Source organism: Saccoglossus kowalevskii, chromosome 11, assembly GCF_978046115.1.
Source record: "Saccoglossus kowalevskii chromosome 11, keSacKowa6.1, whole genome shotgun sequence".
Taxonomy (NCBI): Eukaryota; Metazoa; Hemichordata; class Enteropneusta; family Harrimaniidae; genus Saccoglossus; species Saccoglossus kowalevskii.
The window spans coordinates 16,750,104-17,026,538 of record NC_140651.1 but is presented as its reverse complement, the minus strand read 5'-3'; the positions used below and the strand labels follow the sequence as shown (position 1 = coordinate 17,026,538).

The following is a 276,435-nucleotide window of genomic DNA, read 5'->3' as shown; positions in this document are numbered from 1 at the left end:
ATTCATGTTTTGTTTGGGTTTATTGGTAGTAATTTTGGATATCTCAACTTTGCTGGCCTCAATGTAATTTTCGAGGCTACTGTGTATGCGAGTCTGGTGGGTTCCATGTCGATTTCATTTTGAAAGGATGTTGTTGAGATTGTTTATTACGCATTAGATATTTGATGCGCATTCTCCTAAATAGCATAGACATGTTGAGCAAAGTGTGATAGGTTGGCTTAAGTGGGGTTGGTATAAATTTGAGCCCGTTGCCAAGGACAATGACCTCTGTTGTGGTTAGAATTGTACTCGAAATAAAATTTGAAACCATTTTTTAGCCAGTTTTGCATTGTAATTCTTTATTCGTTTGCATCTTGCAATGTGTTTCTTACGTGAGAAGTGTCTACGTTTTATATTATTGATTGTATGGACAGAGTCCACAGTAATAATGATAGTTCTCCTCGGAATTATGTGGTAGCCCTGCAAAGGGCCGTTTGGTTTGTGTACCGAAGCAGTGGTTTAGTTAAGGCTAGAAGTGCGTTTTTTTCCCCTTTCGGGGGTCCTGCACTCTTTTCCTCGATTGAGGAATTGCCTTAATTTTTCAACAGCCAGAAAATATCTGCAAACGCATCCTTCTTCCCCTTTACCAGAATGGTCTGGATTTTTTTTCAAGTGGGTCGGTAAATAATTGTCAAGTAGTTTAGTGTACTGTATAGAAGCCTGGCTTGGAAGAGAGAAAACATCAAGGAGGTGGACTGATAGCAAAACCATTTCATGGTGTTAAAGAGGGCTATTATACAAGTCATCCACTTAAAGCGGGGGAGCCGTCACCTGCGCATGCGTCTGATGGCCATAGCGTGTCATTGTTTACAAACAAGTACCTGCCCATGAGCCTTTGCGTTTTTAGCGTGTGTTGTCATCATCGCTTGGGACTCAATTCCCGCGCGTGCGCAGGTGACGATCCTTCCGCTTTAAAATACTGAAAAATAAAATAAAAACTGTTGCGTGGAAAAAATTAGAGACAAGGTCTGCTGAAAAAAAAAGTAGGCTTCATTTTAATCTTCCTGGCCCCCAGGATATCAACTGGTCCGCCCCTTATAGTTATATTTATTTATTATATTTATATACTCTATATATAAAATAATTGAAATGCAGTCCCTCCGGGCGTCTCTAATAAATACTGTATCTAACCGCTGGACTGAATTAGATATGTTACGAAAAATTGTAAGAAAAAAGATTGGGCGAAAATCGGTCGTTTTTGGCCTCAACGTTTTTTTGTTCAGAAACACAAAGGCGGCAAGACTATTTTTAAGGACGAAGGTCGCTCGGATCGGACAGTTTCTACTGTTTCGAGTCTGTTGTGTGTCTAGAAACATAATAACTTTGTGTTTTGGTGAATATAGAACATGTTCTGTTCCAATAAAGGATTTTGATATGCAAATTGAACAATATTAATAGTTCCTTATTGGTACGTCTCCCATATAAATAGTCCTCTACTCCCCAGAATTTGACAATGGGACTAGCCCAGAATGGCTTTCTGATCAGCGCGTCTTTGATCACAGGGAGCCCAGGAACTATAATAAACTGTAGTACGCTCTATGAGCGGGGGGGGGGGAGTTATCGGCTGGTATCTAGTGTAAGAAATAGACGAGGGATGAAGGCTCCAGCCAGCACACATTTTTTGAACTCGAAAAAACAGACGAAAAGAATGAAAAATAAAATCTAAAAAAATACCAGGTTAAAGAATATTTGTTGCTCCTTCAAATTTCGCCAAAGCCTTACCTACATTTTACCGATATCTGCATAATAAATCAAGAAAACTACACAAATTGACTCCATTTAGGAATTCCTAACGGTTTGCCCGAACGCACGGCACAGTTGGAGGAGTGGCCTGTTCAGCATTTTGTCAACAACCAGTTGAGCAAAGCTAACCGAGCCGTGACCTCGATGTGGTTCACTACACTACACTAGATACCAGCCGATACCCCCCCCCCGCTCATAGGGAGTGCGTACAGTTGATCATAGTTCCTGGGCTCCCTGTGCTTTGATTGTAGCAATGTTTACGCCTCTGTACGAAATGACCCACGCTATAGCGGTCTCGACAGAATTCACAATGTATGGGACTTGTTTTGTATAAAGGGAAATGTGGCAAACTGAGTGTATTGTACAAATAATGACTACCTAAAGCTGCATATCAGGGATTATGAAAACAATCGGGATATAGACAGTCTGTTTTCATTTGAGAAACACAACGAAATTCACTGAGTCAATGATCCCCGGCCGTCATCACATTTACACGACTCGATACACGATTCAAACCCTCTGTCGGCCATTGCATTGTCACCTGGATCCAGCTTATCACATAAACCTGACTTTAATGTTATTTCTTTGTCCGATATCCGACCTCCGTACAAATCACCATTTGGAGAGATACCAACAAGTGACTTAAAGGTGTTGTGGTGCTTGTAATTGGACCAAGTTTGACTTTGATGAAGGCACCTCAACAAACACCTCTGTCAATAACTCTGGTTGCAGGGAACAGCATACACTCGTCTGGTAAAGCTTCTTTAATCTGAGCTTGTGTTGGAAAGGGAAATAAAAGTTTCAGCTCATGGCTGAGAAAATTTATCCAAGTTGTGAAAATTCTAGAAAATTGGCTAGAACTAATGTCAAACCTATCTGAAATGTCCACAACTACTTTTAACCTAACCTACTTTTAAATAACTCTTCCAAGGTGTACAAGGTGATTCTGCCACCTTACTCGAATTCCTCCAATATTGCAACTTCTCAGCTTTAGTTTCGAGAAAGTCATGGAATGCTATCAAAGCATTGTAGTTTTGGAAACCTGTATAAAACTGTACAGCCTTGTCATCACTTTTTATACGTTCGAGTGAAAATTCTTTTTTTCGATAGTTTTCCACTTCTTCCAAAAGCTCCGATATTTTCACTTTCATACTATAACAATTTTCCAACTGTTATGCTAAACTAGCACAATGCAACTCCAAAGATGCAATTTCCCGAACACTGTAATGGGAAACTGTAATCATGTTCATTTTGTATGATATCACTGATATCACTGTGTCCCAGTGTCTTCAGTGAGAGTTGGTGTCTGAAAAATAAAAGGTTTATAAAAGGTTAGTTTTAATTCATTGACATTAAAAATGATTTTAAAAATAGGAGGAAAAAAATCCAATCAACAAAACGTTGTTGGGTTGTAAAATAGCTCCAACTAAATCTGCCTTGTTAGAAACTATGGTCTTGGTATTCAAATTTTCACAACAGCACCCTAGACAAACACAAGTTTACAGTTCAGGTGACAGTGTTTTGAGTACTAAAAGTATTAATTTAATTGTTGGAAACTTTTCAACTAATTGTCTGTCCAGGAAAAAAAAAGTTGCACAAAAGTACACATTTGACAAAACAAAACATTGGTAACATTTACAGGGGATTGGTGGTTGACAAAAAACCCAAATGTCACTAACCTACCTTCTCAAAGAACTGTGAACAACCGCTCATTGATATTGGTCCATTGTCGGATTTGGTGCAGAGTGCAGGGGAATCTGGCTCTGGCACCAACAAAAATATCACAAAGTCACACAAATTAATTTTCATTACCAAAGAATAAACATTATTATGTCTTCTCATGACGAAGACCTCACTCTGATTGGACGGAACTGCAGTTTATTTGCACGTTCTTTCTTTAATATGAAATAATCAAATATGGAACATATGTAATAACAACTTCCATACGCAACAAAAGCCACGGGGGAGGGTGTGGGATTCTGTAATATTATGTTATTAGCTTATGTCTCTACAGGGAAAAAATGTTCAAAATTAAACTATTTTTGCTGAGAACTTGATAATCGGTTAAAACTCTAACATGTTGATACAATTAACACACAATTATGATACAGTAAAGTAAATAATTTTCACTGGATTTAAATTTCGTCGATTTAGCATTTCAGTCATATTCAGTGGGTTTTTAAATTCAGGGTTTCATTATTTAGATAATGTGTTCTATACTCCATTTTACATATTCACTGGGTTTTAATTTAGCGCATTTTGCAGTCAGCGAAATAAGCAAAATTAAAACCCAGTAAATAATTACCCCTTTTACAGTAGGTTAAAAAATCCAGATAGATGTATGCCCGCTTCCTGAGAGGCTTTGGGTTTAAGGTTGGGGTTGGGTTGGCCAATCAGGATCAACCTTGTATCTAACTTTGAAGCCTCTATTTTAGACAGCCACACAACATGGTATGAAACTAGGAAAGGTATTGAAATTAAAATGCTTACATTTGCAGAGTCCTCATTACCATGTTCATCTTGCTGAAAGTTCTAGTTTGGTTCAGCTGCTAGCATTGCCAACAGCAGCTTATTTTGATGTTGCTGTGAAGTAAAGAAGGATATCCTCGGGGGCGGAGCTACGTCACAAGACGTTCCACGTTGCTACGACGCGCACCACTGTACATGCATTTCTATGGGCTCTGTGCGCGCTGCTGTGGAACGCCGGTCGAGTCGGTGAAAATTTGAAAAAAACAACACAAACTCAACTTTGAAGTAATCCCAAACAACCAAACTTATATATGTTACACACGTAGGGCTAAACTTGTTACACTGTTCAGAGGAGTGTCAACAGTTATCCCAAAGTACCGTTTTCTGCGAGTTTTGGGCCTTTGTTTTCACCGCCGCAGGTTGCCAGGCGGTGAAAATGCCCGGATGTCCGCCCCCGAGGATACCAATGTAGAAATGAATTTGTTAACAGTACAGCTTTATACACAGATGTTCTTTGCCCCACTCATTACTATAATGTATCCAGAAATTACACAAAATATATAGTCCATATCTGACATATATTAAATTATATAAAATACACTATTGAACCTTTCTAATAAATTTGTTTAGTGGTGCATCCACAAAATTTTAAGCAGTAATGTCTCAAAAAATCATTTCAGAAATGTTACTTTTACTTCAAAATTACACTTCTGTGTTTTACACTTAAAAATTCAAAAGTGAACAAATAATCAAAACATGCTTCAGAACATCTGGTTCAAGCATCGCAATGAAAGCTAGACAAAGTTCACAAAAGTTTAACTCACCAACTTTCCCTTGTAAATAATTTTTCAACGATGAATTCTTTTCTGTTGTGATCTATTTGGAAAAGAAAGTGTTGGTGTACAACTTTTCGACTCTGGTAAATCAATCTTTCTTCCATTTATAAAATGTTTTGTTGGCCTCCATTTGTCGTCCCATAGCATGCACGAATGTCTAGTATCTGGAAAAGGACTTCATTGGTATGATGAAAAACGAAACATCGTCTCCATATGGTTTCCCTTTGCGTGGTTTGGCTTGACTGCTACAGCCTATAACACAGCAGAAAACCATTATCGCTTTACTATTAATTTATGAATAAAAATAGCTGAGAATACGCCTACAACCGGATCATAAAGAGAAAAATACCATATAAGAATTTGTTGTGTTACCGGAACTGTGCAATATCAGAATGTCATGCATGGACGAAGTCCGAAATGAAAAGATTACAGAAACAGAAAACAATGCTTAAAAATATTGACATTGTTATTTTGTGAGATCATTTTCGTTTCTCAGCTGCAGACACTGACAGCCGCTCAACAGCATCGTCGTGTTCCATTCCACGTTCGAGATAAAGTAGAAAAAGAATTACAGAAACTGGAAGAGTTAGACATAATAGAAGAGGCTGTAGGTGCAACACCGTGGGTTTTCCCGATTGTTGTTGTGCCAAAGAAAGAAAATATTCGTATTTGAGTTGACATGAGAGCTCCAAATACAGCTATAGAAAGAGAACGTCATCCGATACCAACAATAGAAGATAGTAGATTTAAATGGTGCTACAGTGTTCACCAAAATAGATTTGAACAAGGGATATAATCAAATAGAACTGGATCCTGATTCAAGACACATAACCACATTTACCACACATTTACAAGAGACTGAGTTTTGGCATAAATTCAGCGGCAGAAATATTTCAGAAGGCTGTCTCTGATGCACTGCAAGGAATTCCAGGTGCTAGAAATATATCAGACGACATAATAGTATTCGGCAAGGAACAGCTGTATTGCAGAGACTAAGAGACAATAATATTACTGCCAACAGAGAGAAATGTGAATTCAGTAAGTCAGAAATCACATTCTAGGGCATATCTTTTCTGCTAAGGGAGTATCAGCCGACAATAAGAAAGTATCATCATTACTGAAGGTCAGTGAACCACAGGATGTAATGGAAGTCAGAAGTTTTCTTGGCATGGCACAATACATAGCCAGATTCATACCAGACTTCGCATCTATATCAGCACCCATACGAGAGCTTACTCATCAAGATGTACCATGGTCATGGGGCCCAAGACAACACAAGTCATTCAGTGCACTGAAATGGCTAGTAAGAAAGTGATGAAATACTTCAACCCAGAGTATAATACAGAGATTGTCGATGATGCCAGCCCAACAGGATTGGGTGCGATTCTAGTGCAGATTACTACAGATGGAAATCAGAACATAGTCGCATATGCAAGTCGCGCACTAACTGATGCTGAGAGTAGATATAGCCAGGCAGAGAGGGAGGCACTTGCGATGGTTTGGGCAAGTGAACATTTTCACTTATACATTTATGGATCATCCTTTAAAGTAATCACAGATCACAAACCATTAGAACGAATCTTCAATAAACCACAGCGCAAGTCTACGGCCAGAATTATACGTCTGTGTCTACGTATGCAACCATACAAATACAAAGTAATTTATCGTCACTCAGATAAGGATATGAAAACAATTCACGAATTGACACTTATGTTAACTTCATTGTTGAGAATTCAATGCCAGACGCATTGACACTTGAAGTCCAGAAAGCTACTTCAGAAGATGAGACATTACAAAAGTTGTCACATGTAATACTAACAACGATGGCATGATGTTGATCCAGAAATTGCTCAGTATAGAAAAGTGAAGGACGAACTGTCGATTGTACTACTGTACTACTGTACTACTGAGAGGATACCGTCTCATAGTTCCACACGCTTTACAGCAACGTACACTAAAATTAGCACATAGTGGACATCAAGGAGTAGTGAAGACCAAGAGATTACTCAGAGAAACATCATGGTTTCCTGGGATATATCATATGGTAGATGAACTGATAGCTCAATGCATTCCATGTCAGGCAGCAAATCATAGTTCAAAGTCAAATAATGAGCAATTGAAAATGACCAAACTACCCAGTGGTCCGTGGAAGAACGTTTCAATGGATTTCTGTGGTCTATTCCCTAGTGGTGAATATATTCTAGTATTAATTGACGACTACAGTAGATTTCCAAGCTGTAATTCCACGTCTAGATGAAATATTTGCACGTCAAAGTATACCAGAAGTGGTGAAGTCTGATAACGGTCCACCATTTAATGGACATGATTTCAGCAAATTTGCTAATCATTTGGGATTTCATCACCAGAACGTGTCACCACTGTGGCCAAGAGCAAATGGTGAAGCAGAGAGAGCAATGAGAACTGTTGGAAAGGCAGTGCGTACCGCCATAATTGAAGGCAAGAATTGGCATAAAGAAATATTCAAATTTCTACGTCAATACCGTGCTACACCACACTCCACAACTGACAAACAAACAAAACAAAATAAGATGTCTACGCCATTTAAGCCAGAGCCATATCAAGCTGAGCAACAGAAGGGAACAATGATAATTGATCATCGAGGAAATCATAAAGTCACACGCAATAGCTCTTATTTCAAGAAACTGAAATTCAGCGAGGGAGTTATTCCAGGTGAAGAGGAGTTAAAAGAGATAGAAGAAAAAGAATTTAATTCTTCAGATGTTGAAAATGTACCATCTACTCTACAGGACATACAACCACAATCAATACGCAAATCAACCAGATTAAGACGTGAACCAGAATACCTCAAAGACTTCATAACATAAACAATAGCAATGAGATCATTGACCTGGTTGACACCTTTCTTCTCTCAGGGTTTTGAGTTTAAGTATGGGATTTTCTAGTAGTTACTAGTAGTTAGTTATATCGTTAATGTTTAATATTGTTGAATTTATGCTTCATCGATACTACTGCAATGAATATTTGCGAGATACCTATGTTTATGAACTAATATTATAACCTCTGCAAAGCAAGTTAAATGCTACCATATAGAATATACCAGAAGTATACAAAATCTGCAATATGATTTATTCATTAACATTCATAAACTGAATATCTAAAGAGGAGATGGATGGAATGTCCAGTATACTAGTACACATTTATATTCATGTAATTGTTATTGTGAAGTGCGCCCTCACAGGCAATATGTGGGACAGTGTTTACAATATGGCTGCCATGTTCATGCAGTGAATAAATGAAGCTCAAGTTTGTGTTCCCACCATTGTATTGATTTCTGTCTCACAATCTTACAACAACAAAGACAGTACAAGATAAAAACTTACCGTTTACTCCGTAGAAAACACACGTCCTCGAAATGGCGAGTTTACTTCCTACTAGTATCTAGGTCAAATTGGCGATTTGCATATTGCTGCGCATGCGCATATACACTTCAGGTTAGATTGTGCAAAGGGTCTATTGAAGAGCAAGCGGTTTTACTACGATGGGCACATCTGTGCTCATGACTCTGCAAGGGACAACGATCTGTGCTGGGACTCCAATGACTAAAACATAAAGCAGCACAGTGCCCTAAAATGTTACCGCCAAAAATGAGTCTCTCGTCACGTGTTCAAAGTGAAGCGATTAACTCACCAATTTGGCGCCGAAAGAATTGTTGACGTCAATCTGACGTGCGCAGAATTTCGATTTGGATGACGTGTTACGTAATTTGATTGGTTGACGCGAAGGCGCGCTAGAATTCAGTAATTACGTGCATGATATTCAAATATTCAGTGTTTCTCAGTCTCTCGTCTGAGCAACGACTTACTCGCCTGCTCGTTCACTTGCTAGCTCGAAGCTTTCAGATACGTTGATTGAATTTTTTTTAACATTTATATAGAAATTCTTATATCCAATCATATTACGTAACAAATTATATTGCAAAGGTTTTCTGAAGTCGTCATTATTTCAGGCAAGTTAAATGTATATTTTTTTTCAGCTAACACCATTAAATTACCACATTTCGTCTCGATTATGCCAAAATATTTTGCCTTAATATATTCTGGTAACTTTTCTGTCACACCAATATTTAATACAAACAGTCTATCAGTCACGATTGAAAACGTATTTAGTTGAATTTAACTCAATGTTTCTGTCACAGATATGTTAGATTTGTCACGTCCGTCATGATTAAAACTGTCCGTCGTACGACACGATTACAATTTTGTGCCAGCATTTCCGTTACAGAACATTTCTTCGCAAGAGTAGTATTTAAATATCAGCAGCGATTGGAAACACATTTAGTTGAAAGTACACAATGTTTCTCAAGCTGTAACAGAAATGCGAGATGTTTCCGTCACAGAACATTTCATTTATATATATATATATCAGTCGTGATTGAAAATGCATGCAATGTTTCTGCCACATTATTTTGACGTACGATGAATTGTTGATAATGATACACGAATAATAGAAATCATTTGAGGTTGTTTATATATTTTTCCCGATTATTTGTGCGTGTGTTTGCATGCTCATTATGACCGCGTTGGAGCCAAGCTTATATCCATTACGATTTACAATCTGTAATCAGGTTTGACGCCTATCTTTGCAAATATTTACTTCTCTGTGAGGTGAGGGCGCAATAAAAGTTAGTCGAAAATCTCTCCAAGTAATTACGACATCGTGGCACTCTCCTTTTTTGCCGTATAGTTTATTTCCGGCACAGTATCTTCTACAGTGGGACTGTGATTCCAGGTTAGTTTCGACCAAGGAAATCAAGTATTGATTCGGCAAGTTGGCTAAATTGTTATTGAAATAAACTGTCAGCCGATCTATGAATGTGCAGACAGTGATATTCTGTTTTATTAATTACCTCAACAACCTGTCATTATCGACAAGTCACTAGTAGTTCACAACGTTCATTCCATCATAATAATTTTTTTTGTATTTATAGGTACCTCTTCCTTATATTCAGATTTGGTTATCAAACGTACACTTACAACTACAGTAAGTTTTATTTTATTTTATTTGTTATGGATGAAAGATTGTGTTCACGGTTAGACGTTTTTCGTAAGAAATGCGAAGAAGTTTGCCCATACTTTATCATTCACATGTGCATTGGCTGAAAAACTTTCCTACAAATTTGTGGCGTGCAAATTTGCTTATTCCTCCGTTAAGCCCTGTACAAATTATGACAAGATATTTGGTATGTACAAAACCAATCAACAAATATGATGAGAAAAAATAAAATTATTAAAGTATCTTCTTGCTTACAATGTAACAAATTGTTTCAAACTGGAAAACAACAATCCTTTAATTTTTTTCGACAATTACGGTGTTACACCAGAAGTGTTTAATGGTCTAAATACATTACCATTATCGACAATTAGAAATTTGAAGTTTATATTGTTCATTATTTTAACCACTTGGATGTGCATACTTGCACTACTCTGGTAATATCTCATGTTCAACATCACTTGATCGATTACATGGTATGCTTGGTGTACTATATACGATGGGTGCAAATAACGCAGGGGAACCAAGAATAACCATGGTCGGTGTAAAAAAAAAGTTTAAGATGGCTCCATGCAAACAAAACTCTGTATAAAGAGTCCATGGCCTACTGTCAAACATTACGTGGATATTTCCCACCCGAAAGTGCAAGTTTTGTTTTTCCATGTCTTCCCACCATCACCACTGACATAAAAATCACTAATAGTAACCAGTTATCATTGTCTGTTACAAGGTCAAGAAGGATTTATTATTCCAGCACAACAATTTCAAAGTATCCGAGAACCATAAGAAATGTTGAGAAAAATTTAAATAAATCAGATTTAGCCAAAGAAGAAAAATTATTTAGAATATTTAGAAGCAACATTATTTCCACATTTGTTTTGTTGGGTAAAAGGATCTTAAGATAGCACATGAGTCGACAATGGGGCGGCATCACAAATTACGACTATATTTTCGTATAACCATCTGACTTCAGCAACAAATCGTGATCGGTCCAAAATTGTGGGTTGAAGAGAATACAATACCCAGTGATGCTGTTATGGCTACCATGCCACGATGATGAATTTTCACGCAAATTACAACCATTAGTTGATTGAGTTCAAATTCATGTTTATAGACCTAATCGATGTTTTTGTACTTGGAAGGGTAGGGTTACTGACAAGTGTAAATATGGGTTTCCATTCCCATTAAAATCATCTGATGGTATTAATTCCAAAAGTAAGCGTTTAGATTACACCAGGCTGAATAAGGAAGATCAGAATATAGTTCCATATAATCCCTATTTGCTTTGGGCATGGCAAGTGTCACGAGGTCACTGGGTCAACTATTAACCCAAAATACCAAATAGTATGCAATACGTTTACTACCTTGTGTGCGGGTTCTTAACCAATATAAAATTACACAATTCGTGTAACACAAGTATAGTTTAGACTGATGGGCTCCAGTAGAGTTCAATATGACTATATGCACATATAAGCAGCAATAATGCACACCGGCCAGTCTTACACATACGACACTACACATGAATTACGTGAAACCATTGTTTATTAGGTACACAAAACATATACTTGCTACAGTTCTCTCTGTCGGTATCGCCCGCCCTTGCAGAGGTACAGCACAACACGCGCCCCTCACCACGCACCAACGCAACTATGTTGTTGGTAAGAGGTGGGGGTTACGATATTTCGCACTGTAGACACCACGGCAAAGTCGGTAACTACCCTACAACCAGGGGAGGAACGGCGTACCCTACTAGTCACGTTTATCAGTGCCACGCACTCTTATAATGTTACATAAATAAACTGGCCAGGAAAATAACAATTCTAGTAATTAACAAGGTAATATAATAACTTAAAGCCCAAGACTAACTAGTGTGTGTGTGTAGGAATGTTCGGTACCTGACGTTTCCCGACGTGCGTCGAACAGTGTCAGTCGGCAGCGTCGCCCGGTGAATTATAAGAAGCCAGCGACGGTAATTAGCGACTTGAACTTTTCCTTCTCATCCACAGCGCCAAGGCTTCCTTCCCAGTTAGACTTCAGACTGATGTTCAACGCCGGGTTCGACTATGGTAGTACGTGGTGGTACTGCTCGCCGCTTCCAGGGTCGTACAAAGCGTAGATGTTCGTCAAGATCTCCAGCAGCAACCGAGCACCACGCTGTCCCAGTCTTTAAATACCCTGCCATCACATGGCTAATTGTGTCAATCGCTAATTGGTCCGCGACACCTGTTCATTCATCACACGGATACTCGTCCAGCATTGTCCAAGTGCGACCTCGAGGTCACGTAATAGGTACTTTCTGTGCGTGTAGTGACAAATGTGGCTACCTACTGGGCTATAAAACCCACCTGTGGGCTGTTATCAATTTATACAATAACAATAAATTAATAAATACAAAATTACATAATAACAAGTGTGTCCTTTTAATAATACAGTTTCTGATATGATCCAAACACCTCGTGACATACCCCCATGCTAAGATGTAACCATGCCATTAAAGATGGTATTATGGTTACGTCAACAATACAATTCATTGAAGTCACGGATCAGGGAAACTACATAAAACAACCATTCACTATATTACATTCAACATCATATTGGCTATTGTACTAAAACTTCAGGATTTCTACTTAAATAATCTGCCCCTAGGTTATGATTACCCTTTATACTAATTATTCGACGAGAAAAGAATTGAAGATATATAGCCCATCGCATAATTCGACTATTAGAAAATTTAGGGGTTTTCATATAGACTAGCGGCTTGTGGTCGGTTTCAATCCAAAATTCACGGACGTATAGATATGGCTGAAACTTTTTTATTCCCCAAACTATGGCCAGGCATTCCTTTTCAATCACCGCATAATGGGACTCTGCGTGGCTCACCTTCCGGCTAGCATACGCCACTGGAAATGCGACATCATCATAATAATATTGCAACAAGACCGCTCCAAGGCCCGTTTCCAAGGCGTCTGTCCGTAGAACGAAAGTTCGCTCAAAATCGGGAAGTCGCAATACAGAGGCCAATCTGATTAAAATCTGATGTAGTGTACGGGCTTTAATTATTTTGGCTATAAACTTATTTTAATTTTATTTTTTATTACTTTTGTTATTAATGCCCTTTTATTTTATTATTTTACTTTGATTTTGATTTTGTGATTTTTTTTTAATTCCGCCCTACCTACATCTGAACCGATGCCTATGTAACGAGATTTCAACGAGACCCACTATCGACGATTTTAGTCAACGAATCACAGACCTCCTTCTATAGCGCACATGATGACGTCACCGGGCAGAGCCTGGTGGCAAACACACAAATAAAATGGCGGATTATACCGACCGAGAAAAACACGGCTTTTCGGTAAGTTTATCATTGTCAAATGCAACGAAAGTCATTTTTATGTTAATATTGTGGCTCGAATGGTTCGACTTTAGATCGTTATTTTGCATAGTTATTCTGGGAGTGACGATTTTGTTTCCACCGGTTCGACCGAACACCAGTGTCTTTTTCCAGTCGCCTGCCCTGGAGACGGGTGATGTTTTGTTGACGATCGGGCCAAAATCGTCTAGCTGTAAATATTCATCAAATTTTATCAACATTTTGTACATTATACAATAACACTTTATTAAAGTAATTGAGCTGATTTGGACTGGAATAAAATATTTTTTATTTGGAACACATCGCAATTGATCAGAAAATATTGTTTTGCTCCAATTTTCTGCGTCGATGCCGTGGGCCGGTGACCGCTATACAATTTAAAATCAGTTTGCATTGTTTATTATAGCTGTTTACAGTGTTCTAATCATTACGATTTACTTTTTTTTTGCTTCCATTCTAGATAATTATGCTCAGTGATGTAAAATTGAAGCGATGACTGAATGAACGAACCTTGGCTGGCGAAGATGTATCTGGAAGTGTACACATTTGTTGGAAGTGACAAAAATATTCAATGAAATGACAAAAATTGTAAAATGTTGTGGAATTTCTTTCTCAAATAAAAATATACTAGCAATTTTCTATTAATGGTTTATTCAAGTGGGCAAAATATAAATGTACAGAAAGATTGCCCGTATACACTGAAAAGTAAGCAACCGACAGCCTGTATAAAAGGGGGACTGTGATTGGCTGTTACTTACGCGAGATTTGAACGGGACTTACGTAGGCGTCGGATCAGATGTAGGTAGGGCGGAATTAAAAAAAATCAAAATCAAAGTAAAATAATAAAATAAAAGGGCATTAATAACAAAAGTAAAAAAAAAAATTAAAACAAGTTTATAGCCAAAATAATTAAAGCCCGTACACTACATCAGATTTTAATCAGATTGTACAGAGGCATTACTCAAAATATTTTTCAGCTGTTCAAATGCCAACTGATGGCAAGACTCCCAATCGACGTTCCTGGGTTTACCCTTCTTTGTAAGTTCGTGTAGAGGTGCAGCAATGGCAGCAAAGTTTGGAACAAATTTGCGATAATAACCCGCTAGCTCCACACATGACCTAACGTTAGTTACTGTCAGGGGTCGCGGAGCATTCTGCAATGCACGAACCTTTCCTGGGACTAGACTCAATTGGCCTCGCCCCACCACGTGGCCAAGAAATTCAAGCTGAGTGAAACCAATATAGCATTTTGATGGTTTAGCCGTTAAGCCTGCCTTCTGGAGGCGATTCAATACACCTTTGAATCACTTCTGCTGGGATTGCCAAGTCTTGCTATATATCAAAATGTCATCCACTAAACTAACAACCTCTCCTTCGGTACCCATCAGAACTGTTCGCATAGTGCGATTGAACGTACTGGGACTATTTACAAGTCCAAATGGAAGGTTTACTCCTTAGAAAACACACGTCCTCGAAATGGCGAGTTTACTTCTTACTAGTATCTGGGTCAAATTGGCGATTTGCATATTGCTGCGCATGCGCATATACACTTCAGGTTAGATTGTGCAAAGGGTCCATTGAAGAGCAAGCGGTTTTACTACGATGGGCACATCTGTACTCATTCTCCATCCAGAGGCTATGGGTCTTTTATCACAAAGCTAGTTGTGGCTCTCTGTGGCTCCCTAGGCCAAGAAGACTCTGTAATGGACAATGATCTGTGCTGGGACTCCAATGACTGAAACATAAAGCAGCACAGTGCCCTCAAATGTTACCGCCAAAAATGAGTCTCTCGTCACGTGTTCAAAGTGAAGCGATTAACTCACCAATTTGGCGCCGAAAGAATTGTTGACGTCAATCTGACGTGCGCAGAATTTCGATTTAGATGACGTGTTACGTAATTCGATTGGTTGATGCGAAGGCGCGCTAGAATTTACTAATTACATGCATGATATTCAAATATTCAGTGTTTCTCAGTCTCTCGTCTGAGCAACATCTTACTCGCCTGCTCGTTCACTTGCTAGCTCGAAGCTTTCAGATACGTTGATTGCATTCATTTTAACATTTATATAAGAAATTCTTATATCCAATCATTACGTAACAAATTATATTGCATAGGTTTTCTGAAGTCATCAATTCTTCAGGTAAGTTAAATGTATATTTGTTTCAGCTGACACTATTTATCAATTTTTTTCTCGTTTATGCCAAATATTTTGCCGTAATATATTCTGGTAACTGTTCTGTCACACCAATATTTAATACAAACAGTATATCAGTCGCGATTGAAAACGTATTTAGTTGAATTTAACTCAATGTTTCTGTCACAGATATGTTAGATTTGTCACGTCCGTCATGATTCATGTAATGAATTTTTTGAAATACAACAAGAAACAATTTTCAGTGAACAAAATGATTTACAAGAACGATTAGGCTTGCTCACACCATCCCAGAAATAAGTTTTTGAAGAAATAAGCAATAGTTCAAACAAGCAGGTTATGGCTTTTATTACAGGTCCAGGGGGTACTGGAAAGAATTTTTTACTTCATACCTTACTACTTCATTATGAATTCCGTTGGTTAATTGTAGAAGTTCTGGCAACATCTGGCTCAGCAGCATTATTAATTGGCGGTCAAACTATTCATTTTTTTTTCAGATTTACTGCTGATCTTTCTAGTAGCATGGCTTACAATGACCAGATCTGGAATTCAATTTCTGCCACAGATATCATCATCATAGATGAGATTAGCATGCTAACTGCTGAGTTACTTGAAAAAAATGACATGTATGTAGAACTACATCCCCTAAATAAGCAACATTCCCTTCGGTGGTAAATCTGTGTTGTTATTTGGTGACTTTAACCAACTTCCAGCAGTTCTTTCACAGAGTATAGTAGACAGATATATTCTTCATCTATGTGGCCCCTTTTCAGTCCATTTTTTCTATCTCAGATGAGATGTTAACTAGAAACATCTGTTTATTTCTCTCCACATGAATAATTTACAAATAGAACGACCAAATCCAATTGTTTTGTGGCAATGAAAAGCATAACAATTTGTGCAGTGCAAATGAAATTAGCAGATGCTTATGAGGGCAGTGATCATGGATACCATTTGTAATGTACTATAGAAATTGTATCCAGCAAAGTTCATGTCGTAATTTTCTACGGTCCCCATCACATGGCCGATTTCAAGAAAACGGCGACTGCAGGTAGTCAACCCTTAATTTTCATATGCATTTTATGTGACATTATAATTGTGTAGGGTCACTTTGCCCGTGTAATTGTGTGCAATACAATATTTCGGCAAGATGTGGCCATGTTGACGTGGTTATAAACATGCTGACATACAGAAGATTGTTGTAATAACGCTTACCTGTGATTTTAACTAAATGATTTTTCCCACTATGATATTTTTACCAGATTTACAAGGGGCATCTTGCATTCTTGATTATGGATGTTAATGAAATTAAATACTAACTCGATTTAGTACTTATAAAATAAATTATTAAGATATACAGTGAATTTCATGATAAAAGTATTATACATAAAATATTTATAAATGTTTTAAAAATTCAAAACAATCTGATCATTGGTATAAATATAATGCCCTAGAAAATGCGCACCACCCAAATATACAGTCCTACCATTTAATATTTTAAAAATAGTTTATTAACATTTTAAAATAGTTTATTAACAGTTTAATAAAAGAATCATTAAAATAAGAATAAATAAATAAAAATACTTTAATTTATATATTAATTTTAGATACATAGTTATTGACTGCGACACTAATTGTATTGGTAACCAGTTGGTACTAACTTTTCACGGTGATACATTGGATCAGATTATATTTGATTTTATTACAAATTATATTAATTATTATGTGAAATATTGTAATGAATATTGTAATTCAAGTAATGAAAAAATTGGGGGGGGGGTATAGGTGACCACAAGTGGGGGATTGCTTACTTTCAAAAGTTTAAAGTGTTTATAAGCTTGTCCCCACTTTAAAAACACTTTTAATCTGCATAATTGCGACAAGTGTATATTATGAAAACTTTAAAAAGTGTTTTTACTAGTCACACATTTTGTAAAATGTTTCACCAAGAACATGTATAAAAAATGCTTATTATCACAACACTTTTAAAGTGTTTTTACTAGTCACACATTTTGTAAAGTGTTTCCACCAGGAACATGCATGCTTATTATCAAAACACATAAATGAAAATGCCCAATTTCTTCTTATGTGGTATTGTTGTCTCGAATGCAGTCTCTCCGGGCACATCAAATTCTTGGGTAAAAAGTAGTGGGACAAAAAAAATCATTAATTTCATGTATTGCGATTCCATTCACACTCAATCCTCGGGTCTGCATATATGCACAGGTCGTTTCTCTTGAAATCTTTGCAAAAAATTTATAGTCTGGTGTTTTGGGTTGAAACATCGTTGGTGATTTTGCTTTCTGAAGTGTTTCCAATTGAACATTTTTTGGGAAAAATGTTTAAATCACATGTGAGAATGCTCACATGTGATTGGAACACATGCGGATTAATAACATCCGTTAGGCCACGAGGTACTTAATTTACCATGTGTCTCAATTTTTAGTTGTACTTAGATTGGTAAGACCATATAAGTTGGTGCTTGACATAAAATTATTTTCTGAAGGTAATGTCATGACCTAGCGCTGAATTACGTCAGTTTCGGTGATTGTCTAGTTGGCATATATACCATAATGTTTACTCACGATTCCTCATACTTTTCACCCAATTTTGTTAATACTGCTTGCATAAAGTTGTATGGATTATTCACTGGTAGCATAGTAGTTGTCGCATCAGACTCATGATCGGTAAACCCAAGTTCAGCACTAGCAATTTGCACTTACAAAAAAAGTCAGGAGAGACAACAGTGACATAATGTCCGGAACTGTCGCCTGGCACAAAAACATCTGAAAAAAAATAAAAAAAAGTTGGATGCATTAGTCCTTAAATGTCAATAAACACTTCAATGACACATTTATATCCTCGTAAAACACATAGTGTTTTATTTAAAAAAGTGTATTTCTGTGTGTTTACAATGTGCTTAATTCTTATCAAAAAGTGTTTTAATAACTCTTTTAACTCTTTTCTAAAAATACTAAAACACTAATGTTTTGATAGAAAATACATGTGTACGTATGGGTGCCACGTTTGTTACATTGCTTTGTTTATCGCAACTGTCCACTCTATTAAACGGGTGCACACAAAAAAAAACTGGCCCGGAAAACTGTTGACACCAATAAATGGCCAAAATGTTTCTAAAATGGCGAAAATCCTAAAATTGGGCCACAAAGATCGGTTTAACCACGAACATAGAAAACAGCGGCACATACCCATAAACCTAAACTATAGGAGTACCCACCGTGTTTTGCTTTAAAAATGAACAACATACGTTTCATCCTACTTATATCATTTGAGATATAATGAAATAATACCATACCTAACTGCATATTAAAATGAAATACTCATAACATTACATAATACTATATCCAAAACGTCAGCATAAATATTAGGACATTAAAAGACACCACGCACGCTTTGATTTAACACTTCAATGCTATTAATACCTTAAGGTAAAATACAATATTTACTTGAAAGACAATACACAAAAGTCGAATTAGATCACAAGTGTAATGTAATACAAAAACTGGGCTACCCAACACAAATAGCTCAATAATAATATAATTTCTATTGTTAATGTGTTTTAAGATACAAATGACGCTGAAGGAGAAATAATTCGTGTCTGACCTCAGCGTCTGGCATCAACTGTGCAGTGAATGAAAAATTCTCATTCATTCTCAATGATAATTTGAACCTTGACCCCAGTATCAAAGCTTAAAAAATATGTGAACCCGGTGAATAACCTCAACAGCCACCATTGAAACCCCAACTAAAGCACTACCCACAAAAATGCAAGAGAATGCAAGTGTGAAAGCAAACGTAGATTGGTAAAATGTTTATTTTCAGCTTCGACAAGTTAGTTGAATAGATGTAAAATGATTGTTAAACACAACCGTGGCTAATCATAAATGAGTGTAATCTGACCCAATGATTTCTAGAGAAAATAGCCAATTCTGGGCTTCCCCAGACCACAATACACTTATTTCCCCTAGTGCATACTTTACAAATTATGCAATGTTCCGATTATTTTCAAATCAAATTAACACCGCCCTGTGATATTATTAGTGACAATATTAATTCGCTTCAAAAATGGCCACCTAACTGGATAAGCTGGTCATGTTTTTCAGTGGTTCTTCATGACGTGAAAGGTTTTCCCTTTCTTTAATCCCACCCTTATGACCCCTTTTTGATCCCGACCCTTATAGCCGCTTGAACTGACATAATATATGATCTAGCCACTGAAATACCCCATTAAGTATAGACAAGCGTTAAAAAGTTTACGCAAATTGTAATTATTAAAAAAATGAGTATATTATTCGCCTTTTTCTCACGATTGACATTGTCCAATGTGCAGTTTGAGCACGCCTTCCACATGTAGGTTCTTGAGCTTTTCGAACTCGGACGTCATAGAATGAGCAACTCTTGACGCCTTGCTCCATTTGAGGTCCTCCGTATAGTGGTAAGGTAGATCGTTACCCTTTACATCTACATCAAAAGGCCAGAATCCAAACAGATGGATTTCCTTACAGTGTGTAAGTGCCAGAGTGAACATCAACATTCCTGAAAAACAACGAATGTGTTGTATGTAATATAGGCTGGGTAATTGAAATAGATTTGTCACAGTTACATGTCATCATTCACATTATATACGATTTGTTCAGCCAACGCACAAGCCTGCAATTTGAGAAATGGCATATTATCTACGCCATAGGAACCTATGGTAAAATCGTTATATCACTGATAAAATGGTCAATATCGAAAGGTAAACTGAGTGCGGAGGAAGTATTTAAACACCTTTCACGGTCGCCAACAGGTCACGTCTAAGAATAATTTACTCGTTTCACACCCCATTCACCCCGATTTTGCATATTGAGGACCCTGGGCTTATGAACGAGGAAGTACGGTATTTTGGCCACCATCTTGCATTATGCAATTTACATAAATTGACCAATTACTCTTTATCGAGTGATGTGAAAAAAACATACTAGATGACCGTATATGGCAATCTCATTAACATGCAACTAGTACCATAATTGTGGTGTTAGATAAGACATATGACAAACATAACGAATGACCATATAGAGTCTTGCGGCCTTGTTATTATGCTTATATTTCCAGGCTCAATCACTGTTGCAGTAGAGAACATGCAACTAACGCCATAATGACCAAATGATGTACAGTCACCGTGTAAGCTACATGCATATAGATTGCGCAAATCAAATCTTCCAACATTAAAAAAAATTAATGGTATTCTGGCCCTTAAACACTCAAAAGCTCTTAATAGATACTATACAGCTATATTTGTTTCTGCTATTTAGAAACATTTTTTCCGTCACATTCAATTCATGTAACGTAATGTGTAATACGGCGGCATTGTGGTTGTATGTAATTAAATAACTAAATTACCTGTTGACACATTCTTTTCAAATTTCCAAAAATCTTTCAGTGACCACAAGTATGTCAGATCAACTACAGAAGCTCTTAATGTAGTATTGTGTTTTACATGAGAAATAAATTCTTCTGTGAAGTTTGTTAATACTGTAATTGTACCTATAGAATATTCAATTTAAGTATAAATCATGAATAAGCCTAGAATTGCGTAGTTGTTTCGGTCTTACATAGAGTGATTTAATTATTGTGTAGAATCACAGGATTGTTTTTGTTACTCGACACACATATTATAAATCTAATTTTCAGAATACATTTAACAATATTTACCTGTTTTTTAATCAACGTATCGAAAGCACACAATAATTCGAGTACAAGTTTATTATGAAGCAACACAAAGATATTCAAGTAAAAAGATTACGTCTCGCCTTCTCCAAATTATACTTGGATTGAAACTAGTAAAGTTGGCTTTGGTTCCTGCGTCGTCTGTAAAGTTATGAATATAAGGAAGATTTGCCCTACAAAACAAAACCACACAAAACCAAAAATGACCCCCATATTGAATTGAGCATTGAGTAAGCGTATGGGTATATGTATCTGTTGAAATAGACCTAATAATTTAAATTTACTAATAACTAAATTTATCTAAATTTATAATAACAATGTAACGTCCAAAAACTTGGTCTCCAAAATTACAGCTAAGTATGCGCAATTGAACCAAATAATTAATACATTTAATTTGTAACTACGTTGTAACTGTGTATCAAAGAATATATACATTTTGTTTTATTTCAGTGAACGTTGTCACAATGCTCGAAACTGATCTAGAATGCTGGGAACTTGCCTTACCTGAACACGTAGTCGGCTTTGTCGATTTCTTCTCCACATCCACTATTTTTAAGTATACCCCCATTTCCGACTGCATCTTTTGTACATGGTGTTATTTATGTTGAATTTATTCTAATAACAAATTAAAGTATGTTAATATTCCACATACTCACTAATGTTATATCTTTATGATATCACGTTTGGTTTGACAAACTATAATTCACAAATAGAAGCGTTATCAGGGTAAACTAGTTACAGCCTAATTAAACAATCCAAAAATGATTGTATGAAAATGTTGCATTCTTAGTAACATAACTACATTAAGATGTGATTGATACTGATTCAAACACCTTGAATGTAGCTTTACCTTCATTATGTATGTTATATTTAAACCGATTTAAATTCTTTTGCTTTAATTATAGGTAAATCTTTTAAACTCTCGAACTATTTTAATTAACATTAATTATTTAATAAAACGTGACCGTGTCACCTGAAATGTATACAAGAGAACCATGGCGACTAGTCGTAATACCTCCATGCATTCAGAATATTGAAGATATTAAATTCGTGAAGCACTTCAACCATGAAGAGCTAAATCTCATGCTTCGACCGATTCTTTCCAAACTGGTTGCTACTTTGTTTTTGTCAAATTTTGTGTCAGACATTCATCTGCTACACTCTTTGAGCAATTCACTTCAAACTTTATACATTTATAAGTATATGATGGCATACGTATGTACGTACAATCAAAGATAAGCCGTCTACAACACTGAAATCAGGTATTTTGACATGTCCTGAACCAGATCTCTATTTGCTAGAACAAGACAAAAAGTGGGATCAGAGCTGTCACCCAGGATGTGGGACAGCTTCAATCAATATTCAAATCAAATCCATTGTTTTTATTCCGTCACATGACCTTGTTATGTAAATATACGGTTTACCCACAACTAAAATTTACCGAAATTACGCACAAAATCCACCACGCACTGTAATTTTTCCCCCAATTTATTTATCAGCCCTAAAGGTAAAATATCTGAAATCTTTCGATTTTTAATCTCTTACATTACTTTTTGAATTGATGTAAAATCAATTCACTATATATCGATAACATAAGTAACAACATACATACCACAAAATGATCAAGAAATCCACGAGATTCACTTTCACCTTGGAAACTCAATCCGAGTATATGCTTGTAAAGATTGTTTCTGCAAAATATATACATGATATACATGTAAGGTCAGTGCTTCCTACCAGCTTTAAAAAAACATCAGCATATAAACATTTCACCAATACAGCGCCAGTTACTTCAATTTATTTTATTTGTAATTGGTCTTACCTCCTGTCATACAGGCGCGTTCCGTTCTGGGTCCAATGTTTCACATCTCTGATAGCATTTTCCATTATCTTCTGGAAATTGTCCTTTTCTTTTCTAGATTAATTTAGTAATTTATTTTAATTACTTTAGCATTCATAGTAGATATACACATTGTTTTTCAACCTCGAATGTCGAAAATGTATTCTTCACCTCAAATACAATGTCAAACACACTAATTATCAATACTGTCATTGTTGGTATTCGTCTCCAAGAACTCAGACTTATGGATTGGCCTGCGTGCGTGCGTGCCTTACTGCCTGTATATTGGAAATGTTTAGACCAATCATATCCAAGCCTAATACATGAATCATACATATAGACATGCACATACACATGTTTCAAACAAAATATCAAAATCGAGAACTTCTGACGTTCTGGATCTCGGTTGTTTATCGACAGATTTACCTCAATTACGGCACACAATTAGAACATTATCAAATATTGATGCATACATATCACAACAGATACGCACACAGATAACAGACTTCATAAAAGTAACAGAAAATTAGATGCACGTACTTGCCTTCTTTAACAACTTTTGTTGTTGTTGATTTCTTCTTTATTGCAACATGTCTGCTTTAAAAAAAGTTTACAAAGTTAGTGTTTGTGTGTAAAAATGTTTCTAAATGACGCCCGTATGACACAGTGTCCTTTTAGGCACAAACGGCCATCAAAATGGCACATATATATACTTTGTGTGATTTACCACATTTTGTCACATTTCTTACCACAGTATGTATGGTTTGTATATAACTACAGATGGAAAATAGCAAGGTGTTCCGGACTTTGCTAACGTTTTCCACACCTGGGCTTAAACTGTGTGAAACTCGAGTATTTCTCGCACGAAGTCCACCGCGAGATATTTCGTTTTACGCACAATGGATAACCGGATTTGAGCTCCGGTGCGAATCTCCCAATTTCATAAAAATAATCGTATTCGAATCTCAGGCTAGCTAATTTGGCGTGATGAGGAGCATACAGGCATTTATATCGCCTGGGGGAACGAACAACTAACTTGTCAAATAAAAATAAATAAAATACAAATGTAAAGTGGACAGATTTTAATATTTAAACTAGTAAGTCACTCAATATAGAAACGCCATAGCAACAACATGTCTAAGTACAACGGCAGTTTCCGAACATTACAAAACATGTGCTTCACAGAAAAATAAACAAGAAGAAAGCAGAGTCTGTGCTGTGTCCCCGTCCGAAAAATGGTAGCGTCCAAAAGTACTGCTATCCAACGTAAAGCTGAGCATTACACAGCGATGGTTTCTAAGTTATAGCCAAACCGCCAAAAAATAATCGCAGGGTAATGTCACTCAAAACTAAATTACTGGGGCAAAAACAGACTCTCGCAATCCACTAATTACTATGTAAAATCTACAGTGAGAACACAATAGCTTTACCGATATTGTCAGTTCTCGTAAAATGATAATAATACAATAATAAACTTGTGTCAAAAATATATAGTACGATGTCAAAAATAGCCAACCAGTTTACAACGTTCGAGGCAAGTATAATCAGCGATGACGCAATGGAAGAGAACACGGCCACTCTCAGAAAATATGTACATTGGTGGACGTTATGTTGTTTTTCGGGTTGATTGCAAAACAACAGCCTGTACACATGCTTCATACATGCTTTCAAACATATGTAAATGCTTTTTGTAATGATTTATTCGTAAATATTCATGTTAATCCAAGCTCTGACTCACAAGATTGATTGGCTTCAGTTAAGTTTTTCTATTGCACGAAAGGACTGTCATGTCATTTTTTGAATATAATAACTTGTATGTCATAATCCTGGCCCTTCATTTGATGATTGATATTATCATGGAAACACAGAAGTGATTCCCCCATGGGAATCAGTTGGAATAATGATGGTTTAAAAGTACTGGGAACGTACATTGGTAATAATGATGACTACAAAAATAAAAACTGGGTCGAGTCAATTCAGAAAATAAAATCCAAACTGGACTGGTGGGGGCGCTATGCTTCTGCTATCTCATATAGAGGGCGTGTCATCGTCTTAAACCAACTTGCAGCTACAAAAGTTTTCCACCGTTTTATGTGTCTTTTACCTCCGGTATCTTTCATAAAAGAAATTGAAACGCTTTTTCTTGATTTTCTGTGGCAAGGACGCCATTGGATCCCAGCCAGTGTTCTCTACCTCCCATTAAAGAATGGTGGTCATGGTCTTGTACATATGTCTAGCCATCTTAAAGCTTTCCGAATCCAATATTTACAGCGATATTTGTATTCCGGAGTTGACCATTCATGCTTTTCATTCACAGATTACTTTCTTAAACAGATTTATAATTTCAACTACGGCAAACAACTATTCATTATTAACCTCCCCGATTTACCTCACACTGAAAATAGGTCATTTTATCATAACTTGTTGTCAGCATGGCTTGGTCAAAAACATGTACGTAAAGATGGACCAGTTCATATTAATGATATCTGTGATGAACCAATCATACTTAATGATAAAATTAATTATTTTACTGGAGACGAAACACTGTTCATGCAGAAATTCGTTGATGCTGGCATAACAACAATTGGGGATCTGATCCACAATAGAGAATGTCGGTGGTTAACAGTAACTGATATAAAAGACAGTGTCACAATCCACTTAACACGTCTCCTAGAAAAAATATTGTTTGACCTAAAACGGTCAATTCCAGATGACATCATAACCCCAATTAATGCATACTTGGACAGCGGATGCATGCCCTCCGAACTAACAGCTCCATATGCTCTCGACCTAGTATTTGATAATGGTGTTACAGCTTTTAATATCCCATTACACAAACAAAATAAAGGTGAAGTATATAAATTCATAACAAGATCACAACTTCACAGTAAAATGCCCAATTATATTGACACCATATGGAGGGACCTTCTCTCACTTTCTGATATAATAAAGCCCAACTTTAAACTGTGTTATCTACCACCCATAACAAAACGGGAAGGTGACCTTTATTGGCGTATCATGCATGGTTCCTATACAACTGGTCACTATTTGCAGTCATGTAATTACCGTAACACGAATAACTACTTCTTCTGCCCAAACCATGATGACTTGCTTCATATTTTTTTCCAGTGCCCTAATTTAAATACACTGTTCAAAATTGTTAATGATCTCTGTAGATCTCTCTTTAATGATGACTTTCGAATACCTTACTGGTGGTACATACTTGGACCACCGTTTCCAAAGAAAACCTCCTCAGGCATGGAAAAGCGACTCCATGCATTGCCCGATTTATATCTTTGCAATGGCTAAAATGGCAACACATTTATCACGTCGCAACGCATTAACTGAAGATAGTATAACAGATCCAACTGTCATATTTAAGCAGAGAATAAGATACAGACTAAATGGAGAACATCTATATTATAGTTTGATAAACAACGTGGATGGTTTCAACGAGAAATGGTGCCTGAAAGAAGCTTTATCCCATGTGGAGGATGGTGAATTGGTGTACACCGAACTAATTCGCGAGTAATTTGAGAGTGATAATGTGAACTTTTTTAAAATATTTTTTATGCCTTATATCGCAATTATCGTTAATACCATTTTCGTTAATTCACGCTTTTTTTTAAACATGCTAATGTAATTTAGATTTTTAATGATATTAAATGGCACTTTGAAAAATCAAAAAATCTTCTTCTTCTTCTTCCTCCTATTATTATTATTATTGTTTTGACTCTAAACCTTTCTAGAAGGTTGTGTTTGCAACTATAATATTGTCCAGATCCATATATTTTTGACTATCATTTTTTAAATTGAATATGCTGAATAATATAAACTGTTTTTCATTGAGTTCACAATAAACTCTGCGTACTTGATTTTTTTTGAGTGAACTTACATTGCTGAAGAATATTTATACTTTTATTATTTACTTACAACATGTCTCCATAATTATAGGACATTAACCAAGTAGGGCATTGGCGGCGGCACGGGATGGCGGATGGGGGTGGTGTCGTCGCCCCTCTAAAATCGAGCTTAAACCTTTTGTGTCAGCAAAATGTGCCCCTCAAAATGCAGAAAATGGAGTTCCAGAAAGTCTAGATTTCATTTTTTAAGGGGAGCATGCCCCGACCCCTAGTAAGGTTGCGTCCCTCCATGTAAAATTGTGTGCCGCCGCCGCTGTGTGGCATGTCTGAAGGGGATATTCCCCTGATTATTACCAATGCGTCGCTTGACAATTGCTTTCAGGTGAAACATGTATGATTTACACACTCTTTGATTGAAATAATCTTAATTTGAGTATGGGTACCAAAGTTATGCTATAATGTAAGTATACACTATGCAGATTGCTCATTTGAATATTTTAATTCATAGATATGATGAATTAAACTATATGGTATCTGTGACTGTGGCTACATAGAACTCGTTCTATGTAGAGTTATTTAATTTATACAGTAATGCTTGTTTTTATAGCTGACTTAACAGCCCTGTATGTTTTGTTTTCTTTACACTTCTAAAGCTTTTAACTGAACTCTTTAAAACATAGCTTGATAGGAACATTGTGTGTTCCAATGATTTACTGTATCATTTCCAGAACTAAAGGGTAATCGTTAAGAATTACTGAAGGACTTTAACAAACATAAAACATATAAAAATATAACACCTATACATGAATTGAGAATACACTTGTGATTATCTGACTGAGAATATAGTTAAAATTCTGAGGTGTTTATTGGGTAGCCCTAGTGGGTAGTCGTATGGCTCATCTTAACACTCATATTTCTATTTTAAGAGCAACTGATCAAATTAAACCAATATCAGATCGGAGAGAGCTGGAGCAGAACACGCAGACACTACGCTATACAAATGATGAAATTTTGGAACAATTTATTGATCTCATTATGAAGACAGATACAATTTTCTCCCCCAGAACTCACAGGCAGAGCAGACAATTGTTTGAAATACTGAAACCCATGTGAGAAAGATGATTGTTTAAAGTGAATTTATTTATTTCCACACAATGTCATTGAAGATACATAGTGCTGATTGTTTGTCATGCATACATTACAACTTTCTCTTTTTGTTGGTTTGTCGTACATGAATTACTGCAGTACAAAATGATGTTATATACAGCCATATTATGTTTTTGTGAAGAGTTAGTCGAACAAATATTGTTAGTTGCTGATTCAACACGAAAGTTGGTATGATATCGACGTTTGTTGCCATGGGCCACTGTAGGATAATTGCAGCGATTGCAACGTTACCTTAGTACACGGCGTTAGTTTCACCTCTCGCTGCTATAACTAGCACACGCTAAATGTCTGTCAATGCGAGATGCTATCAAGAACTAACGTAAACAGTCATGTACACATGGCTACCCAATCATCGGGCAGCAGTGCATGCACAGTTGCCTGTAACGCCAAATAAGACTAATTCAACTCGAATTACCGAGCCGTACTACAAACAGACGGCGCTGGTATAATACGTCACACATTATCTTAGGTAAGAACTCCAAAAGCGAAGTCCCATATTTTTAACAGAACGTAGCGGTTCCAACTTCAGCAGACAGAGTCTGTTACGATCGACCATTCTGTGTGCGTTTTCGACACCAACTAAAAATCAGTTGTAAGTTGAACTTTGCATTTACAGTGACATCATTTATGATGGGGGAAAGGGTAATACTCTCCAAGGACAAACATCTTGACGTCGTATGTAATACATGTAGTAGTACCACCTATCGCGTGTGAATCGACACCGGGAAGAATAACATTTATTTTCTTCAGGTGATTGAATAAAGACAAACAAAGTGATCGAGATTTCAAAATTCCATGAAGACCTAATATAAAATCATCCAAACAACAATCGTGTACATAGGGTTACCCAATCATCGGGCAGCAGTGCTTGCACAGTTCCTTGTAACGCCAAATCACCGAGCCGTACTACAAATAGACGGGCAGATATAATGCACTAGGCTCTTGCCAGCACGGGGCCATTGTAACATCATATTACTTTGTTTTCAGTCCTCATGGGCGCATTAGACCTAATGCCGTGTTTCGCAAGCACTGTTGTAACCAAAACTTGTTATGTAGTACGATCTACATGCATCGATTTTTTCGTATGTAGGTGATTCTTTTTTTAAAATTTTGTTAGATTTTGTTTTTAAATTTAATTTACCAACTTTTTTATTTTTCATTTTATTTCTTTTATAGCTTAATGTTTTTATAATTTACATTGTAATTCACCTTCCTGTCTTTAATTTTATTTTTGAGTTCATTTCTCACTGTCCTTTTATATTATTTTGCGATATTACGTTTTCCTTTCTTATTCGCTTCATTGCTGGATTAGTCTTTAATTGTTTTCAATTTTATTTTGGTATTTTATTATATGGATTTTGGTATTTTATTATTTTGATTTTGGTATTTTTTAAAAAGTTGTTTGATTATCTTTAAGAAATTTCACGGAAACATTTTTTCTGACAGTTTTCTTTCATTCATTTTCTATATGACAAAATACTTTTTTATTTAATTTGTTATTCCCCTTTCATCTTAGTTTATTGTTATAATTCCATTTTCAATTGTATTATCCAGTTTGTAATTAATTATTTCATTTTTCAATTTATTTTATTTTATTTTTGGAAGTCATATTTTATTAATTTGTCTCAATATTTGTTTCTATTTTAAGAAGTTATTTTTAAAATAATGTATACCGTTTGCTGATCTGAACTCCAGACATGTGAAAGCTGAAACTGACACCATACCTTTCGACCTCGGACAAGTAGGTAAAACTACTCTAGTCATGGTCTGGTGGCAGCAGTCTTACGTAAACAACAGTGGATGAAATTTAATACCGTCTTCATTGCGTGTTATGTAGAAATGCAGACATTATGTATGAAGTAGCTCTGGTGAAACGAGTTTGAATTACCTGACCAATTATCGCCAACACAAGGGGCTATATCAAATATGGGGGCAATTTTCGTAGTCGTTCAAAAAGAAAACATAACACAATACTAATGGCCAACCTTACCTTGTCTCGCAGTTTGTCTCGTATTTTAGTATTACCGACAAAAAAGACGGCTTGGAAACCCTTGTAGCCAGGGGGCTCTTATTACTTGAAATGTTTAACAAAACATCATCTCATGTTCCAAACAGTTTTTGATGAAAGATGAAATAGATATTGCGGTTTGGAAATGTGCAATATATTGATTACTATTAGAAATGATTACGTTACACATCTCTAAACATACAGTTTATGTGACATGTTTGTTGTGGTTAGTACGGATTTCCGGTCATTGGTCATCGAAAAAAAAAAATCATCATATGCGACATACAGTTACTGCAAAAGCCTTGGCCATTTGACCCATTTTATGTAAATACAACTTTATTGATGGATATCCGCATATACAAAAAAGAAATGTCCGAGTGACCTTTGTGTTACCCGTTTATGTCCTTGAATCTCGTTGTCACTGGTACGATTTACGGTCGCCTACTTGAAAACTATTCCCAACGGCCCAGGTCTACGAGGTACGCAGATGTAACCCATGGGTACAACATGCACTGTATATCATGAACGATTTTTTTTGTATGCCTATGAACTCGGGTAAACGATGTACTTTCAGTAGGTCAGTACTTCATTAGGTCATTGATGAAACAAAGCGACTACCTGTTTGTTAAAGTGAAGGAAACCAACCTGACTACTTGAAACACCGTGTGCTGGGACTTTGAATCGAGACTGTATTTTTATGAAATTGCATCAGTGTTGATGGGAGTGAGTTAGTGTCATATTCTAACTTTATACAACCACAAATGTCACAGAACATACTTATATATGTGTACAAATAAATACGTACTCTGAGTGCCAAATTGTTAATTGTCCTGCAATTGAAAACGAACAATAATAACGTGTATACGCATTTCACATTGTACGGCGGCAGGTGGTTTAAAATATGTTGCCATACAGAGAAATAAAAAAACAGGGATCAATTCATAGCTTTTTGCGAAATAAAATAAAATAACACAACTTTTATGAAATAAAAACAAAATAATACAACAAAACTTGTAAAATTAAATTTAAATAAAGTAGATGAAAGTAAAATAGACAAATTATAGAATGACGCACAATAAAAGGTGAATGAGGGAAATAAAACAAAAAAATAAAAAAAATAATACAGCTAAATAATAAAATGCTGTGTTATCGTACCGGATAAGGTACTGTAGGTATACAAGTCAGCGCCATCTGTCACTGGTGGAAATAAACAAAAATGCCAGAATCCGAGTTACAATTCCTAGTCATGTGGTATGAGGTCAGAGGGCGAGGTCACAGGTCAAAAAGTGAAAATGAAAATGGATTTTGAAAACGAAAATGGATTTTTAAAATGAAAATGGAATTTGAAAACGGAAATGAATTTTTAAAATGAAAATGGAATATGAAAACAAAAATGGATTTTAAAAATGAAAACAGATTATAAAACAAAAATGGATTTTAAGAAAGAATATGGAATTTTAAAACGAAAAGGAATTTTAAAACTGAAAACGGATTTTAAAAATGAAAATGAAATATGAAAACGAAAATAGATTTTAAAAATAAAAAACAGATTTTAAAAACTAAAATAGATTTTGAAATGAAAATCAAATTTAAAAACGAAAATGGATTTTAAAAATGAAAACGGATTTCAAAAATGTAAATGAATTTAAACAACTGATTTTTAAAATAAAAACAGAACCCAGAAACGAAAGTGGGTTTAAAAATCCAGAACCGAAAATGGTGTTTAAAAAAGGATTATAAAATATGAGTTTTCAAAATGTAAATGAATTGTAAAAATGGTTTTATAAAACGCCATGTTGTGAGCCACCTCGGTTGCCGTATTGCAGACTTTAACTTTGATTTTAATAGTGAAATCAGTGTACTATACGCTTACTGACAAAAGTCAATGATGATATTAATATTAAATATTTTATATGTAAATAAAGTTTTAAAACAGTTATTAATTTGACAGGGCATAATTTTCTTATGAAAATCTGGATTCTTTCCCACCAGTTTAAGTATACTGTTTAGTGCCCAAGTCATAATGTGACTGAAAACTATTATAAGAAAATACTGGAATTCTGTCTCTTATTCCTGACAAATATATATTCCAGTATTGCTTAAGGAATTTGAGCCAAAATTTAAGATTATATCATTTTCTTTAACCATATTGCTATTTATATGAATCCTAATTATTTTGCAAATTCGGAAAAATCCTAAATTAGTAAAATTATCTATTATGCAATCACCACTTATCACCACAGTAGAAGTACTTGCAATAAAATCGAGATTTGTTGTTAACAAAAAGCCGGCTGTCCATCCGGAGACTTACAACGTGATATAACACGATATAACACAAATTGTTGGAATTACACAGAACTTGATATACATCGATAAGATCTTGCCATGTAAGGAATTAGCGAGAAAGCTTTCAATTGTGTGAATATACAATTTGAAAGAAAAGAACGCACTGCGGTGGTTTCTACCACGTTCGCACTTATGCCGACGTTGCACTTCATAATCCGTATTTTAAAACAATATATAGAGGAGGAGGTGTCTAATATCAGTGCTAGCTGTGCTGTTCAAATTAACGGTGACGTGCCTAAAATGGTTGAGAAGGACCATTTGTTGTTAGCATCGGGGGAGCAGTTAAAGGTTGTGAATGGTGCATGTATGGAACGGAGTGGCGTTGTGGAGGACAGGACTTTGCCTGTGGGTCAAGGGAAGGTGGGTGACACAGTTGTGACCATGTTGAGAGACACTAGGTGTAATGGCATTATAGTCAAGAAGAGCTTGGTACCAGATGACCGGTATACAAAAAAGATGTGTCATATGTTGATGGTTGATCGTACTGTAAGAAGGGTTCCAGTCGCCATGGTGGAAATTGATACGCCATATTTGAGAGGCACGGTTGAATCATTATGTGTGCAGGACCCAATCTATGATTTAATTGTTGGGAATGTGCCCGGAGCAAGACCACCAGATGACCCGGATCCAGTGTGGATTGTGAGTGGAGCAGTAACAACCAGAGCACAAGTGAAGAAATCTGGTAAGGTGAAGCCGCTCAAAGTGTGTGATGTAAAGACTGGAGCACATGTAACAAAAGACAAATTAATCGAGATGCAGCAAGCAGACACATTGTTGAAGAAATATTATAATAAGAGAGAACCAGAAGTGAGAGGGCACCATACAACCGAGTTCCAGGTATAGGCTTGCTATATCGTGTGTATCGGGATCGTTCAGTTCCAGGTGGCAAGACGTTGTCAAGTGGTTGTGCCGAAACTGTTGAGGACTCGTGTTATGGAGATTGCCCATGATTCAATATTTGGTGGACACATGGGGATAAAGAAGACAGAAGACCGGATTGTGACTAGCTTTTATTGGCCTGGGCTACATCAAGATGTTACCAGTTTTTGTAGGTCGTGTGATGTGTGCCAGAAGGCTGTTTCAAAGGGATCAGTTGTGAAGGCCCCATTAGGTAAGATGCCTTTAATTGATATGCCATTCAAGCGTGTGGCTATAGATTTGGTTGGACCAATTACACCAGCCAGTGACGGGGGTCATCGATACATCTTAACTATGGTGAACTATGCTACACGGTATCCAGAGGACGTTCCACTTAAAAATATAGATACGGAGACTGTAGCCGAGGTGTTGATTGACTTTTATAGCCGATTGGGGATTCCAGAAGAAGTACTAAGTGACACTCACTCAGTTTGTGTCAGAATGCATGCAAGAAGTATCAAGATTGCTCAGCATTAAGAGACTGACGTCTACGCCCTATCACCCCATCTGTAATGGACCGGTGGAAAAGTTTAATGGCACTTTGAAGAAGATGTTAAAGCAGTTGTGCCATGAACAACCAAGGCAATGGCATCGGTATATTAGTGCTTTACTCTTTGCGTATAGAGAGGTACCACAGGAGTCAACTGGTTTTTCCCCATTTGAGCTGTTATATGGTCGAACGGTTAGAGGCCCAATGAAGATCCTTAAAGAGTTATGGACCGAAGAGAGCGATACTCCTGGGGTGCAACGAGTCAGATGAAGAGAATGCTGTAGATGAAGATGATCTTCTAGAGTTAGGAACTTGTAAACCCAAGGAGTCAGGTAAAGATGTTCAAATTGGTACAGACCTGACAGAACACCATAGAAAAAAACTGGTGGGTTTAGTCAATACTTATGATAAAGTGTTTACTGACTTGCCAGGAAAGACCAAGATAATCAGTCATAAGATTGACCTGACAAATGATACACCAATACGATCTAGCCATACTCACTACCATATGCAATAAGGGAGAACCTTAGGCAAGATATTGAAGAAGTGTTAGAAATGGGAGTAATCAGGAAGTCCACATCACCCTATGCGTCACCGGTGGTGATTGTAAAGAAGAAGGATGGATCAAATCGCATATGTGTAGATTATAGGAAATTAAATAAGGTCACTGTAACCGACCCTGAGCCAATGGTAACAACAGGGGACATATTTCAAAGGCTACATAATAGTAAGTTCCTGTCAAAAATTGATTTAAGTTAGGGTTATTGGCAGATACCAGTAGCAGAAGAAGATATACCAAAGACAGCATTTGTTACTCCTGATGGAACTTATGAATTTTTAAGGATGCCATTTGGAATGAAGAATTCGGGAGCTACTCTGGTGCGGGGAATCAGGAAAATATTGTCAGGTATGGAGGGGGTTGGAAGCTATATAGATGACCTGATAGTTTATTCAAGCTGCTGGGATGAGCATGTTCAAGTATTATCTGAGTTGTTACGAAGACTGAGGGCAGCGAACATAACAGCTAGACCATCCAAGTGTGTTCTGGGTGCAACATCAGTAGAATTCCTGGGTCATGAAATTGGACACAGTTGGGTGAGTCCGAGTCACGACAACATGAAACAAATTCGAGAAGCGCAAAGACCAGCGACCAAGAAAGGTGTCCGATCATTCTTTGGGCTGGTCAATTACTACAGAGACCACATCCCCTTATTCGCAACTATTGCAGCACCCCTAAGTGATCTACTAAGGAAAGGACAACCCAACAAAGTTGTATGGGGAGAGGCCCAGGAGAAAGCATATAACACTTTGCGGGAATACTTATTGGGCAAACCAATTTTGAAGTTACGAGACCCACAGAAACCATTTGTGTTGCGGACGGACGCGTCTCAGGTAGGAATTGGAGCAGTACTTATGCAGAATCATGGTGAGAAGTTTCATCCAGATGCGTATGCAAGTAAGAAGTTATCCGATGCAGAAAAGAAATATTCAACTGTAGAAAGGGAATGTTTAGCCATTGTATGGGGCGTGAATAAATTTCGTCTATATTTAGCCGGTGTGGAGTTCATTTTGCAGACGGATCATAAACCATTGTCTTACCTGGATAAAGCCAAGTTTTCAAATGACCGAGTGATGAGATGGGCGATGACTCTGCAAGGATATAATTATCGTGTTGAGGATATTCCTGGACGGGATAATGTGGTAGCGGACTACCTGAGTAGATTGATGGACTGAGGAACTTTTGAACAGTATAGTAGAATGTTGTTCGTTTATGACTGTATTTCATATTTTATTATATTCTACTGTATGTGATTTTCGAATTTTTGTACTCAGAGCTTTATTCAGTTCGATTTGATATATTGTATTGTTGTTTTATTTGAAATTGTTATCGTATTCGTATCATTGACGTCGTTGCTAGTCATGTAATATTATATGTTATAATATTCTTGAGAGGGGAGGCATGTCGCATACGACTTGTTTACCACTTCCGTGTGACTGAGATGTTCTAGAACCGTACTGTGTCTGGGTGGAATTTTTAGAAGTTGGTTGAATAGGTAATAGGACACTGTAGAAGGCAATATAAGGTAATGGAACATTCTAGAAATTTGTAGTAAGTTCCAGACTCATTATGTATGCTGATGTAATGGTCTATTTATAGACAGTGTGGGTATATATAGGGGAGTTGTTCAGCACTGAGATCAGATCGGAGATCTCGTTGAATTGTATTGGAGTTTAAGTATCTAGTTATTGGAGTAGTGGCGTTTTACCGCGTTATTGTACTTGATGTTTGCAGAGTATAATAATACCAGTACCAGTTGAAACCTCATCTGTTGGCTCCGTGTCGTGTTTTATCATCGCCGCCAGGGAAGTCTTTTTGTTACTGTTGCCATTTTGGTATTTGAACCATCACACCTGTACTATACCAATTACGGTAATATTACGTTGCGTGTGACAATATGATGATTGAGAATACTAATGAATTTATATCAGTTCGGCGAATTATTTAAAAATGAGTCAAATTATCCTATAATATAAAATTCATTACAAATTTAACAACAATTTTCAATTACTCTTTATACTACTAACGATGACCTTTATTGATCTGCATTCTTTATTCTATGTTTTTTTATATTACCTCCAACCGTACAAATAGAAGTGTGCATAGAATCATGGGAAAAAACGGTATGAATTGCCGCGTGAAAACTGTCATAAAAGTGATTGACGGGTCATATTTATTTACAACTCTTGAAGGACAATTTGAATCTACCACATGAATCTACCACAAAGATGTTTACGACCTATTGACTTGCCTACATGATTGTCTGCATGTCAATGTGAGACAGCCATTGGCATGACTACCTTCTGATTGACTCTTCTGATTGACTCGGATTCTCCTACAGTATCTAAAGATGAATAAATCGTTATGTTTTTAACATTATTTCTGCCATTCACGATCCACCCCTAGACATGATAATTTTGTCTCAATAGTAACTATCCTTCGTCATAAATCTTAATAATCACAACGTCATTACTACACTTTTTTTATTTTTACCACAAGTCACACTGTGACTATCGCAACCATTCATCTAAACAAATGGTCTGGTTTACCCATTCCTTGGACTTCCTGTTCGTAATGCTATATGATAATGCTAGACCAACTATCGCGTGAAACCAAATAAAAACATATATACTTGAGATGTTTCTGGTATTTCTCGCTGTATCTGTGCAAATGTATAACAAAAGAAAGAGTTTTATATTCGCCCAACTTTCGAGAGTAAACGGAAACCCCTGCTCTAGGACTAAGCGCTGACGTCAGGTAACTAAGGTAACTAGTTACCGGCCTATTGTGCCTTGGTACGCCATAACACATGAGGCGGGAACCAGCCAATAGTACTTATTGAACGTACATGAATAGTAACGAATTTCACAAAATCAATTTTTGTAGTAGTTTTGCTTTATCTTATTATCTTAGGTAATAACTCAGAAAGCGAAGTCCCATATATTCAACAGAACGTAGCGGTTACAACTTGCAGGCAGAGGCTGTTTCGATCGATCATTCGGTGCACGTTTTCGATACGGTTTGAAAATCATTTGTAAGCTGAAATTTGCATATGTATATTTACATAATATATGACGGGGAAAGGGTAGTACTCTCCAAGGACAAACATCTATTGATAACTTCAACTCAAGTGAGACGCATTTTGTAATATATGTAGCACCCAGCAAGTGTGAATTGATACTAGACAGAATTACGTCATCTCCTCCATGCGAGTGAATGAGTACAAACTAAGTAATTGGGAATTCAACATTTTACATAACGAATTATTCTATTGTGAAATTTGCCTAAACAGAAGCATTGGCATACATTCCGCTGGTTTTCTTAGGCACGCTGGGTCACAATTGGTAAAAGAGACATGTTTAATGGGTTTAAAGATGGCTTCTAAAATGTCAGTGAGCAGGACGATATGCTACGTGAACTATAGCTCTGTCAATGTCTTTCAATGCGAGGGTGCTGTCAAGTCATAATTAATTCACACGTCTAACAGTCATGTACACTGGACTACCTAATTTTCGGGCAACAGTACGTGCACTGTTACTTGTAACGCTAAATGAGACTAATTTATTATTTTTTTATTTCATTTCTGTCTTTTTTTCCGATATTATTTTACATTTCCGTTTATTTTCGCGTTATTGTCTTCTTAATCTTTCGTTGATTTATTTGTTAATTTACTTTTTAAATTTTATTTCTCGGATATTATTATTTTGTTTTCGATGAGTTTTGTAAATTGTTGGTTGTTATTTTTTCAGAAAGATTCCGAAAAATGACCGCGAAATGTTCTTATTTTATATTTCATCATATTTCACACTGTTTGTCCTATATTATTTCATTTTAATTAAATTTATTTTATTTTATTTTACTTTACTTTTGCAAGTCTAATTTTAAAATGTTATTTTACTTGTATTTGTTTTTATTTTAAGTAGTTGATTTTTAAAATAGTATATATCTATTGCCGATCTGAACTCCAGACATGTTGTGGAAGTAAAAATAACACCAAACTTTTCGATCTTCATTCAAATGCCATGGCTTGATGCCAACAATGGTGGCAATTCAAAACGCACTTTCACAACAGTTATGTCACGCTCAACTGTGCCTTAAGGCAATATGGCTCAAATCAGTGGGCGTTTTCATACTCGTGGGCTAATGCTTTTTAAACTTACCTGTTGCCAATGTTCTTGATGTAACCATTTTCTGAGTCACTGGTCAAATAATATAGTTGGGCAATTGCGAAGATAAACCCCAGTAAACATGTGCATTCAACGGAATTTACATTCAACATTGCTTGTTAAGATTCATTCCCAGTGTTATGTTTTACAACAATCATTTGTGTACTTAAAAATAAATGGAATAGTCAAACTACGCCTTCATTTTGGCCGAACTTCAAAGACATACGGCGTCCGGGGGATGTTTCAAAGTCCCTGGGTAATTGCACAGAAGTTGCGGCAGTAAGGTGTACGTAAATATATTACGTCCGTGCTAATGAAAATATTCAAGTTGCTGTACACCATACAATTCCCATATATATCGTTGTATTATATAAATGTAATGACAACATACATATAATTACAAATCAACGACAAATGTAATAACAATCATAAATTGATTCAAAGATCAACGACAAATGTAATTACAATCTTACGTTTAATTATAAATCAACCATAACTGTAATAACAACCATAATTTAATTACAAATTAAACACATATGTAATAACAATCATAAATTGATTCAAAGATCAACGAAAAATGTAATATCGAACGTACTTTTAATTACAAATCAACTATTAATGTAATAACAACCATAAATATAATTACAAATCAACCATAAATATAATAGCAACCATACATATAGCTAGCAAACAGCAATTAATGGATTTGTAATGGCTTATAAATGAACTGGCTTATACTTCAAAGAAGCTACCACAACAACAATAGTGAAATGTAAACTGATATCTATATAGTAATGTTAGTCATATCTCTTCTGTCTTTATTATATCACTGGTTACCCGTGCGTGATTGCATTTTTCTATGAATTACAGTTATGCATGTTACATTATAATTTTGTCTGCTTGCGTGCATAAAATATTAGTTATGCACATTAATTGCGTAACGTGACTATATTTGGTCATATCATAGAACGGTTATATATCTTATACCTAATATACCCCTCCAATCACTACATATATGCATTATCCGTAATCAAGTTCTTTGATATGTGTCCCCGATAAATCAAAAGACCGATTTTTCCGATTTTAACGCAGGTTTGTTTTTTGTCCCCTAATTATTTCGCACTTGGCACATTTAACATACTATTATTCTGTGACAAAGCATTTAAGTAAAATTTCGCACTATCATTACCTTACGAACGATGAGTGCAAGTTTGAATGTTTGACTGGTTCCAATCAGTCGTACTGAATCAAAACTTAATCTCGTGAAAAACACTGCGGATTTGCTGCAATATTATAAACGTACACTAAGAATGGCCAAACCTATTAACCACTTATATTAAAGGCGGTAGGCAAAAGTGCCTGGGTTGACACAGTACTAGAAATAATATATGTGTATTTTCATTCCAGGATAAAATAAGTTTAACATATTAGTAACAATCTAGAAATGATAAAACAGTACTACGAGCATTGCAGTGGTGAAATGTTTTGACTCGAACTCATGTATTGGCTTTGCACCCAGACTAACATGGCTATGCGCCCCCACCAATCAGATCGCCGGATTCACGATTTATATATTCTCTGTCTGAAGCATATACAATGTTTGCATATAAAACCATGTAAACTGATATCTATATAGTAATGTTAGTCATATCTCTTCTGTCTTTATTACATCACTGGTTACACGTGCGTGATTGCATTTTTCTAGGTGTTACAGTTATACATGTCACATTATGACATTGGTTTTATGATTTTGTCTGCTTGCGTGCATGAAATATTAGTTATGCATATTAATTGCGTAATGTGACTATATTTGGTCATATCATATAACGTTTATATATCTTCTATCCTAATATATCCATCTAATCACCACATAGATGCATTGTTTTGCGCCAAGACTTTTGGGCCCAGTTTTCTAATATGGCTATGCGCCCCCCACCAATCAGATCGCTGGATTCACGGTTTATATTATCTGTATAAATTGAGAGAAGTTAGTTAGAACATGTCTTTGTCAGCTGATCTTGATTGACTGTACTACGCAAAACAAAAATAAAATTTAATAAATTGTTGTTCATGAACAATTTTGTTTATTTCTGTGTTCATAACAAAATTTCAAAACCATCAAATAAAAATTACGTACCATTTTACACTAAAATAATGATGACGTGGTTATTTGGCACTTGACCGTCAACTACGAGTACCGAAAATAATGTTCGCGAATTAGAAGTCTATTTGATAGTTTAGCGGAATTTCTCATTTATGGCGGAACGCAGACGCGCAAGTAATCGTGAAGTGGAAGCGCGAGCATTTCATCGATGGCGGCGCTGTTTTTGACAACTCTCGAGTACGCCGCTGTTAATAACTTACGACTTTCTCAATTCATCTAATACGTCTCAAATCGCTAAGGAAATTAAATATAGATATAATGGCGCAGTATCTAGTTTGTTTGCATATTTAATACAAATATTATTTTTTGAATCTTTCAAAGCAGACTGTATGTTTCACTGATCCAACAGTTTTGCCTAACGCCCTGGCTTATATCATAGAGCCCATTAAGCGTGTCAGATAACGAATAATTTCAAGGGCGAGTGTGGAAATTGAAAAAAAAGCAGCTGGCATTTTGTGCCCGTACTGCTGGAGCATTCGGGAGACATAGTTCCTATTGTTATGCAAACGCACAACGAGGGATAATATTTTGCCAAACATTACTGTCCCACTGTACACGCTGACTGTTTACAAACAAGCTTATTTTTCAAGTGTCCCTGATAAGAGATCTAATAAAACTGTTATCACGGTGAAACAAAATGACCGTTTTTCGAAGCAACAATTTCCTGTGGCAAAAAGACTAAAGCGAGACGCCGTAGAAATCCCAGTAAAACAGTTCCTTCTTTAGTTACTGCTTGTGAATTATACTACAAGATGCTGGATAGCACAACGATTACCAATTTCGTTACGCAAAATTAGTATGAAGATTACAGTATTTCAGTTGAAACATTTGCTGTTTTTGACTATGCGGTGTTAGGTTCTTTCTTTATCATTAGCAAGTATAATTTGTTATGACTACGTTCATTACTTTGAACTCCAAACAAAGCGTCAAATGGTTCAAACTCGTGTATCTAGGCAATCACCTTCGTTTTATTAAAATTATTTTGTAAGAGAAAAAAAAACGTGTGAATGGGTTAAGACCACTGTTGAGGATGGAAAACTAAAACGATGTTGTCAACGGAAAAATAGATGGGCGCACACTCTCATCTAAACGGAAAAGATGGTTTTATTTTATTCGGCTGATATCGACAAACACCATATTTCCTATACTCGCTTCCTCGTCTGGTGTAGCGGTGTCGTCATCGGTTATGTAGTTGATAATGTTTTGCGTGGATGCGGATAAAGTAATAGAATATTAACTTTAAATGATTTAAAAGAAAGTTGTACAAAGTTATGACTACATTTTCACAACAAAGTCTTGACTGGAAATAATGCTGACAATAGACGTTTGATAAACCCTTCGAGGTCGAAAGTAACCGTTTTATTATTTTTTGAAAAAACAAAATAAAATTTCCCTTCTTGATAACTTAAGACAGCATTAAAAAATGATTCGCCCATAAGACTCGTTACTATAATAATTGTATCCTAGTTTTCCGCAAATAATTCTACATGTTCAAATAACAAGCCAAGTTGGGGAAAATTACGACCCGGACATTTGGCAGCATGCAAAATGCACAATTTTGCGGTAAATAATCGTCAACATTTGCTAGAGACAAATAATTGATATCACATAATATAAATAACATTGGATGCTACTGCACTATATAATAATATGATTTGAATATAACTAAACTTTGTTATGTTTGGGTATAGTGAAATATCTTCATTCTCCATGTTAACACGTTTTATTTTAGCTAAATATATAGCACTATATGATATATGTACATGCTAGTCACAGCCTATTTTAACTTGGTTTACGTCTGATAATTACAAATAGGATTCAAATTTGAAGATGATCAAAATGGTTTGATTTATTGTCACCACAAAAATTAAAAAAAAATTTCACCAATAATGTTTGCACAAATTTACATGCAGGACACAGAAAAAATAATAATATTGAATACAATATTTTTTACATAGGCAGTAAGTTAAACGTTCAGGTCTCATACCGAGTCATCCCATTCATCTCTGTTTTCTGCATTGCTAGTGGAGTCAACTGTCATATCATTACTGCACACTGCACTAAGCGATTTGCTTGTTTTCACGTTTATGTTTAAATTTCAATTGATCGCACATTAGCCCCTTTCCATCAAAGATGATTATTCATACTATTGAATTAGATTTTTATTCAGTTTTTGTCAAACTTTAAGTAACGTACTGTTTACCTTATATTCCTCGCTATTCACATTTCCCAATATGCAGCTCAAGCACACCTTTGGTATGCAATTCTTTAAGAATTCGAAACTCGTACGGCATGTAATGCACCTTTGCAACTGATTTGTTCCATTTAATGTCCTCAGTATAGTGGTGTGGTATATCGTTGCCCTCTTCATCAGTATCAAATGGCCAGAATCCAAACAGGTGAAGTTCATCACAGCGTGTAAGCGCTAGATTGACCAACAGCAATCCTAACGAAAGCAAAGTTGACGAAAGTACTTTGACATATTTTACGTATATTTTCTTATTTCAAACCACATATATAGAAATAGACATGTTGTTGAAGTGCGAATGTGATAGAAAACATCACTTCATTGCTTCTACAATGTTAACTTCTGACCAATATGGATATTCCCATCTAGAGTTCACTATCCTATCAAATCCTTACATTGAATGCGCAACTATTTTAGGGCCAGTCTTTACCACGCTGTTGTGTTTTATGCTTGTATCTGTTAATGTAACTTTCTGGGAATGTCTTCGATACAACAGTGGATACACTGCATTGACGTAATAAACTATTCTACGTGTTTATTACTTACGCAAACGTTTTCTAGTGATTGATTTATTTGCTTATTTCTTACTTATTTTGGATATAGCCCAGTTACTTACCATAACCCCACAAGGAGTTGGTTAGTCAAGAAATAAAATGACAGTAGCGTTGCAAAGAACTGAATTGTTGTCCACCAGCTGCAGAGCCTAAACAGCTATTACGGCTTAATAAAAAAACGAAGCTGATATAGTCGATATGCAAAGCTAGGAACAGCCACCAACATATTGAAAATTCATTTCGACAAAAAAGAAAACACACAGGCATATAAATATTTGAATATACATATAAATATTTTCTCCAAGTAATCCGCAGTAGATGAATCAACGCTAGAGTCCGCCATCTTTATTTTAATATTGGGTGCAACCATTATCTGATGGCGGTATTACAGGTCATAAGTGGAAGGGACTTAACTTAACAAATGCCTTGATCAATAACTCACAGGTAAAATAATTTTAATTTTTCAAAAGACCAAAATGCGTATTTGACAGGAATAATTTAAACAAATATATTATAACAGCTTGCTGCATTATAAGTATCCCATTCCTGTTAAATAAGTGATTAAGGCTAATTTGAATCCTAACATAACACGCCAATTCTATCTATTCTATAGATTATTGGGTTTCAAATGCAATTAAATTCACATTATTCAAAGTCTATAATAATATATATCAAGAACTATATTTATATATTTTAACAAGAAGAATTTTAAACTAACCTGAAGTTGCACTTTTATTGCATAACCAAAATGTTTTAACTGCAAATAAGTAATTCAGATCAATTTCCAAGTCAATTAACGTAGTGTTCTTTTGTACATACGATAAAAATGTACGTTTAACTCCTTTCATTCTTTCAGTTCGAGAAAACATTAGATGACCTTGATATGCATCGAGATCCTTCATGAATCCAGACAACTTGTTGTGGTACCTATTCAAAAAACAATATTACTATTAGAGAAATAAATTAACTCTCTTCTAAAATTAGCTTCAACCAAATGTACCACTTGATATTACACACTTGTGCCTTATATCGTAGTATGCCAGCCTACGTCAGAAAATATTATAAACTTATAAAAACAGTGATACTACTAATGACTACTTCTGATCATTATTCAAATATGTGTGTGGTCGATACTAAATGTGGAGTATAATGTGTTCACTCATTACCAGCCAACATAATTGTTCATAGACACTATGGGATACATAGTTCTCATTGGTGTGTATGTTATTGTCATGTGCCCATAGCTTGTCAATTTGTTTTTGTTTTCATGAACATTGATTCGATATGTTTATTATTTCTCTTCTTCGATGTATATTTGAATATTTTTCGTTGTATATAACTAGATTTGATTTATAAACTGTATGTAGTTAAAATGCCCAAAGAAAAAGAATAAATATTTATTGAAATTGGTAAGAATCGAAGTATCGATTCTTAACAAAGTAATAAGTATGTAATGCTACAGTTAGTGAAATTGTACTATTACAAACCTGGTACTAATAATGCTTGGATTAAAAGTGCTAAAGTTTGTCTTCTTTCCAGCATCGTCAGTGAAGTTACGAATCCAAGGTAGATTAGCCCTGCAAACAAAATATGACGTCAATATATTGTCTTTTATGGGAAACTGATGCGTTAAAAAGGTTATAATAGGACATCAGACATATTACTTCAATCATTCGTTATAATGGCAGACAACATTATCCCAGCTTGTGTTTTCCAATCATGGCATTTCGTTGACCCCTATGTTAATACAAATAAAACGAATCCCCCTAGCGCTAGTAAGATTAAAAAGCTCATTCGCACAGAAAATCAATGTATAAATACGTGTACAAATAACTTTAGCAACTCAGGGTATTCCAACCACATTGTAACAGTTTCTCCCCTAATACCATAGTTAGAAAACCTTCAGAAATAAATAATGTAATGATAACACACTGGGGTTTTATGCTGTCTGGACGGATGAGAGTTGCAACAGATTCCCTCCTATACCCATCCTATCCCTTACCAACACATAGCACCCACAACAAAATACATTCATCATAAAATACTAAAAATTACATCATTAATCATTATTATTACAAATTATTCAAAAGTATTTTTTAACGCAATAACGGTTTTAATTGCCTTAATATGTTACATGTTTATGTTATAATATTGTAATGTGATACTCCATCTAAGCAATTGACAATTAATATTTTTGATTTTGTTAACTTAAAATTGTAGAATCACGAATTGTATATCATGCTTATCCAATGTATCCATTCTGCAGCTCCTTCCAAAGGCAAACAACTAACAGAGAGATTGTAGTTTGTGAGCACTTATTCTAAATATCTTGCCTTTTTTCCTAGCGCGATAGCCACGCCGCGTGAACGCAAAAAAGTGCTAGGTACTGTTGAATCAGATTAACCGGATTTATTACATAATATGGAGATATGTGAAATTGTTCAATTGTTTTATTTCGTCAAAATTTCATCATATATGGTATGCGTGGTTGAGTTAATAATCTACAAATGACTAATTTGTTTATTCAAGGTTGATGATTTGTCCTGGGTTTCTTTTATACTGATTATACTGAGTGTTCATAAATGATAGCACAACATATCAAATGATACAATGTGCATAATACTCGGCATAAATCCCACACTATAAATGTTTCTCAGTTACCTGAAGACATAGTCGGCTTTGTCGATATCTGATCCACATCCACTTTTTTTTAGAATGCCTCCATTTCCAACAATACTACATCGTTTGTAATGTATGTGGTCTTTGTTCTAAAATTAAAATGAATCATTGGCGTAGTTGATTCAAACGTTGCATACGTTTCTGATTGGCATGGATTGGAACCCACTGTGTTTCTCCACTACACACTAACTGCTAAAATTAATGATGTTAAAACATTTGATACTGATATTTGAGTGTCTCTGTGCTCGTGTTAGCTTTGGATTGGAGTCACGGCAAGATTGCAGCTCGGAATACTGTGGGAAAATCAGTTTTTTTGAGAGAATAGATTTGATTTTTTGTAAAAACATTAAAAGGCAAAATTTGGCGTTATATTTGCAGTTGTGAAAAGGCTATTACTTCAGCATCACAAAATATGTGTATGAATTAATCTTATTGAAATACAGAAATTCTTATTGTGTACATAATTGAATCACATGTACACTTATCCTACTCCAACCGAGATTTTGATAAGGCGAGAATGTATAGTTACTGTCAAACTTGCAATCAGATTTTCTCATATTTTTGTGATGAAATCGGTACTGTCGTTTTTTTATCTGCGTAATGTTCAAACATGCATAAAATAATGACGTGTAACATATTGTGACATTCCGAACAAATAATATACTTACTACAGCATATTCAAGAAAATCAAGGTATCTGATCTCAGCTGAAAAATTGTGTCTAAGTAAATGTTGGTATAGTTTTAACCTGCAATTTAAATGCGTATAAAACTGAATTAGTCACAATGACACTTATATCGCTTTGTTTATAATCCAAATAACAGAATATAGCAATATAGCTCTTGTAACATTCTTACCTAGTTTCATAAAGACGCGTTTCATTGAATCTCCAATGTTTGACATCCCTAATTGAATCTTCCATTAACTTGTCTATGCTAAAAAACAAGACTATATGATACTCTGGCATAAAAGTAAGCGCGAGGGCTTGATCAGTATTTGTTGAATATAAATAGGCTTGTAAAGTAGTTGTAACAGTTTATGTTAATATCGCCTTTAGTTCATCGACATCGATTCGATCTAAATACACATGTGTTCATTGTTTCTTTCACAAATTTCCTATCTTTCATAAGCATACGATTAGTATAGGTGATATGCGCTGTAGTGAGCACATTATCCGAACACAAACAAGAATCGTCTTACCGAATATCAGTTAAACCAGTGTGATTCAAGGTCCAATATTCGACATCTCTGATTGTATCTTTACTTATGTATTTACCATTGCTAATTAAAAATGAATATTTTAACATCAAATAACATTCCCTGTGACTAGAACAGTTGATTGATAAGTTGATTTAATCAGACTAAAATATGCCATCATGGTGTGTTCAGTTTACATTTTTAGATTAGAGAGAGAGGGATGTTATCTGAGTGTATGGTTAAATATTTGATGTGGTCGGGATTGAGCGTGAGTTTGATTTCAACTTCAACGTGATAAGTTGATAAAGAACAAATGTTTCAGCATTAACCACGGTCATTAAACCGCACCTGTACCTTTGTGATTGTTGAAGTATGAAATGAATGAGAGTAATACTAGTGGTTGAGTGTGTTTGAGCATGGTTGAGTAGACGTTGTATTTACATAAACAGGTCATTGGCTACACTGCATAAGTTAATTTGAACTCAACTTTATATAGAGTGGCAATTAAACTATAACAAAGTTTGCAATTGTATAGATCCTTTTTTGAAAGTTAACAGCCTAATTTTCACGATAAATATATATGTGGGAGTGAATGAATTTATTTAAGTACTTGACAATATGTGCAAAATAATGAATCAATCTGGCACAGTGTATTCATTTTTCGGAATAACAGTATGTGTCAATGTTGTAAAATATCTCACCTTTTTGTCCGACTATTCAAACGAGATTTATTGAATATATAATATTCGACTTCCTTGATCGTATCATCTAGTATTTTTTTTTCTTTGCTAGATTAAAAAATAAAAAAAATAAAAGAAAGAATATAATCACAAACCGACGCAGTTAAATTACACGATATTACAGTTTAATTAAACTCAATATCAACCTTCGCAAACGTTTAAATATTCGATGTAATAATTAAATTAGAAAAATGTGATTTCACATATAATCATTTTAAAATTCCAAATGGCTTCATTATTTTAGTTAAATTAAATGTAATATATTTGTGATTAAAACATAAAAACACATGCACAATAAAATGTCTATGGAAATTACATTTTTAGATGACAAAAGTTATCCATTTTCGAATTTTACCGCAAGCCACTCAGTGAGCGACCCCACACCATTCATCGAAACAAGTGGTCTGGTATACTCTGACCCATGCCGTGAACTTCATGTTTGTAATGTTATTTGATAATGCTAGAACAACAATCACGTTAGACCAAATAAAAATCATTACTAATACCCATTCTGGATTCATTGACCTGGGACCTGAAATAACCTTTGTGATGAATAGGCAATAATCGTCGAGCATGTCCGGATTGTTAAATGACAGACATCTATTGATAACTTCAACTCAAGTGAGACGCATTTTGTAATATATGTAGCACCCAGCAAGTGTGAATTGATACTAGACAGAATTAGGTCATTTCCTCCAGACGAGTGAATGAGGACAAACAAAGTAATTGGGAATTAAAATTTTACAAGATAACGAACTATTCTATTGGTAAATATTACTAAAACAGAAGTATTGGCACATATTTTGCTGGATTTCTTATGTACGTGGAGTCACAATTGGTAAAAGAGACATGTTGAATGGATTTAAAGATGCATGCTCCTAGAATGTCAGGAAGCAGGACGATAGGCTACGTGAACTATGGCTCTTTCAATGTCTTACAATGCGAGGGTTGTCAAGTCCTAATGTAAATTACACGTCTAACAGTCATGTACGCTGGGCTACCCAATTTTCGGGCAACAGTACTTGCACTGTTACTTGTAACGCTAAATAAGACTAATTTATTTATTTTTGATTTAATTTCTTTGGTTGGTTATTTTTGAGAAAGGTTCCGAAAAACGTTATGGCTTGATGCCAACAATGGTGGCAATTCAAAACGCACTTTCACAACAGTTAAGTCACGCTCGACTGTGCATATGAAGTTGACTAAAACAAAGAATTTCCCCTCAAATACATGTATTATAAAAAAGAAGAACTTCAAACCAACAACATAAGCAATAGGTGATATGCGCTGTAGTGAGCACATTATCCAAACACAAACAAGAATCGTCTTACCGAATATCAGTTAAACCAGTGTGATTCAAGGTCCAATATTCGACATCTCTGATTGTATCTTTATTTATGTATTTACCAATGCTAATTAAAAATGAATATTTTAACATCAAATAACATTCCCTGTGACTAGAACAGTTGATTGATAAGTTGATTTAATCAGACTAAAATATGCCATCATGGTGTGTTCAGTTTACATTTTAGATTAGAGAGAGAGGGATGTTATCTGAGTGCATGGTTAAATATTTGATGTGGTCGGGATTGAGCGTGAGTTTGATTTCAACTTCAACGTGATAAGTTGATAAAGAACAAATGTTTCAGCATTAACCACGATCATTAAACCGCACCTGTACCTTTGTGATTGTTGAAGTATGAAATGAATGAGAGTAATACTAGTGATTGAGTGTGTTTGAGCATGGTTGAGTGGACGTTGTATTTACATAAACAGGTCATTGGGTACACTGCATAAGTTAATTTGAACTCAACTTTATATAGAGCGGCAATTAAACTATAACAAAGTTTGCAATTGTATAGATCCTTTTTTTGAAAGTTAACAGCATAATTTTCACAATAAATATATATGTGGGAGTGAATGAGTTTATTCAAGTACGTAACAAGATGTGCAAAATAATGAATCAATCAGACACAGTGTATTCATTTTTCGGAATAACAGTATGTGTCAATGTTGTAAAATATCTCACCTTTTTGTCCGACTATTCAAACGAGATTTATTGAATATATAATATTCGACTTCCTTGATCGTATCATCTAGTATTTGTTTTTCTTTGCTAGATTAAAAAAGAAAAAAAAGAAAGAAAGAATATAATCACAAACCGACGCAGGTAAATTACACGATATTACAGTTTAATTTAACTCAATACCAATCTTCGCAAACGTTTAAACAATCGATGTAATAATTAAATTAGAAAAATGTGATTTCACATATAATCATTTTAAAATTCCAAATGGCTTCATTATTATAGTTAAATTTATCGTAATATATTTATAATTTAAACATAAAAACACATGCACAATAAAATGTCTATGGAAATTACATTTTTAGATGACAAAAGTTATCCATTTTCGATTTTTACCACAAGCCACTCAGTGAGCGACCCCACACCATTTATCGAAACAAGTGGTCTGGTATACTCTAACCCATGCCGTGAACTTCATGTTTGTAATGTTATTTGATAATGCTAGAACAACAATCACGTTAGACCAAATAAAAATCATTACTAATACCCATTCTGGATTCATTGACCTGGGACCTGAAATAACCTTTGTGATGAATAGGCAATAATCGTCGAGCGTGCCCGGATTGTTAAAGGACAGACATCTATTTATAACTTCAACTCAAGTGAGAGGCATTTTGTAATATATGTAGCACCCAGCAAGTGTGAATTGATACTAGACAGAATTAGGTCATTTCCTCCAGGCGAGTGAACGTATGTACGTGGGGTCACAATTGGTAAAAGAGACATGTTGAATGGATTTAAAGATGCATGCTCCTAGAATGTCAGGAAGCAGGACGATAGACTACGTGAACTATGGCTCTTTCAATGTCTTACAATGCGAGGGTTGTCAAGTCCTAATGTAAATTACACGTCTAACAGTCATGTACGCTGGGCTACCCAATTTTCGGGCAACAGTACTTGCAACTGTTACTTGTAACGCTAAATAAGACTAATTTATTTATTTTTGATTTATTTTTGATTTAATTTCTTTGGTTGGTTATTTTTGAGTAAGATTCCGAAAAACGTCATGGCTTGATGCCAGCAATGGTGGCAATTCAAAACGCACTTTCACAACAGTTAAGTCACGCTTAACTGAGCGTATAGAGTTGACTAAAACAAAGAATTTCCCCTCAAATACATGTATTTTAAAAAAGAAGAAGTTCGAACCAACAACAATAACTACAGCAAGTAGAGTCTTCAATGAGTACTAAAATTTCAATGGAGATTAAGGGGCAAGAGTTGATTGCTCTATAAACCATTCAATTACATGGTTTTATGTGATTTATGTAACAAACAATCCGATACAAGCCACACTTTCAGAACCATGAGTCTCATGAATCCTTGTGGGTGGTAAACTGTTCGCGTTTACTGGTTACTCAGATTCTGTTGCGCCTGCCTTTCACTTTAAGGCAATATTGCTCAAACCTGTGGGCGTTTTCATACTCGTGGGCTAACGCTTTTTAAACTTACCTGTTGCCAATGTTCTTGATGTAACCATTTACAGAGTCACTGGTCAAATAATATAGTTGAGTAATCGCGATTATAACACCCAGTACACATGTGCATCCAAAGCACTTCTTCTTAGAGAAAGATAAGCACAACATGGCGGATACAAAATCAACATGTGTACATATGTGCAGCCATAAGTGGTGTGGTGGATTCCTCAATTTTGACACGAGGAAAACATATTATGAACATTTGAGGGCGCCCTTATTCGGTCGTCTAGTATTTTAAGAAAAGGAAGAAAACTATATATCGCGGAAATTTGCATGAATAAATGTTATTAAAACATATAACAAATATACAGTCGTATCTCTTCACTTCAACACCCAAACTAAACAAACTGTATATGCCATGTTTTTACAGGAGCATACTAATTTACAAAACAAAAGGTTTACTGTCAAATAGGTTTTAAAAAAAATTGGGCTGTGAGACAAGTGTTTGTTTTGTTGTTTGCTAAAGTTACACCCGTGTCAGCCTTTCCACTCACATAATTATATGGTTTAATGGTAATATTATTATTGCCAATATAAGTGTATGTTATTTGAGTGTTATTTCTAGATAGATAGATAATGTGTGTCTCTGAATTATTTGTCTCTAGAAGGTCAATGCAATGACAGTAGTCAATACAATACAATTGTCATCCGCATTTCTACATTATTTCACCTAAATGGAGTTTTTACAGCTATTTCAGCTTGATGACGTAAAATAGAACCCCTACTTACTGTTCCTATCAATATCACAAGTGAAACAAAACCCCAAGCTTTTCAGTGGAAACTTTATCATATTGTTTTATACTCAAATACCGTGCTTCACCGTATTATCCCCATATAATGGATTTACCTAAATTACCCTCCAGAAAACACTTGAATTTTGATAATGAACTCATCATTGCCTTTACAATTGTTGTTGGTATGTCAAAGTATGTAGATTACGACATTCAAAAGGAGATTATTTGCCTCATTTTAGGGTCAAGGTATTATGCAGATTTCCCGTCGCACCGGTGAATGCGTTCCGACATGACTAGCGGCTTTTTTCGACTAAAGTCTACACAAGAAAGTGTTGAGTTTATTGAATTTCATCTCAGATTTAAAAATATTTGAATTTGGTATATGGTGAAGATTTGGAGATGAAACTAAAAGCAAAAAGATGCCAGTGAAAGACATTTTGGCAAATTGGCAATGGAACATCCATTGTACGAAAAATGTAGAACGCGACACTCACAACGCTATTATTATTAAGATAAAATCAAATACAATTTAAATTCAACATTGCTTGTTAAGATTCATTCCCAGTGTTATGTTATACAACAATCATTTGTGTATTTAAAAATAAATGGGATAGTCCAACTACGCCTTCCTTCAAAGGCATACGGCGTCCGGGGGATGTTTCAAAGACCCTCGGTAATTGCCTACTCTAATGAAAATATCCAAGTTGCTGTACACCATACACTTCCCATATATATTGTTGTTTTACATAAATGTAATAACAACCATACACATAATTACAAATTAGCGATAAATGTAATAACAATCATAATATAATTACAAATTGAACACATATGTAATAACAATCATAATATAATTACAAATTGAACACATATGTAATAACAATCATAAATTGATTCAAAGATCAAAGACAAATGTAATAACAACCATACACATAATTACAAATTAACGACAAATGTAATAACAACCATACACATAATTACAAATTAACGACAAATATAATAACAACCATACACATAATTACAAATTAACGACAAATGTAATAACAACCATACACATAATTACAAATTAACGACAAATGTAATAACAACCATACACATAATTACAAATTAACGACAAATGTAATAACAACCATACACATAATTACAAATTAACGACAAATGTAATAACAATCATAATATAATTACAAATTGAACACATATGTAATAACAATCATAAATTGATTCAAAGGTCAACGACAAATGTAATAACAATATTACGTTTAATTACAAGTTAACCACAAATGTTATAACAATCATAAACTGATCCAAAGATCAGCGACTTCAAACGAGTTAAAACAAAGTTGCACAAAGTTTCACAACGAAGTCCTGACTGGCAATAATGCTGACAATAGACGTTTGATAAACACGCATTGTTTGCCGTCTCAAAGATTAACATTCTGCAAATATTCACCAAACGGCAGTTGTGGTTATTTGTGTTGGCTTTTAAAGTATCAATTGAGCAGCGCTAGCGTCTCTCCGATATTTCGATCTTTAAAAAACTGGGATAATGTATCGAGGTGCGAAGTAACCGTTTTATTATTTTTCGAAGAAAAAAAAATCTCTTCCCGCTAACTTCGAATTCACACAGCGATAACGAAAATGGTTCTCCCCATAAGACCCGTTACCAAAATAATTGTATCCTAGTTTTTCGCAAATCGCAAATAATTCTACATGGTCAAATAACAAGCTAAGTTGGGAAAAAATACGACCCGGACATTTGGCAAGCAAAGTACACAATTTGGCGGAAAATACTCGTCAACATTTGCTAGTGACAAATTATTGTATAAATAACATTAGATGCTACTGCACTACATAATAATATAATTTGAATATAACTAAAGTATGTTATTTTTGGGAAGAGTGAAATAGCTTCATTCTCAACATTTAATTCCATGTTAACACGTTTTATTTTAGCTAAATATATAGCACTATATGATATATGTACATGCTAGTCACAGCCTATTTTAACTTGGTTTACGTCTGATAATTACAAATAGGATTCAAATTTGAAGATGATCAAAATGGTTTGCGTTACCACAAAAGTTTTCAAAAAAATAAAAAAAGATTTCATCAATATTGTTACGAATTTACATGCAGGAGACATAAAAATAGAACTAGGTCCAGTCTGGCAACTGATTACTAGTATATCTAAGATTGGATTAAAAACAATTCCAGTTATTGCATTATTTTGCTTTTGGTGGAAGAAGATATATAGCAGTCGCCACAGCCCAACTTTTATAATATTGAATACAATAATTTCTACATAGCCAGTAAGTTAAACGTTCAGGTCTCATAGCAAGTCATCCCATTCATCTCCGTTTTCTGTATTGCTAGTGGAGTCAACTGTCTGTGAAATGGCTGCTATTTTTACGCCTAAAATTATCCATTGATGCATAAATATTATTATTTTTTTATGTATCTAAGCATTAATTATTTTTTAAGTGAAAAAATGTGTTTTAAACTCAATCTACAGCAACTTTATTTTTGTGTATTTTAAAACGAGGCTCCTCATTAGCTTCTTATTTGTATACATAAATTCCCCCTTGCGACGTCAGAAGGGGAAGTCGCATGGCAGCTTTTTTGTTGCATGGGGTTGAGTTAGATGCGAAATATGTTCGTTCTGGTGTAGCTGGTCACCGTGATCGTCAGCGGCGCACGTTTGTACACTGTCGCTGGACAAAATAGAATTTGACGTCGGAATTATCTTGTTATTTACCAGGTTACTAGGCACGTCACTACACTGTTTTATTTCATCGATCGTCTGAGTAAAACTTTCAAAATTAAAATAAAAGAGAACATATTTTGACATTCTAAACATCAGACTATAAAATCACTATAAAATAATTTAAAAAACGACAAATCACAATTACTAATTAAATGACAGCCGCGTGGAAATAAATTGAAATTTTGTTGAAATAGGTGAACGCGTCGGGTCACGACGAGGGCAAGTGCGTTAACAGCGGCGTTTAATTGGATAACAAAAATAATCGAGATCGACACACGTACAGATAAATTCAAAGTGGATTCGAGTTAGCGTGATTCATGGCGTGATTGTCATAATTATAACATCATATTAAAACTTTATTTGGTGGAAACACATTGACCAAGCCCGGATTCTTATTTCAGAAATTATTACGCAGATCAAGCTGCAAGGTAAAAAAAGAACAGAGGTGTGAATTCGACATTCAACACAAACCACCAAACAATTTAGAAAATTTTAGCCTTCGAAAATGAAAACAATTTGAGTTTAAAACACATTTTTTCACTTAAAAAATAATTAATGCTTAGATACATAAAAAAATAATAATATTTATGCATCAATGGATAATTTTAGGCGTAAAAATAGCAGCCATTTCACAGACAGTTGACTCCACTAGCAATACAGAAAACGGAGATGAATGGGATGACTTGCTATGAGACCTGAACGTTTAACTTACTGGCTATGTAGAAATTATTGTATTCAATATTATAAAAGTTGGGCTGTGGCGACTGCTATATATCTTCTTCCACCAAAAGCAAAATAATGCAATAACTGGAATTGTTTTTAATCCAATCTTAGATATACTAGTAATCAGTTGCCAGACTGGACCTAGTTCTATTTTTATGTCTCCTGCATGTAAATTCGTAACAATATTGATGAAATCTTTTTTTATTTTTTTGAAAACTTTTGTGGTAACGCAAACCATTTTGATCATCTTCAAATTTGAATCCTATTTGTAATTATCAGACGTAAACCAAGTTAAAATAGGCTGTGACTAGCATGTACATATATCATATAGTGCTATACATCAGTGCCATGGAATGCAACATGATAATTCTTCGGAACATGTCTAACTCTTTCATTAAGATAGAAAAAAAACTTTGCATTTTAACAGGAAACATTTCAAGAGATTGTTCATAATTATTATAACTATTTCATTTTGATATAAGGTACATACCTGAGAGGGAAACGTGCCCAGTTCAAGGGTAATACGTAAGCAGTTTCCGGGGCCCCCCTTTTGTATACTTCTCCGTCATTTCTCTTTTCATGGCAACTTTTACAGTAGCACATGCTGTATCGGGTATCGTCCCTGAACAAAGAAGCTGTTTGAAACAAATTGTAATTATTCGGTATATTAATTTATCCCTTCATATTTTAAACATTTGATTTGTGATAAACTAATAATTTTGTCGAATGTTCTAATTATCAACATTAATTTGATTTAGACAATATAATCACTAAAAACAATAACTGGCAGGTGTAAATTTAAAGCAGCAACATTTAGATTCCAAGTTCATGCACGCATTTTAGTCCTCCATAATATGCTTACGTAGTGAGGATGTACAGTTATAAAGTTATGTGGGTTCGTAAGACAGCTTTCCAAAAGTACACGCTAGCCACAAAGCAGTGCATTTATAGTTAATTTGGATTATCATAACAGAGGGTAAAACACAAGTGTATTATTTGGACAGGTATTCGTTACGAGCAGAACACGACGATTTGCGCACAGGGGCTTATGTAGTGCGCTATGTTTAGCCATCCATATTTGAAAATTTGAAAAGTATATGTCATTTTCATTATATTTATGGCCATTAAGATAAAAAAAATAATAAAAAAAAATAATTTGTACAAGAGATACAAGAGTTTAAAATATCATACAATTGTAAGAACCGTAATTTTCACACTTGTTTCTGGAGAGATTATTTCTTGATATCTAAACATTTCCCTCGGTGATATGGGATGTCATTATTGACATTTTAAATTTGGTAAGTGGTAATTTCACATTATATACACTCAGTAGGTTGTCTCAAACGATGCATTAGGTATATTAACAGTATTATGCCCAGTAGTGCCAAAATTAAAACACAATGGGCAGTATAGCGACAATGAAAGCACAATAACAATTGCTTCATTTTTAAATAGATTACAGATTACTTACATGGCAGGTTTAGTGTTGCAATATATCGCCGACATTTTCTATAGTAGTCACAGTTCTCGTTCATGATAAATGTGCTACAGGCAGAGCTGTACCCTATCAGTCTCGTAACCCTAAGTAACTTTGTATAAATTAGACCTACCAAGTCACATTAAGAGATAGGCATTCCGTATTAGGTACGGATAGGTATTTTAGCGTGTTGCACAATACCTGAAAAGTTCATCTATCCATACAGCGCCCTCAAAACTATCAGTTAGCAAATAAACAATTTGTATGTCATTTGTATATAGCTCGACACGTACACATACCATACGGACATTCTTGTTATTGTTAACAATGTTCGATGTATTTCTAATTTACTACAACATGAGGTTATTACGAGGATGCCGAAAAGTATGCACGAAGACAGTACAGTGGAAGTATCGGCCGACGCGCAGCGTGGTCGATGCGACCGCGTACTGCCTGAATGCCAAAATACAAAAACGTGTAGAACAGATTGAGCGAACTTCTTTGTATGGGATCCAGTCAAATATTTGTTTCCACATTCCACATAGATACTACCAGATGAGTTCTGGCATGAACAAGGTGATAATGTCAGCGCAACACAGTATGTAGTGTTCCAATTAACTCACAGCACACTTTATTTACAAAACTATGGATGTCACAGAAATATGTATAAAAATAGTATTGTGTTCATTTGGCATTGCTCTGTGTATGACAGGAAAATAAATGACGTTTAATCAAAGCACATTTCTTTAATCATTACTTGATTCAACTTCGTTTACTCATATCAAAATGTAGGTATTGCTGAATGTTTTTATATAATATAGTTTTTCGGTGTTATGCATCGATCTTCCTGTCGATGAAGGAGGATTGTCATATCTTAACTGTAGGTTAAATGACCGTAGCCGTGGGTGGTGTTTTTGCGGAAAACGCTTTCTGCAAAGGATAAAAAGCATTATGAACATTTGAGGGCGTCCTTTAATCGGTCGTCTAGTATTTTGAGAAGAAAAAGGCAACTATATTAATCCTTGAAATTCGCATACGTGTTCTTTGGGATTTTCATAAGCAAAGGTTATTAAAGCGAACCTAAATGCGGCCTTAATTTATAGTTGTATATATTCTAAACTGTATTCGAAATAATATTGCAGTGGTTTAATTTTGTTTTAATTATAACTGTAGCTTGGATAGGCATTTGAAGTGCTTGCCATGGAGGACATTCATGGAGGGGAATAATTAACGAACGAACATATTTAACGTCCGGGTACTTTTCAAAGCTATGACGTTTTAGTATCTGATCGCACTCGTATACGCCATTGTACATAGCCGTTCATGCTGCCAAGCGTTGTGTACTATTAGTATAAACTCAACTTTTATATGCACAATGTGCTTTTTAAAACTTGGGTTAGAGCCTTATGCGTTTGAACCACAATATTCTGAGAGTGAACGCCCAATTGCGTTAAAGTACCGTACTTCCCCGATCGTAAGCCCCTCCCGAGTATGAAGCCCATCCCTATGTTTTTACTTGGTATTTATCGAGTTGAGGGCATTCACGATTATAAGCCCAGAGTGTTTTTACTGGGCGTCGACGATATTCTTTAAAATATGCGTGTAAAAGGTGTGTTTCATTTCATAATAATCGTGATTGGCATGTTAGTTTGGTTCATGCTTTTAGTTTTATGAGAAAACTCGCATTAATTTCAAGTTCAGAGTGCATGGCGAACGTACACAACGTGATTCGCATCGTTTCTATTCTATCATTTACTCAGGATGAACATCATGTTGCAATTCTGGAATAATCCTATTTCTTTGAGTAGTAGCCTTCGAAAAGCCAAAAATGTGATCGTCAAGGCGTGTACCTGGTTATTGGGCATGGTTTACTTTGAGACTATCATGAAAGGCCTAGGGTTTGAACGATGAGACATGTTGGCGACCGAGAAAGGTGTTTAAATTCTTCCTCCACACTCAGTTTACCCACGGTTACTAATAACCGTCGTTTATATTTCGGAAATTGCGAATCGCCAGTTTTTAGGGAAAAAATCATCGTTTTTTCGTTGCAATCAGTGCTACAGATCGCATTTTAACATTGCGGTAATTCACTTCCGCATTGCGCTAAAAAATCATCGTCAATAATCGGAAAATTTCATCATTACGACACATCATTTTGATTGGTTAATGAAAGACATGACCTGTTATGTCAAATGAAGTTGTTCCAGGTCAAATCGTGCTGAAAAACCTCATGGTGGAAAATTGTTTTGCGTCGAGAGTTTGCGTACGATCGAAAACATACCAAAACGAAAATAATGATAAATGCCTTCGTCCACTGTTTCCTCACAGACCCAACCCATTATTTCACCGTAAATTCAGACGGTATGTAAATCGTATTGTAATAAAATGTGCGTGTTTTTTATTAACATGTTTGTTTCTTCATTGTAAGTATCGTTCAAATCAATGACGCATTTTTTTTTTCAAAAATAAGTATTATTTTCCCGAGCCCGGCGTGGTGAACGAATATTTTTTTTTGGATAATTTTTCGTTTTTTGCAAGATGGTTACAGTGTTTAACCCCAAAACAAAATCATTTTTTCTGAGTTGGTCCTCGAGTACAAGCTCATCCCTTACTTTTCCTTTACGTGTTCATGCCTCCAGGCTTAAGATCAGGGAAGTACGGTATACTGTGACGATTCAGATCAGTCCAGTGTGAGTGATGAGAGTATATCGTCGACGATGCCCCTTGTTCGGATGAAAGTTTTATTTCAAATTACACGGAAGTCTGTGAACAATCTGCTTGGTGTTCCTGTGACACTTGTCCCATGATTTGCCAGTGCAGCCCCGTGAATACATGGACGAAAATGTTTCCACCACCACCCTACGAACTCAAGATTGCATACTCCAGCATCCATACTTTGAATAATTTGCACGCCGCACAGTGCAGTACTGGAAACAGCATTTATTAGACAGTTAGACAAAAAACAAAACAAAATGCCTGTTTTGATCAATCGAGACATCCATAATGTTTGTATGTTGATATGCTTGTAAATAACATTAACGTAAAAGTCGAAACAACCTAGACTAGAAGTCAATTCGTCAGTCCAGCCAGCTATGGCTCCCTAAGTTGCTTATATTTAATCAGATACTATTTCGTCATCATGCTTTGTTACCTTACCTGTTTATACCTCATGAGGGCGTTTTTTTATGGCAAGATGGCGCAAACGGAAGTCCTTCGCAGGTTTATGGTTTCTCATATTTAAATCATCATAACTCTGAAGATAATCATTTTTTTATTTATTTTTATCAAATTTATAATCAATATACATTACAACATACAACATAACTTGATAAATACAAACACCAAAATAGGCTCTATTTAGTTCCCCTTTAAAACATAACAAATATACAATAGTCGTCTTACTCCATTTCAACACTGAAATAAACATTTTTTTACAGGCACAGACTACATTGACTAAAGTTGCTTGTTGGAGTATATTTCTATATGAGATTTATTTTCTATTGAATGAAACACATTTAACATTAAACGCATTACTCTTCTCAGTTTTTACTTTATCCCGCCAAAATGAAAGGTTTATTATTACAGCTTGATGATATAAAAATGACCTTTCGCACTATTCCATTCAATATCAGAAAAAAAAAAACATCCAGCTTTCTGGTGAAGATTTAATCCCAATGTTTTACACTCAAATGTATCGTATTATACTGCCACTTACACCATCTCTCCTCAGTCATCTTATAGCAAGATTCCTGGTAACTAAAGAGCAGAAAAAGCATGTGATTACCACTCTTTCTAGAGAAATGGTTACGTTTCAACAGTTAATAATAGTTGAAAAACGGCAAACTTAATTGACTCTGTAATCATGTACACATAGTTTATTATTGATTGTTTGTTTTTTCATTGATTTTCTTACTATGTTGAAAACAACTGATTTAAGTACTTGGAAAGCAATGTAATAGTCCAACTACGCCGTTTCTCGTGGTCATATGAAAAGTATATTATAACTCAACTTTGTCTAAAAGTCACGGTTAAGGTGTCATAAATCTGATTTAAAAAAGGTAAGAGCAAGCGTAAAATTTACATTTGGCGTCGAATAACACTCAAACACTGATTATAAAATAGCAAATGTACAACAGAACGAATTCATAAACGTATTGAAACAGCATTGCAAACTATCGCTAAATTTCCAATTTTATCGCTTTTAATGTTAAAAAAAAAAATTACTCGAATGAGTGAACAACAAAAGTCGTGTAGGCCAACATAGAATGTTATTTCAAATTCAGTTCGAGAACAACCGATTTGAAATTTTGTCACCTCGGGCGCAAAACTCGTCGGAGAGTGTAATTAAATTTAGTGAGTAATTAGTTTAAAATAATCGATTCATTTGATATAAAATTATTACACATTAAATGAGTAATTAGTCTGTCCTTCAGGGTAAGCTCAGATTTCTGTTTCACGTAATATCAATTTTCAACTTCAAATCGAGTTAGGTTCACAAGTTGTAATCGCAATTTTCATGAGAATGTCTATGTTCAAATAGTTCCATTAACAGTAAATATTGTAGTTTCACTATACATCTCTTCAGTTAGATTTACCAGTAATCCACGCAAGATAACAGCCGACTTATCAGAAGTCGCCCATTCCAGCTCTTTATTTTTCACGTACGGATCAATCTGGTTCCTGGCACCGATTGTTTCCCTTGTTAGTGTAAAAGATCCTGGTCGTATCCACACCTGAAATGCAATCCATGCATCGTACCACGTTTTTGATGTTGTATCATACCATCTGTAAATGGAGTGAAATTAGCGATGTGCTGGCAAAAATGATCACATTTATGGTGGTATTATACCAACCGGATCGAAAACAACACTTAGCAAAAGCCGTTTATAGTGATGTTTCTGATCCAGTGTTTGGTTTCACTCGTAAATCATATATGAATCGCCATTTATGAAAGCCCCATGCTGCTATTATGAGATGGCTTTTGCTAAGTGTTGTTTTCGATCCGGTTTGCCTCTTGATTATCTCAATTGACATACAGGTCCTTGCACAAATATGTAATCCAAGTCTAGTTAGGACTGATATATTTGTAGCACAATTGTATACCAAAGATATTTTTATTAGATTCAATTATAAAAAACAAAATTAGCAGCAACGAGAACAACATCCACTATAAAAGAGAACTGAAAAAAGGAAGGCAAGTAGCTACAAACAAAAAGCAGACAAAATCATTATATTTGAAAGAGAAGGAAAATACTACACAAAGTACAAAGCCATCATTTTATGAACACCCTAAAAGATTGGACCATATTCATTGCATGAATAATAATAAACAATTACGCAAATTATATGTGATTACGCAACATATATGTGGTATGAACTTTCATCTGATATAAAAAAATGCATTCTCATGCATGGGTGGCATATCTGATAATTCAAAACAAACTAAATATATGTTGATTCAAAAATTCAAAGATATATGTAGATTGGAAATTACGTAATATTTGTATAGTTTTGAGAACAGTTGAAACTATAACTTGGCAAGTTAAGCAACGAATGCCACAAAAGTGAACTTTAGAGAGGGCTATATTATCTCATTTGCTTATTAATTGTAAACATTACCAATGTTATTACACGGCAAATGACTGTGCCATCAGCGGTGCATACAAAATAATAGGGTACATCTAAAAATGCATTGTCATTTCCAAGACGATGACAGCTTTTTAAACGAAGTTCCAGGCTAGACGGTTTCACTAATTGTCAACTTTTATCGAGTTCTGGGTTTAATGCAAGCCTTAAACTCCTTCTGACTTATTGTTTGATACAATAAGCGGTCAGTGAAACGTGACGAGGTGTAATGAAAAGGATATTACGAGTATACTGCAAAGTATGTGCTCAGACAGTACGTGGTCGCAATGACTGACAGTAAGGCACTTCTGCTGTACCGCCTGCGTGCATACTTTACCGTGTTCTCTTGCTAACTTCATAATATTTTTCTGTATATTCTTACACAGACTTACCCGGAATTAGAAGACGACAACTACTTAATATATCATGTACAAAGTCAAAACTTGTGCCATGATATGCAAAATTCCAGTCTTTATGAGCACGTTCAACTCTAAACAGGAAATTAATGAAAAAAGAGCGTACTTATTTTTAAGGGGGAGTCATTGTTCCTGATAACAGTTGCTAGGTAAACGATTATAAAAAATAACAGTTATTAGTCATTAAGAGGGACAATCCACAGCTTCTTCTCTTCATGCAATTTATGCGCGGGAAGTTGCTATAAACCGGCCGACAACTCGAAGTTACGAGAACGAGCGCCCCCAATGTCACAGCAAACTAGTTGATTATGCGAGAAATGAGAATGAAACACAATTTGTCTCTCATAATAATCAGATATTTGTAAGTAAAAAATCATTTTGCATGTACAAAAACGAGATTGGATGTGAATATTACAGCAACTTTTGCAACAAGCTAATTATTGTCAATGTAATAAAATATAGAAAATTTATTTGTTTAGATGTTGAATATAATAAAAAAAAGTTACTATATACGTTACAGTTTTTATAGTTTGTTATATTTTTTCCTGTATTTTCATTATTAATGAATTGATATTCAGAGAAAAGTGAATATTCAGGTTTTGTTGTGTCAAGGGAGTTATTCAAAGTGGTTCGAAATACCTTCAATGACGCCAATACACCTCTCCTGTAAAGTACGCCCTCTATTGACGAAATGATGCATGGCGTAAACGAGTGGAATACCGTATGCACCATATTATTACTGTGACTACCCGTCAGGAATAAACTATTTGATTTTTTTCATATTTTAAATAAATATCTGGATAGAAAATAAAACACAAATTATTGAGTCAAAGATTTTGCCGATTGAGTGTTGACGTCACATAAGCTATAATGTCGAAAGAGGCGCCTTTAATAGGTCGTTTTGAGTATTTCCGAATACATAATTTGTGCACAGTCACAGTAGTGATAGGATGTTTTCTAATCAAGCTATATCATGGTATGAGTCATATTGTGTGGCCTTCCCATTCATTAGTGTGGTCACAATCTAAACGAGCACTGACCTTATTGAAAATCTGGCCCAGTTTATGGGTAGCGGATAAGGCATCGGCGGAGTACCTCTAAGGTACGCTCCTCCATCTCCCCGCTTGTGATGACAACTTTGACAGAAACAGGTGTCATATTTATCGCTTCCTCTGAAAGCTAAAATTTAACAAAGCAAATACAGTTTACTGGCGATAAAATGCTCGTTCTTTTTTGGTTTTTCTGATTCTCGAAATATGTTTGCATACTGGTAAATATATAAATGAGCTCAACCAAGTATATAATTTTTTTCGATCTGTTCTGATTAATACATGGCTCGATAATCGAAGTTTGTGTATAATTTCTATGTTTTTCAACTTACGTGGAAGATTCAACGTTTGCAAAAAACGCTCACACTTTTTATGATAATGACATTCTGCATTCATTTTGTTTTATTATTTCGCTGTATTGATCGCTGTAAAAAAACACAGGGTTTAACGGTTCAAAGATGAGTTATAACGTGTATGTGAGTTCTCACACGATTGGTTGTATATTCTTTATTGCGTAACAGCGGGGTAGTTCAATCATGTGATAAAAGCAGTGGTTATTATCATAATGTTCATATGAAAATATCTGCTTCCAACTGTTTTTTTAATGGTCATTATTCTGTACACGTTTTCGACACGGCTTATCAGCCACCTCAAGTGCCAGATCCATGAAATAAACAGCCAAGGTCAATAGAGTAGCATCTGTGTTAAAAATGCATTAAGTACTGGCAAACCAACTTCTGCATAGGTATGTCTCTAAACGCATGCTTTTTTGATGATTTATCATCTTTTTTGAACTAGGAAGCCCTCGAAACATAATATTACATGTAAGAACAAAAACATCTGTCGAGATTTCACATTTTCCCCGTAAAAGAGATACTGGCTGTTCCCTCGCTGGACTCCTTCCTGGCGTATACTAGTACTACCTACTCCTACCATGTCCTCACTTGATGACTCATGTCAATCTAGAAACGGACAGCAGTATTCATTTCGCCTAATCTGCCGATTTTATCGCATTTTAATCAACGACATTAATTTCCGACCGGAAAACGACCATATTTTTATCCCTTTCTTTTCTCATTCGCTTATTAAAAACATTGACCCATTGTCCAAAACTGATCACTGGCACATGAGTTGTCGAAATGGTTGTTTTTATGCTAATGTTCGGGGATTAAACGAGTATTAACCATTATTTAATTCCGAATGACACTTCCAATCCATCATACTTTGTATCGTTTGCGAACGCAACTTGAACTATGACCTCTTGTTACGCGAATGTTCCACACAAGTTGATTGAGCGGGACTGTGTTTGATTTGAATCTAGGTCTGCTACCTCGTTTCAACAATATAAATATCGAGACATTTACGTGCTACAGGTAATGCTAAGAGAGCAGAGGACCCCCCACCTAAAAAAAAGATGCCACGGCCATGTATTTAAAATGCGAGCGAGCAGACGGGCGATATTTCTGGGTTCGCGCGGTCGAAAAATAAAGTGGAACCTATTCAATAAGCAGTTGCAAAAGCGAGTGAAAAAAAAATATTGAAAACCAGAAGTGAGCAGGAGGTTGGATAAAATTAGTGCTGTACATTCAGGTTATTTGTCAAAATATGATCGGCCAAGATATATCATTCTGAAGCACGCCAAAGACAGAAAAAATGCAGTTTTGAATATTGACACCGTTCGTATTTTTTAAATGAGCCAACAAAAAATTGTATGCTGCTTAAGCGATGATCGTTTTGCGAGGCTACGTTCTGTTGAAAATATCATACTTCACTTTCGGAGTTATTACTGAAGATAATGTACGACATATTGAAAATCGGGAAAAGCCAAAGTATTCATGTAGATCCAATCAGTACTGTTGTATTGTCTATTTCTTCAACCGAACGTTACAGCCCGGACCTGCTCGACGATTATTATTGCAAATGTCATTTCTTTCTCCCTGGTCAATGAATCCAGAATCAATTGGGTATTAGTACGTTATTTTAGATTGATTTTCATTTGGTTTCACGTGACAGTTAGTCTGATTTATCATATAGCATTACAAACAGGAAGTCCTCGGCATGGGTTAAAGCACTAGTATACCCCAGACTACTCGTTTTGATGAATGGTCTGGGTGTTGCTTCTGGGTAAGAATAGAAAATGAATTCCGATGAGGTTTTAATTACCGGTATTTAGATTTTTGAAAACGGATTTGCGTACACCGCAACAACAATGGATTACTTCTCAACACATATTTCCATCAAGAGAGTGGCGTTTGGACGTAACAGAGCCCAGATTGACTGGGAGTATAAACAGAATTGGAAGAGCTGTCCATACATTGACCAATTACACAAGAGCTCACAAACACCAATGAAATATTTGTTGTTGTCCTTAAGGTAGAAGCCTATTCATAAATTTTAAAACCCAGAATTCATTCATTTTGCAATAAATTGTACTCTAAGGCAAAATTAAGATGTTGACCTAAAAAAAGTTGGGGGTCACCAGTAGAAAGTCGCCATTTTGACATTATTATAACACTTTTACCACAGCTTCCTTTGGCAGAGATATTATGCAATATCTCAAAATCTAGCCTGGTGAAAAAATCATATATAGTTAATGATGGACTACTTTTTGTTGTTCTGAATTATTTAAAAAATGAGGGTTTTTAAAAAGTGTCAAAAAATGCAATTTTTCTTTAATATTATGTTCTGTGGAATTGTTCTAAAAATAGCAACACGTTTATCAAAAAGCATAACTGCAACACACAAAATAATGCTATTTCATTATACCATGAGACATTAGCCTCATGATTGTACATAATAAACTAATGAACAATATCGTGCGATTTATGATCAATTTTGGCAAAAAATATGACTTGGCTTCTACCTTAACAAAGGGGTTTGGCACTAAAAACAATGGAACGTTTATAGGCTTAAAGTTGGATTTAGATCGTGTTATAATGTAAATCCCCCTTGGTAGAGTTGTAAGCAGAAATTTTCATATGTTGATCGATTGCGTTCGTTGTATATGTGACCATACTCACCAATCATCCGACGTTGTCGAGGTAGAATAGGAACAAATTACCTCTGACTCGCCACACCTGACAGTGCTGTACCAAAGTAAGACGACTTTGCTTGATCTCAACGTACTCTTTGATAATTCCCAGAATTCTTCATTCTTTCGTCATGTATTCTTGTGAATGTACTATTTTTAGGTTTCTTGGTAGTGGTCTCTTGATATTATAGTAGGTCACACTTCATTGAGTGTGGAAAGGTCGCTTACAGATCATCGTCGTACAAGCATCCATATTTTGTCTCGAAGCGGAAATAAACCCTGGCGGCGAGAATGGTTAAACTCTACAAATTGTATCTCTCATGAGGTCAAAGGTCATCAAGGGACATGACCTCAATAAACTAAATACACTTCATCCATCCCTCCTTTAGTCGGTGTCATTGTTCCGGTTAGATAAATTTCTGATTCAGATTTCTCATTTTTCTTAGGATTGTAATACTTTCAGTACTTTTTCACGAATTTTCCATTACATGTATAATTTGGACCATAACTTTTCCTCCTTTCTATCTAAAATTTCACAAGGATCACCAACGTTCATGGTTTACAAATCTATAAGGTTATAATCGCCGGTCACAATTATTTACACAGTTCGATGCTCACCCTTCGTTATTTACACTCGATGCAAGTATTCTAATTGTATTGCATTGAAATGAAACACAAGAATATATATTATTATTTACAAACAACAAATAGTAATTATTTATAAATAAAAACAATTTTCTGCATGACATGTAAATGTAAACATATTATTCTGATTATATACGACACACAAGTGCTAGTATATAATTCCCATAGAATTGAAGTAATGCATTGTATATTCTTTATATGTAAAATATATCTCAAATCATAATTGAATAACATTTGAGTAATAAAAGTAAATATTTTATTAATTATAAAGTGTACATGAAGATATGTTATATTAATAATACTCGAAATATTTATAATTAAAGCCAAGATATAAAATCATGCTTTCTATATTACAATATTATTAGTTATTAATAATGCTGAACATTTGCTATAATTTGTACAAATATTGAGCTTAAATTCATAAAAAATCAGTATATAAATAAATGCACAAACCATAAACTAGTAGTAAATTGAATAAACAAGACTGCAATTCAAATGTATGATATATATATCTATACGCATGTGTAGGTAATCGAGGGTACAGTACTTGTGTGCATGTCATTAATTGCAGTTGCCTGATACTTAATTAACATGTGTAAGTTTCGATAGTGGTAATTGTTTAAATCTTTTTACTACATGTATTTCGACCTCCTTCAGTACTTAAAACACGCAATGCCTATATATTATTTCGGTTGCTAAATATCATCCAAAAAGAAAACGACCAATCAATACAGTGGTTACCTCTATCAATATATGAATACAGCTTTAACTCTGCTTCCAATGATCAGGTGACGTCACCTATGATGCAATGCTACTCATGATTCATTGCATTATTTAGTAGACTAAATATACATCAAACAGGAATTTGTTTCTATCGCTTCCCATTGTCTACACAGTTAATAACAGAAGAACTGCTTTGCAATTAATGTGACATAAGAGTAACAACAAATGAACATTTAAATCTGTGTGACACGCAAAACAAGCCACTCATTTATCTAATTAAATACGCGTAAAAGAGCTTCCCACATCGCCATCGACATAGTGTATTGCTTAATTTGACAATAGTCAGTTTTGGTAAAAACGATGCCACGATGATAACTCTGATTGTGATTGCGATCGTGGGTGTCGATTATCAGTTGTAGATGACAATATCGTATCACGTGTGCGAGTAAAGGCAGATACTCCTCCCACCGGCGGTGTTAAATCTGACTTCCAATCACACGTTGATGGCGCATGCGATGAGTTTTCGGAAATTCTTTCCATATCTAGAAAACTGAAGAAAAACGTGTGTTACAGTCATATTCATAATATGTATTCAGTGAGTACTATTTTTCTGCATTAATTATTTATGTTAGGGAAAATAACTGTAGATATGATGAATAAACCGCTATATGATTTGCAGTAATAGATCAATCGAGTTCTATATAAGGTATTTCTATCTTGCACAAAACCAAGACAAACACAATAATTTGCAGAGTTAAAATCAAAGCGGTCTATTGTTAATACGATGAGCTCAATGTGACAAATTGAATCGTAATTGGTTGTCAATGATAGAACAAAACTTAAATAATTTAAGAAATACATGAACGTTGGTTACATAATTCTTTATTCGAACCTATTAATCTTTAACTGTAACCACTGTTTGTATCTCAAGTTCTCCTTCCATGATCTTGGTAATCTGTTGTAACCAAGCTTGCAACCTAATAATGCCCCGGCTACTGCTCCATTGGTGTCTGCGTCACCTGCCTGTAGAAAGAACAAGACTACAATGTATGTAAACAGTTATACTATGTTCCATAGTTGATGGTCTGAATCTGCGCAATTGTGGAAAATATACAGTAAATATCAAATAACTGTGATTATACCGCCAATCCAATTGTCAATGATTGTGTGTTTGAATTTCGTTTTAACGCCTTTGATAACGCGCATGACTTGACAGAGACGAGATTCTGTTTCTTACAATGAGCACAGATATACAAATGATAGTTCAAATATATCAATAGCATGTTTTCAAACATTTTCAACGGTAGAATTTACACTTTAACTCCCCGTAGACGACAATATAATTTTACACATGAGTAAAAGACCAATGAGTAAAAAATGATTTTTCTGGTTTTTAAAATAAAATAGTAAATAGCATCATCCCAGTGTTGAACGTCTACAAAATGAAGGTTTTTTCAGCTACCCTAATACTGGAAATATTGTTGATCAAGCTGGATAATAACCCGCTCTGCCATATCAAAACCATCTAATCTTTGATACAATTCCATTTTAAAATCTAAGTCTTGCTTATTCTAATATCGAAAAAAATGCATATTGACCGAGTTAAAAGGATGAAGTACAGAATGTCACTTACCTCTTTTACAATACTAGTCAAAGCACGTCTGAAATCTGTCTGTCGCAAGGCCCAGAAACCAGCCCCTAAGCATTTGTACGTGTAACCGATTTTTCCAGGCTCATCTAGCCTCAAGCTTCTAATATCACATGTGTTCATGTAACGTTGTAACTCATCAATCTGAAATTTATATTCAGTTTTATCTCTATTTAGGTAAATAAATACAGACAGGATGCAAAATTTATAAAGTGCAAACGGGCATACATGTATTGTTTTGCTATACATACTTACATACGAGTAATTTTTCAAGTAACCCTTTGCATGTCTAAAACTGTCTTTCACAATCATTTCCACATCGTATTCTCCGCATTGCCGTAAATGTTTTCCTTGTAACATCAAAGCAATAGCCGTCGTCACAGCAACACAGGATGCAATGCATCTGTAATTAATACGAAATAATAAGATATACAACCACTATTTTTTACCGAATTTAAATCTGGTGAAACTATTATCGCCTTACCTTGGATCAGCATGGGTTGTTTCACATATTTTCACCGTGTTCTCTTTGACCATTTCAATATCTTCAAACTGATGAATGCCAAGTATTGATGTTCTCATCACTGCTCCATTTGGTGCCAAGTATCCACCACTAGAACTCCACACCTCATGAGCTGCCTACGAAAATAAGTGATGTTTGTGTTGTATGGTTATACAAACTTATACCAGAATGGAGTCTATTCTGACTCAATTGAAGTGGTTTACCTGTTTTGGGTTATTGCGAAACACTGAATGACTAAGTACTTTGTATGTTGTGGTACCTATGCCAAGGCCTCCTGTGTCACCAAGATCACGAAATCCATTTGTCGTCCAATTTAAGAGTTTGTACGCAAAGTCTGTCGGATTAACCTATAAAGAAATGATATTATTAATACCCAACTACAAAGAAAATAGTTTGCATACCATGTGCAAGAACAAACCGTGGTCAAAATAGGAAGAATATGTGTATATATATATCAAAAAATACAAGGAAAGTTGTCAGGGGTTTCATTCTGTCCCACAAGCCATCAAATAATGTTATCAGGTCTTTCTATTGACATGAATTTACTTGTGTAATAATGTCCAACTATGACGTCATAAAATCTCAAATATTCCAAACAGCCTTGTGATATTCCCGTTGGCGTTCGTTGATTCCGGTGGTGGACAAGACGTCATTTGAATTTGTTATACATTATTAGTTCTCGCAAACTATCTCGTCAATATTCGTCATATGGTAATCTTCGTATCAGTCGATCAATATCAGACTGTGTAAAATATCTATAAAAAACTTGCCTGTCCACTATTATCTACCAGTGATTGTAATATCAAAATCATCTGATCGCTATCGTCGGTCCAATCGCCTACCTTCCATCTGCGCTGGTGGTCTTTATGCTTGTCTACCCTTTCCTTCAATTGGTATTCCAGTTCTGCATCACGGTAAAACTGCAATCATGTATATATACATGTATGATATACATCGTGATTTACCACATCTCATTGTTGTTAGGCCTGCTGTGATTGGTTGAAACTTATTCAGCCCACCAAGTGGACATTACATGGTTAATCACATGGAAGTCACTGAAACTTCTTCATATTCATTCTAAGCATCAATAATTGAACTTAACAACACTGTCCCGGCTGCTGTTGCTTTCAAGGTTTTAAAAAAAGTTTAGCATTCTAAACTAGACAGTGGAACAACGCCGTTTTGATGTTGAGGACATTCTTTGAATGAAGCAAATATATACGACAAAGTCGCCTCTGAAACGTCGCATCCGGGATTGCTGCGGCGCGTTCTACGTTGTGAACGTTCTATGCGTGCCACGTCGGTGCTGACCAAGAACGCTCTAAGGAGAACGCAATGTGAATGCAGATAGAAGGCGGGGGTATGAAAATCACTATAGACCACTAAAGGGGCAATATTTAAACATTTCATGTAAATACAGGAAAGAAATAATGTTGCCGTATGTCTCTATATTGTATATCTATTTAAAAAAATACTAAATCTAAAATATCCGAATCTGTTATTCATACGTTGGTGCTTACATGTCTTGCTTCATGCTTATCCATAAATTCCGTTAAAAGACCAATGGCATCTCCTATGCAGTTGCCGTAGATTGTCCCTAGAATATTGTCTAACAAGATTTCCCGTGGTAGTAAAGACTTGTTTGCTGCAAATGTATGTGTGGCAACTCTATCAACATCAGAACCATGAACACCTCTATAGGGTAGACATGTCTTTTTTTGTCCTAAGGGTATACTTTGATTACCACTGTAGTTCAAACAGCTTGCTACCGATGACGCATGATACGTTTCTTTGGGTTTATACCTCTGACTTGTTATTCCTGGAATGCCTATGTTTATAAATCTATAACAATAAAATTATCCAAAAATGCTGTTGGATTGTGAAAATTTTTAATTGATACAGATAATCTGAGTATATATCTTGAACGAACTTGTTATACTCTGACTGTCTCCGATAGTGCATGCATAAATCATGTGTCAATTTGTATTTTTTATTTGAAAATTTTTATATATTTTTTATTTTGTTCATTGTCTTGTGAAAAACAACAGCAATTATCCTTCTTTCTCAATTCGTAATTTGAAGTATAAACTCGAATTTAGATATGTTGATGTTTTGTCTGTGTTTACCTCTCAATATACAACGATAATTTGCTTTCGAGCAGAAGGTCCTCTAACCAGTCTTGTGGTAATCCAGAGTACCCTAATTTACATCCCAATAGCGCACCAGCTACAGCTCCATTAGAATCAGCGTCACCTCCCTGTGGATTCAAATATAAGTAATATAAGGTTAGATGATTAAGTAACCAATGTTCCATTGCAAACAACGTTAAACTAACCTTTTCAATTTGAGTAAATTTGCAATTTTTTGCAGTTTTCACTGAATTAAATTCGTGTTTTGAACCAAACAGACACAATGAGACATCTGTCGTAGGTTTTGATCAAAAGTTTTGATTGTTTGCAACATTTCATTTCAAGTGTCTTACCATTATATTATGTAATAGAGTGGCGTGCAGAACAGTGTGCTTTAGTGGGCAATTAGTCACCCGTATAAGTGTATACTGCAGTTGACACTGGTGGGTATATGCATATTTTAATATATTATTGTATCGGCAATTTGATAGTCAAAAAATAAAATCGACAAATATTTAACAGATGAATCTGTACCTCCTTAACAATCGTAATCAACGTTTCTCTGAAATCGTTCTGTCTCAAAGCCCAAAAACCTGCTCCAACACACTTGAAAGTATAACTAGAACCTTCGTCGTCTAAGTGTAGATCTCTACAATTTGCGACATTCATGTAGCTATACATTTCCCTGTCCTGCAATATAAATAGTTTATACATTATATGTACCGGCAGGCAATAATATATGCAGTTCCCTATTGTCTTCGACATACATGTTTACAAGATGACATGATAATGTACATTACTTATGCTAATCGCAATTTGTGATCGTTTGTGAGCTGACATTTATTGTTGAGCAATTGTGAGGAAATTGATTAATCCAAACCACCTTGACCGTCGAAAAACGGCTACATAATATCCGGTGCATTTATGGCCAGCAAACGACTCAATGCACATTGGTTAGTAAGTATAAATGTACTACACCTCGAACGATAACGTGTCCTTAATAAACTGAATGAACACTTTGTTTTGATTTAAAATGCAATAAATACCTGTTTTTGTGATGCAAGGTATTTTCTGGCATGATCAAAGCATGTTTCATTGATTTCGAAGTACTCGTTGCCTTGTAGCATCAGTGCAATACCTGTTGTCACGGCAATACAAGAAGCAACACATCTGCAAGAGGACAAAAAACAACAACATATTTTGCTTAATGATGTCTTGTTTATAAGTTTATGGTACATTCCAGCAACTAATATCAGTATAAATAACACTCCTGCTACCTTAAGAGGCAATTTATTTCATTTGTTGTTTATTCAACATTCGAGATCTAGTTTGCTATAATTAATGTGTTTACGGAACTTTCAAGCATCAAGGCTCAGTACGTGCAGTATACATAAAAATTAATATCAAGATTTGATCCTTACACTTAGCTTACCGTGGGTCAGCATGTGTCATTTTGCAAATATTGATGGTGTTCTTAATTACTTCCTGAATGTCGTTACACTGGTGGATACCAACCACAGATGTGCGTACAACTGCTCCATTTGGTGCTGATGCTTTACCACTGTCTTTCCAAACTTCGATTGCAGCCTTTCAAATAATATCATGATATAATTGTCGTTAAATATCTAGTATAACATTCATCATGGCATATTTGCTTATTCATGCGCATTATGACGTTTCTAACCATGTATAAACATTATTTTTGGTATACACTACTCACAAGATGTGGGTCTATGCTGGCCAAGCGATGGTTAATCACTTTATGTGTAGTGCGTCCTATACCATGTCTGTCGAGAAGACGTAATCTGTCGATAAGATCCTTTGCATCAATCTGTTAAGAAATGTAGACTGAATGGCATGCGCTTCGAGTTTTGTGACATTTGTATTTTCCCGCAGGCGTCCCTACTGATGCCAACCTCTTTGACAAAAATACACTGCCTCGATGTTTGCATAATGGCTTTTAAGGCAATAATTGAAATAACGATAAGCATTGAATACATATGTGACATGTCACATGTAATATCTTGAACAGAGCCACCTTATTATGTAAAGTATATGCATACCTGTCCATTGCATTCAGTAATAGATTGTACAACTAAAAACATCAAGTCGCTATCATGTATTCTGCAGCCTGATCCTGTCATTCCTCCACGAAATGTACGTAGCGCTTCTCTAATATATGATTGTAAATATTTGGATGGATATTTCTGGAAGATAATTGGGCCGACAAAACAGCCCAGAGTATGACCTAGTTCTAGTGCATTCAACAACATGTACTGTATAGAATTCATTAGCAGTGGTGATTATAATGAGGTTTGTTTCTTCAAAACTACAGATGCGAATTGTAGATAGTTGTAAACAATTAACAATATTGGCTAATATATGTTTTGCAATATTCCCATTTTAATCCACTAATGTGTTTCACTGTATACAGTAAATCTCATTTATTTAAAATATATAACTGTACATTATGTTAATTAGTATGCAAATTACATTCAAATGAGTCAAGAAACAATAAGGAGAACACTGATGACTGTATAATTTATTTGTTTTTTGAGTGTCTGACTGATTTTGAAATACTTACATGATTCACTTGGCGCTTTTTCATGTCCTCAGTCAATGTTCCTATAGCATTGCCAATGCATGCTCCGTAGATTGTGCCATAAACACTGTCTTTGTATCGTTTGTTATGTGAGACGCTGCTAGGATGATACGCCATCTAAATATAAACATTATTTGAGGGAATGTTGAGATTTTAAACTGGGCAAAAAGCGATTATCTAAAACTGGGTGTCGTTTGCCCACGTGAATGATATGGCAATAAAATGCTGAAACCCGTTTCAGATAGTGACATTCCACTGTTTCGATATGCGGACAATATGCAATTCAAACCGTCAAATGAAAGGAGAAATAGCATCACAGAATATTAATGAATGACCTGAGGATATGAGAAGTGACAATGAAAATGTAAAGTGGAAGAAGTAGAAGCAGCTCCAACAAACAACAAGCAAATATATACAAGGTTATTTGAATATTGGGCAGAATAAATTGTTGATTCATATCGATAACTTGAATTCATTTTTTCAGTAAAATTCGTTTAAATTAGTACAAACTTATTGTATGGTAAGACATAACGATATTACTCCATGAAAGATTACTTGAACCTAATATTGTTTAAAATTCGTGTAAGCTGTGTGATATAGTATATCTTCCATCGTAACGCCATAAGTTACAGCGTACCGTAATTGTGCGGTATTTTTCGGGGTAATTTCATCCTTGCATAATAGGAAATGCGAATTACATATATGGTATGATTACGCGCGTAAGCACGATATCTAATAATAAAAACAAACATGGCTTGCCACCAGGGTTTGACCGGACTTCACATAAAGAAGTTTGCTGATTCTGTTCTAAACATTTTGGATTTCGGCATTCCTATGATGTATCCTTGAAAGAAAAAGATGTATAATAATAAAGTTTTACGAAGATACCTCAAAGTATGCACTCTAGTTGTATATGCATGAATAATGAACTGAATAATGTCAGTAATACAGATACGCAAATATAAAAGAACATGTGTAAGCCTGCATTTGCATATGAATGGTTATGTACAGTGTGAAGGGTCAACTACGCTATCTGGTGAACAATATATTAATATGTAAATTTGAGTGTAGCATGGTCATGAAGAGTGGTTTGCAAGTTCTGTTGTCCTTGAAGCGAGCACGTGTAATTACTCTTCGCGAAGTAACTGGCTTGTGTAAGCATACATGGGAACATTACAGGTTGATTCTGGACGCGACGGGTAGGACGTCACACCATATAACTGCTACTTTTCGACTGATGACTGGGGGCCAGGTGTGCTAAATAGCACACTGACTAATGTCATGGTAATAAGTTCTTAAAGTCTCACTGGACTGCATATACAGTGATTTTATTGTTGACAATGAATCCAGTGAAACCGTAAAGGACGCTACGACAACGCTTACAGTAGTTAAAGGCACATTTGAACCATGGACGCAAGGTTCTAGACCCCTTAGCTCTTTCAGTAGAGTGTGCACACGGCTCGGCGGTCTGTTGGCAAATTCGTTCGTTAGAATTCAAACAAATAGTCTATTCATTTAAAGAGGAAGTCGTAAGCAAATTGCAATCCTTGGTTATTTGGAGTTCAAAGTGCATGACGAAAGTCTTTTCAGAATGACGCAAACAATGCCAAACAATATTGCTGTCTGCAGTGGCTCAGTCATGAACCCGAAAGTGTTGTCGACCTGCAATCAGACATACAGCACAAATCAGCGTTTGTATTCTGTCAACTCTGTGCTTTTCACTTGAAACAACCTCGTTTAAAAAAAAACAGTCCTCCAGTAGTAAAATAGTATTGATTGGAACAATAAAAAAGTACTTCGTAAGGGGACATTTTAAGAACAACGAATCTAATAAACGGGTGCAGTTTGGAACTATGAAAGAGTAATTTCTTCGAGGGTAATTTCGTAGTAAATGCTGAAACAAAGCCGTTTGCTATCTAAGGTTAGCGGACTTTTAGAACTACGTAATTTTTCAAGTCGAGTAGATTGTCAAGCGTAAATTTGAGTTACAGTCAATGGCGGCGGCACGGGGGGGGGGTTAAAAATGTGGGGGGGGGGGGCGTCGCCTCCTCGAAAATCAAACTGAAACCCTTTTTGTCAGCACAATTTGCTCCTCAAAATGCTGGAAATAGCGTTTGAGAGGGTCTAGATTTCAACATTGTTAAGAGGGAGTATGCCACTGGATTCGCCTAGTATGGTGATGAGCATATCTCGCCCCTCCATACAAAATTTCGTGCCGTCGCCTCTGGGAAGCATTGAATTACACAAACACGGAAGTACATTCCAGCGCTGGGGTGCTAGAAATATCGCTAACGTCACATTATTTTGTGATTGTCCCTCTTAGTATGCAACGATAATGTAGCCGGTGTACAGCATTTGAGAGTGAGATAATCTGGCCTTACAAACGTCAGCAATATGTCATGCCGTCCAACGTATGCAATACATACATAGCAACGAAAATTTATGTGAAAAGTTCATACTATAATTAGAGTATTATTAATAGCTATATACATTTCCTTTCCTTGGTAAAACAGTGACTGTTGTGTACAGGCGATTTATATTGATATCCGGCGTGTTCGCTATTTACCTTACACCCCCACGAACTCAAAAATAGTGACCGATAATGGCGCTGGTCATTGAACTGCAACAATCGTGAAGTAAAACTACTACCCATATTAGAATATAAAGTGTGTTTCGGTGCTCTAATGTTTAAAAGAACACATTTTTATTAAAAGCTAATTGCCATGAAAATCAGAGATGACCAGGGCATGTAATAATATAAGGTATATCCATAGTTATGTAACAAATTGCCATGTGTTTATTGCCATGGTTAATTTCAATGACCATATATGACATGTATTAGTCATGCGAAATGGCACTACAGCTCCAGGGGAGGTGCGTAACATATTGTTAATGTTGCATTTTTCAGTGTTCCCAAGTTTGAATATCCGGTACAACTGGGACCGTCCCACTGAGCTCTCAATAACAATGAACCCGGATGTACTTCAGGATACGTCTTGCGTGACTGCTTGCAGACAATACTGGTAAAAGTAAACATGTAAAAGTGAATGCCCGACTAAGTGCGTTTTAAAACCTAAAATAGTCACACGGGTCATACTGTTGAAGGGGCGAAAGCGAAAGCGGAATTCTTGAACAAAACATGTGAACACATTAACATATGTTAATGAGCCGAATAACAGGCAAGAACGTTATCCAATCAGAGTAATTTTACCTTTAAACTATATCTAGTTAACCTTTGTACCTGAAGACTTCACTTATCTTCAAGCTCTCGATCGTAAATCATTACAAACTAATTACTATTTATAACGTTCCGTACAGATTATTCTAATGGCGAGAAGTAGCCTGCGTGTAGCTTTATCTCGCCTGAGTTACAGCGATCTGAAGCGCGATCTGCACAGAAGACCCACAATGTTATATGCAGCGCGCACGCCCCACTCCTTTTCTGTATCCATTCAGTGATGTCACTGCATATCATGAATAAATAATAGCAACAGATTTGCTGCAAATAAGGCCAGTCTGTGGTGGTTCTGCGTTCACCCCACCTTTCGCAAAACTATTTTTTCCAATTTTTTTAACTGAAAAAAACATCACCACAGCTGGGCCAGTCTATAGATCAAAGAAAACAATGGCCGTTTGTGTTTCATCTATCCAGCATTGGATTGAACAAATGGACAATCCGTACTGGAATATGTCGCCTTCTTTAACACCAATAGTAAATATCAACACGTACTGCGGCTACTATCAAATATGTCGACGCTATCTAAATTCACTTCACCTACCAGGTATGTTGGCATTACATATTCAAATTTAACAATCACGTACATGCTTAAATCGCCAAATCTACCTATAAATACAAATGTAGAAATGTGGTATTGCATTATTGTCTTTTTTTTACAGCTAGTACATTGTGGCCATGTATGGAGTATGATACGTGCTACTGTGTGCATTGCCATGGAGTGCGAGGAGACGCTATGTACTACGAAAGAGGAACACCATCGAAATTATATGCACTACCAATTGGATGGGTTCGCTTTCCCCTGAAGTAAGTGAGCTGATTGCATTCAAACTTAGGCTTTATGGCATTTGAACAGACAATAATTCACACTGTCGTAAAATTCAAATTACTAATACTGCTGCTAAGCGTTGATCCGCTTATACAATTCTATACAATTAAACCGCGGCGTGCTTATGTGAATCATTGCCAGAAATGAGTGGACAAGATGGCCGACTTCCGCCCTGGCCAGTGTTCCCCAGTCAAATAAACATCACAGGATGTGCCATAGAGAATGCATTGCATAAACATCTATTAAAACAAAATTTAATTTTTAGTTTATATTTTTCATTTTTTCACTTTTGTGTGCTTCGTAATAGACAGATGACGTTCCAAGCTTTCGATATGTTATAGATGTTTTCATCAAAACTCCACCATTAAATGCCCAACTTGCCGTAAAACTTGATGATATATCCTACACTGGCCCAAACCAGTGTGCCAAACTCTATTTTTAAAAATAGGTAAATGCAGTAATGCAGCTGACTGTTCAAGTTTGTTCGCTTCGTTCTGGATACTCTCTGGTTCAATGAACACGGCGACGCAGCCAACGCAGTTGTAGACGCAGTATTCGCTGCCCAAATTAGAGCTAAAATTCATGCATTTTTTACACAGACGTACGATCCAGTTGTTAGCAAATATAACTGTTTTAATCCAATTAACAACAGGAAGTAATCTGAATCAAGATTTAGTTTATGTCCGTTATTCCATGTTAAAAATTATCCCACTTTTCGAACGCGAAGCACTATCGCCATACTGCTTTTCATGCTGAAGGTCAGACCACAAGATCAATATATTGTATCGGCCGTTTTTCCTCTTTGTAAAAAAGGGGTTTCATCACACTGTCTGTCCGCGAGTTGTGTATTATTCTACGACAGTCTAGACTTTTGTTTTGTAATGCGTCAGACAAACGTAATTTGCATACCAATCGCCGTTGACTGCCACAATGATATTTACAAGATTAGTCTGTCCACATATTTTTGTATTAAGGATGCGGTAGAGTTATCATGCTCTAAAAAGTAAAAACTGTTTTCATGAGGAAAAGTGTTTTGAAGCGTAGCACATTATATATTTTCTTGAAGCCCTTGTTCCTGGCTTTTTGAAAAAAATGATCTGTGACATGTACCACGAATTAGTCACGTGATTACTAAGTAAACATAGAGGTGTTATTTTGAATAAAAATTAGTTTTGTATGAAAACCGTAGGGGTTCTGTAAAAAAAGAAAGCTGAAAAATCAAGACAGCATCAGCCCCGTCAATGCCTCGAGAGTGTTAGAACATAGATTGCATATTTGTTTACAATGACACCAATTTACATTTTTCCTGTTATTTCACCCATAGACAAGGAATTTAAAGGCCTTTTATTTTTTATTGCGAGAAGTTCTCAAAAAATGCTTCAAGGGTTTTATTCTGCGCCAATACGTTATCAATGTGTGTGAATTTCATGAAAGTAGGTCAATTTCTGACGACGCACAACTTACTTGAATGACCTCCATGGCGTCAGATTTTTTCTGCCTGGAAACGCCAAAAAACAAAACATTTGTCACGTTGCGCTGCGCTAATTTTGGACATTTAAAGCATCAGATGGACTGATTTTTACAACAAAACACATAACATGGAGTCACTTAGTAGCCTTGCAGTAATAAAATCCAAAACTATAAAATTTTGGGTCCGTATTCGTCCTCCAAAAAGAAGCGAAGTTGTTACAGTACACGGCGGCCCTGCATAACTTGTCTGCCCGACTTTTTGGAAGATGGAAATTGATCATGTTTGCTGACGAAATGTTACCCTCTTGGTTTGAATACTCAAAGTGTGAACCCCATTGTACTGTCGGCAATGCATTTCTGTTATAGGTAAAGTTTCGCTTCCTCTGAACTGCGTTTTGAGTTTTTCCTTGGGGCCTCTTTTTTGTGATTGATCAATAATCAGGAGCCGGAGTTGATATGACCGCGTCGTCTTCAGTGTGCACTGTTTCTGCCGTGAAGGGATTATGCAAATTACGCAATAAGTCAATGTTATTGTTTGCGTCCAGACTTTTATCTCAAAAACAGTATCTCGTACAGTATCCCGTTATACAAGTAGTTTTTCTTATTTTTTTAAAAAAAAGGGTATTCTAGATGTGTTTCAGTTTTAATTTTGATAAAATTATGAGCCCAATAACTTTACAAAAGTAATAACAAAAAAAGCAAAATTCACGAAAATAACTCTACCGCATCCTTAAGCATATAACGGGTGGCTGTCTTCAATAAATTCAAATTACAGTCAAAAATCTTTTCCACGTATATTTTTCAGTTTATCGATTTTCTGATGTCGAATCTTTCGAGAACATAGCAGATTCTTTTATAAATGCAATATACAATGCCTTGACTACAGGTAGTGGGTTGCCTGGGATTTCAACAAAGTACAACTCTGTCACTAGTTTATAGCTTGGAATCTGGCAATTGCTCTTCTGCTCTGTTTTATGACCTGTTTTTGTCCCGAAAAAACATTAGTTCGTATGCCACAATATAGTCCTCCACCCATTGCATAAATTAACATATATCTGAGTAATTCATTTGATATTACATTTTAGAGTTCGGAATGCTTATCCCCAGTATCATGTAGCATATCACGGTACCAAATCTGAAAACCTCAAAGATATACTACTTACCCAGCGGCTTCTCATACCAGGTAGGCAGGGAAAATAAAATTACAGTAATAAATTACGTATTAATATCGATTCATTGCTTTAATTTGATCTGCAAAACCAGTTGGAACTTGTGTTTATGCAGTATCGTGTACAATCTAAATAACCTATATAACCGCCCTTTGTTACAGGTGACACCGCTCCCTCCGGTCAAATTGTAAATGAGAGAGAATTCCATATTCCAGCTTGTAACCAATTTGGTTTCAACACGAAGCAAATATTTGTGTCCCCTAGTATATTATACGCTGGGAATCCCACATATGCCACACCTAAAAAGTAAGTTAGTAATGAATTGGAGGAATCATTTGTTTATCAAGACATCGTTAAAGTGTATTTTATCAATTCAAATAAATGAATGGTTGAATGAATGAATCAATGGAGATTCATGCAAACCTATGTTAAGCGATCTAAATCAGACAATTGAATAATTTATTTCTCACCAACAATTCACTATAAGTTGTAACATATTTATTTTTCTTTTCATAATTTGTAAATGCACATTCCTGCATAAGATGGTACGATTGTATAAGTCACCGGGTATACAACGCGAGTGTAGCGTTACAAGTATGGATTCGCCCATTCAGCTATGCAGTAGGAAGACATACTCTGGCAGGAGCGTATGGAATCGACCCATTCTTCAGTGATGACACATTAGAGTGGTCGACGACGAATAGATGGGATGTTATACCATACGGATTACTGGTGAAAATTAGCTAAATGGTTTAGGTTAGGTTAGTCTACATATAAAAAATGCTAAATACTGAGTTGAGATGTGAACGACAGTAGTAACGTCAAAATAATGGGGATACGTGGAATGTTGATTAAAAAAATCAAAACTAGCAATTACTAACCACTTATAATGTGTAGGCAAATACAGGATATGCAACCATATATATTATTTGTTAGACGTACTTAAAATGACCATTCATTATTTTTATTTCTAGCCTGAGACCGCTGAACAAAGGTTAGAGTAGGTCGACAGTGACATTACTTTTACTGACTTTGATAAGCAGCTCATCTCTCCTCCCTCTGTTTTCCTTTTTTGAACAACCCAAACTATTTGTATAATTAGTAAGATAGTGTGAATAATAAGATAATTGTGTTGGTCTGGTGATCAATCAACTTTGCCAATGTGCGGCTGCTGAACAAATGGAGCTGAGTATTGTGTATTGTAGAAAACTGGCATGAATCCAAAATTGCAACCTGTGCACTACTGATCATGCTTTACAGGTTAATGATCACTTAATTGTTTATTTAATAATTGCAAAGTCTACAAACTCACTACAGTGTTTTTGTTTTTGTATGATTAGATAAACTACTGATATATATCTTTAATTTTAGAACATAGTGTTTTTAAATTGGTTCAGTGCCAAATTTGGTCATATACATATTGTCAAAGATTGTTGATTTTCTATTCTATGAAATACAATTTCAACATAATTTCATTTCATAGAGCAACAGTGAAGGGATCAAAGCGAACGGCGCCACAACTAGCTATGACATAAGTTGTAAACATGCTGAGAAGGATACTAGCCAGTATATGTATCCTCAGGCAAACTACGTCAAGCACCAATTATATGTTGTATACAATGACTACACACAAGGTTTTGAATTTATTGCTGAAAGGTCACTACTTTCACAATACTGGGTTACCATTTCGAGTGCTTTCATCGACATCCACTGGCAGCTTTAAGGGGGAGTCGTCACCTGCGCATGCATCACATGGCCATAGCGTGTCATTGTTCACAAACATGCATCTACCCATAAGTCTTTGCGTTTTTAGCACGCGTTGTTATCGTCGTTTTGGATTCCCGGCCGTAGGCAGGTGACGTACGACCCCTCCCCTTTAACGATCGTATGTTAATAATTGACTAAATAGCGCTAGGTTACTTCTGTGTGTATATTGACATTATGTACATCGTGGATACTTTGTATAATATGTACATACGATATTTAGATTGACGTTATGTGTAATCAGACAAGAACGAAACAGTTTGTTAGTCAATATGTCGTGTACCCTCGAAACTATGTTTGATGTCACAGTGAGATTGTGCTGCATATATTTATTTACTGCGAATTAGAGCAAGACATTTGGCGTTTTTTTGTGATCAGTTATTAGATACATTCCGACGTAAACTGCGATGTACTTGCAATAATTCGCTGTCACACTACTTTGTTGCATTAATATGGGCGTTGCCAACCGTCATTTTAACCATGATTAGAGCCGTATTAGTTTGTTATTATATTGAGCCCATTGTTTGTACAGGGGTTTTGTGAAGCAGCGGGAATGGCGTCACAACTAAATATATACACTGGTGGTAAACATGTTGAATAGGATACGAAACGGGATATGCGAATACAAACATTCATTGTTCAAGTTCTGATGATTTTTGAAAGTGATGAAAGGGAAAAGCCAATACAAAAGTGTGTATACATGTTACAGGTTGTTGTTCAATTTCAATATGGTCTTCAAATTTTTCACAGTATAAATAACAGTATAATGTCTGATTATCATAGAAAATTCACTAATTCGATACGTGAATATATGTGGTTTTCTTCGTTTGGTCTTATTTCAATGTTTACACTATACATATCATCTGAGATGGCGTGATTTATTAGTCCCTGTTTGGGCGCTGTTCGAAAATGTGGAATTGTGGATTGATCTCTGTGCGTGCATGCGTGCCTGAGTGCTTGTGTGTGTGCGTCTATATCTTGGACAAGCCTGGACCGATTACATTCAAATATGGTACATACATTGAACATTATAGGACCGTGATTCACGTCATTTTGTTTTTCAGATCAGATTCAAAATGGCTGACTGGTGGCCATTTTGTTTTATTGAATGTGGCTCCAGTTCCATATCTCTGACTTGCTGTGACTGATTATGTTCAAATTTGATATATTCATCATACATCATGTCATAGATATACAGATGTGAAAAATGACCGACTGATGGCCATATAGACAAGTACTCATTCGACTACCAGATACAAGATGACAGAATGTCAATCTCTTTAATGTTAAAAAACATCAAAATACAGCAGCAGCTTATGGATTCATATCTCTGACATGTTTATGTTCAAACTATATTACTGTAAACAAACAGAGTCTGTGCCATGCATGGCTTGTTTTCATTACTGTCCGTTTCTACTAATCAGATAGCAAGATTTATATTCCATGTAGAGATTTCATGAACACATTTATAATCTAAGCCGCCATGACTGGCAGGGCAACTCCCAAGAACTATTGCAATTTGATAATGAACTGCAAAATTGTAATACGGAAAGGCGTTTGAACAACACTGGTGCGATCCGACATCCAGGTCATTTGACACATGCGTGGTAATTTTATTTTTTCACAATAAATACTTTGAATAATAAGAATGAATTTCCATGTGTAGTGTAATACAGTTCCGAAATACAAATGTGTGAAACAATTCTCAATAGTTAGCTTTCTTTATCCCATATATCTAAATTCCAATCACATACGGTGAAACGTATCATAAATTATTTAATGAGTAAACATGAGAGTTCTGCATTATTAAAAAATGTTAGTATTTATTGTTTATGAAATAGTATTTCAACATAGATTCATATGAAATCTTTCACCCCTTTTTCGGCGAAGGGTTCACGGCGACACAAGTAAATATCCAAATTGCCGTAAACATGTTGAGGAGGATACGAAACAGGATATGCATATCCGAGCAAACAGCCTATTTTATTATTCTCCATCATACAAAGACCACAAACTATTTTTAGAATTCACTGCCAGTAGGTCACCACATTCAAAAGACTGGGTCGTCATTGTCCAGTACTTTTATCGACATCTTAAAGTGGCTATTGACAGGCTGTATCCTAGATACTAGTATTTGTTGTGTGGTTGTATATAGCTACGTCACTTAACCCGCATTTTTTAATGTTTACCGACCTCAAAAAAAAAAAAAAATCTATTTTTGTATATGCAAAAGTTATAACATGCCATATCAATATTTACAAATATATGCGCAAATTCTCTGTTCTCATTTTGTTCTAACAATAAAACAACATGCTTCGATTCAGTTGTTAATGATAATATGAATATGTACAATATACAAAATAATTATTTCATGTTACACTTAGGACTGATTTGTCATTTCATTAATAAAGGGGACTGTAAAGGCACTATAAAAAGCGTTTTTTTTTGCTTTTAACGGTAGCTATTTACAAAGATCAATAATGAGTAAAGCTCTATCAACAAGCCATACATGACAATTGCAGACCTGTCAATAGTGGACCATTCTAATTTATTATTTGGGACGTGCTTATCAATCATATAACGTACACTGACTGTGTGCCCATTCACACTGTATGATCCAGGTCTAATCCAAACCTGTAAAGCAACTTGTGCGTCATGCCAAGTGTCGGATTTTCGGTCATGCCACCTGTAAATAAACAATAAAGAAAAGTGACATAACTAACATAAATTTCTGATCGCATTAAATAATGTGGAAGCATCATTGATCTGAATATAAATGTTTCCCAATTTGTAAGTATTATTAATTATTTGAAAGTGCCTAGATTCAAATCGTTAAACATTTATTTTGCATGATTTTTTAATAGTTTATATGTTTAATACGTACTCGGTGTCATCCTCATACGCGCGTTATTAGGCATATCTGAGCCAAAGTTATAGAAATTAATATATATAACTGAATACCTGATTGAAAATTGAAAAATAACATGTAATAAACTCATCATCAAACCACGTTTTGTATCACAATTTGACATTGGCGTTGTAAGTAACAACCGGGTAAACCCCATCGATTGAGCAATATAGTTGTCACGCATAAAATATTGCCATACCTGCAAATATTTGAATAAGTACAATGTCCTGCATATTTAATGCTGGGAGAAAGGAATATTTGTTTTGTATTGAAACCCGGAGGCTTGATTTTGTCATTGAAATGTCCCCATTTTTCTTCAATAATCCTACCGCCTGAAGTCTTGTCCCCTGCAATGCAGTACGAAGTAAGCATATACATTTGTTCATAAGAAATATAAAAAATATTGGTGTCGAATTACATTCCTAATGCATATTCTTACCTGGTAGAAGTAAATGACCACAAGTCAATATGTCCTTCAAAGAACTTGCATCAGTGCCATGGAATGCAACATGATAATTCTTCGGAACATGTCTAACTCTTTCATTAAGATAGAAAAAAAAACTTTGCTTTTAACAGGAAACATTTCAAGAGATTGTTCATAATTATTATAACTATTTCATTTTGATATAAGGTACATACCTGAGAGGGAAACGTGCCCAGTTCAAGGGTAATACGTAAGCAGTTTCCGGGTCCCCCCTTTTGTATACTTCTCCGTCATTTCTCTTTTCATGGCAACTTTTACAGTAGCACATGCTGTATCGGGTATCGTCCCTGAACAAAGAAGCTGTTTGAAACAAATTGTAATTATTCGGTATATTAATTTATCCCTTCATATTTTAAACATTTGATTTGTGATAAACTAATAATTTTGTCGAATGTTCTAATTATCAACATTAATTTGATTTAGACAATATAATCACTAAAACAATAACTGGCAGGTGTAAATTTAAAGCAGCAACATTTAGATTCCAAGTTCATGCACGCATTTTAGTCCTCCATAATATGCTTACGTAGTGAGGATGTACAGTTATAAAGTTATGTGGGTTCGTAAGACAGCTTTCCAAAAGTACACGCTAGCCACAAAGCAGTGCATTTATAGTTAATTTGGATTATCATAACAGAGGGTAAAACACAAGTGTATTATTTGGACAGGTATTCGTTACGAGCAGAACACGACGATTTGCGCACAGGGGCTTATGTAGTGCGCTATGTTTAGCCATCCATATTTGAAAATTTGAAAAGTATATGTCATTTTCATTATATTTATGGCCATTAAGATAAAAAAATAATAAAAAAAAATAATTTCAACAAGAGATACAAGAGTTTAAAATATCATACAATTGTAAGAACCGTAATTTTCACACTTGTTTCTGGAGAGATTATTTCTTGATATCTAAACATTTCCCTCGGTGATATGGGATGTCATTATTGACATTTTAAATTTGGTAAGTGGTAATTTCACATTATATACACTCAGTAGGTTGTCTCAAACGATGCATTAGGTATATTAACAGTATTATGCCCAGTAGTGCCAAAATTAAAACACAATGGACAGTATAGCGACAATGAAAGCACAATAACAATTGCTTCATTTTTAAATAGATTACAGATTACTTACATGGCAGGTTTAGTGTTGCAATATATCGCCGACATTTTCTATAGTAGTCACAGTTCTCGTTCATGATAAATGTGCTACAGGCAGAGCTGTACCCTATCAGTCTCGTAACCCTAAGTAACTTTGTATAACTTAGACCTACCAAGTCACATTAAGAGATAGGCATTCCGTATTAGGTACGGATAGGTATTTTAGCGTGTTGCACAATACCTGAAAAGTTCATCTATCCATACAGCGCCCTCAAAACTATCAGTTAGCAAATAAACAATTTGTATGTCATTTGTATATAGCTCGACACGTACGCATACCATACGGACATTCTTGTTATTGTTAACAATGTTCGATGTATTTCTAATTCACTACAACATGAGGTTATTACGAGGATGCCGAAAAGTATGCACGAAGACAGTACAGTGGAAGTATCGGCCGACGCGCAGCGTGGTCGATGCGACCGCGTACTGCCTGAATGCCAAAATACAAAAACGTGTAGAACAGATTGAGCGAACTTCTTTGTATGGGATCCAGTCAAATATTTGTTTCCACATTCCACATAGATACTACCAGATGAGTTCTAGCATGAACAAGGTGATAATGGCAGCGCAACACAGTACGTAGTGTTCCAATTAACTCACAGCACACTTTATTTACAAAACTATGGATGTCACAGAAATATGTATAAACATAGTATTGTGTTCATTTGGCATTGCTCTGTGTATGACGGGAAAATAATTGACGTTTAATCAAAGCACATTTCTTTAATGATTACTTGATTCAACTTCGTTTACTCAAATCAAAATGTAAGTATTGCTGAATGTTCTTATATAATATAGTTTTTCGGTGTTATGCATTGATCTTCCTGTTGATGAAGGAGGATTGTCATATCTTAACTGTAGGTTAAATGACCGTAGCCGTGGATGGTGTTTTTGCGGAAAACGCTTTCTGCAAAGGATAAAAAACATTATGAACATTTGAGGGCGTCCTTTAATCGGTCGTCTAGTATTTTGAGAAGAAAAAGGCAACTATATTAATCCTTGAAATTCGCATACGTGTTCTTTGGGATTTTCATAAGCAAAGGTTATTAAAACATAACAAATATACAATAGTTGTCTTTCTTCATTTCAACACTGAAATAAAAATTTTTTAGAGTTGCTTGTTGGAGTATATTTCTATATGAGATTTATTTTCTATTGAACGAAACACATTTAACATTAAACGCATTTCTCTTCTCAGTTTTTACTTTATCCCGCCAAAATGAAAGGTTTATTATTACAGCTTGATGATATAAAAATGACCTTTCGCACTATTCCATTCAATATCAGAAAAAACAAAACATCCAGCTTTCTGGTGAAGATTTAATCCCAATTTTTTACACTCAAATTTATCGGATTATACTGCCACTTACACCATCTCTCCTCAGTCATCTTATAGCAAGATTCCTGGTAACTAAAGAGCAGAATAAGCATATACGCGGTAAAAGCATGTGATTACCACTCTATTTAGAGAAATGGTTACGTTTCAACAGTTAATAATAGTTGAAAAACGGCAAACTTAATTGACTCTGTAATCACGTACACATAGTTTATAATTGATTGTTTTTTCATTTATACTATGTTGAAAACAACTGATTTGAGTACTTGGAAAGCAATGTAATAGTTCAACTACGCCGTTTCTCGTGGTCACGTGAAAAGCATATTATAACTCAACTTTGTCTAAAAGCCACGGTTAAGATGTCATAAATCTGATTGAAAAAATGTAAGGGCAAGCGTAAAATTGAAAATTGGCGTCGAATAACATTCAAATACTGATTATAAAATAACAAATGTACAACAGAACGAATTCAGAAACGTATTGAAACAGCATTGTAACCTATCGTTTTTAATGTTGTAATTAAAAAAACAATTACTCGAATGAGTGAACAACAAAAGTCGTGTAGGCCAACATAGAATTTTAATTCAAATTCAGTTCGAGAACAACCCATTTGAAATTTTGTCAACTCGGGCGCAAAACTTGTCGGAAAATGTAATTAAATGTAGTGAGTAATTAGTTTAAATTAATCGATTCATTTGATATAAAATTATTAAACATTAAATGAGTAATTAGTCTGTCCTTCGGGGTAAGCTCAGATTTCTGTTTCACGTAATATCAAGTTTCAACTTCAAATCTAGTTAGGTTCACAAGTTGTAATCGCAATTTTCATAAGAATGTCTATGTTCAAATATTGTAGTTTCACTATACATGTCTTAAGTTAGATTTACCAGTAACCCACGCAAGATAACAGCCGACTTATCAGAAGTCGCCCATTCCAGCTCTTTATTTTTCACGTACGGATCAATCTGGTTCCTGGCACCGATTGTTTCCCTTGTTAGTGTAAAAGATCCTGGTCGGATCCACACCTGAAATGCAATCCGTGCATCGTACCACGTTTTTGATGTTGTATCATACCATCTGTAAATGGAGTGAAATTAGCGATGTGCTGGCAAAAAATGACCACATTTATGGTGGTATTATACCAACATATTTCATATATTACATGTGTGCCTATGAGACAACGTTCATAAATGTTTCTAATTCATTTTAAATGTCAATTTCTCGAATAATAATAATTATAATACATATACCGACCTCTGTGTGTCTGCATAAGCTGGCTGTGAAGCATATCGGAGACTTGGAGATACAAATATTTGTTTCGTGTTGTAATCATCGGATGGTTTGTACTTGTCATTGAAGTGCCCTTTTCTTTCTCTTATGATTCTCCCGGATGGAGTGCAATTGCCTAATAGCATAGGATTGATACATTGTTTTGCGAATTTTAATAGCCTATCCTTTAGATACATTAATATAATATTATATTAGTATCTTTATTCTGCAAATATTTCAACTATCTATCTCATAATAGCAGCCTAGGGCTTTCATAAATGGCGATTCATATATGATTCACGAGTGAAACCAAACACTGGACCAGAAACACCACTATAAACGGCTTTTGCTAACTGCTGTCCGATCCGTTTTGCCTCTTGATTATCTCAATTGACATACAGGTTCTTGCACAAATATGTAATCCAAGTCTAGTTAGGACTGATATATTTGTACCACAATTGTATACAAAAGATATTTTTATTAGATTCAATTATAAAAACAAAATTAGCAGCAACGAGAGCAACATCCACTATAAAAGAGAACTGAAAAAAGGAAGCCAAGTAGCTACAAACAAAAAGCAGACAAAATCATTATATTTGAAAGAGAAGGAAAATACTACACAAAGTACAAAGCCATCATTTTATGAACACCCTAAAAGATTGGACCATATTTATTGTATGAATAACAATAAACAATTACGCAAAGTATATGTGATTACGCAAGGTATATGTGGTATGAACTTTCAACTGATATCAAAAATGCATTCTCATGCATGGGTGGCATATCTGATAATTCAAAACAAACTAAATGTATGTTGATTCAAAAATTCAAAGATATATGTAGATTGGAAATTACGTAACATTTGTATAGTTTGGAGAACAGTTGAAACTGTAACTTGGCAAGTTAAGCAACGAATGCCAAAAAAGTGAACTTTAGAGAAGACTATATCATCTCATTTGCATATTAATTGTAAACATTACCAATGTTATTACACGGCAAATGACTGTGTCATCTGCGGTGCATATAAAATAATAGTATACATTTAAAAATTTATTGTCACAAGTAAGATAATCGCGACATTTCCAAGACGATGACAGCTTTTTAAACGAAGTTTCAGACTAGACGATTTCACTAATTGTCAACTTTTATCGAGTTCTGGGTGTAATGCAAGCCTTAAACTCCTTCCGACTTATTGGTTTGATACAATAAGCGGTCAGTGAAACGTGTGACGAGGTATAATGAAAAGGAAGTTACGAGCATACTGAAAAGTATGTCACTGACTCAGACAGTACGTGGTCGCAATAAGGCACTTCAGCTGTACCGCCTGCGTGCATTCTTTACCGTGTTCTCTTGCTAACTTCATAATATTTTTCTGTCTATTCTTACACAGACTTACCCGGAATGAGGAGACGACAACTACTTAATATATCATGTACAAAGTCAAAACTTGTGCCATGATATGCAAAATTCCAGTCTTTATGAGCACCTTCACCTCTAAACAGAAAATTAATGAAAAAAGAGCGTACTTATATTTAATGGGGAGTCATTATTCCTGATAACAGTTGCTAGGTAAACGATTATAAAAAATAACAGTTATTAGTCATTAAAGAGGGACAATCCAAAGCTTCTTCTCTTCATGCAATGTATGCGCGGGAAGTTGCTGTAAACCGGCCGACAACTCGAAGTTACGAGAACGAGCGCCCCCAATTTCCCAGAAAACTAGTTGATTATGCTAGAAATGAGAATGAAACACAATTTGTCTCTGATAATAATCAGATATTTGTAAGTAAAAAACCATTTTACATGTACAAAAACGAGATTGGATGTGAATATTACAGCAACTTTTGCAACAAGCTAATTATTGTCAATGTAATAAAATATAGAAAATTTATTTGTTTAGATGTTGAATATAATAAAAAAAAAGTTACTCTCGTATTATATACGTTACAGTTTTTATAGTTTGTTATATTTTTCCTGTATTTTCATTATTAATGAATTGATATTCAGAGAAAAGTGAATATTCAGGTTTTGTTGTGTCAAGGGAGTTATTCAGGTGGTTCGAAATACCTTCAATGACGCCAATACACCTCTCCTGTAAAGTACGCCCTCTATTGACGAAATGATGCATGGCGTAAACGAGTGGAATACCGTATGCACCATATTATTACTGTGACTACCCGTCAGGAATAAACTATTTGATTTTTTTCATATTTTAAATAAATATCTGGATAGAAAATAAAACACAAATTATTGAGTCAAAGATTTTGCCGATTGAGTGTTGACGTCACATAAGCTATAATGTCCAAAGAGGCGCCTTTAATAGGTCGTTTTGAGTATTTCCGAATACATAATTTGTGCACAGTCACAGTAGTGATAGGATGTTTTCTAATCAAGCTATATCATGGTATGAGTCATATTGTGTGGCCTTCCCATTCATTAGTGTGGTCACAATCTAAACGAGCACTGACCTTATTGAAAATCTGGCCCAGTTTATGGGTAGCGGATAAGGCATCGGCGGAGTACCTCTAAGGTACGCTCCTCCATCTCCCCGCTTGTGATGACAACTTTAACAGAAACAGGTGTCATATTTATCGCTTCCTCTGAAAGCTAAAATTTAACAAAGCAAATACAGTTTACTGGCGATAAAATGCTCGTTCTTTTTTGGTTTTTCTGATTCTCGAAATATGTTTGCATACTGGTAAATATATAAATGAGCTCAACCAAGTATATAATTTTTTTCGATCTGTTCTGATTAATACATGGCTCGATAATCGAAGTTTGTGTATAATTTCTATGTTTTTCAACTTACGTGGAAGATTCAACGTTTGCAAAAAACGCTCACACTTTTTATGATAATGACATTCTGCATTCATTTTGTTTTATTATTTCGCTGTATTGATCCCTTAAAAAAACAGGGTTTAACGGTTCAAAGCTGAGTTATAACGTGTATGTGAGTTCTCACACGATTGGTTGTATATTCTTTATTGCGTAACAGCGGGGTAGTTCAATCATGTGATGAAAACAGTGGTTATTATCATAATGTTCATATGAAAATATCTGCTTACAACTGTTTTTTTAATGGTCATTATTCTGTAAACGTTTTCGACACGGCTCACAGCCACCTCAAGTGCCAGATTCATGAAATAAACAGCCAAGGTCAATAGAGTAGCATCTGTGTTAAAAATGCATTAAGTACTGGCAAACCAACTTCTACATAGGTATGTCTCTAAACTCATGCGTTTTTGATGATTTATCATCTTTTTTGAACTAGGAAGCCCTCGAAACATAATATTACATGTAAGAACAAAAACATCTGTCGAGATTTCACGTTTTCCCCGTAAAAGAGATACTGGCTGTTCCCTCGCTGGACTCCTTCCTGGCGTATACTAGTACTACCTACTCCTACCATGTCCTCACTTGATGACTCATGTCAATCTAGAAACGGGCAGCAGTATTCATTTCGCCTAATCTGCCGATTTTATCGCATTTTAATCAACGAAATTAATTTCCGACCGGAAAACGACCATATTTTTATCCCTTTCTTTTCTCATTCGCTTATTAAAAACATTGACCCATTGTCCAAAACTGATTACTGGCACATGAGTTGTCGAAATGGTTTTTTTTATGCTAATGTTCGGGGATTAAACGAGTATTAACCATTATTTAATTCCGAATGACACTTCCAATCCATCATACTTTGTATCGTTTGCGAACGCAACTTGAACTATGACCTCTTGTTACGTGAATGTTCCACACAAGTTGATTGAGCGGGACTGTGTTTGATTTGAATCTAGGCCTGCTACCTCGTTTCAACAATATAAATATCGAGACATTTACGTGCTACAGGTAATGCTAAGAGAGCAGAGGACCCCCCCCCCCAAAAAAAAATGCCACGGCCATGTATTTAAAATGCAAGCGAGCAGACGGGCGATATTTCTGGGTTCGCGCGGTCGAAAAATAAAGTGGAACCTATTCAATAAGCAGTTGCAAAACCGAGCGAAGAAAAAATATTGAAAAGCAGAAGTGAGCAGGAGGTTGGATAAAATTAGTGCTGTACATTCAGGTTATTTGTCAAAATATGATCGGCCAAGATATATCATTCTGAAGCACGCCACAGACAGAAAAAATGCAGTTCTGAATATTGACACCGTTCGTATTTTTTTAAATGAGCCAACAAAAAATTGTATGCTGCTTAAGCGATGATCGTTTTGTGAGGCTACGTTCTGTTGAAGATATCATACTTCACTTTCGGATTTATTACTGAAGATAATGTACGACATATTGAAAATCGGGAAAAGCCAAAGTATTCATGTAGGTCCAATCAGTACTGTTGTATTGTATATTTCTTCAACCGAACGTTACAGCCCTGACCTGCTCGACGATTATTATTGCAAATGTCATTTCTTTCTCCCTGGTCAATGAATCCAGAATCAATTGGGTACTAGTACGTTATTTTAGGTTGATTTTCATTTGGTTTCACGTGACAGTTAGTCTGATTTATTTTATCATATAGCATTACAAACAGGAAGTCCTCGGCATGGGTTAAAGCACTAGTATACCCCAGACTACTCGTTTTGATGAATGGTCTGGGTGTTGCTTCTGGGTAAGAATAGAAAATGAATTCCGATGAGGTTGTAATTACCGGTATTTAGATTTTTGAAAACGGATTTGCGTACACCGCAACAACAATGGATTACTTCTCAACACATATTTCCATCAAGAGAGTGGCGTTTGGACGTAACAGAGCCCAGATTGACTGGGAGTATAAACAGAATTGGAAGAGCTGTCCATACATTGACCAATTACACACGAGCTCACAAACACCAATGAAATATTTGTTGTAGTCCTTAAGGTAGAAGCGTATTCATAAATTTTAAAACTCAGAATTCATTCATTTTGCAATAAATTGTACTCTAAGGCAAAATTAAGATGTTGACCTAAAAAAAGTTGGGGGTCACCAGTAGAAAGTCGCCATTTTGACATTATTATAACACTTTTACCACAGCTTCCTTTGGCAGAGATATTATGCAATATCTCATAATCTAGCCTGGTGAATAAATCATATATAGTTAATGATGGACTACTTTTTGTTGTTCTGAATTATTTAAAAAATGAGGGTTTTTAAAAAGTGTCAAAAAATGCAATTTTTCTTTAATATTATGTTCTGTGGAATTGTTCTAAAAATAGCAACACGGTTATCAAAAAGCATAACTGCAACACACAAAATAATGCTGTTTCATTATACCATGAGACATTAGCTTCATGATTGTACATAATAAACTAATGAACAATATCGTGCGATTTATGATCAATTTTGTCAAAAAATATTACTTGGCTTCCACCTTAACAAAGGGGTTTGGCACTAAAAACAATGGAACGTTTATAGGCTTAAAGTTGGATTTAGATCGTGTTATAATGCAAATCCCCCTTGGTAGAGTTGTAAGCAGAAATTTTCATATGTTGATCGATTGCGTTCGTTGTGTATGTGACCATACTCACCAATCATCCGACGTTGTCGAGGTAGAATAGGAACAAATTACCTCTGACTCGCCACACCTGACAGTGCTGTACCAAAGTAAGACGACTTTGCTTGACCTCAGCGTACTCTTTGATAATTCCCAGAATTCTTCATTCTTTCGTCATGTATTCTTGTGAATGTACTATTTTTAGCTTTCTTGGTAGTGGTCTCTTGATATTATAGTAGGTCACACTTCATTGAGTGTGGAAAGGTCGCTTACAGATCATCGTCGTACAAGCATCCATATTTTGTCTCGAAGCGGAAATAAACCCTGGCGGCGAGAATGGTTAAACTCTACAAATTGTATCTCTCATGAGGTCAAAGGTCATCAAGGGACATGACCTCAATAAAATAAATACACTTCATCCATCCCTCCTTTAGTCGGTGTCATTGTTCCGGTTAGATAAATTTCTGATTCAGATTTCTCATTTTTCTTAGGATTGTAATACTTTCAGTACTTTTTCACGAATTTTACATTACATTTATAATTTGGACCATAACTTTTCCTCCCTTCTATCTAAAATTTCACAAGGATCACCAAAGTTCATGGTTTACAAATCTATAAGGTTATAATCGCCGGTCACAATTATTTACACAGTTCGATGCTCACCCTTCGTTATTTACACTCGATGCAAGTATTCTAATTGTATTGCGTTGAAATGAAACACAAGAATATATATTAGTATTTACAAACAACAAATAGTAATTATTTATAAATAAAAACAATTTGCTGCATGACATGTAAATGTAAACATATTATTCTGATTATATACGACACACAAGTGCTAGTATATAATTCCCATAGAATTGAAGTAATGCATTGTATATTCTTTATATGTAAAATATATCTCAAATCATAATTGAATAACATTTGAGTAATAAAAGTAAATGTTTTATTAATTATAAAGTGTACATGCAGATATGTTATATTAATAATACTCGAAATATTTATAAATAAAGCCAAGATATAAAATCATGATTTCTATATTACAATATTATTAGTTATTAATAAGGCTGAACATTTGCTATAATTTGTACAAATATTGAGCTTAAATTCATAAAAAAAACAGTATATAAATAAATGCATAAACCATAAACTAGTAGTAAATTGAATAAACAAGACTGCAATTCAAATGTATGATATATATATCTATACGCATGCGCAGGTAATCGAGGGTACAGTGCATGTGTGCATGTCATTAATTGCAGTTGCCTGATACTTAATTAACATGTGTAAGTTTCGATAGTGGTAATTGTTTAAATCTTTTTACTACATGTATTTCGACCTCCTTCAGTACTTAAAACACGCAATGCCTATATATTATTTCGGTTGCTAAATATCATCCAAAAAGAAAACGACCAATCAATACAGTGGTTACCTCTACCAATATATGAATACAGCTTTAACTCTGCTTCCAATGATCAGGTGACGTCACCTATGATGCTGCAATGCTACTCATGATTCATTGCATTATTTAGTAGACTAAATATACATCAAACAGGAATTTGTTTCTATCGCTTCCCATTGTCTACACAGTTAATAACAGAAGAACTGCTTTGCAATTAATGTGACATAAGAGTAACAACAAATGAACATTTAAATCTGTGTGATACGCAAAACAAGCCACCCATTTATCTAATTAAATACGCGTAAAAGAGCTTCCCACATCGCCATCGACATAGTGTATTGCTTAATTTGACAATAGTCAGTTTTGGTAAAAACGATGCCACGATGATAACTCTGATTGTGATTGCGATCGTGGGTGTCGATTATCAGTTGTAGATGACAATATCGTATCACGTGTGCGAGTAAAGGCAGATACTCCTCCCACCGGCGGTGTTAAATCTGACTTCCAATCACACGTTGATGGCGCATGCGATGAGTTTTCGGAAATTCTTTCCATATCTAGAAAACTGAAGAAAAACGTGTGTTACAGTCATATTCATAATATGTATTCAGTGAGTACTATTTTTCTGCATTAATTATTTATGTTAGGGAAAATAACTGTAGATATGATGAATAAACCGCTATATGATTTGCAGTAATAGATCAATCGAGTTCTATATAAGGTATTTCTATCTTGCACAAAACCAAGACAAACACAATAATTTGCAGAGTTAAAATCAAAGCGGTCTATTGTTAATACGATGAGCTCAATGTGACAAATTGAATCGTAATTGGTTGTCAATGATAGAACAAAACTTAAATAATTTAAGAAATACATGAACGTTGGTTACATAATTCTTTATTCGAACCTAATAATCTTTAACTGTAACCACTGTTTGTATCTCAAGTTCTCCTTCCATGATCTTGGTAATCTGTTGTAACCAAGCTTGCAACCTAATAATGCCCCGGCTACTGCTCCATTGGTGTCTGCGTCACCTGCCTGTAGAAAGAACAAGACTACAATGTATGTAAACAGTTATACTATGTACCATAGTTTATGGTCGGAATCTGCGCAATTGTGGAAAATATACAGTAAATATCAAATAACTGTGATTATACCGCCAATCCAATTGTCAATGATTGTGACTTTTTGTGTTTGAATTCGTTTTAACGCCTTTTACAACGCGCATGACTTGACAGAGACGAGATTCCGTTTCTTACAATGAGCACAGATATACAAATGATAGTTCAAATACATCAATAGCATGTTTTCAAACATTTTCAACTGTAGAATTCACACTTTAACTCCCCGTAGACGACAATATCTACCTGAAAATCAGGACAATTTTACACATGAGTAAAAGACCAATGAGTAAAAAATGATTTTTCTGGTTTTTAAAATAAAATAGTAAACAGCATCATCCCAGTGTTGAACGTCCCCAAAATGAAGGTTTTTCGGCTATACCCTGATACTGGAAATATTGTTGATCAAGCTGGATATTAACCCGCTCTGCCATATCAAAACTAGCTAATCTTTTATACAATTCCATTTTAAAATCTAAGTCTTGCTTATTATGATATCGAACAAAATGCATATTGACCGAGTTAAAAGGATGAAGTACAGAATGTCACTTACCTCTTTTACAATACTAGTCAAAGCACGTCTGAAATCTGTCTGTCGCAAGGCCCAGAAACCAGCCCCTAAGCATTTGTACGTGTAACCGATTTTTCCAGGCTCATCTAGCCTCAAGCTTCTAATATCACATGTGTTCATGTAACGTTGTAACTCATCAATCTGAAATTTATATTCAGTTTTATCTCTATTTAGGTAAATAAATACAGACAGGATGCACAATGTATAAAGTGCAAACGGGCATACATGTATTGTTTTGCTATACATACTTACATACGAGCAATTTTTCAAGTAATCCTTTGCATGTCTAAAACTGTCTTTCACAATCATTTCCACATCGTATTCTCCGCAGTGCCGTAAATGTTTTCCTTGTAACATCAAAGCAATAGCCGTCGTCACAGCAACACAGGATGCAATGCATCTGTAATTAATACGAAATAATAAGATATACAACCACTATTTTTTACCGAATTTAAATCTGGTGAAACTATTATCGCCTTACCTTGGATCAGCATGGGTTGTTTCACATATTTTCACCGTGTTCTCTTTGACCATTTCAATATCTTCAAACTGATGAATGCCAAGTATTGATGTTCTCATCACTGCTCCATTTGGTGCCAAGTATCCACCACTAGAACTCCACACCTCATGAGCTGCCTACGAAAATAAGTGATGTTTGTGTTGTATGGTTATACAAACTTATACCAGAATGGAGTCTATTCTGACTATAATCTGGAAGATTCGTTCACAACATATAAAAAAGATAAGTAAAATTGTTCAATTGAAGTGGTTTACCTGTTTTGGGTTATTGCGAAACACTGAATGACTAAGTACTTTGTATGTTGTGGTACCTATGCCAAGGCCTCCTGTGTCACCAAGATCGCGAAATCCATTTGTCGTCCAATTTAAGAGTTTGTACGCAAAGTCTGTCGGATTAACCTATAAAGAAATGATATTATTAATACCCAACTACAAAGAAAATAGTTTGCATACCATGTGCAAGAACAAACCGTGGTCAAAATAGGAAGAATATGTGTATATATATATATATATATATATATATATATATCAGTTCTTTTTATTTAGATCATGGCAATTTTTTGGTCAGAGCGCCCTCTAGTTTTGTGGAGAATCATGTTCATTTGGAATGCTCTGATTGGATGGAAGTTCAAGCCTAGCAAGGTGTGATAGAATTGGCCTGTTATGTTCAGATTCAAATAAGCATGAACCACTAATTTGACAGGGAAGTGATACTTATAATGCAGCAAGCTGTTCTAATTGCTGTTGTGGTAGAGTTTTTCTATTTTCCTGTCAAATGCATTTATTGGTCCACTGAAAAATGAAAATAATGTTCCCTGTAACTTAGACTCTTATTGATCAAGGCATTTTAAAAATCATGGGTGTTAACTCCCCTCAAGTTATGACCCGTTGTCCCCTACAGAATAATGGTTGCATCTAATATTAAAATAAAGATGGCGGAGTATAGCGTTGATTCATCTCGTTCTACTCTGGATTACTTGGAGTCAATAAAGATCCTAGAAAGTTAGTATTTATATGCCTGTGTGTTTTTTGTTTGTTTGTTTTTTCACTGTCTTTGACTTTCCCAGTATGTTTGTTGCTGTTGACAACAATTCAGTCCTCTGCCAGGCTTCAGTCAATGTTTTTCTTCACTACCTACCCAACTCCTCGTCGGGCACTATGTAGCTGGTGTGGTATATTTATCACAGACAGTAGGGCAATTGTCACATTTAGTGCTCCAAGAAAATATTCTCTGTCCATGTGTATTTATATAAATAGATGCAGTTTCTTTGGCTTGAATAACGATCACTGGCTTCGTACATACAGGTATACTGGTTTACCTGTTTCTAGTTGAAATATAGCCAATCTTATTAACCAAGACAGTTGGACATTTGCCACATGTCACAACACTCATTTCCAAGTGCCATAGCTTGAAACAAGTAGTCAAATCTGATATTGGCTGGAGCTTTAGTTTATATGGACATGGTAAATGGCAAACTAGATGGTCAGAAAGTAATAAAAATAATCACAGCTTTACTCCACCCACCCCACTATGAAGTAAAAGGCTGTTTATAAGGCCATGTATGATGGTTTCATTTTTCTTATGGAAAACAATTTTAATTAAAAACTTCTATGCTCCTGTACCCAACCGTGGGGGTTCATCACACTAAACAACAGGTGTCACTATTACTAAGATAAATGTACTTTTTTTTCATTAAAATTACTGAATGCTTATACATATGTACTAAAACGTTAGTTAACATTTAATATCAGGCAATGCATTGGTTCATTACCCTGGCTACGTGTTAAAATGGTTATGAATTCATTTTGGATAAGTACGTACATAACCGACCAATCTTGGACTTTATTTCAATATGTTGGTCAGGGTTCTGACCCTGTGTATTTTTCGGTGGGTACCGTTTAATTTCATTACCCTGGCTACGTGTTAAAATGGTTATGAATTCACTCTGGATAAGTACGTACATAACCGACCAATCTTGGACTTTATTTCAATATGTTGGTCAGGGTTCTGACCCTGTGTATTTTTCGGTGGGTACCGTTTAATTTCACCACCCTGGCTACGTGTTAAAATGGGTATGAATTCATTTTGGATAAGTACGTACATAACCGACCAATCTTGGACTTTATTTCAATGTGTTGGTCAGGGTTCTGACCCTGTGTATTTTTCGGTGGGTACCGTTTAATTTCACCACCCTGGCTACGTGTTAAAATGGGTATGAATTCATTTTGGATAAGTACGTACATAACCGACCAATCTTGGACTTTATTTCAATATGTTGGTCAGGGTTCTGACCCTGTGTATTTTTCGGTGGGTACCGTTTAATTTCATTACCCTGGCTACGTGTTAAAATGGTTATGAATTCACTCTGGATAAGTACGTACATAACCGACCAATCTTGGACTTTATTTCAATATGTTGGTCAGGGTTCTGACCCTGTGTATTTTTCGGTGGGTACCGTTTAATTTCATTACCCTGGCTACGTGTTAAAATGGTTATGAATTCATTTTGGATAAGTACGTACATAACCGACCAATCTTGGACTTTATTTCAATATGTTGGTCAGGGTTCAGACCCTGTGTATTTTTCGGTGGGTACCGTTTAATTTCATTACCCTGGCTACGTGTTAAAATGGTTATGAATTCACTCTGGATAAGTACGTACATAACCGACCAATCTTGGACTTTATTTTGCATGCAGGTAAGGTACACCTACAGACATAACTGTGGACATTCAGTTCTTTTTATTTAGATCATGGCAATTTTTTGGTCAGAGCGCCCTCTAGTTTTGTGGAGAATCATGTTCATTTGGAATGCTCTGATTGGATGGAAGTTCAAGCCTAGCAAGGTGTGATAGAATTGGCCTGTTATGTTCAGATTCAAATAAGCATGAACCACTAATTTGACAGGGAAGTGATACTTATAATGCAGCAAGCTGTTCTAATTGCTGTTGTGGTAGAGTTTTTCTATTTTCCTGTCAAATGCATTTATTGGTCCACTGAAAAATGAAAATAATGTTCCCTGTAACTTAGACTCTTATTGATCAAGGCATTTTAAAAATCATGGGTGTTAACTCCCCTCAAGTTATGACCCGTTGTCCCCTACAGAATAATGGTTGCATCTAATATTAAAATAAAGATGGCGGAGTATAGCGTTGATTCATCTCGTTCTACTCTGGATTACTTGGAGTCAATAAAGATCCTAGAAAGTTAGTATTTATATGCCTGTGTGTTTTTTGTTTGTTTGTTTTTTCACTGTCTTTGACTTTCCCAGTATGTTTGTTGCTGTTGACAACAATTCAGTCCTCTGCCAGGCTTCAGTCAATGTTTTTCTTCACTACCTACCCAACTCCTCGTCGGGCACTATGTAGCTGGTGTGGTATATTTATCACAGACAGTAGGGCAATTGTCACATTTAGTGCTCCAAGAAAATATTCTCTGTCCATGTGTATTTATATAAATAGATGCAGTTTCTTTGGCTTGAATAACGATCACTGGCTTCGTACATACAGGTATACTGGTTTACCTGTTTCTAGTTGAAATATAGCCAATCTTATTAACCAAGACAGTTGGACATTTGCCACATGTCACAACACTCATTTCCAAGTGCCATAGCTTGAAACAAGTAGTCAAATCTGATATTGGCTGGAGCTTTAGTTTATATGGACATGGTAAATGGCAAACTAGATGGTCAGAAAGTAATAAAAATAATCACAGCTTTACTCCACCCACCCCACTATGAAGTAAAAGGCTGTTTATAAGGCCATGTATGATGGTTTCATTTTTCTTATGGAAAACAATTTTAATTAAAAACTTCTATGCTCCTGTACCCAACCGTGGGGGTTCATCACACTAAACAACAGGTGTCACTATTACTAAGATAAATGTACTTTTTTTTCATTAAAATTACTGAATGCTTATACATATGTACTAAAACGTTAGTTAACATTTAATATCAGGCAATGCATTGGTTCATTACCCTGGCTACGTGTTAAAATGGTTATGAATTCATTTTGGATAAGTACGTACATAACCGACCAATCTTGGACTTTATTTCAATATGTTGGTCAGGGTTCTGACCCTGTGTATTTTTCGGTGGGTACCGTTTAATTTCATTACCCTGGCTACGTGTTAAAATGGTTATGAATTCACTCTGGATAAGTACGTACATAACCGACCAATCTTGGACTTTATTTCAATATGTTGGTCAGGGTTCTGACCCTGTGTATTTTTCGGTGGGTACCGTTTAATTTCACCACCCTGGCTACGTGTTAAAATGGGTATGAATTCATTTTGGATAAGTACGTACATAACCGACCAATCTTGGACTTTATTTCAATGTGTTGGTCAGGGTTCTGACCCTGTGTATTTTTCGGTGGGTACCGTTTAATTTCACCACCCTGGCTACGTGTTAAAATGGGTATGAATTCATTTTGGATAAGTACGTACATAACCGACCAATCTTGGACTTTATTTCAATATGTTGGTCAGGGTTCTGACCCTGTGTATTTTTCGGTGGGTACCGTTTAATTTCATTACCCTGGCTACGTGTTAAAATGGTTATGAATTCACTCTGGATAAGTACGTACATAACCGACCAATCTTGGACTTTATTTCAATATGTTGGTCAGGGTTCTGACCCTGTGTATTTTTCGGTGGGTACCGTTTAATTTCATTACCCTGGCTACGTGTTAAAATGGTTATGAATTCATTTTGGATAAGTACGTACATAACCGACCAATCTTGGACTTTATTTCAATATGTTGGTCAGGGTTCAGACCCTGTGTATTTTTCGGTGGGTACCGTTTAATTTCATTACCCTGGCTACGTGTTAAAATGGTTATGAATTCACTCTGGATAAGTACGTACATAACCGACCAATCTTGGACTTTATTTTGCATGCAGGTAAGGTACACCTACAGACATAACTGTGGACATTCAGTTCTTTTTATTTAGATCATGGCAATTTTTTGGTCAGAGCGCCCTCTAGTTTTGTGGAGAATCATGTTCATTTGGAATGCTCTGATTGGATGGAAGTTCAAGCCTAGCAAGGTGTGATAGAATTGGCCTGTTATGTTCAGATTCAAATAAGCATGAACCACTAATTTGACAGGGAAGTGATACTTATAATGCAGCAAGCTGTTCTAATTGCTGTTGTGGTAGAGTTTTTCTATTTTCCTGTCAAATGCATTTATTGGTCCACTGAAAAATGAAAATAATGTTCCCTGTAACTTAGACTCTTATTGATCAAGGCATTTTAAAAATCATGGGTGTTAACTCCCCTCAAGTTATGACCCGTTGTCCCCTACAGAATAATGGTTGCATCTAATATTAAAATAAAGATGGCGGAGTATAGCGTTGATTCATCTCGTTCTACTCTGGATTACTTGGAGTCAATAAAGATCCTAGAAAGTTAGTATTTATATGCCTGTGTGTTTTTTGTTTGTTTGTTTTTTCACTGTCTTTGACTTTCCCAGTATGTTTGTTGCTGTTGACAACAATTCAGTCCTCTGCCAGGCTTCAGTCAATGTTTTTCTTCACTACCTACCCAACTCCTCGTCGGGCACTATGTAGCTGGTGTGGTATATTTATCACAGACAGTAGGGCAATTGTCACATTTAGTGCTCCAAGAAAATATTCTCTGTCCATGTGTATTTATATAAATAGATGCAGTTTCTTTGGCTTGAATAACGATCACTGGCTTCGTACATACAGGTATACTGGTTTACCTGTTTCTAGTTGAAATATAGCCAATCTTATTAACCAAGACAGTTGGACATTTGCCACATGTCACAACACTCATTTCCAAGTGCCATAGCTTGAAACAAGTAGTCAAATCTGATATTGGCTGGAGCTTTAGTTTATATGGACATGGTAAATGGCAAACTAGATGGTCAGAAAGTAATAAAAATAATCACAGCTTTACTCCACCCACCCCACTATGAAGTAAAAGGCTGTTTATAAGGCCATGTATGATGGTTTCATTTTTCTTATGGAAAACAATTTTAATTAAAAACTTCTATGCTCCTGTACCCAACCGTGGGGGTTCATCACACTAAACAACAGGTGTCACTATTACTAAGATAAATGTACTTTTTTTTCATTAAAATTACTGAATGCTTATACATATGTACTAAAACGTTAGTTAACATTTAATATCAGGCAATGCATTGGTTCATTACCCTGGCTACGTGTTAAAATGGTTATGAATTCATTTTGGATAAGTACGTACATAACCGACCAATCTTGGACTTTATTTCAATATGTTGGTCAGGGTTCTGACCCTGTGTATTTTTCGGTGGGTACCGTTTAATTTCACCACCCTGGCTACGTGTTAAAATGGTTATGAATTCATTTTGGATAAGTACGTACATAACCGACCAATCTTGGACTTTATTTCAATATGTTGGTCAGGGTTCAGACCCTGTGTATTTTTCGGTGGGTACCGTTTAATTTCATTACCCTGGCTACGTGTTAAAATGGTTATGAATTCACTCTGGATAAGTACGTACATAACCGACCAATCTTGGACTTTATTTCAATATGTTGGTCAGGGTTCTGACCCTGTGTATTTTTCGGTGGGTACCGTTTAATTTCACCACCCTGGCTACGTGTTAAAATGGGTATGAATTCATTTTGGATAAGTACGTACATAACCGACCAATCTTGGACTTTATTTCAATGTGTTGGTCAGGGTTCTGACCCTGTGTATTTTTCGGTGGGTACCGTTTAATTTCATTACCCTGGCTACGTGTTAAAATGGTTATGAATTCACTCTGGATAAGTACGTACATAACCGACCAATCTTGGACTTTATTTCAATATGTTGGTCAGGGTTCTGACCCTGTGTATTTTTCGGTGGGTACCGTTTAATTTCACCACCCTGGCTACGTGTTAAAATGGTTATGAATTCATTTTGGATAAGTACGTACATAACCGACCAATCTTGGACTTTATTTCAATATGTTGGTCAGGGTTCAGACCCTGTGTATTTTTCGGTGGGTACCGTTTAATTTCATTACCCTGGCTACGTGTTAAAATGGTTATGAATTCACTCTGGATAAGTACGTACATAACCGACCAATCTTGGACTTTATTTTGCATGCAGGTAAGGTACACCTACAGACATAACTGTGGACATTCAGTTCTTTTTATTTAGATCATGGCAATTTTTTGGTCAGAGCGCCCTCTAGTTTTGTGGAGAATCATGTTCATTTGGAATGCTCTGATTGGATGGAAGTTCAAGCCTAGCAAGGTGTGATAGAATTGGCCTGTTATGTTCAGATTCAAATAAGCATGAACCACTAATTTGACAGGGAAGTGATACTTATAATGCAGCAAGCTGTTCTAATTGCTGTTGTGGTAGAGTTTTTCTATTTTCCTGTCAAATGCATTTATTGGTCCACTGAAAAATGAAAATAATGTTCCCTGTAACTTAGACTCTTATTGATCAAGGCATTTTAAAAATCATGGGTGTTAACTCCCCTCAAGTTATGACCCGTTGTCCCCTACAGAATAATGGTTGCATCTAATATTAAAATAAAGATGGCGGAGTATAGCGTTGATTCATCTCGTTCTACTCTGGATTACTTGGAGTCAATAAAGATCCTAGAAAGTTAGTATTTATATGCCTGTGTGTTTTTTGTTTGTTTGTTTTTTCACTGTCTTTGACTTTCCCAGTATGTTTGTTGCTGTTGACAACAATTCAGTCCTCTGCCAGGCTTCAGTCAATGTTTTTCTTCACTACCTACCCAACTCCTCGTCGGGCACTATGTAGCTGGTGTGGTATATTTATCACAGACAGTAGGGCAATTGTCACATTTAGTGCTCCAAGAAAATATTCTCTGTCCATGTGTATTTATATAAATAGATGCAGTTTCTTTGGCTTGAATAACGATCACTGGCTTCGTACATACAGGTATACTGGTTTACCTGTTTCTAGTTGAAATATAGCCAATCTTATTAACCAAGACAGTTGGACATTTGCCACATGTCACAACACTCATTTCCAAGTGCCATAGCTTGAAACAAGTAGTCAAATCTGATATTGGCTGGAGCTTTAGTTTATATGGACATGGTAAATGGCAAACTAGATGGTCAGAAAGTAATAAAAATAATCACAGCTTTACTCCACCCACCCCACTATGAAGTAAAAGGCTGTTTATAAGGCCATGTATGATGGTTTCATTTTTCTTATGGAAAACAATTTTAATTAAAAACTTCTATGCTCCTGTACCCAACCGTGGGGGTTCATCACACTAAACAACAGGTGTCACTATTACTAAGATAAATGTACTTTTTTTTCATTAAAATTACTGAATGCTTATACATATGTACTAAAACGTTAGTTAACATTTAATATCAGGCAATGCATTGGTTCATTACCCTGGCTACGTGTTAAAATGGTTATGAATTCATTTTGGATAAGTACGTACATAACCGACCAATCTTGGACTTTATTTCAATATGTTGGTCAGGGTTCTGACCCTGTGTATTTTTCGGTGGGTACCGTTTAATTTCATTACCCTGGCTACGTGTTAAAATGGTTATGAATTCACTCTGGATAAGTACGTACATAACCGACCAATCTTGGACTTTATTTCAATATGTTGGTCAGGGTTCTGACCCTGTGTATTTTTCGGTGGGTACCGTTTAATTTCACCACCCTGGCTACGTGTTAAAATGGGTATGAATTCATTTTGGATAAGTACGTACATAACCGACCAATCTTGGACTTTATTTCAATGTGTTGGTCAGGGTTCTGACCCTGTGTATTTTTCGGTGGGTACCGTTTAATTTCACCACCCTGGCTACGTGTTAAAATGGGTATGAATTCATTTTGGATAAGTACGTACATAACCGACCAATCTTGGACTTTATTTCAATATGTTGGTCAGGGTTCTGACCCTGTGTATTTTTCGGTGGGTACCGTTTAATTTCATTACCCTGGCTACGTGTTAAAATGGTTATGAATTCACTCTGGATAAGTACGTACATAACCGACCAATCTTGGACTTTATTTCAATATGTTGGTCAGGGTTCTGACCCTGTGTATTTTTCGGTGGGTACCGTTTAATTTCATTACCCTGGCTACGTGTTAAAATGGTTATGAATTCATTTTGGATAAGTACGTACATAACCGACCAATCTTGGACTTTATTTCAATATGTTGGTCAGGGTTCAGACCCTGTGTATTTTTCGGTGGGTACCGTTTAATTTCATTACCCTGGCTACGTGTTAAAATGGTTATGAATTCACTCTGGATAAGTACGTACATAACCGACCAATCTTGGACTTTATTTTGCATGCAGGTAAGGTACACCTACAGACATAACTGTGGACATTCAGTTCTTTTTATTTAGATCATGGCAATTTTTTGGTCAGAGCGCCCTCTAGTTTTGTGGAGAATCATGTTCATTTGGAATGCTCTGATTGGATGGAAGTTCAAGCCTAGCAAGGTGTGATAGAATTGGCCTGTTATGTTCAGATTCAAATAAGCATGAACCACTAATTTGACAGGGAAGTGATACTTATAATGCAGCAAGCTGTTCTAATTGCTGTTGTGGTAGAGTTTTTCTATTTTCCTGTCAAATGCATTTATTGGTCCACTGAAAAATGAAAATAATGTTCCCTGTAACTTAGACTCTTATTGATCAAGGCATTTTAAAAATCATGGGTGTTAACTCCCCTCAAGTTATGACCCGTTGTCCCCTACAGAATAATGGTTGCATCTAATATTAAAATAAAGATGGCGGAGTATAGCGTTGATTCATCTCGTTCTACTCTGGATTACTTGGAGTCAATAAAGATCCTAGAAAGTTAGTATTTATATGCCTGTGTGTTTTTTGTTTGTTTGTTTTTTCACTGTCTTTGACTTTCCCAGTATGTTTGTTGCTGTTGACAACAATTCAGTCCTCTGCCAGGCTTCAGTCAATGTTTTTCTTCACTACCTACCCAACTCCTCGTCGGGCACTATGTAGCTGGTGTGGTATATTTATCACAGACAGTAGGGCAATTGTCACATTTAGTGCTCCAAGAAAATATTCTCTGTCCATGTGTATTTATATAAATAGATGCAGTTTCTTTGGCTTGAATAACGATCACTGGCTTCGTACATACAGGTATACTGGTTTACCTGTTTCTAGTTGAAATATAGCCAATCTTATTAACCAAGACAGTTGGACATTTGCCACATGTCACAACACTCATTTCCAAGTGCCATAGCTTGAAACAAGTAGTCAAATCTGATATTGGCTGGAGCTTTAGTTTATATGGACATGGTAAATGGCAAACTAGATGGTCAGAAAGTAATAAAAATAATCACAGCTTTACTCCACCCACCCCACTATGAAGTAAAAGGCTGTTTATAAGGCCATGTATGATGGTTTCATTTTTCTTATGGAAAACAATTTTAATTAAAAACTTCTATGCTCCTGTACCCAACCGTGGGGGTTCATCACACTAAACAACAGGTGTCACTATTACTAAGATAAATGTACTTTTTTTTCATTAAAATTACTGAATGCTTATACATATGTACTAAAACGTTAGTTAACATTTAATATCAGGCAATGCATTGGTTCATTACCCTGGCTACGTGTTAAAATGGTTATGAATTCATTTTGGATAAGTACGTACATAACCGACCAATCTTGGACTTTATTTCAATATGTTGGTCAGGGTTCTGACCCTGTGTATTTTTCGGTGGGTACCGTTTAATTTCATTACCCTGGCTACGTGTTAAAATGGTTATGAATTCATTTTGGATAAGTACGTACATAACCGACCAATCTTGGACTTTATTTTGCATGCAGGTAAGGTACACCTACAGACATAACTGTGGACTTATGCTTATACATATGTACTAAAACGTTAGTTAACATTTAATATCAGGCAATGCATTGGTTCATTACCCTGGCTACGTGTTAAAATGGTTATGAATTCATTTTGGATAAGTACGTACATAACCGACCAATCTTGGACTTTATTTCAATATGTTGGTCAGGGTTCTGACCCTGTGTATTTTTCGGTGGGTACCGTTTAATTTCATTACCCTGGCTACGTGTTAAAATGGTTATGAATTCACTCTGGATAAGTACGTACATAACCGACCAATCTTGGACTTTATTTCAATATGTTGGTCAGGGTTCTGACCCTGTGTATTTTTCGGTGGGTACCGTTTAATTTCACCACCCTGGCTACGTGTTAAAATGGTTATGAATTCATTTTGGATAAGTACGTACATAACCGACCAATCTTGGACTTTATTTCAATATGTTGGTCAGGGTTCAGACCCTGTGTATTTTTCGGTGGGTACCGTTTAATTTCATTACCCTGGCTACGTGTTAAAATGGTTATGAATTCACTCTGGATAAGTACGTACATAACCGACCAATCTTGGACTTTATTTTGCATGCAGGTAAGGTACACCTACAGACATAACTGTGGACATTCAGTTCTTTTTATTTAGATCATGGCAATTTTTTGGTCAGAGCGCCCTCTAGTTTTGTGGAGAATCATGTTCATTTGGAATGCTCTGATTGGATGGAAGTTCAAGCCTAGCAAGGTGTGATAGAATTGGCCTGTTATGTTCAGATTCAAATAAGCATGAACCACTAATTTGACAGGGAAGTGATACTTATAATGCAGCAAGCTGTTCTAATTGCTGTTGTGGTAGAGTTTTTCTATTTTCCTGTCAAATGCATTTATTGGTCCACTGAAAAATGAAAATAATGTTCCCTGTAACTTAGACTCTTATTGATCAAGGCATTTTAAAAATCATGGGTGTTAACTCCCCTCAAGTTATGACCCGTTGTCCCCTACAGAATAATGGTTGCATCTAATATTAAAATAAAGATGGCGGAGTATAGCGTTGATTCATCTCGTTCTACTCTGGATTACTTGGAGTCAATAAAGATCCTAGAAAGTTAGTATTTATATGCCTGTGTGTTTTTTGTTTGTTTGTTTTTTCACTGTCTTTGACTTTCCCAGTATGTTTGTTGCTGTTGACAACAATTCAGTCCTCTGCCAGGCTTCAGTCAATGTTTTTCTTCACTACCTACCCAACTCCTCGTCGGGCACTATGTAGCTGGTGTGGTATATTTATCACAGACAGTAGGGCAATTGTCACATTTAGTGCTCCAAGAAAATATTCTCTGTCCATGTGTATTTATATAAATAGATGCAGTTTCTTTGGCTTGAATAACGATCACTGGCTTCGTACATACAGGTATACTGGTTTACCTGTTTCTAGTTGAAATATAGCCAATCTTATTAACCAAGACAGTTGGACATTTGCCACATGTCACAACACTCATTTCCAAGTGCCATAGCTTGAAACAAGTAGTCAAATCTGATATTGGCTGGAGCTTTAGTTTATATGGACATGGTAAATGGCAAACTAGATGGTCAGAAAGTAATAAAAATAATCACAGCTTTACTCCACCCACCCCACTATGAAGTAAAAGGCTGTTTATAAGGCCATGTATGATGGTTTCATTTTTCTTATGGAAAACAATTTTAATTAAAAACTTCTATGCTCCTGTACCCAACCGTGGGGGTTCATCACACTAAACAACAGGTGTCACTATTACTAAGATAAATGTACTTTTTTTTCATTAAAATTACTGATATATATATATATATATATATATATATATATATATATATATATATCAAAAAATACAAGGAAAGTTGTCAGGGGTTTCATTCTGTCCCACAAGCCATCAAATAATGTTATCAGGTCTTTCTATTGACATGAATTTACTTGTGTAATAATGTCCAACTATGACGTCATAAAATCTCAAATATTCCAAACAGCCTTGTGATATTCCCGTTGGCGTTCGTTGATTCCGGTGGTGGACAAGACGTCATTTGAATTTGTTATACATTATTAGTTCTCGCAAACTATCTCGTCAATATTCGTCATATGGTAATCTTCGTATCAGTCGGTCAATATCAGACTGTGTAAAATATCTATAAAAAACTTGCCTGTCCACTATTATCTACCAGTGATTGTAATATCAAAATCATCTGATCGCTATCGTCGGTCCAATCGCCTACCTTCCATCTGCGCTGGTGGTCTTTATGCTTGTCTACCCTTTCCTTCAATTGGTATTCCAGTTCTGCATCACGGTAAAACTGCAATCATGTATATATACATGTATGATATACATCGTGATTTACCACATCTCATTGTTGTTAGGCCTGCTGTGATTGGTTGAAACTTATTCAGCCCACCAAGCGGACATTACATGGTTAATCACATGGAAGTCACTGAAACTTCTTCATATTCATTCTAAGCATCAATAATTGAACTTAACAACACTGTCCCGGCTGCTGTTGCTTTCAAGGTTTTAAAAAAAGTTTAGCATTCTAAACTAGACAGTGGAACAACGCCGTTTTGATGTTGAGGACATTCTTTGAATGAAGCAAATATATACGACAAAGTCGCCTCTGAAACGTCGCATCCGGGATTGCTGCGGCGCGTTCTACGTTGTGAACGTTCTATGCGTGCCACGTCGGTGCTGACCAAGAACGCTCTAAGGAGAACGCAATGTGAATGCAGATAGAAGGCGGGGGTATGAAAATCACTATAGACCACTAAAGGGGCAATATTTAAACATTTCATGTAAATACAGGAAAGAAATCATGTTGCCGTATGTCTCTATATTGTATATCTATTTAAAAAAATACTAAATCTAAAATATCCGAATCTGTTATTCATACGTTGGTGCTTACATGTCTTGCTTCATGCTTATCCATAAATTCCGTTAAAAGACCAATGGCATCTCCTATGCAGTTGCCGTAGATTGTCCCTAGAATATTGTCTAACAAGATTTCCCGTGGTAGTAAAGACTTGTTTGCTGCAAATGTATGTGTGGCAACTCTATCAACATCAGAACCATGAACACCTCTATAGGGTAGACATGTCTTTTTTTGTCCTAAGGGTATACTTTGATTACCACTGTAGTTCAAACAGCTTGCTACCGATGACGCATAATACGTTTCTTTGGGTTTATACCTCTGACTTGTTATTCCTGGAATGCCTATGTTTATAAATCTATAACAATAAAATTATCCAAAAATGCTGTTGGATTGTGAAAATTTTTAATTGATACAGATAATCTGAGTATATATCTTGAACGAACTTGTTATACTCTGACTGTCTCCGATAGTGCATGCATAAATCATGTGTCAATTTGTATTTTTTATTTGAAAATTTTTATATATTTTTTATTTTGTTCATTGTCTTGTGAAAAACAACAGCAATTATCCTTCTTTCTCAATTCGTAATTTGAAGTATAAACTCGAATTTAGATATGTTGATGTTTTGTCTGTGTTTACCTCTCAATATACAACGATAATTTGCTTTCGAGCAGAAGGTCCTCTAACCAGTCTTGTGGTAATCCAGAGTACCCTAATTTACATCCCAATAGCGCACCAGCTACAGCTCCATTAGAATCAGCGTCACCTCCCTGTGGATTCAAATATAAGTAATATAAGGTTAGATGATTAAGTAACCAATGTTCCATTGCAAACAACGTTAAACTAACCTTTTCAATTTGAGTAAATTTGCAATTTTTTGCAGTTTTCACTGAATTAAATTCGTGTTTTGAACCAAACAGACACAATGAGACATCTGTCGTAGGTTTTGATCAAAAGTTTTGATTGTTTGCAACATTTCATTTCAAGTGTCTTACCATTATATTATGTAATAGAGTGGCGTGCAGAACAGTGTGCTTTAGTGGGCAATTAGTCACCCGTATAAGTGTATACTGCAGTTGACACTGGTGGGTATATGCATATTTTAATATATTATTGTATCGGCAATTTGATAGTCAAAAAATAAAATCGACAAATATTTAACAGATGAATCTGTACCTCCTTAACAATCGTAATCAACGTTTCTCTGAAATCGTTCTGTCTCAAAGCCCAAAAACCTGCTCCAACACACTTGAAAGTATAACTAGAACCTTCGTCGTCTAAGTGTAGATCTCTACAATTTGCGACATTCATGTAGCTATACATTTCCCTGTCCTGCAATATAAATAGTTTATACATTATATGTACCGGCAGGCAATAATATATGCAGTTCCCTATTGTCTTCGACATACATGTTTACAAGATGACATGATAATGTACATTACTTATGCTAATCGCAATTTGTGATCGTTTGTGAGCTGACATTTATTGTTGAGCAATTGTGAGGAAATTGATTAATCCAAACCACCTTGACCGTCGAAAAACGGCTACATAATATCCGGTGCATTTATGGCCAGCAAACGACTCAATTCACATTGGTTAGTAAGTATAAATGTACTACACCTCGAACGATAACGTGTCCTTAATAAACTGAATGAACACTTTGTTTTGATTTAAAATGCAATAAATACCTGTTTTTGTGATGCAAGGTATTTTCTGGCATGATCAAAGCATGTTTCATTGATTTCGAAGTACTCGTTGCCTTGTAGCATCAGTGCAATACCTGTTGTCACGGCAATACAAGAAGCAACACATCTGCAAGAGGACAAAAAACAACAACATATTTTGCTTAATGATGTCTTGTTTATAAGTTTATGGTACATTCCAGCAACTAATATCAGTATAAATAACACTCCTGCTACCTTAAGAGGCAATTTATTTCATTTGTTGTTTATTCAACATTCGAGATCTAGTTTGCTATAATTAATGTGTTTACGGAACTTTCAAAGATCAAGGCTCAGTACGTGCAGTATACATACAAATTAATATCAAGATTTGATCCTTACACTTAGCTTACCGTGGGTCAGCATGTGTCATTTTGCAAATATTGATGGTGTTCTTAATTACTTCCTGAATGTCGTTACACTGGTGAATACCAACCACAGACGTGCGCACAACTGCTCCATTTGGTGCTGATGCTTTACCACTGTCTTTCCAAACTTCGATTGCAGCCTTTCAAATAATATCATGATATAATTGTCGTTAAATATCTAGTATAACATTCATCATGGCATATTTGCTTATTCATGCGCATTATGACGTTTCTAACCATGTATAAACATTATTTGTGGTATACACTACTCACAAGATGTGGGTCTATGCTGGCCAAGCGATGGTTAATCACTTTATGTGTAGTGCGTCCTATACCATGTCTGTCGAGAAGACGTAATCTGTCGATAAGATCCTTTGCATCAATCTGTTAAGAAATGTAGACTGAATGGCATGCGCTTCGAGTTTTGTGACATTTGTATTTTCCCGCAGGCGTCCCTACTGATGCCAACCTCTTTGACAAAAATACACTGCCTCGATGTTTACATAATGGCTTCTAAGGCAATAATTGAAATAACGATAAGCATTGAATACATATGTGACATCTCACATGTAATATCTTGAACAGAGCCACCTTATTATGTAAAGTATATGCATACCTGTCCATTGCATTCAGTAATAGATTGCACAACTAAAAACATCAAGTCACTATCATGTATTCTGCAGCCTGATCCTGTCATTCCTCCACGAAATGTACGTAGCGCTTCTCTAATATATGATTGTAAATATTTGGATGGATATTTCTGGAAGATAATTGGGCCGACAAAACAGCCCAGAGTATGACCCAGTTCTAGTGCATTCAACAACATGTACTGTATATAATCCATTAGCAGTGGTGATTATAATGAGGTTTGTTTCTTCAAAACTACAGATGCGAATTTTAGATAATTGTAAGCAATTAACAATATTGGCTAATATATGTATTGCAATATTCCCATTTTAATCCAATATTGTGTTTCTTTGTATACAGTAAATCTCATTTATTTAAAAAAATATAACTGTACATTATGTTAATTAGTATGCAAATTATATTCAAATGAGTCAAGAAACAATAGGGAGAACACTGATGACTGTGTAATTTATTTGTTTTTTGAGTGTCTGACTGATTTTGAAATACTTACATGATTCACTTGGCGCTTTTTCATGTTCTCAGTCAATGTTCCTATAGCATTGCCAATGCATGCTCCGTAGATTGTGCCATAAACACGGTCTTTGTATCGTTTTTTATGTGAGACGCTGCTAGGATGATACGCCATCTAAATATAAACATTATTTGAGAGAATGTTGAGATTCTAAACTGGGCAAAAAACGATTATCTAAAACTGGGCATCGTTTGCCCACGTGAATGATATGGTAATAAAATGCTGAAACACGTTTCAGATAGTGACATTCCACTGTTTCGATATGCGGACAATATGCAATTCGAACCGTCAAATAAAAGGAGAAATAGCATCACGGAATATTAATGAATGACCCGAGGATATGAGAAGTGACAATGAAAATGTAAAGTGGAAGAAGCAGATGCAGCTCTAACAAACAACAAGCAAACATATACAAGGTCATTTGAATATTGGGCAGAATAAATTGTTGATTCATATCGATAACTTGAATTCACTTTTTCATTAAATTCGTTTAAATTAGTACAAACTTATTGTATGGTAAGACATAACGATATTACTCCATGAAAGATTACTTGAACCTAATATTGTTTAGAATTCGTGTAAGCTGTGTGATATAGTATATCTGTCGCCGTAACGCCACAAGTTACAGCGTACCGTAATTGTGCGGTATTTTTCGGGGTTATTTTCATCCTACCATAATAGGAAGTGCGAATTATAAATATGGTATGATTACGCGCGTAAGCGCGATATCTAATAATAAAAACAAACATGGCTTGCCACCAGGGTTTGACCGGACTCCACATAAAGAAGTTTGCTGACTCTGTTCTAAACATTTTGGATTTCGGCATTCCTATGATGTATCCTTGAAAGAAAAAGATGTATAATAATAAAGTTTTACGAAGATACCTCAAAGTATGCACTCAGATAGCACACCGTGGCTGCGCTTCGGTCGATACTCCAGCTGTACTGACTTCGTGCATACTTTGAGGTATCCTCGTAAAGTAACCTCATATTGTCACATCTCACTGTTTATCTTATTGAACTGAAATGGGGTAAAAGTGACTTCATTGCTGCTGTTACGCGTCATGTATAATGTTGATAACAGAACTTAATCATATATATTTTTTAATTTTGGCTGTGAGAGTTGTTGTATATTATTATTATTGTGATTGCTTTCTAGTTGTATATGCATGAATAATGAACTGAATAATGTTAGTAATACAGATACGCAAATATAAAAGAACATGTGTAAGCCTGCATTTGCATATGAATGGTTATGTATAGTGTGAAGGGTCAACTACGCTGTCTGGTGAACAATACATTAATATGTAAATTTGAGTGTAGCATGGTCATGAAGTGTGGTTTGCAAGTTCTGTTGTCCTTGGAGCGAGCACGTGTAATTGCTCTTCGCGAAGCGACTGGCTTGTGTAAGCATACATGGGAACATTACAGGTTGATTCTGGACGCGACGGGTAGGACGTCACACCATATAACTGCTACTTTTCGACCGATGACTGAGGGCCAGGTGTGCTAAATAGCACACTGACTAATGTCATGGTAACAAGTTGTTAAAGCCTCACTGGACTGCACATACAGTGATTTTATTGTTGACAATGTATCTAGTAAAATCGTAAAGGACGCTACGACAACGCTTACAGTAGTTAAAGGTACATTTGAGCCATGGACGCAAGGTTCTAGACCCCTTAGCTCTTTCAATAGAGTGTGCACACGGCTCGGCGGTCTGTTGGCAAATTCGTTCGTTAGAATTCAAACAAATAGTGTATTTATATATAAGAGGAAGTCGTAAGCAAATTGCAATCCTTGGTTATTTGGAGTTCAAAGTGCATGACGAAAGTCTTTTCAGAATGACGCAAACAATGCCAAACAATATTGCTGTCTGCAGTGGCTCAGTCGTGAACCCGGAAGTGTTGTCGACCTGCAATCAGACATACAGCACAAATCAGCGTTTGTATTCTGCCAACTCCGTGCTTTTCACTTGAAACAATCTAGTTCTAAAAAAAACAGTCCACCAGTAGTAAAATAGTATTGATTGGAAAAATAAAAAAGTACTTCGACGGGGGCATTTTAAGAACAACGAATCTAATAAACGGGTGCAGTTTGGAACTATGAAAGAGTAAATTCTCCGGGGGTAATTTCGTAGTAAATGCTGAAACAAAGCCGTTTGCTATCTAAGATCAGAGAACATTTAGAACTACGTAATTTTGCAAGTCGAGTAGATTGTCAAGCGTAAATTTGAGTTACAGTCAATGGCGGCGGCACGGGGGGGGGGGCAGACGGGGCGTTCGAAAAAATGTGGGGGGGGGGGGTTCACCCCCTCGAAAATGAAACTGAAACCCTTTTTGTCAGCACAATTTGCTCCTCAAAATGCAGGAAATAGCGTTTCAGAGGGTCTAGATTTCAAATTTTTTTAAGAGGGAGTATGCCACTGGATTCGCCTAGTATCCTCGCGCCTTCAGCGCGAAGGGTGATGAGCATATCTCGCCCCTCCATACAAAATGTCGTGCCGTCGCCTCTGGGGAGCATTGAATTGTGCGACGACCAACACGGAAGTACATTTCAGCGCTGGGGTGCTAGAAATATCGCTAACGTCACATTATTTTGTCATTGCCCCTCTTAGTAAGCAACGATAATGTAGCCGGTGTACAGCATTTGAGAGTGAGAAAATCTGGCCTTACAAACGTCAGCAATATGTCATGCCGTTCAACGTACGCAATACATACATAGCAACGACAATTTATGTGAAAAGTTCATACTACAATTAGAGTATTATTAATAGCTATATACATACCCTTTCCTTGGTGAAACAGTGACTGTTGTGTACAGGCGATTTATATTGATATCCGGCGTGTTCGCTATATACTGCTACCTTACACCCCCACGCACTCAAAAATAGAGACCGATGATGGCGCTGGTCATTAAACTGCAACAATCGTGAAGTAAAACTACTACCCATATTAGAATATAAAGTGTGTTTCGGTGCTCTAATGTTTAAAAGAACACATTTTTATTAAAAGCTAATTGCCATGCAAATCAGAGATGACCAGGACATGTAATAATAATATAAGGTATATCCATAGTTATGTAACAAATTGCCATGTGTTTATTGCCATGGTTAATTTCAATGACCATATATGACATGAATTAGTCATGCGAAATGGCACTACAGCCCCGGGGGGTGCGTAACATATTGCTAATGTTGCATTTTTCAGTGTTCCCAAGTTTGAATATCCAGTACAATTGGGACCGTCCCACTGAGCTCTCAATAACAATGAGCCCGGATGTACTTCAGGATACGTTTTGCGTGACTGCTGACAGACAATACTCGTAAAAGTAGACATATAAAAATGAATGCCCCACTAAGTGCGTTTTAAAACCTAAAATTATCACATCTCACTGTTGTTACTCATGGTGTGATTGGTTGAGACTTGGTCACATTCAATTGAATAAAAATGGATATCACGTGGTATATTGCCCGCCAAGTGAATATTACATGATATATCACATGGATGATGCCACTGAAACTACTGCGTAACAATACGGCGCATAACAACTTGTCGTTTGCTGTATATGTATATAATTTGTATATGCATGAATAATGAACTGAATAATGTCAGTAATACAGACACGCAAATATAAAAAAAACATCAGTAAACCTGCATTTGCATATTTATGGTATCGTATAGTGTGACGGGTCAACTACGCTGTCTGGTGAACAATATATTAATATGTAAATTTGAGTGTAGCATGGTCATGAAGTGTGGTTTGCAAGTTCTGTTGTCATTGGAGCGAGCACGTGTAATTGCTCTTCGCGAAATAACTGGCTTGTGTAAGCATACTGGAATATGTGAGACGCTGCTAGGATGATACGCCATCTAAATATAAACATTATTTGAGAGAATGTTGAGATTCTAAACTGGGCAAAAAACGATTATCTAAAACTGGGCATCGTTTGCCCACGTGAATGATATGGTAATAAAATGCTGAAACGCGTTTCAGATAGTGACATTCCACTGTTTCGATATGCGGACAATATGCAATTCGAACCGTCAAATAAAAGGAGAAATAGCATCACGGAATATTAATGAATGACCCGAGGATATGAGAAGTGACAATGAAAATGTAAAGTGGAAGAAGCAGATGCAGCTCTAACAAACAACAAGCAAACATATACAAGGTCATTTGAATATTGGGCAGAATAAATTGTTGATTCATATCGATAACTTGAATTCACTTTTTCATTAAATTCGTTTAAATTAGTACAAACTTATTGTATGGTAAGACATAACGATATTACTCCATGAAAGATTACTTGAACCTAATATTGTTTAGAATTCGTGTAAGCTGTGTGATATAGTATATCTGTCGCCGTAACGCCACAAGTTACAGCGTACCGTAATTGTGCGGTATTTTTCGGGGTTATTTTCATCCTACCATAATAGGAAGTGCGAATTATAAATATGGTATGATTACGCGCGTAAGCGCGATATCTAATAATAAAAACAAACATGGCTTGCCACCAGGGTTTGACCGGACTCCACATAAAGAAGTTTGCTGATTCTGTTCTAAACATTTTGGATTTCGGCATTCCTATGATGTATCCTTGAAAGAAAAAGATGTATAATAATAAAGTTTTACGAAGATACCTCAAAGTATGCACTCAGATAGCACACCGTGGCTGCGCTTCGGTCGGTACTCCAGCTGTACTGACTTCGTGCATACTTTGAGGTATCCTCGTAAAGTAACCTCATATTGTCACATCTCACTGTTTATCTTATTGAACTGAAATGGGGTAAAAGTGACTTCATTGCTGCTGTTACGCGTCATGTATAATGTTGATAACAGAACTTAATCATATATATTTTTTAATTTTGGCTGTGAGAGTTGTTGTATATTATTATTATTGTGATTGCTTTCTAGTTGTATATGCATGAATAATGAACTGAATAATGTTAGTAATACAGATACGCAAATATAAAAGAACATGTGTAAGCCTGCATTTGCATATGAATGGTTATGTATAGTGTGAAGGGTCAACTACGCTGTCTGGTGAACAATATATTAATATGTAAATTTGAGTGTAGCATGGTCATGAAGTGTGGTTTGCAAGTTCTGTTGTCCTTGGAGCGAGCACGTGTAATTGCTCTTCGCGAAGCGACTGGCTTGTGTAAGCATACATGGGAACATTACAGGTTGATTCTGGACGCGACGGGTAGGACGTCACACCATATAACTGCTACTTTTCGACCGATGACTGAGGGCCAGGTGTGCTAAATAGCACACTGACTAATGTCATGGTAACAAGTTGTTAAAGCCTCACTGGACTGCACATACAGTGATTTTATTGTTGACAATGTATCTAGTAAAATCGTAAAGGACGCTACGACAACGCTTACAGTAGTTAAAGGTACATTTGAGCCATGGACGCAAGGTTCTAGACCCCTTAGCTCTTTCAATAGAGTGTGCACACGGCTCGGCGGTCTGTTGGCAAATTCGTTCGTTAGAATTCAAACAAATAGTGTATTTATATATAAGAGGAAGTCGTAAGCAAATTGCAATCCTTGGTTATTTGGAGTTCAAAGTGCATGACGAAAGTCTTTTCAGAATGACGCAAACAATGCCAAACAATATTGCTGTCTGCAGTGGCTCAGTCGTGAACCCGGAAGTGTTGTCGACCTGCAATCAGACATACAGCACAAATCAGCGTTTGTATTCTGCCAACTCCGTGCTTTTCACTTGAAACAATCTAGTTCTAAAAAAAACAGTCCACCAGTAGTAAAATAGTATTGATTGGAAAAATAAAAAAGTACTTCGACGGGGGCATTTTAAGAACAACGAATCTAATAAACGGGTGCAGTTTGGAACTATGAAAGAGTAAATTCTCCGGGGGTAATTTCGTAGTAAATGCTGAAACAAAGCCGTTTGCTATCTAAGATCAGAGAACATTTAGAACTACGTAATTTTGCAAGTCGAGTAGATTGTCAAGCGTAAATTTGAGTTACAGTCAATGGCGGCGGCACGGGGGGGGGGGCAGACGGGGCGTTCGAAAAAATGTGGGGGGGGGGGTTCACCCCCTCGAAAATGAAACTGAAACCCTTTTTGTCAGCACAATTTGCTCCTCAAAATGCAGGAAATAGCGTTTCAGAGGGTCTAGATTTCAAATTTTTTTAAGAGGGAGTATGCCACTGGATTCGCCTAGTATCCTCGCGCCTTCAGCGCGAAGGGTGATGAGCATATCTCGCCCCTCCATACAAAATGTCGTGCCGTCGCCTCTGGGGAGCATTGAATTGTGCGACGACCAACACGGAAGTACATTTCAGCGCTGGGGTGCTAGAAATATCGCTAACGTCACATTATTTTGTCATTGCCCCTCTTAGTAAGCAACGATAATGTAGCCGGTGTACAGCATTTGAGAGTGAGAAAATCTGGCCTTACAAACGTCAGCAATATGTCATGCCGTTCAACGTACGCAATACATACATAGCAACGACAATTTATGTGAAAAGTTCATACTACAATTAGAGTATTATTAATAGCTATATACATACCCTTTCCTTGGTGAAACAGTGACTGTTGTGTACAGGCGATTTATATTGATATCCGGCGTGTTCGCTATATACTGCTACCTTACACCCCCACGCACTCAAAAATAGAGACCGATGATGGCGCTGGTCATTAAACTGCAACAATCGTGAAGTAAAACTACTACCCATATTAGAATATAAAGTGTGTTTCGGTGCTCTAATGTTTAAAAGAACACATTTTTATTAAAAGCTAATTGCCATGCAAATCAGAGATGACCAGGACATGTAATAATAATATAAGGTATATCCATAGTTATGTAACAAATTGCCATGTGTTTATTGCCATGGTTAATTTCAATGACCATATATGACATGAATTAGTCATGCGAAATGGCACTACAGCCCCGGGGGGTGCGTAACATATTGCTAATGTTGCATTTTTCAGTGTTCCCAAGTTTGAATATCCAGTACAATTGGGACCGTCCCACTGAGCTCTCAATAACAATGAGCCCGGATGTACTTCAGGATACGTTTTGCGTGACTGCTGGCAGACAATACTCGTAAAAGTAGACATATAAAAATGAATGCCCCACTAAGTGCGTTTTAAAACCTAAAATTATCACATCTCACTGTTGTTACTCATGGTGTGATTGGTTGAGACTTGGTCACATTCAATTGAATAAAAATGGATATCACGTGGTATATTGCCCGCCAAGTGAATATTACATGATATATCACATGGATGACGCCACTGAAACTACTGCGTAACAATACGGCGCATAACAACTTGTCGTTTGCTGTATATGTATATAATTTGTATATGCATGAATAATGAACTGAATAATGTCAGTAATACAGACACGCAAATATAAAAAAAACATCAGTAAACCTGCATTTGCATATTTATGGTATCGTATAGTGTGACGGGTCAACTACGCTGTCTGGTGAACAATATATTAATATGTAAATTTGAGTGTAGCATGGTCATGAAGTGTGGTTTGCAAGTTCTGTTGTCATTGGAGCGAGCACGTGTAATTGCTCTTCGCGAAATAACTGGCTTGTGTAAGCATACTGGAATATGTCGCCTTCTTTAACACCAATAGTAAATATTAACACGTACTGCGGCTACTACCGAATATGTCGACGCTATCTAAATTCACTTCACCTACCAGGTGTGTTGGCATTACATATTCAAATTTAACAATCACGTACATGCTTAAATCGCCAAATCTATCTAAATATAAGTGTAGAAATGTGGTATTGCATTATTGTCTTTTTTTCACAGCTAGTAAATTGTGGCCATGTATGGAGTATGATACGTGCTACTGTGTGCATTGCCATGGAGTGCGAGGAGACGCTATGTACTACGAAAGAGGAATACCATCGAAAGTATATGCACTACCAATTGGATGGGTTCGCTTTCCCCTGAAGTAAGTGAGCTGATTGCATTCAAACTTAGGCTTTATGGCATTTGAACAGACAATAATTCCCACTGTCGTAAAATTCAAATTACTAATACTGCTGCTAAGCGTTGATCCGCTTATACAATTCTATAGAATTAAACCGCGGCGTGCTTATATGAATCTTCATATTGAAGTACTATGTTTTGAATTAAATATAATCTTTCAAAATTCAAAAGGCTATATAACACACTTTAAAAACATGATGGCATTTGACTGTAATAAATTCAAATTACAGTCAAAAATCTTTTCCACGTATATTTTTCAGTTTATCGATTTTCTGATGTCGAATCTTTCGAGAACATAGCAGATTCTTTTATAAATGCAATATACAATGCCTTGACTACAGGTAGTGGGTTGCCTGGGATTTCAACAAAGTACAACTCTGTCACTAGTTTATAGCTTGGAATCTGGCAATTGCTCTTCTGCTCTGTTTTATGACCTGTTTTTGTCCCGAAAAAACATTAGTTCGTATGCCACAATATAGTCCTCCACCCATTGCATAAATTAACATATATCTGAGTAATTCATTTGATATTACATTTTAGAGTTCGGAATGCTTATCCCCAGTATCATGTAGCATATCACGGTACCAAATCTGAAAACCTCAAAGATATACTACTTACCCATCGGCTTCTCATACCAGGTAGGCAGAGAAAATAAAATTACAGTAATAAATTACGTATTAATATCGATTCATTGCTTTAATTTGATCTGCAAAACCAGTTGGAACTTGTGTTTATGCAGTATCGTGTACAATCTAAATAACCTATATAACCGCCCTTTGTTACAGGTGACACCACTCCCTCCGGTAAAATTGTAAATGAGAGAAAATTCCATATTCCAGCTTGTAACCAATTTGGTTTCAACACGAAGCAAATATTTGTGTCCCCTAGTATATTATACGCTGGGAATCCCACATATGCCACACCTAAAAAGTAAGTTAGTAATGAATTGGAGGAATTATTTGTTTATCAAGACATCGTTAAAGTGTATTTTATCAATTCAAATAAATGAATGGCTGAATGAATGAATCAATGGGGATTCATGCAAACCTATGTTAAGCGATCTAAATCAGACAATTGAATAATTTATTTCTCACCAACAATTCACTATAAGTTGTAACATATTTATTTTTCTTTTCATAATTTGTAAATGCACATTCCTGCATAAGATGGTACGATTGTATAAGTCGCTGGGTATACAACGCGAGTGTAGCGATACAAGTATGGATTCGCCCATTCAGCTATAAAGTAGGAAGACATACTCTGGCAGGAGCTTATGGAATCGACCCATTCTTCAGTGATGACACATTAGAGTGGTCGACGACGAATAGATGGGATGTTATACCATACGGATTACTGGTGAAAATTAGCTAAATGGTTTAGGTTAGGTTAGTCTACATATAAAAAATGCTAAATACTGAGTTGAGATGTAAACGACTGTAGTAACGTCAAAATAATAGGGATACGTGGTATGTTGTATAAAAATTCAAAACCAGCAATTACTAACCACTCATAATAACGTGTAGTCAAATTCAGGATATGTAACCATATATTATTTGTTAGACGTAATAAAGAATGTCCATTCAGTATTTTTATTTCTTGTCTGAGGCCGCTGAACAAGTGTCAGGGTAGGTCGACAGTGACCAGTACATTTACTGACTTTGAGCAGTAGCTCATCTCATTTTCATTGTTTAAACAAACCCACAAGCCAAACTATTTGTACAATTAGTAAGATAGTGTGACTAAAAAGATAATTGTGTTGATCATTTTTGTATTTAATCAACGTTAGTAATATGAGGCTGCTGAACAAAAGGAGCTGGCTATTGTGTATTGTTGAAAACTGGCATGAATCCAAAATTGCAACCTATGCACTACTGAACATGCTTTACAGGTAAATGCTCACTTGTTTATTTAATAATTGCAAAGTCTAAAAACTTACTACAGTTTTTTTTCTTGGGACGCTATGAAGTTTTACACAGCTTGTTTGTATGATTAGATAAACAACTGATATGTATCTTTAATTTTATAACATTGTATTATTAAATTGGTTCATCGCCAAATATTTTATTCCACAATTGTGTTTAGTCATATACAGATTGTCAAAGAATGTTGATTTTTCTTTCTATGAAATAATATTTCAACATAATCTAATTCATATCAGCAACAGTGAAAGAAGCAAAGCGAACGGTACCACAACTAGATATGACATGAGTTGTAAACATGCTGAGAAGGATAGTAACCAGGATATGTATCCTCAGGCAAACTACGTCAATTATATGTAGTATATAATGACTACACACAGGGTTTTGAATTTATTGCTGAAAGGTCACTACTTTCACAATACTGGTTACCAATTCGAGTGCTTTCATCGACATCCACTGGCAGTCGTCACATGCGCATGCGTCAGAGGGTCATAGCGTGTCATTGTTTACAAACAAGCGTCTACTCATGAGTCTTTGCGTTTTTAGCATGCGTTGTTATCGTCGCTTGGAACTCAATTCTCCTCCCCTTAACGGTTGTACGTTAATAATTGACTAAATAGCGCTATGTAACTTCTATGTTTGTATTAGCATTATGTACACCATGGATACATTATATAATAGCTGCATACGAAAATTAGATTGATGTTATGTGTAACCAGACAAGAACGAATAAGTTCGTCAGTCAATATGTCGTGTACCCTTGAAACTATGTTTTCCGTCATAGTGTGATTTGACTGCATATATATATAATTTACTGCAAATTAGAGCAAGATATTTGATGTTCTTTTGTGACCAGTTGTTAGATACATTCTGACGTAACCTGCGATGTTCTGGCAATAATTCGCTATCACACTGCTTTGTTGCACTAATATAGGCGTTGCCAGCCGCCATTTTTAACCATGATTAGAGCCGTATTAGTTTGTTATTATATAGTTTGTACAGGGGTTTTCTGAAGCAGCGGAAATGGCGTCACAACTAAATCTATATACTAGTGGTAAACATGTTGAACAAGATACGGAACGGGATATGCAAATACAGACATTCGTTGTGCAATGTCTGACGATTTTTGAAGTAAATTAAGAGAAAAGATAATTAAAATGTACCTATATATGTTACAGGTTGCTGTTGTGCAATTTCATTATGACCTTTTTCACATACAGTAGGAATAAAAGTATAAAGTCTGATTATCATAGGAAACTCACTTTTCGATACGTAAATATATGATGTTTTCTTCGTTTGGTCTGATTTCAATGTTTACACTATACATACCATCTGAGATGGCGTGATTTATTAGTTACACTAATACATTTATTGGACGCAGTCCGAAATCAGGGAATTATGAATTGACCTCTGGGCGTGCATCCGTGTCTGTGTGCGTAATTGTATTACGAAAAGGCGTTTGAACAACACTGGTGCCATCCTACATCCAGGTCATTTGACGCATGCGTGGTAATTTTATTTTTTCACAATAAATACTTTGAATAATAAGAATGAATTTCTATGTATAGTGTAACACAGTTTCGAAATATCAACTGTGTGAAACAGTGCTCATTAGTTAGCTTTATTCATCTCATATATCTAAATTCCAGTCCCATACGGTGAATAATATCATAAATTATATAATATGTAAACATGAGTGTCCTGCAATATTAAAAAATGTTAGTATTTATTGTTTATAAAACAGTATTTCAACATAGATTCCTATAGAATCTTTCATTTATTTTTCGGCGAAGGGTTTAAGGCGACACAAGTATATATCCAAATAAGCCATAAACGTGTTGAGGAGGATACGAAACAGGATATGTATCTCCGAGCAAACAACCTATTTCATTATTCCTCATCATACAAAAACCACACACTATTTTTTGAATTCACAGCCGGTAGGTCACCACAGGCAAAAGACTGGGTCGTCATTGTCCAGTACCTTTATCGACGTCTTAAAGTAGTTATCGACAGGATGTATCCTAGCTACTAGTATTTGTTGTGTGGTAATATATGGCTATGTCAATTAACACACTTTTTTAATCGTTTACCCATCTCAAAAAATAAAAATAAATACTTCTAATTTTTGTGTATGCAAAAGTTGAAACATGTCATATCAATGTTTACAACATAGGTTTTCACAAATTCTCTGTTATTAATTTTGTTCTAACAACAAAATAACATGCTTCCAATCAGTTGTTAGTGATAATATGAATATGTACAATATACAAAATAATTATTCCATGTCACACTTACGATTGTTTTGTCATTTCATTAATAAAGGAGACTATAAAGGCACTTTAAAAATCGTTTATTTTTTGCGTTTAATGGTAGCTATTTACAAAGTTAAAAAATTAGTAAAGCTCTAGTTTAAACGTATCAACAAGCCATACTAGACAATAGCAGACCTGTCAATACTGTAATCATACATTTATTTCTAGCCTGGGGCCACTAAACAAAGGTCAGAGTAGGTCGACAGTGACCAGTTCCCTTCTGACTTTGAGCAGCAGCTCATCTCTCCCTTCTGTTTTCATTTTTAAACAACCCCACAACCCAAACTATTTGTACAATTAGTATTATAGTGTGACTAATAAGATAATTGTGTTGGTCACGTGATGAAGTTTGAATATCCCCTAAAACCGGGACCGTCCCACTGAGCTCTCAATAACAATGAACCCGGACGTACTTAGGGATATGTCTTGAGTGACTATTGGCAAACAATGCAGGTAAAAGTAGACAGTAAAGTGAATGCCCCACTAAGTGCGTTTTATGAACCGAAATTTGATACACAAGTCATAATTTTAAAGGGACAAAAGCGGAATTCTTAAACAAAACATGTGAACAATAATTTAATAGTTATAATCCGAGTTCCCTATCCCCTTCACTGGAAGGTAACGTATGCTGGGTGAAATGGACAGAGAGTTGAGTAAGGCATCATACTTTATAAGCGACCTCTTTGGTGTGGTCATGATGCCCGGGGAGTTGTTGCCATTCGCGAACTATAGCATAATAAACGCGTTGTCACGTACCGGTATATATAAACTTACGTTTGAGTAGATCACAGAAAACAATTGCCTTTTGTGTTTCATCTATGCAACATTGTATTGTACAAATGGCCAATCCGTACTGGAATATGTCGCTTTCTTTAACACCAAAAGTAAATATTAACACATACTGCGGTTATTACTAAATATGTCAACGCTATCTAAATTCACTTCGCCTACCAGGTTTGTCTGCATTACATATTCATATTTAACAATCACGTACATGCTTAAATCGCCAAATCTACCTAAATATAAGTGTAGAAATATGGTATTGCATTATTGTCTTTTTTTCACAGCTAGTAAATTGTGGCCATGTATGGAATATGATATGTGTTACTGTGTGCATTGCCATGAAGTGCAAGGAGACGCTATGTACTACGAAAGAGGAACACCATCGAAAGTATATGCACTACCAATTGGATGGGTTCGCTTTCCCCTGAAGTAAGTGAGCTGATTGCATTCAAACTTATGCTTTATGGCATTTGAACAGACTATAATTCCCACTGTCGTAAAATTCAAATTATTAATACTGCTGCTAAGCGTTGATCGCTTATACAATTCTATACAATTAAACCACGGCGTGCTTATGTGAATCTTCATATTGAAGTACTATGTTTTGAATTAAATATAATCTTTCGAAATTCAAAAGGCGATATAACAGACTTTAAAAAACATGATGGCATTTGACTGTAATAAATTCAAATTACAGTCAAAAATCTTTTCCACGTATTTTTTTCCATTTATCGATTTTTTATGTCGAATCTTTCGAGAAAATAGCAGATTCTTTTATAAATGCAATATACAATGCCAATACTACAGGTAGTGGGTTGTCTGGGATTTCAACAACATATAACTCTGTCACTAGTTTATAGCTTGAAATCTGGCAATTGCTCTTCTGCTCTGTTTTATGACCTGTTTTTGTCCCGAAAAAACATTAGTTCGTATGCCACAATATAGTCCTACACCCATTGCATAAATTAACATATATCTGAGTAATTCATTTGATATTACATTTTAGAGTTCGGAATGCTTATCCCCAGTATCATGTAGCATATCACGGTACCAAATCTGAAAACCTCAAAGATATACTACTTACCCATCAGCTTCTCATACCAGGTAGGTAGAGAAAATATAATTACAGTAATAAAATACGTATTAATATCGATTCATTGCTTTAATTTGATCTGCAAAACCAGTTGGAACTTGTGTTTATGTAGTATCGTGTACAATCTAAATAACCTATATAACCGCCCTTTGTTACAGGTGACACCACTCCCTTCGGTAAAATTGTAAATTCAAATAAATGAATGGTTGAATGAATGAATCAATGGGGATTCATGCAAACCCATGTTAAGCGATCTAAATCAGACAATTGAATAATTTATTTCTCACCAACAATTCACTATAAGTTGTAACATATTTATTTTTCTTTTCATAATTTGTCAACGCACATTCCTGCATAAGATGATACGATTTTATAAGTCGCTGGGTATACAACGCGAGTGTAGCGATACAAGTATGGATTCGCCCATTCAGCTATGCAGTAGGAAGACTAACTCTGGCTGGGGCGTATGGAATCGACCCATTCCTCAGTGATGACACATTGGAGTGGTCAACGCCGAATAGATTGAGCGTTATACCATATGGATTACTGGTGAAAATTAGCTAAATGGTTTAGTTTATGTTATATGAAAAATGAAAAAATACTGAGTTGAGATGTGAACGACAGTAGTAACGTCAAAATAATGGGGATACGTGGAATGTTGATTAAAAAATCAAAACTAGCAATTACTAACCACTTATAATGTGTAGGCAAATACAGGATATGCAACCATATATAATTATTTGTTAGACGTACTTAAAATGACCATTCATTATTTTTACTTCTAGCCTGAGACCGCTGAACAAAGGTTAGAGTAGGTCGACAGTGACAAGTACTTTTACTGACTTTGATAAGCAGCTCATCTCTCCTCCCTCTGTTTTCCTTTTTTGAACAACCCAAACTATTTGTATAATTAGTAAGATAGTGTGAATAATAAGATAATTGTGTTGGTCAGGTGATCAATCAATTTTGCTAATATGCGGCTGCTGAACAAATGGAGCTGGGTATTGTGTATTGTAGAAAACTTGCATGAATCCAAAATTGCAACCTATGCACTACTGATCATTCTGTACAGGTTAATGATCACTTAATTGTTGATTTAGTAATTGCAAAGTCTAAAAACTCACTACAGTGTTTTTGTTTTTGTATGTTTAGATAAACTACTGATATATATCTTTAATTTTAGAACATAGTGTTTTTAAATTGGTTCAGTGCCAAATTTGGTCATATACATATTGTCAAAGATTGTTGATTTTCTATTCTATGAAATACAATTTCAACATAATTTCATTTCATAGAGCAACAGTGAAGGGATCAAAGCGAACGGCGCCACAACTAGCTATGACATAAGTTGTAAACATGCTGAGAAGGATACTAGCCGGATATGTATCCTCAGGCAAACTACGTCAAGCATCAATTATATGTTGTATACAATGACTACACACAAGGTTTTGAATTTATTGCTGAAACGTCACTACATTCACAATACTGGGTTACCATTTCGAGTGCTTTCATCGACATCCACTGGCAGCTTTAAGGGGGAGTCGTCACCTGCACATGCATCACATGGCCATAGCGTGTCATTGTTCACAAACATGCATCTACCCATAAGTCTTTGCGTTTTTAGCACGCGTTGTTATCTTCGTTTTGGATTCCCGGGCGTGGGCAGGTGACGTACGACCCCTCCCCTTTAACGATCGTATGTTAATAATTGACTAAATAGCGCTCTGTTACTTCTGCGTGTGTATTGACATTATGTACATCATGGATACTTTGTATAATACGTACATACGATATTTAGATTGACGTTATGTGTAATCAGACAAGAACGAAACAGTTTGTTAGTCAATATGTCGTGTACCCTCGAAACTATGTTTGATGTCACAGTGAGATTGTGCTGCATATATTTATTTACTGCGAATTAGAGCAAGACATTTGGCGTTTTTTTGTGATCAGTTATTAGATACATTCCGACGTAAACTGCGATGTACTTGCAATAATTCGCTGTCACACTACTTTGTTGCATTAATATAGGCGTTGCCAACCGTCATTTTAACCATGATTAGAGCCGTATTAGTTTGTTATTATATTGAGCCCATTGTTTGTACAGGGGTTTTGTGAAGCAGCGGGAATGGCGTCACAACTAAATATATACATTGGTGGTAAACATGTTGAATAGGATACGAAACGGGATATGCGAATACAAACATCATTGTTCAAGGTCTGATGATTTTTGAAAGTGATGAAAGGGAAAAGCCAATACAAAAGTGTGTATACATGTTATAGGTTGTTGTTCAATTTCACTATGGTCTTCACATTTTTCACAGTATGAATAACAGTATAAAGTCTGATTATCATAGAAAATTCACTAATTCGATACGTGAATATATGTGGTTGTCTTCGTTTGGTCTTATTTCAATGTTTACACTATACATATCATCTGAGATGGCGTGATTTATTAGTCCCTGTTTGGGCGCAGTTCGAAAATGTGGAATTATGGATAGATCTCTGTGCGTGCATGCGTGCCTGAGTGCTTGTGTGTGTGCGTCTATATCTTGGACAAGCCTGGACCGATTACATTCAAATATGGTACATACATTGAACATTATAGGACCGTGATTCACGTCATTTTGTTTTTCAGATCAGATTCAAAATGGCTGACTGGTGGCCATTTTGTTTTATTGAATGTGGCTCCAGTTCCATATCTCTGACTTGCTTTTACTGATTATGTTCAAATTTGATATATTCATCATACATCATGTCATAGATATACAGATGTGAAAAATGGCCGACTGATGGCCATATAGACAAGTACTCATTCGACTACCAGATACAAGATGACTGAATGTCAATCCCTTTAATGTTAAAAAACATCAAAATAAAGCAGCAGCTTATGGATTCATATCTCTGACATGTTTATGTTCAAACTATATTACTGTAAACAAACAGAGTCTGTGCCATGCATGGCTTGTTTTCATTACTGGCCGTTTCTACCAATCAGATAGCAAGATTTATATTCCATGTAGAGATTGTATGTACACATTTATAATCTAAGCCGCCATGACTGGCAGGGCAACTCCCAAGAACTATTGCAATTTGATAATGAACTGCAAATTTGTAATACGGAAAGGCGTTTCAACAACACTGGTGCCATCCTACATCCAGGTCATTTGACACATGCGTGGTAATTTTATTTTTTCACAATAAATACTTTGAATAATAAGAATGAATTTCCATGTGTAGTGTAATACAGTTCCGAAATACAAATGTGTGAAACAATTCTCAATAATTAGCTTTCTTTATCCCATATATCTAAATTCCAGTCACATACGGTGAAACGTATCATAAATTATTTAATGAGTAAACATGAGAGTTCTGCATTATTAAAAAATGTTAGTATTTATTGTTTATGAAATAGTATTTCAACATAGATTCATATGAAATCATTCACCTCTTTTTCGGCGAAAGGTTTACGGCGACACAAGTAAATATCCAAATAAGCCGTAAACATGTTGAGGAGGATACGAAACAGGATATGCATATCCAAGCAAACAGCCTATTTTATTATTCTCCACCATACAAAGACCACAAACTATTTTTAGAATTCACTGCCAGTAGGTCACCACATTCAAAAGACTGGGTCGTCATTGTCCAGTACTGTTATCGACATCTTAAAGTGGCTATTGACAGGCTGTATCCTAGCTACTAGTATTTGTTGTGTGGTTGTATATGGCTACGTCACTTAACCCGCATTTTTTAATGTTTACCGACCTCAAAAATAAAAAATAAAAATTCTATTTTTGTATATGCAAAAGTTATAACATGCCATATCAATATATACAAACATATGCACAAATTCTCTGTTCTCATTTTGTTCTAACAATAAAATAACATGCTTCGATTCAGTTGTTAATGATAAAATGAATATGTACAATATACAAAATAATTATTTCATGTTACACTTAGGACTGATTTGTCATTTCATTAATAAAGAGGACTATAAAGGCACTATAAAAAGCGTTTTTTTGCTTTTAACGGTAGCTATTTACAAAGATCAATAATGAGTAAAGCTCTAGTTTAAACGTATCAACAAGCCATACATGACAATAGCAGACCTGTCAATAGTGGACCATTCTAATTTATTATTTGGGACGTGCTTATCAATCATATAACGTACACTGACTGTGTGGCCATTCACACTGTATGATCCAGGTCTAATCCAAACCTGTAAAGCAACTTGTGCGTTATGCCAAGTGTCGGATTTTCGGTCATGCCACCTGTAAATAAACAATAAAGAAAAGTGACATAGCTAACATAAATTTCTGATCGCATTAAATAATGTGGAAGCATCATTGATCTGAATATAAATGTTTCCCAATTTGTAAGTATTATTAATTATTTGAAAGTGCCTAGATTCAAATCGTTAAACATTTATTTTGCATGATTTTTTAATAGTTTATATGTTTAATACGTACTCGGTGTCATCCTCATACGCGCGTTATTAGGCATATCTGAGCCAAAGTTATAGAAATTAATATATATAACTGAATACCTGATTGAAAAATTGAAAAATAACATGTAATAAACTCATCACCAAACCACGTTTTGTATCACAATTTGACATTGGCGTTGTAAGTAACAACCGGGTAAACCCCATCGATTGAGCAATATAATTGTCACGCATAAAATATTGCCATACCTGCAAATATTTGAATAAGTACAATGTCCTGCATATTTAATGCTGGGAGAAAGGAATATTTGTTTTGTATTGAAACCTGGAGGCTTGATTTTGTCATTGAAATGTCCCCATTTTTCTTCAATAATCCTACCGCCTGAAGTCTTGTCCCCTGCAATGCAGTACGAAGTAAGCATACACATTTGTTCATAAGAAATATAAAAAATATTGGTGTCGAATTACATTCCTAGTGCATATTCTTACCTGGTAGAAGTAAATGACCACAAGTCAATATGTCCTTCAAAGAACTTGCATCAGTGCCATGGAATGCAACATGATAATTCTTCGGAACATGTCTAACTCTTTCATTAAGATAGAAAAAAAACTTTGCATTTTAACAGGAAACATTTCAAGAGATTGTTCATAATTATTATAACTATTTCATTTTGATATAAGGTACATACCTGAGAGGGAAACGTGCCCAGTTCAAGGGTAATACGTAAGCAGTTTCCGGGGCCCCCCTTTTGTATACTTCTCCGTCATTTCTCTTTTCATGGCAACTTTTACAGTAGCACATGCTGTATCGGGTATCGTCCCTGAACAAAGAAGCTGTTTGAAACAAATTGTAATTATTCGGTATATTAATTTATCCCTTCATATTTTAAACATTTGATTTGTGATAAACTAATAATTTTGTCGAATGTTCTAATTATCAACATTAATTTGATTTAGACAATATAATCACTAAAAACAATAACTGGCAGGTGTAAATTTAAAGCAGCAACATTTAGATTCCAAGTTCATGCACGCATTTTAGTCCTCCATAATATGCTTACGTAGTGAGGATGTACAGTTATAAAGTTATGTGGGTTCGTAAGACAGCTTTCCAAAAGTACACGCTAGCCACAAAGCAGTGCATTTATAGTTAATTTGGATTATCATAACAGAGGGTAAAACACAAGTGTATTATTTGGACAGGTATTCGTTACGAGCAGAACACGACGATTTGCGCACAGGGGCTTATGTAGTGCGCTATGTTTAGCCATCCATATTTGAAAATTTGAAAAGTATATGTCATTTTCATTATATTTATGGCCATTAAGATAAAAAAAATAATAAAAAAAAATAATTTGTACAAGAGATACAAGAGTTTAAAATATCATACAATTGTAAGAACCGTAATTTTCACACTTGTTTCTGGAGAGATTATTTCTTGATATCTAAACATTTCCCTCGGTGATATGGGATGTCATTATTGACATTTTAAATTTGGTAAGTGGTAATTTCACATTATATACACTCAGTAGGTTGTCTCAAACGATGCATTAGGTATATTAACAGTATTATGCCCAGTAGTGCCAAAATTAAAACACAATGGGCAGTATAGCGACAATGAAAGCACAATAACAATTGCTTCATTTTTAAATAGATTACAGATTACTTACATGGCAGGTTTAGTGTTGCAATATATCGCCGACATTTTCTATAGTAGTCACAGTTCTCGTTCATGATAAATGTGCTACAGGCAGAGCTGTACCCTATCAGTCTCGTAACCCTAAGTAACTTTGTATAAATTAGACCTACCAAGTCACATTAAGAGATAGGCATTCCGTATTAGGTACGGATAGGTATTTTAGCGTGTTGCACAATACCTGAAAAGTTCATCTATCCATACAGCGCCCTCAAAACTATCAGTTAGCAAATAAACAATTTGTATGTCATTTGTATATAGCTCGACACGTACACATACCATACGGACATTCTTGTTATTGTTAACAATGTTCGATGTATTTCTAATTTACTACAACATGAGGTTATTACGAGGATGCCGAAAAGTATGCACGAAGACAGTACAGTGGAAGTATCGGCCGACGCGCAGCGTGGTCGATGCGACCGCGTACTGCCTGAATGCCAAAATACAAAAACGTGTAGAACAGATTGAGCGAACTTCTTTGTATGGGATCCAGTCAAATATTTGTTTCCACATTCCACATAGATACTACCAGATGAGTTCTGGCATGAACAAGGTGATAATGTCAGCGCAACACAGTATGTAGTGTTCCAATTAACTCACAGCACACTTTATTTACAAAACTATGGATGTCACAGAAATATGTATAAAAATAGTATTGTGTTCATTTGGCATTGCTCTGTGTATGACAGGAAAATAAATGACGTTTAATCAAAGCACATTTCTTTAATCATTACTTGATTCAACTTCGTTTACTCATATCAAAATGTAGGTATTGCTGAATGTTTTTATATAATATAGTTTTTCGGTGTTATGCATCGATCTTCCTGTCGATGAAGGAGGATTGTCATATCTTAACTGTAGGTTAAATGACCGTAGCCGTGGGTGGTGTTTTTGCGGAAAACGCTTTCTGCAAAGGATAAAAAGCATTATGAACATTTGAGGGCGTCCTTTAATCGGTCGTCTAGTATTTTGAGAAGAAAAAGGCAACTATATTAATCCTTGAAATTCGCATACGTGTTCTTTGGGATTTTCATAAGCAAAGGTTATTAAAGCGAACCTAAATGCGGCCTTAATTTATAGTTGTATATATTCTAAACTGTATTCGAAATAATATTGCAGTGGTTTAATTTTGTTTTAATTATAACTGTAGCTTGGATAGGCATTTGAAGTGCTTGCCATGGAGGACATTCATGGAGGGGAATAATTAACGAACGAACATATTTAACGTCCGGGTACTTTTCAAAGCTATGACGTTTTAGTATCTGATCGCACTCGTATACGCCATTGTACATAGCCGTTCATGCTGCCAAGCGTTGTGTACTATTAGTATAAACTCAACTTTTATATGCACAATGTGCTTTTTAAAACTTGGGTTAGAGCCTTATGCGTTTGAACCACAATATTCTGAGAGTGAACGCCCAATTGCGTTAAAGTACCGTACTTCCCCGATCGTAAGCCCCTCCCGAGTATGAAGCCCATCCCTATGTTTTTACTTGGTATTTATCGAGTTGAGGGCATTCACGATTATAAGCCCAGAGTGTTTTTACTGGGCGTCGACGATATTCTTTAAAATATGCGTGTAAAAGGTGTGTTTCATTTCATAATAATCGTGATTGGCATGTTAGTTTGGTTCATGCTTTTAGTTTTATGAGAAAACTCGCATTAATTTCAAGTTCAGAGTGCATGGCGAACGTACACAACGTGATTCGCATCGTTTCTATTCTATCATTTACTCAGGATGAACATCATGTTGCAATTCTGGAATAATCCTATTTCTTTGAGTAGTAGCCTTCGAAAAGCCAAAAATGTGATCGTCAAGGCGTGTACCTGGTTATTGGGCATGGTTTACTTTGAGACTATCATGAAAGGCCTAGGGTTTGAACGATGAGACATGTTGGCGACCGAGAAAGGTGTTTAAATTCTTCCTCCACACTCAGTTTACCCACGGTTACTAATAACCGTCGTTTATATTTCGGAAATTGCGAATCGCCAGTTTTTAGGGAAAAAATCATCGTTTTTTCGTTGCAATCAGTGCTACAGATCGCATTTTAACATTGCGGTAATTCACTTCCGCATTGCGCTAAAAAATCATCGTCAATAATCGGAAAATTTCATCATTACGACACATCATTTTGATTGGTTAATGAAAGACATGACCTGTTATGTCAAATGAAGTTGTTCCAGGTCAAATCGTGCTGAAAAACCTCATGGTGGAAAATTGTTTTGCGTCGAGAGTTTGCGTACGATCGAAAACATACCAAAACGAAAATAATGATAAATGCCTTCGTCCACTGTTTCCTCACAGACCCAACCCATTATTTCACCGTAAATTCAGACGGTATGTAAATCGTATTGTAATAAAATGTGCGTGTTTTTTATTAACATGTTTGTTTCTTCATTGTAAGTATCGTTCAAATCAATGACGCATTTTTTTTTTCAAAAATAAGTATTATTTTCCCGAGCCCGGCGTGGTGAACGAATATTTTTTTTGGATAATTTTTCGTTTTTTGCAAGATGGTTACAGTGTTTAATCCCAAAACAAAATCATTTTTTCTGAGTTGGTCCTCGAGTACAAGCTCATCCCTTACTTTTCCTTTACGTGTTCATGCCTCCAGGCTTAAGATCAGGGAAGTACGGTATACTGTGACGATTCAGATCAGTCCAGTGTGAGTGATGAGAGTATATCGTCGACGATGCCCCTTGTTCGGATGAAAGTTTTATTTCAAATTACACGGAAGTCTGTGAACAATCTGCTTGGTGTTCCTGTGACACTTGTCCCATGATTTGCCAGTGCAGCCCCGTGAATACATGGACGAAAATGTTTCCACCACCACCCTACGAACTCAAGATTGCATACTCCAGCATCCATACTTTGAATAATTTGCACGCCGCACAGTGCAGTACTGGAAACAGCATTTATTAGACAGTTAGACAAAAAACAAAACAAAATGCCTGTTTTGATCAATCGAGACATCCATAATGTTTGTATGTTGATATGCTTGTAAATAACATTAACGTAAAAGTCGAAACAACCTAGACTAGAAGTCAATTCGTCAGTCCAGCCAGCTATGGCTCCCTAAGTTGCTTATATTTAATCAGATACTATTTCGTCATCATGCTTTGTTACCTTACCTGTTTATACCTCATGAGGGCGTTTTTTTTATGGCAAGATGGCGCAAACGGAAGTCCTTCGCAGGTTTATGGTTTCTCATATTTAAATCATCATAACTCTGAAGATAATCATTTTTTTTATTTATTTTTATCAAATTTATAATCAATATACATTACAACATACAACATAACTTGATAAATACAAACACCAAAATAGGCTCTATTTAGTTCCCCTTTAAAACATAACAAATATACAATAGTCGTCTTACTCCATTTCAACACTGAAATAAACATTTTTTTACAGGCACAGACTACATTGACTAAAGTTGCTTGTTGGAGTATATTTCTATATGAGATTTATTTTCTATTGAATGAAACACATTTAACATTAAACGCATTACTCTTCTCAGTTTTTACTTTATCCCGCCAAAATGAAAGGTTTATTATTACAGCTTGATGATATAAAAATGACCTTTCGCACTATTCCATTCAATATCAGAAAAAAAAAAACATCCAGCTTTCTGGTGAAGATTTAATCCCAATGTTTTACACTCAAATGTATCGTATTATACTGCCACTTACACCATCTCTCCTCAGTCATCTTATAGCAAGATTCCTGGTAACTAAAGAGCAGAAAAAGCATGTGATTACCACTCTTTCTAGAGAAATGGTTACGTTTCAACAGTTAATAATAGTTGAAAAACGGCAAACTTAATTGACTCTGTAATCATGTACACATAGTTTATTATTGATTGTTTGTTTTTTCATTGATTTTCTTACTATGTTGAAAACAACTGATTTAAGTACTTGGAAAGCAATGTAATAGTCCAACTACGCCGTTTCTCGTGGTCATATGAAAAGTATATTATAACTCAACTTTGTCTAAAAGTCACGGTTAAGGTGTCATAAATCTGATTTAAAAAAGGTAAGAGCAAGCGTAAAATTTACATTTGGCGTCGAATAACACTCAAACACTGATTATAAAATAGCAAATGTACAACAGAACGAATTCATAAACGTATTGAAACAGCATTGCAAACTATCGCTAAATTTCCAATTTTATCGCTTTTAATGTTAAAAAAAAAAATTACTCGAATGAGTGAACAACAAAAGTCGTGTAGGCCAACATAGAATGTTATTTCAAATTCAGTTCGAGAACAACCGATTTGAAATTTTGTCACCTCGGGCGCAAAACTCGTCGGAGAGTGTAATTAAATTTAGTGAGTAATTAGTTTAAAATAATCGATTCATTTGATATAAAATTATTACACATTAAATGAGTAATTAGTCTGTCCTTCAGGGTAAGCTCAGATTTCTGTTTCACGTAATATCAATTTTCAACTTCAAATCGAGTTAGGTTCACAAGTTGTAATCGCAATTTTCATGAGAATGTCTATGTTCAAATAGTTCCATTAACAGTAAATATTGTAGTTTCACTATACATCTCTTCAGTTAGATTTACCAGTAATCCACGCAAGATAACAGCCGACTTATCAGAAGTCGCCCATTCCAGCTCTTTATTTTTCACGTACGGATCAATCTGGTTCCTGGCACCGATTGTTTCCCTTGTTAGTGTAAAAGATCCTGGTCGTATCCACACCTGAAATGCAATCCATGCATCGTACCACGCTTTTGATGTTGTATCATACCATCTGTAAATGGAGTGAAATTAGCGATGTGCTGGCAAAAATGATCACATTTATGGTGGTATTATACCAACCGGATCGAAAACAACACTTAGCAAAAGCCGTTTATAGTGATGTTTCTGATCCAGTGTTTGGTTTCACTCGTAAATCATATATGAATCGCCATTTATGAAAGCCCCATGCTGCTATTATGAGATGGCTTTTGCTAAGTGTTGTTTTCGATCCGGTTTGCCTCTTGATTATCTCAATTGACATACAGGTCCTTGCACAAATATGTAATCCAAGTCTAGTTAGGACTGATATATTTGTAGCACAATTGTATACCAAAGATATTTTTATTAGATTCAATTATAAAAAACAAAATTAGCAGCAACGAGAACAACATCCACTATAAAAGAGAACTGAAAAAAGGAAGGCAAGTAGCTACAAACAAAAAGCAGACAAAATCATTATATTTGAAAGAGAAGGAAAATACTACACAAAGTACAAAGCCATCATTTTATGAACACCCTAAAAGATTGGACCATATTCATTGCATGAATAATAATAAACAATTACGCAAATTATATGTGATTACGCAACATATATGTGGTATGAACTTTCATCTGATATAAAAAAATGCATTCTCATGCATGGGTGGCATATCTGATAATTCAAAACAAACTAAATATATGTTGATTCAAAAATTCAAAGATATATGTAGATTGGAAATTACGTAATATTTGTATAGTTTTGAGAACAGTTAACGTTGAAACTATAACTTGGCAAGTTAAGCAACGAATGCCACAAAAGTGAACTTTAGAGAGGGCTATATTATCTCATTTGCTTATTAATTGTAAACATTACCAATGTTATTACACGGCAAATGACTGTGCCATCAGCGGTGCATACAAAATAATAGGGTACATCTAAAAATGCATTGTCATTTCCAAGACGATGACAGCTTTTTAAACGAAGTTCCAGGCTAGACGGTTTCACTAATTGTCAACTTTTATCGAGTTCTGGGTTTAATGCAAGCCTTAAACTCCTTCTGACTTATTGTTTGATACAATAAGCGGTCAGTGAAACGTGACGAGGTGTAATGAAAAGGATATTACGAGTATACTGCAAAGTATGTGCTCAGACAGTACGTGGTCGCAATGACTGACAGTAAGGCACTTCTGCTGTACCGCCTGCGTGCATACTTTACCGTGTTCTCTTGCTAACTTCATAATATTTTTCTGTATATTCTTACACAGACTTACCCGGAATTAGAAGACGACAACTACTTAATATATCATGTACAAAGTCAAAACTTGTGCCATGATATGCAAAATTCCAGTCTTTATGAGCACGTTCAACTCTAAACAGGAAATTAATGAAAAAAGAGCGTACTTATTTTTAAGGGGGAGTCATTGTTCCTGATAACAGTTGCTAGGTAAACGATTATAAAAAATAACAGTTATTAGTCATTAAGAGGGACAATCCACAGCTTCTTCTCTTCATGCAATTTATGCGCGGGAAGTTGCTATAAACCGGCCGACAACTCGAAGTTACGAGAACGAGCGCCCCCAATGTCACAGCAAACTAGTTGATTATGCGAGAAATGAGAATGAAACACAATTTGTCTCTCATAATAATCAGATATTTGTAAGTAAAAAATCATTTTGCATGTACAAAAACGAGATTGGATGTGAATATTACAGCAACTTTTGCAACAAGCTAATTATTGTCAATGTAATAAAATATAGAAAATTTATTTGTTTAGATGTTGAATATAATAAAAAAAAGTTACTATATACGTTACAGTTTTTATAGTTTGTTATATTTTTTCCTGTATTTTCATTATTAATGAATTGATATTCAGAGAAAAGTGAATATTCAGGTTTTGTTGTGTCAAGGGAGTTATTCAAAGTGGTTCGAAATACCTTCAATGACGCCAATACACCTCTCCTGTAAAGTACGCCCTCTATTGACGAAATGATGCATGGCGTAAACGAGTGGAATACCGTATGCACCATATTATTACTGTGACTACCCGTCAGGAATAAACTATTTGATTTTTTTCATATTTTAAATAAATATCTGGATAGAAAATAAAACACAAATTATTGAGTCAAAGATTTTGCCGATTGAGTGTTGACGTCACATAAGCTATAATGTCCAAAGAGGCGCCTTTAATAGGTCGTTTTGAGTATTTCCGAATACATAATTTGTGCACAGTCACAGTAGTGATAGGATGTTTTCTAATCAAGCTATATCATGGTATGAGTCATATTGTGTGGCCTTCCCATTCATTAGTGTGGTCACAATCTAAACGAGCACTGACCTTATTGAAAATCTGGCCCAGTTTATTGGTAGCGGATAAGGCATCGGCGGAGTACCTCTAAGGTACGCTCCTCCATCTTCCCGCTTGTGATGACAACTTTGACAGAAACAGGTGTCAAATTTATCGCTTCCTCTGAAAGCTAAAATTTAACAAAGCAAATACAGTTTACTGGCGATAAAATGCTCGTTCTTTTTTGGTTTTTCTGATTCTCGAAATATGTTTGCATACTGGTAAATATATAAATGAGCTCAACCAAGTATATAATTTTTTTCGATCGGTTCTGATTTATACATGGCTCGATAATCGAAGTTTGTGTATAATTTCTATGTTTTTCAACTTACGTGGAAGATTCAACGATTGCAAAAAACGCTCACACTTTTTATGATAATGACATTCTGCATTCATTTTGTTTTATTATTTCGCTGTATTGATCGCTGTAAAAAAAAACAGGGTTTAACGGTTCAAAGCTGAGTTATAACGTGTATGTGAGTTCTCACACGATTGGTTGTATATTCTTTATTGCGTAACAGCGGGGTAGTTCAATCATGTGATGAAAGCAGTGGTTAATATCATAATGTTCATATGAAAATATCTGCTTACAACTGTTTTTTTAATGGTCATTATTCTGTACACGTTTTCGACACGGCTTATCAGCCACCTCAAGTGCCAGATCCATGAAATAAACAGCCAAGGTCAATAGAGTAGCATCTGTGTTAAAAATGCATTAAGTACTGGCAAACCAACTTCTGCATAGGTATGTCTCTAAACTCATGCGTTTTTGATGATTTATCATCTTTTTTGAAGCCCTCGAAACCTAATATTACATGTAAGAACAAAAACATCTGTCGAGATTTCACGTTTTCCCCGTAAAAGAGATATTGGCTGTTCCCTCGCTGGACTCCTTCCTGGCGTATACTAGAACTACCTACTCCTACCATGTCCTCACTTGATGACTCATGTCAATCTAGAAACGGACAGCAGTATTCATTTCGCCTAATCTGCCGATTTTATCGCATTTTAATCAACGAAATTAATTTCCGACCGGAAAACGACCATATTTTTATCCCTTTCTTTTCTCATTCGCTTATTAAAAACATTGACCCATTGTCCAAAACTGATCACTGGCACATGAGTTGTCGAAATGGTTGTTTTTTATGCTAATGTTCGGGGATTAAACGAGTATTAACCATTATTTAATTCCGAATGACACTTCCAATCCATCATACTTTGTATCGTTTGCGAACGCAACTTGAACTATGACCTCTTGTTACGTGAATGTTCCACACAAGTTGATTGAGCGGGACTGTGTTTGATTTGAATCTAGGTCTGCTACCTCGTTTCAACAATATAAATATCGAGACATTTACGTGCTACAGGTAATGCTAAGAGAGCAGAGGACCCCCCCCAAAAAAAAAGATGCCACGGCCATGTATTTAAAATGCGAGCGAGCAGACGGGCGATATTTCTGGGTTCGCGCGGTCGAAAAATAAAGTGGAACCTATTCAATAAGCAGTTGCAAAACCGAGTGAAGAAAAAATATTGAAAAGCAGAAGTGAGCAGGAGGTTGGATAAAATTAGTGCTGTTCATTCAGGTTATTTGTCAAAATATGATCGGCCAAGATATATCATTCTGAAGCACGCCACAGACAGAAAAAATGCAGTTCTGAATATTGACACCGTTCGTATTTTTTTAAATGAGCCAACAAAAAATTGTATGCTGCTTAAGCGATGATCGTTTTGTGAGGCTACGTTCTGTTGAAGATATCATACTTCACTTTCGGAGTTATTACTGAAGATAATGTACGACATATTGAAAATCGGGAAAAGCCAAAGTATTCATGTAGGTCCAATCAGTACTGTTGTATTGTCTATTTCTTCAACCGAACGTTACAGCCCGGACCTGCTCGACGATTATTATTGCAAATGTCATTTCTTTCTCCCTGGTCAATGAATCAAGAATCAATTGGGTATTAGTACGTTATTTTAGATTGATTTTCATTTGGTTTCACGTGACAGTTAGTCTGATTTATTTTATCATATAGCATTACAAACAGAAAGTCCTCGGCATGGTTTAAAGCACTAGTATACCCCAGACTACTCGTTTTGATGAATGGTCTGGGTGTTGCTTCTGGGTAAGAATAGAAAATGAATTCCGATGAGATTGCAATTACCGGTATTTAGATTTTTGAAAACGGATTTGCGTACACCGCAACAACAATGGATTACTTTTCAACACATATTTCCATCAAGAGAGTGGCTTTTGGACGTAACAGGGCCCAGATTGACTGGGAGTATAAACAGAATTGGAAGAGCTGTCCATACATTGACCAATTACACAAGAGCTCACAAATACCAATGAAATATTTGTTGTTGTCCTTAAGGTAGAAGCCTATTCATAAATTTTAAAACCCAGAATTTATTCATTTGGCAATAAATTGTACTCTAAGGCAAAATTAAGATGTTGACCTAAAAAAAGTTGGGGGTCAGCAGTAGAAAGTCGCCATTTTGACATTATTATAACACTTTTACCACAGCTTCCTTTGGCAGAGATATTATGCAATATCTCAAAATCTAGCCTGGTGAAAAAATCATATATAGTTAATGATGGTCTACTTTTTGTTGTTCTGAATTATTTAAAAAATGAGGGTTTTTAAAAAGTGTCAAAAAATGCAATTTTTCTTTAATATTATGTTCTGTGGAATTGTTCTAAAAATAGCAACACGTTTATCAAAAAGCATAACTGCAACACACAAAATAATGCTATTTCATTATACCATGAGACATTAGCTTCATGATTGTACATAATAAGCTAATGAACAATATCGTGCGATTTATGATCAATTTTGTCAAAAAATATGACTTGGCTTCTACCTTAACAAAGGGGTTTGGCACTAAAAACAATGGAACGTTTATAGGCTTAAAGTTGGATTTAGATCGTGTTATAATGTAAATCCCCCTTGGTAGAGTTGTAAGCAGATATTTCCATATGTTGATCGATTGCGTTCGTTGTATATGTGACCATACTCACCAATCATCCGACGTTGTCGAGGTAGAATAGGAACAAATTACCTCTGACTCGCCACACCTGACAGTGCTGTACCAAAGTAAGACGACTTTGCTTGACCTCAGCGTACTCTTTGATAATTCCCAGAATTCTTCATTCTTTCGTCATGTATTCTTGTGAATGTACTATTTTTAGGTTTCTTGGTAGTGGTCTCTTGATATTATAGTAGGTCACACTTCATTGAGTGTGGAAAGGTCGCTTACAGATCATCGTCGTACAAGCATCCATATTTTGTCTCGAAGCGGAAATAAACCCTGGCGGCGAGAATGGTTAAACTCTACAAATTGTATCTCTCATGAGGTCAAAGGTCATCAAGGGACATGACCTCAATAAACTAAATACACTTCATCCATCCCTCCTTTAGTCGGTGTCATTGTTCCGGTTAGATAAATTTCTGATTCAGATTTCTGATTTTTCTTAGGATTGTAATACTTTCAGTACTTTTTCACGAATTTTCCATTACATTTATAATTTGGACCATAACTTTTCCTCCCTTCTATCTAAAATTTCACAAGGATCACCAACGTTCATGGTTTACAAATCTATAAGGTTATAATCGCCGGTCACAATTATTTACACAGTTCGATGCTCACCCTTCGTTATTTACACTCGATGCAAGTATTCTAATTGTATTGCATTGAAATGAAACACAAGAATATATATTATTATTTACAAACAACAAATAGTAATTATTTATAAATAAAAACGATTTGCTGCATGACATGTAAATGTAAACATATTATTCTGATTATATACGACACACAAGTGCTAGTATATAATTCCCATAGAATTGAAGTAATGTATTGTATATTCTTTATATGTAAAATATATCTCAAATCATAATTGAATAACATTTGAGTAATAAAAGTAAATATTTTATTAATTATAAAGTGTACATGAAGATATGTTATATTAATAATACTCGAAATATTTATAATTAAAGCCAAGATATAAAATCATGCTTTCTATATTACAATATTATTAGTTATTAATAAGGCTGAACATTTGCTATAATTTGTACAAATATTGAGCTTAAATTCATAAAAAACAGTATATAAATAAATGCACAAACCATAAACTAGTAGTAAATTGAATAAACAAGACTGCAATTCAAATGTATGATATATATAACTATACGCATATGTAGGTAATCGAAGGTACAGTACTTGTGTGCATGTCATTAATTGCAGTTGCCTGATACTTAATTACTTGTGTAAGTTTCGATAGTGGTAATTGTTTAAATCTTTTTACTACATGTATTTCGACCTCCCTCAGTACTTAAAACACGCAACGCCTATATATTATTTCGGTTGCTAAATATCATCCAAAAAGAAAACGACCAATCAATACAGTGGTTACCTCTACCAATATATGAATACAGCTTTAACTCTGCTTCCAATGATCAGGTGACGTCACCTATGATGCTGCAATGCTACTCATGATTCATTGCATTATTTAGTAGACTAAATATACAAACTGTACATCAAACAGGAATTTGTTTCTATCGCTTCCCATTGTCTACACAGTTAATAACAGAAGAACTGCTTTGCAATTAATGTGACATAAGAGTAACAACAAATGAACATTTAAATCTGTGTGATACGCAAAACTCATTTATCTAATTAAATACGCGTAAAAGAGCTTCCCACATCGCCATCGACATAGTGTATTGCTTAATTTGACAATAGTCAGTTTTGGTAAAAACGATGCCACGATGATAACTCTGATTGTGATTGCGATCGTGGGTGTCGATTATCAGTTGTAGATGACAATATCGTATCACGTGTGCGAGTAAAGGCAGATACTCCTCCCACCGGCGGTGTTAAATCTGACTTCCAATCACACGTTGATGGCGCATGCGATGAGTTTTCGGAAATTCTTTCCATATCTAGAAAACTGAAGAAAAACGTGTGTTACAGTCATATTCATAATATGTATTCAGTGAGTACTATTTTTCTGCATTAATTATTTATGTTAGGGAAAATAACTGTAGATATGATGAATAAACCGCTATATGATTTGCAGTAATAGATCAATCGAGTTCTATATAAGGTATTTCTATCTTGCACAAAACCAAGACAAACACAATAATTTGCAGAGTTAAAATCAAAGCGGTCTATTGTTAATACGATGAGCTCAATGTGACAAATTGAATCGTAATTGGTTGTCAATGATAGAACAAAACTTAAATAATTTAAGAAATACATGAACGTTGGTTACATAATTCTTTATTCGAACCTATTAATCTTTAACTGTAACCACTGTTTGTATCTCAAGTTCTCCTTCCATGATCTTGGTAATTTGTTGTAACCAAGCTTGCAACCTAATAATGCCCCGGCTACTGCTCCATTGGTGTCTGCATCACCTGCCTGTAGAAAGAACAAGACTACAATGTATGTAAACAGTTATACTATGTACCATAGTTTATGGTCCGAATCTGCGCAATTGTGGAAAATATACAGTAAATATCAAATAACTGTGATTATACCGCCAATCCAATGGTCAATGATTGTGACTTTTTGTGTTTGAATTCGTTTTAACGCCTTTTACAACGCGCATGGCTTGACAGAGACGAGATTCTGTTTCTTACAATGAGCACAGATATACAAATGATAGTTCAAATACATCAATAGCATGTTTTCAAACATTTTCAACTGTAGAATTCACACTTTAACTCCCCGTAGACGACAATATCTACCTGAAAATCAGGACAATTTTACACACGAGTAAAAGACCAATGAGTAAAAAATGATTTTTCTGGTTTTTAAAATAAAATAGTAAATAGCATCATCACAGTGTTGAACGTCTCCAAAATGAAGGTTCATCAGCTACCCTAATACTGGAAATATTGTTGATCAAGCTGGATAATAACCCGCTCTGCCATATCAAAACCATCTAATCTTTGATACAATTCCATTTTAAAACCTAAGTCTTGCTTATTCTGATATCGAACAAAATGCATATTGACCGAGTTAAAAGGATGAAGTACATAATGTCACTTACCTCTTTTACAATACTAGTCAAAGCACGTCTGAAATCTGTCTGTCGCAAGGCCCAGAAACCAGCCCCTAAGCATTTGTACGTGTAACCGATCTTTCCAGGCTCATCTAGCCTCAAGCTTCTAATATCATATGTGTTCATGTAACGTTGTAACTCATCAATCTGAAATTTATATTCAGTTTTATCTTTATTTAGGTAAATAAATACAGACAGGATGCAAAATTTATAAAGTGCAAACGGGCATACATGTATTGTTTTGCTATACATACTTACATACGAGTAATTTTTCAAGTAACCCTTTGCATGTCTAAAACTGTCTTTCACAATCATTTCCACATCGTATTCTCCGCAGTGCCGTAAATGTTTTCCTTGTAACATCAAAGCAATAGCCGTCGTCACAGCAACACAGGATGCAATGCACCTGTAATTAATACGAACAACTAAGATATACAACCACTATTTTTTACCGAATTTAAATCTGGTGAAACTATTATCTCCTTACCTTGGATCAGCATGGGTTGTTTCACATATTTTCACCGTGTTCTCTTTGACCATTTCAATATCTTCAAACTGATGAATACCAAGTATTGATGTTCTCATCACTGCTCCATTTGGTGCCAAGTATCCACCACTAGAACTCCACACCTCACGAGCTGCCTACGAAAATAAGTGATGTTTGTGTTGTATGGTTATACAAACTTATACCAGAATGGAGTCTATTCTGACTATAATCTGGAAGATTCGTTCACGACATATAAAAAAGATAAAGTAAAATTGTTCAATTGAAGTGGTTTACCTGTTTTGGGTTATTGCGAAACACTGAATGACTAAGTACTTTGTATGTTGTGGTACCTATGACAAGGCCTCCTGTGTCACCAAGATCACGAAATCCATTTGTCGTCCAATTTAAGAGTTTGTACGCAAAGTCTGTCGGATTAACCTATAAAGAAATGGTATTATTAATACCCAACTACAAAGAAAATAGTTTGCATACCATGTACAAGAACAAACCGTGGTCAAAATAGGAAGAATATGTGTATATATATATCAAAAAATACAAGGAAAGTTGTCAGGGGTTTCATTCTGTCCCACAAGCCATCAAATAATGTTATCAGGTCTTTCTATTGACATGAATTTACTTGTGTAATAATTTCCAACTATGACGTCATAAAATCTCAAATATTCCAAACAGCCTTGTGATATTCCCGTTGGCGTTCGTTGATTCCGGTGGTGGACAAGACGTCATTTGAATTTGTTATACATTATTAGCTCTCGCAAACTATCTCGTCAATATTCGTCATATGGTAATCTTCGTATCTGTCGGTCAATATCAGACAGTGTAAAATATCTATAAAAAAACTTGCCTGTCCACTATTATCTACCAGTGATTGTAATATCAAAATCATCTGATCGCTATCGTCGGTCCAATCGCCTACCTTCCATCTGCGCTGGTGGTCTTTATGCTTGTCTACCCTTTCCTTCAATTGGTATTCCAGTTCTGCATCACGGTAAAACTGCAATCATGTATATATACATGTATGATAAACATCATGATTTACCACATCTCATTGTTGTTAGGCATGCTGTGATTGGTTGAAACTTATTCAGTCCACCAAGCGGACATTACATGGTATATCACATGGAAGTCACTGAAACTTCTTCATATTCATTCTAAGCATCAATAATTTAACTTAACAACACTGTCCCGGCTGCTGTTGCTTTCAAGGTTTTAAAAAAAGTTTAGCATTCTAAACTAGACAGTGGAACAACGCCGTTTTGATGTTGAGGACATTCTTTGAATGAAGCAAATATATACGACAAAGTCGCCTCTGAAACGTCGCATCCGGGATTGCTGCGGCGCGTTCTACCTTGTGAACATTCTATGCGTGCCACGTCGGTGTTGACCAAGAACGCTCTAAGGAGAACGCAATGTGAATGCAGATAGACGGCGGGGGTATGAAAATCACTATAGACCACTAAAGGAGCAATATTTAAACATTTCATGTAAATACAGGAAAGAAATCATGTTGCCGTATGTCTCTATATTGTATATCTATTTAAAGAAATACTAAATCTAAAATATCCGAATCTGTTATTCATACGTTGGTGCTTACATGTCTTGCTTCATGCTTATCCATATATTCCGTTAAAAGACCAATGGCATCTCCTATGCAGTTGCCGTAGATTGTCCCTAGAATGTTGTCTAACAAGATTTCCCGTGGTAGTAAAGACTTGTTTGCTGCAAATGTATGTGTGGCAACTCTATCAACATCAGAACCATGAACCCCTCTATGGGGTAGACATGTCTTTTTCTGTCCTAAGGGTATACTTTGATTACCACTGTAGTTCAAACAGCTTGCTAACGATGACGCATGATACGTTTCTTTGGGTTTATACCTCTGACTTGTTATTCCTGGAATGCCTATGTTTATAAATCTATAACAATAAAATTATCCAAAAATGCTGTTGGATTGTGAAATTTTTTAATTGATACAGATACTCTGAGTATATATCTTGAACAAACTTGTTATACTCTGACTGTCTTCGATAGTGCATGCATAAATCATGTGTCAATTTGTACTTTTTATTTGAAAATTGTTATATATTTTTTGTTTTGTTCACTGTCTTGTGAAAAACAACATAAATTATCCTTCTTTCTCAATTCGTAATTTGAAGTATAAACTCGAATTTAGATATGTTGATGTTTTGTCTGTGTTTACCTCTCAATATACAACAATAATTTGCTTTCGAGCAGAAGGTCCTCTAACCAGTCTTGTGGTAATCCAGAGTACCCTAATTTACATCCCAATAGCGCACCAGCTACAGCTCCATTAGAATCAGCGTCACCTCCCTGTGGATTCAAATATAAGTAATATAAGGTTAGATGATTAAGTAACCAATGTTCCATTGCAAACAACGTTAAACTAACCTTTTCAATTTGAGTAAATTTGCAATTTTTTGCAGTTTTCACTGAATTAAATCCGTGTTTTGAACCAAACAGACACAATGAGACATCTGTCGTAGGTTTTGATCAAAAGTTTTGATTTTTTGCAACATTTCATTTCAAGTGTCTTACCATTATATTATGTAATATAGTGGCGTGCAGAACAGTGTGCTTTAGTGGGCAATTAGTCACCCGTATAAGTGTATACTGCAGTTGACCCTGGTGGGTATATGCATATTTTAATATATTATTGTATCGGCAATTTGATAGTCAAAAAATAAAATCGACAAATATTTAACAGATGAATCTGTACCTCCTTAACAATCGTAATCAACGTTTCTCTGAAATCGTTCTGTCTCAAAGCCCAAAAACCTGCTCCAACACACTTGAAAGTATAACTAGAACCTTCGTCGTCTAAGTGTAGATCTCTACAATTTGCGACATTCATGTAGCTATACATTTCCCTGTCCTGCAATATAAATAGTTTATACATTATATGTACCGGCAGGCAATAATATATGCAGTTCCCTATTGTCGTCGACATACATGTTTACAAGATGACATGATAATGTACATTACTTATGCTAATCGCAATTTGTGATCGTTTGTGAGCTGACATTTATTGTTGAGCAATTGTGAGGAAATTGATTAATTCAAACTACCTTGACCGTCGAAAAACGGCTACATAATATCCGGTGCATTTATGGCCAGCAAACGACTCAATGCACATTGGTTAGTAAGTATAAATGTACTACACCTCGAACGATAACGTGTCCTTAATAAGCTGAATGAACACTTTGTTTTGATTTAAAATGCAATAAATACCTGTTTTTGTGATGCAAGGTATTTTCTGGCATGATCAAAGCATGTTTCATTGATTTTGAAGTACTCGTTGCCTTGTAGCATCAGTGCAATACCTGTTGTCACGGCAATACAAGAAGCAACACATCTGCAAGAGGACAAAGAACAACAACATATTTTGCTTAATGATGTCTTGTTTATAAGTTTATGGGACATTCCAGCAACTAATATCAGTATACATAACGCTCCTGCTACATTAAGAGGCAATTTATTTCATTTGTTGTTTATTCAACATTCGAGATCTAGTTTGCTATAATTAATGTGTTTACGGAACTTTCAAAGATCAAGGCTCAGTACGTGCAGTATACATACAAATTAATATCAAGATTTGATCCTTACACTTAGCTTACCGTGGGTCAGCATGTGTCATTTTGCAAATATTGATGGTGTTCTTAATTACTTCCTGAATGTCGTTACACTGGTGGATACCAACCACAGATGTGCGTACAACTGCTCCATTTGGTGCTGATGCTTTACCACTGTCTTTCCAAACTTCGATTGCAGCCTTTCAAATAATATCATGATATAATTGTCGTTAAATATCTAGCATAACATTCATCATGGCATATTTGCTTATTCATGCGCATTATGACGTTTCTAACCATGTATAAACATTATTTGTGGTATACACTACTCACAAGATGTGGGTCTATGCTGGCCAAGCGATGGTTAATCACTTTATGTGTAGTGCGTCCTATACAATGTCTGTCGAGAAGACGTAATCTGTCGATAAGATCCTTTGCATCAATCTGTTAAGAAATGGAGACTGAATGGCATGCGCTTCGAGTTTTGTGACATTTGTATTTTCCCGCAGGCGTCCCTACTGATGCCAACCTCTTTGACAAAAATACACTGCCTCGATGTTTGCATAATGGCTTCTAAGGCAATAATTGAAATAACGATAAGCATTGAATACATATGTGACATGTCACATGTAATATCTTGAACAGAGCCACCTTATTATGTAAAGTATATGCATACCTGTCCATTGCATTCAGTAATAGATTGCACAACTACAAACATCAAGTCGCTATCATGTATTCTGCAGCCTGATCCTGTCATTCCTCCACGAAATGTACGTAGCGCTTCTCTAATATATGATTGTAAATATTTGGATGGATATTTCTGGAAGATAATTGGGCCGACAAAACAGCCCAGAGTATGACCTAGTTCTCGCATTCAGTAACATGTACTGTATAGATTCTTTTAGCAGTGGTAATTATAATGAGGTTTGTTTCTTCAAAACTACAGATACGAATTTTAGATAGTTGTAAGCAATTAACAATATTGGCTAATATATGTTTTGCAATATTCCCATTTTAATCCACTAATGTGTTTCACTGTATACAGTAAATCTCATTTATTTAAAAAATATAACTGTACATTATGTTAATTAGTATGCAAATTACATTCAAATGAGTCAAGAAACAATAGGGAGAACACTGATGACTGTATAATTTATTTGTTTTTTGAGTGTCTGACTGATTTTGAAATACTTACATGATTCAAATGGCACTTTTTCATGTCCTCAGTCAATGTTCCTATAGCATTGCCAATGCATGCTCCGTAGATTGTGCCATAAACACGGTCTTTGTATCGTTTGTTACGTGAGACGCTGCTAGGATGATACGCCATCTAAATATAAACATTATTTGAGAGAATGTTGAGATTTTAAACTGAGCAAAAAACGATTATCTAAAACTGGGTGTCGTTTGCCCACGTGAATGATATGGCAATAAAATGCTGAAACCCGTTTCAGATAGTGACAATCCACTGTTTCGATATGCGAACAATATGCAATTCAAACCGTCAAATGAAAGGACAAATAGCATCACGGAATATTAATGAATGACCCGAGGATATGAGAAGTGACAATGAAAATGTAAAGTGGAAGAAGTAGAAGCAGCTCTAACAAACAACAAGCAAACATATACAAGGTCATTTGAATATTGGCAGAATAAATTGTTGATTCATATCGATAACTTGAATTCACTTTTTCAGTAAAATTCGTTTAAATTAGTACAAACTTATTGTATGGTAAGACATAACGATATTACTCCATGAAAGATTACTTGAACCTAATATTGTTTAGAATTCGTGTAAGCTGTGTGATATAGTATATCTGTCACCGTAACGCCATAAGTTACAGCGTACCGTAATTGTGCGGTATTTTCGGGGTATTTTCATCCTACCATAATAGGAAATGCGAATTACAAATATGGTATGATTTCGCGCGTAAGCGCGATATCTAATAATAAAAACAAACGTGGCTTGCCACCAGGGTTTGACCGGACTCCACATAAAGAAGTTTGCTGATTTTGTTCTAAACATTTTGGATTTCGGCATTCCTATGATGTATCCTTGAAAGAAAAAAATGTATAATAATAAAGTGTTACGAAGATACCTCAAAGTATGCACTCTAGTTGTATATGCATGAATAATGAACTGAATAATGTCAGTAATACAGATACGCAAATATAAAAGAACATGTGTAAGCCTGCATTTGCATATGGATGGTTATGTACAGTGTGTAGGGTCAACTACTCTGTCTGGTGAACAATATATTAATATGTAAATTTGAGTGTAGCATGGTCATGAAGTGTGGTTTACAAGTTCTGTTGTCCTTGGAGCGAGCACGTGTAATTACTCTTCGCGAAGTAACTGGCTTGTGTAAGCATACATGGGAACACTACAGGTTGATTCTGGACGCGACGGGTAGGACGTCACACCATATAACTGCTACTTTTCGACTGATGACTGGGTGCCAGGTGTGCTAAATAGCACACTGACTAATGTCATGGTAACAAGTTCTTAAAGTCTCACTGGACTGCATATACAGTGATTTTATTGTTGACAATGAATCCAGTGAAACCGTAAAGGACGCTACGACAACGCTTACAGTAGTTAAAGGCACATTTGACCCATGGACGCAAGGTTCTAGACCCCTTAGCTCATTCAGTAGAGTGTGCACACGGCTCGGCGGTCTGTTGGCAAATTCGTGCGTTAGAATTCAAACAAATAGTCTATTCATTTAAAGAGGAAGTCGTAAGCAAATTGCAATCCTTGGTTATTTGGAGTTCAAAGTGCATGACGAAAGTCTTTTCAGAATGACGCAAACAATGCCAAACAACATTGCTCTCTGCAGTGGCTCAGTCATGAACCCGAAAGTGTTGTCGACCGGCAATCAGACATACAGCACAAATCAGCGTTTGTATTCTGTCAACTCTGTGCTTTTCACTTGAAACAACCTCGTTTTAAAAAAAACAGTCCTCCAGTAGTAAAATAGTATTGATTGGAACAATAAAAAGTACTTCGTAAGGGGACATTTTAAGAACAACGAATCTAATAAACGGTTGCAGTTTGGAACTATGAAAGAGTAATTTCTCCGAAGGTAATTTCGTAGTAAATGCTGAAACAAAGCCGTTTGCTATCTAAGGTTAGCGTACTTTTAGAACTACGTAATTTTTCAAGTCGAGTAGATTGTCAAGCGTAAATTTGAGTTACAGTCAATGGCGGCGGCACGGGGGAGGGTTAAAAATGTGGGGGGGGCGTCGCCTCCTCGAAAATCAAACTGAAACCCTTTTTGTCAGCACAATTTGCTCCTCAAATACTGAAAATAGCGTTTGAGAGGGTCTAGATTTCAAAATTGTTAAGAGGGAGTATGCCACTGGATTCGCCTAGTATGGTGATGAACATATCTCGCCCCTCCATACAAAATATCGTGCCGTCGCCTCTGGGGAGCATTGAATTGTGCGACGACCAACACGGAAGTACATTTCAGCGCTGGGGTGCTAGAAATATCGCTAACGTCACATTATTTTGTGATTGCCCCTCTTAGTTTGCAACGATAATGTAGCCGGTGTACAGCATTTGAGAGTGAGAAAATCTGGCCTTACAAACGTCAGCAATATGTCATGCCGTTCAACGTATGCAATACATACATAGCAACGACAATTTATGTGAAAAGTTCATACTACAATTAGAGTGTTATTAATAGCTATATACATACCCTTTGCTTGGTGAAACAGTGACTGTTGTGTACAGGCGATTTATATTGATATCTGGCGTGTTCGCTATTTACTGCTACCTTACACTCCCACGAACTCAAAAATAGTGACCGATGATGGCGCTGGTCATTGAACTGCAACAATCGTGAAGTAAAACTACTACCCATATTAGAATATAAAGTGTGTTTCGGTGCTCTAATGTTTAAAAGAACACATTTTTATTAAAAGCTAATTGCCATGCAAATCAGAGATGACCAGGACATGTAATAATAATATAAGGTATATCCATAGTTATGTAACAAATTGCCATGTGTTTATTGCCATGGTTAATTTCAATGACCATATATGACATGAATTAGTCATGCGAAATGGCACTACAGCCCCGGGGGGGGGGTGCGTAACATATTGCTAATGTTGCATTTTTCAGTGTTCCAGTGTTCCCTAGTTTGAATATCCAGTACAACTGGGACCGTCCCACTGAGCTCTCAATAACAATGAACACGGATGTACTTCAGGATACGTCTTGCGTGACTGCTGGCAGACAATACTGGTAAAAGTAGACATGTAAAAGTGAATGCCCCACTAAGTGCGTTTTAAAACCAAAAATGGATACACAAGTCATACAGGGTCAAGGGGCGAAAGCAAAAGCGAAATTCTTGAACAAAACATGTGAACACATTAATATATGTTAATGAGCCGAATGACAGGCAAGAACATTATCCAATCAGAGTAATTTTACCTTTAAACTATATCTAGTTAACCTTTGTACCTGAAGACTTCACTTTTCTTCAAGTTTCTCGATCATCAATCATTTCAAACTAATTACTATTTATAACGCTCCGTATAGATTATTTTAATGGAGAGAAGTAGCCTGCGTGTAGCTTTATCTCGCCTGGGTTACAGTGAAGCGCGATCTGCACAGAAGACCCACAATGTTAACTCAATATGCAGCGCGCACGCCCCACTCCTTTTCTGTATCCATTCAGTGATGTCACTGCATATCATGAATAAATAATAGCAACAGATTTGCTGCAAATAAGGCCAGTCTGTGGTGGTTTCGCGTTCACCCCACCTTTCGCAAAACTATTTTTTCTATTTTTTTTTAACTGAAAAAAAAATCACCACAGCTGGGCCAGAAAACAATTGCCTTTTGTGTTTCTTCTTTCAAATTGGATTGAGCAAATGGCCAATCAGTACTGGAATATGTCGCCTTCTTTAACACCAATAGTAAATATTAACACGTACTGCGGCTACTACCAAATATGTCGACGCTATCTAAATTCACTTCACCTACCAGGTGTGTTGGCATTACATATTCAAATTTAACAATCACGTACATGCTTAAATCGCCAAATCTATCTAAATATAAGTGTAGAAATATGGTATTGCATTATTGTCTTTTTTTCACAGCTAGTAAATTGTGGCCATGTATGGAATATGATATGTGTTACTGTGTGCATTGCCATGAAGTGCAAGGAGACGCTATGTACTACGAAAGAGGAACACCATCGAAAGTATATGCACTACCAATTGGATGGGTTCGCTTTCCCCTGAAGTAAGTGAGCTGATTGCATTCAAACTTATGCTTTATGGCATTTGAACAGACTATAATTCCCACTGTCGTAAAATTCAAATTATTAATACTGCTGCTAAGCGTTGATCGCTTATACAATTCTATACAATTAAACCACGGCGTGCTTATGTGAATCTTCATATTGAAGTACTATGTTTTGAATTAAATATAATCTTTCGAAATTCAAAAGGCGATATAACAGACTTTAAAAAACATGATGGCATTTGACTGTAATAAATTCAAATTACAGTCAAAAATCTTTTCCACGTATTTTTTTTCCATTTATCGATTTTTTTATGTCGAATCTTTCGAGAAAATAGCAGATTCTTTTATAAATGCAATATACAATGCCAATACTACAGGTAGTGGGTAGTCTGGGATTTCAACAATATATAACTCTGTCACTAGTTTATAGCTTGAAATCTGGCAATTGCTCTTCTGCTCTGTTTTATGACCTGTTTTTGTCCCGAAAAAACATTAGTTCGTATGCCACAATATAGTCCTCCACCCATTGCATAAATTAACATATATCTGAGTAATTCATTTGATATTACATTTTAGAGTTCGGAATGCTTATCCCCAGTATCATGTAGCATATCACGGTACCAAATCTGAAAACCTCAAAGATATACTACTTACCCATCAGCTTCTCATACCAGGTAGGCAGAGAAAATATAATTACAGTAATAAATTACGTATTAATATCGATTCATTGCTTTAATTTGATCTGCAAAACCAGTTGGAACTTGTGTTTATGTAGTATCGTGTACAATCTAAATAACCTATATAACCGCCCTTTGTTACAGGTGATACCACTCCCTTCGGTAAAATTGTAAATTCAAATAAATGAATAGTTGAATGAATGAATCAATGGGGATTCATGCAAACCCATGTTAAGCGATCTAAATCAGACAATTGAATAATTTATTTCTCACCAACAATTCACTATAAGTTGTAACATATTTATTTTTCTTTTCATAATTTGTCAACGCACATTCCTGCATAAGATGATACGATTTTATAAGTCGCTGGGTATACAACGCGAGTGTAGCGATACAAGTATGGATTCGCCCATTCAGCTATGCAGTAGGAAGACATACTCTGGCTGGGGCGTATGGAATCGACCCATTCTTCAGTGATGACACATTGGAGTGGTCAACGCCGAATAGATTGAGCGTTATACCATATGGATTACTGGTGAAAATTAGCTAAATGGTTTAGTTTATGTTAGTCTACATATGAAAAATGCAAAAATACTGAGTTGAGATGTGAACGACAGTAGTAACGTCAAAATAATGGGGATACAGGGAATGTTGATTAAAAAAATCAAAACTAGCAATTACTAACCACTTATAATGTGTAGGCAAATACAGGATATGCAACCATATATATTATTTGTTAGACGTACTTAAAATGACCATTCATTATTTTTACTTCTAGCCTGAGACCGCTGAACAAAGGTTAGAGTAGGTCGACAGTGACAAGTACTTTTACTGACTTTGATAAGCAGCTCATCTCTCCTCCCTCTGTTTTCCTTTTTTGAACAACCCAAACTATTTGTATAATTAGTAAGATAGTGTGAATAATAAGATAATTGTGTTGGTCAGGTGATCAATCAATTTTGCTAATATGCGGCTGCTGAACAAATGGAGCTGGGTATTGTGTATTGTAGAAAACTTGCATGAATCCAAAATTGCAACCTATGCACTACTGATCATTCTGTACAGGTTAATAATCACTTAATTGTTGATTTAGTAATTGCAAAGTCTAAAAACTCACTACAGTGTTTTTGTTTTTGTATGTTTAGATAAACTACTGATATATATCTTTAATTTTAGAACATAGTGTTTTTAAATTGGTTCAGTGCCAAGTTTGGTCATATACATATTGTCAAAGATTGTTGATTTTCTATTCTATGAAATACAATTTCAACATAATTTCATTTCATAGAGCAACAGTGAAGGGATCAAAGCGAACGGCGCCACAACTAGCTATGACATAAGTTGTAAACATGCTGAGAAGGATACTAGCCGGATATGTATCCTCAGGCAAACTACGTCAAGCACCAATTATATGTTGTATACAATGACTACACACAAGGTTTTGAATTTATTGCTGAAACGTCACTACTTTCACAATACTGAGTTACCATTTCGAGTGCTTTCATCGACATCCACTGGCAGCTTTAAGGGGGAGTCGTCACCTGCACATGCATCACATGGCCATAGCGTGTCATTGTTCACAAACATGCATCTACCCATAAGTCTTTGCGTTTTTAGCACGCGTTGTTATCGTCGTTTTGGATTCCCGGGCGTGGGCAGGTGACGTACGACCCCTCCCCTTTAACGATCGTATGTTAATAATTGACTAAATAGCGCTCTGTTACTTCTGCGTGTGTATTGACATTATGTACATCATGGATACTTTGTATAATACGTACATACGATATTTAGATTGACGTTATGTGTAATCAGACAAGAACGAAACAGTTTGTTAGTCAATATGTCGTGTACCCTCGAAACTATGTTTGATGTCACAGTGAGATTGTGCTGCATATATTTATTTACTGCGAATTAGAGCAAGACATTTGGCGTTTTTTTGTGATCAGTTATTAGATACATTCCGACGTAAACTGCGATGTACTTGCAATAATTCGCTGTCACACTACTTTGTTGCATTAATATAGGCGTTGCCAACCGTCATTTTAACCATGATTAGAGCCGTATTAGTTTGTTATTATATTGAGCCCATTGTTTGTACAGGGGTTTTGTGAAGCAGCGGGAATGGCGTCACAACTAAATATATACATTGGTGGTAAACATGTTGAATAGGATACGAAACGGGATATGCGAATACAAACATCATTGTTCAAGGTCTGATGATTTTTGAAAGTGATGAAAGGGAAAAGCCAATACAAAAGTGTGTATACATGTTATAGGTTGTTGTTCAATTTCAATATGGTCTTCACATTTTTCACAGTATGAATAACAGTATAAAGTCTGATTATCATAGAAAATTCACTAATTCGATACGTGAATATATGTGGTTGACTTCGTTTGGTCTTATTTCAATGTTTACACTATACATACCATCTGAGATGGCGTGATTTATTAGTCCCTGTTTGGGCGCAATTCGAAAATGTGGAATTATGGATAGATCTCTGTGCGTGCATGCGTGCCTGAGTGCTTGTGTGTGTGCGTCTATATCTTGGACAAGCCTGGACCGATTACATTCAAATATGGTACATACATTGAACATTATAGGACCGTGATTCACGTCATTTTGTTTTTCAGATCAGATTCAAAATGGCTGACTGGTGGCCATTTTGTTTTATTGAATGTGGCTCCAGTTCCATATCTCTGACTTGCTGTGACTGATTATGTTCAAATTTGATATATTCATCATACATCATGTCATAGATATACAGATGTGAAAAATGACCGACTGATGGCCATATAGACAAGTACTCATTCGACTACCAGATACAAGATGACTGAATGTCAATCCCTTTAATGTTAAAAAACATCAAAATAAAGCAGCAGCTTATGGATTCATATCTCTGACATGTTTATGTTCAAACTATATTACTGTAAACAAACAGAGTCTGTGCCATGCATGGCTTGTTTTCATTACTGGCCGTTTCTACCAATCAGATAGCAAGATTTATATTCCATGTAGAGATTGCATGTACACATTTATAATCTAAGCCGCCATGACTGGCAGGGCAACTCCCAAGAACTATTGCAATTTGATAATGAACTGCAAATTTGTAATACGGAAAGGCGTTTCAACAACACTGGTGCCATCCTACATCCATGTCATTTGACACATGCGTGGTAATTTTATTTTTTCACAATAAATACTTTGAATAATAAGAATGAATTTCCATGTGTAGTGTAATACAGTTCCGAAATACAAATGTGTGAAAAAATTCTCAATAATTAGCTTTCTTTATCCCATATATCTAAATTCCAGTCACATACGGTGAAACGTATCATAAATTATTTAATGAGTAAACATGAGAGTTCTGCATTATTAAAAAATGTTAGTATTTATTGTTTATGAAATAGTATTTCAACATAGATTCATATGAAATCATTCACCTCTTTTTCGGCGAAAGGTTTACGGCGACACAAGTAAATATCCAAATAAGCCGTAAACATGTTGAGGAGGATACGAAACAGGATATGCATATCCAAGCAAACAGCCTATTTTATTATTCTCCACCATACAAAGACCACAAACTATTTTTAGAATTCACTGCCAGTAGGTCACCACATTCAAAAGACTGGGTCGTCATTGTCCAGTACTGTTATCGACATCTTAAAGTGGCTATTGACAGGCTGTATCCTAGCTACTAGTATTTGTTGTGTGGTTGTATATGGCTACGTCACTTAACCCGCATTTTTTAATGTTTACCGACCTCAAAAATAAAAAATAAAAATTCTAGTTTTGTATATGCAAAAGTTATAACATGCCATATCAATATATACAAACATATGCACAAATTCTCTGTTCTCATTTTGTTCTAACAATAAAATAACATGCTTCGATTCAGTTGTTAATGATAAAATGAATATGTACAATATACAAAATAATTATTTCATGTTACACTTAGGACTGATTTGTCATTTCATTAATAAAGAGGACTATAAAGGCACTATAAAAAGCGTTTTTTTGCTTTTAACGGTAGCTATTTACAAAGATCAATAATGAGTAAAGCTCTAGTTTAAACGTATCAACAAGCCATACATGACAATAGCAGACCTGTCAATAGTGGACCATTCTAATTTATTATTTGGGACGTGCTTATCAATCATATAACGTACACTGACTGTGTGGCCATTCACACTGTATGATCCAGGTCTAATCCAAACCTGTAAAGCAACTTGTGCGTTATGCCAAGTGTCGGATTTTCGGTCATGCCACCTGTAAATAAACAATAAAGAAAAGTGACATAGCTAACATAAATTTCTGATCGCATTAAATAATGTGGAAGCATCATTGATCTGAATATAAATGTTTCCCAATTTGTAAGTATTATTAATTATTTGAAAGTGCCTAGATTCAAATCGTTAAACATTTATTTTGCATGATTTTTTAATAGTTTATATGTTTAATACGTACTCGGTGTCATCCTCATACGCGCGTTATTAGGCATATCTGAGCCAAAGTTATAGAAATTAATATATATAACTGAATACCTGATTGAAATATTGAAAAAATAACATGTAATAAACTCATCACCAAACCACGTTTTGTATCACAATTTGACATTGGCGTTGTAAGTGATAGTAACAACCGGGTAAACCCCATCGATTGAGCAATATAATTGTCACGCATAAAATATTGCCATACCTGCAAATATTTGAATAAGTACAATGTCCTGCATATTTAATGCTGGGAGAAAGGAATATTTGTTTTGTATTGAAACCTGGAGGCTTGATTTTGTCATTGAAATGTCCCCATTTTTCTTCAATAATCCTACCGCCTGAAGTCTTGTCCCCTGCAATGCAGTACGAAGTAAGCATACACATTTGTTCATAAGAAATATGAAAAATATTGCTGTCGAATTACATTCCTAGTGCATATTCTTACCTGGTAGAAGTAAATGACCACAAGTCAATATGTCCTTCAAAGAACTTGCATCAGTGCCATGGAATGCAACATGATAATTCTTCGGAACATGTCTAACTCTTTCATTAAGATAGAAAAAAAACTTTGCATTTTAACAGGAAACATTTCAAGAGATTGTTCATAATTATTATAACTATTTCATTTTGATATAAGGTACATACCTGAGAGGGAAACGTGCCCAGTTCAAGGGTAATACGTAAGCAGTTTCCGGGGCCCCCCTTTTGTATACTTCTCCGTCATTTCTCTTTTCATGGCAACTTTTACAGTAGCACATGCTGTATCGGGTATCGTCCCTGAACAAAGAAGCTGTTTGAAACAAATTGTAATTATTCGGTATATTAATTTATCCCTTCATATTTTAAACATTTGATTTGTGATAAACTAATAATTTTGTCGAATGTTCTAATTATCAACATTAATTTGATTTAGACAATATAATCACTAAAAACAATAACTGGCAGGTGTAAATTTAAAGCAGCAACATTTAGATTCCAAGTTCATGCACGCATTTTAGTCCTCCATAATATGCTTACGTAGTGAGGATGTACAGTTATAAAGTTATGTGGGTTCGTAAGACAGCTTTCCAAAAGTACACGCTAGCCACAAAGCAGTGCATTTATAGTTAATTTGGATTATCATAACAGAGGGTAAAACACAAGTGTATTATTTGGACAGGTATTCGTTACGAGCAGAACACGACGATTTGCGCACAGGGGCTTATGAAGTGCGCTATGTTTAGCCATCCATATTTGAAAATTTGAAAAGTATATGTCATTTTCATTATATTTATGGCCATTAAGATAAAAAAATAATAAAAAAAAATAATTTGTACAAGAGATACAAGAGTTTAAAATATCATACAATTGTAAGAACCGTAATTTTCACGCTTGTTTCTGGAGAGATTATTTCTTGATATCTAAACATTTCCCTCGGTGATATGGGATGTCATTATTGACATTTTAAATTTGGTAAGTGGTAATTTCACATTATATACACTCAGTAGGTTGTCTCAAACGATGCATTAGGTATATTAACAGTATTATGCCCAGTAGTGCCAAAATTAAAACACAATAGGCAGTATAGCGACAATGAAAGCACAATAACAATTGCTTCATTTTTAAATAGATTACAGATTACTTACATGGCAGGTTTAGTGTTGCAATATATCGCCGACATTTTCTATAGTAGTCACAGTTCTTGTTCATGATAAATGTGCTACAGGCAGAGCTGTACCCTATCAGTCTCGTAACCCTAAGTAACTTTGTATAACTTAGACCTACCAAGTCACATTAAGAGATAGGCATTCCGCATTAGGTACTGATAGGTATTTTAGCGTGTTGCACAATACCTGAAAAGTTCACCTATCCATACAGCGCCCTCAAAACTATCAGTTAGCAAATAAACAATTTGTATGTCATTTGTATATAGCTCGACACGTACACATACCATACGGACATTCTTGTTATTGTTAACAATGTTCGATGTATTTCTAATTTACTACAACATGAGGTTATTACGAGGATGCCGAAAAGTATGCACGAAGACAGTACAGTGGAAGTATCGGCCGACGCGCAGCGGGGTCGATGCGACCGCGTACTGCCTGAATGCCAAAATACAAAAAAGTGTAGAACAGATTAAGCGAACTTCTTTGTATGGGGTCCGGTCAAATATTTTTTCCACATTCCACATAGATACTACCAGATGAGTTCTAGCATGAACAAGGTGATAATGTCAGCGCAACACAGTATGTAGTGTTCCAATTAACTCACAGCACACTTTATTTACAAAACTATGGATGTCACAGAAATATGTATAAAAATAGTATTGTATTCATTTGGCATTGCTCTGTGTATGACAGGAAAATAAATGACGTTTAATCAAAGCACATTTCTTTAATCATTACTTGATGATTCAATTTCCTTTACTAAAATCAAAATGTAGGTATTGCTGAATGTTCTTATATAATATAGTTTTTCGGTCTTATGCATTGATCTTCCTGTCGATGAAGGAGGATTTTCATATCTTAACTGTATGTTAAATGACCGTAGCCGTGGGTGGTGTTTTTGCGGAAAACGCTTTCTGCAAGGGATAAAAAACATTATGAACATTTGAGGGCGTCCTTTAATCGATCGTCTCGTATTTTGAGAAAAAAAAGGCAATTATATTAATCCTTGAAATTCGCATACGTGTTCTTTGGGATTTTCATAAGCAAAGGTTATTAAAACATAACAAATATACAATAGTCGTCTTTCTCCATTTCAACACTGAAATAAACATGTTTTTACAGGCACAGACTACATTGACTAGAGTTGCTTGTTGGAGTATATTTCTATATGAGATTTATTTTCTATTGAATGAAACACATTTAACATTAAACGCATTACTCTTCTCAGTTTTTACTTTAACCCGCCAAAATGAAAGGTTTATTATTACAGCTTGATGATATAAAAATGACCTTTCGCACTATTCCATTCAATATCAGAAAAAAACAAAACATCCAGCTTTCTGGTGAAGATTTAATCCCAATGTTTTACACTCAAATTTATCGTATTATACTGCCACTTACACCATCTCTCCTCAGTCATCTTATAGCAAGATTCCTGGTAACTAAAGAGCAGAATAAGCATATACGCGGTAAAAGCATGTGATTACTACTCTTTCTAGAGAAATGGTTACGTTTCAACAGTTAATAATAGTTGAAAAACGGCAAACTTAATTGACTATGTAATCATGTACACATAGTTTATTATTGATTGTTTTTTTTTTTCATTCTTACTATGTTGAAAACAACTGATTTGAGTACTTGGAAAGCAATGTAATAGTCCAACTACGCCGTTTCTCGTGGTCATATGAAAAGTATATTATAACTCAACTTTGTCTAAAAGTCACAGTTAAGGTGTCATAAATCTGATTTAAAAAAGGTTAGAGCAAGCGTAAAATTTACATTTGGCGTCGAATAACATTCAAATACTGATTATAAAATAGCAAATGTACAACAGAACAAATTCATAAACGTATTGAAACAGCATTGCAAACTATCGCTAAATTTCCAATTTTATCGCTTTTAATGTTAAAAAAACAATTACTCGAATGAGTGAACAACAAAAGTCGTGTAGGCCAACATAGAATGTTATTTCAAATTCCGTTCGAGAACAACCCATTTGAAATTTTGTCAACTCGGGCGCAAAACTTGTCGGAGAGTGTAATTAAATTTAGTGAGTAATTAGTTTAAAATAATCGATTCATTTGATATAAAATTATTAAACATTAAAGGAGTAATTAGTCTGTCCTTCAGGGTAAGCTCAGATTTCTGTTTCACGAAATATCAATTTTCAACTTCAAATCTAGTTAGGTTCACAAGTTGTAATCGCAATTTTCATGACAATGTCTATGTTCAAATAGTTCCATTAACAGTAAATATTGTAGTTTCACTATACATCTCTTAAGTTAGATTTACCAGTAATCCACGCAAGATAACAGCCGACTTATCAGAAGTCGCCCATTCCAGCTCTTTATTTTTCACGTACGGATCAATCTGGTTCCTGGCACCGATTGTTTCCCTTGTTAGTGTAAAAGATTCTGGTCGTATCCACACCTGAAATGCAATCCGTGCATCGTACCACGTTTTTGATGTTGTATCATACCATCTGTAAATGGAGTGAAATTAGCGATGTGCAGGCAAAAAATGATCACATTTATGGTTGTATTATACCAACATATTTCATATATTACATGTATGCCTATGAGACAACGTTCATAAATGTTTCTAATTCATTTTAAATGTCAATTTCTCGATTAATAATACTTATAATACATATACCGACCTCTGTGTGTCTGCATAAGCTGGCTGTGAAGCATATCGGATACTTGGAGATACAAATATTTGTTTTGTGTTGTAATCATCGGATGGTTTGTACTTGTCATTGAAGTGCCCTTTTCTTTCTCTTATGATTCTCCCTGATGGAGTGCAATTGCCTAATTTTAATTTTAATAGCCTATTCTTTAGATACATTAATATAATATTATATTATTATCTTTATTCTGCAAATATTTCAACTATCTATCTCATAATAGCAGCCTGGGGCTTTCATAAATGGCGATTCATATATGATTCACGAGTGAAACCAAACACTGGACCAGAAACACCACTATAAACGGCTTTTGCTAACTGCTGTCCGATCCGTTTTGCCTCTTGATTATCTCAATTGACATACAGGTCCTTGCACAAATATGTAATCCAAGTCTAGTTAGGACTGATATATTTGTACCACAATTGTATACAAAAGATATTTTTATTAGATTCAATTATAAAAACAAAATTAGCAGCGACGAGAGCAACATCCACTATAAAAGAGAACTGAAAAAAGGAAGCCAAGTAGCTACACACAAAAAGCAGATAACATCATTATATTTGAAAGAGAAGGAAAATACTACACAAAGTACAAATCCATCATTTTATGAACACCCTAAAAGATTGGACCATATTTATTGTATGAATAATAATAAACAATTACGCAAAATATATGTGATTACGCAAGGTATATGTGGTATGAACTTTCAACTGATATAAAAAATGCATTCTAATGCATGGGTGGCATATCTGATAATTCAAAACAAACTAAATATATGTTGATTCAAAAATTCAAAGATATATGTAGATTGGAAATTACGTAATATTTGTATAGTTTTGAGAACAGTTGAAACTATAACTTGGCAAGTTAAGCAACGAATGCCAAAAAAGTGAACTTTAGAGAGGACTATATTATCTCATTTGCTTATTAATTGTAAACATTACCAATGTTATTACACGGCAAATGACTGTGCCATCAGCGGTGCATATAAAATAATAGTGTACATCTAAAAATGCATTGTCATTTCCAAGACGATGACAGCTTTTTAAACGAAGTTCCAGGCTAGACGGTTTCACTAATTGTCAACTTTTATCGAGTTCTGGGTTTAATGCAAGCCTTAAACTCCTTCCGACTTATTGTTTGATACAATAAGCGGTCAGTGAAACGTGACGAGGTATAATGAAAAGGATATTACGAGTATACTGCAAAGTATGTACTCAGACAGTACGTGGTCGCAATGACTGGCAGTAAGGCACTTCAGCTGTACCGCCTGCGTGCATACTTTACCGTGTTCTCTTGCTAACTTCATAATATTTTTCTGTCTATTCTTACACAGACTTACCCGGAATGAGGAGACGACAACTACTTAATATATCATGTACAAAGTCAAAACTTGTGCCATGATATGCAAAATTCCAGTCTTTATGAGCACCTTCAACTCTAAACAGAAAATTAATGAAAAAAGAGCGTACTTATATTTAATGGGGAGTCATTATTCCTGATAACAGTTGCTAGGTAAACGATTATAAAAAATAACAGTTATTAGTCATTAAGAGGGACAATCCACAGCTTCTTCTCTTCATGCAATGTATGCGCGGGAAGTTGCTGTAAACCGGCTGACAACTCGAAGTTACGAGAACGAGCGCCCCAATGTCCCAGAAAACTAGTTGATTATGCTAGAGATGAGAATGAAACACAATTTGTCTCTGATAATAATCAGATATTTGTAAGTAAAAAAATCATTTTACATGTACAAAGACGAGATTGGATGTGAATATTACAGCAACTTTTGCAACAAGCTAATTATTGTCAATGTAATAAAATATAGAAAATTTTTTTGTTTAGATGTTGAATATAATACGTTACAGTTTTTATAGTTTGTTATATTTTTTTCCTGTATTTTCATTATTAATGAATTGATATTCAGAGAAAAGTGAATATTCAGGTTTTTTTGTGTCAGGAGAGTTATTCAAAGTGGTTCGAAATACCATCAATGACGCCAATACACTTCTCCTGTAAAGTACGCCCTCTATTGACGAAATGATGCATGGCGTAAACGAGTCGAATACCGTATGCACCATATTATTACTGTGACTACCCGTCAGGAATAAACTGTTTGATTTTTTTCATATTTTAATTACATATCAGGTTAGAAAATAAAACTAAAATTGTTGCGTCAAAGATTTTGCCAATTGAGTGTTGACGCCACAGAAGCTCTTAATAGGTCGTTCTTAGTATTTTCGAATACATAAGAACGAATTTGCGCACAATCATAGTAGTGATAGGATATTTTCTAATCAAGCTATATCATGGTATGTTTGTCCCCATCCCACACACAAACCCTTACCATGCCACCATCAACGTAAAAAAAAAACGAGTCATATTGCGTGGTCTTCACCTTCATTAGTGTGGTCACAATCTGAAAGAGCACTGACCTTATTGAAAATCTGGTCCAGTTTACTGTATGGGTAGCGGATAAGGCATCGGCGGAGTTCCTCTAAGGTACGCTCCTCCATCTCCCCGCTTGTAATGACAAGTTTGACAGAAACAGGTGTCATATTTATCGCTTCCTCTGAAAGCTAAAAGTTAACAAAGCAAATACATAAAATGCACGTTCTTTCTTGTTTTTTTCTGATTCTCGAGATATGTTTGCATACTGGTAAATGTATAAATCAACTCAACCAAATATATAATTTTTTTTCGATCGGTTCTGATTTATACATGGCTCGATAATCGAAGTTTGTGTATAATTTCTGTGTAGTTCAACTTACGTGGAAGATTCAACGATTGCAAAAACGCTCACACTGTTTATGATAATGACATTCTGCATTCATTTTGTTTTATTATTTCGCTGTATTGATCGCTGTAAAAAACAGGGCTTAACAGTTCAAAGCTGAGTTATAACGTGTGTGTGAGTTGTCACACGATTGGTTGTATATTCTTTATTGCGTACCAACGGGGTAGTTCAATCATGTGATGAAAGCAGTGGTTATTATCATAATGCTCATATAAAAACATCTGCTTACAACTGTTTTTTTCAATGGTCATTATTCTGTAAACGTTTTCGACACGGCTCACAGCCACCTCAAGTGCCAGATTCATGAAATACACAGCCAAGGTCAATAGAGTAGCATCTGTGTTAAAAATGGATTAAGTACTGGCAAACCAACTTCTGCATAGGTATGTCTCTAAACGCATGCTTTTTTGTTGATTTATCATCTTTTTTGAACTCGGAAGCCTTCGAAACCTAATATTACATGTAAGAACGAAGACATCTGTCGAGATTTCACGTTTTCCCCGTAAAAGAGATACTGACTGTTCCCTCGCTGGACTCCTTTCTGGCGTATACTAGAACTACCTACTCCTACCATGTCCTCACTTGGTGACTCATGTCAATCTAGAAACGGACAGCAGTATTCATTTCGCCTAATCTGCCGATTTTATCGCATTTTAATCAACGACATAATGCTTAATTTCCGACAGGAAAACGACCATATTTTTATCCCTTTCTTTTCTCACTCGCTTATTAAAAACATTGACCCATTGTCCAAAAACTGATCACTGGCATATGAGTTCTCGTTGTTTTTATGCTAATGTTCGGGGATTCAACGAGTATTAACCATTATTTAATTCCGAATGACACTTCCAACCCATCACACTTTGAATCGTTTGCGAACGCAATTTGAACTATGACCTCTTGTTACGTGAATGTTCCACACAAGCTGATTAGAGCGGGACTGTGTTTCATTTGAATCTGGGGCTGCTACCTCGTTTCAACAATATGGATATTGCGGCATTTACGTGCTACAGATAATGCTAAGAGAGCAGAGGAACCAGAAAATATTGATCTCCCCCCCAAAAAAGATGCCATGGCCATATATTTAAAATGCGAGCGTGCAGACGGGCGATATTTCTGGGTCGCGCGGTTCAAAAATAAAGCGGAACTTATAATAGGCAGTTGCAACAGCGAGTGAAAAAAAATATTGAAAAGAAGAAGTGAGCAGGAGGTTGGATGAAATTAGTGCTGTACATTCAGGTTATTTGTCAAAATATGATCGGCATGACATTCTGAAGTACGCCAAAGACAGAAAAATTGTATACTGCTTAAGCGATGATCGTTTTGCAAGGCTACGTTCTGTTGACGATATCATACTTCACTTTCGGAGTTATTACCGAAGATAATGTACGACATATTAAAAATCGGGAAAAGCCAAAGCATTCATGTATCAGTATTGTTGTATCGTCTGTTTCTTCAGCCGAACGTTACAGCTCGGACCTGCTCGACGATTATTATTGCAAATGTCATTTCTTTCTCTCTGGTCAATGAATCCAGAATCAATTGGGTATTAGTACGTTATTTTAGATTGATTTTCATTTGTTTTCACGCTACAGTTAGTCTGATTTATCATATAGTATTACAAAAAGGAAGTCCTTGGCATGGGTTAGAGTACTAGTATACCCCAGACCACTCGTTTTGATGAATGGTCTGGGTGTTGCTTCTGGGTAAGAATAGAAAATGAATTCCGATGAGGTTGTAATTACCGGAATTTTTGATTTTTGAAAACGGATTTTTACTATTGAAATGAAATTATCACGTCTATGGGTGAATTGTTAATAGGTGAAGTGATGTTAAAAAACATAAGTTGTTCATCGACAACAAAGGATTACTTTTCAACACATATCTCCATCAAGAGAGTGGCGTTTGGACGTAACAGGGCCCAAATTGTCAGGGAGTAAAAAACAGAATTGGAAGAACTGTCCATACATTGACCAATTACACAAGAGCTCACAAACACTAATGAAATATTTGTTGTTGTCTTTAAGGTAGAAGCGTATTCATAAATTTTAAAACCCAGAATTCATTCATTTTGCAATAAAGATGTTGACCTAAAAATAGTTGGGGGTCACCAGCCTATTTTTCGAGAAATTGATGGTTTAATTTTAGTAGAAAGTTGCCATTTTGACACTATTATAACACATTTACCACAGGTTTCTATGGCAGAGATATTATGCAATATCTCATAATCTAGCCTGGTGAAAAAATCATATATAGTTAATGATGGAGTACTTGTTGTTGTTGTTGAATTATTTAAAAAATCAGGTTTTTTAAAAAGTGTAAAAAAATGCAATTTTTCTTTAATATTATGTTATATGGAATTGTTCTAAAAATAGCAACACGTTTAGCAAAAAGTTTAACTGTAACACACAAAATAACATTATTTTATTATACCATGCGACATTAGTTTTATGATTATACATAATAAACTAATGAACAATATCGTGCGATTTATGACCAATGTTGACAAAAAATATGACTAGGCTTCTACCTTGACTAAGGGGTTTGGCACTAAAAACAATGGAACGTTTATAGGCTTAAAGTTGGATTTAGATCGTGTTATAATGTAAATCCCCCTTGGTAGAGTTGTAAGCAGAAATTGTCATATGTTGATCGATTGCGTTCGTTGTATATGTGATCATACTCACCAACCATCCGACGTTGTCGAGGTAGAATAGGAACAAATTACCTCTGACTCGCCACACCTGAGAGTGCTGTACCAAAGTAAGACGACTTTGCTTGACCTCAGCGTAATCTTTGATAATTCCCAGAATTCTTCATTCATCCGTCATGTATTCTTGCGAATGTACTATTTTTAGCTTTCTTGGTAGTGGTCTCTTGATATAATAGTAGGACACACATCATTGAATGTGGAAAGGCCGCTGACAGATCATCGTCGTACAAGCATTCATATTTTTTCTCGAAGCGGAAATAAACTCTGGCGGCGAGAATGGTTAAACTATACAAATTGTATCTCTCATGAGGTCAAAGGTCATCAAGGGACATTCCCTCTATAAACTAAATACACTATATCCCTCCCGGGTCTAGTCGGTGTCATTGTTCCGGTTAGATAAATTTCTGATTCAGATTTCTCATTTTCTTAGGATTGTAATACTTTCAGTACTTTTTTCACGAATGTTACATTACATTTACACTTTGGACCATAACTTTTCCTCCCTTTTATCTAAAAATTCACAAGGATCACCAACGTTCATGGTTTACAAATCTATAAGATTATAGTCGCCGGTCACAATTAATTACACAGTTCGATGCTCACCCTTCGTTATTTACATTCGATGAAGTATTCTAATTTTATAGCATTGAAATGCAACACACGAATATATACTATTATTTACAAACAACAAATAGTAATTATTTATAAATAAAAACAATTTGCTGCATGACATGTAAATGTAAACATATTATTCTGATTATATACGACACACAAGTGCTAGTATATAATTCCCATAGAATTGAAGTAATGCATTGTATATTCTTTATATGTAAAATATATCTCAAATCATAATTGAATAACATTTGAGTAATAAAAGTAAATATTTTATTAATTATAAAGTGTACATGAAGATATGTTATATTAATAATACTCGAAATATTTATAATTAAAGCCAAGATATAAAATCATGCTTTCTATATTACAATATTATTAGTTATTAATAAGGCTGAACATTTGCTATAATTTGTACAAATATTGAGCTTAAATTCATAATAAAACAGTATATAAATAAATGCATAAACCATAAACTAGTAGTAAATTGAATAAACAAGAGTGCAATTCAAATGTATGATATATATAACTATACGCATGCGCAGGTAATCGAGGGTACAGTGCATGTGTGCATGTCATTAATTGCAGTTGCCTGATATTTAATTAACATGTGTAAGTTTCGATTAGTGGTAATTGTTTAAATCTTTTTACTACATGTATTTCGACCTCCCTCAGTACTTAAAACACGCAACGCCTATATATTATTTCGGTTGCTAAATATCATCCAACAAGAAAACGACCAATCAATACAGTGGTTACCTCTACCAATATATGAATACAGCTTTAACTCTGCTGAAATAATACCTTCCAATGATCAGGTGACGTCACCTATGATGCAATGCTACTCATGATTCATTGCATTATTTAGTAGACTAAATATACATCAAACAGAAATTTGTTTCTACCGCTTCCCATTGTCTACACAGTTAATAACAGAAGAACTGCTTAGCAATTAATGTGACATAAGAGTAACAACAAATGAACATTTAAATCTGTGTGATACTCAAAACAAGCCACTCATTTATCTAATTAAATACGCGTAAAAGAGCTGCCCACATCGCCATCGACATAGTGTATTGCTTAATTTGACAGTGGTCAGTTTTAGTAAAAACGATGCCATGATGATAACTTTGATTGTGATTGCGATCGTGGGTGTCGACTATCAGTTGTAGATGACAATATCGTATCACGTGCGCGAGTAAAGGCAGGTGCTCCTCCCACCGGTGGTGTTAAATCTGACTTCCAATCACACGTTGATGGCGCATGCGATGAGTTTTCGGAAATTCTTTCCATATCTAGAAATCTGAAGAAAAACGTGTGTATTCAGTGAGTACTATTTTTCTGCATTAATTATTTATGTCAGGGAAAATAACTGTAGATATGATGAATAAACCACTACATGATTTGCAGTAATAGATCAATTGAGTTCTATATAAGGTATTTCTATCTTGCACAAAACCAAGACAAACACAATAATTTGCAGTGTTAAAATCAATGCGGTCTATCGTTAATACAATGAGCTCAATGTTACAATTGAATAGTAATTGGTTGATAGAACAAAAAATAAATAATTTAAGAAATTCATGAACGTAGGTTACATTGTTCTTTATTCGAACCTATTAATTTTTAACTGTAACCACTGTTTGTATCTCAAGTTCTCTTTCCATGATCTTGGTAATCTGTTGTAACCAAGCTTGCAACCTAATAATGCCCCGGCTACTGCTCCATTGGTGTCTGCGTCACCTGCCTGTAGAAAGAACAAGACTACAATGTATGTAAACAGTTATACTATGTACCATAGTTTATGGTCCGAATCTGCGCAATTGTGGAAAATATACAGTAAATATCAAATAACTGTGATTATACCGCCAATCCAATTGTCAATGATTGTGTGTTTGAATTTCGTTTTAACGCCTTTGATAACGCGCATGACTTGACAGAGACGAGATTCTGTTTCTTACAATGAGCACAGATATACAAATGATAGTTCAAATACATCAATAGCATGTTTTCAAACATTTTCAACTGTAGAATTCACACTTTAACTCCCCGTAGACGACAATATCGTATAGAATTCACACTTTAACTCCCCGTAGACGACAATATCTACCTGAAAATCAGGACAATTTTACACATGAGTAAAAGACCAATGAGTAAACAATTATTTTCCTGGTTTTTAAAATAAAATAGTAAATAGCATCATCACAGTGTTGAACGTCTCCAAAATGAAGGTTCATCAGCTACCCTAATACTGGAAATATTGTTGATCAAGCTGGATAATAACCCGCTCTGCCATATCAAAACCATCTAATCTTTGATACAATTCCATTTTAAAACCTAAGTCTTGCTTATTCTGATATCGAACAAAATGCATATTGACCGAGTTAAAAGGATGAAGTACAGAATGCCACTTACTTCTTTTACAATAATAGTCAAAGCACGTCTGAAATCTGTCTGTCGCAAGGCCCAGAAACCAGCCCCTAAGCATTTGTACGTGTAACCGATTTTTCCAGGCTCATCTAGCCTCAAGCTTCTAATATCACATGTGTTCATGTAACGTTGTAACTCATCAATCTGAAATTTATATTCAGTTTTATCTCTATTTAGGTAAATAAATACAGACAGGATGCAAAATTTATAAAGTGCAAACGGGCATACATGTATTGTTTTGCTATACATACTTACATACGAGCAATTTTTCAAGTAATCCTTTGCATGTCTAAAACTGTCTTTCACAATCATTTCCACATCGTATTCTCCGCATTGCCGTAAATGTTTTCCTTGTAACATCAAAGCAATAGCCGTCGTCACAGCAACACAGGATGCAATGCATCTGTAATTAATACGAAATAATAAGATATACAACCACTATTTTTTACCGAATTTAAATCTGGTGAAACTATTATCGCCTTACCTTGGATCAGCATGGGTTGTTTCACATATTTTCACCGTGTTCTCTTTGACCATTTCAGTATCTTCAAACTGATGAATGCCAAGTATTGATGTTCTCATCACTGCTCCATTTGGTGCCAAGTATCCACCACTAGAACTCCACACCTCATGAGCTGCCTACGAAAATAAGTGATGTTTGTGTTGTATGGTTATACAAACTTATACCAGAATGGAGTCTATTCTGACTATAATCTGGAAGATTCGTTCACGACATATAAAAAAGATAAGTAAAATTGTTCAATTGAAGTGGTTTACCTGTTTTGGGTTATTGCGAAACACTGAATGACTAAGTACTTTGTATGTTGTGGTACCTATGCCAAGGCCTCCTGTGTCACCAAGATCACGAAATCCATTTGTCGTCCAATTTAAAAGTTTGTACGCAAAGTCTGTCGGATTAACCTATAAAGAAATGTTATTATTAATACCCAACTACAAAGAAAATAGTTTGCATACCATGTGCAAAAACAAACCGTGGTCAAAATAGGAAGAATATGTGTATATATATATATATATATATATATATCAAAAAATACAAGGAAAGTTGTCAGGGGTTTCATTCTGTCCCACAAGCCATCAAATAATGTTATCAGGTCTTTCTATTGACATGAATTTACTTGTGTAATCATTTCCAACTATGACGTCATAAAATCTCAAATATTCCAAACAGCCTTGTGATATTCCCGTTGATTCCGGTGGTGGACAAGACGTCATTTGAATTTGTTATACATTATTAGTTCTCGCAAACTATCTCGTCAATATTCGTCATATGGTAATCTTCGTATCAGTCGGTCAATATCAGACTGTGTAAAATATCTATAAAAAACTTGCCTGTCCACTATTATCTACCAGTGATTGTAATATCAAAATCATCTGATCGCTATCGTCGGTCCAATCGCCTACCTTCCATCTGCGCTGGTGGTCTTTATGCTTGTCTACCCTTTCCTTCAATTGGTATTCCAGTTCTGCATCACGGTAAAACTGCAATCATGTATATATACATGTATGATATACATCGTGATTTACCACATCTCATTGTTGTTAGGCCTGCTGTGATTGGTTGAAACTTATTCAGCCCACCAAGCGGACATTACATGGTTAATCACATGGAAGTCACTGAAACTTCTTCATATTCACTCTAAGCATCAATAATTGAACTTAACAACACTGTCCCGGCTGCTGTTGCTTTCAAGGTTTTAAAAAAAGTTTAGCATTCTCAACTAGACAGCGGAACAACGCCGTTTTGATGTTGAGGACATTTTTTGAATGAAGCAAATATATACGACAAAGTCGCCTCTGAAACGTCGCATCCGGGATTGCTGCGGCGCGTTCTACGTTGTGAACGTTCTATGCGTGCCACGTCGGTGCTGACCAAGAACGCTCTAAGGAGAACGCAATGTGAATGCAGATAGAAGGCGGGGGTATGAAAATCACTATAGACCACTAAAGGGGCAATATTTAAACATTTCATGTAAATACAGGAAAGAAATCATGTTGCCGTATGTCTCTATATTGTATATCTATTTAAAAACATACTAAATCTAAAATATCCGAATCTGTTATTCATACGTTGGTGCTTACATGTCTTGCTTCATGCTTATCCATAAATTCCGTTAAAAGACCAATGGCATCTCCTATGCAGTTGCCGTAGATTGTCCCTAGAATATTGTCTAACAAGATTTCCCGTGGTAGTAAAGACTTGTTTGCTGCAAATGTATGTGTGGCAACTCTATCAACATCAGAACCATGAACACCTCTATAGGGTAGACATGTCTTTATTTGTCCTAAGGGTATACTTTGATTACCACTGTAGTTCAAACAGCTTGCTACCGATGACGCATGATACGTTTCTTTGGGTTTATACCTCTGACTTGTTATTCCTGGAATGCCTATGTTTATAAATCTATAACAATAAAATTATCCAAAAATGCTGTTGGATTGTGAAAATTTTTAATTGATACAGATAATCTGAGTATATATCTTGAACGAACTTGTTATACTCTGACTGTCTCCGATAGTGCATGCATAAATCATGTGTCAATTTGTATTTTTTATTTGAAAATTTTTATATATTTTTTATTTTGTTCATTGTCTTGTGAAAAACAACAGCAATTATCCTTCTTTCTCAATTCGTAATTTGAAGTATAAACTCGAATTTAGATATGTTGATGTTTTGTCTGTGTTTACCTCTCAATATACAACGATAATTTGCTTTCGAGCAGAAGGTCCTCTAACCAGTCTTGTGGTAATCCAGAGTACCCTAATTTACATCCCAATAGCGCACCAGCTACAGCTCCATTAGAATCAGCGTCACCTCCCTGTGGATTCAAATATAAGTAATATAAGGTTAGATGATTAAGTAACCAATGTTCCATTGCAAACAACGTTAAACTAACCTTTTCAATTTGAGTAAATTTGCAATTTTTTGCAGTTTTCACTGAATTAAATTCGTGTTTTGAACCAAACAGACACAATGAGACATCTGTCGTAGGTTTTGATCAAAAGTTTTGATTTTTTGCAACATTTCATTTCAAGTGTCTTACCATTATATTATGTAATAGAGTGGCGTGCAGAACAGTGTGCTTTAGTGGGCAATTAGTCACCCGTATAAGTGTATACTGCAGTTGACACTGGTGGGTGGGTATATGCATATTTTAATATATTATTGTATCGGCAATTTGATAGTCAAAAAATAAAATCGACAAATATTTAACAGATGAATCTGTACCTCCTTAACAATCGTAATCAACGTTTCTCTGAAATCGTTCTGTCTCAAAGCCCAAAAACCTGCTCCAACACACTTGAAAGTATAACTAGAACCTTCGTCGTCTAAGTGTAGATCTCTACAATTTGCGACATTCATGTAGCTATACATTTCCCTGTCCTGCAATATAAATAGTTTATACATTATATGTACCGGCAGGCAATAATATATGCAGTTCCCTATTGTCGTCGACATACATGTTTACAAGATGACATGATAATGTACATTACTTATGCTAATCGCAATTTGTGATCGTTTGTGAGCTGACATTTATTGTTGAGCAATTGTGAGGAAATTGATTAATCCAAACCACCTTGACCGTCGAAAAACGGCTACATAATATCCGGTGCATTTATGGCCAGCAAACGACTCAATGCACATTGGTTAGTAAGTATAAATGTACTACACCTCGAACGATAACGTGTCCTTAATAAGCTGAATGAACAATTTGTTTTGATTTAAAATGCAATAAATACCTGTTTTTGTGATGCAAGGTATTTTCTGGCATGATCAAAGCATGTTTCATTGATTTCGAAGTACTCGTTGCCTTGTAGCATCAGTGCAATACCTGTTGTCACGGCAATACAAGAAGCAACACATCTGCAAGAGGACAAAAAACAACAACATATTTTGCTTAATGATGTCTTGTTTATAAGTTTATGGGACATTCCAGCAACTAATATCAGTATACATAATGCTCCTGCTACCTTAAGAGTCAATTTATTTCATTTGTTGTTTATTCAACATTCGAGATCTAGTTTGCTATAATTAATGTGTTTACGGAACTTTCAAAGATCAAGGCTCAGTACGTGCAGTATACATAAAAATTAATATCAAGATTTGATCCTCACACTTAGCTTACCGTGGGTCAGCATGTGTCATTTTGCAAATATTGATGGTGTTCTTAATTACTTCCTGAATGTCGTTACACTGGTGGATACCAACCACAGATGTGCGCACAACTGCTCCATTTGGTGCTGATGCTTTACCACTGTCTTTCCAAACTTCGATTGCAGCCTTTCAAATAGTATCATGATATAATTGTCGTTAAATATCTAGTATAACATTCATCATGGCATATTTGCTTATTCATGCGCATTATGACGTTTCTAACCATGTATAAACATTATTTGTGGTATACACTACTCACAAGATGTGGGTCTATGCTGGCCAAGCGATGGTTAATCACTTTATGTGTAGTGCGTCCTATACCATGTCTGTCGAGAAGACGTAATCTGTCGATAAAATCCTTTGCATCAATCTGTTAAGAAATGTAGACTGAATGGCATGCGCTTCGAGTTTTGTGACATTTGTATTTTCCCGCAGGCGTCCCTACTGATGCCAACCTCTTTGACAAAAATACACTGCCTCGATGTTTGCATAATGGCTTCTAAGGCAATAATTGAAATAACGATAAGCATTGAATACATATGTGACATCTCACATGTAATATCTTGAACAGAGCCACCTTATTATGTAAAGTATATGCATACCTGTCCATTGCATTCAGTAATAGATTGCACAACTAAAAACATCAAGTCACTATCATGTATTCTGCAGCCTGATCCTGTCATTCCTCCACGAAATGTACGTAGCGCTTCTCTAATATATGATTGTAAATATTTGGATGGATATTTCTGGAAGATAATTGGGCCGACAAAACAGCCCAGAGTATGACCCAGTTCTAGTGCATTCAACAACATGTACTGTATATAATCCATTAGCAGTGGTGATTATAATGAGGTTTGTTTCTTCAAAACTACAGATGCGAATTTTAGATAGTTGTAAGCAATTAACAATATTGGCTAATATATGTATTGCAATATTCCCATTTTAATCCAATATTGTGTTTCTTTGTATACAGTAAATCTCATTTATTTAAAAAAATATAACTGTACATTATGTTAATTAGTATGCAAATTATATTCAAATGAGTCAAGAAACAATAGGGAGAATACTGATGACTGTGTAATTTATTTGTTTTTTGAGTGTCTGACTGATTTTGAAATACTTACATGATTCACTTGGCGCTTTTTCATGTTCTCAGTCAATGTTCCTATAGCATTGCCAATGCATGCTCCGTAGATTGTGCCATAAACACGGTCTTTGTATCGTTTGTTACGTGAGACGCTGCTAGGATGATACGCCATCTAAATATAAACATTATTTGAGAGAATGTTGAGATTCTAAACTGGGCAAAAAACGATTATCTAAAACTGGGCATCGTTTGCCCACGTGAATGATATGGTAATAAAATGCTGAAACGCGTTTCAGATAGTGACATTCCACTGTTTCGATATGCGGACAATATGCAATTCGAACCGTCAAATAAAAGGAGAAATAGCATCACGGAATATTAATGAATGACCCGAGGATATGAGAAGTGACAATGAAAATGTAAAGTGGAAGAAGTAGAAGCAGCTCTAACAAACAACAAGCAAACATATACAAGGTCATTTGAATATTGGGCAGAATAAATTGTTGATTCATATCGATAACTTGAATTCACTTTTTCATTAAATTCGTTTAAATTAGTACAAACTTATTGTATGGTAAGACATAACGATATTACTCCATGAAAGATTACTTGAACCTAATATTGTTTAGAATTCGTGTAAGCTGTGTGATATAGTATATCTGTCACCGTAACGCCACAAGTTACAGCGTACCGTAATTGTGCGGTATTTTTCGGGGTTATTTTCATCCTACCATAATAGGAAGTGCGAATTATAAATATGGTATGATTACGCGCGTAAGCGCGATATCTAATAATAAAAACAAACATGGCTTGCCACCAGGGTTTGACCGGACTTCACATAAAGAAGTTTGCTGATTCTGTTCTAAACATTTTGGATTTCGGCATTCCTATGATGTATCCTTGAAAGAAAAAGATGTATAATAATAAAGTTTTACGAAGATACCTCAAAGTATGCACTCAGATAGCACACCGTGGCTGCGCGTCGGTCGATACTCCAGCTGTACTGACTTCGTGCATACTTTGAGGTATCCTCGTAAAGTAACCTCATATTATCACATCTCAATGTTTATCTTATTGAACTGAAATGGGGTAAAAGTGACTTCATTGCTGCTGTTACGCGTCATGTATAATGTTGATAACAGAACTTAATCATATATATTTTTTAATTTTGGCTGTGAGAGTTGTTGTATATTATTATTATTGTGATTGCTTTCTAGTTGTATATGCATGAATAATGAACTGAATAATGTTAGTAATACAGATACGTAAATATAAAAGAACATGTGTAAGCCTGCATTTGCATATGAATGGTTATGTATAGTGTGAAGGGTCAACTACGCTGTCTGGTGAACAATATATTAATATGTAAATTTGAGTGTAGCATGGTCATGAAGTGTGGTTTGCAAGTTCTGTTGTCCTTGGAGCGAGCACGTGTAATTGCTCTTCGCGAAGCGACTGGCTTGTGTAAGCATACATGGGAACATTACAGGTTGATTCTGGACGCGACGGGTAGGACGTCACACCATATAACTGCTACTTTTCGACCGATGACTGAGGGCCAGGTGTGCTAAATAGCACACTGACTAATGTCATGGTAACAAGTTGTTAAAGCCTCACTGGACTGCACATACAGTGATTTTATTGTTGACAATGTATCTAGTAAAATCGTAAAGGACGCTACGACAACGCTTACAGTAGTTAAAGGTACATTTGAGCCATGGACGCAAGGTTCTAAACCCCTTAGCTCGTTCAATAGAGTGTGCACACGGCTCGGCGGTCTGTTGGCAAATTCGTTCGTTAGAATTCAAACAAATAGTGTATTTATATATAAGAGGAAGTCGTAAGCAAATTGCAATCCTTGGTTATTTGGAGTTCAAAGTGCATGACGAAAGTCTTTTCAGAATGACGCAAACAATGCCAAACAATATTGCTGTCTGCAGTGGCTCAGTCGTGAACCCGGAAGTGTTGTCGACCGGCAATCAGACATACAGCACAAATCAGCGTTTGTATTCTGCGAACTCCGTGCTTTTCACTTGAAACAATCTAGTTCTAAAAAAAACAGTCCACCAGTAGTAAAATAGTATTGATTGGAAAAATAAAAAAGTACTTCGACGGGGGCATTTTAAGAACAACGAATCTAACAAACGGGTGCAGTTTGGAACTATGAAAGAGTAAATTCTCCGGGGGTAATTTCGTAGTAAATGCTGAAACAAAGCCGTTTGCTATCTAAGATCAGAGAACATTTAAAACTACGTAATTTTGCAAGTCGAGTAGATTGTCAAGCGTAAATTTGAGTTACAGTCAATGGCGGCGGCACGGGGGGGGGGCAGACGGGGCGTTCGAGAAAATGTGGGGGGGGGGGTTCACCCCCTCGAAAATGAAACTGAAACCCTTTTTGTCAGCAAAATTTGCTCCTCAAAATGCAGGAAATAGCGTTTCAGAGGGTCTAGATTTCAAAATTTTTAAGAGGGAGTATGCCACTGGATTCGCCTAGTATCCTCGTGCCTTCAGCGCGAAGGGTGATGAGCATATCTCGCCCCTCCATACAAAATGTCGTGCCGTCGCCTCTGGGGAGCATTGAATTGTGCGACGACCAACACGGAAGTACATTTCAGCGCTGGGGTGCTAGAAATATCGCTAACGTCACATTATTTTGTCATTGCCCCTCTTAGTTTGCAACGATAATGTACAGCATTTGAGAGTGAGAAAATCTGGCCTTACAAACGTCAGCAATATGTCATGCCGTTCAACGTAACGCAATACATACATAGCAACGACAATTTATGTGAAAAGTTCATACTACAATTAGAGTATTATTAATAGCTATATACATACCCTTTCCTTGGTGAAACAGTGACTGTTGTGTACAGGCGATTTATATTGATATCCGGCGTGTTCGCTATATACTGCTACCTTACACCCCCACGCACTCAAAAATAGAGACCGATGATGGCGCTGGTCATTAAACTGCAACAATCGTGAAGTAAAACTACTACCCATATTAGAATATAAAGTGTGTTTCGGTGCTCTAATGTTTAAAAGAACACATTTTTATTAAAAGCTAATTGCCATGCAAATCAGAGATGACCAGGACATGTAATAATAATATAAGGTATATCCATAGTTATGTAACAAATTGCCATGTGTTTATTGCCATGGTTAATTTCAATGACCATATATGACATGAATTAGTCATGCGAAATGGCACTACAGCCCCGGGGGATGCGTAACATATTGCTAATGTTGCATTTTTCAGTGTTCCCAAGTTTGAATATCCAGTACAATTGGGACCGTCCCACTGAGCTCTCAATAACAATGAGCCCGGATGTACTTCAGGATACGTTTTGCGTGACTGCTGGCAGACAATACTCGTAAAAGTAGACATATAAAAATGAATGCCCCACTAAGTGCGTTTTAAAACCTAAAATTATCACATCTCACTGTTGTTACTCATGGTGTGATTGGTTGAGACTTGGTCACATTCAATTGAATAAAAATGGATATCACGTGGTATATTGCCCGCCAAGTGAATATTACATGATATATCACATGAATGACGCCACTGAAACTACTGCGTAACAATACGGCGCATAACAACTTGTCGTTTGCTGTATATGTATATAATTTGTATATGCATGAATAATGAACTGAATAATGTCAGTAATACAGACACGCAAATATAAAAAAACATCAGTAAACCTGCATTTGCATATTTATGGTATCGTATAGTGTGACGGGTCAACTACGCTGTCTGGTGAACAATATATTAATATGTAAATTTGAGTGTAGCATGGTCATGAAGTGTGGTTTGCAAGTTCTGTTGTCATTGGAGCGAGCACGTGTAATTGCTCTTCGCGAAATAACTGGCTTGTGTAAGCATACTGGAATATGTCGCCTTCTTTAACACCAATAGTAAATATTAACACGTACTGCGGCTACTACCGAATATGTCGACGCTATCTAAATTCACTTCACCTACCAGGTGTGTTGGCATTACATATTCAAATTTAACAATCACGTACATGCTTAAATCGCCAAATCTATCTAAATATAAGTGTAGAAATGTGGTATTGCATTATTGTCTTTTTTTCACAGCTAGTAAATTGTGGCCATGTATGGAGTATGATACGTGCTACTGTGTGCATTGCCATGGAGTGCGAGGAGACGCTATGTACTACGAAAGAGGAATACCATCGAAAGTATATGCACTACCAATTGGATGGGTTCGCTTTCCCCTGAAGTAAGTGAGCTGATTGCATTCAAACTTAGGCTTTATGGCATTTGAACAGACAATAATTCCCACTGTCGTAAAATTCAAATTACTAATACTGCTGCTAAGCGTTGATCCGCTTATACAATTCTATAGAATTAAACCGCGGCGTGCTTATATGAATCTTCATATTGAAGTACTATGTTTTGAATTAAATATAATCTTTCAAAATTCAAAAGGCTATATAACACACTTTAAAAACATGATGGCATTTGACTGTAATAAATTCAAATTACAGTCAAAAATCTTTTCCACGTATATTTTTCAGCTTATCGATTTTCTGATGTCGAATCTTTCGAGAACATATCAGATTCTTTTATAAATGCAATATACAATGCCTTGACTACAGGTAGTGGGTTGCCTGGGATTTCAACAAAGTACAACTCTGTCACTAGTTTATAGCTTGAAATCTGGCAATTGCTCTTCTGCTCTGTTTTATGACCTGTTTTTGTCCCGAAAAAACATTAGTTCGTATGCCACAATATAGTCCTCCACCCATTGCATAAATTAACATATATCTGAGTAATTCATTTGATATTGTATTTTAGAGTTCGGAATGCTTATCCCCAGTATCATGTAGCATATCACGGTACCAAATCTGAAAACCTCAAAGATATACTACTTACCCATCGGCTTCTCATACCAGGTAGGCAGAGAAAATAAAATTACAGTAATAAATTACGTATTAATATCGATTCATTGCTTTAATTTGATCTGCAAAACCAGTTGGAACTTGTGTTTATGCAGTATCGTGTACAATCTAAATAACCTATATAACCGCCCTTTGTTACAGGTGACACCACTCCCTCCGGTAAAATTGTAAATGAGAGAGAATTCCATATTCCAGCTTGTAACCAATTTGGTTTCAACACGAAGCAAATATTTGTGTCCCCTAGTATATTATACGCTGGGAATCCCACATATGCCACACCTAAAAAGTAAGTTAGTAATGAATTGGAGGAATCATTTGTTTATCAAGACATCGTTAAAGTGTATTTTATCAATTCAAATAAATGAATGGCTGAATGAATGAATCAATGGGGATTCATGCAAACCTATGTTAAGCGATCTAAATCAGACAATTGAATAATTTATTTCTCACCAACAATTCACTATAAGTTGTAACATATTTATTTTTCTTTTCATAATTTGTAAATGCACATTCCTGCATAAGATGGTACGATTGTATAAGTCGCTGGGTATACAACGCGAGTGTAGCGATACAAGTATGGATTCGCCCATTCAGCTATAAAGTAGGAAGACATACTCTGGCAGGAGCGTGTTGAATCGACCCATTCTTCAGTGATGACACATTAGAGTGGTCGACGACGAATAGATGGGATGTTATACCATACGGATTACTGGTGAAAATTAGCTAAATGGTTTAGGTTAGGTTAGTCTACATATAAAAAATGCTAAATACTGAGTTGAGATGTAAACGACTGTAGTAACGTCAAAATAATAGGGATACGTGGTATGTTGTATAAAAATTCAAAACCAGCAATTACTAACCACTCATAATAACGTGTAGTCAAATTCAGGATATGTAACCATATATTATTTGTTAGACGTAATAAAGAATGTCCATTCAGTATTTTTATTTCTTGTCTGAGGCCGCTGAACAAGTGTCAGGGTAGGTCGACAGTGACCAGTACATTTACTGACTTTGAGCAGTAGCTCATCTCATTTTCATTGTTTAAACAAACCCACAAGCCAAACTATTTGTACAATTAGTAAGATAGTGTGACTAAAAAGATAATTGTGTTGATCATTTTTGTATTTAATCAACGTTAGTAATATGAGGCTGCTGAACAAAAGGAGCTGGCTATTGTGTATTGTTGAAAACTGGCATGAATCCAAAATTGCAACCTATGCACTACTGAACATGCTTTACAGGTAAATGCTCACTTGTTTATTTAATAATTGCAAAGTCTAAAAACTTACTACAGTTTTTTTTTCTTGGGACGCTATGAAGTTTTACACAGCTTGTTTGCATGATTAGATAAACAACTGATATGTATCTTTAATTTTATAACATTGTATTATTAAATTGGTTCATCGCCAAATATTTTATTCCACAATTGTGTTTAGTCATATACAGATTGTCAAAGAATGTTGATTTTTCTTTCTATGAAATAATATTTCAACATAATCTAATTCATATCAGCAACAGTGAAAGAAGCAAAGCGAACGGTACCACAACTAGATATGACATGAGTTGTAAACATGCTGAGAAGGATAGTAACCAGGATATGTATCCTCAGGCAAACTACGTCAATTATATGTAGTATATAATGACTACACACAGGGTTTTGAATTTATTGCTGAAAGGTCACTACTTTCACAATACTGGTTACCAATTCGAGTGCTTTCATCGACATCCACTGGCAGTCGTCACATGCGCATGCGTCAGAGGGTCATAGCGTGTCATTGTTTACAAACAAGCGTCTACTCATGAGTCTTTGCGTTTTTAGCATGCGTTGTTATCGTCGCTTGGAACTCAATTCTCCTCCCCTTAACGGTTGTACGTTAATAATTGACTAAATAGCGCTATGTAACTTCTATGTTTGTATTAGCATTATGTACACCATGGATACATTATATAATAGCTGCATACGAAAATTAGATTGATGTTATGTGTAACCAGTTACCATTTCGAGTGCTTTCATCGACATCCACTGGCAGCTTTAAGGGGGAGTCGTCACCTGCGCATGCATCACATGGCCATAGCGTGTCATTGTTCACAAACATGCATCTACCCATAAGTCTTTGCGTTTTTAGCACGCGTTGTTATCGTCGTTTTGGATTCCCGGGCGTGGGCAGGTGACGTACGACCCCTCCCCTTTAACGATCGTATGTTAATAATTGACTAAATAGCGCTCTGTTACTTCTGCGTGTGTATTGACATTATGTACATCATGGATACTTTGTATAATACGTACATACGATATTTAGATTGACGTTATGTGTAATCAGACAAGAACGAAACAGTTCGTCAGTCAATATGTCGTGTACCCTTGAAACTATGTTTTCCGTCATAGTGTGATTTGACTGCATATATATATAATTTACTGCAAATTAGAGCAAGATATTTGATGTTCTTTTGTGACCAGTTGTTAGATACATTCTGACGTAACCTGCTATGTTCTGGCAATAATTCGCTATCACACTGCTTTGTTGCACTAATATAGGCGTTGCCAACCGCCATTTTTAACCATGATTAGAGCCGTATTAGTTTGTTATTATATAGTTTGTACAGGGGTTTTCTGAAGCAGCGGAAATGGCGTCACAACTAAATCTATATACTAGTGGTAAACATGTTGAACAAGATACGGAACGGGATATGCAAATACAGACATTCGTTGTGCAATGTCTGACGATTTTTGAAGTAAATTAAGAGAAAAGATAATTAAAAAGTACCTATATATGTTACAGGTTGCTGTTGTGCAATTTCATTATGACCTTTTTCACATACAGTAGGAATAAAAGTATAAAGTCTGATTATCATAGGAAACTCACTTTTCGATACGTAAATATATGATGTTTTCTTCGTTTGGTCTGATTTCAATGTTTACTCTATACATACCATCTGAGATGGCGTGATTTATTAGTTACACTAATACATTTATTGGACGCAGTCCGAAATCAGGGAATTATTAATTGACCTCTGGGCGTGCATCCGTGTCTGTGTGCGTAATTGTATTACGAAAAGGCGTTTGAACAACACTGGTGCCATCCTACATTCAGGTCATTTGACGCATGCGTGGTAATTTTATTTTTTCACAATAAATACTTTGAATAATAAGAATGAATTTCTATGTATAGTGTAACACAGTTTCGAAATATCAACTGTGTGAAACAGTGCTCATTAGTTAGCTTTATTCATCTCATATATCTAAATTCCAGTCCCATACGGTGAATAATATCATAAATTATATAATATGTAAACATGAGTGTCCTGCAATATTAAAAAATGTTAGTATTTATTGTTTATAAAACAGTATTTCAACATAGATTCCTATAGAATCTTTCATTTATTTTTCGGCGAAGGGTTTAAGGCGACACAAGTATATATCCAAATAAGCCATAAACGTATTGAGGAGGATACGAAACAGGATATGTATCTCCGAGCAAACAACCTATTTCATTATTCCTCATCATACAAAAACCACACACTATTTTTTGAATTCACAGCCGGTAGGTCACCACAGGCAAAAGACTGGGTCGTCATTGTCCAGTACCTTTATCGACGTCTTAAAGTAGTTATCGACAGGATGTATCCTAGCTACTAGTATTTGTTGTGTGGTAATATATGGCTATGTCAATTAACACACTTTTTTAATCGTTTACCCATCTCAAAAAATAAAAATAAATACTTCTAATTTTTGTGTATGCAAAAGTTGAAACATGTCATATCAATGTTTACAACATAGGTTTTCACAAATTCTCTGTTATTAATTTTGTTCTAACAACAAAATAACATGCTTCCAATCAGTTGTTAGTGATAATATGAATATGTACAATATACAAAATAATTATTCCATGTCACACTTACGATTATTTTGTCATTTCATTAATAAAGGAGACTATAAAGGCACTTTAAAAATCGTTTATTTTTTGCGTTTAATGGTAGCTATTTACAAAGTTAAAAAATTAGTAAAGCTCTAGTTTAAACGTATCAACAAGCCATACTAGACAATAGCAGACCTGTCAATACTGTAATCATACATTTATTTCTAGCCTGGGGCCACTAAACAAAGGTCAGAGTAGGTCGACAGTGACCAGTTCCCTTCTGACTTTGAGCAGCAGCTCATCTCTCCCTTCTGTTTTCATTTTTAAACAACCCCACAACCCAAACTATTTGTACAATTAGTATTATAGTGTGACTAATAAGATAATTGTGTTGGTCACGTGATGAAGTTTGAATATCCCCTAAAACCGGGACCGTCCCACTAAGCTCTCAATAACAATGAACCCGGACGTACTTAGGGATATGTCTTGAGTGACTATTGGCAAACAATACAGGTAAAAGTAGACAGTAAAGTGAATGCCCCACTAAGTGCGTTTTATGAACCTAAATTTGATACACAAGTCATAATTTTAAAGGGACAAAAGCGGAATTCTTAAACAAAACATGTGAACAATAATTTAATAGTTATAATCCGAGTTCCCTATCCCCTTCACTGGAAGGTAACGTATGCTGGGTGAAATGGACAGAGAGTTGAGTAAGGCATCATACTTTATAAGCGACCTCTTTGGTGTGGTCATGATGCCCGGGGAGTTGTTGCCATTCGCGAACTATAGCATAATAAACGCGTTGTCACGTACCGGTATATATAAACTTACGTTTGAGTAGATCACAGAAAACAATTGCCTTTTGTGTTTCATCTATGCAACATTGTATTGTACAAATGGCCAATCCGTACTGGAATATGTCGCTTTCTTTAACACCAAAAGTAAATATTAACACATACTGCGGTTATTACTAAATATGTCAACGCTATCTAAATTCACTTCGCCTACCAGGTTTGTTTGCATTACATATTCATATTTAACAATCACGTACATGCTTAAATCGCCAAATCTACCTAAATATAAGTGTAGAAATATGGTATTGCATTATTGTCTTTTTTTCACAGCTAGTAAATTGTGGCCATGTATGGAATATGATAAGTGTTACTGTGTGCATTGCCATGAAGTGCAAGGAGACGCTATGTACTACGAAAGAGGAACACCATCGAAAGTATATGCACTACCAATTGGATGGGTTCGCTTTCCCCTGAAGTAAGTGAGCTGATTGCATTCAAACTTATGCTTTATGGCATTTGAACAGACTATAATTCCCACTGTCGTAAAATTCAAATTATTAATACTGCTGCTAAGCGTTGATCGCTTATACAATTCTATACAATTAAACCACGGCGTGCTTATTTGAATCTTCATATTGAAGTACTATGTTTTGAATTAAATGTAATCTTTCGAAATTCAAAAGGCGATATAACAGACTTTAAAAAACATGATGGCATTTGACTGTAATAAATTCAAATTACAGTCAAAAATCTTTTCCACGTATTTTTTTCCATTTATCGATTTTTTTATGTCGAATCTTTCGAGAAAATAGCAGATTCTTTTATAAATGCAATATACAATGCCAATACTACAGGTAGTGGGTTGTCTGGGATTTCAACAACATATAACTCTGTCACTAGTTTATAGCTTGAAATCTGGCAATTGCTCTTCTGCTCTGTTTTATGACCTGTTTTTGTCCCGAAAAAACATTAGTTCGTATGCCACAATATAGTCCTCCACCCATTGCATAAATTAACATATATCTGAGTAATTCATTTGATATTACATTTTAGAGTTCGGAATGCTTATCCCCAGTATCATGTAGCATATCACGGTACCAAATCTGAAAACCTCAAAGATATACTACTTACCCATCAGCTTCTCATACCAGGTAGGCAGAGAAAATATAATTACAGTAATAAAATACGTATTAATATCGATTCATTGCTTTAATTTGATCTGCAAAACCAGTTGGAACTTGTGTTTATGTAGTATCGTGTACAATCTAAATAACCTATATAACCGCCCTTTGTTACAGGTGACACCACTCCCTTCGGTAAAATTGTAAATTCAAATAAATGAATGGTTGAATGAATGAATCAATGGGGATTCATGCAAACCCATGTTAAGCGATCTAAATCAGACAATTGAATAATTTATTTCTCACCAACAATTCACTATAAGTTGTAACATATTTATTTTTATTTTCATAATTTGTCAACGCACATTCCTGCATAAGATGATACGATTTTATAAGTCGCTGGGTATACAACGCGAGTGTAGCGATACAAGTATGGATTCGCCCATTCAGCTATGCAGTAGGAAGACATACTCTGGCTGGGGCGTATGGAATCGACCCATTCTTCAGTGATGACACATTGGAGTGGTCAACGCCGAATAGATTGAGCGTTATACCATATGGATTACTGGTGAAAATTAGCTAAATGGTTTAGTTTATGTTAGTCTACATATGAAAAATGCAAAAATACTGAGTTGAGATGTGAACGACAGTAGTAACGTCAAAATAATGGGGATACGTGGAATGTTGATTAAAAAAATCAAAACTAGCAATTACTAACCACTTATAATGTGTAGGCAAATACAGGATATGCAACCATATATAATTATTTGTTAGACGTACTTAAAATGACCATTCATTATTTTTACTTCTAGCCTGAGACCGCTGAACAAAGGTTAGAGTAGGTCGACAGTGACAAGTACTTTTACTGACTTTGATAAGCAGCTCATCTCTCCTCCCTCTGTTTTCCTTTTTTGAACAACCCAAACTATTTGTATAATTAGTAAGATAGTGTGAATAATAAGATAATTGTGTTGGTCAGGTGATCAATCAATTTTGCTAATATGCGGCTGCTGAACAAATGGAGCTGGGTATTGTGTATTGTAGAAAACTTGCATGAATCCAAAATTGCAACCTATGCACTACTGATCATTCTGTACAGGTTAATGATCACTTAATTGTTGATTTAGTAATTGCAAAGTCTAAAAACTCACTACAGTGTTTTTGTTTTTGTATGTTTAGATAAACTACTGATATATATCTTTAATTTTAGAACATAGTGTTTTTAAATTGGTTCAGTGCCAAATTTGGTCATATACATATTGTCAAAGATTGTTGATTTTCTATTCTATGAAATACAATTTCAACATAATTTCATTTCATAGAGCAACAGTGAAGGGATCAAAGCGAACGGCGCCACAACTAGCTATGACATAAGTTGTAAACATGCTGAGAAGGATACTAGCCGGATATGTATCCTCAGGCAAACTACGTCAAGCATCAATTATATGTTGTATACAATGACTACACACAAGGTTTTGAATTTATTGCTGAAACGTCACTACATTCACAATACTGGGTTACCATTTCGAGTGCTTTCATCGACATCCACTGGCAGCTTTAAGGGGGAGTCGTCACCGGCACATGCATCACATGGCCATAGCGTGTCATTGTTCACAAACATGCATCTACCCATAAGTCTTTGCGTTTTTAGCACGCGTTGTTATCTTCGTTTTGGATTCCCGGGCGTGGGCAGGTGACGTACGACCCCTCCCCTTTAACGATCGTATGTTAATAATTGACTAAATAGCGCTCTGTTACTTCTGCGTGTGTATTGACATTATGTACATCATGGATACTTTGTATAATACGTACATACGATATTTAGATTGACGTTATGTGTAATCAGACAAGAACGAAACTGTTTGTTAGTCAATATGTCGTGTACCCTCGAAACTATGTTTGATGTCACAGTGAGATTGTGCTGCATATATTTATTTACTGCGAATTAGAGCAAGACATTTGGCGTTTTTTTGTGATCAGTTATTAGATACATTCCGACGTAAACTGCGATGTACTTGCAATAATTCGCTGTCACACTACTTTGTTGCATTAATATAGGCGTTGCCAACCGTCATTTTAACCATGATTAGAGCCGTATTAGTTTGTTATTATATTGAGCCCATTGTTTGTACAGGGGTTTTGTGAAGCAGCGGGAATGGCGTCACAACTAAATATATACATTGGTGGTAAACATGTTGAATAGGATACGAAACGGGATATGCGAATACAAACATCATTGTTCAAGGTCTGATGATTTTTGAAAGTGATGAAAGGGAAAAGCCAATACAAAAGTGTGTATACATGTTATAGGTTGTTGTTCAATTTCAATATGGTCTTCATATTTTTCACAGTATGAATAACAGTATAAAGTCTGATTATCATAGAAAATTCACTAATTCGATACGTGAATATATGTGGTTGTCTTCGTTTGGTCTTATTTCAATGTTTACACTATACATATCATCTGAGATGGCGTGATTTATTAGTCCCTGTTTGGGCGCAGTTCGAAAATGTGGAATTATGGATAGATCTCTGTGCGTGCATGCGTGCCTGAGTGCTTGTGTGTGTGCGTCTATATCTTGGACAAGCCTGGACCGATTACATTCAAATATGGTACATACATTGAACATTATAGGACCGTGATTCACGTCATTTTGTTTTTCAGATCAGATTCAAAATGGCTGACTGGTGGCCATTTTGTTTTATTGAATGTGGCTCCAGTTCCATATCTCTGACTTGCTTTTACTGATTATGTTCAAATTTGATATATTCATCATACATCATGTCATAGATATACAGATGTGAAAAATGGCCGACTGATGGCCATATAGACAAGTACTCATTCGACTACCAGATACAAGATGACTGAATGTCAATCCCTTTAATGTTAAAAAACATCAAAATAAAGCAGCAGCTTATGGATTCATATCTCTGACATGTTTATGTTCAAACTATATTACTGTAAACAAACAGAGTCTGTGCCATGCATGGCTTGTTTTCATTACTGGCCGTTTCTACCAATCAGATAGCAAGATTTATATTCCATGTAGAGATTTTATGTACACATTTATAATCTAAGCCGCCATGACTGGCAGGGCAACTCCCAAGAACTATTGCAATTTGATAATGAACTGCAAATTTGTAATACGGAAAGGCGTTTGAACAACACTGGTGCCATCCTACATCCAGGTCATTTGACACATGCGTGGTAATTTTATTTTTTCACAATAAATACTTTGAATAGTAAGAATGAATTTCCATGTGTAGTGTAATACAGTTCCGAAATACAAATGTGTGAAACAATTCTCAATAATTAGCTTTCTTTATCCCATATATCTAAATTCCAGTCACATACGGTGAAACGTATCATAAATTATTTAATGAGTAAACATGAGAGTTCTGCATTATTAAAAAATGTTAGTATTTATTGTTTATGAAATAGTATTTCAACATAGATTCATATGAAATCATTCACCTCTTTTTCGGCGAAAGGTTTACGGCGACACAAGTAAATATCCAAATAAGCCGTAAACATGTTGAGGAGGATACGAAACAGGATATGCATATCCAAGCAAACAGCCTATTTTATTATTCTCCACCATACAAAGACCACAAACTATTTTTAGAATTCACTGCCAGTAGGTCACCACATTCAAAAGACTGGGTCGTCATTGTCCAGTACTGTTATCGACATCTTAAAGTGGCTATTGACAGGCTGTATCCTAGCTACTAGTATTTGTTGTGTGGTTGTATATGGCTACGTCACTTAACCCGCATTTTTTAATGTTTACCGACCTCAAAAATAAAAAATAAAAATTCTATTTTTGTATATGCAAAAGTTATAACATGCCATATCAATATATACAAACATATGCACAAATTCTCTGTTCTCATTTTGTTCTAACAATAAAATAACATGCTTCGATTCAGTTGTTAATGATAAAATGAATATGTACAATATACAAAATAATTATTTCATGTTACACTTAGGACTGATTTGTCATTTCATTAATAAAGAGGACTATAAAGGCACTATAAAAAGCGTTTTTTTTGCTTTTAACGGTAGCTATTTACAAAGGTCAATAATGAGTAAAGCTCTAGTTTAAACGTATCAACAAGCCATACATGACAATAGCAGACCTGTCAATAGTGGACCATTCTAATTTATTATTTGGGACGTGCTTATCAATCATATAACGTACACTGACTGTGTGGCCATTCACACTGTATGATCCAGGTCTAATCCAAACCTGTAAAGCAACTTGTGCGTCATGCCAAGTGTCGGATTTTCGGTCATGCCACCTGTAAATAAACAATAAAGAAAATTGACATAGCTAACATAAATTTCTGATCGTATTAAATAATGTGGAAGCATCATTAATCTGAATATAAATGTTTCCCAATTTGTAAGTATTATTAATTATTTGAAAGTGCCTAGATTCAAATCGTTAAACATTTATTTTGCATGATTTTTTAATAGTTTATATGTTTAATACGTACTCGGTGTCATCCTCATACGCGCGTTATTAGGCATATCTGAGCCAAAGTTATAGAAATTAATATATATAACTGAATACCTGATTGAAAAATTGAAAAATAACATGTAATAAACTCATCACCAAACCACGTTTTGTATCACAATTTGACATTGGCGTTGTGAGCAATATAATTGTCACGCATAAAATATTGCCATACCTGCAAATATTTGAATAAGTACAATGTCCTGCATATTTAATGCTGGGAGAAAGGAATATTTGTTTTGTATTGAAACCTGGAGGCTTGATTTTGTCATTGAAATGTCCCCATTTTTCTTCAATAATCCTACCGCCTGAAGTCTTGTCCCCTGCAATGCAGTACGAAGTAAGCATACACATTTGTTCATAAGAAATATAAAAAATATTGGTGTCGAATTACATTCCTAGTGCATATTCTTACCTGGTAGAAGTAAATGACCACAAGTCAATATGTCCTTCAAAGAACTTGCATCAGTGCCATGGAATGCAACATGATAATTCTTCGGAACATGTCTAACTCTTTCATTAAGATAGAAAAAAAACTTTGCATTTTAACAGGAAACATTTCAAGAGATTGTTCATAATTATTATAACTATTTCATTTTGATATAAGGTACATACCTGAGAGGGAAACGTGCCCAGTTCAAGGGTAATACGTAAGCAGTTTCCGGGTCCCCCCTTTTGTATACTTCTCCGTCATTTCTCTTTTCATGGCAACTTTTACAGTAGCACATGCTGTATCGGGTATCGTCCCTGAACAAAGAAGCTGTTTGAAACAAATTGTAATTATTCGGTATATTAATTTATCCCTTCATATTTTAAACATTTGATTTGTGATAAACTAATAATTTTGTCGAATGTTCTAATTATCAACATTAATTTGATTTAGACAATATAATCACTAAAAACAATAACTGGCAGGTGTAAATTTAAAGCAGCAACATTTAGATTCCAAGTTCATGCACGCATTTTAGTCCTCCATAATATGCTTACGTAGTGAGGATGTACAGTTATAAAGTTATGTGGGTTCGTAAGACAGCTTTCCAAAAGTACACGCTAGCCACAAAGCAGTGCATTAATAGTTAATTTGGATTATCATAACAGAGGGTAAAACACAAGTGTATTATTTGGACAGGTATTCGTTACGAGCAGAACACGACGATTTGCGCACAGGGGCTTATGTAGTGCGCTATGTTTAGCCATCCATATTTGAAAATTTGAAAAGTATATGTCATTTTCATTATATTTATGGCCATTAAGATAAAAAAAATAATAAAAAAAATAATTTGTACAAGAGATACAAGAGTTTAAAATATCATACAATTGTAAGAACCGTAATTTTCACACTTGTTTCTGGAGAGATTATTTCTTGATATCTAAACATTTCCCTCGGTGATATGGGATGTCATTATTGACATTTTAAATTTGGTAAGTGGTAATTTCACATTATATACACTCAGTAGGTTGTCTCAAACGATGCATTAGGTATATTAACAGTATTATGCCCATTAGTGCCAAAATTAAAACACAATGGGCAGTATAGCGACAATGAAAGCACAATAACAATTGCTTCATTTTTAAATAGATTACAGATTACTTACATGGCAGGTTTAGTGTTGCAATATATCGCCGACATTTTCTATAGTAGTCACAGTTCTCGTTCATGATAAATGTGCTACAGGCAGAGCTGTACCCTATCAGTCTCGTAACCCTAAGTAACTTTGTATAACTTAGACCTACCAAGTCACATTAAGAGATAGGCATTCCGCATTAGGTACTGATAGGTATTTTAGCGTGTTGCACAATACCTGAAAAGTTCATCTATCCATACAGCGCCCTCAAAACTATCAGTTAGCAAATAAACAATTTGTATGTCATTTGTATATAGCTCGACACGTACGCATACCATACGGACATTCTTGTTATTGTTAACAATGTTCGATGTATTTCTAATTTACTACAACATGAGGTTATTACGAGGATGCCGAAAAGTATGCACGAAGACAGTACAGTGGAAGTATCGGCCGACGCGCAGCGGGGTCGATGCGACCGCGTACTGCCTGAATGCCAAAATACAAAAACGTGTAGAACAGATTGAGCGAACTTCTTTGTATGGGATCCAGTCAAATATTTTTTCCACATTCCACATAGATACTACCAGATGAGTTCTAGCATGAACAAGGTGATAATGTCAGCGCAACACAGTATGTAGTGTTCCAATTAACTCACAGCACACTTTATTTACAAAACTATGGATGTCACAGAAATATGTATAAAAATAGTATTGTGTTCATTTGGCATTGCTCTGTGTATGACAGGAAAATAAATGACGTTTAATCAAAGCACATTTCTTTAATCATTACTTGATTCAACTTCGTTTACTCAAATCAAAATGTAGGTATTGCTGAATGTTTTTATATAATATAGTTTTTCGGTGTTATGCATCGATCTTCCTGTCGATGAAGGAGGATTGTCATATCTTAACTGTAGGTTAAATGACCGTAGCCGTGGGTGGTGTTTTTGCGGAAAACGCTTTCTGCAAAGGATAAAAAGCATTATGAACATTTGAGGGCGTCCTTTAATCGGTCGTCTAGTATTTTGAGAAGAAAAAGGCAACTATAATTAATCCTTGAAATTCGCATACGTGTTCTTTGGGATTTTCATAAGCAAAGGTTATTAAAGCGAACCTAAATGCGGCCTTAATTTATAGTTGTATATATTCTAAACTGTATTCGAAATAATATTGCAGTGGTTTAATTTTGTTTTAATTATAACTGTAGCTTGGATAGGCATTTGAAGTGCTTGCCATGGAGGCCATTCATGGAGGGGAATAATTAACGAACGAACATATTTAACATCCGGGTACTTTTCAAAGCTATGACGTTTTAGTATCTGATCGCACTCGTATACGCATTGTACATAGCCGTTCATGCTGCCAAGCGTTGTGTACTATTAGTATAAACTCAACTTTTATATGCACAATGTGCTTTTTAAAACTTGGGTTAGAGCCTTATGCGTTTGAACCACAATATTCTGAGAGTGAACGCCCAATTGCGTTAAAGTACCGTACTTCCCCGATCGTAAGCCCCTCCCGAGTATGAAGCCCATCCCTATGTTTTTACTTGGTATTTATCGAGTTGAGGGCATTCACGATTATAAGCCCAGAGTGTTTTTACTGGGCGTCGACGATATTCTTTAAAATATGCGTGTAAAAAGTGTGTTTCATTTCATAATAATCGTGATTGGCATGTTAGTTTGGTTCATGCTTTTAGTTTTATGAGAAAACTCGCATTAATTTCAAGTTCAGAGTGCATGGCGAACGTACACAACGTGATTCGCATCGTTTCTATTCTATCATTTACTCAGGATGAACATCATGTTGCAATTCTGGAATAATCCTATTTCTTTGAGTAGTAGCCTTCGAAAAGCCAAAAATGTGATCGTCAAGGCGTGTACCTGGTTATTGGGCATGGTTTACTTTGAGACTATCATGAAAGGCCTAGGGTTTGAACGATGAGACATGTTGGCGACCGAGAAAGGTGTTTAAATTCTTCCTCCACACTCAGTTTACCCACGGTTACTAATAACCGTCGTTTATATTTCGGAAATTGCGAATCGCCAGTTTTTAGGGAACAAAATCATCGTTTTTTCGTTGCAATCAGTGCTACAGATCGCATTTTAACATTGCGGTAATTCACTTCCGCATTGCGCTAAAAAATTATCGTCAATAATTGGAAAATTTCATCATTACGACACATCATTTTGATTGGTTAATGAAAGACATGACCTGTTATGTCAAAGGAATTTGTTCCAGGTCAAATCGTGCTGAAAAACCTCATGGTGGAAAATTGTTTTGCGTCGAGAGTTTGCGTACGATCGAAAACATACCAAAACGAAAATAATGATAAATGCCTTCGTCCACTGTTTCCTCACAGACCCAACCCATTATTTCACCGTAAATTCAGACGGTATGTAAATCGTATTGTAATAAAATGTGCGTGTTTTTTATTAACATGTTTGTTTCTTCATTGTAAGTATCGTTCAAATCAATGACGCATTTTTTTTTCAAAAATAAGTATTATTTTCCCGAGCCCGGCGTGGTGAACGAATATTTTTTTTTGGATAATTTTTCGTTTTTTGCAAGATGGTTACAGTGTTTAACCCCAAAACAAAATCATTTTTTCTGAGTTGGTCCTCGAGTACAAGCTCATCCCTTACTTTTCCTTTACGTGTTCATGCCTCCAGGCTTATGATCAGGGAAGTACGGTATACTGTGACGATTCAGATCAGTCCAGTGTGAGTGATGAGAGTATATCGTCGACGATGCCCCTTGTTCGGATGAAAGTTTTATTTCAAATTACACGGAAGTCTGTGAACAATCTGCTTGGTATTCCTGTGACACTTGTCCCATGATTTGCCAGTGCAGCCCCGTGAATACATGGACGAAAATGTTTCCACCACCACCCTACGAACTCAAGATTGCATACTCCAGCATCCATACTTTGAATAATTTGCACGCCGCACAGTGCAGTACTGAAAACAGCATTTATTAGACAGTTAGACAAAAAACAAAACAAAATGCCTGTCTCGATCAATCGAGACATCCATAATGTTTGTATGTTGATATGCTTGTAAATAACATTAACGTAAAAGTCGAAACAACCTAGACTAGAAGTCAATTCGCCAGTCCAGCCAGCTATGGCTCCCTAAGTTGCTTATATTTAATCAGATACTATTTCGTCATCATGCTTTGTTACCTTACCTGTTTATACCTCATGAGGGCGTTTTTTTATGGCAAGATGGCGCAAACGGAAGTCCTTCGCAGGTTTATGGTTTCTCATATTTAAATCATCATAACTCTGAAGATAATCATTTTTTTTATTTATTTTTATCAAATTTATAATCAATATACATTACAACATACAACATAACTTGATAAATACAAACACCAAAATAGGCTCTATTTAGTTCCCCTTTAAAACATAACAAATATACAATAGTCGTCTTACTCCATTTCAACACTGAAATAAACATTTTTTACAGGCACAGACTACATTGACTAAAGTTGCTTGTTGGAGTATATTTCTATATGAGATTTATTTTCTATTGAATGAAACACATTTAACATTAAACGCATTACTCTTCTCAGTTTTTACTTTATCCCGCCAAAATGAAAGGTTTATTATTACAGCTTGATGATATAAAAATGACCTTTCGCACTATTCCATTCAATATCAGAAAAAAACAAAACATTCAGCTTTCTGGTGAAGATTTAATCCCAATGTTTTACACTCAAATGTATCGTATTATACTGCCACTTACACCATCTCTCCTCAGTCATCTTATAGCAAGATTCCTGGTAACTAAAGAGCAGAATAAGCATGTGATTACCACTCTTTCTAGAGAAATGGTTACGTTTCAACAGTTAACAATAGTTGAAAAACGGCAAACTTAATTGACTCTGTAATCATGTACACATAGTTTATTATTGATTGTTTGTTTTTTTCATTCTTACTATGTTGAAAACAACTGATTTAAGTACTTGGAAAGCAATGTAATAGTCCAACTACGCCGTTTCTCGTGGTCATATGAAAAGTATATTATAACTCAACTTTGTCTAAAAGTCACGTTTAAGGTGTCATAAATCTGATTTAAAAAAGGTAAGAGCTTGCGTAAAATTTACATTTGGCGTCGAATAACATTCAAATACTGATTATAAAATAGCAAATGTACAACAGAACAAATTCATAAACGTATTGAAACAGCATTGCAAACTATCGCTAAATTTCCAATTTTATCGCTTTTAATGTTAAAAAAACAATTACTCGAATGAGTGAACAACAAAAGTCGTGTAGGCCAACATAGAATGTTATTTCAAATTCAGTTCGAGAACAACCCATTTGAAATTTTGTCAACTCGGGCGCAAAACTCGTCGGAGAGTGTAATTAAATTTAGTGAGTAATTAGTTTAAAATAATCGATTCATTTGATATAAAATTATTACACATTAAATGAGTAATTAGTCTGTCCTTCAGGGTAAGCTCAGATTTCTGTTTCACGTAATATCAATTTTCAACTTCAAATCGAGTTAGGTTCACAAGTTGTAATCACAATTTTCATGAGAATGTCTATGTTCAAATAGTTCTATTAACAGTAAATATTGTAGTTTCACTATACATCTCTTAAGTTAGATTTACCAGTAATCCACGCAAGATAACAGCCGACTTATCAGAAGTCGCCCATTCCAGCTCTTTATTTTTCACGTACGGATCAATCTGGTTCCTGGCACCGATTGTTTCCCTTGTTAGTGTAAAAGATCCTGGTCGTATCCACACCTGAAATGCAATCCGTGCATCGTACCACGTTTTTGATGTTGTATCATACCATCTGTAAATGGAGTGAAATTAGCGATGTGCTGGCAAAAAATGATCACATTTATGGTGGTATTATACCAACCGGATCGAAAACAACACTTAGCAAAAGCCGTTTATAGTGGTGTTTCTGATCCAGTGTTTGGTTTCACTCGTAAATCATATATGAATCGCCATTTATGAAAGCCCCATGCTGCTATTATGAGAGAGCTTTTGCTAAGTGTTGTTTTCGATCCGGTTTACCTCTTGATTATCTCAATTGACATACAGGTCCTTGCACAAATATGTAATCCAAGTCTAGTTAGGACTGATATATTTGTAGCACAATTGTATACCAAAGATATTTTTATTAGATTCAATTATAAAAACAAAATTAGCAGCAACGAAAACAACATCCACTATAAAAGAGAACTGAAAAAAGGAAGGCAAGTAGCTACAAACAAAAAGCAGACAAAATCATTATATTTGAAAGAGAAGGAAAATACTACACAAAGTACAAAGCCATCATTTCATGAACACCCTAAAAGATTGGACCATATTCATTGCATGAATAATAATAAACAATTACGCAAATTATATGTGATTACGCAACATATATGTGGTATGAACTTTCATCTGATATAAAAAAAATGCATTCTCATGCATGGGTGGCATATCTGATAATTCAAAACAAACTAAATATATGTTGATTCAAAAATTCAAAGATATATGTAGATTGGAAATTACGTAATATTTGTATAGTTTTGAGAACAGTTGAAACTATAACTTGGCAAGTTAAGCAACGAATGCCAAAAAAGTGAACTTTAGAGAGGGCTATATTATCTCATTTGCTTATTAATTGTAAACATTACCAATGTTATTACACGGCAAATGACTGTGCCATCAGCGGTGCATATAAAATAATAGGGTACATCTAAAAATGCATTGTCATTTCCAGGACGATGACAGCTTTTTAAACGAAGTTCCAGGCTAGACGGTTTCACTAATTGTCAACTTTTATCGAGTTCTGGGTTTAATGCAAGCCTTAAACTCCTTCCGACTTATTGTTTGATACAATAAGCGGTCAGTGAAACGTGACAAAGTGTAATGAAAAGGATATTACGGGTATACTGCAAAGTATGTGCTCAGACAGTACGTGGTCGCAATGACTGACAGTAAGGCACTTCTGCTGTACCGCCTGCGTGCATACGTTACCGTGTTCTCTTGCTAACTTCATAATATTTTTCTGTATATTCTTACACAGACTTACCCGGAATTAGAAGACGACAACTACTTAATATATCATGTACAAAGTCAAAACTTGTGCCATGATATGCAAAATTCCAATCTTTATGAGCACGTTCAACTCTAAACAGGAAATTAATGAAAAAAGAGCGTACTTATATTTAATGGGGAGTCATTATTCCTGATAACAGTTGCTAGGTAAACGATTATAAAAAATAACAGTTATTAGTCATTAAGAGGGACAATCCACAGCTTCTTCTCTTCATGCAATGTATGCGCGGGAAGTTGCTGTAAACCGGCCGACAACTCGAAGTTACGAGAACGAGCGCCCCCAATGTCACAGAAAACTAGTTGATTATGCGAGAAATGAGAATGAAACACAATTTGTCTCTCATAATAATCAGATATTTGTAAGTAAAAAATCATTTTACATGTACAAAAACGAGATTGGATGTGAATATTACAGCAACTTTTGCAACAAGCTAATTATTGTCAATGTAATAAAATATAGAAAATTTATTTGTTTAGATGTTGAATATAATAAAAAAAAGTTACTCTCGTATTATATACGTTACAGTTTTTATAGTTTGTTATATTTTTCCTGTATTTTCATTATTAATGAATTGATATTCAGAGAAAAGAGAATATTCAGGTTTTGTTGTGTCAAGGGAGTTATTCAAAGTGGTTCGAAATACCTTCAATGACGCCAATACACCTCTCCTGTAAAGTAAGCCCTCTATTGACGAAATGATGCATGGCGTAAACGAGTGGAATACCGTATGCACCATATTATTACTGTGACTACCCGTCAGGAATAAACTATTTGATTTTTTTCATATTTTAAATAAATATCTGGATAGAAAATAAAACACAAATTATTGAGTCAAAGATTTTGCCGATTGAGTGTTGACGTCACATAAGCTATAATGTCCAAAGAGGCGCCTTTAATAGGTCGTTTTGAGTATTTCCGAATACATAATTTGTGCACAGTCACAGTAGTGATATGATGTTTTCTAATCAAGCTATATCATGGTATGAGTCATATTGTGTGGCCTTCCCATTCATTAGTGTGGTCACAATCTAAACGAGCACTGACCTTATTGAAAATCTGGCCCAGTTTATGGGTAGCGGATAAGGCATCGGCGGAGTACCTCTAAGGTACGCTCCTCCATCTCCCCGCTTGTGATGACAACTTTGACAGAAACAGGTGTCATATTTATCGCTTCCTCTGAAAGCTAAAATTTAACAAAGCAAATACAGTTTACTGGCGATAAAATGCTCGTTCTTTTTTGGTTTTTCTGATTCTCGAAATATGTTTGCATACTGGTAAATATATAAATGAGCTCAACCAAGTATATAATTTTTTTCGATCTGTTCTGATTAATACATGGCTCGATAATCGAAGTTTGTGTATAATTTCTATGTTTTTCAACTTACGTGGAAGATTCAACGATTGCAAAAAACGCTCACACTTTTTATGATAATGACATTCTGCATTCATTTTATTTTATTATTTCGCTGTATTGATCCCTTAAAAAAACAGGGTTTAACGGTTCAAAGCTGAGTTATAACGTGTATGTGAGTTCTCACACGATTGGTTGTATATTCTTTATTGCGTAACAGCGGGGTAGTTCAATCATGTGATGAAAACAGTGGTTATTATCATAATGTTCATATGAAAATATCTGCTTACAACTGTTTTTTTAATGGTCATTATTCTGTAAACGTTTTCGACACGGCTCACAGCCACCTCAAGTGCCAGATTCATGAAATAAACAGCCAAGGTCAATAGAGTAGCATCTGTGTTAAAAATGCATTAAGTACTGGCAAACCAACTTCTACATAGGTATGTCTCTAAACTCATGCGTTTTTGATGATTTATCATCTTTTTTGAACTAGGAAGCCCTCGAAACATAATATTACATGTAAGAACAAAAACATCTGTCGAGATTTCACGTTTTCCCCGTAAAAGAGATACTGGCTGTTCCCTCGCTGGACTCCTTCCTGGCGTATACTAGTACTACCTACTCCTACCATGTCCTCACTTGATGACTCATGTCAATCTAGAAACGGGCAGCAGTATTCATTTCGCCTAATCTGCCGATTTTATCGCATTTTAATCAACGAAATTAATTTCCGACCGGAAAACGACCATATTTTTATCCCTTTCTTTTCTCATTCGCTTATTAAAAACATTGACCCATTGTCCAAAACTGATTACTGGCACATGAGTTGTCGAAATGGTTTTTTTTATGCTAATGTTCGGGGATTAAACGAGTATTAACCATTATTTAATTCCGAATGACACTTCCAATCCATCATACTTTGTATCGTTTGCGAACGCAACTTGAACTATGACCTCTTGTTACGTGAATGTTCCACACAAGTTGATTGAGCGGGACTGTGTTTGATTTGAATCTAGGCCTGCTACCTCGTTTCAACAATATAAATATCGAGACATTTACGTGCTACAGGTAATGCTAAGAGAGCAGAGGACCCCCCCCCCCCCAAAAAAAAAATGCCACGGCCATGTATTTAAAATGCGAGCGAGCAGACGGGCGATATTTCTGGGTTCGCGCGGTCGAAAAATAAAGTGGAACCTATTCAATAAGCAGTTGCAAAACCGAGCGAAGAAAAAATATTGAAAAGCAGAAGTGAGCAGGAGGTTGGATAAAATTAGTGCTGTACATTCAGGTTATTTGTCAAAATATGATCGGCCAAGATATATCATTCTGAAGCACGCCACAGACAGAAAAAATGCAGTTCTGAATATTGACACCGTTCGTATTTTTTTAAATGAGCCAACAAAAAATTGTATGCTGCTTAAGCGATGATCGTTTTGTGAGGCTACGTTCTGTTGAAGATATCATACTTCACTTTCGGATTTATTACTGAAGATAATGTACGACATATTGAAAATCGGGAAAAGCCAAAGTATTCATGTAGGTCCAATCAGTACTGTTGTATTGTATATTTCTTCAACCGAACGTTACAGCCCTGACCTGCTCGACGATTATTATTGCAAATGTCATTTCTTTCTCCCTGGTCAATGAATCCAGAATCAATTGGGTACTAGTACGTTATTTTAGGTTGATTTTCATTTGGTTTCACGTGACAGTTAGTCTGATTTATTTTATCATATAGCATTACAAACAGGAAGTCCTCGGCATGGGTTAAAGCACTAGTATACCCCAGACTACTCGTTTTGATGAATGGTCTGGGTGTTGCTTCTGGGTAAGAATAGAAAATGAATTCCGATGAGGTTGTAATTACCGGTATTTAGATTTTTGAAAACGGATTTGCGTACACCGCAACAACAATGGATTACTTCTCAACACATATTTCCATCAAGAGAGTGGCGTTTGGACGTAACAGAGCCCAGATTGACTGGGAGTATAAACAGAATTGGAAGAGCTGTCCATACATTGACCAATTACACACGAGCTCACAAACACCAATGAAATATTTGTTGTAGTCCTTAAGGTAGAAGCGTATTCATAAATTTTAAAACTCAGAATTCATTCATTTTGCAATAAATTGTACTCTAAGGCAAAATTAAGATGTTGACCTAAAAAAAGTTGGGGGTCACCAGTAGAAAGTCGCCATTTTGACATTATTATAACACTTTTACCACAGCTTCCTTTGGCAGAGATATTATGCAATATCTCATAATCTAGCCTGGTGAAAAAATCATATATAGTTAATGATGGACTACTTTTTGTTGTTCTGAATTATTTAAAAAATGAGGGTTTTTAAAAAGTGTCAAAAAATGCAATTTTTCTTTAATATTATGTTCTGTGGAATTGTTCTAAAAATAGCAACACGGTTATCAAAAAGCATAACTGCAACACACAAAATAATGCTGTTTCATTATACCATGAGACATTAGCTTCATGATTGTACATAATAAACTAATGAACAATATCGTGCGATTTATGATCAATTTTGTCAAAAAATATTACTTGGCTTCCACCTTAACAAAGGGGTTTGGCACTAAAAACAATGGAACGTTTATAGGCTTAAAGTTGGATTTAGATCGTGTTATAATGCAAATCCCCCTTGGTAGAGTTGTAAGCAGAAATTTTCATATGTTGATCGATTGCGTTCGTTGTGTATGTGACCATACTCACCAATCATCCGACGTTGTCGAGGTAGAATAGGAACAAATTACCTCTGACTCGCCACACCTGACAGTGCTGTACCAAAGTAAGACGACTTTGCTTGACCTCAGCGTACTCTTTGATAATTCCCAGAATTCTTCATTCTTTCGTCATGTATTCTTGTGAATGTACTATTTTTAGCTTTCTTGGTAGTGGTCTCTTGATATTATAGTAGGTCACACTTCATTGAGTGTGGAAAGGTCGCTTACAGATCATCGTCGTACAAGCATCCATATTTTGTCTCGAAGCGGAAATAAACCCTGGCGGCGAGAATGGTTAAACTCTACAAATTGTATCTCTCATGAGGTCAAAGGTCATCAAGGGACATGACCTCAATAAAATAAATACACTTCATCCATCCCTCCTTTAGTCGGTGTCATTGTTCCGGTTAGATAAATTTCTGATTCAGATTTCTCATTTTTCTTAGGATTGTAATACTTTCAGTACTTTTTCACGAATTTTACATTACATTTATAATTTGGACCATAACTTTTCCTCCCTTCTATCTAAAATTTCACAAGGATCACCAAAGTTCATGGTTTACAAATCTATAAGGTTATAATCGCCGGTCACAATTATTTACACAGTTCGATGCTCACCCTTCGTTATTTACACTCGATGCAAGTATTCTAATTGTATTGCGTTGAAATGAAACACAAGAATATATATTAGTATTTACAAACAACAAATAGTAATTATTTATAAATAAAAACAATTTGCTGCATGACATGTAAATGTAAACATATTATTCTGATTATATACGACACACAAGTGCTAGTATATAATTCCCATAGAATTGAAGTAATGCATTGTATATTCTTTATATGTAAAATATATCTCAAATCATAATTGAATAACATTTGAGTAATAAAAGTAAATGTTTTATTAATTATAAAGTGTACATGCAGATATGTTATATTAATAATACTCGAAATATTTATAAATAAAGCCAAGATATAAAATCATGATTTCTATATTACAATATTATTAGTTATTAATAAGGCTGAACATTTGCTATAATTTGTACAAATATTGAGCTTAAATTCATAAAAAAAAACAGTATATAAATAAATGCATAAACCATAAACTAGTAGTAAATTGAATAAACAAGACTGCAATTCAAATGTATGATATATATATCTATACGCATGCGCAGGTAATCGAGGGTACAGTGCATGTGTGCATGTCATTAATTGCAGTTGCCTGATACTTAATTAACATGTGTAAGTTTCGATAGTGGTAATTGTTTAAATCTTTTTACTACATGTATTTCGACCTCCTTCAGTACTTAAAACACGCAATGCCTATATATTATTTCGGTTGCTAAATATCATCCAAAAAGAAAACGACCAATCAATACAGTGGTTACCTCTACCAATATATGAATACAGCTTTAACTCTGCTTCCAATGATCAGGTGACGTCACCTATGATGCTGCAATGCTACTCATGATTCATTGCATTATTTAGTAGACTAAATATACATCAAACAGGAATTTGTTTCTATCGCTTCCCATTGTCTACACAGTTAATAACAGAAGAACTGCTTTGCAATTAATGTGACATAAGAGTAACAACAAATGAACATTTAAATCTGTGTGATACGCAAAACAAGCCACCCATTTATCTAATTAAATACGCGTAAAAGAGCTTCCCACATCGCCATCGACATAGTGTATTGCTTAATTTGACAATAGTCAGTTTTGGTAAAAACGATGCCACGATGATAACTCTGATTGTGATTGCGATCGTGGGTGTCGATTATCAGTTGTAGATGACAATATCGTATCACGTGTGCGAGTAAAGGCAGATACTCCTCCCACCGGCGGTGTTAAATCTGACTTCCAATCACACGTTGATGGCGCATGCGATGAGTTTTCGGAAATTCTTTCCATATCTAGAAAACTGAAGAAAAACGTGTGTTACAGTCATATTCATAATATGTATTCAGTGAGTACTATTTTTCTGCATTAATTATTTATGTTAGGGAAAATAACTGTAGATATGATGAATAAACCGCTATATGATTTGCAGTAATAGATCAATCGAGTTCTATATAAGGTATTTCTATCTTGCACAAAACCAAGACAAACACAATAATTTGCAGAGTTAAAATCAAAGCGGTCTATTGTTAATACGATGAGCTCAATGTGACAAATTGAATCGTAATTGGTTGTCAATGATAGAACAAAACTTAAATAATTTAAGAAATACATGAACGTTGGTTACATAATTCTTTATTCGAACCTAATAATCTTTAACTGTAACCACTGTTTGTATCTCAAGTTCTCCTTCCATGATCTTGGTAATTTGTTGTAACCAAGCTTGCAACCTAATAATGCCCCGGCTACTGCTCCATTGGTGTCTGCGTCACCTGCCTGTAGAAAGAACAAGACTACAATGTATGTAAACAGTTATACTATGTACCATAGTTTATGGTCGGAATCTGCGCAATTGTGGAAAATATACAGTTAATATCAAATAAATGTGATTATACCGCCAATCCAATTGTCAATGATTGTGACTTTGTGTGTTTGAATTTCGTTTTAACGCCTTTTACAACGCGCATGACTTGACAGAGACGAGATTCTGTTTCTTACAATGAGCACAGATATACAAATGATAGTTCAAATATATCAATAGCATGTTTTCAAACATTTTCAACTGTAGAATTCACACTTTAACTCCCCGTAGACGACAATATCGTACCTGAAAATCAGGACAATTTTACACACGAGTAAAAGACCAATGAGTAAACAATTATTTTCCTGGTTTTTAAAATAAAATAGTAAACAGCATCATCCCAGTGTTGAACGTCCCCAAAATGAAGGTTTTTCGGCTATACCCTGATACTGGAAATATTGTTGATCAAGCTGGATATTAACCCGCTCTGCCATATCAAAACTAGCTAATCTTTTATACAATTCCATTTTAAAATCTAAGTCTTGCTTATTATGATATCGAACAAAATGCATAATGACCGACTCAAAAGGATGAAGTACAGAATGTCACTTACCTCTTTTACAATACTAGTCAAAGCACGTCTGAAATCTGTCTGTCGCAAGGCCCAGAAACCAGCCCCTAACCGATTTTTCCAGGCTCATCTAGCCTCAAGCTTCTAATATCATATGTGTTCATGTAACGTTGTAACTCATCAATCTGAAATTTATATTCAGTTTTATCTTTATTTAGGTAAATAAATAAATACAGATAGGATGCAAAATTTATAAAGTGCAAACGGGCATACATGTATTGTTTTGCTATACATACTTACATACGAGTAATTTTTCAAGTAACCCTTTGCATGTCTAAAGCTGTCTTTCACAATCACTTCCACATCGTATTCTCCGCAGTGCCTTAAGTGTTTTCCTTGTAACATCAAAGCAATAGCCGTCGTCACAGCAACACAGGATGCAATGCATCTGTAATTAATACGAAAAGATAAGATATACAACCACTATTTTTTACCCAATTTAAATTTGGTGAAACTATTATCTCCTTACCTTGGATCAGCATGGGTTGTTTCACATATGTTCACCGTGTTCTCTTTGACCATTTCAATATCTTCAAACTGATGAATGCCAAGTATTGATGTTCTCATCACTGCTCCATTTGGTGCCAAGTATCCACCACTAGAACTCCACACTTCACGAGCTGCCTACGAAAATAAGTGATGTTTGTGTTGTATGGTTATACAAACTTATACCAGAATGGAGTCTATTCTGACTATAATCTGGAAGATTCGTTCACGACATATAAAAAAGATAAGTAAAATTGTTCAATTGAAGTGGTTTACCTGTTTTGGGTTATTGCGAAACACTGAATGACTAAGTACTTTGTATGTTGTGGTATCTATGCCAAGGCCTCCTGTGTCACCAAGATCACGAAATCCATTTGTCGTCCAATTTAAGAGTTTGTACGCAAAGTCTGTCGGATTAACCTATAAAGAAATGGTATTATTAATACCCAACTACAAAGAAAATAGTTTGCATACCATGTGCAAGAACAAACCGTGGTCAAAATAGGAAGAATATGTGTATATATATATATCAAAAAATACAAGGAAAGTTGTCAGGGGTTTCATTCTGTCCCACAAGCCATCAAATAATGTTATCAGGTCTTTCTATTGACATGAATTTACTTGTGTAATAATGTCCAACTATGACGTCATAAAATCTCAAATATTCCAAACAGCCTTGTGATATTCCCGTTGGCGTTCGTTGATTCCGGTGGTGGACAAGACGTCATTTGAATTTGTTATACATTATTAGCTCTCGCAAACTATCTCGTCAATATTCGTCATATGGTAATCTTCGTGTCTGTCGGTCAATATCAGACAGTGTAAAATATCTATAAAAAACTTGCCTGTCCACTATTATCTACCAGTGATTGTAATATCAAAATCATCTGATCGCTATCGTCGGTCCAATCGCCTACCTTCCATCTGCGCTGGTGGTCTTTATGCTTGTCTACCATTTCCTTCAATTGGTATTCCAGTTCTGCATCACGGTAAAACTCCAATCATGTATATATACATGTATGATATACATCATGATTTACCACATCTCATTGTTGTTAGGCCTGCTGTGATTGGTTGAAACTTATTCAGCCCACCAAGCGGACATTACATGGTATATCACATGGAAGTCACTGAAACTTCTTCATATTCATTCTAAGCATCAATAATTGAACTTAACAACACTGTCCCGGCTGCTGTTGCTTTCATGGTTTTAAAAAAAGTTTAGCATTCTAAACTAGACAGTGGAACAACGCCGTTTTGATGTTGAGGACATTCTTTGAATGAAGCAAATATATACGACAAAGTCGCCTCTGAAACGTCGCATCCGGGATTGCTGCGGCGCGTTCTACGTTGTGAACGTTCTATGCGTGCCACGTCGATGCTGACCAAGAACGCTCTAAGGAGAACGCAATGTGAATGCAGATAGAAGGCGGGGGTATGAAAATCACTATAGACCACTAAAGGGGCAATATTTAAACATTTCATGTAAATACAGGAAAGAAATCATGTTGCCGTATGTCTCTATATTGTATATCTATTTAAAGAAATACTAAATCTAAAATATCCGAATCTGTTATTCATACGTTGGTGCTTACATGTCTTGCTTCATGCTTATCCATAAATTCCGTTAAAAGACCAATGGCATCTCCTATGCAGTTGCCGTAGATTGTCCCTAGAATATTGTCTAACAAGATTTCCCGTGGTAGTAAAGACTTGTTTGCTGCAAATGTATGTGTGGCAACTCTATCAACATCAGAACCATGAACCCCTCTATGGGGTAGACATGTCTTTTTCTGTCCTAAGGGTATACTTTGATTACCACTGTAGTTCAAACAGCTTGCTAACGATGACGCATGATACGTTTCTTTGGGTTTATACCTCTGACTTGTTATTCCTGGAATGCCTATGTTTATAAATCTATAACAATAAAATTATCCAAAAATGCTGTTGGATTGTGAAATTTTTTAATTGATACAGATACTCTGAGTATATATCTTGAACAAACTTGTTATACTCTTACTGTCTTCGATAGTGCATGCATAAATCATGTGTCAATTTGTACTTTTTATTTGAAAATTGTTATATATTTTCGGGGTTATTTTCATCCTACCATAATAGGAAGTGCGAATTATAAATATGGTATGATTACGCGCGTAAGCGCGATATCTAATAATAAAAACAAACATGGCTTGCCACCAGGGTTTGACCGGACTCCACATAAAGAAGTTTGCTGATTCTGTTCTAAACATTTTGGATTTCGGCATTCCTATGATGTATCCTTGAAAGAAAAAGATGTATAATAATAAAGTTTTACGAAAATACCTCAAAGTATGCACTCAGATAGCACACCGTGGCTGCCGTCGGTCGATACTCCAGCTGTACTGACTTCGTGCATACTTTGAGGTATCCTCGTAAAGTAACCTCATATTATCACATCTCACTGTTTATCTTATTGAACTGAAATGGGGTAAAAGTGACTTCATTGCTGCTGTTACGCGTCATGTATAATGTTGATAACAGAACTTAATCATATATATTTTTTAATTTTGGCTGTGAGAGTTGTTGTATATTATTATTATTGTGATTGCTTTCTAGTTGTATATGCATGAATAATGAACTGAATAATGTCAGTAATACAGATACGCAAATATAAAAGAACATGTGTAAGCCTGCATTTGCATATGAATGGTTATGTATAGTGTGAAGGGTCAACTACGTTGTCTGGTGAACAATATATTAATATGTAAATTTGAGTGTAGCATGGTCATGAAGTGTGGTTTGCAAGTTCTGTTGTCCTTGGAGCGAGCACGTGTAATTGCTCTTCGCGAAGCGACTGGCTTGTGTAAGCATACATGGGAACATTACAGGTTGATTCTGGACGCGACGGGTAGGACGTCACACCATATAACTGCTACTTTTCGACCGATGACTGAGGGCCAGGTGTGCTAAATAGCCAACTGACTAATATCATGGTAACAAGTTCTTAAAGTCTCACTGGACTGCATATACAGTGATTTTATTGTTGACAATGAATCCAGTGAAACCGTAAAGGACGCTACGACAACGCTTACAGTAGTTAAAGGCACATTTGAGCCATGGACGCAATGTTCTAGACCCCTTAGCTCTTTTAGTAGAGTGTGCACACGGCTCGGCGGTCTGTTGGCAAATTCGTTCGTTAGAATTCAAACAAATAGTCTATTCATTTAAAGAGGAAGTCGTAAGCAAATTGCAATCCTTGGTTATTTGGAGTTCAAAGTGCATGACGAAAGTCTTTTCAGAATGACGCAAACAATGCCAAACAATATTGCTCTCTGCAGTGGCTCAGTCATGAACCCGGAAGTGTTGTCGACCTGCAATCAGACATACAGCACAAATCAGCGTTTGTATTCTGTCAACTCTGTGCTTTTCACTTGAAACAACCTCGTTTTAAAAAAAACAGTCCTCCGGTAGTAAAATAGTATTGATTGGAACAATAAAAAAGTACTTCGTAAGGGGACATTTTAAGAACAACGAATCTAATAAACGGGTGCAGTTTGGAACTATGAAAGAGTAATTTCTCCGAGGGTAATTTCGTAGTAAATGCTGAAACAAAGCCGTTTGCTATCTAAGGTTAGCGGACTTTTAGAACTACGTAATTGTTCAAGACGAGTAGATTGTCAAGCGTAAATTTGAGTTACAGTCAATGGCGGCGGCACGGGGGGGGGGTTAAAATGTGGGGGGGCGTCGCCTTCTCGAAACTGAAACCCTTTTTTGTCAGCACAATTTGCTCCTCAAAATGCTGGAAATAGCGTTTGAGAGGGTCTAGATTTCAAAATTGTTAAGAGGGAGTATGCCACTGGATTCGCCTAGTATCCTCGCGCCTTCAGCGCGAAGGGTGATGAGCGTATCTAGCCCCTTCATACAAAATGTCGTGCCGTCGCCTCTGGGAAGCATTGAATTACACAAACACGGAAGTACATTCCAGCGCTGGGGTGCTAGACATATCGCTAACGTCACATTATTTTGTGATTGTCCCTCTTAGTAAGCAACGATACTGTGGCCGGTGTACAGCATTTGAGAGTGAGATAATCTGGCCTTACAAACGTCAGCAATATGTCATGCCGTCCGACGTATGCAATACATACATAGCAACGAAAATGTATGGTCTATAATGAGGGACACAACGCCGCTCTCAGAGAGGAAACGCTGATAAATGTAATCAGTTTAACAGCTTGTGGGGGAAATAAACCGGATCTTTTGAACACAGTGTTTGTATATTAGTAAAATAGTTGAGGCTACAACGAGTCCACATTATGATTACGGGGAGAACAGTGTGTACATACCTTTCCGCTGACGATCACAAACGAGAACTGTTGAGTAGGTACTTTGACTTTATGTCCACTGCCTTCGTTATTCAAAACCCCACGAACTCAATAGTTACCGAAGATGGCGCTGCTCGTTAAACCGAAAAAAAATTACAAAATGAAATTGCTGATGTGTCAGAATGTGACATGTATTCTCCAAATCAATGTATAAAAAAGAACAACCAGTTTTAATAATTGAAGAAAGATGGCAAAGAAATTCTCTTTGACTAACATACCAATCCACATAGTAACGTAATCGTGAATGTCTTGTGTTTTTTAACACTGATGATGAAAACACTCCATTTTATAATTTTTAAAATTATTATTAATTTTTATAAATTAAAACGCATGAATGACCACCAGATAACATGTATTATCGATAACCAGCTTTATGTAATTAGGAGTGTAGTAATTACGATAATATGCCAGGCACAGTCATGGGATACTAATACATCCTGCTTCTTATTTCTCGCATTTTAATCTACATTAATTTAAATGTTCTGTTGGGTACGAGAATATGCTTTATAACATGCATCATGTTGTATTACTCACGAGTTTTCTGAAATGTGGACGACGTCATGGCTAAATATAGAACATCGGTTGAACCCTGGACTGCATTCTGTACGTGTAACAGCATGCCAGACCTGTCATTGTTTAACTTGATACGCAGTCACTCTTTTTCAATTTCTATAAAATAGTGACTTAGCATCTCTTGTTATTATGTAACGATACCCCTGTAGCGTAATATTGCTAGTCGAACATAACATTGAGATGTGTTACTGTTAGACATTGCACAGTGTGTCTCCACTAAATGTTTTAGACTTCTTATATACACACGGAATACCATAATGATCACTTAAACATACGAACCGCACATCGTATTCACATACCGCCTAACGCCGATCTCGATATACAATTGTCCTATTTCAGTAACTCCTCTTCCCACCATCGGCGGCCCGGGAATTGTCTTTTATAACTGTTCCTGTTCGAAGTAAGGTGACCCAGAGTTCATAACACACAGCACGGCATTCTGGGAGAATGTTAAATATCGCCTAGTTGCCAGTTTTTAAGGTGACTGTTTCATTATGCAGAATTCCATGTATGAAAACGTAAATCAAACTAAAAACTATAGTAGTATCCCCCACATAAACTTTGTAACATAATTTCCCCTTTCAGCAGTCGAATGGTCTGGTAACGCAATGCAAATATTGCAGAAGTGCCAGGAGGGCTGCCAGGAGCCTGACCCTTTTTTACAGATTATGGCATTACGGTATGACAAAATGTGGTATATAATATATACTCATGAACATGGATACACATATGATAAATTATCTGAAACAAGTTTGAATCATGGATTTTTGTAACCAACTCGCATATGATTTGCAGGAATGTGACTAAAAACATGCAAATCGTTATCAACGTTATCACAGTTACCTCAGGATAAGTATCGTTTTCTGATTGGCAAAACTGTCATCCAAATTCAGAAACATGCAATATATGAAACATTTTCATAAATGCAGTTTGGTGCCCCCCCCCCCCGCCCGCGTATACATATTCACATGTGTTGAGCTTTGTTATCATAGAGGAAGTGGAATTTAAACACGGTGCTCTAATAGTATTGCATTTATTATAAAAGCGTTTCATTTAACTTACAAAATTGACAATGCGATATTCCTGCCAAGAACATGACGGTTGGGTCGACCACGGGTTTAGCTGACTATTAGAATTTTACACTGCCATATTATATGATGGATGGAATCCAACGTTGTACACATTATCAGAGACCACTTGTTGAGAGACAATAAAATTATGTCTTCAACATAAAAAAAGATGCGAGTCACATTACTAAAGCCAAATATTGAATCTATAAGCGCAAATATGTTGAAAATTGTAAGCCACATAACTTTGAAGTACATTGCATCATCAAAACTAGCTGTGGGTCCATAGCCCTGCTTGTGTCGATCTGATGTTATAATAAACGTACTTGAAATTTGTATGGTATTGTCGACACAGTAGAGCTATGGTGACAGCCATAGAGTACCGTCCATGTTGTGCCGCAATAAAACCATTGCGCAAATAAACGATTCAAAATCATGCAATGTCTTGTGAAAAACGACTCCAAACTAAAGTCGATAGATTGTACATTTATTAAATACTCACCACAGCAAGGATTGAAACTTAATAATTTCAAATAAAGCCCATTCACCCGAGTATTCTTGGACGGTCACGCTAAAACACAGCTTGTCGCCATTTTACACACACTGGACGAGGTCGGTATCACATGATCAATATGACGTCACGTTGTTGTCATTACGTAATGCGGTTAGGGATTCCCCAAGAATGTACACACCATGTCCGGCATTGCGTCAATAACGTGTGTTTATTGCAACCAACCGTTTCAGAAACGCAATAAAGGTTTGAAACGATATGGAGTTGGCACAAATGTTTGTGCCAATTTCACTGTTTATGACATTCTAGTTGAATTGTCCAAGGAACCACAAAATGGTGGTTTTGTTTGCCAAACATGTTACAGTCTAATCTGTAGGTTTGGCAAATTAAGAGAAAAGGCTCAATGTGTTAAAGACGAGCTCCGCGAACGATGTTTTTCTCCCTGTGTTGGATTTAAAAGAAAATCCAGCGAAGAAGAGGCTTCAGGGGCAACGTCTGCCAAACAAGTGGTTTTTCAACTTCCACCAAAAGTTACGACATCGATGCAACCGGTAGTAGAGAAAACAGACGCAGAGGTATGTATTTCGATAATTCTTTATATAGTTCTAATTTACATTTATCAACCTATATTTAAAGCCATTGTTATTTTCTCATTCAAAATTTTTCATTATGAGGAATATTGCATACTTGGTTCATCTACTAATTTTAATATTATTTGATTATTTACAGAAGTCTACTTTCATAGATGTTGCTATCAATCACATCAAGAAATATAATTATTGGTCTGGAATTAAACATCTTCTGAAAAACAGTCGTAAATTTAGAGATGTTTTTCACCGTCTTCTGGTACATGAATCTCGACAGGAAGTTTCGTTTTATTGGAAAACAAGTCGAATACCGTCCCAAGAAACCACAATTGAAAACATAAAGAAGTTTCAATGGTTTCGCTTTCTAAATGAAACTAGGAAGCACCTGCCAATATTACATGCTGTAATTGAAGGTTCCCTGTCAAACCGATTGTCCGCTGATAAGATTTGTATGTGAGTAATTTAAATAATTATCCAAATATCTTCGAAATCCTGATACAAATATAAAAATGTTCGTATTCACGAAAAACATTTCAAATAATGCCTTTTAAAGCCATGAATGTACATACGGTTTTGTAATATTGAATTTATACCTGTCAGGATAAGTGTCAACCTAATGAGCGAATATTATATTATCCTATATGTAATTTTTTTTTCAAAACAATGGAATTTGCATAATCACACGGAATAATCATAAATAGTGAAATATGTATTTGGATTCCTGATATGTTTTCAAATTCAGTTTGACACAATTCAGATGTACGAATATAGTGACATTTTATTGATTCTTTTTACCAGTGACGATGATGGAAAGTGTGGCTCCTTAGTTCCCGGCTTAGGTTTTACAATTGGTACCATACTAAACTTGCGAAAACCCAGGAAATTTAATTTTCTACAAAATATTAACGCACTTCAAATGTACCGAAGTGGCTGCAATCAAAAGGTTAGTTGCTAAACTAGTTTTTTGTATTAATATTGTTGAGATGTACCGAATCATTCAACAGTATACAAACTTTTTTATTCTTAATAATACAATATCAATGTTTCTGAGTGTTACGTAGCGAAGTACAGATAGTACGCAATACGAATCAATGAAATTGGGTTTTTTGCGCAGATTTTTAAATGGTTTAACAAGATCGGACTGAGCATTGGGATACATGCCACAAGAAACTCTGTTGACCGTTTACGTAAAGGATTCGATAGTGAAATAATAATCTGGAAACAACATATTCAGGTTTGTGTTTTCGTCTTTTTATAATTATAGTCTTAGTTTCGTATTTTAGTGACGCCTGGTTTTGGTGTTACAGTACGCCCCTCTTATCACCAGTAACATCACTCTTATTATCCAAATTTTCTTTAGCATGAACTCTCTGCAAACTGTGACAGCAGTGTGCACACCGACGATAGCGTACATTCTTCCTTGATCTCAGAGTTTGACGAATCGGCAGAGAGCGATCATACCAAATCAACTAACGGATCCGATGAAGACTGTGTTTCAATGAGCCCAGATGGGGCCAGTGATATTGAAGATGACGTAGAAACTTTCGAAAGAGGCATGTTGAATTCATTATATTGCTTCCCACATAGATATTATTTTTGAATATACATGACGTGTTTATTTTGGTATAAGTGACCTCAATATTGCAGGAGACACAATTTTAGGATAATATATATTGTCTAATGCTAGCTAAAACCTAACGACGTCCGTCCGACTTGCGAGTTCCTGAGAAATGTTGTATTTTGTCCAGGCAAGCAACCCCTTACACCGATTTTAGTAAGAGGTATCATTTTAATGCTACTTTTTTTATTCTGTATGCATTTTCCGATAGATCTGCCCTCTTGCATTTACAGTAATATACATGTATTTTTGCTTCTCTGCTATATTTCTGTAGAACCCGGATACAGTCTGTGCTGGGACAACGTTCAAAAGCTTTCTGAAGCCAGACACCAATCCCAGAAAGTTAAAAATAAAATGATGCTCTGGGCACTGTCATTTGCTACCAAAAACCGTATATCATTTCGCGACTACGATGACATCAGGACCAAAAAAGCAGTCGATATCCCTGTTGCGGTTTTTTTGCCTTCACAGAGTGATTAGACTCGAGTAAGAACAAGGATGAAAACACTAGTTCAGCGTATTCTTGTGCGCAACTTTGAGTGTTTCAAGGACACACAAATACAATGGCATATATCGCACAAGTACTCTTCTGAGTCACGATTAAAGAGTGAGATTGTAAGTCCCAATATCACATAATATTCACACCCAAAACTAAACTTACTCTATTATGGTGTTAAGTTGTGTCGCAGTAAAGTTAGTCGTAAAATGATGACAATTAAAATAGATACTTTACACTCATTTCACACTAAATATCCATCTTGACACATTTCTAACTATAGTCTAAACTCACGTTAAAGTCTTTAAACCAATATGAAGTGTAACGTTTTGAAATAGGTCAATGGAAATTGACACTATACTACGGCCGAAATGTACAGTAATATATAACAGTCCAAACAATAAATCGGATGGTTTCTCGGACTATAGCATGATGGAATATGATTTAAATTTCTAACTACGTCCAAGTCAGTGGTTATATACTTACTCTGGATATTGATATATTTGCGTTGTTCAGGTTAACCTTGGTGTAATAAAAGCCAACCCTTCCTCCAGCAAAGGTGTGATTGAGATAATGCGACATCTTGGACAGTATGTACCATCACAAAATGGAAAACCCCTCTATAACGTTGTATGTCACGGTGATCAATTATCAATTGAACGTATGGTTGATGCCAGGTTTTCTATGGCATGTAGCCAAGACCATGTCAATCGTCTTGTTGGGCTCGAACCAAGGCCCCAGGAGTTCCACAAAAGGTGCATCACAATGCAGGTAAATACTGGGTAGTTACATGCTCGTAATATAAATATAATGTTATAAATTATGTATGTATGCATGTGTAATTTTTTCTTTTATTTGAAGGACACCATGAACAAACTATTCAGTGGAAGTTCGGCAAGTGCACGTGGGTCTTTATTCCATGTCAAAATTAAGTTTGGTCACCGTGCAGTGAAAAAGAAGGTGATTGATGATGTTAATCACACAGTGGATTTTCTTAACTTTATGACCGAAGGCTATACCTGTCTATTGGCAATGCATTTAAGAAGACTGACCAGCCTACGTGATAAGCCGACTATTCAACCGGACCAGCAGAAAGACTACGTTGAAAAGTTAGCAGAGGAAATAGTTTCTTTTATTTGGCCGGATGTAGATGAAGTACCACTTAGTGATAGTGATCAACAGCCATGCATTGATAATTATGATGATGAAGATGATGATTATTGCGTATGTAAAACAGGTATGTGCATGTATGGTGATCTGTGAAACAACGCAATAGGAAGATAGATTATACTACTGAACTCAATACAATATAACAAACCATCCCTTTATTCACAGACCTAGGAGGGACCATGATTGAATGTTCTGCACTCTCACAGTGTAAAAGAGGCAGATGGTTCCACCTCGATTGTGTTGAATTACAACCTGAATCTGTACCAGATGACGAGTGGTGGTGTAGCCCGGACTGTGAACAATCATCAATTTATTGTTTCTGTAAAAAGAAAGAAGATACTGATGATGATAAGTGGATAGGGTGTGACAGGGAGTTCATGTGCCCTAATGGAGAATGGTTTCATATGCGATGTGTTGGTTTGAATCAATGCCCAGGTAAGCTGATAGGCCCATAACTACATATTTTTATAATAATAATAATAATAAAAATAAAAATAATAATAATTATCTGTTGATAAATTTTCCACTAGATGGTTCTTGGTTTTGTTCAGATGACTGTCAAGTTAAAGGGCCTTTATCAAAGCCAGACCAGGACACCGGTGCTGACTACCTCTTCAATTACTCCTGTCATGTATTATGGAGAGGGTTATTCCATATGGCAGAAAGAGATGCAGAACGCGAAAACGATGGTCCCGCAATGATGTCGAATTGGAGAGTTTCAATGTTAGATTTCTGGGAAAATAACCATTATAAATATCTTATAATTGGCCATAGATTGCTAGCATGTAAGTTTATTTTATCGTTTTTTCAGTAACTTTCAAATATGTGATTAAAATTACTGGCGATCCTCACAAGTAAATATTGGTTAATATATTCAACGTTTACTTCAGGTATAAATGGTTATGTTTCGCCAAGGCAAGGAGAAGAAATGCTTTGGAATAGCACTGCTAACCTGAAAGGAGGAGCTGGGAACAACATACCGCTAGATCTTGTTAACGAGTTTCTAAATAATGACTTTAAACGTAAGTGTACAATTAGGAATGGTGAAAGGTCTTTTTTTACTAACTGAATGTATGTTTTTACATCAACCCAACCAATACTTTCGGCATATATGTGTCCGTTGTTTATGTGTGAAAATATCGATTTGTATTTACACCCGTTTGTTATATATGATTAGTAATCAAATGCTTATTTCCATATACATTGCAGAGAACCTAAAACACTGCCATGGTCGCTACACAGACACCCATGTTGCTAGATGTAGTCAGCTGGTTGGAAGATTGGCCACTGACTTAGAATGTGTTTACATGACCAAATTTATGGACGAATATGTTCATAAATCTAAAACTACATCTGCTAATTACAGACGAGACGTCTCCAAATTTGTAAAGGAGTACAGAGACGATGGCATATTTCAACAAATTCCGGGTCGGTATCACGCTATATTTTCCAACTTTCGAAATAAAGTAGCCATTCACAGTGGTGATAAGTTGGTATCCCAACTGAAATCACACTGTAGAACCCTTGACCTGTTGAAGGAAATCCTTCCACAGGATTAGTTGTTTCCCATGATTGGATTACGGATTGTTACATTGGAACAATAAATATTACTACTTTGTTAGCCAAACAGTGAGCTATATTCCTTTACTGTTGGCTGGGTTACTTTTTCGTTCACCTTATTTTATAGCAAGCAATACCTTCGTTATGATGAAAATATGTTCATCAGCTTTATTTTTTTACCAGAGTGAAACCTAAAAACATCATTATCTAAATTTCTGGTGCCGATTACAAATGAAATAAGTTTTCAAGCAGTCATTCAGTACAGTCAGTTTATTATTAAATCACATTATGAATTATTGTTCAATTAGCGCGAACAGAGGAAATAATAGTTTTTGTGTGCATCATACTGGGAAATGCTTCAAATAGAATATTGATTTATCATTTTAGTTCATCCTTGATTGTCGAACTTATAAATCTCGCGCACGAGAGGATGACACCAAAAGATGATGAAAATAAATACAACTGAATATAACGATGTTTCATTGCCAAGAAGCATTTATTTTATTCGCATATTAAATATACCACAGGATGAAAAGACAATGTTGTCACAATACTGTGGTACACAATAAACATAACACTATGTGGCCATATTTGCTATCTGCGTGTGAAGATTTAACTCAATAACATAATTCTAACATGCTGAACAACAACCAAAAAATAAAATAAAAAATGGCAATTTGACAGTATTTCGACGCCTACCTCTGCGAGTTTAATTGACCCGACATGGACATTTAAGCTTACAAGCTGTGCAACACTTACAATTGAGACAAACACAACACTCACATTTCATGTCACATGACTTGCGATGTTTTATCTCGTCAATTATATGAGGATTCATTCCTTTAATAGTGAGGTGTTCCAAAATGTGGACTCGTAGACATGGAATGTTTGAATGTTTAAGTTGTTCACAGAGTGATTTCATATCATCTTCAACGTGTAAAACCGTTCTTGGCAGCGGAAATAAATGTGCCTCCGCTGGATCACCATTTCGCCCAGCACGACCTACTTCCTGCCAGTATTCAACTATGCTGTTACTACATCCCCAATGAACAACTATATTTAAATCTGGGATGTTCACCCCCATCCCAAACGCCACAGTGCAAATTATACATCTTAAAACATTATCCTGCGAGAAACGTGAAACAACTCTCTCCTGGTCTGTGCTTGCCAATGCCCCGTGGTAAACTTCCAAAATTCGGTTTTGTATAACTTTGCTTCCATCTCCATAAGCAGCATTTCCCAGGTAGGCCATAAAATTAGCAAATACTTTGCCACACTGAGTGATGGTTCTGCAAGGAAAAAGTCGAAAAGTCAGTAATTTACTAAATTGTTATTATATTATATTATATTATATTATATTATATTATATTATATTATATTATATTATATTATATTATATTATATTATATTATATTATATTATATTATATTATATTATATTATATTATATTATACATTAGATCTACATTTAAACGTTCTCGTGTTTGTAAACTTTCAAAAAACAATCAACTACCTGTTTATTGTTATTATACATATGTATAAAAATGATATACCTGACATAAATGATGGCTTTCCGTGCTGTGATGCCGTCACTTTTGAGTTCCCTTAGATACCAAGCCATCTCTTCAGTAATGGACAATGAGCCAAACTTGTAGTAGAGACTAATGTTAGGCCTAAATAATTCAATAATTAATTTAACAATTAACTCTGTGTAAATCAGTCAGATTGCGAAATAGGTAATGATATCACACATCTTTAATTACACGATATTAGAAAATACGTAGGTAAAGTCCAACATTGAAACGAAATTGAGACGATTATCTTTTGTACGTATAATGGTTAATTTACCTGTCGGGCACTTTGGAAACAAGCTGCATCTCATTTTCACCGAAGTACAATTGTTTAAGAATGTTACGTTTCATAACATTCGTGCAGGTTGCCGTCAGAATTAAAAACGAACAAGAAAAATGGCTTCGTAGTTCGCCTAACATTCTGTATGTTGGTCTGAAATCGTCACCCCTGTTAAATAAAATAAATCAGAATAATACAATGCTGGTTTACAATTATACTAATACAACGACAAAAATAATTATATATTAATTAAATATATAGTTGTGGAGACTTAACTTCGGAAATACTTACCATAATTCTAGGACATGACATTCATCTATGGCTATGAGACAAACTCCATCTCCGTAGATTTTGGATTGAAGCAAAATTGGCCTCCACGAGTCAATAAATAACAATGCTTCGGGCGACATAAATAAAAGTGTAAACAGTCCTTTCTTTATACCTATGATACAGAATACAGTCTCAGTAACTAGGAGGCCAATCTAGTTATTAACGTTTCAATAATTTTACTATCTCGATAAAACATTGAGAAAATATTAATTTGAGACAATTACAAATTTCACGTACCTTCAATAGTTTCTGTATCCATATCTTTCTTCCTTGTGATGCAGCATGACTTAATGCCCATAGCATTGCAACTACGCACCTGGTCGTACATTAGGCTTCGTAGTGGCGATATAATCAAACCGTAATGCCGTTTATCACTGATTGTTTCATTTAACAAAACTGGTGGGAGCATGTAACAGATACTTTTCCCAAATCCAGTTGGTAGCACAGCAAAGCAATTTTCATTTCGCAAAATATGAGTAATGACATCAATTTGCTCGGGTTTCAGATGATAATGCAGATTGTAAGAACGTTTTATGCGATTGAACGTGTTCTCCCAAGAACAAACTATATCATTTAATGTTGCCATTACGTATAGTTTATCGGGTGTACCGACAAGTCTAACATGAAAGGGCTACTTTCTTACGCAAGTATTCTTGGGGAATCCCTAACCGCATTACGTAATGACAACAATGTGACGTCATATTGATCATGTGATACCGACCTCGTCCAGTGTGTGTAAGATGGCGACAAGCTGTGTTTTAGCGTGACCGTCCAAGAATACTCGGGTGAATGGGCTTTATTTGAAATTATTAAGTTTCAATCCTTGCTGTGGTGAGTATTTAATAAATGTACAATCTATCGACCTTAGTTTGGAGTCGTTTTTCACAAGACATTGCATGATTTTGAATCGTTTATTTGCGCAATGGTTTTATTGCGGCACAACATGGACGGTACTCTATGGCTGTCACCATAGCTCTACTGTGTCGACAATACCATACAAATTTCAAGTACGTTTATTATAACATCAGATCGACACAAGCAGAGCTATGGACCCACAGCTAGAGGGGACCTAGTATTGCTGCAATATCTTGCAATCTGCCTGACCGTTCAACCGTGCACACATTTTGTACCTCGACTGTTCCAAAAACCTTCTTTTCAGTGACTAATAAATAGTGAAACTGGGCGCGATACGTATGAAGCAGTATTACACAATTTGTTGTTTTCAATAAAATGAGATACATTTTGTGACAACAAATCCACGTTAAAGTTTTGGAGAAGCACAGTGTGTTAATGTTGATTTAATAATGTGTGTGTAGCCTGTGTGACCATACCAGAATGTATGTATGATTAGGTGTTCTTATTCGGCGTGATATGGCTGATTTCAAACCCGGGTTTAGAACGATGTTGGTTTAGCCCTTATTGAAAGCGAAAATAGTACTCCAGACGATGATGCAATTACTGTAAGCACATGGTACGAATTGCGCATTGTGGGTGCTACCCTTTTGAAACACGAGTTAGGGTGCCTCATCTGACGACTACCTAAGACTATTAAAACATGAAGTGTTATAATTAGTGTTGTTTGTTCACGCTTTCTACATGCTTTGAAACATACTGATTCGTTTGTAAGGTTTAGATGTAGGTTTGTGGGCACTTATTTTGCTTTATATTACCCAGACAGTCTTGTTGGCTAGAGAATTGTGAACTGCGAATAATGGAACATACTCAAAATAATCCTGAAATGTAGAAAATAGGTACAAACGTTTTCTCGAATGCTTAGCAAATCTAAGCAAGGCTGTACGTAAATAATAAATGATGTTCAATCGTTACAAAAAAAATAAATGAAAAGGTTTACAATTGGAGGGAAACCAATCACACCCTTGCATGAAAACTGTCATGGCGTCGTTTTATCAATTCCATGGAGGATGGTGAACAATTGATTACGTAAAACTAAAGAAAAAGACATACAGTTATTAATATACCGATAGACATGTGATTTGCGTTTAAGGCTGAGTCTAAATTTACCTTTTCGCAAACATTATAACAAATACTTTGCATGACGTAGTTTTCGCGAATCTCGATGGAATGAACTGTGTGAAGTTCAGCACTATTCAAGTTTCAGTTAGACGACCCGGTTGAAATAGGTCGTAATATTTTGCTACACAACGGGCATTCGCAGTTTTTACTATTCACTTGCTCAAACGCCGGTGAGACAAATTCGAAATGCAGTCGTTTTTCAAGGAAAACTGTTGTAAATCGAGGCACGTTTCATTCGGCCGATAAAAATGAGACGAACCCTGACCTCTGGAAATACCTCATTCATAGAATGCCTTAGTACTAGAGGCCGTCTAAAATGGCTCATACCACTAATTGAAACTCCATAGACGACATTGTTAACATATGAGGAGATTGACATATGAAAATGTTAAACAATGTTGAAAACATGGCTTAAAAATGAACATCCAAATACACACAGAATAAACCTACAGATTCACAGCCGCTAAGTAGTGAACACAAGACCACAGGTTAGTCTCGCCTTTGACCCAAGCGATGCACGCCTTCGAACAGGGCGCACCTGAGAAAAAAATATTTAAAAATGTCATTTGTTCTTGCAAAGTATTTAAATTGAACGGTGATTGATTGATTATGATACCAACACGGCCGTACAACGTACTTCGTGACATCGCGACTGATGCATGCTAGGTGACAAGGGCGTGTCCGAACAAGGTGACCAAGATGGCATCGCAGAGTGCTCGATTTTTCCGTTGTGTTTAAAAACAGCATATCGTTGTCAATTTTGCTGTAATTCCCTGTGTGTTATTTTTATTGTCAATTAACCTCTGTTTATTTTTACACTGAAAAGTTTGTTATCGACATTAGCAGTGGTGTTTGTCCATTGCATCGCAATCCTATTAGTACGGTGGTCGTTACAGCGAAACTAAAATTGTTAAAATGCCTCAGGAAAAAAATGCGTGAAAGCATGTTTTAGTTTCGTCCGCAATGCGAAAAAAGCTTTAAATCTATACACCAAGAGAACAAAAGAAATTGTGACCTTGTTTTGCGCGAAAATTAAATCGTTATACATTGTACCACTACGCTGACAGGATAGTTGTCGACATGTTTGCGAGATAATGGTGAAAGTGTTTATTTATTATTTACAACTGTACGTTTTTTGTTTTGTTTTTTATTCCGCTTGGCATGCTGGAAGCGTCTACGTCTTGTCTGTTTTTTGTTACTCGCCAGGCTAGTTGAATGTACTTGAGGTAAGTGAACAGAACACGAAGTCACACGACGCCGTACCGTACGGAGGACAGCAACTCGTTTGCATATATCAACAGTGATTGTTAATCAAAGAACAACGTTAGTAAAATCGTGACTGTTAATCACATACTTGTGTCTCGAATCCTTATATTTTAAAATCGTGTTTTTAGTATGTTCCACTATTGACAAAGCTCTGAAATGTTAACTCTATCTAACCAAAACTGTCTGGGTAAGAACGAGCAAAAAATCATTCCGAGTGCCAACGAACCTGCATCTAGACCTTAAAAGTGGTGGGTGTTTTCCCTTGAATGTTTGTGGGAGTTTTTTATTAGTTTAAATAGTGACAGTATTGTTTGTTTATGCAAAGTACTGTCATGTAGAACATACCATGCATGGCACAGTCCAGGTTAGTTATCAAAGAAAAAACATGTCAGAGATATATGGATCCAAAAGATGATGATTTGTTAACATTTAAATAATTGGCATTCAGTCATCTTGTATCTGATTGTCAAAGGAGTACTTGTCCATATTGAGAAATATTGCTCTAGAACAGCATTAATTAAGATGAAATGGACACTGGTCGGCCATTTTGAATCAACTTGAAAAAATGCATAGTAATTAATAAGTGTCAAATGTAGTACAATGTCGCTCTAAAACGTAATTGCAATCAGCCAAAAAATGTCAGGGACATGGCGAAAAAATCGCATTCATTGTTAAATTTAATGGAAGAAAAGATTTGACGATTTAAAAAAAATAAAAACCAGCCGCTATTTGGCCATCTTGATACTGATACATGTCAGACTAATACATGTGCATATGTACAACATGATGTACATATAAAGTTTGAACATGATAAGTTTAAGCATGTCAGATATTGCTCCGGAACAGCATTCATAAAAACAAAATGGCTGCAAGTCGCCTATTTCAGATCCGATCTGAAAAATAAATTAACGTGCAACAAGGTCCCATAATACCCAATATATGTACCATATCGGTGCATTAAAGACCAAGATCTAGTCCGGGATGCCAGAAATACTGGACTTTGATGGTTTGTTAGCACACAAATATACACAATTCGGCCATTGTGAATTGGAGCGTGAAACCAATATATCTGTATATCTATGACATGATGTATAATGAATATATAAAATTTGAACATAATCAGTAAAAGCATGCCGGATATATGCCACATTCATTAAAACAAAATGGCTGCCTCTCTGCCATTTTAAATCCGATCTGAAAAACAAAATGACATGCATCAACCATAATGTTCAATAAATGTAACCAGTTCCATCTGTAAACAGCCGAGATCCGGTTTCGCAATGCCACAAATGCTTGATTTTGATGATTGTTTTAGCACAAAAATCGCCGCTATTCGGCCTTCTAGAATCGGACCGTGAAACAAATTATGTGCATATGTATAATAGTATGTATGGTGTATGTGTGAACTGGGACTAATAAGATGTTATTATCATTGTTCATATAGTCACCAACACAGACCCTAGAAATAAGTTCAGTTACATTTAGGCCTGGACTTGAAACAGTAAAACATACATTAAATAGAGTAGTAGTCCATTAACCGCAATGCTGATCAAATTCCCTCGTTTCAAAAAATATATAATTGTCATCTTACAATATTATTTCACTTACTTCTTTCAAACAGCTTCTGCTTTTAGAGATGATAATCAATACAGAATGTGTTATTGCAAAAGTTGTCATAAAATACGAGGTGACAAGGCAGTCTACAAAAGAGGTGACCCGGCGAAAGATTACGTATTACCTTTGGGTTGGGCTCGTTTTCCCTTAAAGTAGGTATACACAACATTGACTGGTGTTATCGTTTGGAAAAAAAAAATCATTGAATGTTTACTCTTCAAATTATATTTCTTTTCGATTTATTAATTCAAGCGTTAGTGTGGTTAAGAGCTCATATCATGTTGTATTTCACGGCACTGAAACGGACTGTTTGGAGGACATATTGAATGATGGTTTACTTTTGCCAGGTGAGTATACACTCAAAACAGAATAAATTAATAATTTCCAATATCGTAAAGAACAAGCACAAATGAGAACAAAATAAAAAATATTTTAGTAAAAAAAAATATTAAAGACAAAACATAATCATGTTCTCTATATTTGAAATCAGCGGAATGAACTGTATGAACAATAACTTAATGATTATGGTTTTAAACATACTGTATTTTGCTAAATAAAAACCGTTACGGCAGAATTTCACAATGTTAAAGTCTTTATCACGGTGTTTGATGGTAATTCTGAGACACAAAAATAACTTTAAGGCACCAAAAACAGATACATCAAGTGGTGACGCAAATACGCACCCGTATATCGTGTAGTTCCTTGTTTGCAAAAAAGTTGTTCGACAGAATTTAAATAAAACCTGCAAACGCCGATTAGCGCCGAATGTTCGATCGCGTTCGGGGCCAACAAACCGGGCTCACAAGCGAGCAACTGCAGACGGCAATCATTTTTTGGTCTCGTTTAATTAATTATAAATATTTTTCTCAGGGTTCTTTTTGAACATTTAATACCCGGTGGTCGTAATGTGCTTATTTACGCCCTATATTTGTATGGTAAAAGATAATGTTCGTGTCGATTTCCGTAGATTTCTTGTCGGAAAAATAAGCTATATGCTCGAAAGACGGATGAAGCGTAGTTTCAATTATTATTTAGACGCAGCAGGGCTTCAACATATACCTACAAAAGTATATACTTACTCGTACTTTGCATAGTTTATAATTAAAACATTCGCAGATGAAAGTAAATGCGATCATCTTCAGACAATTACGTAAATACTACAATGGCTTAAATTAACATTCACTTTCATCACTTACTAATTTGAAAACACTTTTGTACATCCCTGCAGATCTACAATCGCATTTTGTACATTACCGTACTAAATAAGTTCCTAACCATTTATTTGCAGGGGACAAGACTCGAAGCGGTTACATTATTAAAGAAAAATGGGGACATTTCAATGACTACCACAAACCTCCAGGTTTTAATACAAAACAAATATTCCTCTCTCCTAGTATTAATTATTCCGGGAACCCAATTTATTCATATATTCATAAGTAAGTGTGGCTTGTGATAGGCACAACAATATTTCACTTACCGTTCATTTTCTGTAAATTAAATATGATTACAGTGAAATCGTAATGCAAACGCGTGTTACAATAATATCACAAACATCATATTGTAATTACTCGATAACAAAAGGAAAATTACATTTGGAGATACACAACGCTGAACTACAGAAAATGTGCATGCATTATGATATATTGTACGCTCTTCCATTTGCTTTCAACTAAATCAATACGTACAACGAAACTGAAATGACTATTAACATATGTAGATTTCAATGATGAATCCGAGGTAATGTGATTATTACTGAGCAGTAAAAAGAGCCTGCAGTAGGCACGTATTTTCCCGTTTACAAGTTTCCTTTAAACGCGGCGGTTTACTTATTTTCATACACAAAAATAAATAAAGATGTATTTACTTGGCCAAGCATTATATGTAAATTTTTATCGATTTTCACACAATACATTTTCTAACAAATAGGTAAATATGGTTTTACGTACAACCCCTAATCTCAAATTATTCCAACAAAAACATCTAAGGTTTTATATTTATATATCAATGCTGTTCACAGATTATTCAGCGTAATTATTCGTTTACAAGACTTATATTTAAATAGACACATATTCAAAACAGTATTTTTTTTGTTTACAGATGGTATGACTACAAATATGCCACTTGGTATGACGCACAAGTTGCTTTACAGGTTTGGCTTCGACCTGGATCATACAGTGTCAACCATCATACAATCAGTGCCACACATAAGATTGATGAGCATATTTCGAATTCCGAATTAGAATGGTCCACCACTGACAGGTCTGCTGTTGTCCCATATGGGCTATTGATACATTTAGGTTAGAGGACCAGACAGAAAAGGCTCAAACTTGTTTTCCTCTACAAGTAGGACACGATCTAATTGCGCCTGGATTCTCCATAATTTAAACGTAATATGTAATTAGCATGCTGCTGGGACAACATCACACCATATATACCAGAGGTATTGACTCATAACGACGCAGAGCTCCTTTTGTGACGTCATCCTTCTCATTTTATTGCATGAAATCCTGATCACTCATGTAAAATATTCTTAATTATTTTGTAATTAAAAAATGCGATATATTTAATAATACCAAAAATTGTCACTTTATGTATATTAGATTTAGCACCATAGTCACAATGATCTGGTTTGGTTAATAGCCAATGGTATTGTGCTCCAGACGTCATGCAAAAATGTATATTGTCAAACATTGCCAGTGGCATCTACAGTTATTGTTAGTAAAATTGACAGGTTGATTAAATTAATGAGATAATGGTTTGTCCCCAACCACAGGAAGTAGGTTTGTGATAACCATACATTGTATCTAGCTAATAATATGATGTTACAGCATCTACAAGGACGCTAGCAGTAGTTAACGGCCTGATTAGAGATGAGATCCTAGTAAATGTCGAGGCCCGCAGGCCGTACAGTAATGACCTAACACTGCGAATTAGGTAACTCTATTTGAGTCCTAGACTGGAAATTCCACAAAGGAGCAATAAAATAACAACATTGTGGTGAATGTATTCATAGGCGACCCCCTTTCAGTTAGTAGATTGAATATTTTACAGTCACCACTTCTCCGAAATCTAAAAATAGTGGCTGGAAAGACCACAAATATACAAGGAAATAGCTATAATGATGAATGTATTCATAAGTGACCTTTTTCTTAGTAGTTAGTTGACGTTTTAGAGTCGTCGCTACTCTAAAAATAGTGGCTAGAAATTCCATAAAGGAACAAACCATGCATGGCACAGACCCCGTTAGTTACTTATCAAACGATATATTGTTTTGTTTGTAGTAAATATAGTTTGAACATAAACATGTCAGAAATATGGACCCAAAAGCTGATGATTATGATGATTTTGTTAACATTAAAATAATTGGCATTCAGTCATCTTGTATCTGATCGTAAGACGAGTACTTGCACATATTGAGAGATATTGCTCTGGAACAGCATTGATTAAAACAAAATGGCCACCGGTCGGCCATTTTGCATACATTTGTATATCTATACCTCGATGTATAATGGATTTACATCACGTTTTAACTTAGTCCGTCAGAGCATGTCAGAAATCTCTAGAAGTACATTCATTAAAACTAAATGGCTGACCATTTTGAATGCGATCTTAAAAACAAAATGACGTGCATCATAAAGTCCTAGGTATGTAGCAAGTTCGAACAAAATCCGTCTGTAAACATCTGAGATCTGATTCCGAAATGCCAGAATTGCTTGTGCTCGATGATTTTTCAGCACAAAAAAGGCTGTCATATGGCCATTGCGAATCAGATTGTCAAACCAATAAACCTGTATATCTATGACATGATGTATAATGAATATATGAAACATAATCAGAACTTTAGAACCGCGTTGATTAAAACAAAACGTCCGCCAGTCGGATATTTTAAGTACGAGCTAAAAAACAAAATGACGTGCATCAAGGTGTCTTAATGCCCAATATGTACCACGTTTGAACACAATCCGTCTATAACAAACGACACCCGGTTTCGGAATGCCATAAATGCTTGACTTTGCTGATTTTTCAGCACATAATTAACCGCCATTTGGCCATCTTAAACCAGATCGGGAAACTAATTGATATGTATAACATTATGTGTGAAGTTTGAATGCAATTGGTATACTAGTAGGTTCGGATGTACGCATGCACGAGCTCACGGGCGCACGAGCGCACAGATGTCAATCCATAAATCCCCGTTTTCCGACTACGTCCGAACGAACGGACTATCAATGAAATAACACTGGTGGCAAAACAACATGTTAATAAATGCATTCACAAGTGACCCCCTTTTTCAGTAGTTAGCTTGAACGTTTAGGAGTCAACACTTCTCTAAAACTAATGGTTGGAAATTCCATGAAGAAACAATGAAATAACCCTAATACTGTCGCAACATGTTGGTGAATGTATTCATATGCGACCCCATTTCAGTTAGTAGAATAAATGAAGTCACTAATTCTCAGAAATCTAAAAATAGTGGCTGGAAAGTCCACAAAAAACTATGATACTTAATACTGTCGACAAAACAAACGATTGGTGAATATTATGTTTAGTATTGGGAACTCAAAATAAGAGTATATTTCTAAATGTGACCACAATTTGACAAAACTAATCCCCTTTAACCCACAAGTAGATTAATGTATGACACCATACATATAAGAATATATACCTACATTTCGACGGATTTGCTAAAACGGCGTTAAAGCGGGGGAGTCGTCACCTGCGTATGCGGCAGATGACCATAGCCTTTGCGTTTTTAGCGTGTGTTGTTATCGTCGCTTGAGACTCAATTCCCGCGCGTGCGCAGGTGACGACCCTCCCGCCCGCTTCAAATAAAGTAGTGATAAATGTGTTGATGTGTAGAACAATGTAATTGTAATTAGGCGAAAACCTCACGAATAAACACAACATTTATTGCCATTTCCAGTCAGAATCATAACATCATTGCCAATTGAATACAGTGTATGTTATACACATTGCCATGCCTTGGAATAGATTTTTTTTCTTTATACAGTGAATACGAATATAGCTAATTAGAATTATACTGAAGATATGTCTGTATGGTATGTGTACACGTCGACCGGTATATAAATGACATCCAAATTGTTTGTTTGCTAACTAATAGGTGTGGGGGCGCTGTATGGTTCGGTGAACTTTTCAGGTAGTGCGCACCAAGCTAAACACGCCTTTCGGAATTGTGATTACTTAACTTGACTTCGCTGATTGAAGTATCATTGTTTGCTCCTTGATCTTTAACCCTGACCATTTCAACGACGCAGTAATATGTAATGCGTGTGTACCGGGATTTATCGCGTTTTTCTGAAGTTAGAACGATAAAAGACACGCTGCGACGTAATTTTGCGTTTATCTATGCTACACTAGCCCGAAAGCATGGGTACCATGCTCAATAAAGGTTTTAAAAACGCCTGTAAAGGCGTACAGAAATATGCAAAATATAACCCATTCCAAATACAAAAATTTCGAGAGGGGATTCCCTTAGATTATGAATTTCTATATAATGGGATACAGATTAGCCTTGGAGATGCACGAGTAGGTTCGCTGGGATGGGAAGGTTGAGGTGTTCACATAAGAAATTAAGACACGGAATGTGAAACATTACCTATTTTTTGCGTTCATCTTATCATTTTGGAAAAAGCTGACATTTTGTATAAATTAAATTTGACTGTCGTTTCGTCTGTTTATTTCCGGTTTATAAATGTGAGATCGCTGTTCGCCTTCACCCCTAATCTATTTCTTACAGTAGATACCAGCCGATACCCCAATCCCGCGCATACAGCCTAGACGTACGGTACAGTTGAATATATTTCTTGGAGTTCCAAACGTTTGAAATTTATTTTGCCTAGAGGGCGCTATATCACAAACCTACATGAAGGAAATTTGGTCCCAACAACTCACAAAACGGTACTAAACCGGGGTGTCATTTACGACATTTAGATCTGATTTTGATCTTTAGACGGGTTGTGATGTCATTATTTGAGTTGAGAAACCGGAAGTAACAAACAGATAGAAAGTTCTGGAGTCGGCGTGGTTTCTGTGACATGCCAGCGTTTTGAGCCAGTAACTTAGATATATCACCATTATTTACTTCATTGTGGTGGTCGATGCGCTGGGTTGATCTATAAATTCCGGTAAGAACGACTTTATGACTTAGCTAAGTTTAGTTCCCTTTTGAGCTTGTTTGTTATGTGTGCGGGTGATGCTAATCATTCAAGTCGTCAGAAATATTTTATTTAGTGGTGATACAATTGTTCATACCGTGCTTTCTATGACATTGTTTATCTCATCTGATTTATAGCGAGGCATGTTTCTGCCTGCTTTTGCAGTTTGTGATGAAATATTGTCAATGTTTTTTGCTTTGTTTGAGCCTGTAATTTATGCCACCATTTGTTGTGTATTTAGACGGTACTTAGCTAGTGTGGCACTCACGTAAACTTGTGTGCCGTATTTGTATACAAACACATTTATTGTACTTTGTCTATTCGATTTACAGTCAATCGTTCTATCGGAATCATCACCTTGTGATTGATGTATTTTACTGTGGCTCGAGTGAGATGTTATGGTACAACATATACTACTTGATTGTAATACGATAAATAAAGGTCAAGGCATTTATATACTGAAATATACGTCTCCCGAGTTTTATGAAGAACGCATTGGCGAGTATGAAATCCAACTGTCGACAAATAAACATTTATAAACATGTCAGTCATTGATAATACGGAAACTACATTCATTGACAAATTTTGGTACAGCGACATCCTTCACGAACATAATTTAGTCTTATCACTGATATTGTTAACATTACATCTGAATCAGTGTTTACTACACAGAAGCAAGTATCTAAAGATGGATGAACAACAAACTAAATGCATCTAGTGATGAAATGATGAAAGGTATGAAAGCCCTGTCAAGCCAAAGGAGGGTAAGAAATCCGGCTGACAAAGAAAGAGCATATTTAGTAGGTTTTGATTTAGGTAAGCATTCAGCTGTAAAGTCTAGTCATGTTGAATCAGACCTTATGCGTGATAGTGGCGGCGTGGGCATTCCTTGCGTGTGCGATGCGAGTAGTATGTGCTCTTATGGTGGTCCCCATGGTGATGTTCATCATGGTTCATCTTGACGAGTGGTGGGTAATCTGAGAAGGGCTTGCTGGCGGTGATTAGGGAATTAAAAAAAACCTCAATCAGTTATAAAGAAGTTTGGAGGGAATTGCATGGAATATAAACGATTCGTCCGTCAATTCTATGTCCGAGTATTAGAGCGGCAGCCCAGAACATTTTGATCAAACGAACGAGGTACCAATATCTGAACACATGAGCATTCGTGGTGTAACCTAACATATGCAAATATGGATGTCTGCCGGGGACCACCTGCTGCGTGTGGTCCACGGGGGTCTCTGAGTGAGGCCAAAATGCACTCGATTAAACATTAGGTACCACCCCAAACCAATTTAAATGTACATCACAGAGAGTATAAAATGGTTCCTGCTGCAGTGGGCCCGGCAGACGCCCAAAAAGGACCCCCAACATTTGGGCTAGATCAAACATTGGAGGTACCACATGAAACCAATTTCAAAAGAATGAGTATATATCACAAAGCTCAGAATGTTCAATGCAAGACAAATTATCCGCTGGATAGGGCCTGTCAGACAGTCTCCAAATGTGACCCCTATGCCTAATATCTTAGAATTGACCAAGAGTAAATATCGAAAGTACCACTTGAAACTATTTTTTAATATTGTGACACATTCCACGAAGTACAAAGATCTCCCTGCCTGTCAAATTTTCTGCTGCTTAAATCCAACCAGAGTTCCCCAATAGGGTATCAAAATCACATAAAAGATTGTGAATGACATTGTAATGTTAAGCGTGGTTACTGAACGCGTCAGCCAATCAGAAAAGTTACTACGAGCATGCGCACTGAAGTCATCGATGGGTAATGAGGTCATCATACAGCAGCAAGTTTAAATAGACACGATCTGAAAGGTAAGTATGCTGGTTCAACACAGGCTTCCTGTGATTTTCCTGTGCGTTTCTAAAAATGTGAATTGGTAGTGTAACATTTAAAAAGTGCCTTTCAGTATTTACAGCAGTTGAGCGGAGAGCAAGCGTGCACGACAGGCTAGTACGCTATCAATGTTGGTGCATCACAAATTCAAATCCAGAAGTGAGCTATTCAGAAAATGTATTGGACCCAAACCTCCCATAGTGTAGTGTACATTCCATATGTATATATCGTCATACCTGTCGCATACGACTTATTTACCACTCCCGTGTCCTAGAACCGTACTGTGTCTGGGTGGAATATTCTAGATTTTGTTTAGAAACTGGTTGAATATGTAATAGAACACTGTAGGAGTCAATAGCATGTAATGGAACATTCTAGAAATTTATAGTAAATTCCAGACTCATTATGTATGCTGATGTAATGGTCTATTTATAGACAGTGTGGGTATATATAGGGGAGTTGTTCAGCACTGAGATCAGATCGGAGATCTCGTTGAATTGTATTGGAGTTTAAGTATCTAGTTATTGGAGTAGTGGAGTTTTACCGCGTTATTGTACTTGATGTTTGCAGAGTATAATAATACCAGTACCAGTTGAAACCTCATCTGTTGGCTCCGTGTTCGTATTTTATCATCGCCGCCAGGGAAGTCTTTTTGTTACTGTTGCCATTTTGGTATTTGAACCATCACATCTGTACTAGACCAATTACGGTAATATTACGTTGCGTGTGACAATACCATTTTATCACCCATCCCAACCCTGGCAAACAAAAGTAGCTATCGTCCTGATGATTGAAATCCCTTGCTCAAAAACACTGGTGTTAGCATGCATGTAACTCTTGTCTAATGTAGCCGTTATATACAGGGTAAACCAATAAATATTAAATGAATTTTAGAAAATAGATATACCCGAAATGGATGTTGACATCCTCATTGACATTCAATACATTTTGCATATCATTTTGCAATACATTTTGGTTTATTCACTTCAACCACAAAAACTACTAGATATATGTAACTTGTTATTCCAAAGGTAACAATATACATGCAATTTGACCCCATATATAGGGTATAATAAACATGGAGCTTCTGATAAAGTACTCATAATTGTTACCAGTTAAAATTAACCAAAAAATGATTTTCAGACAGCATACACGTACACAATGGATGGTGACAACCCAAGTGACAACATTCATAATTCTGAAGCTAATCAGGTATGCACTGATATTGTTTCAAATGTTTATTCAGTTCTGTCACATATACATAATAATATCATAGCTTGCTAAACCTAGGACCGAGTGATATGCGTGCAATTGATGCCGTGACTGTGTGACTATGATAAGTACTCAAAAGCCTTTAACCAGGTATCCACCAACCTCTTTTTAAACTTAATCAAGATTAAAACTGTTTTGTATGTGTAAAATTTACTCGAGACATACTAAAGTTATGTCATTCTTTTTCAGGCTACATACACGGCGGTAATGGATAGTGAGAACACCACCGACAACATTCATTTGCCAGAAACATCTAAACAGGTATGCTTTGATTTATTCACGTCAGTTAAAATTCACCTAGCAAAACATCTATATGTGTTGCTAGCCCCAGGAGCAACTAATACCACTAGAATTGATCTTGCCAGCCTTACCAACCATGACGATCATAAAGTAACTATTGTTGATGTATCCGTCATGATTAATCAGTTATCCACCTGGGACCTAACTGTATCATCCAATTGAAATCCTGCAACCAAAACTATGTTACACATAGTTTTGTTTATTTCAGAGAGCAAACACTTATGAAGCAGCTGATCCAGTGTGCATCATTTGAAGTGACCCGCTGAAAATATTTGTTGACAGGACATGGGGTAAATTCAAGACAACAGCAGAATTTAGACTTTTATTAAAGTCAGATCGCTACAGAGATGTAACTACAGAAGTCAATCTGAAGCAAGAAATTGACAATGCAAGGTACCATTCGAAATGCTACAGACATTTTACTGCTGTGAAAAGGCTATCAACAGCTTCACAAAGTGACCATTCTTCAACAAAAAAGTGACTCGATGCAGAAGTTCAATGCAACCATCAGATGTAAAAGGTTTATTGAGGGGCTCCTGTATATTTTGTCCTGTACAGTGTTATTGTGGTATTGGGCCTCTTTTGCTATAATGTCAACTCCACTCATAACTAAAGCCTTCTTGAAGCAGCTGCAATTATAGCATCACACCCATCTTTGGTAAGACAATGATTCAACCTTCTTGTTGACGATCTTCCGCTGTGCAGGACAAAACAATAAATCCTTTGCATCTTAAGCAGCAGAAAATTTTACAGCAGGGGGATCTTTGTACTCTATGGGATGTGTCATAATATTAAAAAATAGTTTCAAGTGGTGCTTTCAATAATTACTCTTGATCAATTCTAAGATAGTAAGCGTAGGGGTTACATTTTGAGACATTTGGAGACAGGCCCTATGCAGCGGATAATTTGTCTTGCATTCAACATTTTGAGCTCTGTGGCATGTACTCATTCTTTTAGAATTGGTTTCATGTGGTACCTCCAATGTTTGATCTAGTCCAAATTATTGTGTTTTTTTGGGGGGGGTCTTTTTGGGCGTCTGCAGCAGAAAATGTGTCTGGCAGGAGCCATTTTATACTCAAATTTCAAATTGGATTGGAGTACCTCCAATGTTTAACCAAGTGCAGCAGGTGGTCCCTGGCAGACATCCATAGTTGCATATGTTAGGTTACACCACGAATGCTTATGTGTTCAGATGTACCTCGTTCGTTTGATCAAAATGCTCTGGGATGCCGTTCTAATATGGTACACACTTTCTTGAAAATGGATTCCACAAAATTGGTGGGGTTTCACATATGCAGAGCCTAGAATTGTCCATGCTATTGCTAGAAAGGACAGTGACGTCACAGAATAGTTCAGCGCAACTTTGAAACATGACAGGAGGGATGTGCTTTTAATATGATCGTTATCGTTGGCTTCATTTTCGAATTGATCAAATTCAATTCACTTCTGAAGACAGCCAACTTCAACATGTAAGCTTCAGGCGTTTGATTGTTCAGACGTTTACCTTGTTTGTTTCAGGTTCAAAAGGACCAATCAACTTTGTGATCGTAGGTGTAGAGGTCAACGAATTTGCTAAGATTACATGTGGTGAATGATGCTGGGTGTAATAGAATATTTTTGTTCATTATTTGCTTCTGCCATCTTCGTACCATTAAAACAAAAGTTTCAATCATTTGGCATTTCTGAAGTATATACAGGCATATTACGAACATATTAACTTTAAGAAGACTCGCAGCTCACTTAACAGCAGTTACCGCCATAGAAAAGCCAGCTTTAAATAGAGTTAAATGAATGCTTACTGCACAAACTGAGTCACATACACACAACCAAGTATTCATAGTCAGTAAGATGTAACAAGTTAACATTTTTGAAAAACAAATCAGTTCAAGTGATGGTATAGTTGAATAATACAATATTTTGCTTAATACAGAGTAATCAAAATGAACAAGAAAACAGTGTTGCAAATAATAATATATCATTTGAAATGCCTCAAAGTGTCAACAATGGTATAGAATATGATGATATAACCGAAGAATGTAGTAATAAAAACGATATTACTCTGAACAAAACGAAAGCATAAAAAAATTCAACCTAACAAGAGACAAAGGGTATGCATGTTGCATTCCAATGACCCGCCTTCTATTTCTTCTGTTGAAGAGAGGGTACGAACCCCTTCTTCACCCCCCCCCCCACTTCTTATGTTCAGGCGGTGGCTAATCACCCTGCCCTCTTCCCACCTCTGCGGGCGCTGATACAGATACAGCGCCGCCGCATGTTTTTGCTAACGTTCTTGTGGACAAGCCTTGTTTACCAGCCAGTTACTCTATTGAGGTCTGTTTTTCTCCGTCACATGACTTTTTCTTCACGCCCCCAGACCCTCCAACGTTCAGTTCCAAACAGCCTCCTCTGTTTTCAGCTACATCGGACGATAATTACACTGAGTCAATGATGACCTTGAGTTGGTTGCGTCGGACATCTCTGAGTTGTCAGGCGTTTCCGAGGTGTCAAATACAACAGATTATGGTCAACACATCACTGATGACTCTATTGAAATCTACCATGCCACTCAAAGAAATTTATTGATAATTGCTATGATTTTTGCCCTAATTTATTACACTTTCAAAACAACTCACCCATTACCGCTCAACACATCATCTCACTACGTCACAAAAAGCCCGAATATTAAAACTTGTGAATAAAATACAGAAACACGTACGTCGAACTGGCCGTGCCACTGTCAGTGTTTAAATGACCATTGGGTGTGTATTTCTTACTCTCTGAAATGAAGATCAGTTACCTTTGGTTATTACTTCCTTTATATCCATGGCGGCATCAAAATCTGCTGTAACCCTCAACATGAGCGGGGGCCGCGATTCACTTAAAAGGTATCAAGTTTTTGAGTACTTGAAAAGGGAATTTCACTGTAATGTATATCTGCTTCAGGAAACGCACACTCTAATACTCGAGGAACATAGCTGGCGTGTAGTATGGCGTGGGAAGTGTGCATTTTCGCACGGTACATCTAACTGCGGAGGCGTAGCAACCCTTTTTGCTCCAAATTCCATTGTTGAGATTTTAAATGTTAATAGTGTAATATCCGGTCACATATTACACACACATGTTAAACTTGACAACATTAATGTATATGCACCTGTCACAGCTATGGAGCGCCTCCAATGCTTTGAAAAATTAAAGCGATACATGAATACATTGAGCAATGACCCTGTGGTTATGGGAGAAGGGATTTCAACTGTACAATTTCACCTGGTATTGACAGTAATGGTGGCGTTGAACCACATCCTCGTACGGCCTCTATTCTTGAGAATATTTTGCGGCGTTTTAAGCTGGTAGACGCATATCGGCAAAAGTATGGTAACACTAGTCATTTCACATGGGAGAAAGGGAATACACTTGCCAGACTGGACAGATTTTATATCAGTAAACACATGAACAACAGTATTCGTAAAATATCCATCCATAACTCAGCAGCGGCATTTTCAGAACATGCTGCAGTGTATATTGAAATACTACAGAAGCGGCTTAACAACCATAATCCTGTTTGGTGCATGAATTGTGATGTGCTCGATGATGAGGATTATGTTAATCTAATCACTGAGTTCTGTGGTAACTGGCGAGCGAAACGTATGCCTTATAGTACAATCCAACAATGTTGGGATATTGGAAAACACAAAATCAAATTAGTAACGCAAGAGTAGTCTCAATACATATACTCGAAACATAAGCAACTTAAACGGGAAACTGAAAATCACATTAAATATATTCAAAGTCAAAATAAGAGAGACAATAAACTTAATCAGACATATACTGAAAAAAAAACTTACTCATGCAACTGACACGTACTGAATCAAGGGAATCAAGTTTGCGCCACCAACGCCTTATTGAAAGTGACATCTGTAATTACTTTTTCTTTAATCTTGAAAAACAAAAAGAAAAACGATATTACAGCTCCAGCGCCCGAATGGTAGCGTCACTGAGTGTCCACGGGAAATCCGTGAAATTGTAAATATCTTTTACAAAAACTTATATACACAGCAAAGTATTGATAACTAGGCTCAAGATAACATTTTAAAAAATTTGCCCCAGGTCAGCGACAGTGACCGGGCTGACCTTGATACTGAAAATTACATTTGAAGAGCTGACCAACACTTATAAAATGCTCCCAAGAGGGCGCACTCCAGGCATCGATGGGCTGCCTAATGAATTTTATAAAACAATGTGGCCAGTGTTAGGAAAAGATCTTTTTGATGTCATCACCCAGTCAATAAGTGATGGTAACTTTCCATTGTCTTCTATACGTGCTGTAATCACGTTGCTTCCCAAAAAAGGGGACACCACTAATGTAAAAAATTGGCGCCCAGTGAGTTTGCTTTGCAGTGATTACAAGATCTAAACTAAATGCCTGTCACTACGCCTGCGCAATGTCATTGACTTGCTGCGCACCTAACCGCCATATCCATGACACCTGCTTCGTGACAGTATCGATATTGCAAATTCCAGTAATTCTCCGCTTGGTCTTGTAGCAATTGATCAAGAGAAAGCTTTTGATAGAGTGCATCATGATTATCTTACAAACATGTTGTCAGCTTTTGGTTTTGGGGAACGTTTTACTTCTTATATAAATTTGATTTGCAACTACCCTCAGTCCTTAATCCGTATTAATGATACACTCACGGCATCCATTGTTCTGTCAAGAAGTATCAGACAGGAGTGTGCACTGTCTGCCCAACTTTATGTTTTGGACATAGAACCTCTGCTGGATAAAATTCGCAAGAGCGATATGCAGGGGATTACAATTCCTTATGCCAAAAGCTATAATACTAAATTGACAGCTTACTGCGATGATTTAGAATGCTTTATAACACGAAACTAGGATTTTAATGAACTCGCTAAATGGATTAATACTTACGAACGTGCTACAAATACTCGTATCAACATAGAAAAATCAAAAGAGTTGTGGGCGGGGGCGTGGCGTAACCGTGTGGACTCACCATTGCAAATTAAATGGAACAACTCTGGCCTTAAACTGTTGGTGTTATACCTTGTGAATGACGAGGCATTCGTTAACAAAAACTGGATTGACCTCGTCCAAAAGATCGAATGTAAACTTGATCACTGGTCTCACTTTGCCTCACGATACTGTCAAATACATCCAAAATCTAATGAATGATTTTTTTCTGGCAGGGACGCCATTGGCTACCTGCAGACGTTCTCTACCTTCCTTTGGAGAGGGTTGGTCAGAATATTGTTCACATTGAATCACGTATCTTCGCAATGCGGATTCAATATCTACAGCGCTACCTCTACTCTGACTGTGAACATCCCTGTTTTAAATTCACTGACTACTACTTTAGCAAAGTTGGTAATCTTGGGTACACTAAACAACTGATTGTAACCAACATAACTACATCTCTTGAGTCTTTGCCCTTATACTATAGTGAAACTCTCCACTTCTGATCAAGCTTGGATAAACATCGCAGGGACATGATCTACAACGAAAATAATGTATTCAGTGAACCGATCTTTAATAATCCCCGTATTTTCTAAACCCTATTAACCAAGAACCGTTATTTTTTGATCAGTTTGTGAAGGCAGGCATTACCAAAGTGGTTGATCTTATCGAGGAACATACTAAAGCCTGGCGCGTGGGTCGGGATTACTCAGATATAATTAATATACACTCACAACCGATATTAAACACTAAATTGAGAACCATTCATGATGCACTACTCCCATCTTTAACGACTAAACTCTCACCTCTCTTCTTACCGATGAACAACCACTTGTTTATGACCGATCAAATTACATCTTTGATCTCTATTTTTCGGATCCGCTTATGTTGCCATTATACAAGTTGGAAAAGGGGGTTATTTACAAATATATCGTTAATGTTCGCTTTTCTTCTGAGCATCCAGCGCGCATGGTTAGTCCTTGGATGGATATTCTTGATGTTCAAACACGACCTAATTTTGCGGCTTGCTACATTCCGCCAGTTACCAAGCTTAATGGTGACCTACAATGGCGTATCATGCACGGTGCATATACCACAGCGGGGCTACTCTTTAGTGCGGGGCTATCGACTAGCAGAGCGTGCCTTTTATGTGGCGAAATGGATTCCTTGCAGCATATCTTTTTTGACTGCCCTGGTATATCTGACTTTCTGATCCGTTTCAAAAATATAACTGTTAAGCTAACCCACGCACATAATGATATCCCTCCATGGTGGTTTGTTATGCTTCCTCCACCTAAATCACGTGTATTTACATCGAGTGAGGCATAGTGTCTATTTAATTTTACGGTGGCGGGTGCAATCCACTTGTCACGCCGCAACAAACGTCAAAATTAAGGATGTTTCAACCCCTTACACATTTTCATTGGGCTTGTTCAGGCACGCCTCCGTATGGAATTCGACTTTTGTGAATTCAGTGACAAACTACAAAAAGTCGACAATACATGTGCAGTAAACAAAGCACTGTGCTGCCGCGATGGTTGTAAACTACACTATTGTTTTTAAACCTGTCTCCTTTCTATTATCGGTGCTACTTCTTTTAGTTTGATTTCCGTGTGGTTCTCTTGGGTCGGGTGGCGTCCTTTGAGAAGATACATGGGTGCTTTTGTACCTGGCGTCAAGTTTGCTCCGTGGGGTGGCCAGAGCCAAGCTCCGCCGCACATCAAGTCAATGTACAGTGGTATCATTGCTTCAAGTGAGCATCGAAGGGATGGCTAAAAAGCCACGTAGATTTCAATATTTAACCAGCGCAATAAATTTCCTTGCCTATATTTTATAATAAAGCTCTGTCCTAACAACCGTGTACAGTGGTATTTTTTAAGTAAATGTTGTGTGTTTTATTTCTGCTGTGGGATTGGTTGGGGGGTTCGTGACCTCTTGTGGTGAGAACCGGTGTGACCGGCCTACCTGCAGGGTCCCATAGTTTAACGTGATAGGTCTTTTTTACTTTATTAACTGTCAGCTGTACTTGTCTCTAACTGCGACACAAAAATCACTACTACTACGAGTAATTACTACTCAATGGAAACGTGTACAATTTGTAATGAACGAATTTCGTCATTGATATGAGAAGGTCTACATAATGTTTGTAAAGGAAAATTGACATAGTGAATGTGCTATGGATGCACTCATCACAGACATACAATCTGCATCCATGATAACTACCAGAAATTGTTTTAGAGAGTGTTTTTGGAGAAAGGTAGATTGCCCGAGTTCAGCACCCACCACAATTGCATTGAGCTGCATTGAAAAGGTTATACTGTATGTACAGTTTAATTCGATCAGATCTCGTATCACATGCTGTCAAGGCGACGAAACCAGATGATCATCAGAATGGGTTTGTCAGTCTACAATTCACTTATTACATATATATGCTGGGAATAAAATGTTTGATCACTGTTGGAATAGGTTCTGAAGAACATTATTTATGTCATTTTCTGAAAAGCGTGGCAAAACCTGTACGGGTACTAAAGTTTGTGTTTATGAAATTGGTAGTAAATGTGCCACAATTTCAAATTGTATACCCCTACAATTATAACAAAAATTACACCCGGGTTTTATTTAATCCACAATGTAGAACTACGTAACCGATCGATGTGAGCTTTAATAAAAATTGGAAGTAATTATCTGATCAAATGTTTGAAGTACATTGCCACGTTTTGTCAATATCAGTATATGATGATTCATACAATCTTGTGGTGTTGAAGCCCAAATCAAATTTACATAATATAAAAAATAGAAACAATATAAAATGTCCTGAGATGTGGATAAATTTGAAAAATATTGGAATGGGAAACTATTGACGATTTTAACATTTAATTAGTAAACAGTCACCTCATCCTGTGAGCTGTGAGTAGTGTTTCGGTGGCATTATAGAGTACAGTACATGTTTGTATTCTTTCATTTGTAGGTGTCACCTCTTGACAATCAGTTTCGAATCGATTTTATATAAAAAAGTAAACGTGGTTAACGTTATTAATATGCTTATTTGTAATTTAGGCACCAACTGTGGGAGGTATTCCATCAATGTTGCTGTTAATATATGCACACAACTTATCTTACAGACTATTGACTCACTGATTATGAATGCAATCGGTTCGCATTCCATTGCTGGTGGGGTATGCACATTTCGTCCAGTCTGTCCCTGCAAGCAAGGTTGAAAATGTCTCGCCTGTCTATACTCGCACTAATGTGCCTTTTTGCACTGACTACAGGTTAGTAAACTGTTTCAATCCAAGGATGTAAACGCGTTCACTCTTCTTATGTTATATGATAGACAAAGTGATATGAAAATACATAACTACATGATTTGATGTCGTACACCGAGTATCGGTCCGAGTCTTACACGCAGGAAATAATTATTCTGATTTAACATGATACTTATCTTCCCGGGTACTGGGTGTTATTGGCTTAGACTATGTTACGCTTAAAAAGCATGCTTGCATTACATTACAATGGCTATTAGCTAATTTCGTGTTCATTTGACCAGACTAAAATGTGCACATTTATATAGTCTTTTGAAACTAGTTTCTCCGGGTGACGACTGGTGTAGTTCATCGCATGATTTCACACTGAAATATCAACCATGCAGGTCTATGTAATAGTGGACTGGTACGCTATTTGTAGGCTAGTAATTTTATATATTTATAGATGCATTGGCGAATGGACTGTTTAGTGAAGATGCCGAAGATTTCCCCTTTGGCGGGGCGTTGAAAGATAAACCTGTACTCAAGGCATTTGTAATAAAACAACTAGTCGGCAACCCAGCCAGTCTACCTCTTCCTCTCCTGCGAGCACTGGCTACAGGCAATACTTCTCCATCAATAATGCGAGCACTGATAGCACGTCGCGTTATGGAGGTGTGTGAATTTATTTGCTATTGTATCATCTTCTGTGCATTGCTGTATGACCTATACCTATACTATATCTTCTAGGCAGTTATTCATATAGCAACTGTGTATCAAATGTGTAAACATTTGTTCGGATGGTTAAAGGGCATACCATTATCGGCGTGTTTAAATAAAACTAAATTACCTATTTTTTGGATTGGATTGCACTGATAGTACGCACCTGACATGACCGAGCTCGTCAATCTTTACTGATAGTTAGGAGATAATAGACGACGAACGAATAATTATTGCGTCTCATAAATCACCCCTATTCGAATTAGATGTTCTTTTATGATTGAACACTTTACATTATTACACGATAATGCAAACTTATTTTCACAGGTGGATTCATTAATTATTTCAACAAATTGCCCCCAAGTTTGAACTACATTTATTCTGATAGTCGTGCTTTATAACAACAATAATGAGTTGACCACTACGATTCAGATTCAGAGATGGGTCTCGCCTCGTGCATTATCTAGGCAAAGACCATGCTTCTTGTCTAATATCGCGCTGCCAAGGATTCATTGTTGTTTGATTGGGCAATTAATTAATTATTAATAAGCAAGGCTCAATTTTATTACCGTAAAATTTCGAAAATTGAATAAACGCGGTAGATTGAAAAAGAGGAAATTACACTGTGGTAAACGCGCCACAAACTTTATTAGACAACATTATTTGAAAAATATACAAGATTTCTTAACGTCTAAGAAACATGATGAGTTTGTTGTCCAACCAATAGGTGCAAAAGTTGGAATCGATGAATGTCGGAATCGATGAATGTCGGAATCGATGAATGTCGCACTTAATACTGTGCGTATGATCGCGCATTGACCTCAAGCACTGCCAATTTGTTTTCTGATAACAGGGCTGCACATGCTACTGATCGTTTAAACAATGGACATCTACGGTATTATAATGACTTATACGTATCTGCAAATATCTTTGGTAAAAAATGTTTAACGTAAAACATAGATAAATTGTTGGTATGGGGATAACGTATACCGCACAATCTTTAAAAGCCAATTTATACCATATTCCATGATTTGTTCTGAATTATGTTAAATTTAGCAAATTTAAATGTTAAACTAACGGTGTGTTAATCATATTTTCTAAATGTTTTTCGATTTTGCTTTTGAAACGCATTTGGTCGACAAATATTGTAAAACTACGAGTAAAAAAATTCGTCCCAAAAACTATATTTACTTCCCTTTGATTGAATCACGTTTCCTATCTCCCGACCTGTTTTCGGTGCTCTGGCGATTAGCTGAACAATTATTCACGCTAAAATCTGCTGACTGTTGCAAATCGCCAGAGATAACAATGTTTGTCTTTTTCAATACAGTTCAAATAAACCACGTCGAGTTCATAAATACCACAATCAGATGAGATACATACATGGTGAAACTTTGCGTTGCTGACGGTTGCAGTAATACCGTGCAAGACTTGTGATTCTTTGTTCAGTTTCCCCTACTGATCCAAAGATTCATATTTATGGACTAAGGCCGTAATGTCTACCGTATTATGTACGAGCGCTTATTTGGCAACATAAGCCTATCGGGACCTACTACGGTTTCCAACAATAAAAATAGCGCTGAGGGAAGTATGGACAGGATTCAGCAAAACGACCGATCCCCATCTCGTATAATAACATAAATATGAGATTGAATTTGTTATGATCCCTAAAAAAAATGCCATGCACAGGCCGTGGCACATATAAACAACACTTCCAAATTGACCGCCTCTTCCTCGTAGCACAAACACACATTGCAACTAGTATTTTAATCGTTACCGGAAACTATACAGACATTCTAACAATAATCTGTTGCTATTAACATTCCTGCAATTATTTGTCGCAGCTAGAAAACAAGCATAGATAATACAAAAAATAAGACGACGTGGTCGGCTAACGTATATTGTCACCGAAATCCTGTGCAATGCACTGATCATTCACATGAAAAGTGGTGAATAGCTATGTTTTTAATAATCGAAATAATAAGAAAAGCACAATAGCGAATTTAGCGATCGGGTAATCTGTTAAACAAACATTGGTACGGAATAGACACTACTGTCTTCGCCTATATGTAAGCTTTCAGATGATGTACTACTAGCGTTGCATCGGAAAACTAAAAGTACAACTAGGAATTCGAAAAATACTTTTTTGTCGCCAAAAACAAATATTTTCGTAACAGAAACACTTGTTTTTAAATTTTTTGAGATTGTAAATTATGATTATTTTCTGTGGGTTAATATTGGTGTGTGTGTTATTGCTTATCGTTTGTATTTTAGACGTTTCATTTTGTTTAAACGTGTATTTCTTTATTGTCATGCGCTCTAGTGCCATATCCCAGATCTATATTTTATCAACAAAATTTAGTTACATAGTGTTTACGATGCTTCATATATGGATCACCAATGATAGTACAAGTATAAGAACATTCGCATTTGTCAGTATTGTATTTGTTTCCTAATACTATAGTACACATTCATAAATCAATAACTTCCTGTGTTTTTGTACTGCATATTAAAGAGTAACGACGGTGAAAATCTTCTACCCAAACTATTGGTAGTTCGCAAAATTGCATCCGAACTGGGAAAACAAATTATAGATGAACTGAAAACGAGGAAACAATCAGAAAGGGTGTACACGTTCGCCATGGCACCAACTTGTGACTGCGCTCTAGATTACATGTAAGTGTAATTAGTGTTTATAATTTGAAACCAAATATGGATTGTGCATTCAAACATCCCACAGGTGGCGGGCAATTCATATACGCACAGTTAAATGATGGGGGTGCGTGATTTTACTGTAGCGTCATTTCATCTCAATAGTGGGACTAATTATTACATCAGAATGTTGACCATAATACCTATTTCATACACATTCAATGAAATGAAAATCATATAATGAAAATCATATAATTTTTAACGCTTTGTTATCATTGTGATAAGTTTTATTAACCAGTTCAACCTTTGGGCTAATATTGTCATCGCATAATTGTTTTACATCTGTAATCGTAACGCCATAAGTTACAGCGTGCCGTAATTTTGCGGTATTTTACAGGGGTATTTTCATCCAACCATATACGAAAATGCGAATTCCAATTATGGAATGATTACGCGGGTAAGCGTCCTCTTATAATAAAAACAAACATGGCTGCCACCAGAGTTTGACCGGACTCCACACAAAAAAAGTTTGCTGATTCTGTTCTGAACTTTTTGAATTTCGGTATTCCAATGATGTATCCTTGAAAGGGAAAGATGTGTAATAAGAAGGTTATTTCGAGGATACATCATTGTATGCTACGCGTCGGTCGTTGCTCTCGCTGTACTGTCTTCGTGCATACTCAATTCGTAATAAACTCATATTATTAGAAATGCATATGTCACTAAATGGAGCAAGATACCATACATAATATTAAAACAACCATCCACAACAATGATGATGATGTGGTACGTTTACAATACATTTCACTTTATATTCTTTAGCGGAGATGATGGTGCACTGAAAGGTTTTACCATAGATCTCATTGAAGCAGGTATTAATCTTTTTTAACCTTTTTAAGTTCTGTACAAATTTACTGACACATCGTTATATGAAATTGGTGGTGTTTTGAGTGGAAATGGGTGTACTGTTTTAAAGTACAACTGACAGTTTTTTATGTAAATCAGTCTAGTAAGTCATGAACGTGTGTGCAATAATCGAATACAATGTGTTCTCTTGTTTTATTTAGTTTGCAGAGAAGCTGGACAAAACTGTGAAGTACAATACGATCCTGATTCCAAGTGTTTTGCTCATGATGATCATCACTTTTTACTAGGCGAAGGTAAACTTTCTCCCCTCGTTAATGATCGAACAATTTGCTAAGAAACTTTCCTAAATATCTAGTAAACTCAGACTGTATTGAAGAGGAGTACTTTCCTAATAAGACAAGGGATACTGGAAAAAAACTGTCTGCTATTAGCAAAATGTGGATGAAACAAAAAACTTATATGATATGCAATTCTATTCAGCTAATTATACGTAACTGGCTTTTAATTTTAATTTTTCACTACAGGTCTTATTTCAAAGCAATATGACGCTTGTATGAATTGGTTTAAAACAAAAGATCGTACACACGTAGCAGCATTTGCGGAACCATACTGGAAAGTTGAAAACATAAATCATCTGTATGTACCAAACGGTAACCCGGGTGACTTCGACCCAACTAATATTGCTGGAAAAAAAATTGGTAAGTTGAATTTCTCGAATTTCATCATGGAGAGCACCGTGTGTTTCTTAACAACATTGCTGTTGAATGTATGAATATGTTCACAACAGTCTTTTAATCCCACGCTATCACTAACTATATATTTTATCTAGGCTTTGTTGATGGATGGACCGGGGGACAGTCTTGTCTTGAAAACATAGCTGGTGCAGATACGATGACGCCTGTATATCTTGTTGATAGAAGACAACTTTTCAACACATTGGGAGAAGGAGAGGTAACATAATTATTTGAATTTATTTTTTTTAGAAAAAAAAACATCACATACAGTGACAAAACCTAAACTACACTAATTAGAATAAACTACATGTGGTATTACATATTATTGAATTCCGTCACTTCCTCAGGTTTTATGAATTAGATTAAAACAATTTCAAGAATCGTTGTGTGTTCTAGTCAAACTTACACTCGTCATCGTCTCTTATGATTTCAAATGTTGGTAAGTAGCAAACGGTTAATGTAGGTTTGTCGAGTGATGAAAACAGTTTTACTGATTTGCGTTATTAAACCTTAGATTTATGTTACTGAAGATTTAACTGATCTTGTTTCATTTTGAGAAACATGTGCTAAAATCTTACATGTCGTATATGAACATGTGTGGCTAATTAAACAAGTGTAAGCAAAATATAATGGGAAATAATCAATATTATGCAAATGCGATATATATATATATAGTATATAATTCTTTATCGACAGTTGGACGCTGTCTTTATAATGGACGGATATGCAAAGTATTATCTTGAGAATGGATACCAGAAGATCAGCGAAGGCATCAAGTGTGCAGAGGCATCCTTTAATCATGCTATTGCCAGGAAAGACAATGACGTCACCGAATGGTTCAGTGAAACTTTGAAAGAGATGAAAGCCAATGGGAAGTATTATGCTTTATGTCACAAGGCTAAACAAGATCACGGTGAGCTCTTATGTCAACACATAGAAAATCGTGTCAGTATGGGATGTGTTCTGTCTATTTTGATAATATAATTGCTCTGGTGGGACGCATTGAGTTTAATTGATTGCAATCAAAGTGAAATAACGCATTTAAGCAACTTTCACGCAACTGAACACACATTGCACTACAATTAACAGTCAGCAAGCGTCGATCAGCCAATCTCAGTCAACCTGTCAGCTGAAAAGTACAATTTTAAAACAATTAAATTTCAAACTTCTTCATTTCAGGTTCGAAGGGGCCAATCAATTGTATGGTGGAAGGTGAAGAAGTTAACGCATTTGCCAAGATTAAATGTGGCGAAGGATGCTGGGTTTAATAGAATAACATTTTCTTCATAAAACATTGAAATAAAAGCAGAATAACATTTTCATCTTCATTATTTTGTTGTGGGATGTTGTATATGTTTGCACTTTGTGCATGTCGAAATACGATGGACCCATATTGCAGTGAATGGACTGATGTATTGAGCACATGAGCAGAACGATTCACTGAAGCACATAGAAAGAGGAATAGCTATATAGACTGACATGTCTTCTTTAGCCTCCTGATAATAATTATAATTCCATACAGGTCAATGATTTTCACTATTAGATAAAATCTTGATTACCCATCGAAATCGGCAAAAACTTGAAAATTTTAAGAGATTTGAGAACAGAACAAATAGATCTTATTTGCTCAAGTTCATTCATGTTTGAAACATTTCCTTATGTGACTTATTTCCAGAAGTCAAAGCAAAGATTTCGTGGTACTGATGCTGTTTAATACGCCTCACATAATTATAACCTTCAACTTCTTTATTAGGCAATACATGTCAAGTTGATAGAGGAATTAATATAAATGTTTGAATGGCCCCTCCAAGCCTCTTTCCTCTCGATTACGGTACATTCCGACTCTCGTTCAACATCCTTTACTGGCCTCTCTTTTCCCCGTCTTACCGCCTCACAAACTCCACCGGCATCTCTCATTAGTTTACCATCTGTCCATTGTGATTGCGAGCTCCTTCAGTCTCCACTTCTTGTTCATGGCCTTTCATGGCCTCACTCGCTCGCTCAGCACAACTACCCGCCTTCGCAACTCGCATACAACCGCACACGGAAGGATTAGGTATAGAGAATGACGTGCATAAAGATTCGATTGTTATCTAGCACACAGTCGTATTCGTGAATAATTATAATACCAAGAAAGCTCAAAAGAGAAAGTTGTATAGTGGGGTGAGAGCAACATCAGTAGCACAAAAGAATATGAGAATTCATTTGATCTAAAGTAATTTATAGATGTAAATTATTGTATTACTATTCTCGAGATATATTTGGAAAATAATATGTCAAGATCCTCTTTCAATTCAACGTTTACCAGGTGATATCACAATGAACACATTCATCACGTTCACGTGTTAAAGTGAACGCGCAATTGTATTTGACAAAAAACAAAGGTATGATTTCGTCGTTAGTGGCGCTGTTTAATACGCCTTAACCAATAATGGTAACTTACAGCTTTCTCTATTAGGCAATACATGTCAAATCGATAATAACATTAATTAAGTTAATACAATCTCTACAGGGTATTTTATCTAGCACTATGCTAATTAAATATGCCAGGCAACATTGAAAGAATACACGCAGTGGTTAATACGAACACAAATATGAACATTCATTTCATAACTGGTAACCATGAATTAATTCACCATACATACACAACAGGTTGTGATACAAAATCCAAACTGCACTGACTAAAAGGCTTATGGTTTCGGAATACAGCATACAAAAGAAAAACTAATTTGAATTTATGAATCAAGATCAATCGTCATGTGGTCACACAAACAATATTGGACATTTTGTTCAGTTCTATGTGACGCTATCACATTTAGGCTTTCAAAACCTCGATCCAAGTAGATATATATGAATATTTCACGACGTTCCCCAACGGAAGCTCAGTTTACTGGTCGAGCCCCCGGTGCACAGCCATCACGGTAAATTGTTATAAAATAGATTTCCGAATTGTACAACACTACATATGCAACACAGAGATATTTACACACGTGGAGAATAAATAAAGCACGGGAGTCGTCACCTACCCATGCATACTCTCATGGCGTGTCTTTGTTTTAAAATAAGCGTCTACTGTACTCATAAGCCTTTGTTTGTTTCAGTTTTCTTATGTATAACTTTTATTGTTTTGATATCTTTGTGAGTGTATTTCAGTGCTTAGTGGCTGAGTATTTTCAATTTTGATTTGGCAGTCTGGATGTAGATCAAATTAGACATAAACGTTATGTACAAGGCAGGTGTGGAGAACAAAATGCTTATATATATAAAGAGGGACTGAAGTTGCACTGTAATAAGAAAACATAATAAGGCGATTTAAATTTCAAATTGTATAATGAGATATAGTATAACAAGAGAGGAATTATTGTCGAAGATAAAAAAATATTTTTAGTTTCGGGGCAGTAGTGTTGCGAAATGTTTATGGTCACACCGCAAATAGGAAGATGAAAAACGCTTTCTATCTCTCTGTCATCAGTGTCCCTCAATTTTAAATACTTGGTGCATTTTATTTATTGTCATGTTGTTAGTTTTGCCAATATTGATCATGAGGTTATTAGCACTGAACTAATCACAGACTCTCTGAAAATCATTATTAATCTAGTTTGTGCCATATGCATATAATCCAACATAGAAGATGTCGAGGGCGTTCATTATATCGTTAATATAAATGGAAAACATGGTTGAACACGCACGGTATTTCATTGCAGGGTGACGGGTCACCATTTTATTCAATCTCGGTAGTTTTGAATTTTACAGGAAGGCCGATAGAAAAAAACAATGAATACATGACAACACTTTACATGAAACCATACACACAGTAGTAGTAAATATGAAAATGCACAACAAATATAAAATTCAATTAAATAGTGGTTGACTACACAATTATTGTCTGCATTAATATTAAGGCAACACAGTAATCAAGATGTGACAATGAAAAAACATTAAAACATTCAACTTCTGTCTGGAATTTTCCTAGCATTTTATATTAAAATTAAGTTGCTTGACCAGCTTTTATTTGGACGCAAAAGACATAGATTCCGTTTTGCTACGTTATAAATTAAGTATTTTCTCATGAGGACAAATTTTCAAGGTCCCTTCATAGTACCTGCAAAATCAGTAGCCATGTGATCAGCGTACACGTCAATATTCGAATTAGGAACATCGCTCGGCATATCGCTTAAATACCATAAAAATAATAAAGGATCCAGAATAGACCTCTATGGAACTCCTATTTCAATTTCCTTGGATTTAGATGCAGATTCATTTATTTTAACGATTTTTGTGCGCTATTTGATGAATACGATTTGCGGCAACACCAAGTTTATTTGCGATGCCATCTGGCGTCATGTTTGTGTGTAAGTATATGGGAGGAACCTTAGCTCTTCTGTGTCGATAAAATCTTAATATCCAAGAAATGAAGGAAACCAAATGTACCAGAAATGAATAACATTACAGAGGCAATAGACCGACAGACGAGGAACTATGAAGTCATAGGTAGCCTACAATGTATCCCCTCAATTTATTGATCCCCAGGTTATCATTGCAATTAGTCCGTAGGTCTATGTGGGTCATTCACATTTCGACTAATCTTTCCAAGGCAAGGATGAAAATGTCCCGTTTGTCTATACTCGCACTAGTGTGCCTTTTTGCACTGGTTTCAGGTTAGTAAACTGTTTCAATCTAAGGATTTACAAGTTTTTGTTCTCTGCTATATGATTTAAAGCTTAAACACTGAAAATAAACCTTTAATCCCGACGGTGTGAATGATTGTGTAAGTTGATTGTGTTCGCCCATAATAATCAACACAGCGTATTTATACAGATATCGGCAGGGACGTCTTTCACGGTCCCTGTGATTATTTAGCGTCCTTGCTTGGAGGGGTCGTGGTGCAACGTGCCTTGAATTGTAGATATGCGAGTTGGTGTCATACGCGAGCATCGGCTCGTGTCATGCATGTAGGACATTTCAACATAGTATTTATCTTGCCACGCAATTAACTCTAGTATAGTATCTGATTTTTTGCTTATTTAAAGTTTCAAATATAAGTATTTCTTTAGCCATTTGATGTCTGGGATGTTGACGGGTACAATGGTTTGGATGACTCATTCCATTAACTTTGGCCATGTAAGACCGTATACTTGTGTTCTCGTGCACTATTAGTAGGCTGGTAACTATTATATTTGTATTATAGATGCATTGGCAAATGAGTCGTTTGGTGATGGAGGCGAAGGTGGCCCATTGGATGGAGCGTTGGGAAATAAACCTATACTCAGGGCATTACTGATGAAACAAATAATCGACAATTCAGGCAGCAGCCACGGTCTACCACCTCCTCTGCTGCGAGCGCTGACGACTGGCAATGTGTCTGCACAAATCGCGCGAGCTATGATAGCACGTCACCTTATGGAGGTGTGTGAATTTATATTTAATAACACTATCGTGTGCCATATGCTATGCTTTGCGGTATTATATTAAGTCCATAGTACCCCAAGGCAGCAATATTCGAATAGTTCAAGAGAATATCATGATCATCATGTTTGAATAACTAAATAAATTATGTTTAGGTTTGGAGTACTAGAGAGTAAGCATCTGACATAAGGCGATAAAACAAGATGGCGTTGTTGGCTAACCCTGCCTCGTTAGGCTGTGCTTGCCATCATTTGCTTCACTCAACGCAATGATTTCAGTTAATCTACGTTTATTCTAATTATGACGCATTCTAAGCTGTTCTGTTGATATTGTTGGGACATTTTATTTGTTCATCAGACAAAGTCAAACACAGTTAAATATTTGGTATTGGGTTGACGGATGAATACTGTACAAACTTAAAAAGTTAAATCGTATTCAAGCATTTGGTTTAAACATATTATGAAATTCAACAAATTGGAATTTTAAACCGACGATTTGTTAATCATATTATGGAAATTTGTGTTCCATTTTTTCTCCTGATTGGATGTGTACTCATTTTGTTGACAGATATTGTAGAAGTCAAAAATGTATTGGACATTACACTTTAACCATTTGAAATTGTAAATTATTTATTAATGGATAATTGGGTAATGTTTTTATGTTTATTTCCACGTGTATTTTCTTTTTGTCAATGTAACATGCATTGATATAGTTGTATTTACATGTTAGTTTGCTTTATTTACGGATCACCTGTGATGCCAATTTAAAGAACATTTTTCCATTTCATCTTATAATAATATATCAGTACATTTTCAATAATCAATAGCATTCTATGTGTATATATTATTGCATTTGTTCTAAGAGTAACCGCGAAAACCAAAATATTCTTCCCAAACTATTGGTCTTTCGTAAAGTTGCTTCTGTACTGGGCAAACAGCTTATAGAAGGGTTGAGGAAGAGGAACCAATCAGAAAGAGTGTACACATTCGCCATGGCAACAACTTGTGACTGTGCTTTGATGTACATGTAAGTATATGTTGTGTACACAATCGTAACTTGGATTGCATAGAGTGAAGCCTTTCAAATCTGCATCACATTTGCAATAGAATTTCCAAAATATTGAACACGACTCATAGCTATGCGCACATAAACATAATGTGAGTGCGTCATTCTTTCTATACGTTATCATTATTAGAAAATCATATGAAGGCATTGTATGGTACGTACCATAGGTATAAAATAACATGCATAATATACAAACTCTCATTGTAAGAATGCAATTATAGAATACCATTCATTTTATATTCAATAGAGGTGATGATGGTGCAATAAAAGGCTTTACCGTAGACATCGTCGAATCAGGTATTGATTTTGTAAACCAATTCTAGATCATTACGGTATGGATCGTTATATGTGATTGTTGCGGCGTTGAGTGGAAATAGATATAATGTTTTAAAGAACAGCTATCATTCGACATGCACACCAGTCCGATCAGGAGTCATGCGATTCATAAGAAAATATGAGTATTGTCTTGACATGTGAACAACTACTGCCATCGATTCTCATTTATTAATGTTTGTAATAATCGAATACAGTATGTATTCTCTTGTATTATTTAGTTTGCAGTGAAGCCGGGAAAAACTGTGAAGTACAATATGATAATGATCACAATTGTGTTGCCCATGATGGTCATCACTTTTTACTTGGCAATGGTAACCTTTTTTCTCTATCGAAGTTTAATATGAATTAAGGTCGTTCTCTGGGTATTTTAACTATTGAAAAGTTGTAAAATATTTAGTACATTTGTTTTTTTCAAAAGAAATGCACATAACCAACAGACAATATGCTTTTAAAGAATAAAAAGTCGACTAAAACAGTTATATATTATTATTTCCTAAAAGTGAAAAGTATTCTTCAGAATTTCCTAAATTACAGCAATACGTATCCATCATATAACTACATATAGTAAACTATATCTGCTCGATCGGAGTAGTGAAATATGGCGAAAGATTTTCCCATAGAATAAATGTCTAAAAACTCGTAATTTTTCGGGGCGAAAAGTAGTTTGGCGGCCAGATGTTTTATGTGGGTTTAAACAAAACCGGTGCTCCAATGGTATCTACCTAATTATACAAATTTGCATATCGAATTTTGAATTTATATATAAATATACATATATATGACATACTAGCATAACATACCTGTAGTTAGTGATTATCAGTCACTCGACTTCAATTGTACTTTTCTATTACAGGCCTACTTTCAAAACAATATGACGCTTGTATGAATTGGTTTAAAACAAAAGATCGTACACACGTAGCTGCATTTACGGGACCGTACTGGAAAGTTGACAACATACATCATTTGTACGTGCCAAACGATAACCCGAGTGGCTTTGACCCAGCTAATATTGCTGGAAAGAAAATCGGTACATTTTTTAAATCGTATTCAGTATGCCTTGTGTTTCTGAACAACAAGTTCGTCAGCTATTGAATTAAATGTGTGAACCATCATACATGTAAAGCAATATTTCATTCACACGCTTAATATTCACAATATCTGTTAACTAGGATTTGTTGATGGATGGACTGGTGGGCAGTCTTGCCTTGAAAACATAACTGGAGCAGATACGATGACGTCTGAATATCTTGCTGACAGAAGCCAACTTTTTAACAGTTTGGAAGGTGGAGAGGTAAAAGAGTTATTTTGATTTCTGAATGTAATATAACAACTGTGACATAAAGTGCATTAAACTAATATATGTTTTTTTAGATACAAATCTTGTATACACTAATAATGATTTTAAAGTACAGGCACCATCATGTCCATATCAAAGGTCAAACTATAGGATGAAATTATACTTTGTATTGCATTTTCTTCACTGCGCCATCACAATATCGGAGAAACGTGGGTTGGTATAAATAGACAACTATAAGGGCAATACAAAGAACTCCCAAAAGTAAACAATGCAACACTTAATGTGTTCTGTTTAACAGTTGGACTCTGTGTTTATACTGGATGGACATGCAAATTATTATCTTGAGAATGGATACCAGAAGATCAGCGAAGGCATCAAGTGTGCGGAGGCATCATATAATCATGTTATTGCCAGGAAGGACAATGACGTCACTGAATGGTTCAGCACAACTTTGAACGAGATGAAAGCAAATGGGAAATATTATGGTTTGTGTAACAGGGCTAAACAAGCCCATGGTGAGCGGATATATCTAATTGAGCTATATTGACTGCAATTTGAGTGAAATGACACATTATTTGTCACCAACCGCTGCTAAAGTCAGTAAGCCAAACAATTTCAGTCAGTCTACCTCAGTAAACCACTTTCAGAGAGCAAACATCACTCAGCTAACCTGTCAGCACACATCAGCCAATCGATCTTAGTGAGCAAATATAATTCAGCCAACGTAAGTCAACCAATCTTATAATCCAACCTTAACCATCCAACATGTCAGCAAACATATGTCAACCAAGCACAGTCAACCAATCTCAGTGAGTAAACATCAGTCATCCAAGCTCAGTCTAGCAATCTTCATGAGCAAATATCATTCATCCAACTTCAATCTTTCAGCAAATATCAGTTCCCCAACTGCAGTCAACCAACTCCAGTTAGCAAACACAAGTCAGATAATCTTGGTGTAAGGAAATATCAGTAAGACAACCACAGTCACTCAACAGCAAACCTATGCCAGAAGCATCAGTTAGCAAACCTAAGCCAGCAAAGCTTATGCAGCAAACCTTGATCTGCCTACCTTCAGCAAACGTCTGTCTTCCGGTCTTAATAAGCTAGACCTAGTTAGCAAACCTCTGCCAGCAGCCCAAGTTGTCAAATTTAGTTAGCAAACTACAGGGCAACAATAGTCAGCGAGGCTCAGTAAGTTCAGTCAGCCAGCCTTCGTCACCTAACATCAGCGAACCAGTCGTAGTCAGCTGACTGCTGTCAGTAATTCTCATACAACAAAGCTCAAGCAGGAAATCGTGGTCAGTCAGTATGCCAGCTAAACTCAGCTAGCAGCTTCAATTAACCAATCTTAGTTAGCTAACTAAAAACAAAGTTAAGCACGCCCAGTTAAACTTAATCAGTGAATCTGTGTCAGCCACTACGAAATAACAGTCACAATGATGAAACAATTAAACTTCAATTTCTTTTATTTCAGGTTCAAAGGGACCAATTAACTGTGTCGTCGAAGGTGAAGAGGTCAACAAATTTTCTAAGATTAAATGCGGTGAAGGATGCTGGGTTTAATAGAAAATTTGTTTCTTCATTTTTTTTTAACTCGAGGTTACCAATAAAGCATTGGAATAAAGCAATATAATACCTTCAACTGACTGAGGTTTATGAATATTTTAAGTGCGTCAAACAGGAATATTTAATTTTAGTCACATACTGTGACCTTTGACTTTTGGCATTTATGTCGCGTGGGGAACATAAGTGTCGATTTTAGCCATTCCTTCCCCGCAGCCATGCAATGATCATCGACCTTGACATTTGACCGTGGCCTTTGAACGAACTATTTATGCAGACTATCACTGATTGTGTAACAATGCGTAATAATTCTTGATTCCATGCGTCTATTCCTCTAACGTGCGTGACTCGTTCTGTGCAAAGTATTTAAATTATTCTCTCGACGTTTTATACCTCAGAGACCTATATATTACATTTGCATTAAACATGTGACGGTTGAAAATCTATGTTTATTTATTTACTGTGTGAATAACAACTTGCATCGTGCTGTACATTCCACAGTGGACCACATTTCATCTGTGTAGTATAGTGAAAAATATGGATTAACATGTTAATTGATAGAATTAAATTGAATTCAAGTGGATACAATCTTCTTCTGTTGTATCTATTTTATCCGTGATGCACCTATAAGGAGAGATTTAATTGACTAATGCATTGACAAACATATAGATTGTATCGCCAAAGAGGGCGCGCTTAAACAGACGTTTGGTGAATGGAATCTACTGCTGTATACTGGTGATCGATTGCAAAATATATTGTTTGAAGAATATTCAGCCCGAATATTATAGAATGTTATTTTAAAATGTCCGAATTTCCACAACGTGTTCAAATGTGTGTTTTTGTGTTATTTCGATAATGAAAGCCTGTTTGTTTTGTAATTTGTTTTGAATCTCTGAGCCAGTCCACAGTTTGGGACAAAATGTTTTTGTCACTTACTGACCTATTGCGTATTTTGCAGGTCAGGTCTGGGACTAAGCGGCATTATGGCATTTTTAATCGGCCATCCATGGCGTCAACCAGGTCCGATCAAATACAATCACCGGCGGGCATCAACCAAGAGCCTGCAAAGTCGCAGTGAATGAATGTTAGTAAATGATCTTGACCAGTGGTTTTGAATGTGGGCGTGATCTTGATGTAGCAACAACTGAACTACCAGTTATTACCTCTTCAAATTTAAGTGGAACCGTGGTGATCGTAAGACAACAAACAACCAATTGTAGTAGTTCTTGTTTATAATTTGGTTGAGGCACTCACCATAGTTTACTATCATATTATTACTGGTTGATATTAACTATAATGGTAATGGTATTCTTGACTATCGCCGTAAGTTCAGACATGTAAATTAGACAGGATGTGTGATTGTGTCGGAGAAAGATATGGTGCAACAAAGGTCGTACATTTGACACATTGATTTATCACATCTGGTCTCTATTACTTTGCACTTTTGATATCTGATTGGGACATTGTGACTGCATAGCCACATCACCACCATTGCCATAGATCGCCAACGAATATTTCTGTTTACGACCCAGAGAAATAGTTTTCGGAACTCAGTACATTCCAACATGAGTTTTCCGAGCCCAGTACATCCCAAGATGAAACGAGAAAGTATATATATGTATCTATGAATAAACATGTTGATTAGTGGATGTTTATTGCGTTGGGTGTATATTGAATTGACAGTAGGATTATTATTATCCTACTGTCAATTCAAACGCAGCCCACCAGTGATATCGACAATTTATATATTCCTACCATAATGGATGTGTCAACTCAATTTCCCTCGCCATTCGGTATTTGACATTTGTAGGTGGGCGGTTTGGCAAAATCTCAAATTCTCCTGTTATTGACACACTTCGAGCTCCGGCCGGCAGTAAAACACAATTACCATAATGTACCAGGCTCAGTGTAGAATTAATTCAACTCTGCAAAATTAGTAAAATGTCCCCAAATTATCGGTTGTTCATCTGAACAATGCAGAGTATTCGCTGCTAGAACCTTAACAAAATGATGATTTGTATACAATAATCAATTGCACAAAAACGTAAGCTAATCATGAGAAGAAACGTGTACTACGAGGGTGGTTGTCTAAAAAACCCGGAACCGGAACCGGAACTTGAAATTAAAAATATTTCGACATACGGGTTGTTTAATTTATAAGTGATATTGCATGGAAAGAGTTCCTTTTGTACCCTCCATCCCAAACCCTACCCCTACCCCTACCCTCCAGAACTCCCCATTTAATTGTACATGCCCCTCCTAAGAACATATGTAGTTATCTAGAGGAGAAGGGGCATATACAAATACATTGGGTAACTGGGAGTGAGTGTTAGAGTTAGGGTTAGGGATGGGGGGTACAAAATAAACTCTTGCCTATTGGATTAATGGACTTAATTGTATATTATTAATATTATTTATTTTATTATAATCGCAGTTTGGAGTTGGGTGTACACTCATTTTAACAATGTGGATGAAATAGGCAGAAAGCGCATGTTTACAATGTTTCCGCTAGATGGCGCACTTCACGTCTTGGGTCGATGTGTTACACTTAAATCCAGTGACGTCCTTGTTGCTTCCAAATATTTTTAATTTCACGTTCAGGTTCCGGTTCCGGTTTTTTTGGACAACCTACGAGAGATGGTTCGGGTCAACCCAACACAGTGACAAAGCCAGAATGATATTTCATTAATTTCCATTTCATGACACAAACATGGCACAGATTATCTCGATAAACACTCGTTCGGTATTGTTCGGTATGCTTTTCGTTTGTTTGTTTTTTGCGTGAATGTTTTGTGGTACGCTGGAGTTTAGAAAATTTGTTTGTTCATTTTTTTCGTTGGATTTCAATATGAATGTCGTCCGAAAATAGGGATATATCAAACTGCAAATTGCATGGATATTTTCAGAAATGTACACGCATCCTAGTAGCACGTGGAAAGTCGACGCACCTGTCAGTCCCCGTATTGTATTGAGTGCAGTATACATGACATTTACCAATCAGACATGGCACGGTAAAAACACAGATGATATAGTTAATGGTTCATATGCAGATTATAGTTTGTGCTGAAACCAATTGTATTTGTATTGCTTTTTGTGGTATAAGTCGCTATTGTGCGGGTTCGCGTAGGTTTACAATTCTAAACCTCGCAGTTTAGAACATTCCATCCACAACCGTCGGGTTCAGAATTGTAAACCTGATCGTCCTCGTGCAATTACCTATATCTAGCAGAGTGATTTTTGTTGGCAAATATTTGGATGGCGGTGTAATTTATTTTGAAAATTGCGTCTAATTTACTGTATGCTCATAGCACATTAGGTATTATTTGGAAACCATTTGCAACAGACATACAACTATCCTGGTGTCGCGAGAACGAGACAAAAAATTATGTATGAAAAGAGTAACAAATACACTTTTCTCTAAAGCTCATAGTGATTGAGTGAAATACAAAGTGGAATTTATACATATAGCATTTATTATTACAATATATTTAAATCGGGGGAGTCATCACCTGCGATTGCGTCAGATGGCCATAGCGTGTTATTGTTTACAAAAAAGCGTCTACCCATGAGCCTTTGCATTTTTAGCGTGCGTTTTTATCGTCGCTTGAAACTCAATTCCCGCGCGTGCGCAGGTGACGACCCTCCCGCTTTAATCATGGCATGTATAAATTAAACTTGGGTCACGTCTAAACGTTTTTTATAGGAACCAGGCAGAATTAGGTGAAACTTTTTTGAACACGGTGTGTTGGTTTGCAAACACACACCTTTTATCCCAAATCCATGATCGGTAGTTCAATGACCTATTGTCAATGATTGCAATCAGCCAGTAGTTTAATATATCAGTTGGATACGTATATTTGGCTATTCTGTCCACGGCAAGCACGGGAGAGAATGAATCGCATCACTTCAATCGGACTCCTCTTCCTGTTTGCATTGACTGAAGGTTAGTAAACTGTTCAACCTAATAATATTCTCCTATATGGCGTAATTGTCCAAAACGGAAACAGTTAATGCATCCTGCACCGCTGAACGTCGCACGTCGATTAAAATGTACGTACAGTAGCTGCCTGTTGCTGCCTCGGCTCACCCATTGTAATGCCTAAGCTAACGTACATGCCGTGATTGTATTTATTTCTGCAAGAATGTTGCGCTTTCTGATCAGCCGTTTGTTCCAACACACCAACCGGGCCATTTTTATTAAATAATATGCTGTTAGAAAGCATATAACACAACATACTACAATTCTCGCTGCTGAACAAACCGAATAGATGCAGCGAGAATCTCGCCAATATATAATTACACTGTACCGATTGATGAAATTTGGTCTGGTTTAGTAACACTTTCATGTATTTCTATATCCCGCTAGGCAAGCAAGATGACAGCCCAATGTATGGCTCTGGTCAGACACGCTATCACTTCGAAAGACAGAGGGAAGCTATGATAGCTCGGTATCGTTCGGAGGTAAGTCATATGAGGTAAAACAAAGAGCACAATAAACTCAAAGACCGTATTATATGTATTGGCGGGGCATGAAATTCAACCCAGTCGCTTTGTTTATATATTGTATACAAAATTTGTATATTTTGTTTGTTGACAACTGAACAAGAGCAATCTGCTCCAAAATCTCCGATTTGTCTGAATGCTACGGAAATGCTACAACACTGCGATAAAATTTCAACCTGTACGTTTGATATGGTTATTTGATGTCACTACAGGGCAAAGTAACTACTTCGTCGCACAGACAGCTACCTGAACCACTGGGTACTCTGCTACTGTACCGCAGTGTGTTGCCTGAAATAGGAAAAGAAGTGATGAAAAATATGAAGGAAAGGCACGACACCGAGAAAGTTTACACATTCGTCGTAACGCTGGATTGCAATTGTCCAACTATGTATATGTAAGTGACATCAATATGCTAAAACCTTGTAATCATTTTTCAAAATTGATATCTGCCAATGAATACATTTTTATGTATATATGTGTTCATACTTATAGTGACGAAAATGGTGCAATGGAAGGATTTGGTATTGACTTGATTGAGGAAGGTATGCACAGGCAACACATAAACATGAAACACAGTTACAATCCGCGTACTGTTTGAGAACGCACCAAAGGGAGGTCCGAGTCACAATTGGCCATGCACGTTACTCGTTAATCTTCCTTTTGTTTTCCATCAGGATTTTAATCGAGTAGTTTGCTTTGCCGTGGAATTGGGTTTAATTTCAACCATTTCTTTGGACCCAATGAAACAAATAAATCCATTTACTTACTGTTTAATTTATGTATACATTGACATATACCCTACCACTTACAGTTCATAATGCTTCTTAATTCATACAGTTTGTTACTTGAGTGGAAAAAAATGCGTAATACAATTTGATAAACATCAGAATTGCATGGCGTATGACGGAACCCATAATGTTGCAGGAGAAGGTAAGAGCTCTATGTTTTTGCGTACCCTATCGGACACACAATGTTCAGTATTCACTAACGCTTCCAAATAATGTATATTGTGCTCTTGACCTCTTTTATTTTGGTCTAGGTATGCTGGCTAGGACTATTGATGCATGCATGGACTATTTTAAAACCGGACAGCGTGAGAATGCTCTTGCCTTCAGCAAGCCTTATTGGATATACCCTGTGTCCTTCTCCTTCTATGTTAAAGCTGGAAATCCAAAACATTTTAACGCGACTTTCCTTACAGGACAGACGATCGGTATGTAGCTTTATATCAAATGTAAATGTAATACTTTGAACTCATACAATATACAAATGATAAAACTAATTGAAACAAAACATATATAATTAATTTGTACATACTTGGCTCTCCATAATCGTGTATATGAGTTGTAAAGTTATTGAAAGTTATAACGTAGCATCCGGTTGTATCGGACAATGTAGGCTGTCATTTATGTATGCGTAGTTTAAATGGAATGGTGAGTGTGCCATGGTGTGCATATGAAAATAATTACACACTGTGGTATATTGATAATGAATGAATGAATGAATGAATGAATAGATTAAAAATTAACAAACACAAGTATAAAGATTACTATACAGTGTAATATCAACTACAGTAATTTCATCCCGCCGTGAAGGAATGTTACGTATAATGTCACTGTCATACAGATAATTCAAGAAAATGTCAGAGATGGAAAATTATTTAACACTGCTAACAAATAATGATCTACGATAATCATTATCTCGGTTCCGTTCAAGTGACGACCTCAAAATCGAAACAGGGAGGCATTGCTCAAATAATTGAGTGTAAGACGAATACTATTCTATAACAAAAAAACGAAATTATATGAGGAAGCCGGAAAGCAAATAAATGATTTCACAAATTTGACAGAAGAGAACAAATTTATAATGATAATGGGAAATAAAAAACATTGCAATAAATTAAGACTGCAGCATCCCATAGTATAATTATAGATGTTATGTAGTATATTTTATATATGTTAATGGAGTGAATCTTGTCATCTGTAAATAAAAATGCAAGTAATACTTAATTTTGTTACAGGTTTTATGGATGGATGGTTAGGCGACCATACGTGTCTTAGTGACATTCCCGGCTACGACACATTAGGACAAGCAAATATTATCTACAGTGATAGAAGAGCCAAGATATTTGAATCATTGAATGGCGAACAGGTGGGTTCAGACCTACACTGTAATACTCCAATCAGAAAGTTCTTGTGATGGAGTTTGACATTTAAATAATATGACTAATATTTGCACACTCGTACCGTGTTATCACGTGACAATATCAAATTCGTTTATGAAATATTCTTATGTTACTGTAGGAAGTACTCTAAATATTGCATAGGACAGATCCATGACGAAAATGGCAAGAGTGAAAAATTATCCATTCACACTAAAGATGAGGTCGACTGCCGATCGCGGAATTAATAAGTAATTTTGTCATGACTCCCACAGCTTGCACACAGCATGAAATTGATATCAAAATGATTGTATTCATAACATCTCATCTGGTTATGAAAACATGTCTGTAAATTTTCTAATTGAATTCATTTCATTTATTTAAATTACCATTGCCAATGTCAGCGTAAATGCATGGTCATTGAGCGTTTAATATTCGTTCACTTAATATTTAGTCATGACATTGACTTAGTTTTTCCTCAACGAGACGTGGCAATGCCTTGTAGAAAAACGGTTAATTCGATTCACAAAAGGTGTACAGACACTTGAAATGCGGCCCACGAAAATAAAGATAATCCAAGATAAGTCCGTATTAGGTATTCCCTGATTGATGGTGCTTCGCGCACTGTTTTTTTGGCAGTTGAGAACTGAAAGCAATCAGTAAACATCTTTAATTAGTTTACATGTGTTAGATATCATTTCGAGGTTGTCATTAAATCTTATACCTCAAGTTTGAACATGTTTCTTATGTAATGTTAGGCGAGTCCATTCATACTTTTGTTGACCAATACCAATTCTGCCTATCTGACATCCATTTCAGATTGTTTAAAATAGGTTTAGTGGCAGTGCGTGTAGGAAAGTCGTATATCATTCTTGCTATTATTATCTATAAAGTTTATTTATTTGTCCCGACCCCCAAACTAGATTGCAGTATTCAAAATGAACTAATGTAACTACAAACTCAAAGTTTTTTCGTCTTGCTTGAATCCGAAATAATTCTCAGTAGATTCTCACTTAACTGGCATAAGTGCAGAAATTCTAGTTAAATGGAAACTTTCACAACGTTGCTTTCCAGTTAAATGATGACTGACACACGTTATTGCTTTTTCTACTGAGTACCTATGATCACAAGTCAAAAAATAAATCTAACTTTTAACAATGATACTAAAAATAAATTCTGAAGCTGATAAATATAACACATAATTACTAAAAACATGATACATGATCTATTTTAATGTACATCTGGGCTTTCGTTAGCCATCTCATAAATAATAAGTTTCCCACACCTAGAAATGTTCGTTAGTCGATATAGGCAAATGTTTATTCTTCTTATAGTTGGATGCAGTGTTTATTTTTGACAATTTCGCTGGAAACCCCCAAGAACTAGGATTTGAAAAGATTGGTGAAGCGAAGAATTGTGGCGTCACAGGCGAGACCAGTCTAGTGACACGTAAAGACAATGACCTTATTGAGTGGTGGGACGAGACTTTAACTCAAATGTTTGAAAACGGGAGATATTATGCCCTGTGCAACAAGGCAATACTGAAGCATGGTAAGATACCTTCTACAGTCTTATCCCGTTTCCTTAAAGGTTGAATGAATGAATATTTCCCGAATCAAACCACATATCAACAGAAATGCCAAGTTTAGTTGATATATACTGTATTGTTGGCTGGGTAGGGGTTTAAAGGGAACCTCAATCCAAACAACATAATGACCCCTAAAGAAAAAGCTCCACAAATGTAGGAGAATGCAAATTACAGTTTTGTTGTATCACTTTTCATTCTCTAGATATTCCACTTTTCATCAGTATTACCTAGTCAGCCATCTTGATTTTCAAGCAAAGGATTATGGGTAAAGTATGACATCATAGAATCTGTTGTCAGAAATTGAGAAAATGATTTCATCTATAACTTCAAAAGTTGAACTTCAAATTGGCTGAAAGTTTAGAAATTGGTAGCATACATAAACTGGTGCCATCCATGCTTATAAAATAGTTGTCATAGAAACAGAACTAAAAATATTTATTTTTATGTTTTTCTACCAAATGCTAAAATTTCCTTATATTGTATACAATTTACCAACGTGAGTAGGTTATATAGGTGATATATCACATGTTGAGTGCAAAAAGGGGACAAAAAAGTGACATTCTATATTTCACAACTAAAATATTGATTTTTATTTTTTTAACGTTTTCAACAATATCTTCACTTTATGTGTATTTGTAAAATTCCCATTTCCATTACTATAATTATATACATGAGTAATATGTACAACGAAAATTTGAACTAATTCGCATCAGTATTTCTCATGTTATAGATGAAATAATTTTCTCAATTTCTGACAACAGATTCTATGATGTCATACTTTACCCATAATCCTTTGCTTGAGAATCAAGATGGCTGACTACTTATTAACGATGAAAAGTTGAATATCTAGAGAATGAAAACTGTTATAAACAAGTGTAAATTGCATTCTCCTACATTTGTGGAGCTTTTTCTTTAGGGTCATTATGTTGTTTGGATTGAGGTTCCCTTTAAGGAAGTGCCATAAACAAATAATGAATTACATGATATTCAAATCTCTATTATAGAATGCTATAACACCAATCACGTTATCTGGTATGTTATGTTGCAATGATTTTTGTTTTCATTCGTATAGGCCACCGAGGAGAGATGAGTTGTATATTCGGAAAATGAACGTAGTGGTATATACACGCTATGTAGTCGACCATAATGTCTTTACAAGTTCTCCATACAACCGCTTATTACCACTGATCGACAACAGTGTTAAAAGTTTAAGTTTCATCACTTCCCATTCTCTCCACTAAATTAATGTATCAGGTTTCAATAATACAATTAAATTGTTTGGTGACAATGAATATACTGTATCAAACTTTCTTTGTCACGTGTTCCATGAATGTTCAATATATATTACCTAATCATAGAAATACCTGATAGATCTGGGTCAAAATTTCACTGCGATTGTTATTCGGTTACCTTTTTGTTATTTTTCTTCACATTACAATTATAAATATACGAAATAGAAATAGAATAGTTGTTAGATAAGATCACAAGTTTGACGCAAATCTCAAAGTAATCTATCGACATTGTTAAACAGTCTCCATTATTAGTGGTCTGCGCAGTCAGCTAATTTTGACCATTTCAATATATTAAATTACTAATGACCTGATTGGCTGAAATACAATTAGGCATTAATTTATACAAATATTGACCCGGTCAAGGTCGATATAAAAATGGTGAGAACATTGTTGACATTGATAACGCCTCGATGACTACTTTCGTCGGGTCGACAAATATGTATATTGATAGCCGCAAAGGTCAACTGTTGTATTATTACTCTGAATAAAACTTATCTTTTATACCACATCCTAAAATTCCCCTTTTTAAAATTGTTCATGTAGTTATGTTGAGACATTTTTTGTGGTAATATTGTATTTTAAATATTAAATAATTCTTTCCAGCAGTACTTTTATAATAATAATTATTATTATTTTTATAAACAAGCTCTGGGCGACATTTCGCACGATGACTTTACATATGAGAACAAAACAGAACACTTGGTACACTCATTCAAAGCCAATAAAACAACACGTTTCAATTAAAATTCACATAAACGTGCAATACAATAGAGGCGTACAATTCCTTGACAATTATACATCGTTATACAAATTCTTCAACACCGTGCTAAATTCAAGTGACGTCACTTGCTACATTTATTTACGCATTGCGGCGGCAATACACAAAACGTTCCTGGGACTGGAACAAACATGCGAATGTGATTGGCTGCTATTGATTGAGGGGTAATGAAATATTATTTTATGTCGAGTGCATATCGATATAGTCGCTATTGGTAATGTGTTTATTGTGTTAAATTTGTGATCTTTTTGACGAAAATTTCATTTGAATTGTAAAAAATACGATAAAGAATCTGCTCTGTAACTTTAGGTGTTTAGTTTTGATACTCCTCTCAAATATAAGAATACATTGGACATCGAGATTACGGGCACATTGAAATAAAGTGATTTAAAAAAATCACACAGGTATTCCACTCAAATGGCGTTTGTATATAGGACAAAAAGCAAAAGATGATGTTGGCTGG

General features: G+C 35.8%; 24 protein-coding genes and 5 long non-coding RNA genes across 36 annotated transcripts; 12 read left to right on the top strand and 17 right to left on the bottom strand.

Moving 5' to 3' along the window:
- Positions 1 to 13,221: 13,221 nt before the first annotated feature.
- Positions 13,222 to 14,255, top strand: LOC146736249 (uncharacterized). The gene is made up of 2 exons (XR_014930919.1): positions 13,222 to 13,473; positions 13,952 to 14,255. It is a non-coding gene; the product is annotated as an uncharacterized LOC146736249 (long non-coding RNA).
- Positions 14,256 to 19,968: 5,713 nt separating this feature from the next.
- Positions 19,969 to 21,942, bottom strand: LOC146736248 (alpha-2,8-sialyltransferase 8B-like). The gene is made up of 3 exons (XM_085505231.1): positions 21,879 to 21,942; positions 21,048 to 21,191; positions 19,969 to 20,201 (listed from the first exon to the last, which is right to left on the bottom strand). The coding sequence occupies exons 1-3, from the start codon at positions 21,940 to 21,942 to the stop codon at positions 19,969 to 19,971; spliced, it is 441 nt and encodes a 146-aa protein (XP_085361357.1).
- Positions 21,943 to 39,187: 17,245 nt separating this feature from the next.
- On the bottom strand, positions 39,188 to 52,055 carry LOC102804009 (uncharacterized). The gene is made up of 11 exons (XM_085504947.1): positions 51,848 to 52,055; positions 50,342 to 50,428; positions 49,644 to 49,724; positions 48,274 to 48,360; positions 47,576 to 47,656; positions 47,233 to 47,310; positions 47,045 to 47,123; positions 46,359 to 46,465; positions 45,185 to 45,274; positions 44,416 to 44,624; positions 39,188 to 43,341 (listed from the first exon to the last, which is right to left on the bottom strand). The coding sequence occupies exons 1-11, from the start codon at positions 51,979 to 51,981 to the stop codon at positions 43,112 to 43,114; spliced, it is 1,263 nt and encodes a 420-aa protein (XP_085361073.1). The 5' UTR covers positions 51,982 to 52,055; the 3' UTR covers positions 39,188 to 43,111.
- Positions 52,056 to 56,427: 4,372 nt separating this feature from the next.
- LOC146736247 (neuralized-like protein 4) lies at positions 56,428 to 57,802 on the bottom strand. Its single transcript, XM_085505230.1, has 3 exons — positions 57,566 to 57,802; positions 56,585 to 56,716; positions 56,428 to 56,482 (listed from the first exon to the last, which is right to left on the bottom strand). Exons 1-3 carry the CDS (start codon positions 57,598 to 57,600, stop codon positions 56,428 to 56,430), a joined length of 222 nt encoding a protein of 73 aa, XP_085361356.1. The 5' UTR covers positions 57,601 to 57,802.
- Positions 57,803 to 60,825: 3,023 nt separating this feature from the next.
- Positions 60,826 to 67,783, bottom strand: LOC146736246 (neuralized-like protein 4). 3 transcript variants are annotated; one of them, XM_085505454.1, is made up of 5 exons: positions 67,682 to 67,783; positions 64,994 to 65,086; positions 64,653 to 64,791; positions 63,589 to 63,686; positions 60,826 to 62,356 (listed from the first exon to the last, which is right to left on the bottom strand). In XM_085505454.1, the coding sequence occupies exons 2-5, from the start codon at positions 65,055 to 65,057 to the stop codon at positions 62,274 to 62,276; spliced, it is 384 nt and encodes a 127-aa protein (XP_085361580.1). In that variant the 5' UTR covers positions 65,058 to 65,086; positions 67,682 to 67,783; the 3' UTR covers positions 60,826 to 62,273. The 3 variants fall into 3 exon arrangements, with proteins under 3 accessions (XP_085361580.1, XP_085361578.1, XP_085361579.1); XM_085505452.1 differs by lacking the exon at positions 63,589 to 63,686; XM_085505453.1 differs by lacking the exons at positions 63,589 to 63,686; positions 64,994 to 65,086 and having other exon boundaries at positions 67,682 to 67,774.
- A 1,425-nt stretch (positions 67,784 to 69,208) lies between these two features.
- LOC146736245 (uncharacterized) lies at positions 69,209 to 75,209 on the bottom strand. The gene is made up of 13 exons (XM_085505451.1): positions 75,081 to 75,209; positions 74,793 to 74,947; positions 74,407 to 74,530; positions 73,895 to 74,050; positions 73,358 to 73,488; positions 72,752 to 73,073; positions 72,002 to 72,151; positions 71,435 to 71,578; positions 71,193 to 71,347; positions 70,964 to 71,111; positions 70,694 to 70,852; positions 69,953 to 70,083; positions 69,209 to 69,610 (listed from the first exon to the last, which is right to left on the bottom strand). The coding sequence occupies exons 2-13, from the start codon at positions 74,810 to 74,812 to the stop codon at positions 69,403 to 69,405; spliced, it is 1,848 nt and encodes a 615-aa protein (XP_085361577.1). The 5' UTR covers positions 74,813 to 74,947; positions 75,081 to 75,209; the 3' UTR covers positions 69,209 to 69,402.
- A 4,221-nt stretch (positions 75,210 to 79,430) lies between these two features.
- On the top strand, positions 79,431 to 86,082 carry LOC102807015 (neuralized-like protein 4). The gene is made up of 5 exons (XM_085504939.1): positions 79,431 to 79,744; positions 79,860 to 80,004; positions 82,582 to 82,679; positions 82,827 to 82,971; positions 83,208 to 86,082. The coding sequence occupies exons 1-5, from the start codon at positions 79,588 to 79,590 to the stop codon at positions 83,410 to 83,412; spliced, it is 750 nt and encodes a 249-aa protein (XP_085361065.1). The 5' UTR covers positions 79,431 to 79,587; the 3' UTR covers positions 83,413 to 86,082.
- Positions 86,083 to 86,225: 143 nt separating this feature from the next.
- Positions 86,226 to 89,192, bottom strand: LOC146736244 (neuralized-like protein 4). 2 transcript variants are annotated; one of them, XM_085504940.1, is made up of 5 exons: positions 88,956 to 89,192; positions 87,977 to 88,121; positions 87,777 to 87,874; positions 87,537 to 87,684; positions 86,226 to 87,115 (listed from the first exon to the last, which is right to left on the bottom strand). In XM_085504940.1, the coding sequence occupies exons 1-5, from the start codon at positions 89,017 to 89,019 to the stop codon at positions 86,881 to 86,883; spliced, it is 690 nt and encodes a 229-aa protein (XP_085361066.1). In that variant the 5' UTR covers positions 89,020 to 89,192; the 3' UTR covers positions 86,226 to 86,880. The 2 variants fall into 2 exon arrangements, with proteins under 2 accessions (XP_085361066.1, XP_085361067.1); XM_085504941.1 differs by having other exon boundaries at positions 87,977 to 88,108.
- Positions 89,193 to 89,564: 372 nt separating this feature from the next.
- Positions 89,565 to 97,181, bottom strand: LOC144342080 (neuralized-like protein 4). Of its 2 annotated transcripts, none has more exons than XM_085504945.1 (6): positions 97,089 to 97,181; positions 94,058 to 94,196; positions 92,986 to 93,083; positions 91,575 to 91,725; positions 91,208 to 91,397; positions 89,565 to 89,891 (listed from the first exon to the last, which is right to left on the bottom strand). In XM_085504945.1, the coding sequence occupies exons 2-6, from the start codon at positions 94,099 to 94,101 to the stop codon at positions 89,847 to 89,849; spliced, it is 528 nt and encodes a 175-aa protein (XP_085361071.1). In that variant the 5' UTR covers positions 94,102 to 94,196; positions 97,089 to 97,181; the 3' UTR covers positions 89,565 to 89,846. The 2 variants fall into 2 exon arrangements, with proteins under 2 accessions (XP_085361071.1, XP_085361072.1); XM_085504946.1 differs by lacking the exon at positions 97,089 to 97,181 and adding an exon at positions 94,399 to 94,555.
- Positions 97,182 to 97,977: 796 nt separating this feature from the next.
- Positions 97,978 to 124,274, bottom strand: LOC100372011 (uncharacterized). Its single transcript, XM_085504938.1, has 17 exons — positions 124,164 to 124,274; positions 120,407 to 120,538; positions 117,598 to 117,732; positions 117,076 to 117,219; positions 116,733 to 116,843; positions 116,445 to 116,599; positions 116,059 to 116,182; positions 115,547 to 115,702; positions 115,010 to 115,140; positions 114,404 to 114,725; positions 113,654 to 113,803; positions 100,923 to 101,066; positions 100,630 to 100,784; positions 100,401 to 100,548; positions 100,131 to 100,289; positions 99,364 to 99,494; positions 97,978 to 99,021 (listed from the first exon to the last, which is right to left on the bottom strand). Exons 3-17 carry the CDS (start codon positions 117,730 to 117,732, stop codon positions 98,814 to 98,816), a joined length of 2,373 nt encoding a protein of 790 aa, XP_085361064.1. The 5' UTR covers positions 120,407 to 120,538; positions 124,164 to 124,274; the 3' UTR covers positions 97,978 to 98,813.
- Positions 124,275 to 125,113: 839 nt separating this feature from the next.
- Positions 125,114 to 127,679, top strand: LOC102801173 (neuralized-like protein 4). The gene is made up of 5 exons (XM_085504942.1): positions 125,114 to 125,311; positions 125,425 to 125,569; positions 126,148 to 126,245; positions 126,393 to 126,537; positions 126,774 to 127,679. The coding sequence occupies exons 1-5, from the start codon at positions 125,218 to 125,220 to the stop codon at positions 126,976 to 126,978; spliced, it is 687 nt and encodes a 228-aa protein (XP_085361068.1). The 5' UTR covers positions 125,114 to 125,217; the 3' UTR covers positions 126,979 to 127,679.
- Positions 127,680 to 130,737: 3,058 nt separating this feature from the next.
- On the top strand, positions 130,738 to 134,944 carry LOC144355177 (neuralized-like protein 4). Its single transcript, XM_078010586.2, has 4 exons — positions 130,738 to 130,795; positions 130,909 to 131,053; positions 131,631 to 131,728; positions 132,077 to 134,944. Exons 2-4 carry the CDS (start codon positions 130,929 to 130,931, stop codon positions 132,091 to 132,093), a joined length of 240 nt encoding a protein of 79 aa, XP_077866712.2. The 5' UTR covers positions 130,738 to 130,795; positions 130,909 to 130,928; the 3' UTR covers positions 132,094 to 134,944.
- A 143-nt stretch (positions 134,945 to 135,087) lies between these two features.
- LOC146736243 (neuralized-like protein 4) lies at positions 135,088 to 138,069 on the bottom strand. 2 transcript variants are annotated; one of them, XM_085504944.1, is made up of 5 exons: positions 137,835 to 138,069; positions 136,854 to 136,985; positions 136,654 to 136,751; positions 136,414 to 136,561; positions 135,088 to 135,991 (listed from the first exon to the last, which is right to left on the bottom strand). In XM_085504944.1, exons 1-5 carry the CDS (start codon positions 137,867 to 137,869, stop codon positions 135,787 to 135,789), a joined length of 618 nt encoding a protein of 205 aa, XP_085361070.1. In that variant the 5' UTR covers positions 137,870 to 138,069; the 3' UTR covers positions 135,088 to 135,786. The 2 variants fall into 2 exon arrangements, with proteins under 2 accessions (XP_085361070.1, XP_085361069.1); XM_085504943.1 differs by having other exon boundaries at positions 136,854 to 136,998; positions 137,835 to 138,066.
- A 6,929-nt stretch (positions 138,070 to 144,998) lies between these two features.
- Positions 144,999 to 148,049, bottom strand: LOC146736242 (uncharacterized). Its single transcript, XR_014930918.1, has 3 exons — positions 147,957 to 148,049; positions 145,270 to 145,362; positions 144,999 to 145,067 (listed from the first exon to the last, which is right to left on the bottom strand). It is a non-coding gene; the product is annotated as an uncharacterized LOC146736242 (long non-coding RNA).
- Positions 148,050 to 148,845: 796 nt separating this feature from the next.
- Positions 148,846 to 158,895, bottom strand: LOC100377833 (uncharacterized). The gene is made up of 16 exons (XM_085504937.1): positions 158,807 to 158,895; positions 156,298 to 156,432; positions 155,779 to 155,922; positions 155,436 to 155,546; positions 155,148 to 155,302; positions 154,762 to 154,885; positions 154,250 to 154,405; positions 153,713 to 153,843; positions 153,107 to 153,428; positions 152,357 to 152,506; positions 151,789 to 151,932; positions 151,495 to 151,649; positions 151,266 to 151,413; positions 150,996 to 151,154; positions 150,231 to 150,361; positions 148,846 to 149,888 (listed from the first exon to the last, which is right to left on the bottom strand). The coding sequence occupies exons 2-16, from the start codon at positions 156,430 to 156,432 to the stop codon at positions 149,681 to 149,683; spliced, it is 2,373 nt and encodes a 790-aa protein (XP_085361063.1). The 5' UTR covers positions 158,807 to 158,895; the 3' UTR covers positions 148,846 to 149,680.
- Positions 158,896 to 159,889: 994 nt separating this feature from the next.
- On the top strand, positions 159,890 to 164,259 carry LOC144342353 (neuralized-like protein 4). Its single transcript, XM_085504935.1, has 4 exons — positions 159,890 to 160,101; positions 160,215 to 160,359; positions 160,939 to 161,036; positions 161,385 to 164,259. Exons 1-4 carry the CDS (start codon positions 159,987 to 159,989, stop codon positions 161,399 to 161,401), a joined length of 375 nt encoding a protein of 124 aa, XP_085361061.1. The 5' UTR covers positions 159,890 to 159,986; the 3' UTR covers positions 161,402 to 164,259.
- Positions 164,260 to 164,402: 143 nt separating this feature from the next.
- On the bottom strand, positions 164,403 to 167,377 carry LOC146736241 (neuralized-like protein 4). Of its 2 annotated transcripts, XM_085504930.1 has the most exons (5): positions 167,156 to 167,373; positions 166,176 to 166,320; positions 165,976 to 166,073; positions 165,736 to 165,883; positions 164,403 to 165,306 (listed from the first exon to the last, which is right to left on the bottom strand). In XM_085504930.1, exons 1-5 carry the CDS (start codon positions 167,217 to 167,219, stop codon positions 165,102 to 165,104), a joined length of 660 nt encoding a protein of 219 aa, XP_085361056.1. In that variant the 5' UTR covers positions 167,220 to 167,373; the 3' UTR covers positions 164,403 to 165,101. The 2 variants fall into 2 exon arrangements, with proteins under 2 accessions (XP_085361056.1, XP_085361057.1); XM_085504931.1 differs by lacking the exon at positions 165,736 to 165,883 and having other exon boundaries at positions 167,156 to 167,377.
- A 388-nt stretch (positions 167,378 to 167,765) lies between these two features.
- On the bottom strand, positions 167,766 to 169,529 carry LOC146736240 (uncharacterized). The gene is made up of 2 exons (XR_014930821.1): positions 169,472 to 169,529; positions 167,766 to 168,093 (listed from the first exon to the last, which is right to left on the bottom strand). It is a non-coding gene; the product is annotated as an uncharacterized LOC146736240 (long non-coding RNA).
- A 1,661-nt stretch (positions 169,530 to 171,190) lies between these two features.
- LOC144354129 (uncharacterized) lies at positions 171,191 to 175,541 on the bottom strand. Its single transcript, XR_014930820.1, has 3 exons — positions 175,350 to 175,541; positions 172,301 to 172,444; positions 171,191 to 171,305 (listed from the first exon to the last, which is right to left on the bottom strand). It is a non-coding gene; the product is annotated as an uncharacterized LOC144354129 (long non-coding RNA).
- A 696-nt stretch (positions 175,542 to 176,237) lies between these two features.
- Positions 176,238 to 186,640, bottom strand: LOC100373659 (uncharacterized). The gene is made up of 16 exons (XM_085504929.1): positions 186,514 to 186,640; positions 183,716 to 183,850; positions 183,194 to 183,337; positions 182,851 to 182,961; positions 182,563 to 182,717; positions 182,177 to 182,300; positions 181,665 to 181,820; positions 181,124 to 181,254; positions 180,518 to 180,839; positions 179,768 to 179,917; positions 179,195 to 179,338; positions 178,902 to 179,056; positions 178,673 to 178,820; positions 178,403 to 178,561; positions 177,604 to 177,734; positions 176,238 to 177,290 (listed from the first exon to the last, which is right to left on the bottom strand). The coding sequence occupies exons 2-16, from the start codon at positions 183,848 to 183,850 to the stop codon at positions 177,089 to 177,091; spliced, it is 2,367 nt and encodes a 788-aa protein (XP_085361055.1). The 5' UTR covers positions 186,514 to 186,640; the 3' UTR covers positions 176,238 to 177,088.
- Positions 186,641 to 187,462: 822 nt separating this feature from the next.
- Positions 187,463 to 190,029, top strand: LOC146736239 (neuralized-like protein 4). The gene is made up of 5 exons (XM_085504934.1): positions 187,463 to 187,660; positions 187,774 to 187,918; positions 188,497 to 188,594; positions 188,742 to 188,886; positions 189,123 to 190,029. The coding sequence occupies exons 1-5, from the start codon at positions 187,567 to 187,569 to the stop codon at positions 189,232 to 189,234; spliced, it is 594 nt and encodes a 197-aa protein (XP_085361060.1). The 5' UTR covers positions 187,463 to 187,566; the 3' UTR covers positions 189,235 to 190,029.
- A 3,573-nt stretch (positions 190,030 to 193,602) lies between these two features.
- LOC146736238 (neuralized-like protein 4) lies at positions 193,603 to 197,304 on the top strand. The gene is made up of 3 exons (XM_085504936.1): positions 193,603 to 193,732; positions 194,311 to 194,408; positions 194,757 to 197,304. Exons 1-3 carry the CDS (start codon positions 193,608 to 193,610, stop codon positions 194,771 to 194,773), a joined length of 240 nt encoding a protein of 79 aa, XP_085361062.1. The 5' UTR covers positions 193,603 to 193,607; the 3' UTR covers positions 194,774 to 197,304.
- A 471-nt stretch (positions 197,305 to 197,775) lies between these two features.
- On the bottom strand, positions 197,776 to 200,711 carry LOC144344770 (neuralized-like protein 4). 2 transcript variants are annotated; one of them, XM_085504932.1, is made up of 5 exons: positions 200,494 to 200,711; positions 199,514 to 199,658; positions 199,314 to 199,411; positions 199,074 to 199,221; positions 197,776 to 198,680 (listed from the first exon to the last, which is right to left on the bottom strand). In XM_085504932.1, the coding sequence occupies exons 1-5, from the start codon at positions 200,555 to 200,557 to the stop codon at positions 198,476 to 198,478; spliced, it is 660 nt and encodes a 219-aa protein (XP_085361058.1). In that variant the 5' UTR covers positions 200,558 to 200,711; the 3' UTR covers positions 197,776 to 198,475. The 2 variants fall into 2 exon arrangements, with proteins under 2 accessions (XP_085361058.1, XP_085361059.1); XM_085504933.1 differs by having other exon boundaries at positions 199,514 to 199,645.
- A 10,794-nt stretch (positions 200,712 to 211,505) lies between these two features.
- Positions 211,506 to 219,088, bottom strand: LOC144360200 (uncharacterized). The gene is made up of 10 exons (XM_085505229.1): positions 219,061 to 219,088; positions 218,488 to 218,573; positions 215,011 to 215,160; positions 214,442 to 214,585; positions 214,149 to 214,303; positions 213,854 to 214,067; positions 213,789 to 213,804; positions 213,662 to 213,726; positions 212,893 to 213,023; positions 211,506 to 212,550 (listed from the first exon to the last, which is right to left on the bottom strand). Exons 1-10 carry the CDS (start codon positions 219,086 to 219,088, stop codon positions 212,343 to 212,345), a joined length of 1,197 nt encoding a protein of 398 aa, XP_085361355.1. The 3' UTR covers positions 211,506 to 212,342.
- Positions 219,089 to 223,371: 4,283 nt separating this feature from the next.
- Positions 223,372 to 226,187, top strand: LOC144361323 (uncharacterized). Its single transcript, XM_085505450.1, has 7 exons — positions 223,372 to 223,497; positions 223,895 to 224,149; positions 224,240 to 224,615; positions 224,714 to 224,983; positions 225,079 to 225,333; positions 225,439 to 225,570; positions 225,758 to 226,187. Exons 1-7 carry the CDS (start codon positions 223,381 to 223,383, stop codon positions 226,105 to 226,107), a joined length of 1,755 nt encoding a protein of 584 aa, XP_085361576.1. The 5' UTR covers positions 223,372 to 223,380; the 3' UTR covers positions 226,108 to 226,187.
- Positions 226,188 to 229,003: 2,816 nt separating this feature from the next.
- Positions 229,004 to 235,781, top strand: LOC102806881 (neuralized-like protein 4). The gene is made up of 5 exons (XM_085505449.1): positions 229,004 to 229,119; positions 233,210 to 233,354; positions 233,455 to 233,549; positions 234,491 to 234,638; positions 235,300 to 235,781. Exons 2-5 carry the CDS (start codon positions 233,242 to 233,244, stop codon positions 235,502 to 235,504), a joined length of 561 nt encoding a protein of 186 aa, XP_085361575.1. The 5' UTR covers positions 229,004 to 229,119; positions 233,210 to 233,241; the 3' UTR covers positions 235,505 to 235,781.
- A 15,175-nt stretch (positions 235,782 to 250,956) lies between these two features.
- LOC100376898 (uncharacterized) lies at positions 250,957 to 257,311 on the top strand. The gene is made up of 9 exons (XM_085505448.1): positions 250,957 to 251,040; positions 251,477 to 251,685; positions 254,246 to 254,406; positions 255,205 to 255,254; positions 255,450 to 255,542; positions 255,774 to 255,947; positions 256,079 to 256,200; positions 256,680 to 256,896; positions 257,163 to 257,311. The coding sequence occupies exons 1-9, from the start codon at positions 250,989 to 250,991 to the stop codon at positions 257,249 to 257,251; spliced, it is 1,167 nt and encodes a 388-aa protein (XP_085361574.1). The 5' UTR covers positions 250,957 to 250,988; the 3' UTR covers positions 257,252 to 257,311.
- Positions 257,312 to 264,569: 7,258 nt separating this feature from the next.
- Positions 264,570 to 265,729, top strand: LOC144363059 (uncharacterized). Its single transcript, XR_013422664.1, has 2 exons — positions 264,570 to 264,602; positions 265,562 to 265,729. It is a non-coding gene; the product is annotated as an uncharacterized LOC144363059 (long non-coding RNA).
- A 3,783-nt stretch (positions 265,730 to 269,512) lies between these two features.
- Positions 269,513 to 275,194, top strand: LOC144363058 (uncharacterized). The gene is made up of 9 exons (XM_085505228.1): positions 269,513 to 269,593; positions 270,017 to 270,111; positions 270,366 to 270,547; positions 270,646 to 270,695; positions 270,991 to 271,083; positions 271,193 to 271,366; positions 272,174 to 272,304; positions 273,649 to 273,865; positions 274,975 to 275,194. Exons 1-9 carry the CDS (start codon positions 269,542 to 269,544, stop codon positions 275,010 to 275,012), a joined length of 1,032 nt encoding a protein of 343 aa, XP_085361354.1. The 5' UTR covers positions 269,513 to 269,541; the 3' UTR covers positions 275,013 to 275,194.
- The last annotated feature ends 1,241 nt before the right edge of the window (positions 275,195 to 276,435 follow it).

What these genes read in the sequence shown, in the direction of transcription:
- LOC146736241 (XM_085504930.1), bottom strand. Translation starts at nt 167,219, where the DNA reads ATGAACAAGAACTGTGACTACTATAGAAAATGTCGGCGATATATTGCA. An exon ending in TGCAACACTAAACCTGCCAT is followed by an intron (nt 166,321 to 167,155) that starts GTAAGTAATCTG and finishes TGTTTCAAACAG; the next exon opens with CTTCTTTGTTCAGGGACGAT. An exon ending in TGGTCATTTACTTCTACCAG is followed by an intron (nt 165,884 to 165,975) that starts GTAAGAATATGC and finishes ACTGCATTGCAG; the next exon opens with GGGACAAGACTTCAGGCGGT.
- LOC144361323 (XM_085505450.1), top strand. Translation starts at nt 223,381, where the DNA reads ATGAAAACACTAGTTCAGCGTATTCTTGTGCGCAACTTTGAGTGTTTC. An exon ending in CACGATTAAAGAGTGAGATT is followed by an intron (nt 223,498 to 223,894) that starts GTAAGTCCCAAT and finishes TGCGTTGTTCAG; the next exon opens with GTTAACCTTGGTGTAATAAA. An exon ending in TCTAAATAATGACTTTAAAC is followed by an intron (nt 225,571 to 225,757) that starts GTAAGTGTACAA and finishes TATACATTGCAG; the next exon opens with AGAACCTAAAACACTGCCAT.
- LOC146736246 (XM_085505452.1), bottom strand. Translation starts at nt 65,057, where the DNA reads ATGAATGCAGAATGTCATTATCATAAAAAGTGTGAGCGTTTTTTGCAA. An exon ending in GCAAACGTTGAATCTTCCAC is followed by an intron (nt 64,792 to 64,993) that starts GTAAGTTGAAAA and finishes GTTAAATTTTAG; the next exon opens with CTTTCAGAGGAAGCGATAAA. An exon ending in TGGGCCAGATTTTCAATAAG is followed by an intron (nt 62,357 to 64,652) that starts GTCAGTGCTCGT and finishes CTCCATTTACAG; the next exon opens with ATGGTATGATACAACATCAA.
- LOC144363058 (XM_085505228.1), top strand. Translation starts at nt 269,542, where the DNA reads ATGAATCGCATCACTTCAATCGGACTCCTCTTCCTGTTTGCATTGACT. An exon ending in CCTGTTTGCATTGACTGAAG is followed by an intron (nt 269,594 to 270,016) that starts GTTAGTAAACTG and finishes ATATCCCGCTAG; the next exon opens with GCAAGCAAGATGACAGCCCA. An exon ending in CAAGGCAATACTGAAGCATG is followed by an intron (nt 273,866 to 274,974) that starts GTAAGATACCTT and finishes TCATTCGTATAG; the next exon opens with GCCACCGAGGAGAGATGAGT.
- LOC100373659 (XM_085504929.1), bottom strand. Translation starts at nt 183,850, where the DNA reads ATGGCGTATCATCCTAGCAGCGTCTCACGTAACAAACGATACAAAGAC. An exon ending in AAAAGCGCCAAGTGAATCAT is followed by an intron (nt 183,338 to 183,715) that starts GTAAGTATTTCA and finishes ATTATCTTCCAG; the next exon opens with AAATATCCATCCAAATATTT. An exon ending in TTACTGAATGCAATGGACAG is followed by an intron (nt 182,962 to 183,193) that starts GTATGCATATAC and finishes ATTTCTTAACAG; the next exon opens with ATTGATGCAAAGGATTTTAT.
- LOC100376898 (XM_085505448.1), top strand. Translation starts at nt 250,989, where the DNA reads ATGTCTCGCCTGTCTATACTCGCACTAATGTGCCTTTTTGCACTGACT. An exon ending in TAGCACGTCGCGTTATGGAG is followed by an intron (nt 251,686 to 254,245) that starts GTGTGTGAATTT and finishes TGCATATTAAAG; the next exon opens with AGTAACGACGGTGAAAATCT. An exon ending in ACACATTGGGAGAAGGAGAG is followed by an intron (nt 256,201 to 256,679) that starts GTAACATAATTA and finishes CTTTATCGACAG; the next exon opens with TTGGACGCTGTCTTTATAAT.
- LOC144360200 (XM_085505229.1), bottom strand. Translation starts at nt 219,088, where the DNA reads ATGACGTCGTCCACATTTCAGAAAACTC. An exon ending in TTGTGATCGTCAGCGGAAAG is followed by an intron (nt 215,161 to 218,487) that starts GTATGTACACAC and finishes ACATGATTGGAG; the next exon opens with TTTTACCGTGATGCAGAACT. An exon ending in ACAACCCATGCTGATCCAAG is followed by an intron (nt 214,068 to 214,148) that starts GTAAGGAGATAA and finishes TATTAATTACAG; the next exon opens with ATGCATTGCATCCTGTGTTG.
- LOC100377833 (XM_085504937.1), bottom strand. Translation starts at nt 156,432, where the DNA reads ATGGCGTATCATCCTAGCAGCGTCTCACGTAACAAACGATACAAAGAC. An exon ending in TTACTGAATGCAATGGACAG is followed by an intron (nt 155,547 to 155,778) that starts GTATGCATATAC and finishes ATTTCTTAACAG; the next exon opens with ATTGATGCAAAGGATCTTAT. An exon ending in ACTTGAAAAATTACTCGTAT is followed by an intron (nt 151,155 to 151,265) that starts GTAAGTATGTAT and finishes TATAAATTTCAG; the next exon opens with ATTGATGAGTTACAACGTTA.
- LOC102801173 (XM_085504942.1), top strand. Translation starts at nt 125,218, where the DNA reads ATGTCGCCTTCTTTAACACCAATAGTAAATATTAACACGTACTGCGGC. An exon ending in AAATTCACTTCACCTACCAG is followed by an intron (nt 125,312 to 125,424) that starts GTGTGTTGGCAT and finishes TTTTTTTCACAG; the next exon opens with CTAGTAAATTGTGGCCATGT. An exon ending in ACATATGCCACACCTAAAAA is followed by an intron (nt 126,538 to 126,773) that starts GTAAGTTAGTAA and finishes TTCCTGCATAAG; the next exon opens with ATGGTACGATTGTATAAGTC.
- LOC144342080 (XM_085504945.1), bottom strand. Translation starts at nt 94,101, where the DNA reads ATGCCTTATCCGCTACCCATAAACTGGGCCAGATTTTCAATAAG. An exon ending in TTGTCGTCTCCTCATTCCGG is followed by an intron (nt 91,726 to 92,985) that starts GTAAGTCTGTGT and finishes CTATGCTATTAG; the next exon opens with GCAATTGCACTCCATCCGGG. An exon ending in TTATCTTGCGTGGGTTACTG is followed by an intron (nt 89,892 to 91,207) that starts GTAAATCTAACT and finishes TATCCTTTGCAG; the next exon opens with AAAGCGTTTTCCGCAAAAAC.
- LOC146736238 (XM_085504936.1), top strand. Translation starts at nt 193,608, where the DNA reads ATGGAATATGATAAGTGTTACTGTGTGCATTGCCATGAAGTGCAAGGA. An exon ending in TGGGTTCGCTTTCCCCTGAA is followed by an intron (nt 193,733 to 194,310) that starts GTAAGTGAGCTG and finishes ATTACATTTTAG; the next exon opens with AGTTCGGAATGCTTATCCCC.
- LOC146736243 (XM_085504943.1), bottom strand. Translation starts at nt 137,898, where the DNA reads ATGAACGAGAACTGTGACTACTATAGAAAATGTCGGCGATATATTGCA. An exon ending in TGCAACACTAAACCTGCCAT is followed by an intron (nt 136,999 to 137,834) that starts GTAAGTAATCTG and finishes TGTTTCAAACAG; the next exon opens with CTTCTTTGTTCAGGGACGAT. An exon ending in TGGGCACGTTTCCCTCTCAG is followed by an intron (nt 136,752 to 136,853) that starts GTATGTACCTTA and finishes TCTTAATGAAAG; the next exon opens with AGTTAGACATGTTCCGAAGA.
- LOC144344770 (XM_085504932.1), bottom strand. Translation starts at nt 200,557, where the DNA reads ATGAACGAGAACTGTGACTACTATAGAAAATGTCGGCGATATATTGCA. An exon ending in TGGGCACGTTTCCCTCTCAG is followed by an intron (nt 199,412 to 199,513) that starts GTATGTACCTTA and finishes TCTTAATGAAAG; the next exon opens with AGTTAGACATGTTCCGAAGA. An exon ending in TGGTCATTTACTTCTACCAG is followed by an intron (nt 199,222 to 199,313) that starts GTAAGAATATGC and finishes ACTGCATTGCAG; the next exon opens with GGGACAAGACTTCAGGCGGT.
- LOC144355177 (XM_078010586.2), top strand. Translation starts at nt 130,929, where the DNA reads ATGGAATATGATATGTGTTACTGTGTGCATTGCCATGAAGTGCAAGGA. An exon ending in TGGGTTCGCTTTCCCCTGAA is followed by an intron (nt 131,054 to 131,630) that starts GTAAGTGAGCTG and finishes ATTACATTTTAG; the next exon opens with AGTTCGGAATGCTTATCCCC.
- LOC102804009 (XM_085504947.1), bottom strand. Translation starts at nt 51,981, where the DNA reads ATGTTGTGCTTATCTTTCTCTAAGAAGAAGTGCTTTGGATGCACATGT. An exon ending in ATCAAGAACATTGGCAACAG is followed by an intron (nt 50,429 to 51,847) that starts GTAAGTTTAAAA and finishes TTTTTAATCTAG; the next exon opens with CAAAGAAAAACAAATACTAG. An exon ending in ACTGGTTTAACTGATATTCG is followed by an intron (nt 48,361 to 49,643) that starts GTAAGACGATTC and finishes TTTTTAATCTAG; the next exon opens with CAAAGAAAAAAAAATACTAG.
- LOC146736239 (XM_085504934.1), top strand. Translation starts at nt 187,567, where the DNA reads ATGTCGCCTTCTTTAACACCAATAGTAAATATTAACACGTACTGCGGC. An exon ending in TGGGTTCGCTTTCCCCTGAA is followed by an intron (nt 187,919 to 188,496) that starts GTAAGTGAGCTG and finishes ATTGTATTTTAG; the next exon opens with AGTTCGGAATGCTTATCCCC. An exon ending in ACATATGCCACACCTAAAAA is followed by an intron (nt 188,887 to 189,122) that starts GTAAGTTAGTAA and finishes TTCCTGCATAAG; the next exon opens with ATGGTACGATTGTATAAGTC.
- LOC144342353 (XM_085504935.1), top strand. Translation starts at nt 159,987, where the DNA reads ATGGCCAATCAGTACTGGAATATGTCGCCTTCTTTAACACCAATAGTA. An exon ending in AAATTCACTTCACCTACCAG is followed by an intron (nt 160,102 to 160,214) that starts GTGTGTTGGCAT and finishes TTTTTTTCACAG; the next exon opens with CTAGTAAATTGTGGCCATGT. An exon ending in TGGGTTCGCTTTCCCCTGAA is followed by an intron (nt 160,360 to 160,938) that starts GTAAGTGAGCTG and finishes ATTACATTTTAG; the next exon opens with AGTTCGGAATGCTTATCCCC.
- LOC102806881 (XM_085505449.1), top strand. Translation starts at nt 233,242, where the DNA reads ATGTGTTATTGCAAAAGTTGTCATAAAATACGAGGTGACAAGGCAGTC. An exon ending in TGGGCTCGTTTTCCCTTAAA is followed by an intron (nt 233,355 to 233,454) that starts GTAGGTATACAC and finishes TATTAATTCAAG; the next exon opens with CGTTAGTGTGGTTAAGAGCT. An exon ending in ATTTATTCATATATTCATAA is followed by an intron (nt 234,639 to 235,299) that starts GTAAGTGTGGCT and finishes TTTTGTTTACAG; the next exon opens with ATGGTATGACTACAAATATG.
- LOC100372011 (XM_085504938.1), bottom strand. Translation starts at nt 117,732, where the DNA reads ATGGCGTATCATCCTAGCAGCGTCTCACATAAAAAACGATACAAAGAC. An exon ending in TTACTGAATGCAATGGACAG is followed by an intron (nt 116,844 to 117,075) that starts GTATGCATATAC and finishes ATTTCTTAACAG; the next exon opens with ATTGATGCAAAGGATCTTAT. An exon ending in TTACAGTTAAAGATTATTAG is followed by an intron (nt 99,022 to 99,363) that starts GTTCGAATAAAG and finishes GTTTTTCTTCAG; the next exon opens with TTTTCTAGATATGGAAAGAA.
- LOC146736248 (XM_085505231.1), bottom strand. Translation starts at nt 21,942, where the DNA reads ATGGGGGTATACTTAAAAATAGTGGATGTGGAGAAGAAATCGACAAAG. An exon ending in AAAGCCGACTACGTGTTCAG is followed by an intron (nt 21,192 to 21,878) that starts GTAAGGCAAGTT and finishes AATATTCTATAG; the next exon opens with GTACAATTACAGTATTAACA. An exon ending in TGAAAAGAATGTGTCAACAG is followed by an intron (nt 20,202 to 21,047) that starts GTAATTTAGTTA and finishes GTTGTTTTTCAG; the next exon opens with GAATGTTGATGTTCACTCTG.
- LOC146736245 (XM_085505451.1), bottom strand. Translation starts at nt 74,812, where the DNA reads ATGACACATGCTGACCCACG. An exon ending in TGGTAGATAATAGTGGACAG is followed by an intron (nt 71,579 to 72,001) that starts GCAAGTTTTTTA and finishes ATTTCTTTATAG; the next exon opens with GTTAATCCGACAGACTTTGC. An exon ending in TTACAGTTAAAGATTAATAG is followed by an intron (nt 69,611 to 69,952) that starts GTTCGAATAAAG and finishes GTTTTTCTTCAG; the next exon opens with TTTTCTAGATATGGAAAGAA.
- LOC146736244 (XM_085504940.1), bottom strand. Translation starts at nt 89,019, where the DNA reads ATGAACGAGAACTGTGACTACTATAGAAAATGTCGGCGATATATTGCA. An exon ending in TGCAACACTAAACCTGCCAT is followed by an intron (nt 88,122 to 88,955) that starts GTAAGTAATCTG and finishes TGTTTCAAACAG; the next exon opens with CTTCTTTGTTCAGGGACGAT. An exon ending in TGGTCATTTACTTCTACCAG is followed by an intron (nt 87,685 to 87,776) that starts GTAAGAATATGC and finishes ACTGCATTGCAG; the next exon opens with GGGACAAGACTTCAGGCGGT.
- LOC102807015 (XM_085504939.1), top strand. Translation starts at nt 79,588, where the DNA reads ATGGCCGTTTGTGTTTCATCTATCCAGCATTGGATTGAACAAATGGAC. An exon ending in AAATTCACTTCACCTACCAG is followed by an intron (nt 79,745 to 79,859) that starts GTATGTTGGCAT and finishes TTTTTTTTACAG; the next exon opens with CTAGTACATTGTGGCCATGT. An exon ending in CCAGCGGCTTCTCATACCAG is followed by an intron (nt 82,680 to 82,826) that starts GTAGGCAGGGAA and finishes CCTTTGTTACAG; the next exon opens with GTGACACCGCTCCCTCCGGT.
- LOC146736247 (XM_085505230.1), bottom strand. Translation starts at nt 57,600, where the DNA reads ATGTCGGCGATATATTGCAACACTAAACCTGCCAT. An exon ending in TGCAACACTAAACCTGCCAT is followed by an intron (nt 56,717 to 57,565) that starts GTAAGTAATCTG and finishes TTCTTTGTTCAG; the next exon opens with GGACGATACCCGATACAGCA. An exon ending in TGGGCACGTTTCCCTCTCAG is followed by an intron (nt 56,483 to 56,584) that starts GTATGTACCTTA and finishes TCTTAATGAAAG; the next exon opens with AGTTAGACATGTTCCGAAGA.